The 222,708-nt window shown below is 43.4% G+C and overlaps 4 protein-coding genes across 22 annotated transcripts; 2 read left to right on the top strand and 2 right to left on the bottom strand.

Annotated features, from left to right (window-relative positions):
- Nucleotides 1-1,156: 1,156 nt before the first annotated feature.
- On the bottom strand, nt 1,157-34,384 carry C1H2orf80 (chromosome 1 C2orf80 homolog). Of its 5 annotated transcripts, XM_053282799.1 has the most exons (10): nt 34,049-34,384; nt 30,175-30,233; nt 29,016-29,428; nt 24,107-24,183; nt 22,960-23,041; nt 19,903-19,985; nt 17,228-17,315; nt 9,655-9,732; nt 6,465-6,552; nt 1,157-5,567 (listed from the first exon to the last, which is right to left on the bottom strand). In XM_053282799.1, the coding sequence occupies exons 4-10, from the start codon at nt 24,145-24,147 to the stop codon at nt 5,494-5,496; spliced, it is 534 nt and encodes a 177-aa protein (XP_053138774.1). In that variant the 5' UTR covers nt 24,148-24,183; nt 29,016-29,428; nt 30,175-30,233; nt 34,049-34,384; the 3' UTR covers nt 1,157-5,493. The 5 variants fall into 5 exon arrangements, 4 of the variants coding, with proteins under 4 accessions (XP_053138774.1, XP_053138775.1, XP_053138777.1 ...); XM_053282800.1 differs by lacking the exons at nt 30,175-30,233; nt 34,049-34,384 and adding an exon at nt 30,024-30,157; XM_053282802.1 differs by lacking the exons at nt 29,016-29,428; nt 34,049-34,384 and having other exon boundaries at nt 30,175-30,848.
- On the top strand, nt 34,179-52,587 carry LOC128339233 (shugoshin 2-like). 8 transcript variants are annotated; one of them, XM_053282790.1, is made up of 11 exons: nt 34,179-34,290; nt 35,901-35,963; nt 37,599-37,691; nt 38,379-38,532; nt 40,567-40,742; nt 42,612-42,689; nt 45,192-45,271; nt 45,994-46,271; nt 48,689-50,377; nt 51,494-51,620; nt 52,360-52,587. In XM_053282790.1, exons 4-11 carry the CDS (start codon nt 38,391-38,393, stop codon nt 52,463-52,465), a joined length of 2,676 nt encoding a protein of 891 aa, XP_053138765.1. In that variant the 5' UTR covers nt 34,179-34,290; nt 35,901-35,963; nt 37,599-37,691; nt 38,379-38,390; the 3' UTR covers nt 52,466-52,587. The 8 variants fall into 8 exon arrangements, with proteins under 8 accessions (XP_053138765.1, XP_053138767.1, XP_053138763.1 ...); XM_053282791.1 differs by lacking the exon at nt 34,179-34,290 and adding an exon at nt 35,664-35,751 and having other exon boundaries at nt 35,897-35,963; XM_053282792.1 differs by lacking the exon at nt 37,599-37,691.
- Nucleotides 52,588-55,134: 2,547 nt separating this feature from the next.
- On the bottom strand, nt 55,135-82,282 carry IDH1 (isocitrate dehydrogenase (NADP(+)) 1). Of its 2 annotated transcripts, none has more exons than XM_053282798.1 (9): nt 81,663-82,282; nt 75,355-75,482; nt 71,114-71,405; nt 69,763-69,868; nt 63,016-63,193; nt 60,802-60,953; nt 59,249-59,389; nt 57,157-57,319; nt 55,135-55,984 (listed from the first exon to the last, which is right to left on the bottom strand). In XM_053282798.1, exons 2-9 carry the CDS (start codon nt 75,474-75,476, stop codon nt 55,891-55,893), a joined length of 1,248 nt encoding a protein of 415 aa, XP_053138773.1. In that variant the 5' UTR covers nt 75,477-75,482; nt 81,663-82,282; the 3' UTR covers nt 55,135-55,890. The 2 variants fall into 2 exon arrangements, with proteins under 2 accessions (XP_053138773.1, XP_053138772.1); XM_053282797.1 differs by having other exon boundaries at nt 81,730-82,280.
- A 6,252-nt stretch (nt 82,283-88,534) lies between these two features.
- PIKFYVE (phosphoinositide kinase, FYVE-type zinc finger containing) lies at nt 88,535-210,260 on the top strand. Of its 7 annotated transcripts, none has more exons than XM_053282805.1 (42): nt 88,535-88,811; nt 98,608-98,789; nt 106,684-106,857; nt 119,154-119,275; nt 120,140-120,311; nt 121,866-122,073; nt 125,249-125,338; nt 130,288-130,423; nt 131,729-131,886; nt 138,276-138,387; nt 142,465-142,612; nt 143,065-143,232; nt 153,754-153,816; nt 155,502-155,631; nt 157,901-158,081; nt 160,907-160,981; nt 163,264-163,371; nt 165,312-165,452; nt 166,191-166,317; nt 169,032-170,200; nt 171,339-171,439; nt 172,765-172,836; nt 174,148-174,319; nt 175,639-175,817; nt 179,882-179,995; nt 184,426-184,534; nt 188,223-188,377; nt 189,126-189,216; nt 190,456-190,516; nt 192,302-192,457; nt 193,430-193,550; nt 194,483-194,578; nt 196,505-196,588; nt 197,220-197,311; nt 203,012-203,176; nt 204,009-204,068; nt 204,674-204,850; nt 205,326-205,429; nt 205,660-205,788; nt 206,456-206,717; nt 208,427-208,501; nt 209,838-210,260. In XM_053282805.1, exons 2-42 carry the CDS (start codon nt 98,618-98,620, stop codon nt 209,951-209,953), a joined length of 6,345 nt encoding a protein of 2,114 aa, XP_053138780.1. In that variant the 5' UTR covers nt 88,535-88,811; nt 98,608-98,617; the 3' UTR covers nt 209,954-210,260. The 7 variants fall into 7 exon arrangements, 6 of the variants coding, with proteins under 6 accessions (XP_053138780.1, XP_053138779.1, XP_053138778.1 ...); XM_053282804.1 differs by having other exon boundaries at nt 88,535-88,740; nt 98,599-98,789; XM_053282803.1 differs by having other exon boundaries at nt 88,535-88,740.
- Nucleotides 210,261-222,708: the final 12,448 nt, after the last annotated feature.

The raw sequence follows: 222,708 nt of genomic DNA on the forward strand, positions 1-222,708 counted from the left end.
AAGTGTCTACTTCCTATCTAGGTTTTTAAAAAAACCAAGACTGGTTGTGATAGCTGAACCAGCCAACCTTGGCTTCTCTCCTACTTGCTTCAATATTGCCCTGAGCCATTTTTGGAAGGGTGGTATATAAATCCAATAAACGAACAAACCAAGATCTGTAACATACTTCAAACCTCCTTGGGTACAAATCTCAGGTTATTTGAAGCAAATAGGTTAGAGTGAGCCAAGAGTGGTTGATTCATAAGTAATGACCAGTTTTGGTTTATTTTCACCTAGATAAATAGAAGAGCATGTATTCCCAAGGGATGTCATGCAGAGCCTGCCTTTAACCAAGGTTCCATGTGATGTCTAAAGATGCTTTAGATCTATTCACTTGCTTATCCAGGGAGTATCAAAACAGATAGCTCACATTTGGTAGACATATATTTATATTTATTTATTTATTTATAGAACTCATATAGAACTCAAACTTCTATATAGTTATATAGAACTCACATTTGGTAGACATATATTTATATTTATATTTATTTATTTATAGAACTCATATAGAACTCAAACTTTCATCTCTGGACAGTTAACAATTAAAACACATATAAAAGTTAAAACAAATCAACAGTTTAGAAACAACCATAAAATTAAAACGGACAATTTTTAAAAGCTGAGAACTCTTGGTTGAATAGATGGGTTTTCAGGTGTTTTTTTAAAAAGTTGCCAGAAATGGGAAGGTTATATTTCAGCAGGGAGCACATTCTACAATCTCGGGGCAGCGACTGAGAAGACCCGTCTCTGTGTAGCCACCAAACAAGTTGGCGGTAACTGGAGACGGACCTCCTCAGATGACCTCAGTGGCCGGTGGGGCTCGTAGTGGGTCTTTTAAATAGACCCACACATATATGGACCCTTATATAGACCCACACATCCTGATTGTTAGACTTCACTTACCAGGCAGACAGTTTCTGGAGCAGGGGCTTCTCTGTAGAACTGAATTGGTTGGAGGGGTCATATGGGATTGACTGGGCTGCTGTGGCATCAACCTTAACCTAATTTGTATAGTTTTAGTCACAGCAAATGTGAATCTTGTCTGGTTCTAAATACCACAGGCAGTTAGTTGTACAATCCATAAATGGATTTTGGAAATTTGAAACAAAACACAGCATAAACTGAAGAACTAATTTTATTTTTGTTAGTCAATACAGAACTTTTCTCTCTTCAAGCATTTTGAAAATTGAATAGAAAGTTATTCTCAAATACTACGGGAAGTCAATGTAGTTACACACTTGTACATAAGGTAATGTAGCTATGTACTCTTTATAATCATCTGCACTGATAGATTTATAATGTAAATATTGAAGCTTTTAACTCAGCAAGATAAGAATCTGAGGCGTGTCAGCAACTTCCTATTTACAGCAACTTATGAACAATAAATCCTTCCTATATACCTTTAAATCACACAGAGCTCAATCCAGCCAACAGAAAAGTAAACATGCACAGCCTTCCTGTTTTGAGTGCTTAGGCCTATACTCAATCAGATTCAGAGACACCAACAGAGCTTCAGTTCTTTAATTAACAGGGACAGACATGCACAAATTTGACATCACTAAACTCTTTTTAAAAGATCCAAAGAAAATGATGAAAAAGTGCTAAGATATGCCAGTTCTGTTTCACTTCAACACTGTGCAGACTTTGGCATCGCCCTCCTCTTCCTATGTCCTTCAGCATTCACCTCCTTTTACCAGTATCTGGGGTCATGGACAACAGGAAGCAATTGAAGTGCGGAAGAGGAAAACCTCTGTTATTCTTACTGGAGGGGAGGGTTTTGAAGCTTCAGCAAAAGGAGGAAACAACCAATACATCAAAAATCATTTTAATATTTGTATTGTTGTTTAAATGCATTGTATTGTTTTTCAACGTGTTGTAAGCCACCTTGATATTATTTGAATGAAAGGTAGTATATAAACCTAACAACAAACAAACAAGTCGTTCTAGTAAGAACTAATCTGCCCAATTTCCTTTCACTAACTCTACAACTGGGCTACATTTGGTTCAAACCAAGGTCCACAAGTTAGATCTCTTGCACCTCGAATGTTTACGTACCCGCTGTCTTGGATCAGGGTGAATGACATCATTACAAACTACACCATTGAGGTGTCCCTGTGTGTAATTCACCACAACTGTACCAAATTTGGTCCAAATCGGTTAGACAGTCCTCAACTTGGTGCACTTGTGCCTCAAAAGTTCACGTCTGCCATTTTGGATCAGGGTGGATGACATCATCACAAATTACGGCATTGAGGCGTACCTTTGTGTCTCTACAGCTGTAGCAAATTTGGTTCAAATTGGTTAAGCAGTTCACAAGTTAGCCCATTTGCACCTCAAAATTTTATGTCTGCCATCTTGAATTGGGGTAGATGACACCATCACAAACTACACCATGGAGGTTTCCCTACAACTGTACTCAATTTGCTTCATAATGGTTCAGGCATTGCAAAGTTGATTGGTGGTGGGACACACACACACACACACACACACACACACACACACACACACACACACAGCTGGTGATCTCATAAGCCTACTGGAAAGTAACGAAAAAATCATCCAAGGATTGTGTTAGAAGCAAGAGCCATGTTGTGGGCCAGATTTATTTGTTGTTCAATTTTTATACCACCTTTCATAATGAATCTCAAGGCCATTTACAAAAGTTAAAATATAATACAATTCCATTAAGATCTATGTATTTAATTCTCTAAGGTGTACCCATGGCTAATCCCATGTGTAGCAGCTCTCGTGAGAGTTTGGAGAGCTGCCAGATAGCCATGGGAAGGGCAGGGATAAAAAAATGGCAGTGCCAGTTAACAGCGAAGGCGACAACATGGCGACAGCAGTTGGGTGATGGCTGGGGAAGAAGGAAACAGTGGGTGGGGGGAGGAAGAAGGCGGGGAAGGAAGAAGCTGAGGGGCAGGCGGGGAAAGGAAAAAGCAGGGTGAGGGGAGAGAAGCCGGTGTGCGGGGGAGAAAAAACAATGGCAGGCAGGCAAATGGCAGGCAGGGCCCAGCTAGTTACATCTAAAACCTTAAAATCAGTGAAACAGTAAAAATCATAAAAGACAAACAGGAAAGTTGAGAGACCAGGCAGCCTCTAAGGGGTAAAAACCTGAACAAATAAAGTGGTCTTTAGTTGTTTTTTAAAAACAGCCACAGATTTCAAGGAGTGGACATTCACTGGGAGAGCTTTCCAGAGCCTGGGGGCAACTACAGAGAAGGCCCTGTCCCATGTACCTGACAATCTAGCCTCTCTCAACATCAGCATATGGAGCAAAGGCCCCTCTGACAATCTTGTTGGGCAGGAGGAAACTCTTGGGAGTAGGCGGTCCTTCAGGTATCCAGGGCCCAAACTGTTAAGGGCTTTAAAGGTAATAACCACTACTTGTATTTGGATCTGGAAACAAATTGGCAACCAGTGCAGCTCTTTCAGAATAGATTTAATGGGCTCTGAACGAGCAGTTCCAGAGAGAAACCTGGCAGCTGCATTCTGCACTAACGGACATTTCCAAATATTCTTCAAGGGCAGCTCCATGTAGAGTGCATTGCAGTAATCCAGCCACGATGTGACTAAGACGTTTTATTTAAAACATTCAATATTGCCTTTCAAACAATTCCCAGGGCCATTTAGAATTTAAAACATACATAATATACAGCAATTAAAACTGGTAGCTAAAATCTAAAACCCTTAAAGGGCCAAGAGGAATTAAAAAAAGAGAGAGAGAGAGAGAGAGAGAGAGAACCCCTTGAGACTGGATCTTGCCCCCCCCCCGCCACAATCTAGCCTAATCTAAAATCTTGACTATGGTACAGCTCTCTGTCTGTGAAAATCAAATACTTTGCGCTATAGTAGTGGAATTCCAGACACATTCTGGCATTGAATTATTATTGCAGGGCTAAGAAAATTCCTAGGGTCAAAAAAGTATTGAAAGATATTGAGGAGGAGGAGTGACACAGAAATATAGAAATTGAGGGAGGAACTCAAAAAAGACATTTGACGGATTGGAAATATCAGGAGAAAGCTGAAGGATTAGATAAAGAGATGACCAAACAATTTGAAAATCTTAAAAATATGACATTTCAGAAGTTCCAAATGGATTATGAAACGAATCAGGTTTATAAGTGGCAAAATAAAGGAACAAAGATGCATGACAAGAAGAGAGTCTCTTTTGATTTGACAGCAGATATTAAGATTGCAACCTTAAAATGTGGCAGTTCTACTAAGTCAACGGCTGACATACTGCATAGTGAGCCAGCATGGTGTAGTGGTTAGAGTGCTGGACTAGGACCAGGGAGACCCGAGTTCAAATCCCCATTCAGCCATGAAACTAGCTGGGTGACTCTGGGCCAGTCACGCATCTCTCAGTCTAACCTACTTCATAGGGTTATTGTGAAAGAGAAACTCAAGTACGTAGTACACCGCTCTGGGCTCCTTGGAGGAAGAGTGGGATATAAATGTAATAATAATAATAATAATAATAGTGTACCACAGGTAGTTCTCTCCTGCTGCAGGCATCTACAACAATGCCAGCACTGATGTCTAAGAGTGCTCTTGTGCTAATGTGTAAAATTCCCACATGCCAAACCTAGTCAGGGATGGCCTAGCTGAGTGTTCATTACATCTTTTTGAACAAATAATGTATCTTGCTAACATTAATTTTTTTTAAAAATGTAGCAAGGCAACAAGATTTCTCCCTTGAGTTGCCAGCAGAGATGAGATAGAGGAAAGATTCCAAGCAACAGACTGTACATTCAACTTCCAGTTAGACTGAAATAAGGCCAACAATAGGCCAGCTGGGTGTATTAGGGACTTGGATCTGCTCAGCTGCTGTCTCATGGTCTTTATACAGCCACTTTAATCAAACTGCACATATACCACATAAAGAGACCAAGGGCATTTGGGAGGTAGTGGTCAGATACTGAGGTCTGCACAGAGGCCAGGGCAGAAACTTGATCAGAGGCTAGGGAGGTGCACAGACACTGAACCTGTGTCTGTTCTCTGAGTAAAACTTTCTAGGGACTGAGTTACAATATAATATTTACAAGATAATATTAATACAAACACTGATAAATGGTCAGTGTATCATCTAGTTCAAGATTCCCCCACCTCTTTGCTTGTAAAGAGGAATCGTCGCTGCTGGACTCCCCTTTACAAGCATAGCCCCTCAAGCCTGAACTGGTCCACCACAGACCGGGCTCGGTTCAATTGAAGACCAGACCACCTCCAGTCTGGTTTGCAGCGAACTGGTTCAGGATTGGTTTGTGCACGCTGAACTGCATAGGACCAGAAGCTCAGTCGAACCAGGCCTTCCAAATGAGACATGTTATTGGAGTTTGACTTCATTCATAGAAATAAAGAACAAAAAACTACCACACAAAGACACAACACTTTCTAGGCTGCTGTTTTCTTGAAAATCCAGTTTCAGACTGAGAAGAAAAGTTGTGGTTGCTTCTAGTCTGCATTCATTCTTTTTGTTAAATTGCTGGTGGCAATTCGGTTTACTGCTGTCCTGTGGAACTTGGCACCTTGGAAAAGAGAAGAGAGACTGTCATTTCCCCGATTTCTTCTCAACTGCACTGGAAATTGGATTACATGTTCGGCCAGAATTCCTGTAATGTTGCATGGAACTTTTCAATCCGTGATGAATGTGAATGAGACGTTTCTGTAACTCCCTATCTATCAAGTCCCACCCCTTTCCACTGCTGTGTCTCCATTTATCACCCCCAAAGATTTCAAGGTGGCACACTAGGAAGGGAATACTTCTATTGCCTCCTGCATCACTTTCTTCTGGGGATCGGGTGCAGGTGTTGACCTCTCTTGCCCAAAACAGCTCTTACCTTGGCTGGGGCTACAGACTATGCCTGCTTTGCATAGAAATGGCCCCAGGCATGTGAAGATGATGATACTAGCATCACTATAACACCACACAGGTTTCTGTTTCCTAGCAGCCTAGTGCATCTATTCTGCCTTACACATAGTAGCTGCTATATAAATGATAAATAGCTGAAATTAGACAAAAGGAGCCCAAGGTAAGCCTAGGCATGTGACCTTAAGTTGTAGCTCTGGGGGCAGTAGCAGCACAGGCTGTACAGAAAGGGCCTGGGCTGTGTGCCAGACCCTGATTATAATTTGACAAAGAGAGCCTCAACTCATACATTTGCAACGATGCTGTGCATTTATTATTGTATCAACCCTGGTTCTGGACCACCTTTCAATTGCAGATGTCAACATGCAATCCTCTGAGCGGGGATGGAGGGGAGAGCCTCACCCCTAAAGACCTGCAGGTCATATCCATTTACCCCACTTTTTGTGATGGGAAACAAGAGGGGGAAAAGGAGAAAAAAAATAAAATAGGGGGAGCCAGGCAGATCTATAGACTTCCCTTCTCAAGAGTTAACAGAAAAGAGATAACATTCACTTACTCTGTTTCCAAGCATGTTCTGCAGCTTGTGGGGCTGTCAACATGGCAAAAGGATGCAGTGAGAGATTACAAGGATGAATCCAGGGGCCCTACAAAGCCAAGGCAAAATTGCAGGTTAAATGATTATCGCACAGAATGGTTCCTTTATTCTGTCTAATAAAACCTAATCATCTGGTAGGTTTGCAAATAAGTACTAATCATCTAATCATTGTAGGTTTGCAAACAAGTACTAATAATCTGCAGTAGCAAAAAAGTGCTTAGGATGGGGCGGACAATGTATGTGTCACTAAAATATGCTAATATGGATATTATTGCAAGTAGAAACCTCAATGCCAATGTTTTGTATCAAAACAAGAGTAGATGACTGTAAATCCCTTGAAAGGGTAAAGTGTGCCGTCGAATCAGTGTCAACTCTTGGTGATCACAGAGCCCTGTGGTTGTCTTTGGTAGAATACAGGAAGGGTTTACCATTGCCTCCTCCCCTGCAGAATAAGATGATGCCTCCCAGCATCTTCCTATATCACTGCTGCCCAATATAGGTGTTTCCCATAGTCTTGGAAACATACCAGCAGGGATTCAATAAATCGATAAGACTTGTGTTTTGGGTGGTATAGAAAAATGTGTTAAATTAATAATAAATCAGTGACCTCAGTATGAGGCTGGATGGATGCTGCTATTATATAAGGACATGCCACAATCAGGGAGAAACATTAAGCTTTTGAACTAAGAGTTTTGAGCAGTCTAATTCCCATTCTGCTAGGATGTCTGACCATCTCCAAAAGGAAGATTCTAATTAACACCTGGCTGCACCTCTTTCCATGTCAGATTTGCAAACTTCTTCCCTGTAAAGGAGAAGCCAGCTTTTGGTGTGTCAGACAGTAGGAGGGGGAGAGGACTGCTTGCACCAGCCACTTCCGGGACGATGCTGACTGGGGCTGCAAGGAGGTACACAACAGCCCTGCACGAGTGGTTTTGGTGCCAGCAGAGGAAACGTGGGGGGGAGGGGGATAAGGGCACCCTCCCTACTCCCTAGAGGTGATCCCCCTGCTGCTGAATCGGTCCAAACTCCAGATCTCCAAACTAGTTCAGCAGTCCGGAAAAGGACCGCTGAACCGGTTCGTGCATATCCCTAATGTCATCCACTCCAATTCAAGATAGTGGACACATGAACATTTGAGGCACAAGTGGGCTAACTTGTGAACTGCCTAACCGATCTGAACCAAATTTAGTCGAGTTGTAGGGATAGTGAAAGGTAAGTGTAAATTAGTTCTTACTAGAACTTGTTTTAAACTTGACCTGTTCTGCTTTCTCTATGTACCTGCTCTGGCTTACACGCTCTCTAAGGGGTTTTGAGCTTGAAGCACTTGGCTTTGTTTTGAGTTCATCCTGTTTCTAAATAGAACAGGGAAGGTTTTTAAGTGATTTTTCTCTCATGCAACTTTACAGAGGAATTTTAACGAAATTGGGGGCGGTCCTGGGCAGGAAAACTTTTCTCAGTTCACCACACTGTCATTCCCTCAATTGTTGCAGATAAGCAGAGAACTGTCCAGCGTACTTCTCACTATGAGAGCCTCTGCTGTGTAGAAAAAGCGTTGAGCATCATGTGTAGGGCTGCCAAGCGTAATGAATTTTAAAAAGGATAGAAGGCTGGGCTGAAAGTACAAATGCAGTCGGGCTGGGGAAGATTTGCAAGTCTCATTTCCTCAATGACTTACAATGATGCTCGATAAGTAAGTGCCACCAAAGGGCACTTAACTGAGCTGATACCATGTTCCATATATTCTAAGCATCTGCTGGTGTCAAGCTCTGTGCAAAGCTGATTCTCCCTTTTCATTGCTCTTTCCCTTTTCTGCATTTTAGCCTGGGGAATAGTTCAGTTCAGTGTATACAGCAGAGAAAAAAGAACCATAAATTCCCCCCTTAGGACAATGAGCTCCCAGAAGTTCAATTACATAAATACAGAAAGCTTTCATATATGTATGCTAGCCTTAAACAGGCACTTTGCTCATTTCTTCAGGTCCCCTATGAGGGAAAAGATAGATAAACAAAATCCTTTGTGCGAAAAATTCAACTGAAAGTGCAATGAGGTCATACCCCACTGCATACTAATCCATAAAAAGGAGAAAACTACTATCAAGATCTGAAGGTATATGTCAAAGAATTAATAAACATGATATAATGATCTCTCTCCCTCTCCCACACACACGGATTTCAGTTATTTCTAGGCTGTGAAACATAAATTGCAATTATCTGTATTTTAGCTGTACTTATTGAAGTCGTATTAAGCCAGGGGTGCACAACTTAATGGCCCAGTGGGCTAAAACTAACCATGACTTGGTGCACAGTGACAGAGGTCAGTTTAAAATTTTAAAAAAAAATCTTAGTGGTCATCACTACATCCTGTGGCAGGGAATTCCATAGATTAATTATGTGCTGTGTGAAAGAGTACTTCCTTTTGTTGGTGCTAAATTTCTTGGCCTTCAGTTTCATGGGATGACCTCTGGTTCTAGTATTGTCAGAGAGGGAGAAAAATTTATCTGTCCACCCTCTCGCATCCGTGCATAATTTTATACATGTCTATCATGTCTCCGCATAGTTGCCTCTATTCCAAATTAAAAAGCCCCAGGTGTTGTAGCCTTGCACACACACCGCATACATCATTTGACGTATGCGGCATGTGCGCCACCAACGGCGGCGGCGTGTGCGCTGCGTGCATACGCCCACCACCAGCTTCTACTTCTTGGAACTTTGGGAGCTCTTTCAGCCGTTTCAGGCAACGACAGGGGCAGGGGCAGCAGGGAGGAAGTCTGCCGCCCCAAAAATGTTTTAACCAAGTCCAGCGCCGGAGGGGGAAGAGCGGCGGGGGCGGGTAAGTACTACCCCCCCCCGGCTCTTAAAGCCACACTCCTCCAAGTGCCGGACCAGCCGAATTCCGGACCGGTCCGGAGGCCTTTTGCATGGCTCCGGACCGGTCCGTGCACACTCCTAACGAAATGATCTGACTCAGTTTAAGGCAGCTTCCTATGTTTCTATGATATAACAAGCGATAAGTTCATTAAACCTGTAAGAGGTGCAGGATAGCTGGATAAGACCTAATATTTGATAGACAAGGGCCTGCAGAGGCAGAGAAAGCAAGTTTGTCACTAATAGGTCTACAACAGTGACAAGTTAAGAGGAAATTTGCAACTTACTTTTGCAGAGGTCTGGCTGTGGGTTGCAGAAGGTCCAGTGTTATAAATCCCAAAGACATCTTCAATAGGAATACTATTCTGCAGAAACAATCCTCCTGGTTAGTTGTAGTTATTAATCTTTCTTCTTTTTTAGGGTCATCAAGTCTAATGGGCAGGGGAAGGATGGAAAGCTTAAGTCTTTCCCCAAATCCCATTCCACATTGCCTCAGGCAAATCAAAGGGCAGCCCGCCCACCCGCCTCCCAAGCTGAATATGGTATCCAAGCCCTGAAGAGGTGGTTAGGGGTTGTTTCTCCCACCCCCACCCCAGACTGAGACTGAATTCAAGGTCAGAGTGGAGAAAAAGGCATTGCTCTGAATGCTCATCCTCCCTCCTTTCTACTTCTGAATGGCCATGGGGGAAGGGAAAACATTGCAAATATGACATCTTCCCCCACAAAAGCATGGTCTCCAAGTTCAACAAGACATGCACACAGGGATTGCCTATTATGCTGGAAGCTACACCTGCCTAGTATGAACAGGAAGAAAGTTTTGTCCCCGCCTAAGTGTGCCCCAATGGCAACCCAATTACTTTGCCTCACAGAATATAATGGGCACCATTGATAACCCATTTACAGTGGTCCCTCGACTTACGAAGCACTCGACATCCGAAGATTTCGACATACGAACGACAAAAAATACTGGAAGTCGTTGCCGGTTTAGATGCGGCTTCCTCGACCTACGAATTTTTAGATGCGGTTTCCTCGACTTACGAGTGTTTCCGGACCTCCATGGATGCGCTTTTCGACTTACGAAAATTCCGACCTACGAACGTGCGTTCGGATCGGATTATCTTCGTAAGTCGAGGGACCACTGTATTATTAACTGCCTGGTCCTGCTGCCTTGGGTCTGTCTCTTGAGCCCATTCAAACATTACATTGAATGTACATTCAGGTGTCTGTACACAGATGCATGTTTCTGAGCCAGTTTAAACTAACTGCAGCTAACTCTAACCCCTAACACGCAATCATGCCGGGGCTGCTGTAAGAACATGTTTGCTCTGATGTCATTAAAGGATGTGTTGATGCATTCTCGGCACATCCTTAACTTGCATGTAAGGAGAGATAATCTGAATTGACCCTCTACATGCCCTGCTGCTGCACCAGCACCATGGATTCAGGAGTGAATTGTTTTGTTTCCCTTCTGCTCAAAAATTTTGTTTCCCTTCAGCTTCAAAAATTCATTGCTGAATCCTGATGAGAAGGGAAACAAAACAAGGAGTCAGTTTGTGACTCCTAAATGGACAAACTGCTTCGGACTGTGCGCCCTACAACCTGTTATCTTGACCCTTGCCCAACTTAGCTTATCTCATCTGATAATTATATTATCAGAGAGGGTCTGGTAAATATTATAAATGCTTCTCTGAGGGAGGGCAGGATACCTCCTTGTCTTAAGGAAGCTATTATCCGAACACTTCTGGGGGAAAAAAAAACTGCACTGAATCCCTCAGAGTTAACTACAGACCCGTTTCTAATCTTCTATGGCTGGGCAAGGTGGTTGAGTGGGTGGTGGCGTCTCAGCTCCAGACAGTTTTGGATGATGCAGAATATCTAGACCCATTTCAAACTGGCTTTCGTGTGGGCTATGGGGTTGAGACTGCCTTGGTTGGCCTACTGGATGAACTCCAACTGGCTATCGACAGAGGCAGTGTGACTCTGCTGATCCTGGTGGATCTCCCTGTGGCTTTTGATACCATTGGCCATGGTATCCTTCTGGACCGTCTAGGAGGTGGGATTGGGTGGCCCTGTTTTACAGTGGTTCTGCTCCTACCTCTCTGGCCGATTCCAGATGGTGTCGCTTGGCAACTGTTGTTCCACTAAGCGAGAACTGAAGTGTGGAGTTTCACAAGTTCCCCCAATACTCTTTAACATCCACATGAAACCGCTGGGAGAGATCAGGAGGTTTGGTGCTGGGTGTTATCAATATGCTGGTGACATCAAGATCTACTTCTCCATGCCGACCTCATCAGGAAATGACATATCTTCCCAAAATGCCTGCCTGGAGGCAGTAATGGGCTGGATGAGGGATAACAAACTGAAGTTGAATCCAAATAAGATGGAGATACTGATGTGGGGGGCTGGACGGGAAAGATGGTTTAGATCTACCTGTTCTGGATGGGGTTATACTCCCCCTGAAAGATCAGGTACATAGTTTGGAAGTGCTCCTGTACCCAAAGCTCTCCCTGGTTTCTCAGGTTGAGGCAGTAGCCAGGAGCGCCATTTATCAGCTTTGGCTGATATGTCAGCTATGTCAAGGCGAATATGCTGGTAACCTAAAGGCTTTACTATTGTAATGCACTTTATGTGGGGCTGCCTTTGTATGTAGTCTGGAAACTACAACTGGTACAGAATGCGGCAGCCAGATTGGTCTCTGGGACAACACAAAGGGAACACATAACACCAGTCTTGAAAGAACTGTACTGGCTGCCGATAGGTTACCAGGTGAAATACAAAGTGCTGGTTCTTACCTATAAAGCCCTTAACAGCTTAGGTCCAGGCTATTTAAGAGAGCACCTCCTTTGTCATAAACCCTGCCACCTGTTCCAATTCTCTGGAGAGATCCGGTTATGGATGCCACTGGCTTGTTTGGTGGAGACCCATGACCCTTTCTCTGTGGCTGCCCCAGGGCTTTGGAATATGCTCCCTACGGAAATAAGAGCATCTCCTTCTCTGCTTGTTTTCAGGAAGAACCTCAAGACTCTCCTGCTTTAGCAGGCTTTTAATTAGAATTAATTTTAATACTTTTAAGACTTCTTTAAATATCTGTTTTATTCTATTGTTTTATTATGTATTTTAATTTGTAACTTCTAAATATTTTAAATTTTGCACACCGCCTAGAGATGTACATATCAGATGGTATAGAAATACGATACATAAATAAATAAAATAAATAAAACCCTAAACCACAATTTGCCTTTTGTAGCCTGGAAGCTCAGGCTTTGGTTTGTGTACTTTATTATGGTTAAAAAGAACCACAATTTTGCATTATGTCTTAACCCAGCCAGCGTTAAACATTTGACTAAATTGTGCCTGGTATTTTTTGAGCAGTTGCATCTTTCCTAATTTATATATGAAAACATATTAAAGTTGGAGCAGAAATTTTAGAGCAAAGACAAATAAGCAAACAACATCTTTGTAAAACATTTTTAGCACTGTGAGGTATTGGTGAGCATTATTATTATTATTATTTCTTGTTTACACAGTCAGACAGGTGTTATTGACTGGTTTGTTTTATCCAGACATCGAGTCCTTCCCAAGGACCTGGGATGCCAGAATTTTATTGTCAATTGTTATAGATATCATCGCAAAATATAGGCTGTTCCCAGTAAAGCTGCTTTTTGTAATTGGCTGATGGTGATTTCTGTGGCCCCTATGGTGTTGAGGTGCTCTTCAAGGTCTTTTGGGACTGCACCCAGGGCGCCAATTACCACTGGGATTATTTTGGTCTTTTTCTGCCACAGCCTTTCAATTTCAATTTGTAGATCTTTGTATTTGGTGATTTTTTCTGTTTCTTTTTCTTCTATTCTGCTATCGCCTGGTATTGCTATGTCGATTATTTTGACTTGTTTTTCTTTCTTCTCGACTACAGTGATATCTGGTGTATTGTGTGGCAGATGTTTGTCTGTTTGTAGTCGGAAGTCCCATAATATTTTTACATCTTCATTTTCTACAACTTTTTCAATTTGATGGTCCCACCAATGTTTGGCTACAGGTAGCTTGTATTTTTTGCAGATGTTCCAGTGTATCATCCCTGCTACCTTGTCATGCCTTTGTTTGTAGTCAGTCTGTGCAATCTTTTTACAACAGCTGATTAGGTGGTCCACTGTTTCATCTGCTTCTTTACAAAGGCGGCACTTGCTGTTTGTGGTGGATTTTTTGACTTTTGCTCTTATTGCATTTGTTCTTAGTGCCTGTTCTTGTGCAGCCAGTATTAAACCCTCTGTTTCTTTCTTCAAGTTGCCATTCTTAAGCCATTGCCAGGTCTTGGTGATGTCTGATTTTCCACTTATATTGTGCAAATATTGACCATGCAGGGGCTTATTTCTCCATTTTTCTGCTCGGTTCTTGGCTTGTTCTTTCTTGTAGGCCTGCTTTGTTTCATTGGTGTTGAATAGTTTCTCATTATTGACCATTTGAAGTGCATCTTCTTCACTGTCCTTGATATATTCTTCAAGGCCTCTTTTCTCCTCCTCTACTGTTTGATGGACTTGCAGCATTCCTCTTCCACCTGAGCTGCGAGGGAGGTAGAGCCTATCGACATCACTGCAGGAGTGCAGAGCATGATTGATGGTCATGATTTTCCTGGTCTTACGATCGAGCGTCTCTAGCTCTGCCTGGGTCCAGTCTATTATTCCTGCAGTGTATCTGATAACAGGTATAGCCCAGGTGTTGATGGCCTGTATGGTGTTCCCGCCATTGAGTTTGGACTTGAGGATTTTTCTAACTCTCCTGATGTATTCACTTCCAATTTTTCTTTTAACTTCAGTGTGTGCAATGTTATCAGCCTGGAGAATGCCCAAGTATTTGTAAGGTTCTTTCTCTTCCAGGTTCTTGATGTTGCTTCCATTGGGCAGTTCTATTCCTTCTGTTGTTTTTTTTTAAATTTTCCCTCTGTTCATTATTAATGCAGCACACTTGTCTAGTCCAAACTCCATTGCTATATCGCTACTGAATATACGGACAGTATTTAGCAGTGATTCGATTTCTGACTGGGACTTTCCATACAACTTCAGATCGTCCATGTACAGCAGATGGTTGATTTGACTTGATGTTTTAGATGTTTGGTATCCGAGGCCTGTTTTGTTTCGTATTTGTGAAAGTGGGGTCATGGCGATTACAAACAACAGAGGGGATAGTGAGTCCCCTTGGAAAATGCCTCTTCTAATGCTAACCTGTCCAAGTGTCTCGCCATTGGTTGTTAACTGTGTACTCCACATGCTCATTGCTTTTTAAAATAAATATCAGAATATTTTTGCTGACATCAGTTGTTTCTAAACATTTTAGTATCCATGTGTGAGGCAATGAATCGAAGGCTTTCTTGTAGTCAATCCATGCAACACTTAGATTGGTTTTTCTTCTCTTGCAGTTTTCTAAAATCATTTTGTCAATCAGCAGCTGGTCTTTTGTGCCTCTAGTGTTCGGGCAATTTCCTTTCTGTTCAACTGGAAGCTGTTTGTTAGTTAATAAGTGTTGCATCACTTCATCTGCTATTATTCCAGTTAATAATTTGAACATGGTTGGCAGACAGGTTATCGGTCTATAATTACTTGGAACTGCCCCTTTTGCTGGGTCTTTCATGATGAGATGAGTTTTCCCAGTTGTTAGCCATTGTTCAATATCACCTCCTTGCAAAATGTGATTGAACTGTTTTGATAGTTGTTTATGAAGGCTTGTTAGGTGTTTAAGCCAAAAGCCATGCAGTTCATCGTCGCCTGGCACAGTCCAATTTTTAATTTTCTTTGCTCTGTCACTTATTAATTCTGTTGTTATTATTAGATCTTGCATTTGTTGGTTACATTTTTTGACCTCTTTCATCCAGCCTGCTTTTTTATTATAATCTATTGGATTGTCCCATAATTTCCCCCAGAATTACACTGTTTCTTCTTTATTTGGTGTTTCTATGTTTCTTGCAGTTTCTCCTTCTATGCTTTGGTAGAAACATCTCTGATTCGACTGGAATTGGAGATTCTGCTTGTGTTGTGTAGTTCTGGCTTCATATCTGCTAATCTTCTTTGACACTGCTGTTATTTGCTGCTTTATTATTTCCAGGACTTCTCTAATTTTCCTTGAATCTAGGTGGTATTTTTGGATCAGATACTGTTTGGTGTTTTCATTCTTCAGCTTCTTGTCTTTCATATCTTTCAATTTACTAGCATCTGATCTAAGCCTGGAGATTTTATTTTCTAATCTAATCTTCCATTTAGGTGATGTACTACTTTCTTTTTTTACAGGTCCACTGATCTTATATCCGAGCTCTTGTGTTGTTATTGTTGCTGCACTGTACATTAGTTGGTTTGTTTCTTGCAAATTCTTGGTTGTTATTTCTGCAAGTGCAGCATTGACATCTTTTTATACCCGAGCAAGTTGTTTTTTGGCAACTGTTTTTAGAGCTGGAAGTCGAACACTGGTGGTTGTTTGGTTCATGTTATTTTTTGCTTTAGTTCTTGTTGCTTTTCTGTTAAAATTTGCTTTTCTTGTTGCTTTTCTGTTAATGAGCCCCTGCTGGCGCAGTGGTAAAACTGCCGCCCTGTAACCAGAAGGTTGCAAGTTCGATCCTGACCAGGGGCTCAAGGTTGACTCAGCCTTCCATCCTTCCGAGGTCAGTAAAATGAGTACCCAGAATGTTGGGGGCAATATGCTAAATCATTGTAAAACGCTTAGAGAGCTCCGGCTATAGAGCGGTATATAAATGTAAGTGCTATTGCTATAAGTGCTATAAATGGCATTTGGGTTTTTGAGGTGAAGGCAAAGGGGAGGTTGCCTGGTTCTGATTTTGAAACAGTTCAGCAACAGTGGCATCCTCTATTTCCAACACCTCCTCCACCTGCGCCTGAGCAACTGCTTCAGTTGGTGGTAATTCTTCTTCCATGTCTTGCGCCTGTGTTGCTCTTTGCAGTTCTTCCAGCTCAACTCCTGTGAATACTTTATTTCTTATTATGAATTTTCTCTGGTCTGCTAGCCTTTGTTCTGTTATTTCTGTATCTGGATGCTTCTCTTTCCAAATTTGGTACACTCTTTTTAAATAACCTCTTCTAGTTGGACTAGACTTGTAATAGCAGATCATTATTTCCTTGTTGGCATTTTTCGTATATATTTTTCGGTTAAGCGAGATTTCTTCTAGTAACTTTGCTGTCTCCAGCCCTGGTTGCTCAACTGAAGATCCCGAGTCCTGTTGCCCACTTTCCACCAGATGTCCAGGGACTCCAGCACCTGGCACGGTCCTTGATGACCCGGGCGACAACCGATCCGGTATAGATTTATTAAAGTTACGTCTCACCATATTGTTGATGGGAGAGGCACTCTTTGTCTGGCTCCTCTGGTGAGACCTGTCCAGTATGGTTGGACCTCTGGCATAGCTCTCACCTTCCTAAGAGCACGCAAGCCCCACAACCACGCCAAGGTAGTGCCTCACTGGGGTTGTTGTTGTTGTTATTATTATTATTTCAATTTCTATACCGCTCTTCCAAAAATGGCTTAGGGTGGTTTACACAGAGAAATAAATAAATAAATAAGATAGATCCCTGTCCCCAAAGGGCTCACAATCTAAAAAGAAACATAAGACAGACACCAGCAGCAGGCACTGGCAGTCCTGTGCTGGGGGTGGGTAGGCCAAGTTACTCTCCCCCTGCTAAACAAAGAGAATCACCATGTTAAAAGGTGCCTCTTTGCCAAGTTAGCAGGAGCATTAGACAATATTGCATTTTCAATTTAAGTACAAGACATGTTATAGAATATTAAATGAGTGCATTGCATTGTCTTTTTGTTCAGCTAGGGAACTGCTATGAAACAAACAGTATTTAAAACAAAAATAAATACCATTAGCATCCCAGCATAAGATGATAAAATCATAGCTTCTCTCTCAATTCGGTTGGGATAGATATATCGGTGATGTAGTGGGAATTTCCTGTACAGAGTGAATCAGAATAAATAAATGGAAATAGACAAATTTACTGAACAAGTTATAAGCAATGTGCATTTTAGATCTAAGTAGGCGCAGCAGGGAAATGACTTGAATAGCAAGCCAGAGCTTGCTGGTTCAAATCCCTGCTAGTATGTTTCCCAGACTATGGGAAACATTTGTATCGAGCAGCAGCGATATAGGAAGATGTTGAAAGGCATCATTTCATACTGCGTGAGATGGCAATGGCAAACCCCTTCTGTATTCTACCAAAGAAAAACCACAGGGCTCTGTGGTCACCAGGAGTCGACACCGACTCAACGGCACACTTTACCTTTAGTCAAACTGAGAAGGAGGGAACCCAAACTCAAATCCTACATAGACCAAGTGATCTCTTTCTTTTTAGAAGAGTGATTGGAGTTATGGTTAGTATTTCAAAGCTGTAGCATTTCTCTTACGGCACTGTAGCATTCTGAAATAAGTTAGTTACAGTATATAGATCAGAAAGATTCTGGAATGGGACAGTCCTTAAGAGCATATGGAAAGCTCTGCTAGGTCAGGCCAATGATCAAAGTCTAGCATTCTGTTTCCACAGTGGCCAACAAGATGCCTCTGAGAAGCCCACAACTAGGATATAAAGGCACACCTCTCTTTAGCAACTGGTTTTCAGAGGCACACTGCCTCTGAATCAGGAGGTAACATCTAGCCATCAAGACTCATAGCTGTTGATAGACTTCTGTTCCATGAAAACATATCCTTTTAAATCCTTTTTAAAGCCTTTTCTTCCCTTATGCCTCTCGATTCCATAAGGAATATTTAGCAACCTAGCTGCAGTTTCAGATGCATACAGGCATGTCATTGAACACAACTATAATACTGACGCTGCATATCATAAAGATACTCAGAGAATGAATAATATGACAATCAAGAGATTAGCTTGTTTACAGTCTAATCCCAAACCAAATTGATCTAAATTACCTTGATTAAATGGGTATGGCTGTACTTCAGGGGTTCCCAATCTTTTCTAACAAGTGTACCTCTTCAATCAATCTCTTTATTTTGGTCTTTGACCAGCATAAGGCAACCACAGAAACTATCATCAAAAGTGGAAGATTAAAACTATAAATTTATAATTTAAGAACAGTCAGTGCTTGTTAAGACAGTGACTATAAAATCAGAAGATGGCGATACAAAAATCATATTACTATCAAACTAACTCTTCTGTTGCAAACCTTCAGCTCGGGTACTGCATAGTGATTGTGTGTCTGTGTGGGCACACATTGCACTCACATTCAAATGTCAATCTGTCAGTCAGGCTGAGGGGAGTGGTACACGGAACTTCAGCATGTAGCCAGCCAATCAGGAGCAGAGGCGGAGGGTCTCCACCCTCCTCTCTCAATGTTCACAGCAGACCCATCTCACCATCAGCTTCAAGCCAACAAATCGTGTAGATGCAGCATGAGGAGGCAGGAGGGCTCTGAGTATCCCCCCTGTTGGGAACCACTGCTCTGCTGCAATACTCTTCAATGCAAGGCCCAGGAACCAGTGGTTGCTCCTACTGACTCTAAGTGTGGCTCCCTGACTAATTGTTTCTTAGGCCTGTTCCTTCAGCTGCAGCCAAATATTCTGCACAGCTCCCCTGGCACCATGCAGAGGCAACCATACCCACCAAATAGTGTTGCAATTTCCTCAGTGCTAGTGGGGCTGCTTTTCTGCTTTAACAGAACCCTCTCAAGCCCCAGCGCCATTTTGGAAGGTGTGCATGGAGCACTGGGAAGCATAATCCTTTAGGGCTCTATGCGGGGGTGGTGGGGTGGGGAAGGGGAGAAGCTGGAAAGGACTACACTTGCCAGCAGTCAACAGGTGCACTTGCCATGTGCACCTTCTAAGATGGTGCTAGGGCTCAACCAAGTTCTATTTAGAGTTGCCATGCCCCTCGGAATTTTGGGTTTCACCCGGATTTTAAGCATCTCACCCAGATTGCTTAGCCCACCCAGATTTGCCTGGATGTCAGCTTTCAGTTTTTGTTTTTTTTTTTAAAGCTAAGCTCTAGCCCTTGCAGGAGTGGAGTTGTGGAGCAAAACATAGTCTCTATTCTGCTCAAAAATTATTTTCAAGCCAATTTACATAATATGCAAATTAGACACCTAGATTTGGAAAGCCAGATATGGCAACCCTAGCTTCTATTTCTCTTAAAGCTCTCCTCCCCCAGCTGGTGCTGAGAAAGCCACAGCACTCACAGAGGTCAGCACAGTGGGAAATGGCTCTTATACAAAATGTGGGTTTTTTGCCAAAGTGGCCCCTGCTTGAAAAACAGTAAAGATCACTGCTCTACTGAGATCAACAGATTCAAATGAGAATCGTTAACTTGTTAGGATTAATTTTTATTTTTTCTGCATATGGCTCTGGTTTATTTTGCTGTGTGTTTTTATTATCTGTTTTTAACTATTGTAACTTGCCTCAAGTGCCTGCAAGAATGGAAAGGCAGGATATAAATTACAATTACAATTAAGTGGGTGGTGGATTGGATATCCAGCTGCACCAGGCAAATTAGTAGTTTCAATGCAAGATCCAGGTCTTTATTCACACTTACACTTTTTCTTTTTTCAAAGGAGTTTGAGTTTCTGAATCACTGAGCCATGGTAAAGCAACATTTATGGCCAAGTCATAGTGAGCCTGGGGGGGAAAAAATTAAAAATAGTTTCAGACAACACAATTTGTTTGCACTGCAGATTTGCACTATTGACACATCGACTTGTAGAGAATGCATTGCTTTTTACTACTATTGCATTGCTGCGAATGTCTACTCTTCTAAGAGAGCTTCTGACAGGCAGCTTGCTCTACTGGCTCCATACAAAACTGGAAGTGGAAAATGCACCAAAGCAAGTGGGGGTGGGGAGAAGAGGGACATAGGAAGCTGCCATACACTGAGTCGGACCATTGGTCTATCTAGCTCAGTATTGTCTTCACAGACTGGCAGTGGCTTCTTCAAGGTTGCAGGCAGGAATCTCTCTCAGCCCTATCTTGGAGAAGCCAGGGAGGGAACTTGGAACCTTCTGTTCTTCCCAGAGCAACTCCATCCCCTGAGGGGAATATCTTGCAGTGCTCACACATCAAGTCTCCCATTCATATGCAACCAGGTTGGACCCTGCTTAGCTAAGGGGACAAGTCATGCTTGCTACCACAAGACCAGCTCTCCTCTCTAACATTGCACCCCCAACCATAACAACATGTTTCTTGATGTTCAGGCGACATGGCATATGGGTGCCCCTTATCTGTGACATGAACTCAAAAGGGGGAGGCAAAGAACCAGTGTTAGCTGAAGTTGTCGGCCCACATGGTATTCAGCAGATGAGTGACTGCACATCCTTTGAACATTGTGCAGATGTTTCTGATGAAGATGTTTTGACTGCAGCTAAACCCAGATGATGAGATGGCCCTGTGTTTTACTCAGCAGTGGCTATTCCAAGCTTGAATAAAGCTTTGTGATATTTTCTTCCCCCACACTGTTGAGAATTTCCTCATCTACCATCTTTCTAAACAGACCTGTCAACGTAATTTCATCATATTGGGACACCACAGCTACAAGGGCAGACCAATTCACAGCAACCAAGATAAACAAATGAGCTGGAAGTCCAATTTCAGTAAGCTTTAAAAAAAATCTTGTTATACTGAAGCAGGAATATTTGCTCCTTTTATTTATTTATTACATTTATAAACTGCCATATCCAAAGGCTCTGTGCGGTGTACCACATAGGTTGTAAAACAACTTTTTCCCATTGCTGTGGTCTAAACCATGTCAGAACAGAACAACTTATGTTGTTGCCTTCTTTAATGCTCAGGCTTTTCCTGCCTCGGTATGGCCAATTAAACTGGTTAAATCTTCAGCTCCGCATAGCCCACAATCAAACTGCCAAGCCTATGCTTCTCATCTGAGGATAGAATTGCTTGACAGGGAATGTATGTTTTGATTCAGAACAAGTGCTGGTGATTAGTATTCTCAAGGAAACAGAGAATCCACAATCCAGGTGCTTTAATCACAAGTCCTCCAGAATCCAGAAAGTATAAGACTTAAACAGAGCGCCCATTAACGTATATGGTTATATTCCATAAAATGGGAAGCAAGCAAGCTACTGCAGTGCTTGTTTCCTGTATTTGCAACACCACCTTGCTCCTGACAGCCACTAGTCTTGGAAGAAGTTGCAATTGTGCATGCAACAGTTAAACTGCCACCTCTGCTGGTGGTCAGTACATCCAATGAATGCACCATCATCATGGAACTAATACAATGAAGAAACAAAGTTCTGGTCATAGGCAGGGCAATCATGTGCATTGGCTACTAGTTACTCATAATACCCCCCACCCCCACCAGGTCTTAAATCTGACTGATAATAACTAGATCTACTGTCCTTAAGCATTAACTGAGCTCTACCTCTTCTTCTTTTCCCTTTTGGTAACCAACAACAACCAACACTTTTGTCTTAAAGCAAAATATCTCCTGTCAAGCCAGCAACAAAGCATGGGAACATTAGAACAGCCCTGCTGGATCAGGCCCAAGGCCTATCTAGTCCAGCATCCTGTTTCACACAGTGGCCCACCAGACGCCTCTGGGGAGCTCACAGGCAAGAGCTGAGAGCATGCCCTCTCTCCTGCTGTTGCTCCCTTGCAACGGGCATTAAGAGGCATCTTGTCTCTTAGGCTGGAGGTGACCTATAGCCCTCAGACTAGCAGCTATTGATAGATTTGTCCTCCATGCATCTATCTAAGCCACATGTGCACAACTCAAATGACCTGGTGGGCCGAAACCGACCGTGACTTGGTTCATGGGGGCAGAGGTCAATTTTTAGGGTGCTGATTATTAGAGTAACACTTAATATCAATCAATCAATTAAATTAAATCAGTGCTATATTGGCTGCTTTCCAGCCCTCTGGTACAGAACCTGATTGTAGAGAAGTTATATATTTTTGCAATGAGGCCAGCAATTTCACATTTGAGTTCTTTAAAGATGCTTGGGTGGATGCCATCTGGCCCTGGTTATTTGTTAATATTTTTTCCCCTAGACAGTTTAGAGCATCATCTCTATCTGACTCTGTTCTTTAGCCTGTCCCTGAGAAGCTCAGTTCAGGCACAGGTATACACTCTGTATCCTCTGCCATGAAGAGTGAAGATAGATGCAAAGAACTTGAGATTGCTTCTCTGCAATCTCCATATCCTCCTTAATAATCCATCATCTGATGGACCAACTGCCTCCTTGGCCGGTTTCCTGCTTCTGATGTATTTAAAGAAGTTTGTTACTACCCTTGATGCTTTTAACTAAATGTTCCTCAAACTCTCTCTTCACCTCCCTTAGTGTCCCTTTGCATTTTTATTTTGCCAGACTTTGTATTCCTTTCTGTTCTCTTCATTTGGGCAGGCCTTCCAGTTTCTGAAGGAAGTCTTCTTCCCCTTTATAACTTTCTTGACTTTACTTGTTAGCCATGCTGGCATCCTTCTGGACCCGGTAGTACACTTCCTCCTTTTTGGTATACATTCTAACTGGGCTTCTATTATAGTGGTTTTAAGTAAACTCCATACATTCTGGAGTGAAGTAACTCTCTTTATTTACCCTTTCAAACCATGAGATTAGAAGAAGCAGAAATTTCAGCTTACTAAATCATCTAGAAAGGTGGTCTGCCTCTTTCCTTGTGGGTCAAATTCATTTTCGCGAAGTCTGATGCCAACATAATCTCCCCTTCAAGGAAAAGAGTAATCTTTAGTTAGAACCAGCTCTCAGCCATCTGGTACACTGTTATTTATTTGTGCACATGTTCCAGTGGAGTGGGGTACTCTCCTACCGCACAAACTCAAGGTTGGCAAAACAGTTATAAAATAGATTCAATATAAAACCAAATAAACTAGCCATGTAAAATTCAGTACACTGTAGATTTGCTTGGGGGCCTTAAGCAAGTCACTTCCTCTCAGGCTTAGCGGAAAAGTAGGAAGAATAATACTTTTCTTACAAAGTTGTTGCAAGGATCACATCAATGTAATACAGATAAAGTGCTTTGCACACTCAAAAAATGCTATAGAAATGCTAAGTAATTAGTCTGACAACCAAAGCAGGTTTGCAAATTTCTATCTTCAGAAATTAGGAACAGTGGCACTGCAGGATCTTGGATTTATTATAGAACCTGTGCAGAGCTAATGAGCAAGACTGGGACCTTGCTCACCCAACTAGACACCCAACTCAATTGTACATCAGCAAGTTGTGTTGCCTGACTAAATTACAGCCGTAGATTTGGGATATAAGGCTTGTCTATTGTTGATTGTGTAAACAGACTCTGGGTAAATAAAACCTTGTCATTTTTAAAAGATACCCTTTTAGGGATGTGCACGGAACCAGGCGGGGTGGTTTGATGGCGGGGTGGTGGTGGTGCATCTTTAAGGGTGGGGGAGGGTGCACTTACCCCTCCCACCACATTTCCCCCAATGGCGCTCCATTTTGTTAAAGCCTCTAGGGGCGGCAGCGTACCTCCCTGCCACCCCGTCTCCTGGAAGTGACCAGAAGTAACAGATGCGCCTGTGTGCGCCAGGCACAGAAAGCCTCCGAACCATAAAGGGCCCCCAAACCGGTTCTGGGCACATCCCTATAACCTTTTGCCCATAAGGACCACTGATTCATTTTTCCGATTTGCTCAGTAACTGATCTTGCCCAAAAGAAGCACAAGAACATCTGAGGGTTTTTTTTACACAGGGCATCAAATACAGCCATTACATCTAGATCTAGTATAGCAAATAGCTGACAGGCAATACTTACAGGAGTTTTTCAATTTCTTTTTTCAAGCGTTTTCTTTCCATGAATGTGGGTATTCGACTATTTGTCACCAATCAAACCTGAGCACAGAAAAAGCCAACTTCAGAGATCCAATTCAATTAGAACATCCTCTCTAATAAAACGCTTGGTGTCCGTCCGTGGACGGACACCAAGCGTGTGTCCGTGCCTCCCTGCCCTGTTCTGCGCCTGCGCGAAGCCCAGGCCCAGAACAGGGCAAGGGAGACACGCTCGCCGGCACCCGACAACCATCTTGGGTGGCCAGAAGCGGCGGCCCCGAAGAAGCCGGAGAGGAGGCGGTGGGGAAGTGACCGAGGCGGCGGCAGAGCCGCCGCCTCGGCCAAAATAGATGGAGGCCGGGGGCGGAGCGGAGGTCATGTAACCTTAAAAAAAAATTTACTCCCGCCGCCGCCGCCCACCCTCCCTCCCAGCTGCCGAGTCCCCCTTACCCTGGCCGACTGCTGTCCGCCGAAGACAGCCCTTAATTTAAGAGGCAGAGAGGAGCTCGCAAGCAGAGCTCCTCTCTGTGCAAAGCCTCTTACCGAACTGCCGCTTTGGGCGCTTGCGTCCCATGCGCCCAAAGCGGCAGTTCGGTAAGAGGCTTTGCACAGAGAGGAGCTCTGCTTGCGAGCTCCTCTCTGCCTCTTAAATTAAGGGCTGTCTTCGGCGGACAGCAGTCGGCCAGGGTAAGGGGGACTCGGCAGCTGGGAGGGAGGGTGGGCGGTCGGCGGCGGCGGGAGTAAATTTTTTTTAAAAAGTTACATGGCCTCCGCTCCGCCCCCGGTCTCCGTCTCCCCGGCCTGGCGGGGGCAAGTGCCTGGGCCGATTTGGCCCTTAAAGGGGGGGGGGGAACGGCGGAGGGAGGGGGAATGGCGGCGGGGGGCCAGGAGCGCCGTTACTAGCGCCCGTTATTCAACGGGCCAAAATTCACTTGTTGTATAATAAGTACACAGAAGAAATTCAGGACAGAGAGTCAGTGAAAAACAAGGGCATGGTAGGTTGTAAGCTGCTCAGAAGCAGGATCCTGGCTTTTTGGTCTATCAACAGCCATGTGTATTGAAAGTACTATAGAAATGAATAATAATCATAAAGACTCTTAGCCCAACTTTCTTTGTTAAAAGAAACTGAAAATAGGTTTCAATTAAAAAACACAATATATAACAAACACAACAATAAAAATAACTGCAAAGGCACATCAGTGACCAAAAGTAAAACATAACAAGCAACAATAATAAAGCAAACATCAGCATTAAAAAGGAGATGAATCCGGACAAGGAGCAACCAAAAGTAATCCACCAGCTTCCACCAAGGGCTTATCTACACATTAGAGAACAGTCACCCTTGTCTACACAAGCTCTGGATGCAGTCCTCCTGCTCCTGCCATTGCTGTGTCTGTTCTGTTGCTTAGTCCGTCACCTGTCACACTTTACAAACTTAAAAGCTCATCTCCAGAAAACACAGAGACAACCTATAGGATGCTGCTGCTGCATGGCAACACACGGGGTCACGCCCTGAGCAGTGGGAAGTTCCAGGCGTTTGCAGTGCACTCTGGATTGTGGTTTCCCTTGGAAGGAAAGTCATCGAAGACTTGTGGTGTCTTTGTAATATTTGGCTTGTATTCACAAATAGAGAGGTTGAGGACTGGATGAAGTTGGAAAGCAGGACATCCCTAAAGGTCAGCAAGAGGATACAGAACAGACCCCAAATGCTGCACCGTATGATGCCTGCACTGACGGTTTGGTTCATACACCTTCTAGGCTCTTAAAATCCTTCCTGAAACACGGCCTGCAGTTTCTTTCCTTGGCTCACACATATCTTCAGGGCAGAAACTAAGCCTATACCCACCCATGAGCCCTTGCTTTGAGAGACGGGAAGAATGTGACCCAGGTTTCCTAATTGCAAGGGGACACTGGCTGCCTCTGAAGCGGATAGCACTAGCAACTATTCAGGAACATCCTCTGAGCCATTAGGCAGTGATGAACTTACAGAAAGGACTGCCATCCAGCTAACAACCCATCATTTCATAACAGTAATAAAGTATGGCAGCTGATTGATGTGCATCCCACACACTGTATATTTTACACGGCCTTGCTTCCTCTTCTGGGGTCTCCTATGTTGCCCTTTCCAAGTGTGGGCTCTTTATCATTCCATAATTTCATTTAAAGAATATGTGCCTTTTGAAAGGCAGTTTCGGCTCTACTGAGCACTGGAGTTCAAGGAGAAAGGCTAAGGCATTGGCGGGGGGGGGGAGACATGGAGCAGCAGTAAGCTCCAGAGGGGGATTGGATCGAGCACACGGGTTCTCAGCCTTCCATCATCCCTGCTAACTTGGCAAAGAGGCACCTTTTAACGTGGTGATTCTCTTTATTGAGCAGAGGGAGAGTAACTGGCCCTATCCACCCCCCAGCACAGTACCTCCCGGGACTCTTGCTGGTGTCTATCTTATGTTTTTCTTTTAGATTGTGAGCCCTTTGGGGACAAGAATCCATCTTATTTATTTATTATTTCTCTGTGTAAACCGCCCTGAGCCATTTTTGGAAGGGTGGTACAGAAATCGAATTAATCATCATCATCATCAATCATCATCCTATATCGCTGCTGCCCGATATAGGTGTTTCCCATAGTCTGGGAAACATACCAGCAGGGATTCAAACTGGTAACCTCTTGCTTCCTAGGCAAGATACTTCCCCACTGTGCACCATCTGGAAAAAAGCACTGCCTCTGTTCCTCCTATCAATCCTTTTTGGACCTCCGAAAAGTATACAGTGTACTGTGCTTGATTGGCCAGCAAACCCGCCTGACCTGACCCCATAGAGAATCTATGGGGCATTGCCAAGAGAAGGATGAGAGACATGAGACCAAACAATGCAGAATTGCTGAAGGCCGCTAATGAAGCATCCTGGTCTTCCATAATACCTCATCAGTGCCACAGGCTGATAGCATCCATGCCACGCCGCATTGAGGCAGTAATTGCTGCAAAAGGGGCCCAAACCAAGAACTGAATACATATGCATGCTTATACTTTTCAGAGGTCCGATATTGTTCTATTCTACAATCCTTGTCTTCTTGGTTCCATGTAATATTCTAATTTTCTGAGATTGTGGATTTGGGGTTTTCATGAGCTGTACGCCATGATCATCACAATTATAACAAATTAAGGCTTGACTTATCTCGCTTTGCATGTAATGCGTCTGTCTCATATATCAGTTTCACCTTTTAATTTGCATTACTGAAATTAATGGACTTTTGCACGATATTCTAATTTTCCGAATTTCACCTGTATTAGTCTATCAGTCATGTATTATGGTCTACTCTAGCATGACAAAGTGTTTTTTTGCAGTCCCAGGCAGGTACCTAAAGTACAGATTTGTCTAGCTCCTTGTTGACCACCACACACAACTAGTAGGTTGCTCTTGGCTTAGCAGATCGCCTGCATATTTAAATTATTATAATTTTTTCCATCTTGCCTATTTCACAAGCGAACTCATGGCATTAAATAAATGCATTAAAGCAACAGTGCAGCAATAAAGTTTTTAAAGTTTGCCCTTTAGTTAAGGCAAGCAGCAAAAAAAAAAAAAAAAAAAAAGCTCCTGCCGTTATAAGCCTCAAAATGCTTATAAATATGACAACTATTGGGTTAGTAACTTGAAACTTGGTGTGTGTGTGTGTGTGTGTGATCTACTTGATGAAGTCTACAAGTGTGTCAGATTTCAAGATACAAATGCAAGCAGGCACAATGCAAACACAGAAACAGAATCAGACTCAATGCAAACAGGCACACACACACACACACACACACACACACCCCACAAATGCAGATGCAATGCAATGCCATGCACATGCAGACAATAATTTCCTGGCTTTGTGGAGCTTGAGCCAGATTGTGATAGCCTTAACTCTGGTCTTAGATCAGCAAGTTTTTAAAAACCATATAATAAAATAATAATAATAATAATCCCAATAAAGCAAAATTAAGTGCCGCCACAAAACCAGCAGTCATTAAAAACACCTGTAGGCAGCCATGATCTGTTAAAAACTTCAGAGAAGGCCTGCTGAAACAGGAATATTTCCAATTTCCCTTTAAAACCTCACAGGGAGGGAAGGAGTCAGCGATCGACTGAGTTATGCATATAATTTTTTCGGGGTTATGTGCTCCCCCCGCCATCCATTCAGTTATGAAATCCTTCCACTATATATTAACAGTGCTGTTCCTTAATACCAGCTTTGTTTCACTGTACAGGAAGGCATTTATAAGAAAGAAACAGATACGAGAGATTTTTAATCGGGGGCGGGGGGGGATAGTATTTCCCTGTAAAAACTGATCATGTCAACAAATTCTGTATAAGAGATTTCCTCCACAGATTATCCATAACAAAAATTAGAATACTTGGCACACTTTAATCTTATTTTACACACACTCAATGCAAACACAAACACAAAATAAAAAGCTAAGGAAGCAATAACAACGAATTTGTGAGAAACTCCTATAAGAACAATGGTTTACTTTTATTAACAGCTTTTACTATCATATTCATAAATCAGTGTGACAGTCTAGCAAGGCCTACACTTTCTCTTGTAATGAAAATACATTGCTACTGAGAAGTTAAATTTTGTGTTTCAAGACAGCTACTTCTTGGCCGAAAAGAAGTGCATCAAAATACATTAAGCAGCATACAAGGAGAAGCAAAATGCAACCATCCATTGCTACAACCCCCCTGCCTGACATTTAACAAGAATGCAAGAGAATCGACTAGCAATAACAGATAGATAGATAGATAGATAGATAGATAGATAGATAGATAGATAGATATCTGAGAGAGAAAGATAGAGCACCTTAAAGACGATACAGTGCACAAAATACTTCTGTATAAATAAATGAGAAATGACTTACTACCTTTCTCAGACTTTCTACACAATGGGTATTAAAAAGATGCAGTTTCTGAAATGTATCTAGCTTAGTAGTGTTAATGTTCCGTCCAGATGATGGTATTTTCTCCTTGCTTGTGCAGCTGCGCCTTAACAGTTTAATCTCTTGCTCAGGGAAACCAAGAGAATGAAGCATTTGTCTGTTGCTTAGAAACACAATACCACTGAGCTAAAATTTTTAAAAAGAAGAACAGCAAGCAGCTCCTCTTGGGCTTCTCTCCTGGCCTGCAGCAGAGTACAGGGGATCCCTTTACATGCCAAGGCATTGGATTTCACAGCTAAATGGTTTACTCAAAACACTGACAGCTGGTTGATAAATGAGAACTGGACCTTCTCCTGCCACATACATTGGCAGATGTAACCATTTGTGTCAATAATCACCTGCATCAAAAGGAAGCAAGAGGTTAAGCGTAGACAACAGACAAGGTCCTGAAAACACTGGCAGCTCAGTTTAATATAGTTAGGCACACTTAAGCCTATGGAAATCAATGGGTGTGTGGTGAAATGGGGGTGACGCTATGCTTTCCTGGGATCTACCCTCAGAAGAGGGATTGCTCTGATCCCAAATCTAGGAGCACGACACTCCTTCAAAGTAGGCTGCCACCAGTTGAAGACTGATCTAAAGCCACTGATCAGGCTTAGACACAGCTTCAATGACCTAGAACTGTCTGGCTTCGGACTTAAGGGCACTGTACAGCCAGAGTCCACACAACCCAGCTCTAGACAACAAGACAACTCAACAGTAGTGAATGACCCTGCGAGGCATATAGGGAAAGGTTTTGCAAGCAACCCTCCAGAACCTGTTAAATCAGACTGAAGTCACTTCTAAGCATATGAACTTCATTAAGAAACAAGGGTTGCACACAGAATAAGGAATTGGGAGGCAGTAGGTTGAAACTGGAAGTAAAGAAAGGCACACAGGAATTCAAAAGAAAATATAAAAAACATTTACTAGCTGACCAGCACTGAGTTTTACCTTAGTCTCAGGCACGACGCCTGACCGCCAGTGGCTTGTGTGCAGCCGTGGCAGTGGTCCCACTCACCCCGCCCCGATTGAACTCCATATAGAAGTTGTGCTCGAGCCTCGATCTCAAACAATTTTATGGCCGCGGATCCAAAAATCTCACCTCTGCCATAAACTCACTAGTGGTCCCAGGCAGATCTCTCTCAGCCGCAGTCCCCTTATCTGCAATAGGGGACGAATACACGATTGTTGTAAGGATCACAAGATAACATACGAGAGTTGCTTCAAGAACTCGTGTTACCTAAATGTTTATTATTAAATGCAACCACCCCTAGAATAGCCCTGCCTGCAGTGATGGGGAAAGCTTAACCCGCTTAGTTTTTGTCCACTCTGTTAGCCTGCTCCTGAAGGTCGGAGTGTTCCAGGAATAATACCGTAACAGGCGGCGACGGCCCTGAACGTTCAGCCTCCTTTGGGAAACAACATTAACTTAGAACATTGTTCATTTCATTTGCTAAGTTAGCAAGACGTTACAGCCAAATCCTCTCTAATAAAGTGTCTTTCCCTACCTGGGCGACGGCATAGGCAACAGCATACAATTGCTAGGCAAGATTCAGGAACCAATTGGCCAGTCCCAGCGTGGAAAAACATTTGAAACAGATCAATTAAATTAACGGGTGCTAGTAGACCTTTGGGGCCAGTTATCTTTGCCTCCTTTGGCCGCACCGCGTCCTCCTCCTCCCGGCTGGGCCCACTGCCTCCTCTGGTCTAGAGTGGGGGTCCTTCTCTGAGAGTTGTGCCCCACTCTCCCTCCCTCTCTCCTGCCCCACAGTCTTGTATCTCTTTTCCTTCCTCCCACCCCACCCTATTCTCTTCTACCCTCCCCCCTCCCGCACTCCCTTCTTCCCTTCCCCCTCCCCCTTGCCCCACTATCTCTTTCCCCCCCTCCCCTCTGGCCTGCTCTCTTTTGCCCTTCCACCTCCCTCCTCTTTTTTTTTTTTTTACTTATGAGGCTAGTCTTTGAGCATATTTTTTGGTTAAATGTTATTCTTTATTTTTTCAACTCAGTATTTAACTTAATTTACTCATTTTAAACATTTGTAGGTTCCCCCCGCCCCCTCATAGTATTTCTTTATACACCACATTCTTTGTGAATATTCTTTCTGAGTTTGTTAATAGTCTGCCTTGTTCTGGGCCTTCTAGCACCTTGACCACGACGTCTGAAAAACTTTTGACTCTTGATAATGCCACATATAACTGTCCATGGGTTTGCTCAGCAGCTTCAGTGGGATCTAAATTGTATAATTGTGCAAATTGTCTGTTTTCGCCCTGTTGTGGGTGCAGTGTTCCTGTTCTGTGGCAAATTGAGCCGTGTATTCAAAAACAGTATGGTCCATGGCCAGGCGGTGGAGCGATGTTTGCTCCCATGGAGGCAAATGCTAGGGCACTATTAATAGATCTTCTATTTTCCATGAAATTTCTGCTGTGCTCATGGTGACCTGTCATAAGGTGCTGGATGAATGGATTTGTTTTTAGTGGGGGAAGATTTACTTTTCCCTTTGAGCAGCAATGTGAAAATTTTTGATCCGCTGGTCTTTCTCCTTCAAAATGTTTTGCATAACAAAAGTCACATATCTGATCTAAATTTCCACATGTATGAGGTTTGATGTTGTCGTCCTTAATATTTGCAATGTTATTTAGAACTGTTGTTGCATGTATTGCAGTTCGTGATTTTTGGGTTTGGTCAAAACACTGACAGCTGGTTGATAAATGAGAACTGGACCTTCTCCTGCCACATACATTGGCAGATGTAACCATTTGTGTCAATAATCACCTGCGTCAAAAGGAAGCAAGAGGTTAAGCGTAGACAACAGACAAGGTCCTGAAGACACTGGCAGCTCAGTTCAATGTAGTTAGGCACACTTAAGCCTATGGAAATCAATGGGTGTGTGGTGAAATGGGGGTGACGCTATGCTTTCCTGGGATCTACCCTCAGAAGAGGGATTGTTCTGATCCCAAATCTAGGAGCACGACACTCCTTCAAAGTAGGCTGCCACCAGTTGAAGACTGATCTAAAGCCACTGATCAGGCTTAGACACGGCTTCAATGACCTAGAACTGTCTGGCTTCGGACTGTACAGCCAGAGTCCACACAACCCAGCTCTAGACAGCAAGACAACTCAACAGTAGCGAATGACCTTGCGAGGCATATGGGGAAAGGTTTTGCAAGCAACCCTCCAGAACCTGTTAAATCAGACTGAAGTCACTTCTAAGCATATGAACTTCATTAAGCAACAAGGGTTGCACACAGAATAAGGAATTGGGAGGCAGTAGGTTGAAACTGGAAGTAAAGAAAGGCACACAGGAATTCAAAAGAAAATATAAAAAACATTTACTAGCTGACCAGCACTGAGTTTTACCTTAGTCTCAGGCACGAAGCCTGACCGCCAGTGGCTTGTGTGCAGCCGCGGCAGTGGTCCCACTCACCCCGCCCCCACGTCTGATGTCAGACGTGGGGGGCGTGGTCTGGCTCCCGAATGGAGCTGCGTGGCTCCGTTTGGGAGTTGAAGTCCGGCCAGTGCTGCATTTGCAGCGCAGCCAGGAGCAACTCCTCCCTGCCTTAAGGCAGGGAGGAGCCACTCCTGGCCGCGCCATGAACACAGCAACCCAGGAGTCAACACTGACTCGACGGCACAACTTTACTTTAAGAGAATTCATAAATCTCAATCAATCAATCTTTATTTCGGTCTTTGACCAATATAGCAAAGAACAGATTCAAACAAATACAACTAGATTTGCATAATAAGGTAGGTAAAACTACTAAAATTTAAAACTGATTAGATTAGATACGACTAATTGTAACAAAAACTAAAAGAAATAAGCAGAATGAGATAAACTATAATAACAAACAGCTAAGTTATTTGCAACAAGGCAGAATTCTCAAGTAACCAACTAATTGACAAGCTCTACTGAATTTTATTAGCAATGAGACAAAACTTAGTGACGTTTAGAACCCAACACCATTCTGATCCGCTAAAAGGAAGGTCAAATAAAAAGTGTCAGTAGGATGTAAGTTAATATCAGGGGAAATAAGTTTATGTCGGATGTCTCGGTAATATTGGCAGTACAGGAGTACGTGCACTATTGTTTCGATCTCACCAGAACCGCAGGGACAAACACGTTCTTCATATGGAATTCCATGCAGGGGCGTAGCAAGGTTGGAGTGGGCCCAGAGACAAGATTTTAAAATGGGGCCCCCCCACTCAAAGTCCAGGGCCTCCGCACACCCCAGGCCCCCAAGGATTTAAGTCTGATATTCCAAAATAAGTATGCTGCCTGGAAATACATTTCACTGAATACACACACGCACACGTCACAATATATAGTGATATACATTGAGTACTATACATTTGTTTTACTTTTAATGCCTAGAACACACTAGAAAGATGAATGATTAAAATGGGCCCCTCGCTGCAGATTAGCCAAGGAGACTTTCAACCATGCAGGGTGAGCCTATGTTTGTTTTCCCAGAATTCTGAACAAATTCAGTCAAGTTTGATTGCAGGAGGTTTTTCACAGGAGGCTTTTAAAGCCCTTTAACACACCTCTCCTCTGGAATGGAAGTGCTGCATTCACATGTTGGCCAGATTTACCCTGAAGTCCCTGCAAGTTATTGGGGAGCAGTTCATACACAAGAAAAATAAAATAAAAGCACAAGACATGCTTCACAGTTCTCACTCAGACCTTCTGGGTTGCAAAACAACTTGAACATAAGTGCATTTATAAATGAATGAATAAAATAAATATAATACTGTTTGTTCCAATAGTTTTTGTAATTTTCTGCCATGAAACAAGCCACTTATAGGACTTTTTAGATAGTTTTTTTTAAGCCAGCAACTTTTCCAAGCTGTTTAAAAATAAATATTCAGAGACTTCTCAGTCCCTCCCCCCCATATCCAAGCCCTATGGCAAGCAGATGCCTATATATGGGGGGCGGGGGGCGGGGAAGGTAAGCACAAAAAGGAGTTCACACTCTACCTGGCAGCAGGGGGGTCTTCTGCTGCAGAGAACAGTGGTGGCCACTCTGGCTGCCTCCTCCTTCCTGGCTGGCTTGGGCCCTACTGGAATTCAGGCTTCACAGAGGCCTACACCAGGCCTCCGTGGAAGCCCCGCCCACCGCCGATCAGCTGAGAGGCGGGAGAAAAGGAGCTCTTTGCAGCTTGTCTGCTCCCTCGATTGCCGGCCAGGAGAACAAGCTGGAGAGACGGCGAACAGGGCAAGTGGCTGAGGAGCCTTGGGGCTGGGCAGGGGGCAATGGGGAGTCACGTGAGGTGCCTCTGGGGGGCCCCTCCAGGCAGTGGGGCCCCCAGACAACTGTCTCCCCTTGCCCGATCGTTGTTACGCGCCTGATTCCATGGTACCTTCTCTCCAGCAGTGCTGTACACAGAGCAGGGGCGTAACTACCATTAGGCAAGGGGAGGCGGCTGCCTGGGGGCCCCCACGCCTCAAGGGCCCCCCCAGAGGCAAGTCACATGACGTGTGTGTGTGTGTGTCAGCAAGGGGCCCATTTTAAAATTTTGTCTCTGGGCCCACTCCAGCCTTGTTACGCCCCTGACACAGAGCATTGCAACGGGCCAATGTCAAGGCTCTGCGGTACTTTGGAGCTGTTATTTGAATCAAGTAATTAGCAGGAGTGAAGCTCATAATTGGATTGTCCAGAAAGACATTGGCTGGTATGGAGCCCTGATCAATTCAACGCTTCATATCATAGATCCTTTCCCTAATTTTGGATCTGGTGGTGTCGTAGCCCAAAATTAGCAAAGCAGTGGTTATGGGGAAAAACCATAATAATAAAACCTATCCTCTACACCTTTCCCCCATCTGGAATGCTGCAAATCCTTTAGTACCAGTGGGGCTAAGCCAATAGGGCTGAAAATGAGCCCGCTTCCAGTCTTAGTACCACGCTAGGCACACAGCTGGGGACCTGGAATATATTCCAGGAATATATTCTTCAGGAAGTTTGATTGAACAGCTTCTAGTTTACCTAGACTGGAATAAATACTCAACTGAACTCCATATAGAAGTTGTGCTCGAGCCTCGATCTCAAACAATTTTATGGCCGCGGATCCAAAAACCTCACCTCTGCCATAAACTCACTAGTGGTCCCAGGCAGATCTCTCTCAGCCGCAGTCCCCTTATCTGCAATAGGGGACGAATACACGATTGTTGTAAGGATCACAAGATAACGTACGAGAGTTGCTTCAAGAACTCGTGTTACCTAAATGTTTATTATTAAATGCAACCACCCCTAGAATAGCCCTGCCTGCAGTGATGGGGAAAGCTTAACCCGCTTAGTTTTTGCCCACTCTGTTAGCCTGCTCCTGAAGGTCTGAGCGTTCCAGGAATAATACTGTAACAGGAGGCGACGGCCCTGAACGTTCAGCCTCCTTTGGGAAACAACATTAACTTAGAACATTGTTCATTTCATTTGCTAAGTTAGCAACACGTTACAGCCAAATCCTCTCTAATAAAGTGTCTTTCCCTACCTGGGCGGCGACGTAGGCAACAGCATGCAATTGCTAGGCAAGATTCAGGAACCAATCGGCCAATCCCAGCGTGGAAAAACATTTGAAACAGATCACGTGGTGAATTTCAAATGAAAATCACGCCCTGGTGGTGGCAGGAGCATCTCTTCTTATTCTGTTGTCATTATCGATCAGAAAAAGAGAATTCCAGTCAAGGTGGTCTGTTGCGTTTCGTGTAAAGGAGGAAACACCGTGCTCCACGTAGTGCATGCGTAGCGAATAAGAAAACCCGGTGTTGTGTTTTTTTAAAAAAACTTTTAAATAAACCCTAAACTGTATTTCCCACAATTCTCTTAAGCAGGAAGTTCTGAAGAAGTGGGGGATCTGAGCGGAAAGAATTGGTGTTTTCTCCTCTTTCTTGAATATAGGTAAGTTATGTTTTTCCACCACCACCCCCCGTGCTTAAAATATGATGCGTAATGGGAGACCTTGTGGGTAACTCAGGGGAGGAAGCCCGGCTACCACTGTGCCGGTGGGGAGAGAGAAAGAAAGAAAGAAAAGGGTCTCTTCTGATTCCGTTGTCCAACCTTTTTCGACAGAGCGGAGGCTTTCCTACCCAAACTTCCTTCTGCAGCATATCAGTTTAATAACAGAGAATAGGAGAAAGGTCTGTTTAGGTCCTCGCTTCTTACCGATCCGGGAATTAAACTGCTCCTGAGAACTACAGTCTTGGAGCCCGATTAAATTCAGTGGATCTTGCTTCTGAGCAAACGTATGTACTTAGTGCTTCCTTTTGTCTTATAATGCCTGCAACCTTGGAGGAGCCGTTGCCAGTCTGTTGAAGACAATACACTGAGCTAGATAGACCAATGGTCTGACTCAGTAAGTGGCAGTGTCCTATGTTCCAACCTGTATCAGTCTCGAGCCCAATTGCACAGACATCGTGAGAAACGCTTTCTTACGGGCATCGAACCGAACTATGCGAGTATGTTACACATACATTTGTAAACTAGTCCTGAGACTTAATGCTAGCATAGTCGGGTTCTATGTTCATGAGAGAGTGGGTTTTTCCCCACGATTCTGTGCAATTCGGCTTGATATTGATACAGATTAGCTACACGACTAGAGGAAGCTCTGACTATGCGCGTTTGCTTTGAAGTAGTGCCTGTACATTTCAGTCTACCCAATGCCAGAATGAAATGATAGAGTTCAGGGGGAATAGGGAGACTCCTGGTACTTCAGGTTGTTTCAGTCTTTAGAGAGTTTTTGAATGCTCTCCCCGTATTTAAAAAACAAAATAAAAAATCCAGCTTGCTGCCAAAAAAAGAGTATATATCAAGGTTAGACAATTAACCGTTATTCTGGTGTTCTCCTTGCAGGGCTTTTTGTGCAAAGGGGCTCCCTCTAAAAATTGTAGTCTGATCTCCCACTGCCCCCCCCACCTGTAGTCTGAAGTGGTAGAGTCCATTCTATCAACTCTGGATTCTACCATCTCATTCTGTTACTTTGTGTATTTATTACTGCATCTGCTGAGTGAAAGCTAAATGTGTGAACTCACTCTGTTGGCTCAGATGTCATGTTTGAGGAGATGCGAGGCTGCACAAAAGTGGTTTATATTTAGCTTTATCTGTGTTGGCACATTTCAGAAGTGTAAGCCCTCATCTCTTGAATTTGCATTTATCAGGAGAGGAGAGCTGGTCTTGTGGTAGCAAGCATGACTTGTCCCCATAGCTAAGCAGGGTTGCCCTGGGTGCATATGAATGGGAGACTAGAAGTATGAGCACTGTAAAATATTCCCCTTAGGGGGGATGGAGCCACTCTGGGAAGAGCAGAAGGTCTCAAGTTCCCTCCCTGGCTTCTCCAAGATAGGACAAGATTATTATTATTTTTAAATAGGACAAGATTTTTTTATTGAACCAACAAACTACCAAAGCACAGGGCTGAGAGAGAGTCCTGCCTGCAATCTTGGAGAAGCCCATGCCAGTCTGTGAAGACAATACGGAGCTAGATAGACCAATGGTCTGACTCGGTATATGACTGCTTCCTATGTTCTTGTGTTCCAGGTGATGAAAATCCCTATATGAACCAAGGATCCCAGTGTGGAAAAGCAAATTTTAAAAATTTTAAAAGGAGAGGCCTTGAAGCAACTCTTGGAAGCAAGTTGTTTATTTCTTATCTTGAACAAAGGACTACTCTAAATGAAGGAATGTTTCACACACACAAATACACATGCAGGCTGTGTTCAAACATATCCAAACCAAGGTTTGGGTGTTATGAGCATGAGAGCCTTTGCCTTGCACATGGAGGAGGAAACATGTGAATGCAAATTGTCTGCGTATGTGTGTGACATATAATTACAGATGAATAAACTGAATGAGAAAAGGTTGGAGCTGACCATGTCAAACCAGAAGTTTAAAAGTTTCATATATGGTCTCTGCATTAATCTTGTGACACTTAGAAAAACAAAACAAAACGATAAGCTAGAATTTTCTGTTTTTGTTATCAGAACAGCACAAATAGGTAGCAGCTAGAAAAGTAGTTGTGTTTTATTTGCCAGAATGATTAAATGTCCGGTGGGTTGGACTTGCTTAATAAACTTAGTCTTGCTAGGAGGTGTTGGTATGATTGGGTCTGATAGAGGCTTCACCTTTATTGTGAATTAACTGTGTTCCTTTGTCAACAATTCTCATCTTCACCCATTAGAATATCTGTGACCTACTTCAGAGGGGCAAAAAGCTAAAGACAGAAAAGCATTTTGAAAACAGAATCTGTGCTATTTAGTTGAAGATGATGGGGGGACAGAGGTCTAATACTTGTGATCCCCTTTCTGTAACAACTGTCAGGCCTCTCCAAAAATGTCGTTGGAACATGCAGAAACATCCTCCCTATTCTCTCTAAATGGAGTCAGGAAACGGATGAAAGAAAAGAAAAGTGGTGCCTTAAAGACAGCAAAGCTAAACGCGTCTCTTGCAGCAAAGATCAGAACAAAAACAATCAGTAAGTGGCAACATTTAAAAATTACTTACTACAGTTGAACTCTGGGGCATACAGTAAGACATAGCAGAGCAAAGCTGTAGGGGTTCTGTTTCTCCCCCTAGTTTGTTTTGCAAGCAAAAAACACAGATTCTACCATTGGAGTTGATGATGCACAATAAGTGATAACGTGTGAAGAATTTGCATTCTGATTGCTGGAAACGCCTCCCTGGAATCTCAACAAATAGGTGCATTTTCCAGTCTACTTAATCAGGAGGTTCCAAAATGCGATGTTTCAAACCAAGTTTCTAGTCTAGACATGAGACCAGTTTAACTGTCAAGATGTAGAAAGGAACCCTGGGAATAGTAATGTCAAGATCCAGATTTACAGAACCAGAGACGGCCAGGGGAAAATCACGGTTTAAAATGAGGTTTGGATTGCAGGCCAGAGGCCCACCTCATTCCCAAGTAGGCTTGAGCCCGAAATGTTTCAGAAGCCATTATGAAGGCCTCCGAAACGTTTTGGTTCCGGGGGCCATTTCAGCACCGGCGGGGGTGGTTCTTTAGGGGCAGGGGAGGGCGCACTCACCCCTCCCACCTCATTTCCCCTGCTGGCGCTCCATTATTTTCAACCTCCTCAGGGCGGCAGCGTTCCTCCCTGTTGCCCTCATCAGCTGGAAGTGGCCGGAAGTACCGATGGCGCGTGTGCCCGTTGCGCGTGCTCCTGTCTGCCGTGCACACATGCGATCAGTACTTCTGGCTGATGAGGGCAACGGGGCGGCAGGGAGGAACGCTGCCACCCTGAGAGGATTGAAAATAACGGAGCACTGGCGGGGAAAATGCCATGGGAGGGTTGAGTGCACCCTCCCCCACCCTTAAAGAACCACCCCCGCTGGCGCTGAAGTACTTTCGGGCGCATCCCTATTCCCAAGCCTACTTTGTTTTAAAGGTAACACCTCTGAGCAGCTCCTGGGGTAATATGTAGACATCAGAATGTTTTGCTAAATTAAAAGATTAAACTAAGAGAGAGCAGTCTCCAGCCTAGGAATGATTCCTCCCCCGCCACCCTCCAGTGATTAAAAGATAAGCCCCAAATGGAGCATTGCCTCTAACCCAGTCAAAGTGCTAATTGGCCCAGACTAAGCAGTTGAAAACTTCCAGAAAGTATTAACAGTGCTTCCCCTCCAGATTTGAAAGACAATAAGGAAGGGGCTAGAAATTAGAACCAAGGGGAACTGGTTTCCCCATGAATAAGAGAAGCCATCAAAACCCATCAAGAAAGAAGCCTTTTGTACCGCCTTAGTTCCACCATCCCACCTCTGAATAGAAAGTTATTGAAATCTTTTATCACTTCCATTGAGTTTTTAGATAAAGTAGCCAGCCTCAGAACCAGTGGAGGTTGCAGTATGAAAAACCCAGAGATAGAAAGGTTGTGTTTCAGAGGTTTTTGACTATGCTAAAAGGTCCCTGTTTATTTCTATGCCACTTCCAGGATCTCTTCACAGAGAAGTGCTTTTATTGGTCCTAAATTTCCTGGTCTTTATTTTCATGGGATGACCCCTGTTTCTAGTGCTGTGAGAAATGGAAAAAAAATTCTCTCTGTCCACGCTCTCTACTCCATGCATAATTTTATATACCTCGATCATGTCTCCCCATAGTCCTCTCTTTTCCAAACTAAAGAGCCCCAGATACTACTGTAGCCTTGCCTCATAAGAATGGTGTTCCAGGCCCCTGATCATCTTGGTCGCCCTCTCCTGAACCTTTTCCAGTTCTACAATATTCTCAAAATGTGGTGACTAGAGCTGTATGCAGTATTCCAAATGTGGCCTCACCATAGATTTGTATAAGAACATCATATTAGCATTTTTGTTTTCAAAATTAGCAGTGAGGGGCTAATTTTCACATGCTGATTGGAATTTACTGTTCAGATGTGTGGCTGTCGGCCTCCAGCATTATACGATTGTTGTCATGTGATAAAATTTGGGAGACAGTAGGGACAGCAAGCTGCTTTAATAGGACAAACATAAAATCAAATGTATTATTTATTTTTTTCTTTAGATAACTCCTCCATAATTAAGTACTCCCTAAAACAGAACAACAGAGCACTAGCTTTGGCCCTCAATGCTGTGAAGATATCTTCTGAAAGGCTTACCCATGAGAAGATGCAGCTGCAGAGAGAACTGGAGTGGTTTCGCTTGGAAAATGCTTGTCTGCGCCGAAAGCTGCTCTCTGTGGTATCATATTTGCAGCCATGTTCTGTGTCTGTGTGGTAGCTGAAGCTTTTTCTTCAGTGTTACGTTGTGAAAAGCATTGGGAGGGATTTTGCTTAATGTTTGCAATGGTATCTCTTGAGGGACCTGTTTGCTTCATTATTTAGGTTCATAATGGGCATGCTTTCCAACAAAGGTTTTGGAATGTGAACATATATGTGTGTGTCTGGAGAATGTTATTAAAAGCTTTTCCAGCATAATGCAAGGCTGCTAATTCTTAATCCTCAGTCCCTGTTTTTAAAAATCTTAATTCTCAGTTTTTAGAACATGTAGCATACATTGAAGCGTATATTGCTTTTTTATCCCATTGGTCTAGAAAAATACTTTAAAGAAAAATGAGAAACTATTTTTAATTTATCAATGTTAAATTATAAACTGCTCAATCAAGGATGTGTTTTTTCATGTAAATATGTTTGAGTCTATTGATGATCCCATATTCATAAGAATAGTCTATGAGTTGGCAACTATTAAGAAATGGCAGATTGATTTATTAATTATCTTTCTCTGAAGGAAACTGGAAACACTGAATGGAAACTTCTCCAACTGTCACTATAATGAAAAATTATCATTTTCTTAACCCTAAAATTCTGCACCTTGGATACTAAAGAAATAGTGTACAGTGAAAGAAAGTTGGTACTGGCATTGTAAAAATGATCAAGAGTTCTGTTTGGGCATCATAATTGTAAAATGTTGTAAGGATACAATTAGAATTATTTAAAATATATTAGCTATGTTGCTTCTTTTGCTGGTGATACAGTGTTCAGTTAGGTAGACCTTGGTCTGATCCAACCCAAAAGTTTCTTTGATACTTGTAATGTGTCTCTGGAGTAAAACATAAGCTTTTTAAAATATTCCATTTATTTATCTACAAACATATACCCCATTCTTCAGCCAAAAAGACTCTCTCATTTATGTATCAATAAGAAAATGCTTAAAAGCAGAGCAAGTATACATTTGATAAGACCAAATCTAAATGTCCTGGACAAATTAAAAAGGTTTTCACACAGTGACCAAATGAAACAATGGACTACACCAATCAGACTTCCCTGGGGAGAACATTCCATAGCTGGGGTGCCAGAACCAAAAGGGCCTTATCTCCAGTCACTACCTGCCTCACTTTCAATGGTAGGGAAACACGGAGAAGGACTTCTGAGAAAGATATTGTTACTTGTATTGGTTCATGCCAAATGAGGTAGTCCTTCATGTACTTGGTTTTGATGACAATTTGCAACTATAGACTTGTGGGTTTAAATTGGGGACTTTGTAGTGGCAGACTTAGTGGTGGTATATATCTGAAGTCTCTAGTACTTCCCCCCCATTGTTTTACTCCTCTAGTTTTAATTTAGGAAATTAGGAAACTGAGTCAGACCATAGGTCCATCAAGCTCAGTATTGTCTACACAGACTGGCAGCGGGTTCTCCAAGGTTGCAGGCAGGAATCTCAGTCCTATCTTGGAGATGCCAGGGTGGGAACTTGGAACCTTCTCTTCCCAGAGTGGCTCCATCCTCTAAAGGGAATATTTTACAGTGTTCACACATCAAGTATCCCATGCATATGCAACCAGGGTGGACCCTGCTTAGCTAAGGGGACAAGTCATGCTTCCTACCACAAGACCAGATCATTTCTCTCTTGTAATATATATTAATCATGGTCAACTTTTAAAATGGTAGGAATGAAAGAAAAGGGGGAAATACTGGAAATTTCAGATAAGTATTGTTACCCCTCTAAAATCTGTAAAACAGCCTTAATAATTGTGCTTAAGTTTTCCATTGAGCTTTGGTTTTTCGATGACTTTAAACGTTTTTCAAGCTGGATCTTTTTATTTGGATGCAGAACAAATCTGCTGAGGAACTTTACCTGTTAAAGAACAGCCACTTGGAAAATATAATAAAGCTGAGCAGAACTTCTGAGGTGAGAAAATTGACAGGGTGCTAATAGAAACTGCTGCTCTTCCTCTTACTTGTATGTTGATTATCCATGATGGCATCATTGCCCTATGCCCACCTCAGGCACTGGTGTATTTCTATACGTATAGCATTCATGTTTGCCTGAAATCTTCTTATCCAGATGATTGAAATGTTGCTGAAGACTGCTCATAGTCGTCTTATGTGGCTATTTATTTAGAAGGCAAAAGGCCTATGCATAACATACTGTTGTAACTGAAAAGGCCTGATTTTGCAAGCACTCAGTATATGTATATGTATGCACTGAAAGCAACTGTATTTGAGAATGCATTTTTTGTTGTTGCTGTGTTGATTAGAAAATATTGTATGCTTCATATAAAGGAGAGAAACGAAAAAAAGGGCTTGTATAGTCCTTAGGCTGTTGGTTAACTCATATGGAGAATTAAACTAAACATGACATTACACATGTTGAGGCCAGTGTTCTCTCTAAGGCACGCACGTGTGTGTGTGTGTGCTCACAAGTTTTTTGATGTCTGTTCAGTTAATTTTAGATCCCGCTCAGGTTGAATCAGGAAGGTCCCACTCTGAATGCATGTGTGCACACATCTATCTATTAAATTTGTACACCGCCCCAAACTTTCATCTCTGGGTGGTTTACAATAACATAAAACTAATTAAAAACATATACAAGAACTTAAAAACAATTTAACAACTTAAAAATAAACCAGAGATTAAAACCTAAAAAATTTAGGAAGCTGAGAAAGCTTGGGCAAAAAGATGGGTTTTCAGGTGTTCTTTGAAAATTGCCAGAGATGACGATCGTATCTCAGCAGGGAGTGCATTCCACAATCTCGGGGCAGCGACCGAGAAGGCCTGTCTCTGTGTCGCTACCAAACGAGTTGGCGGTAACTGGAGACGGACCACATGGCCTTGATACTGCTGCCCAGAACAAAATTCATTCCGCACACAGATGAAACAAATTAGAGAACACACTGGTTGGGACCTCAGTATAGAGGCTGGGGTGTTCTAAGCCTGACAAAAGTCCCTCCTGATGTTCTGGGCCCCTGAAAGCATCATTGTAGCAAATGGCACAATTGGGGTTCCTTAAAAGCTTAAAGGGGGATATCTAGTTGGACCACTCTCTCTGTGCTGCAGCCCTGATTTGAATTGGGTCCCTGTATAGCTGTACAGTGGTCCCTCGACTTACGAAGTTAATCCGTTCCGAATGCACATTCGTAGGTTGAAAAGTTCGTAAGTCGAAAAGCGGTTTCCCATAGGAATGCATTGGAAACGGATTAATTCGTTCCGGAGCCTAGGAAAAAGACCCAGACACCCAGTTTTATGTGCAAAACTCTTTATCAAGTGCACTTTAAAGGCATGCAAAATGCTAGGGATGTGCACGGTCCGGAGCAGTCCGGACCGGCACCGAAGGGGGGCCTTCCTTTTAGGGCAGGGAGGGCTTGCTTACCCCTCCCGTCTCTTTGCCCCCGCCAGAGGCCGTATTTTACAGAATAACTGGGCGCTGGAAACCAGTCGCCCCCCCCTCCCACCGTGAGCAGATTAAGCCCAAAACTACTGCTACCACTGCCGCCGCCGCCCGCCAGCCCTCCCTCCCTCCCAGCTGCCCGCCTGCCCGAGTCCTCACCCGATGATGCCGTTGAAAACAAAGAGAGGAGCTACCGAACAGAGCTCCTCTCTCTATGAAGTCCTGCCGGCTACTGAAGCTTTGCGCGCGCGCATGCGCGCACCACAAAGGACCCCGATCGCCGGAGGCCCGGTCTACCCGCTGGGAAAAGGCCTGGTAGACCGGGCCTCTGATCGCCGGAGGCCCGGTCTACCCGGCCTTTTCCAGGTGGGTAGACCGGGCCTCCAGCGATCGGAGGCCCGGTCTACCAGGCCTTCTCCCAGCGGGTAGACCGGGCCTCCGGTGATCGGTGTCCTTTGCGGTGCACGCATGTGCGCGCGCAAAGCTTCAGTAGCCGGCAGGACTTCATAGAGAGAGGAGCTCTGTTCGGTAGCTCCTCTCTGTTTTCAACGGCATCATCGGGTGAGGACTCGGGCAGGTGGGCGGCTGGGAGGGAGGGAGGGCTGGCGGGCGGCGGCAGTGGTAGCAGTAGTTTTGGGCTTAATCTGCTCACGGCGGGGGTGGCGGCTGGTTTCCAGCGCCCCGTTATTCTGTAAAATACGGCCTCTGGCGGGGGCAAAGAGGCGGTTTTCCGTTCGGATGTCGAAAAATTCGTAAGCGTGCGGCCACTTTTTCCTTTCATAAGTCGAAAAATTCGGATGTCGAGTAGTTCGTAAGTCGAGGGACCACTGTATATTACTTTGAAATCAACTAGACAATGATGTATATAATGTCTTGTCTGGTTTGACTCTTAAGTGTCATAGTTAGACTAAAAAAATCTCCTGCCCCTTTTTTCTGTAATTCTAGAATAAGTTATGTGAAGTGAAACATTATTTAAGAGGTAGAACTTGCCGATCTTTTTTGTGTCTTCCCCACCCCTTCTAGGATGGCTCCTGCTCCTTGTCACTATCTGATGGGGGAGACAGTAGAATTGATGACAGGCAGGACGATATCCACCCTATTCGGTATGCACGGAACTGGGCTGCATCAGTAGCAGTTAAAACAAGTTTAAATGCATGCGGTGTATGAGAAGTGTAAGTGAGCTCTGCTGTGAATCACATTTGGACTCTTCTAGCTGTCATTTGCACAATTTATTGCTCACAGATGTGAACCAGGGCCTAAAATACTCCTGGAAGCATGAGAGGACCTCTTGCTCACAATCTGCTGGGTGAAACCCATACTAAATATATAATTCTAGTTTTGCGCTGTCATAGCTCAGGACCTCGGCATTCTGGATGATGGCAGTTTCCAGAATTATGGGAGTTCTCTCCTTAAGTTCTGAAACTCCAGTCCTGTTACAAGCTCAGCCTAAATACTCTTCAGATTTCAGGTACAGCCCATAATGGGTGTGCTGTTATTGGCCTTGCGCTTCCCTTTCTTCCTCTGCCTCCTCCTGTGTAAGCTTACACTTGCACAGTGGAGGGGAACCAGTGGTTGGGAGGGCTAGCTGGACACAGGAGAGAGTTCTTAAGGATGCTCAGGAATGTGTTTTCCTGCTGGAATGCATGGGACAGTTTCTAATGCCTCTCTATTCAGTGAATTGGGACAGGAAGCATAGGAAATTACAGTTCCCATGGAAGGGATGTTCCTGAACTTAAGATTTGCTTCCCTTGGTTTTGCACTCTGTATTGAAGATATTGACTATATATGTTCAGGTCCTTTTTCTGCTTACTTGTTCTCACTTCAGAGCTGCGCCAATATCCATGAGAATTCCACTCCTTAATCTAGATGACGAAGGAAACACAAATAGTAGAGACATAGGACATTCCATCTCCACAAGTTTGCAGATCCTTCCCTTAGGTGTTCCAGGGTCTTCTTTCGGCGAGTCTCGGAATATGCCCACAGCTGCTATGGAGCAGTCTCCTATTTTTGATGAGGCATTATCAAGCAATGAAAAAAATGACCGGAAGCTCAGTGAAGCTGAAAGCCCTCCCTCAGCACTTGACTTGGCCACACTTTTTGAAGGTATAGTAAGGTTTTGTCATAAAATTACTCTGACTTAGCCTGTAGTGTGGTCTGTGTTAACTGGAGAGACACGTAACTGAAATCTATATTTCGCGGTGGCATACTGCCATTGCAGTCCTGTTGACACTTAGCTGCAAACAGGCATGCTTGGAATTTACTGCTGATTAAACATGAACTGGATCAGGCAGCACGTTGTATTGTGTCATAGGGTTGTGTAAAGGTGGTTTTTGTCCCGTCTTGTCATGGATGCATAATATTTGTGACTATATCTGGACTTGGCTTACCCCCACCTACTTCACTCTTCCATTTAGAATCGCCTGGCAGATATTTCCAGTCAATCCTGGCTCGTCCTAGCATGGGGCAAAGGGGCAGATACCAGGGCTGTGTGCCTGACATGTATATTCTATAATCCCAGTGCCAGATGGTAGCTGGTGGGCAGGGCTGTTGTGTTTGTCTCCATTCATGTGGGTATAATCAATGTAGTACTTTATTCTTTTAAAAAACAAAAACAAAAATTCAGTTCCATTACTATCCAATACTGGATTCTGGCTGACATCCTGCCTAAATGTACTCAGCAAAGTCCCACTGAAATTACAAAGACCTCTTAATTCCAGTGGGACTTCATTTAGTCAGGATGTCAGCCAGTGGATTTAATGTGCACCACGGTGAATTTGTTCCAGCTCAGTCTTGTGGGAGTATGTGGTGTTCTGTGTTTGCCAGTCTCTTCGTTGTCCTTAATGGGGGCTTGTGTAGCCCGAATGATGGTAGGTTGTTTAAGTCACATGTGCACTATAGGTGAGAGGGTGGCAGAAATGATGGATGCGTTGTGGAGGTCTAGATGTAGCCCTATTCATGGCATAGCCGTTCGTGGGATCCACGAAATATAGACAAAGCAAAAGACATAGCCCTTTTCACTAGTCTCTTGGACATGGGTTAGGGGTAGTATAGTTGAAGTGGCTTGTGTGTTTCAGATTGAGCTATCCCAAGTTAATGCTGCACAAGTTGTATCTATCTATTTATCTACATTTCTCTAAGGCGTACCTGCCACTAATCCCATGCGTGACAGTTCTTGTGAGAGTTAGCAAGCAAGCTGCTGGCAGGGGGACAGGAATGCAGCGGCACCGGACAGGCTTGCAGGTGGGTGGGTGGGTAGAAAATGGCAGCAGTGACCAGTGGGGAAAAATGGCGGCAGCCGGGCAAGGTGGGGAGAAAACAGTGAGGGGCAGGTGGGCAAAGAAAATGGCGGCACAGCTAGTATACTTTATTTCAGAAAGCTTTTGCTGCTTTTTGCATATAGCACCAAGATGGCTAACAGTATCAACAATATCAGCTAAGAATGTAGAATAAAACCAACTCCTCTGGCCAGTGTGTGTGTGTGCGTGTGTGCGTGCGTGTGTGTGTGTGTGTGTGTGTGTGTGAGAGAGAGAGAGAGAGAACACCAAACTACTAGCACCAGAACAGTCCCTCAACCTGGCCCAAAGGCACAGTGGAACAAGTGCATCTCTAGGAAATGTCGAAAAGCCAGGGGCAGCATCAACTCTATGTAGGAAGGAGTTCAAAAGTCTGGGCACTGCCCTTCCTACAAGGAACTCCCTCTTAACATTCTTAGGCTGCAGTCCTATGCACACTTACTTGGAAGTAAGTGCTATGGAATATACTGTACTTATACGCTCTGCCCTACCAAAGTATGCATGCTGTGGACTGAGAGGTTTTTTCTCTTATTCTCTTGCTGTTGGAGCTTGGGGTCACCCAGTGAAATGGAAGGTCAGCCAAATAAAGTGTACTTTCTCATACAAGGCACAGTGAACTTGTGGAATTTGTTGCCACAATCTGTGATGACAACCACAAGTTCAGATAGTGCTAAGAGGGTGACAGGAGTAAGTGGATTATATGTCTATCAGTTTCAATGGCTATATAGTAATTCCATGTTCAGAGTCGGTGTATACCTTTTGCTGGGGGACAACCAATATGGGAGCACTATTGCCTTCATGTCCTACTTGTGGGCTTCCTGGCTGGCCATTGTGGGAGAGAAGATGTTTGACTAGAATTCCCCTTGGTCTGATCCAGCAGGGTGGTTCATATGAGAGCCAGCGTGGTGTAGTGGTTAGAGTGCTGGACTAGGACTGGGGAGACCCGGGTTCAAATCCCCCTTCAGCCACGAAACTAGCTGGGTGACCCAGCCAGTCACTTCTCTCTCATCCTAACCTACTTCACAGGGTTGTGAGGAGAAACTTAAGTATGTAGTACACCGTTCTGGGCTCCTTGGAGGAAGAGCAGGATATAAAATGTAATAATAGTAGTAATAGTAATAATAATAATAATGACTCGTACAAACCAGATTGAGTTTTCATGAATGTGTCAAAGACTGTGTGGCGCATTGTTTTCACATGCTTAATTCAGTTGTTTGTTTGTTGTAGATAATTCCTTGAATCCACTGCAAAGTTCTAGGAGCTGCTCGCTGTCTGCCCTGAATAAAAATGATCCTGTGCAGCAGTCCAAGGAGACCATGAGACCATCCAGCGACAGTGTGGTGGAGGTGTCACATGAGTATGTGACCAGGAGGAAAAAAGGGAGAACAGGTTTATTTGCTGCGTTTGGAGGTGATTCTCAGATGGAGATGTCAGACAATGTGCCACTTGGTGGCCCACAGTGGACAAACGAAATGGAGCCTGCTGCTAAACATGATCTTGAAGTCAGTCATGTTGGTGAGCTTGTCACACTGAAGGCCAAAAATAAAAGCTATGGGAAGATCAAAGCCAATGAAACCAAAGCTTTGAAAAAAGTAAGCATGGGAACAAAAAGCAGCGATGCTGCTTCCAGACAATCAGCAATCAATTGGGATAATTTTAATAATAAAAAAGTAAGCATGGGAACAAAAAGCAGTGATGCTGCTTCCAGACAATCAACAATCAATTGGGATAATTTTAATAATGGTGGGATGCCTACCGATGCTGCAATACTGTCTAAAATGAAAGAATCTGGCATTATCAAGATGAAAACTCCCAAGCTTGCTTGCCACACTGAAGAGTCAACCCAGGTGGCTGCAATGGAAGAAATAGTGCCACTGAACAGCTCGGGTCAGAATGAGAAACACAGTTCGCAACGTGTTGTTAAAACCACAGGCAGAAGAACCTACATGGTGGACCCAGCTCCTCCAAAGACTGTGGATGATTGCAATACTCTGGGTCAGGAAATAAAAAGGACATCATTCTTTGAAAAACTAAAGAGTCTAGAAAGTCAATTCCAAAGCTCAGGGCCAAGTACATTAAACAATAAAGCCCAACAGAATGAGAGGAGCCATAACCATGGTGAGAAGTATACTCGGCATTTTGATAAAACCAGAAGTTCAAGAAAGACCTATGTGGTAGATCCTGCTCCCCTAGATCATATGAATGTCTGTCACCCCTTTACACAGGAAATTACAGAAAACACAGATGTGGAAAACTTAAATGATCTAGGCAGTCTGTTCCAAAGTCCAGGATCCAGCTCTATAAGCAATAAAGCACCACGGGATGCTTTCAGTACACATTTGGTTTGTTGCCAAAAGCAGATCCCTAGCCAAGAAGAGATTCTGAATTTGAAAGGGAAGTGTAAAAAAGGAAAGAAGAAAACCCAAGAAACTAGTGTACCGCATGTGCTCAGTGAAGCAGACTCCCATAGCCCAGAAGCTTCACGAATTCGGCTACAAGAAAATAAAAAGGGAAAAAATTACAAAGGCAAAGTTGCCAAAGCAGTCGGGAATAATATGGAAAGAAAGCATTTTGGAACCAATTCTGATGTGTCTGGTCTGGATAAAAACATACTAAATAGCAATAAAAAGAAAAGAAAGGACTTGGCAGACAATACTACATCCACAAATCAAGCAGATACAACCTCACTCTCATCTCTAATAGGGAACCTATCATCTACTTTTCTAGTTTCATTGGATGATGAAGATACTCCTCTTAATGTTGTTTGTAAAAACTCAAATAAGATTATTCAGAAAGTTCAAGGATCTTCAACCACACAGCACAGTTCTTTAAATAAAACAAATATGTCTTTGGAGAGCCCATGTTCAGATGACAATAGTCCTAAGACTAACTTCAAGAAAAGGAAAACATCCAAGCGTAAGTTAAAAAGGAAAACAGTGACTGTAAATGATATGATGGAAAAGTGTGCTGCTTCTGACACTGTACTTTAAAATCTAGAGGAATCTAAAACCAGTCAAACAGTAGGGTTGCGCACAGAACCGTGGAGATGCGGTTCGGCGCCGAGGGGGATCTTGCTTTAAGGGTGGCGGGGGTTGTACCCCTCCCACCACTTTTCCCGCTCCGGCGCTCCATTTTTCTGCAAAGTTTTGGGGGCGGCAGCGTTCTTCCCTGCCCCCATTGTTTGCAGGAAATAGCGGAAGTAGCCGCCACGCCCATCACACGTTGCGTGTGAAGGTTGCATGCATGACGTGCGCACGCAACATGCGACGTGCGGGCGCATGCGTGGTGGATACGTCATCTATTTCCTGCAAATGACGGGGGCAGGGAGGAGGAAAAGCAGCGGGAGGGGTAAGTAAACCCCCTGCCTTAAAGTGAGACCCCCCTGACGCTGGACCAGGCTGCGTTCGAACTGATTCGGACGCCTCTAAAATGGCAATTTAGTCCTGTTGCTGATCTGTAGATGAACCTAGACCTCTATTGATTCTTGCAGTTTAGATCACTGTTGCTCACAGATTCATCATCCTCTAGTTAGAGAACTGGTTTTGAGCCTTCCTTTTTGTGTAAAGTTGAGCTACATCCAAATGGCAGGTTACTGTGAAGGGAGAGATGAGGAAAGCAAAAGGCCTGTTTGCCCCACCACGCATCTATCAGATTTTCAGTCAACACACAAAGTGAGGGAACAGATTGCTCCCTGTGCTTGGAGAAGGGAAGGAACCAAACTATGAAGGCTGCTTGTGTCTCCTTTTCTGAGAAACACAGGTTTAATTTAAGTGTTTATACTGATTTATTGCACTTCATACTCTCAGTATTGTTTCCTAGCTTGTCTTTGATTCTTATCAATCTTTTTTTAAAAATGGTAGTAACCACATAGTTGTGAAACAAATAAAATATCTCTCTGTACTACTCCAATTAGAACTAGCATTTAATTCTCAATTTACAGCTGTTTTGAGGGTGATTTTTTAATAAATTAAGTGTAATGAAAAGTCTGTGTTCTATTGGCATTGACCAACTGCTACTACTCTCTCTTTATAGAGAACCAAGTACTCAAAGATTTGGCCAATGTTGGCCCAGGTTCCTATGATTCCATCCCTCTTCCATCAACACGTCCAAACAGGCAGAGAAATACGTCGGTCAGCTATGCAGAGCCCAAGCTCAACAGGTTAGTTTTGTGTTTGATGTCAAGCACCCTTGTATGGCAGAATCCAGGATAGGGGTGTGCACAAACCATTTGATCGCAACAAACCGTGCCAGTTTTGCAATTCAATTGTGAACTGGACTGGCCTCCAGAAGAGGTGGTCCGGTCCGCGATTAAACCTAACTAAACTGCAGTGGACGGGTTTGGAGGATCGAGGGGCTGTGCTTGTAAAGGAGAATCCTAGCCTTAGAATATGACCTGGCCTCTGCTGATGGTCACGCAAATGGCCTCCACACACCTGCGGAGGTTATGCAAATGGCCTCAGTGCATTCGTGGAGGCCAGGTCGGTTCAGGAACTGCGCTGCCCCCATGGGCTGGCTGCTGGGGGAGCACTGTTCTGGTAAGCATGATACAACTACCGTTAAAGCTGCCTTCTCATTGTGCTACCCCTCAGCCACCCTCTAGAAGCCTTTGAAACCCTCACTGGATTACCCTTTGAGTCTAGCCCCTCTAACTGGTTCAATCAAATGGACCCGCTGGTCAATTTGACCAAACTGGTTCGTGGACCAGTGGTTTAGTTAGATTTCAGTCTGAATACTAACCAAAACACTAAAATTGGTCCATGCACACCCCTGGTACAGGATTGCCCAGTGCATGGATGGCCTTCACCCTTAAGGCTTCTTTCTGTTGTGGCTGCTATTCTCTGGAATATAAAATAAACTCTATATGCAGCAAGCTGTATTCTTTCTTCTCTGTTTTGTAGGAAATTGAGGCGTGGTGATCCATTTACCATTACCGATTTCCTCAGTTCCCCTGTCTATAAAGGCAAAAGTAAGAAGAAGAATCCAGGAAAAGGAAGAAGAAATTGACTTTGGTTCAGTTTTCCGGCTTATTTCTTGGGACTTCTTTTTACAAGTATTTCTTTCTACTGGTCTGTTGTAGGGAGTGTATCTTAACACCATTTTACAAATAAAAGCTTTATTTTTTCATACTTGCATTAAAATATTTGGCTGTCTTTCACTTTCATAAAGAAGAAAAGATCTGAAGTTTTTCAAAAGCCAACTTGTACTTAAGATGATTTTCTTAATTATCAAAATAACATCTGCCTTTTCTTGAATGGCAGCTAGGTATGCCTGTGAGATTGCAGTTGTGCAAAAACCTTTAGACTCTAGAGCCCCTTTGAGACTCTTTGACCCCCCTAGGTGTTTTTGGACTGCAAGACTCCCATAATCCCCAGTCACAGTGGCCAGTCGCCAGGGATTATGGGAATTGTAGGACAACTTCTGCAAGAGTGCCAAAGTTGATTGGAGTCTAATGGTTCTTGTGTCACTGCACTCCAGTGGGGGAGTTGCATAAGGGTCCCTGCAGCCCCTAGAAGTGCAAGCACTTTTAGTTAAGCTGTCCCCTCCTGAGTTCTAGTGAACCCTGCCTCAACAGCCCTATTCACACGTTACATTCAATGTATAAATGCTAGTATACTAGTGGTCTACAAACTGCAGTAGAGTGGACCTGTATCCAGGTTCACTTTTTAAATTAATGTTCTTGTTTGTGTATACACATACTTGTGCAGACACCTGTGTACATATATACTGTAATGTCTGAATAAAGTAGTGGTTAGAGTGCTGGACTAGGACCGGGGAGACCCGAGTTCAAATCCTCATTCAGCCATGATACTAGCTGGGTGACTCTGGGCCAGTCACTTCTCTCTCAGCCTCGCCTACTTCACAGGGTTGTTGTGAGGAGAAACGCAAGTATGTAGTACACCACTCTGGGCTCCTTGGAGGAAGAGAGGGATATAAATGTAAAAATAAATAAATAAAAAGAAGTTTGATATGCCTCCTGTTACCAGTTGAGGCTTAGTCAACGTCAGTGACTTCAAACCTGCTAGTGTTACTCTTGTGACTTGGTTAACTGCATATAGGTAGGTATTGATCGCAGAATTGAGTATCTGGCAGAGATTTAAATACAGAGGTCTCCATATAAACATGTTTCTGGCCTTGGTGGATAACAAGCAGCACTAATCTAAAGATCCTAGATAATGAACCATGCATAAGAGCTCAGGCTTGATTTTCTGTGAAGTAAAGGACAAAGTCTGCCTTCCGCAAAGATCTCCCTTTCCTATCTTGTCCTCCATCTTACCTTCATGTGTGAGTAACCCACAAACTCAAAATCTTTGAATGGATTAGGAGACAAATATCCTAGTTCAAGTGGAATACCTTTCTAGCAAAACTGTGTGATTGGTGCACACACTAGAAGGGGGCTTCAGTATTATTCCTATAATGAAAGCAATGCAATGGAGCAAAAGAGAAGAGGATGTTCCTTAACTGTAGCAGATGTCAAATGTTTATAGCCAAGTTATGCTAATCCAAGTTTGAAACACTATACCGTAATAATAATAATAATAATTCGATTTCTATACCGCCCTTCCAAAAATGGCTCAGGGCAGTTTACAAAGAGAAATAACAAATAAGATGGCTCCCTGTCCCCAAAGGGTTCACATTCTAAAAAGAAACATAAGATACACACCAGCAACAGTCACTGGAAGTACTGTGCTGGGGGTGGATAGGGCCAGTTACTCTCCCCCTGCTAAATAAAGAGAATCACCACGGTAAAAGGTGCCTCTTTGCCCAGTTAGCAGAATCTTCCCCTCCCCCAATAGTACCTGAAGTCGCATCACTCCAGTTTAGAAACTGTACTTTGCTAACAAGGAGGATAGATATAAATATTTCTGTTCCCAGTGATTTGGACTGAAATGTACTACCCAAATAAGATTGTAATGTTACTTCAAAGGAATGTGCAATGTAGATAAACTGACACTGTGCATCAAATATTGAATCTACTAACCTATGTTACGCTGCTTTTGGACATAGCTCATCTCTGACAGAGAACCATTAAGTGCCAGGTAATACGAGTATCCCACCCTGCAATACAGATCATGGGAAAGAGCAAGAAAGTGGTAATGGCAGGATACTTCAGCATGATAAGCCAAGCCTAAGAACAGCAGAAACTAATTCGAGTCTGGTGCAGAAATGCATGGTAGCCTGAAAGGGAGGATATACTAGAACCTAGCACTTTGCAAAGGAGTCCTGTGTCTTGATCCTCTGCTAACTGTTCAGCTGCGCTACACCCTTATTCACAGGGATTCAGGTGAGAAACCAAGTTAAAACTCAGCAAGTAGATCTGTTCAGAAATAGTTTTTGAAGAGCGAAGGGGATTTTCTGAAAAGAGATGAGGTGGGGAGGCTGTTCCCTAGTATGTGCCTTCTCCCAGCTCCTTGCTGAGATTCTCTGGTTCTGTGTGGTTCGTCCACATGCTGCTGCAGTCGGGTGACACTGCAGCTCTCTTTGTTGGCAGCAACCCCTGCCCAAGTTGCAGCAATCGTCTCCCTGTGGGCCATCCCCTGGAGTGCGAGTTGTCCAGGTCTTCTCCAGCTTGTGATCCCATACCAAACTCAAGTGGTAGGATTAGCTTGCAAGTGGAATAGCAGCTTACTCAATTTTGTCTCCGTTGAATTCATAGACAATAAGAAACAGAGGAGTGGATTTTAATGGTTTATTAATCTATTCCCCCTCTTCAAAAAAACAAAACATGGATGGAATGATTAATGCCAGGCTGTGCTGTACTCTCAAGTCACAAAAAAAAAAAGTTCAAATGGCTGATGAGAGACAGCTTGAGTAATTGCACCTCAATGACACACATGAATCAAGGCAACAATCCCTGTACTTCAACTTGGTTACAAAACATAATGAAACAAAGGACTGTGCTGTATTTGTCAAAGTTTCTGCTGTACATGCCAGTGCTTCCAGTAGTAAGTAATCCCCCCGCCCCTTGGTAAGTAAAATCCTCTTGAGCACCTTGCCTATGACAGGCTTTAGTCTATTTTCAAGATTCTTTAAAAACCAGTTATTAAAAAGAATCTTCGTTGTCAATATAGCCCAGTGAGGGCCTATAGCTAAGGACCATTGCTGGAAAGCAAAACACCTGTTTGATTTTTTACAAACAGATTTGCTACAGAACTCACCCAGAGTATTTATTATTCTGTGGGGGGGCGGGATGTTGGCTGGCTGGTGAGAGGGACAACTTAATTTGTCACAAAGGCAGCCATCTAGCCTGCCCTGCTGCCTTTGTCAGACAACCACCACTCAATTTCCTAGGGGATAAGAACGACTGAGGATGTTTCCAATTTTTTTTAGGTTGATTTCTCATACTTAGAAGTTTTACGCTACACAGTGTTGTGATTAATTCATTACAGGTAGGCAGCCTTCTTGCCAAAGTGACTCCTGGAGGCCTGCTTTTACAGTCTTGGCTGAGAGGACAGCTTTGCCTTCAGGTTTTCAGCAAGTTTATCCATGAACTCAAATGTGTTTAAATAGTCGGAGCGCTTCACACTGAGTGGGGGGGAAGAAAAAACAAACAATATGTAAATATTACCCTGCTAAGTGAGTAAAAAGGCACCTTTTCAAGTGGCGATTCTCTTTATATTTAGCAAGGGGAGAGCAACCCTACCTAACCCCAGCACAGAATCCCTCCAGTGGCTGTTGGTGGTATCTACCTTATGTTCATGTTTTGAAGACTGCAAGTGCTTTGGGAATAGGGAACCATGTTATTGTTTATTTGTCTATGTAAACGGCTTTGGAAACTGCTTAAAAAGCAGTATATAAACATGCATAGCAGTAGCTGTGGTAGTGTAAGTTTGAGTACTCTTTAAGAGCTAGTTTTACCACACCATGAACTTGGGGAACAAAGTTCTCTTTTTAAAAAAGAACACACAAGCAATCAGCAATCTGGGAGGGGTTACATGAGCTACTGTTAAATCATAGCAATAATGCATGTGTGTGCCACAACTTTTCATAATCAGCAGAGGAAGGTTTGGCAGTTTTCCTGGGAAAGACTTAACTACTAAAACACTACAATCAGCTTTTAAGGGAGTCTTGAGTAATTCTAAATTTCTGCTACTGCTTGTCTTGTTACTTCACTGTCGTACAAACAAAAACTGGAAGAGGGTGGTCAAGGTATAATTGCAGAATGTCAGCACTGTCTTTGGAAAAGATGCAAAAACTGGTTCTTAATTCTGCATCAGTTTGAAGAAAGAAAGAAAAAGGGAGGAGCTATGAAACAGACCTAGCTTTCATTATAAGGAACCAAGACACATACAATTGGAATGAGAGATTCAGCTCTGATTATAAAATAAGTATATATCTTAACTAACTTGCTTACTGGAAGTTTCTGAATTTCAGACTGAATGCAGACAAAAGTATTGCACAACTTAGTAGCCCAAACTTTAAATGTGGCAGCACAGGAAATCCTCAAGGCAGTATTACAGCAGGGGAAAAGAATTGTGTTGTAAAGAAATCCTGGCTCCTCACTTTTTTATTTAGCCAAAGATAACTAGGTAACTGAGGACATGTGTGGAGGGAAAGCTGGAATAGCAAACATACAAATAATGTATATAATTTAAGAAGTGTAAAGCTGAACTCTATTGCAGTGATTATTACAATTTTCTATGAAAGAGCTGATCCAGCTCAATTTCTCCCTGCTGCCCGACACCATACATACTTACTTTGGTAGCCCTTTAATGCAAGCAGCTAGATCTTTTGTCATAAAGCCAGCCTCGATGGTCTCCACACAGACTTCCTCCAAGGCAGAAGCAAAGTTTTGGAGCTCTGAGTTGTTATCCAACTTTCCTCTGTGAGCTAGACCTCTAGTCCAGGCAAATATGGAGGCTGGAAGAGTGGGGAGAGGGAGCAAAAAAGAAACTGACTGACCCAAACAGTCCTACTGACAACCACCTGTGTGACTAGCACTAGTTTTTCATCAAAGGGGACCTGTAGTTCTGACACATCGTCACTTGTGCTCACTCAGACCTTTGCCCTGTCTGCTGCCAAAGCTGTGGCTGGCAGTGCTCAGAAGAGACATTCAAAGGTGCCACACACCTGTGCAATAGCCTGAACCTGGAAGGAGGGCTAAGGTGACCCAAAGAAGCAGGCAGTAGTGGGGAAGAACCCTGGGTGCTGGCCCTTAAGAGGCTCTAAAGGAGTTGTGGGCAGGGCAGAGGAAAAGCAAGAGACTGCTAGCTAGCAGCAGCCACAGAAGAAGCCCTACAGCAGGATGTGGTAAAATATCCCAGGAGTTTGGCCCAGAAGGCATATTTGAGGCTGCCAGATAGAAAAGCTTCAGCCTAGCGTAGGCCTCAGGCACCCCAAACCCATCCAGGATGAGAAGGGAGGAGAGAAGCTTGGATATGAGCAGGCGACCTTGATCCCTTGCTGTGAAATTAAGGAGACTACCCTCCCTTTGAACAGCCACCCAATGGAGCAGTGGGGAAATGACTTGACTAACAAGCCAGAGGTTGCCGGTTCAAATCCCCACTGGTATGTTTGCCAGAACATGAGAAACACCTATATTGGGCAGCAGTGATACAGGAAGATGCTGAAAGGCATTGTCTCATACTGTGTGGGAGGAGGCAATGGTAAACCCCTCCTGTATTCTACCAAAGACAACCACAGGGCTCTGTGGGTGCCAGGAATCAACATTGATTGTACAGCACACTTTACCCTCCCTTTAGTTTGGGAAGAGAAATATGGGAATGAATCACCAAACACTTTGAGGAACATAGTGAAGCTGCCATATACCGAGTCCGACCATTGGTCCATCTAGCTCAGTATTGTCTCAGCAGAATGGCAGCGTCTCTTCCAAAGTTGCAGGCAGGAGTCTCTCTCAGCCCTCTTTATTATTTTATTTATTCGATTTTTATACCGCTCTTCCAAAAATGGCTCAGGGCGGTTGACACAGAGAAATAATAAATAAGATGGCTCCCTGTCCCTAAAGGGCTCACAATCTAAAAAGAAACATAAGACAGACACCAGCAACAGTCACTGGAGGTACTGTTCTGGGGGTGAATAGGGCCAGTGGGCCACCTATCCATCTATCTTGGAGATGCCAGGGAGGGAACTTGGAACCTTCTCCACGCAAGCATGCAGGTGGTCTTCCCAGAGCGACCCCATTCTCTAAGGGGAATATGTTACAGTGCTCTTATGTTGTCTCCCATTCAAATGCAAACCAGGGTGGACCCTGCTTAGCAAAGGGGGACAATTCATGCACGCTACCACAAGACGAGCTGGAGTTGTCCTCAGAAGCAGGAGGAGGGACATGCCCCCCTCAGCCCCCATAATGCTTCCGTTAGTGTTGGATGGGCCATGTCCTGTCATGGCTGGTGGGTAGATTTTTGCCCTCCCTACAACATCACACACACAAACTCGCCCGCAACCACCAAAATTTAAATTCCCCCACAAGAATGAATGGCTGCCCTTCAACTTTTCATCAGTGGAAATAGAGACATGCCTTGTGAATGTGGAGGGGGTGTGGCTAAGCAAAACAGGAGGCAGAGCTACAATGTGGAGGGGTGTGGCCAAGCACCCTAGGAGGAGTGGCTTATAGCCTTAGTTCCCTAAAAAATCTTTACACATAAGTAAACCAATTAGTGTCTGTCTGTCTCTGACACAAACATACACCTATATATACACAAATACATGCACCCACAATCATTACAATTGTCTCAGGATGCTTAAGAATATAAGTGTCCCCTTCTATCAGTTAAACCAGACGTTGAGTTTAGAAACCTAGTAGTATTGAGAAAGTTGGAAGCATCTTACCAATAGGGTTAGTGGAGGTTTCTTGACCTTTCTGGTAAAAGCGATAGTGACGGGTGACTGTGCCATGAGCAGCTTCAGCTTCCACTGTTTTGCCATCAGGGCATATCAGGACACTGGTCATCATCCCCAGGGAGCCATAACCTGGACATGAGAATACATTGGGTGAAGACTTCTGAAAAACCGAGTTTGCCCACTGCCCTCTCTGCCAAGTCAGCCATGGTGGGCAGGGAGAAAATCAACACCCCCCACCCCCCTGGCTGTTTCTCCAACAGTCTTCATACATGTGAAACAGAAAAGGGCAGGAGAAAGCAATCTCCACACCAACTGACCTGGTCGTTTATTTTTAAATTAGGAGTCTATTCTGAAGTCTGGAGATATAGCCCTTTGGCATAACATGAGTTCCAACCAGGAGCAGATCCTCACTGTTGGGCATGCACAGTCCAGCCAAATTAAGGTTTTTTAACATCCCATTAATGTCCCTGGGAGCATTCAGCATACTTGACTCCGTCTCGTTGAAATAAAATGTGACCCCAAAGTGCTTCACCTTTTAGCTAAATATTGCCCTACTACTGAATTCATACATTATGGTATATGAATGGCAGAAAAGTACAGTTCAGTTCAAATACACACCTTAGAAACTTGGTGATTACTTTAAATCAAATATACATACAGGGAAGCTGACAACAGCTTTCCATTGCCTCTTCATCTATAATCTCCCTGAAGGCCATTTCCCCAAGCTCTGCAGTCTATGTGTGAAGTTATTATTTATTCAATTTCTATACTGCCTTTCCAAAAATGGCTCAGGGTGGTTTACACAGAGAAATAACAAATAAATAAGATGGCTCCCTGCCCCCAAAGGGCTCACAATCTAAAAGGAAATATAACATAGACACCAGCAACAGCCACTGGAGGTACTGTGCTGGGGGTGGATAGGGCCAGTTACTCTCCGCCTGCTAAATAAAGGGAATCACCATGGTAAAAGGTGCCTCTTTGCCAAGGTAAGTTCATGATGATTTCACTGTTTCACAGGCATATGCCTTTACACCAGGTACCTCATCAATGAGATCTGAGTGAAGGGTGGCAAAAAGGGCAAGTATTGTGACAGGTGGAGCTTACAGCTACCAAGGTCTAAAGGCTGCATTTGAACCTTGAAGCACATAACAAGGAGTCCACTATGCTTCAGACATATTGGTGAGTTCTGTTCAAAATGGAAACTCTGAATTTAGAAGTAGTGTTTCTGGGGAGTACCAAATGCTGGAGACAAACAACAGAGGAGGGCCGTTGCCTTCGTTCCTAGTTTGAGAAATTTCTGGAAGCATCTAGATGGCTAGCCGAATAAATAAAATAAAATAAATAGTGTTACACAGAGAATGCTGAGACTGGATGGATTTTTGACCTGATCTAACAGGGCTCTTCTTCTGATGTTCTACCAATAATTGAGTCACTCCCAGCACAACCAAGCCTACCCATTACTACAGACATGCTGTTGGCTAATCTCAAGTTTCCAGCACTCATCTCTGCAAAGGCATTGCAATCCAGAGGTGGGGTAATACCTTGTGCAACTGAATCAGACTGCACATCACCATCGTAGTTCTTGCAGGCCCAGATAAATCCTCCCTCAGATTTCATAGCTTGGGCCACCATATCATCTATGAGCCGATGCTCGTACCAGATTTTTTTGGCTTCAAACTGCGGCTTGTATTCCCTGGGAGGCAGAGAGAACTGAATGTAACATGTGGTGATTACAGGGTTGGTATACACAGATCTTGAGAAGAAAGAAAAGCAGCTTATCATCTTGCATAAAGTTGGCATGGGAATGGGGTGGGAGTAGGAGTGGGGAGTTACCACAGAACAGCATTGTACTTTAATATATCCAACACACAGTTTCAATGCATCATTTTCTTCTTGAATTTAAAACTGTAGCTGGCCTAAACCTTAAGGTTTATATTATCATTATATGTGATGCCTGACTACCATCACATTCAGGATACATTTTAGTGACGTGTGTGATTTATGATTCAGGCCTTCTTGGACATTTTTTAGCTGAGCAAGGGCTGAAGGGGTGGCAATGTTGGCTTCACCCACAGACGCAGTCTTACACAAGGCAAGATACAGAACAAAAATATCAGGATCTAACTTGATATGACATTAAATAGCAATAGCAATAGCACTTACATTTATATACCGCTCTATAGCCGGAGCTCTCTAAGCGGTTTAGCATATTGCCCCCAACATTCTGGGTACTCATTTAACCGACCTCGGAAGGATGGAAGGCTGAGTCAACCTTCAGCCCCTGGTCAGGATCGAACTTGTAACCTTCTGGTTACAGGGCGGCAGTTTTATTAAACTCATCACTGGACCTGAAGTGCTTCAGTGTTCTTGGGTAAAATGAAACTTGATCAGCCCCTCTGTGGACTGGGACCAGGGGCGCTCTTACCCTTGGACTTCTGGGCCAAGGTCCGAGGCCTCCACAGACCATGCTCCCCCACCCCAAATCTTTAGTCTGTCCCAGGTGGTGTGGTCGCCTGGCCAAGCATGATGATGCTTAATTTGCAGGGGAGTGGAGGGCGCCTCCAAAGGCCTTTTAGTCCAGGCTCCAAGATTACCTGGGTGCACCTCTGGTTGGGACCACTGTGGACTGGGGTAAGGGGATTTGATATTATCCCTCACTGCCACAGCCCAGGTATGGGTTACACCCCCCACCCTGCCCCATGGCTGCTATTTGTCAAGGGTGGCGGGAGGACCTCCAAGTAAGCTCACAGTGTGCTCTTTTGCTGCAGAGTGAGCCCAGCTTCACTGCTGAAGAGGAAGATGTGCATATCGCAGCAAAACTGAATGCTGGCTCTGCTGTCAATCTTGCCCTTCCTGCCCCCTTGCATTAGGTGGGCTGTGCAACTTCTTATCTTTTAAAAGCACCAAATGAACATTCACATGTTTACCCATTCATTCAGTGTCATCTTCTTAAAAACAGACACACACATTCCCCCCCCAGTGCAAAGCTATTTGGGGGGCTCTCATCACAGGGGAGCAGCCAGTGCTGACCTTCCTTTGAAAACTGCAAAGTCAGTTTGTTCAGAGCTCAACCCTATGAGGAAAATAACTTTGGACTGCACCCAGAGAGGGCACTTTTCAGTTCCAGAACAGTCCCATGCTCCAAAAAAATGATATGTCCATCTTTACCCACAAGCAAAGGACTCTCAGACCCCCTTCTTCTGCAGCGTGACCATCAGAAGTTTTGGCAAAACCCCTCCTTTAGGTACCTCAGCTGCTCACTACCATTCTTCTCTGTTTTGGCTGGTGCATAGAAGCAAGCAGATGAAGCAGATAAGATGAAGAGAACTCTGCAAAAGCTTCTCTTCCTGTTCACAGCGCTGAAGTGGGGGCTAAGGAGCCTTTGCCTATAAGGGCTTGGGGCAGATTTTCTTGGGTTCAGGGGCTAAAGGGCAGTCCAGGTGAAAAGCCTCTGGGGTCTGATCTGGACCCTGCATCTCCAGTTGCCTATCTCCATATAAAGTTTACGAATAGCCTAGGTTTTAAATCCTAACAGCAGTTTTCTCACTGACTCATGTATTCATAGCTTCCTTACTCCCTCACAAGTTCTGTAAGATGCAAAACCAATTCAGCTCCCATCAACTTAAAACAATTTCTTTTTTAGGTTTGAAACTCAAATATTAACCACTGCAGATTACAAGAAATGAAAGAATGTTGTGAACAGAGATCTAACTGGAAGAGGAAAATCTATAAAGGATCACAGTATTACTGATTACTTTTCATAGATCTCCTGAAAGATGTCCTTAAAGCGTCCATCATATTTCTTCAAAATGGTGTTCTTGGTGCTCATGTAAAGAGGCCAGCCTTTAGCCAGTGCCATCTGGAAAGAACTGTGGGCAAAGTCCTTGATGGATTGGTCAAGATTGTACATCCCCAGAGCCACACCTCCACAAGCTGTACCACAGAAACACAGAGAGTGAAAGAAGGTAAATAGGATTTAGGTACAATGCAACTTCTGCTTTTGAGCAACGTAAAACTCCCCAAAACATTCCCACACACTGATATTTCCAAACATCACGCAATAGTCCTTTCATACAACCAGGCCACTACGTATTACAGCTATCATGGCCTTTTCACCAAGTGAATGTAGGGACTCTTAAGGAAAGGCAAGCACATCTGGCGCTTATGGCCTGCCCTGTGACTTGGTCATCCACAGAAATCCCTGAAAACAAGATGGAAAGAATGCACACACATTGAGAGGTGTTCAAATCAGAGAGAAAAAGCCTGCCTTGCTTACCAAATCCAGCCTTTCCTATTTTGTTAAGGTCTGCAGCTAGGAAAAGCCACAGGCCCTGCTTTTCCTGAACACACACACAACTCTCCCAACCCAGTGAAGAAGCAGCATGTGTGGAAGCAGACAAAGCAGATGTACATGAGGATGTGCATTTGTAACTACATGTTGCCAATTACCTGGGCCCCCTAGAACTGCCTGTAGGCATTTTCTGATGTGGACAGGAATGCATGTTCCCATCTAAGGCCACTGCTTGTTGTCTACAACTAACTGCACAGTATGTGAGCTCCATCAGGGCCAATAAGAAGGAGAGCTACATGTTAAACAGAGAAGGCCATCCCCTTTGTGATGCTCAAGCTCTGGTACTCTCTGCCACAAGAGGTATGTTTGGCATTTTCCCTGAGGTGTTTAAATGCAAGACAAGACAGTGTTATTCTGCTGGTCTTTTGGTCTGCAATTTGAAGCTGCTTCCCATTTGAGACCGATACTTGTTCGATCGTTTCATGCTGATGCTCCGTTTTGGTTCTTTTGTTGTTTAATTATTATTGTTTTCATGGAGTTATGATTGTTTTTGTTTCATAACAAAACATCAAGCCATAGTTAAGCCACCTTGAAGGTTCCTTAGAATGGAAAACGTGAGGTATAAGTATTCCATAAATAAAATTCCAAATGTATGCAACACAAACTACCACAAAACATGGAGTTGTCAGTATAGCAAGTTGGTCATAAGCCTATTCCTTTTTGTCTTCATTTACATCATAATGATCAAGACAGTAAAATTACCTATACTGGCTTCACTATGTTTTTGTTTTTTTAAATCCACTCATTAAGAGGTCTTATTGCTGAGTGATACAGTTTCAAATGCTCTTCAAGCATTATAGAGAGGAGGCAAATGGAAACATGTTTGCTGCAACATGAAGCGGCCCTTTGGATCAAGTTCTGGTTGAAGGTTCCCCCCCAGTCATACAATCAAGTCAGGAACGTCTAGGTGGGGGGGGGAGTGGCAATTGTTCCAGACCTCACAAATGGAAAGAGGGCCACAATATTGACAAGCAATAAACTCTAACACAGAAGAAAGAAGGGCCTCTACCAACCAAAGAAACAACTTTCAGCCCATTCTCAGAGTATCTAAAAGACCCTGAAAATATCCTGTCTAATATTAGTTACTACTACAATTAGGAAAATAAGCAAATTCATTGGATGCCCTTTTAGACCTACATTTCCCAAAGAAAGCAAAGGTGTGCCAGACACATCCAGTGGGTTTCAATCCTAATTATGGTTAGGCAGGAAAGCTGAGCTTTCCAGATCCCATTTACATCAGGCATCTTACTCGACATTTGAAAAGAGGCTCATCTTAAAGGGTAAGATTCCCTACTGCCCAGATGCTTTTCTAGTTTTAAAAAGAAAGTGGTCTCAAGGTAAGGGATGCTTCTCAGATTCAGTTTCTTATCAATACTATTAGAGAAAGGACGATGCACGGAATTCACGTTTGTGTCTGCATTCACATCACTGTCAAATATCTTGTCTAATGACTGAACACAATGGCTCAAACAATCCCATGAACTGCAGGCTGAATTAAACAGCATTGGAAGTTCATTAATCTGTTGGAGAGGCAGCTGTATGCATTATTGATTTCAACCACCTTGACTGCCCTTATGGGCAGAAAAATACACAGTAAACAGGAATCTTAATGAGTCTTTTTGGAAACAGAAGCACCTGGTGTTAATCATCCCATATTTAAAACTCTAACATGAGAAGACAAAGGGAATGTCTAATAATAGAAAACTAATCTGTGATAAACAGCTGCTCTTTTAGAAATGGCTCTGCTGACTAAAGAATACACCCATCAGTACATGGGGTATAATGGTTAACAAAGTGAGATATGAGCAAGACTTCAGTTCAAATCTCAAACTCAATCATTCAGCTCAAGAGGTGACCTTAGGCAAGCCACTACTCTCTCAGGTCTCCCTCCCCCAGTCCCAAATTGGAAATAATAGCAGCTTACAGGGTTGTTCTAATGTGTACTAAGGTGTACCCCTGCTAACTGAGCAAAGAGACATCTTCTAAAGTGGTGATTCTCTAATATTTAGCAGGAGGAGAGCAACTGGCCCTATCCAACCCTAGTACAACATCCCTCCAGTGGCTGTTGCTGGTATCTGCCTTATGTTTTTTTAAGACTGTAAGCCCTTTGGGGACAGGGGACCATTTTATTTATGTATTTTTCTTTCTAAACTGCTTTGTGAACTTTCGTTGAAGAGCGGTATGTAAATATTCATAGTAGTAGTAGTACTACTTGAAACTTCCTAAACCCTTTTAAAAAAATGGCTGGAATACCACTCATGAGCTTCAAGGCGTGAAGCTCTGCAGGCTGGGAATGAAGAACAAAACCTCAGTATGTTTGAACAGATTCCAACCAGTCACCAGTCTCCTCTTGTTACAGTCTGCCATTGGGCACACAGCCTACAACTGTTCATTCATAGCCAGAATGCAGCCAAGAGTGAATACAGTATAATACAGAATATTTTTAACGATTCCATTGTCACTGCCAGCCCCTCCACTCCACCGGCCAATGTGCCGTTTAATAGACAGCATTTACTATACATCGACATGAATGACTACAACCAAGCACTTCCATCTAAAATGCCCCAACCCCCTCACCAAATATATAGATGATGTGCTGGTAAAAGGTATCCAGATCACAGCTCAAGTGAATGAAGTCTCTTATTTATACAGAGGACTGCAACAAAGTTTGCTCTGTTATTCCGTACACACAGAGAAAGTCTCCTAGCAACTTTCCTGAGTTACACTGGAGGAACCTAGAAGCTTGAACCCAGAGACGCTCAGTCTCTATAGCCTACAGTGTTCTTGATTCTCACTTGGAATAAGGAATGCAATAGCAATTTTGTAGAGCCAGTGAGCTTTCAAGTTAATCTCTTGAAACAGGAGCCACTAAATAGTCACTGCAGACTCTGAGCATGTAACATGCAATATTATTAGGGTACTTGGCATTTTGAGTAGGAGTGTGCAAGTTGGTGATGATCCACAAATCTGACCCAGAATCGAATCACCCTCAAAATAGAGAGCCCGATTCGGGATCCAGTAGAATCAGCCCCGATTCAACCTGAATTGATTTGGGTGATTAAAATGCCATTTTGAGGCCTGCTTTGCTGGGAAAACAGGCATCAAAATGGTGTTTTTTTTCTGGGGAGAGCTGGTTTACCAATTGGGATTGCAGGTAGATCAGCCCTCCTAGACTAAGCATGTCAGACCACCTCAGAGGACTGGCCTACCCAGGTAGACCAGTCCTCCAAGGCAGGCTGATGTGCTACATCTGGAGCAGAGAGCTGGTCTATCCACCAATCCCAATTGGTAGACCAGTTCTCCCTGGAATAAAACACCATTCTGAGGTCCATTTTCCCTGGAAAGATGGGCCTCAAAATGGCAGCTGAATCAATTTGAGTGACTTGAGATTGATTCATCAGGGCAGCCAGCCAAGTTGGCTGTTCTCGACGTATCAGTTCAAATTTTTTGTGATTCAATTTGAGCTTGAATAGCAAAAATTGATTCTTGCACACCCCTAATTTTGAGTGTTCAGAGCACTCCATATATATTACCCGAGCAAACTTTATAACTGCTCTGTAAGAAAGATCAGTGCTGGGGGATGAAGTTGAGAGAGAGCAGTTTGCCTATGGCAAGCTACTGAGTTCACAGCAGAGATGAAATATGAGTCAGGGATTTTTGTTTTGTTTCTGGAGCAGTTTCATATGGACAAGCACCACAAGGCTCACACACAATTTACTCTGTGGCTTGCCCCACAATATCCATCAGCAAGTTTGTCAATTCTTCTTCCTTCAGCCCAATCTGTAATCTGTAGTGACTCTCTCTCTCTCTCTCCCCCCCCCCTCTCTCCACCACAGAATCCACTGCTTTGACCCCTTCCTCAGAAGGAGGTTTCTTCGCCTCTCTAGAGTTTCTAGATCCCAGCATATACATAGGAATAAAGATTAAAAGACAGAAAGGGCTAGTTTCTATTGCAGGCTTCCTCAAACTGCGGCCCTCCAGATGTTGCTGAACTACAACTCCCAGCATACCCAGCCACATAAAATTGTGTCTAGGGATGCTGGGAGTTGTAGTTCATCAACATCTGGAGGGCCGCAGTTTGGGGAAGCCTGTTCTATTGCATCTCTAATGCATATGCCTACTATGAACTTCTCATTCATTCATTCATTCGATTTCTATACCGCCCTTCAAAACAAAACAAAAAGGGCTCAGTAAAGTTGACATTAAAACAAAACAATTAAAACCAATTAACAATTAAAAACAGAGACTATAAAACACCATAAAAGAATTAACAGCTAAAACATTCAAAACAGTTTAAAACCCCTGGAAACCAGGTTACAGTAAGTTAAAAACATTTACAAGAAATTAAAAACCCTGGAAGGCCAGGCCAAACAGATAGGTTGAGGGCTCTCCTGAAGGCCAATCATTAATTCAAATTACAGATTTCTGCCGGGAGTGCATTCCACATAGTGGTGGTGACTGGAGATGGACCTCCGCAGATGACCTTAACGTGCGGTAGGGATCATGCAGATCTTCTTCCTATACTATCTTTATGGCTAGTATATGGCAAACAAATTGCTAGCTAGTTTTGTGGACACAGTTACTAGCCCCTCTGGTCTCTCACCTCGAGATTGGCAACTTGGGGAGGGGCAGCTCAAGAAAATGAGGAACATAGGAAACTGCCATATACTGAGTCAGACCATTGGTCTATCTAGCTCAGTATTGTCTTCACAGACTGGCAGCGGCTTCTCCAAGATTGTAAGCAGGAATCTCTCTCAGCCCTATCTTGGAGATGCCAGGGAGGGAACTTGAAACCTTCTGCTCTTCCCAGAGCAGCTTCATCCCCTGAGGGGAATATCTTGCAGTGCTCACACATCAAGTCTCCCATTCAGATGCAACCAGGGCAGACCCTGCTTAGCTATGGGGACAAGTCATGCCTGCTACCACAAGACCAGCTCTCCTCACTTGCGTAGTGGCGCAACTCCCTTCCTTTAGTAAACATACATTCCAAGCCCTCAGCATTTTCAAGAGTCAAAATTAACACTCCCCTTGCAGCCTGTTCCCTCCAGTACTGAAGTTACTCCCAAGCTATTTTCTTACACAGACTGAAATTAAAATATTGAAATATACATAGATCCAAGCAAGTTTCATAACCACTAAAGTTGATTTTGCAACTATTTGCACAACAGCAAGACAATCTCCCGTTGTTCTCAGGCTGTGCCCTTGCCCCTGGCAGAAGAAAAGATTCAGTTGGGGATAACAGGAGCAATGGTGACAGTTCAGAAAAAGACACCGAACAGAAACAGACTGTTCTGTTCATTTCTCAAGTCCAGCTGGTTAGCAACTAGCTGTCTGGAATGGCCCACTCACTCTGAGGAGGGGAGAATGGTCTGGGTCTGGATCCCTCATCCCACAAGTGAATTGCTAGCCAGGTTTGTGGACACAGTTACCAGCCCCTCTGGTCTCTCACCTCTAGGTTGGCAACTTGAGGAGGGGGAGTAATTGGAACTCCATGGGGAGTCAACTTTGGCCCCGAGTCCTACAATTGCTGTTCCCTAGCTCAAGTTCTGGTTTCATCAGTGATTTAATGACTAGGCATCCTCATAAATAGAGTCAGATTGTCATATTTTACAAGAGCTGTCACTCTAAGGCAGGGGTAGGCAAGCTTGTTTCTCTAGCTGTTGTTGAACTACCACTCCCATCATCCCCAGCCAAAATGTATGTGGCCTGGGGATGATAGGAGGTTTAGTTCAACAGCAGCTAGGGAGTCAAGCTTGCCTACCCCTGCTCTAAGGCAAGGGTTCCCAACCATGTTTCCCCAAATATTGGTAAACGATAGTCAAATGGTCAAAAGGTTAGGGATGATGGGAGTTGTAGTCTAACAACATCTGGAGACCCAAGTTTGGGAACCTATGCTCTAAGGCAGGGCTGCTCAACTTCAGCCCTCCTGCAGATGTTGGCCTACAACTCCCATAATCCCTGGCTATTGGCCACTGTGGCTGGGGTTGATAGGAGTTGTAGTTCCAAAACAGCTGGGGGGCCTAAGCTGAGCAGGCCTGCTCTAAGGTATTCTTAATTGTTCATGTTTTCTCACACACACACACACACTCAAACTCCTCTCTCAGTCTGGTTTTCTTTATAATCAACACTTCCCTTAATTCAGAATACCTACTTTCAAAGTTATGGACCAAATAAGTTACAGGTTTGCCTCCATCCTTGGGTGTGTAGATCATCTCTACTTTCCCAGGACCAGGAACTACAAAGTCTGTGGCTCTGTACTGCAAGGGAAGAACAACAAATAAAATATGAACTTTGATTGGAAATACACAGCCTGCAAACACTCTTTTAAATAAACCCTACCAGAATCGTGTTCTGGTAGGGTATGTGGGATCAATTTTCAGTTTTTCTTTCTTTCTTGAAAATAAAGAACAGGAGGAAAAATACTTTCTTTAAATGCTTCCTATACCCAGATCAGTAGCCCTAACCATAGTTTGCACAGGCTCCAATACTGCACAATCTATTTTAATCATTAACAAAAATTGCAGTTCTGTCTACTCCAGTTTAAGCCGTAGTCACACATTAAGTTCAATCACATACAGCAATATGCGTCTTATCTGTGCCCAGAAATCAAGGGTGGAGGAGGGCTGTACCCAGGTTCACTTGGGACCCAGGTACAGTCATTATATGGCCACCTAATGGCACAGCAGGGAAGTAACTTGCCTAGGGAGCAAGAGGTTGCTGGTTTGAATCCCTGCTGCTATGTTTCTTTCCCAGACTATGGGAAACACCTATATCGGGCAGCAGCGATGTCAGAAGAGGCTGAAAGGCATCATCTCATGCTGAAAGGCATCATCTCATACTGTGTGGGAGATGGCAATGGTAAACCCCTCCTGTATTCTACCAAAGACAACCACAGGGCTCTGTGGGCGCCAGGAGTTGACACTGACTAGATGGCACAACTCTACTTATAGTCATTATGACAAAAACATGTACATGTGTACAAACACTCTTATGCATATGCGACACAATGAGGTCATTCACATGAGCCTGTAGGCTTGCACAACCCTACCTGGGTAGGGCTACTCGTGTGGAGTGCCAGGACTGGCCCCAATCCCACTGCTGCTCTACCAGGAAGCCCAGATTTTTTATCCTCTCACTATGGGATTTCTGGAGGCCGGGCGGTGTTTCCCCGGCCTCCAGATGGCCAAGGGGCTCCTGGGAGCGCCGCTTGTGTGTGGGCGGGTGAGTGATGCGGCCAAGGGAAATAACAAGATTGTCGGAGGTGGGGAGGTGCAATCCTGCCTCCCGCCCACCCCAGCCCTCCTCGCTCTGCTTAGAGGGTGACGAGAACAACCTCAATGTCCAAATAGGGCTATACTGTATGAAAAATCTCTGACAGTGCACATAGCTGCTTTCTGTTTCTGTTGTATACATCCTCTTCTCTTAGACAGAATTTCTGATGTTTAAGGGGGTGACCATAAGAACAGTAGCCATATGGACAAAATACTACTTGAAGTACTCACTTGGTCTCCGTAAGCATGACGGCCAATGATGATGGGCTTTAACCATCCGGATACCAGCCGGGGGATGTTTTTGCAGATAATAGCTTCTCTGAAGACAGTGCCTCCCAGAATGTTTCGGATTGTTCCATTTGGAGATTTCCACATCTGCTTCAGCTTGAATTCTTCGACCCTCTTCTCATCGGGAGTGATTGTGGCACACTTGATTCCTACGTTATACTTCTTTATAGCTTCTGCAGCTTCTACAGTGACCTTATCATCTGTCGCATCACGGTGCTCTATGCCCAAATCGTAGCTGCAGACAAGCCCACAAAATCTGATCATTTCTAAAGGCCTTATGTGCCCAACCAGGACATTGTTAAGTATTTGTATCCTATTCTAGAAACTCAGGTTGAGAAATATAGATAAAAGCATAGGAGAGAGACAGAAAATGATACAATGAAAGTGTTATCCTACTGTCTTATTGAAAGTAGAAGAAAAACGTCTGCAAATAGCACCTCCTAAAGACAATGCTAAGGACTGGCCATTCACAAGTCTCCGGGAAACAAAGTACTGGATGTTTCTTGAAGGACCATTACAGACAGAAATTTCAGAAGCTAATGGTTGAGAAATTGATCCCTTGACTCCCTGCCTCCATAAGTAAAACTAGCTGGCCGAGGCGCAGAGCATCTGCACCCCTAGTTCTCCCTTCCTCCCCCTCCATTTCGGGGAGGGAACTTGGAAACTTCTGCTCTTCCCAGAGTGGCTCCATCCCCTAAGGGGAATATCTTACAGTGCTCACAATTCTAGTCTCCCATTCAAATGCAACCAGAGCAGACCCTGCTTAGCTAGGGGGACAAGTCATGCTTGCTACTACAAGACCAGCTCTCCTCTCTAGAAATGTTCTTGAGGTGGCACTTCAGAATACCTTTCCTGAAGCCTTCCAGTTTTTACTACATAAATTTTTAATTATGTCCTTGGTTAGTGTAGCACTGAAAAACTGAAAGACCTCCAGCTACAGCTGCTTGGTATTTATAAGTGTGGAACTTGGCAGCTATGGAAAAACTCACTTATCAAATTTGGAATTTAAAGGATTGGCTAAACCTGAAGCTTTATAAGTCAAATATGATTGTTTTACAGAAAAACAAGTAATTCTGTCAAGAACTAATCTGCCTACTTTTCTTTCACTATCCCTGACACTGTACTAGATTTGGTCCAAATTGGTTAGGCAGTTCACAGGTTAGCCCTCTTGCACCTCTAATGTTCATGCATCCGCCATCATGATTTGGCATGGATTACATAATCACAAACTATGCTGTTGAGGTGTGTCCCTATGTGTCCCTACAACTCTACCAAATTTGGTCCAAATCGGTTCTAATTTGCACCTCAAACATTCACGTGTCCGCCATCTTGAACTGGGTTGGGTGACATCATCACAAACTATGCCACTGAGGTGTCCCTATATGCCACTCACTACAACTGCACCACATTTGGACCAAATCAGTTAGGCGGTTCACATTAGCTCACTTGCACCTCAAATGTTCATGTGTCCGCCATCTTGAATCAGGGTGGATGACATCATTATAAACTACACCCTTGAGCCATCTCTAGGAGTCCCTATAGCTGTAGCAAATTTGATTCAAATCGGTTAGGCACAAGTTAGCCCAGTTATGCCTCAAATGTCCATGTGCCTGTCATCCTGAATGAAATGGATGACACCCTCACAAACTATGCCATTGTGGTGTCCCTACAACTGTACCCAGTTTGGTTTACATTATGAAGCTGATGTGGGACACACACACACACACACACTGCTGGGTAATCTCATAAGCTTACTTTCCTTAAGGAAAGCAGGCTAAAAAAGGAGACTCATTTCATGCAACCTCCTGGAAAATATGCTTTTGATTGCTGTCTGTTGATGTTAATATTGTTTTTCTTCATCATATGCAGTCTTTAGCACTACTGCCATCTCTTGCTTTTGGAGATGAAATCATGTAAAGAGGCCAGCCTTTAACCAATGTTTATAAAAATAAGAAGCTGAAGAAATTTAACTGCAAGTCTCCATCTCAAATCTCATTCAGACATGTACTCACTGGTTGGCTTTAAGCAAACCACAGTCTCTCAGACACAGCATCACCATCTGCATTATGGGGATAATACAAGGCTGTTGTAGAGATACTGTGATAGTGTATGTGAAACACCCTGAGCACGTCAGAAAAACACTAATTATTATTGCCAATTCCTCACCCCATTTCCATACATTTCCCTTGAACATTTCTGAAGAAAGAATAAAGGTAAGAATAAATCTGACCTAACAAAGTAAGATTACAAATATAAATTTCATTGGTAGGCCCAGCAGCAGTCACTTTTCAAGGAAATGTGATGTTTTTAATCACATTCCCTTGAAATGTGACTGCTGCTGGGGCTACCAATGAAATTTATATTTGTAATCTTACTTTGTTAGGTGATCATTCAGCTTTTGCCAAATTAATATACTCTACTCTCCCCCCACCTCTGCAAAATCTGGTGAATATTCATTGAACAATGTGCAAACATAAGGAATATCATCTGCTCCTCACAGGATGGAAGACTGTAGGATTTTCCCTACTCTCATGACTATACGTAGATGAATTATAAATGTGGTATTTCCTCCCCTTCTAGCTGGTCTAAAAGATGGGTGTTATTTATGTATGTCATACAATACCCAAGTCAGAAACAGCTATTTTATATACCAGAAGGTGAGTTCATAAAGTTAGTGCTAGGTACTAGCAATACATTTGTGCATTACATTTTACCTTCAGTAAAATGTATGAGCCCAAGCTGCTTAGACAGAAATGTTGGCACACTCCTCCCTCAGAGAATGAAAATCTATCCATGTTGACATGTGTGGGACTGCATGTATGAAATAACCAGCTTTGCTATCAGTTGCTGATTCTGTTTTGGCAGCATTAGCACTAGCAAAGCAGTATATCTTGTTAGGTAGGTGGCTGAGAATCCAGAACAAAAAACAAGGGCCAGAGAACTGGAGGAAAGATCACAGACTCCTGGGTTTGGTTTACAACTGGCACACTGAAAACACTTCTGAGGATACCTTGAGGAGTACTCTGCCAATAGTCATAACAACTGTAAAACAGAAGATTGACTAAAGCCTATTCAGACATTGGGGGTATTCACATGCGCAGGCAAAACATTGCTGGCACGTGTGAATCGCCAGGAGCTGCGCGGCTCAGTGGTGAAAAACCTGCTTAGGGAGCCTGCCGCTTAGCCCAGGCAAAGGGACCCTTAAACTGGACTTAGCGTTCATGTGTCGGTGCCACACAGCTCTGCACGGCACCTACACACAAGTAGTCTCCGGGCCAGTGCCAGGAGTATCCCTATAATGCACCACGCTCTTGCGTGGGGCATTATAGGAATTCCAGGGCCTGGGAAGGCGCATCCCAGCCTGCGACCCTCCATGCTGCCAGCAGGAGCTGGCAATTGTCTGAGCGGCGGAGAATCTGCCTGCCCAGGAAGGAGCCCTCAATTGTCTGCTGGGGAGGTGAGCATTTTAAGGCTTCCTCCCCTGTAGATCGGAGGTCTTTCTCACTGATTGTGAGGCCCCTCCAATGCAGGGCACAGATAGGGAATGTACTGCTATACATGTATTGAAGAAAGTCTGAATAAACTGCATATGCATACACTGTACACAGACTGTACATGCAAACAGAACAGTCCTATTTGCACATTATATTCAACTCACAATGTGTGTACTGTGTACACACATACAGATCTGTATGCAGGTATAGATATTCACACTTTATGCTCAATGCATGTTATAGTACAGTTTGTATCTGCATTTGAGATACAAGTAGTACCATTCATACCTTGCATTTGAGGGGGTCTGCACTCAGGTTCATTTCTGAAGGGAATGCATGTACAGTCATTTACACAAAAACATGTACATTTGTACAGTCATCTGTCCACACATAGAACATAATGTCTGAATAGGGGTAAAGTATAGCCCCACTCTATGTGAACAGAGGGCTATAAGCCCTATTCACATGTTAAGGTCAACATACATACTATCTTTTACACATTACACAATGCACACATTATATGGCACACATGTTTTCTGATATGGAGGATTATCTCGGTGTCAGGAAAACAGTATGTGATAGGTCCTGAGAAAGGAAGAAGTGTCAAGCAAGGTCTCTCAGGTACAAGAACTAATATCGAAATATAGCACATTTCCGATGACACCAAAGTTTTGAAAGGCCTGGACATACCTGTGAATGTCTAGATCCACATAGGGAAATATCAGCTTTTCCTTAATCAGCTCCCATATGACGCGGGTCATTTCGTCACCTTGCATCTCGACGACAGGCCCTCCATTGATTTTTTTAGACATTGCAAACTAAATCAAAACAAAACATTACATGCTAAATGATACAAATTTTGGCAATACGAACCAGAGAAATTAGAGCCCCTCAGTAAGAACAATGGCACTGAGAAAAGCCTGTTCACATTCTGAACTAGTCTTCTCTGCTGTTTCAAATTTTTGAATTTGAAAAAATCCAGACTCTGTGCTGAAGGTAAATTATGCACATCAATATAATTTTTGCAAATAAGTTGATTTTGCTTACACTTGCACTATTTGTATGCTTCATTCAGAATACAGCATCTGAGGCTTCTTTGAGCACAGGTGTGGTGCATTGTGAGATGGACAGGTATGAGGGACAATATGGGTGTTTGGTTAGAGCCATATCAACAGAACTGATGGAACAAGGGATTGCCAGACATACAGAGAACAGGAACCAAGCCTCTGAATACTTTGACAAATACTGTAGTGCCTTCATGTTTGCAGACACATCCCCACATTCATGAGGGCCAGAAGCATATTTTTTTAATGAAAGATGAGATACTTTTAGAAGTTTCCTAGAGTCCCCCTCCCTTAAACAACACTGCAGTTTTCATGAGATCTCCAGTCATACCAAATGGATCGCAGGAAGAGAGCAAACAAAAAAGTTGACTCTCTTCAGGGCTGTGTAATCCAAACTGCACCACCATGAAACATCATCCTTGTTGGCTTCTTTATAACAATGCCCAAGATTTGCAAGATGCTTACATGTGAGCTGGGAGCTCACAGTCGCAACCATGCACACCTGCAGTCTTTAAAGCCTCAAAATATGCCTTGCAGGTTGTGGAAGCTGCCATGACTAAGGTGTCTGACTTGTGGGAGCTCATATGTTGCCTGTTCACACAAGTAAAGTGACTGAATAGTATGTATCAGCCCTATGTGACCACCGAGTAGAATTCTGTGTCACATGGACAGGGGTGGTCCTTCCATCAAGCATGGTTAGGAGGCAGAAGGTTATTGGAGCACCCGCAGGGCAGGTTCTGCCCCCGCCTGCACCTGCTGCCACCATAGCAGCACTTTGAGACTGGTCTGGTCCTTGCAATCTTTGAAAATATTGCCTTCCATCATGCTCATTGCAAAGCTTGCAAGAAGCGCAAGGAGAGAAGGCTACTGGCAATCTTTCCTCCTCCCTGCCACTTTCACAGTCAGCATGGGTCAGTGATGAAAGAGGGCTTGCCCACCTTCAGGGGTGCAGGGCAAGAGCCAGTGTGGTGTAGTGGTTAGAGTGCTGGACTAGGACTGGGGAGACCCGAGTTCAAATCCCCATTCAGCCATGATACTAGCTGGGTGACTCTGGGCCAGTCTCTTTTCTCTCAGCCTAACCTACTTCACAGGGTTGTTGTGAGGAGAAACTTAAGTATGTAGTACACCACTTTGGGCTCTTCTTTGGAGGAAGAGCAGGATATAAATGTAAGTAAGTAAATAAAAATAGAAAATAAATAAAAGGCAGCACTTGGCAAACTTGTCTCAGGAACTGCAAAAGCTTGAGCCATCCCTGAACAGAGATACTGCAGGACCAACAGGACACCCAGCTCATGTTTGTTTCTCCTCCCTGAACTGTTTGGGTGCTAAATAGAAGACTATTCCTGGACTAGTTTTCTGAAAGTGAGGCCCCTCTTTCAGAACCTGACATTCGAGAAAGTGAAAAAACATTATGGCTCCTACTTGCCCCTTGATCCTCGTCTACAAAAGCACTGCTCTAAAACATTCCGCAGTTTATAATCCCTATTCCCTAAGAGGTATTTGGTTACTGTTTTCAATTATGAAAGAAGAATGACTTGGCAGTTTTCTCCTCCACAAGAAATCCAACCCAACCCTTTTAAACCAAATAAAGCAAAACACAGTGCTTTTAGCTGCACGTTTTTCTATAATATATCCAACGCAAGTACTTTCACTGGTGCAATTGGAATCATTCCTCCAAAATGATACTTGACACAGATTAACAGAGTTACTTTCTTTCCCACAGGATCAGTTCCAATCCATGACTGGGTACATATCCAAATGGAGAACAGAAGCATTAGTCAGGCTGTACAAAGACACAGCCATGATTGCAAAAATCACTGCCAGTTTATGCTTTCACTTCTCCATGTGATCAAAGTCCCACAAATAGCTCAGGTTAGGCATTTCCTCCCTCATTCGAGAGAAAGGGAACTGGGTGAATCAGCCCAAATAATCTAGAAGCTCTGTATTTGACTGCTGTGTGCGAACTCAGTCAAAGAAATCCTGTAGGAATTATGCATATTTATCAAAGTCAATTTGCATGTTCTGTCTTTTTGCATTAGCTTGGTCAAAAACACAGAACCCACCGTAGGTTGTATAGATGCAAAGGAATGTGGGAACCCCACATATATCACTCCAAGGTCCTTGGGGAGATGGATGGCGTACAAATGCAACAAAAAAATTTAATAATTCTGACACAACTGCTCCAGCCACTACCCACAGACTTTAAATAAATAATTATATTAAAAGCTGTAAAAATAAAAATGAGTTTCTATTAACAAGCACCTTCACTACTAAATGCCTTGGCCAGGCTTTTAGTAATCTCTGAATGTTTTTAGTTTTTAATTGATGTTTAGTCTTTTAAATTGCTGTAATCTTTGAATGTTTTAAATTTTTTAATTGTTGTTTGATATTTGGCTTTTATTCGGTTTGTATTGTGTTTATTTTTGTGAACTGCCTAGAGCCTTTGGAGTAAAATGGTTCCAATTTATTGATACAAATATGAGAGTCTTTGGAACACTACAGAGGGTACCCTTCTTAGTAAAATATAAACGGGCTGTGCTGCCTTAAAGACTAACTGATTTCTGGAGTTGTGGACTCGAGTATCACCAGATGTGTGAAGCAGGTTCTAGGACACATATGCTTATGCCTCAATAAATGGTTTAACAAGACTTATGTCGACATTGGGGTCACACTATGCAGAAAACACTGAAACAGCCACTTCTCTAAATCCCATCCCTTACCTGAGGATGAGGAGAAGTGAAAAGATTACGAAGAATTATTTGCCAGGTGATTCTGAGTTTGTCATAGACTGTTTCTGAACATTGGCTTGCTTCTAAAAAATGGGTTGTCAGGACATGTTTTGCCTCACAAAAATATCATGACTGGAAGAACAGGTTGGTTTTGAAAATAAGTCAGTAAGCTTCTAATTTAGGGGGAAAAAGACTATTGATATTACATCTGTTCACCCAGATCAGAACCAGTCTTGCAGAGTTCTTTCAACAGACTGTTTCTCTTCAATTTCATTTCCTAAGTTTTCTTCCATGCTTTCTAAGAACAGATTTTTGTTTAAACATCTTTAGAGGAGCTAACTTACTCTGCAGGCACTTTAAGACTTCAGCAGATGTCTTTTCACCTTTCCTCTTGGACTTCAACAGATGTCCCTTCACCTTTCCCCTACTTTGTATTCTCAATCCATCCTTCTAGACAAAAATGATTGGAATGGAACTTCATACATTTTACAAATGCTCCTTTGACCACTAATATGAAAGGTGACCAACAAATTTTTGATTCTTACAGTTAAATTATGTTAGGAGGCCTGGAAAGATCTTAATCCTTGGAAATGGAAAAACAGTTGTGGGTTCAAAAATAAAAATATTTGTCCCCACGTAAAGTTTACCTGATTTCCATTTAGATTGCCATTTTGTGTGCCTCCCATAAATAGTCAGACTCTATACAACTGCTGGGGGGTGGGGATGAAGCTTTTTAAAGAATATATTGTAGTTAGTTGTGGGAGACTGTAAAAATAAACCAACATTCAGTTAAATACACCAAACACCAAGGGCAGCTTTACATGATCACCAGAAAACTCAGTTCCCAGGGAAAGTGAGCAGTGTCCCAGTCCCAGCAAGCGCATTGTGTGAGCTTGCCAAAGTCTGGTTCTTGAGTTTTGTATCCAACATTTTTCCGACATCCATCCAACATTTGTAACTGACACTTGAAATTGGAGAAGAATGTCAAGCAAAAATTTTGGGAACTGGACTTTGGTGGGTTCTCCCAATACACCTGCTGGGAGAGCACAGTCCCCAGCAGCTGGAAGTTCCTGAGTACAGGATTTCCATGATTGTGTGAAGCCACTCTAAGTGTCTTATTATTCCTAGTTATCATTGCCAATGAAAACAAGACATCAAGCAAAAGTCAGCATTTCTTTAAAACTGCCAGCTGGAAAATGGCAAAAAGGTAAGGGGCCAGTAACATATTTGGGGGACATGTAAAATTATCTCATCCTTAATAGAGAACTTTTATGTTACACTTCCCTTAAACCGAAGAGCAGTTTGAAATTAGATATTTTGCAAAACTCCTGCTGTACGGTACAAAGGGCAGAAAATAGATTGCGTAAAAAGATAAGATATTGTGTACAAAGAGAGCAAAAGGATACTATAATGCAAACATTGGGAGGGAGTTTGTCCCAGCCTGTCCTGCACGAAGATCAGGAAGGATTCCGTTTGACCCTTTTGGTCAAGGGGCGGGGTTTCGGCCAGGATTGACCGATCCCCGCCCCATTCTCCATTCTCTCTTCAGTTGGGACCAGGCAATCACAGGAGAAGGAGCTCTCCCCTCCCTCCCCCCCCACCGGTACACAGCGGGTCTAGCGACTGGTCGCCCACGGGGGCCGAGTAGGAATTTTTTGCTCCCAACACATTGGCCACTGTTGGGTTTTTTTCCGCCTACTCCGTTCTGTGTCCTGGGTGCGTAGTTAGAGTTAGGTCAGCCACAATGGCAGGAACAGTGCAGGCAGGGTGGTAATTTGAGGGTTAGAACATCGGTGAGCACCCTTGGATATGTAAAAGGGGTGATTGGTTAATCGCTCCTTTGTAGCCTGTGCGGCACGGGGAGAATGATTGCCATGAACCCTGCTTCAGGACTTCTCCAACCTTTGGGCTGTGCGGTCCAGGGTGGATGAATGCCTAGAAGTATCCAGATCCTCTCTTACAGAAGGGGGGGTCGGCTTTGAAGGAATTGGGTGGAGTGTACCTGCCCATTCCCGAGCCAGGGTGTGTCGCCCAGTAGGGCGCTGGGTAGGATTTCAGAGTTCTGACCTGCTTCTATTGGCCCGCACTGTTCTCTAAGGGTGATTAATCACCTGGTGTTCCAGTCTGCCATGCCTTGTGTAACAGTTAACAAAGTTGTGGCCCTTTTCTTCCATACTAAGTCTATGTGTTTTCTTGAGCTGGGGTCTGGGGACAATGTTTAATTTTTGTTTTAAAATGTTTTTAAATTGTTAGTTGTTGTTTTATTGTTTTTAATTTGTTTTAGCTTTTCATTGTTTTATAAGTTGTTTTAATTGTAAACCGCCCTGAGCCATTTTGGAAGGGCGGTATATAAATCAAATAAATAAATAAATAAACAAATAAGTAAATAAATTTCACTTAAAAGGTATAAGGTCTTCTTAGCTGGAGGACAATTGGGGGAGGCACTTGGATGCCTTGACAGATCTTAATCACACAACTGTCAAGCCAAATTTCTAGGTAGCTTCTTTCTGAACACGCTGTCAAGGACATAGTTCAGACACAAGTTCAAGGACATACTTGCCTAGAATGCATTATTGCATCTTCAGTGTCCATGCAGTGTAAATCTCTATCTGACGGAGATTTAGCTAAACTCAGCTGAATCTACAACTCAAGTAAGCAGTAGTATTGAGATTTAAGCCAGTGCTGCCCAGCGCCCATTGACGCGAATGGAATTTTGGACACATTTTCAAAAAGCATGCTGTTTTACTTCGTGGGTAATTAATCTGGGATAAATTACCACCGATTGGGTTCTGTACTAACACGAAGTAGATACCACCCCTCACCCAAACATACACTGAACGAAACGTTTAGATAGAAAAAATATTTAGCTTAAAAAAAAACCCTATTTGGACTATATAACAAAACAGTGGATATATTACTACAATAGATGAAGAAAATAATTTGCATAGAATGATCGCGATAGATCAGATTTAATTCCAACAAGTACTGTTTAATAGAGTAGTGAATATGGGAGCTTTCACCATTTGAGGAAGAGTAGGGAAAAGATGAAATAAAAAGGAAACCTGGGGAAAAATCGTAACACTATTTTAGAAACACACTATTTTAGAAAGAGAGTGCGCTATGTCGTTTTTTAAAAACAAACCAACCAACCAACCAACCCCTATCAGAGATTTGCAACAAAAACCAAGGATCCACCCATACTTACGTTGCGAACGCAATAGCTGCCAGAGAGGGGAGAAAAAGACAAAAGAAGTGGAGAGCGAGAGATTTACCTCTCTAGTTGGCTACAAATCACTGAGCAGCTCAGGTGGTCTCCAGTGACAGAGCTTGCAGACTTCAGTGCTGTGCTGGAGCTGCTGTTCTGATTGCAGAGGACTGCTGCAGATTTCACAGCCGGGGCTCTACGCCGCTGCAAGTGCAACAATTGCAATGAGTGCTACTGCCGTCACTGCCAATTCTGTTGTAAATTCTAAAGGGCTGGTTCCAAGCAAGATTGCCTGGGCCACACCTCCTCCGCCCTGCTCTTGATAACAGCGCCGGAGAAAGGGAAGGGGGCCTCTCCTTCCAGCCTGAGCCTTAGTCCCGCCTTCGCGACGTCGTTACCCAATGGAGAGCAGAAGGGAGGAGAGCGATTCGCCAATGCGCGCTTCCCACGCAGTCTGGCAAGACGAGGGCGAGCAGAAAAGGAGAAGCAGTCAGGTCTCTGGAGTGGGGCGGAGGGGGCAGTGCATTTGCCAAGGAGGAGGGGTGGAAGGGGCGGTGGCGAGGATGAAGCCAAAGCACAGCTCAGGGAAGGCTTGTGGTCACGAGCGGTCCTGTGCAGAAGACAGATATTGCGAGGACACCCGGGCACCAGTGCGGTGGAATGGATTTCTCTCTGTGCAAACAGTGGCCGACCGTGTTCGATCCCTCTGACGGCACAGAGGCTTCCTGACGTGCCTGAAAGGGGTCCCGGCCGGGAACTACAGCGTAGTCTCCACTAGGAAGTGGAGCCCGGTGGGATGGCGGGAGCCCAGGAATAGATATCCGTCTCCAGGTGACGACTGCAAGCAGTCTGGGAGATTTGAGTGGCTTGTGGACAATCCTGGAAAGAAATATAGGGGGGCGGGGAGAGACATGATTTCTGGGAAGGGCTTCCAATGGAGGGAAAAAGCCTGAATGCACCTGGGGCCGAAATGTGGAACTCGAAGAGGAGTGTTGATGGAGTTGATGTGTTTTAGAAAACCAAAGTAACTCCATTTTACTTAGAATACCTCACTCTAACTTAAAGTAACCCCAGCCCAGCTCAAGGACATGGCCTCACATGATCAACGCCATTATCTCTCTCCACTAAATTGTATCTAAAGAAACTGGGTTCTCACAGGACAGTTTAGAAAACAGGATGTAACCAAATAAGGGGTGATCACCAGATGAACAATGAATCATTCGCATGCGTACTAGATACTTAGTCCACCATTTTGTTGCCAAGTATACTATGTCTAGGGTGTCAACTTCATTCAGATTGTCTGTATAAATGTAAGATGCACCTATAACCAATTTGTATTTCAATGCAGAGCAATAGCCCATTGATTTACCTTGCTGGCTGCAGCAGCAAATAAAATTGCCTCTAATTGATCCCCACTGAGTCTGTTTGATTGGCAAAAAGGCGGACCCAGGGACGAACAGGTATTCACATCAGAGTGACTACTAGCCCAAGCCCTCAAGCACTGGGGGGGGTGGCGGGTCCGTGGGTGCGTTTCGTGTGTGGGTAGACTTTATTCCATGTGCTAATATTTCTGAAAACAAAATAACTATATTTCCCATTAATGCTCCCTTCCTAAATATAAACTTGATTTCTCTATATGTTCATGTGCTTCATATAGGTAGATGAGAATAAAGAAAAAGTACACTGTAGAAAGCTACCAGAGAGGGTCCAACAATGGGGGATGGCGAACTCTTTGTCTGGGGTGTTTGTCCTTCTTTTGGTGCTGCCAAAGCTTCCAAGTCAAGCAGAAAACCTGCTTGTCCCTCACTCTGAAGTGTTACTCCTGAAGACCCTGGCAACTTCATGTCAAACCCCCAGACTAGCAATCCTCCTACCTACATCACCACAAAACTGTTTCCAAGCATAGCACTCAGGTATGCATCATGACAGCCATTCACTTATATGGGAGAAAGGAAGAAGGCGTGCAGGGAACACTATTAGAGTGCAGGCTACATTCTTGGTGAGCTCAGCCACTGAGACTCAGGCCTGCTCCTATTTGCTGCTTAGCCCTACCCTGAGTGATTTTGCTTGATTGTGCTAAAGTGCGATGGGATGTGAAGTACTGCCAGTGATGCAGCTGCAAATTCAGAAGAGGCCATGCCCACCCCAACAGCCAGATAAGCTGAGTAGTCCTGCACATACCCCACTCCATTACACCCTGAAACTACCTTTTAATGTAGGTTAAATTATATATTTTTGTGTCTGTGCAAAATAAAGTCATTCTTTCTGTTCCTGATGACCTACAGATAACAACTTTTGCACGAACAATCCTACCACTTAAATTAGCTGAATGCACTATTCACACTGGAATATGCTCACTGAATGAGGTTTAAATATTTTTTCAAGAAATCTCAATCAGAAAACCATGTTAATAGAACACACAAATGCAGTGGAAAAAATAGATATACATACTGAATAAACAGTGTAATCAATCCATGTATTCATATATCACTATCATCTAAAAAGGCTGGTAAGAACGGCCATATGTTATTTACAGTTTCATAAAGTGACAAGTAATCATAGGATATCACAAGGTGTAGATACAGACATAAGACAGGAGAAATACATAATGTGCACAAAGGAGGAGCCAAGCTCCTATGTGGACCCAGAGGGTGTAGTTTCTGATATTTCTTTGATGGTTCCTTTGATATCTTTGATAGCAAACCTCATGGGTCACTGAAGAAATGAAGAGTTATGGTGCACTCATTCCAGATCCAGAAACTAGAGCAGTTGACTAAGATGGATATATTCCAAGTGCAAAACCTTAAGCAGCTGACTGAGGTGGATGTATTCAGATTTCCAGAATGCATAAGAGTAGTCCTTGAGAACTGCCTAGGTACCAGTTTTTTTCACCATTGCTTCCTCAGGAAGGACTATAAAAATAGAAGCACAACGCTGTCTGCTACAAATATAGATAAATAAAACACCATACCACAATATCTTTAGAATGCACGATAACATAGTGCCTAATTAATAGTAAATTCCATACTCCCATGTTATAAAACTAACTTATCTGAAGATAATACTTCAAGACTTTCCTCAAGATCAAAACCTTATTTTTACTGAATACTACTGCATAAACTTTCTTATATACAGCTGCCCATAAGGCTTTAACCAGCTAACTCTTAATATACACCAGGTGGAAGTATAACATACTAAATGAGGGAGCAATAAAGCTCTCAACACTGAATTCATTCGAGCAAATATTTAAAGGGAGATTGTTAAATGTTATTTTCTCAAACGTGTCATGGGCTGTTAAGCCATAATTCTACTCAGGGGACAACATATATGACCACAACCACTGTCAAATTCAGATGAACCAAAAGCCAAGATAGCAAAGATTTTTTAAAATTAAGAGCATCACATATCCATCATCCATTTCCAAAGTACAGTCATAGCACTGAATACAGAATACAATAGCTGACATGGATACCTACAAAGTGTCTTATAAAAAGCAAGACAAGTCCAGTTGAGTGTTTAAACCACCCATTCCCATTGATTTAAACTTATATATAGCAATAGCAATAGCACTTACATTTATATACCGCTCTATAGCTGGAGCTCTCTAAGCGGTTTACAAAGATTTTAGCATATTGCCCCCAACATTCTGGGTATATGAACTAGTATTTTTAAGCCCGTTAAAATAACGGGCGCTAGTTGCTGCTGCACCACCATGGAGACCACCCGCCCTCGCTGCGGCCGCGGCCGCCGGCTCCCCTTCCCAGCTTCGTCTGCCGGCTAGCCTCTGCTGTGGCCGTCGGCTCGTCTCCGCTGCCGCTGCGGCCGCTGGCTCGCCTCCGCCGACTTCCCCTCCTGGCCCCCTCCCGGTTCCCACATGTCGGCATTTGAGCTTCTTGCGGCCACTTCAGCGGCAGGGCCGGCCCCGCTGCTGCCGCCTCTGCCCTCCCCGATCCCCGCTTCTCCTTTTGCGCGGAGAGGCAACATGGCCGCCTGGTGCCTGCGGCCGTATCTTTCTCAGACGTTCTGGGCATGTGCTCCGCGCATGCCCAGAACGGCCAAGAAAGACACGGGCGCAGAGACAAGGGCGCACACCCAAGCCTTTTATTATAGAGGATTCTGCTTCTTTTTGTAATAGGATTTTCTGTGCATCATCCCTTTTAGATGGTTTAGATCTGTATTTAAACAGAATGCAGACTTTAAGATCTTCTGGGGAGTGGCCCTTATTCATGAAGTGAGGTCAAGGGAGCTGTTTTTCAGTCTAGATAAATGCTCCAGTATTCTGGTACACAAAGGTCTGGTACTCATACCAACATAAATAGCAGGGCTAGGACAATGAATTAGATATACAATATTCCTAGTACTGCAATTGCCAAAACATCCCAATGTAATGGTTCTGTCTATGGTGGGAATAAACACCTGCTTGTCACAAATCATAAGGCTACATATCCTACAATGACCACAGGGATAAGATCCATAAGGATCATCTCTGCAAAATTTTGTCCTGTCTACATCAGCTCTTATTAGAATATTACTTAAGTTTTTAGTATTACGAAAAGCTATGCGGGGTGGTGAATCACAACCTGGGATGTCTGCAACCAAGTGCCCATGACAGCGTATAATGTTCTTAATCTGGTATCCCAGAGTGGAGAACTCCAAGGACCAGGTAAGACGTCGTCTTTCAGATCTTTCAGAATAGGTAAATAGTATAGATCTATTCTTAGATCTAGCTTTCTGAATAGCTTTATGTAATATTCTATGTGGATATCCTCTGTGTTCAAATTGAGTCATCATGATATTAGCTTCCTTTTCGAATTCCATAGGATTTGTAGCAATACGTTTGATCCTAAGCAATTGGCTATATGGGATGCTGTCCTTCATTTGTCTGGGATGCCAGGAGGAATAGTGAAGGTAACTTCTCCTGTCAGTTGGTTTTTTATATACACCCAGAGAAAGAACCCCTACAGAGTTAGCTTGAACTTTTGTATCAAAAAAAGGTATTTCTTGTTGATGCCATTGTCCTGAAAATTGAATATGGGGATGAACAGTGTTCATCTATTGCAGAAAATCTTGAACATTATCAGGATTAGTGTATATTTAAAAAATGTCATCTATAAATCTCCAAAACTTAAAAATAAATGGGAAAATGGATTAAATAAAGAATTTAAATAATATTTCACTTCCAAATAATTCATAAACAAGATAGCAATGTCAGTGGCTGCTGGTGAACCCATGGCCACCCCTTTGATCTGCAAATAAAATTGCTGCCGAAATCTCAAATAATTATTTTCAAAAATTAAATCTACCAATTCTAAAAGAAAAAATGTGGGAGGGTGTTTAGTAGTAGGGGATTCCAAAATATCCTCAATAACAGCCCTGGCTTCATCCAGAGGAATGCATGTATAGAGTGATTTAACATCCAAAGTCATTAGGATAGAGTTAGGAGGAATAGAAATACCCTCCACCTTAGATATAAAATCCCCTGTATCCTTAATGTAAGTGGATGTTTTAACCACAAATGGTTTAAGAAAGTAATCAACAAATGTAGCCAAAGGGCTAAAGCAGAGGCTGATCCACTAATGATGGGTCTTCCTGGGGGTGGAATACCTTTATGAATTTTAGTTAGGACATATATAATAGGGATCCGAGGATATTTATTAAACAAAAAAGAAACTTCTCGGTTGGATATCATACCAAGAGCCATAGCTTCATCAATAACTATTCTAATAATCCGCATAATGTCATCAGTGGGGTCTTTAGGAATGGGTACATAGCTTTCTCTATCAGCTAATTGATTGTCTATTTCTTGGATATAATCGCATGCATTCATGATTACTAAGGTTTAAATATTTTTTCTGCATGTTAAGAAATTCTGAATATAATCATTATACTTTAACTGTGATTGTTCTCAACAGATTTTTAACAATCAGATAAATAATTCCAAAAATGACATAATGCCTAAGAGAAGATCTTTCTCAGATTTAAATTTTATAATATTAAAATTTACCATATATGGTAATTATTCAATAAAATCAATACTGTTTGAAGCTGAAACCCTACTAATTCCAAACTGTTATTTTACTTCCTTTTTGCAATCACATTAATAAAAAATTATATTACATTTATTTAATGTATTGAGCTTTTCTATACGTGTAATCTATGCAAAATGCCAGGACTCACTTATTAGTTGTGTATATTATGAAATGTATGATATTATGCAAACTTAAATACTTATATTGCCTTTGGATGGTCAACTCTTTCCTCCAGTGTGCCTGGGAAAAAGGTACAACAGGGCACCAGTTTTCACAGCACAACTGCGCTTCACAGTGTCTGGACAAGCAAGCAAGCATTTTTGTTAAGTGGGGAAATGAACTCTGCACAAGCTCAGAGTTAGACAGCCCAAGGTGCCAACATTATTTTGTGTGTAAGGGGACAACGTCCACATTTATCATTTTGGATCCTGACTGCTGATGACATACCTTCTTAAAGAGTATCTTGGTTTATTCTCATAGTATACCTATATCACGTACCAATTCAGACTGTATGTGGTGGCTCAAATGCTCTCCAGACAAACAAACCCAACCTTTGCACGTAGAAAACTAGCATGAATGGGTGCAGGAATTTTTGCAAGGTGACGGAGGAGCATTCAGTCCTGGTGGTACACATCAGACATAGGTTTACCACAGCGAGAACTGAGGTGTCTTTTCTGTAGACCTTTGGTAAATAGCTTCCTATTCCATCCTGTCTTCTTGAAAAGGATCTTTGCTTTTGAATTTGAAAACCTGCTGGGCGACGATCGCCGGACTCGATGATTGATGCCTGTGTATATATGTAGTATTTTCCCCACTCGCTCTTCCTCTCTGGTTTCGATTGCTTCTCCTGTTCGAAGAACAGAGGCGGAAGAGGCAGCTCCTCCTTTTGCTAGTCTCCTGCCCAGGAGAGGAGACAGGAAGTGGATGCGGAGAAGGAAGCGCGTCCGAATTTTCTAAGGTGCTTCTTTAGCCGAGCCTCCTTCCCCCCCCTCTTCTCCCCGGTTCCTGCTGCCGCGTGGAGGGGGGAAACGCAGCCTGCGAAGGAACAGGTAAAGGGGCAGGAGAAGGAAAGTATCTTATCTGGGGCTGCAATACAGAGAAGGCGGGAGACGTAAGAGGGGTAAGATGCAAACTGCTGACAATATCTTTCTCCAAGAGAAATGGATCTTGGGTCATTTGGGGTTGGAGTTCGGTTAGCTGGGCTGGGAGCGGTGTTAAGTTTGCAATTCTGCGTGCCCTTAATTTGTAAGCCCCACTGCACACAGAGGGGCTTAACTTCTCAGAACTGGGCTGTAAAGATACTCCGCTTACCATGAACCATTTCCTACTGTGCTTGTTAAAATGGCCTCTCTTACTTATTTTCTTGACCCTAGTAACAGTTGAGTGTAGGTATGCACTCGTAGACTGACTTAGGTTTCAAGTCCTTCCATTTGTGGTCCCTGGGGGGGTCGGAAGCTGCACACGTCTCCTACTTGCTCCGTTGGTAAGGTGTGAACAACAATACCCTACTGCACCGGTTTATTGTGAGGATAGGAAAAGCAAGGAGAGCAAAACGCTCTTGGGTCACCTGATCCTAAAATCATGAGCACCATCACAATTGCCTTTCTAGGACTGAAAGTGTTGAAGCAATTTCCGGTTAATTAACTGGCAGCAACTTCAAGTGGCTTTAAGAAACAAGGTTGGAGTTGTCTGTGCAGAGAGAAGTAATTCAAATGAGCATAAGATATCAAAACAGTGCTCTGTGACCCAGTCTTAGCAACAGAGTTGTAGTAAGTTTACCCCAAGCAAGAGGGAGGGGACTCCTGCTTGGAAAGAACTTGCTACAACTCTTGCTTTGTTGAGCAGTGCTTTTTTAAAAGTCTCATGACTAGATCTGACAGCACCACTTTATTGATTGCTTGGGGTAATATTGGCTGGAACAGCTACTTCTTAAAGATTGTTGGTCAGGACTGTGATAGGAGTTGTTCCCCAACCTTGCCAACCATCCCTATCTCTTGATGGGGATGATCTCTCACATACATACCCTGTGTGATGTGATGGACATATTTTCTCCTTTGAATAGCAGACTTTACCTGTGGGTGTTATTAAACTTGCAAGGACTTGTCCTGTATTACATTTTACTATTTGGTTGCTGTACCATGTTAGAACTTTGTATTTACTTCTAGTAGCTACAACCCCAGTTTCATCCTAATTTGTTAGGGTGTAACTATAGTGTGCCTCTACAGTTACTAAGGACAAGTGGCAGCTACCTCAGGATAACTTTAATATATTTCAGGGGAGAAAATGAACACCTTAATTTTATGACTAGTGTTCTGCTCCCACCAACAGAGAATTCATTCTTAAATGCTAAGTTTTTCTTACAATAATAATATTCATTTCTTCTTTTGAATGTACTCAGTAGTTGGCAGGTTGGATCAATTTTGATTTATTTTATTTGGTTTATATAGTTAAAAGTACAAGCATGATGTGCTGAGATCTCTAATTTCTTTTGGACTTTAAAAACAGGCAAACATACGTGCACACAACCACTCTCCCTTTCCCCTCAAAACAAAACACTTTCAGTCCCAATCAGGATAGTCAGTCATCTCAGTTTGACAGCTTAGAGCAATATTTACAGTGCTTGTATTGCTGGCCAGGACAATCACAAATCTCATTAAAGCTTACAGCCTTTATGTCTTTCATTATTAGTAAGCAGTTAATCACAGACTAATTCTGAATTTTAACAGGGTCTGGATTGCAACTTTACCTTCTGAAAGAAGACTGTGAGCCAGTGGCATTGTGATATTGGGGTGTGTGTGCGTGCGCACGCAGCAGGCAGGCATCAGAATTAATGCCTCGGCAATTATCTTAAATGGCTTGTCTAGTCAGGAGAAACATCTTTAAGCATCCTTAAAATATCATTTCTATTGAGAACAGTATCTTAATTAGGTAATCACTTAAGTCAGGCGATTAAATGGCAAAAACCTAATCAAGTTGACAGCCTTATTTATTAAAAATGTAATTGTATTATCAGGAAAGACAGATGGGCAAGTACTTTTGATCACATTATTTTAAAAATAGCTCTGGATTATTTGTGGAATTCCTGTGAGTACCTGGTTCTATCCCTTTACCTACAAAGGTGGATTTAAAATTGACTGTCTAATGTCTATGTACACAGTTGCTCTGAATAGTGATCAGATGCAAAAGGAAGGAAGGCTCCCATATTCTTGGTTGTATTAATCCTTGTATGATGAGCAGCATTTGTCCAAACTCACTTATCAACACAGCTATAAAGGGTACAGAGACCCTGTTCTTTATATGTGGTCATTGTGCTCATCTGCCTCAAATGCATTCGGGTGGGGGGATCTACTGTCTTACTGCCTCTAGACTAACCTGAGGTCATAGAGAAGAGGGTTGCAACTCACTGAGCTCCATCAGGTTTTATATACGCTAGGCCCCAAGTAAAGCAGAACTTGACAATATCCAGGCACTAGCTTGCCATGGTGCCTGGAAACTTATGTCTGGTGCCTGAACCAGGCAGTGGACCGCCATGACCAGAAGAAGTGAGCAAGCAAAGCAAAATGGGGGCAGGTTGCTCTTTGCTCCTCTTGGTTTTGTTGGGCCATCACCTGTCTCAGCCAGACAAGCATGACCAGAATGAGGAGAGAACAACCTGCCTCTGCCTTGCTTGCTCACTCTTCCTTCTGGTCAAATCAATTAAGGCAGGCAATGGATGGATGGATCCAGGAGGAGGAGTGAGCAAGCAAGGCGGGGAGTCCACCTTCCCTCCCCACATAGTTGAGGGCATCACTGGGGGAGAGCAGTGAAGCCCCGGCATAGAGTAGAGGACATTGCTGGCAGCAAGGGGTGAGTCTACCCCACTTCCATGGAGAGAGGACAGTCAATGGTTTTCCTCCCTCCACCCCTTCTCTCAATTCTTTCTCTCGCTTTCTACTCCCAAATTTCCAGTGGTGTTGACTGTGCCCTGTTAAATGACAGGGAGAGGAGAACCTCATTTTGGAACCTTTGTTTAGGTATTTAGTGGCTGCAAAGTATATGTGTGCTCTGCTTTTGCAAGGGGAGGTCCAGGCTTTCTCCCTAAACTAACTTTTTGGGCATGTCTTCTGGTCCCTCCTAACACTCCCAGATTGCCCCCACCCCCAGCAGTGGCTTGTGAAGGCATTATGCCTATCTACATTCTCAGCAATATAGTAATAAGAATATTTATGCTTGCCGGTACATGCTAATGTCTTTGGGGCAAGCTGTGAATGGAAATACAGTGCTGTTGGAAAAGAGGAGGTAATGATGCTTAAAATGATCAGAACTGCTGTTCTGTGGCATCTAGCTGAGTGCTCTGTGTTTGACACTAGCCCCCCTAGATGACCCATAGGCAGCTCACAAGCAACGGCTTGGTGGCTCTCCCTGTTAGTTCTGCAATATCCAGTCATTAGACTTGTTCCGCCTCTGAATATGGCAACTCTACTTCTGTTATGGCTAGTGGTTATCGATAAGCATGTGGATGAGTCTGAGGATTGTCTAATTGTTGTCTCTGGTTGTAGCCATTGTAGCACAGGGAATTAATTACATGTTAAGAAGTATCTCTTGTTCATCTTGAGCATGTTGCCAATTGTACAGAGCAAGGGAAAACAAGATAATCTGGTTGCTGTAAGAAGCAAAGAGTTGCGGGTATACAACAGCACAGACTGTTCAGCATTAATACATTTGTTATGCAAACTGATAGAATCCCTGGCTAGTTAAAGGTAGCAAGTGTTGGATGGGTGTCTATTGAATTGGATTACTTTGCCTTTAAATATGAAATGTGTGTGGTAAATGAACTTGGCCAGTCACTCTCTGGCTCCTTTGGAATTTGCCAAAGTGCACTTCACAGTTGAGGCTGTAATATACCCACACCAGTGTTGTCGCTAATTTTTTTCATCTGTGTGCAGAATGAGTTTGGTTCTGGGTGGCAGTTACTAAAGCAGTGTGTGCGCTCGTGCATTAGGAGTGGGACCTTCCTGATTCAGCCTGAGTGGGATTGAAAATCGAGCGGACATCAAAAAACATGCGAGTGCTTGCACACGCACATGCCTTAAAGGGAATACTGACCCACACCTGCCTTGTTCACACGATGGATGGTTGGTTCTATGTAGCAGAGCTTCGCCTCAATCGCTGAGAGAAATCTGTACAAGTTGTTTAGATGTGAGACAAAGGGGCTGGGGAAAGGATTATTAAAAGCTGTGCCAGACTATTTTTCACTATAGTATAGACTTTCTGAATGCTGAAGCAGAGGCCATTCAGTTAAGTTGATAGTTGTCATGGGTTGTCTCCACCTCTGAGGTTTGTAGTGGAAGCGAGGCAATCAGGACTATATCCATCCGTCCACCTTGGAGGCAGAAGGTATGTGCACTGAAATTGTTACTGACTTGAACTAGTGTGAGGGACATACCCATTTGATGCAATAAACTTCCTTGTAGCAGGGCCCAGTTTGCATAAACTAGTCATTGCTGACCCATTGTGTTTTTCCATAGCCACATGGCAACCTCTGCCCGCTTCTTCCATGCTAATGCAGGCTGGTAAATAGCCACTAGTCTACTCACAGTGATTAAGTATTGTTTCCAGGCAACAGGGTTGGGGACCAACAGAAAATGTGAAGAGAGTTGGTTCTTCTTTCCTTTTAGGCTGCTGATGGGCCATAGATGTCCTTGATGAGGATTGATGCTTAATTTAAAAAATAAAAATGTTTTTGATGATTTTAATTGGGTTAAATTTTTTTTAATAAAAAAGAACCTAGGTCAAAGATATTATCATGAATGTTAATCATAACTTCCAATTATATTCTATAAACATTTTAACAGCAGTATATGGGGGTGAGAAATAACCTACATGTTCAATCGTATTCTGCAGGTGGTGTAGACACAGCATACACACAGTCAAGCCCTTGCCCTTCTAAAAGTGCAAAATTAGGCCTATCCACACATTATGTTCAGCAGTCGTACGAGTCTACAGTGTAAACAGGTAAAGTCATTCACATGTTGGGTTGAATGCAGGTACAGCAGTAAAATTCCTATCTGTACTATGGTTCACTTTTAAAATGAACCTAGGTATAGTCATTCACTCAAACGTGTACAGACATCTGTAAACCCGTACAACATAATGTTTGAATCTGGCCAAAGAAGGCCAATGAATAAATAGAGGAGTGGGGGATAAAGTAGATCTGAGCGAGGAGTCTGGATATGAATGCAATGGGTGGGGAAGGGAATAGAAAGTGAACAAGACCTATTCATGCAGTCCCGAGGAAACATTTTCCGAGTGTATCCTTCATTGTAGGAGGGAACCACCTATCATGGCAGCAGGTTGTAAAAGAGACCCCCATTTGGGAATATTTTAATGAAGCTCCTATACCTGTGGGTAAGAAAGGCATGTGTGCAAAATGCAAACAGTGCAACAACAAAATGCAAGACCTGGTTACCCAAATGAAAAAGCATTATGAACAGTGTTCTCTCTATTTCTTTTCTAATCTGCGTGCAGAATGAGTTCTGTTCTGGGCGGCAGTATCAAGGCAGTGTGTGCATACACATATTCAAAATGGGGCCTTCCTGATTCAGCCTGAGCAGAATCTAAAATTTACTGAGCGGACATCAAAAAACCTGTGAACATGCACACGCCTTAGGGGGAACATTGATTATGAGATGTGTGCACCTGTTATAGTGTGTACTTCTGAAAATGAAAGATATATTATCCCTGAATATGTATTAAGGTTATATTAGAAAACAAGAATGTACTTTTAAATCATCATCTTCTAGTAAAATTGAATCTTCCTGGCTAGTGATTTAAATTGAGTCCTTCTGTGACGTGATATATATCATGATTTAAATAGAATTGATTTAAATAAAATCAATTCTTCTTGTATATTAAAAGGTGAGCTAGTATTGTGATCTTTTAACATATGTACATTTTTTTCACAAGGTTTCTTGATTTGGTTTTTAAAGGTGGCGTACTTTGACTGGAATTGGCTAGATGTCTTACTAAGAGTGTGACTGCATGTTTAAAAAAAGAAAAGAGGAGAGGGGCTGTTGCCAAAAATGGTTGCCCTGTGTCAAGCTCCTTCCCCTCAACACCCCCACCCCCCGCAATAATCTGTAGTACAAATTGCCATGTGTCCTGTTATACTGTGTATTTCTCCACTTCCATTAGCAGCAACCAGTGATGGGAAGGGAAATATACAGTACTAGCTGATCTGGTACAGAGCATCTGCGCCCCTAGTTCGCCGCCACTTTTTTACCTGCCCACCCTGCCGCATTCTTCCCCGCCCACCCCCTGCTCTCCATCTTCCTTCTCCACCTGCCGGCAGTCTGTTTTCCCATCTGCCCCCTGCCCTCCGTCTTCCTGTTTCCCTGCCCGTCCACCGGCCGTCTGTCTCCCTGTCCGCTGTCTCCACCCGCCACCATTTTCTTGGGCCGACTGGCACCATTCGCTGCCTTTTTTTGCCTGCTGCCCGCCGCCACCATTTTCTTTCCCCTACCCATCCCGTGGCTATCCAGCAGCTCTCCAAACTCTCATGAGAGCTGCCATGCATGGGATTAGCCACGGGTATGCCTTAGAGAAATATATGTAAAGAAGATGATGGGGTAAGTTGTACTACATGTTTGGGAGGTGGGAAGATCTTGATGTAGGTTGCAAGTTGATGGCAGCAGCTCTGTGTCTTCTTGCAATGGGCAAATCTGACCTTAGTGGGATATGTGTGCTGGTGTTAGTTTTTGGTACCATTGCACATGTGTTTAGGATTAGGTATTTGAATGGTTCACTGAGGTATTATTTCCTGGACTTGCTTTGGCAGGCATATGCTGCCTCTCAAATGTTAGGTTTGGTGATTTGATGAGGCTGTATTCTTTCCAGAATGATTATGAAAGAACCCGGTACTTGTGTGTTGGGAAACATTATCAAGTATACATGTTTCCTCCATGTATACATTTGATGGAGTTTTTTTCCAGCTAAGGTTTAGTAGCCTACTAATGCATGAGTCACTGCTGATTTATCTCTTCTGCCTTGTCATGCTTGGAGCAACAAAAACAACTGACTAGATATTTTACCAAAACAGTAGCTGTGAACATATCCTTAGAACTCCTCATGCGATGCGTAACAGGTGTGGAAATGTGTTGCTCCACACTTGTGTTGCAGATGGCTGTATTCTCAGCTAGACTTGATGGTAGCTTCAAGTTTATTAGACCCATGTTAAAAAGAAGTACGATAAAACTCCAAATAGTACCATTTAAAATAAACACAAATAGTGCAAATGCCAAGGGGTTGTAGTCTCCCAGCGATGCCTTCCGGGATTACATAAGAGCAGCCCTGCTGGATCAGGCCCAAGGCCTATCTAGTCCAGCATCCTGTCTCACACACTGGCCCACCAGATGCCTCTAGGGAGCGCACAGGCAAGAGGTATGTGTCTGCCCTCTCTCCTGCTGTTGTTCCCCTGCAACTGGTGGATGCAGGGGCCATCCAAGTAGGAGTGGAACCACTGAAATACATGCCCTCAACATCCAACTCAAGTAGCCTATCCAGAGAGTTACCATGGTTAATTATAAACTGGTGCAAGGTCTAGGAGAATTAGCACTCCTCGCCCCCTGCCACATCCTTCTCTTGGCATATGTCATCCATCAGTGTGACCAAGGCTGTTGCTGTGGCAAAACCAGGCCTGCAACCAGATTGAAATGGATCCAGAGATTATTGGTTTCATCCAAGAGTGACCGGAGTTAATTGATAATCTTGGTCCACATATTACATTGTTATGGGAATGTGCAACCAGGGATAGTCAAGGCTTATAGAAGAAACCAAGTGAGGACTTGTACAAAGTTTATGTACTCTCAAGTGCTCTCCCTTCCACCCCTGCAGTCTTTCCTATCTCTCCCCGCCCCCCCCCGCCTTTTCAGTGATAGTGGCAGGTGAGGGGTTCAGGTCAGAGGATCCTGGGAGTCTGTTGGAGCATCCTTAGCGCTCCTAGGATGCAGAATGCTAGTTTGTCCTACATTTGATGATTACAAAGTGGACTTTTCAATGTGGTGGTGTTTGTTTCTCAAATGGTTTGCTAGATGGACAAATTTTATTTCCTTATTGTTGTGAGATCTGTTTATCATCTCAATCAGCCAGTTCTCCTATTTCCTTTTTCACTTAAAGGGACACTTTGATTTCCCCCCAAAATTAATAATTCTCTTTGGCTCTGCAGTTTTTCTAAGTTCATTTAAAATGGTGGTTTTATTTAGAAAGCTCATGGGCTGGTTTTCTGTGTTAAAATTCAAAACTTAAAATAAAGTAGTTTAATAAAAGCAACCACCGATTTAAACAGCATTCAAACGATAGTTAAAATAGCACTAAAATTGTTTCTGGAAAGACTGGGGAAACACAAAGGTCTTCCCTTGGTGTTGAAAACACTACAATGAGGGTGCCAGGTGTGCCTCTCTGGGGGAAGCATTGTACAAGCTAGGTACCATAATGGAGGAGACGGTCTCCCCAGCTGCCCCTTGCCTCCACTCCAAATGGAGGGGAACTTGGAGAGGAGCCTCCAGACAGGAACTTGGTACATGGATAGGATCATGAAAAATCCATGTTCTCCGTTTTTGAATTCACTTGTGTACAGTGGTGCCTCTTAATTTTTTTCATCTCTGTGCGGAATGAGTTTTGTTCTGGGTGGCAGTATCAAGGCAGTGTGTATGCACTTGCATTCAGAGTGGGGCCTTCCTGATTCAACCTGAGCGGGATCTAAATTGAACTGAACGGACATCCAAAAACTTGTGAGCACGTGCACGTGCACACGCCTTAGAAGGAACAGTGCTTGTGTATGCTGCATTGTGCCTTACATTGGGTTCCATACTTGTTTCAGTTGGCTATCTGCTTTTTCCAAACTGTAGCCATATCAGCTGACATATAATAATTCCAAGGGCAAGTGGATTGCCTTGAGGGTAAGTGCAAGTGTAGTTGGTTCTGTCTTCATCCTGTGTAATCTTTGTCCCTGTACAAAATCTCCTAATGAAAATTGAACTCATGGACTGCAGTTGTACCTGCTTATCAGTAAACACTCTTATAGATTTTTTTTTTTAATGTTACAAAGTAACATAAGCAAATGACTTCCCCTCTGGGAATTTGCAATTAAAATTCAAGAGCTGAAGTGAAGGAAAAAGGATGTTGAGTGGCTGGGGTGATGAGATGAATGTTCAAATACAGTTACTTATACTGGGCTTAAATTTGTCATAATGTCTCTTAATGGAGACCCTTCGGATATTTACCTGTTGAATTTGCATGACTGCACAAGGTGTAATCCCGGGGGGGGGGCACAAAGAGAGGGTTGAGATTGGATATGAAAACCCCACTTTTATGTACCTGCCCAAGTAGATATTGATGCTTACAAGCTGAACTGAGGTAAGAGGGGTTGAGTCACTCGCCTCCATGCCTAGTAGGGTGTTTATGAAGATGAAAACATCATTCTGAGTTCCTTGGGATAAGGGTGGATGTCATTGTAAGTAGTATTTTGCATTACTAGAGTGCCTGGCATTTTCCCAGTCTTGCCTGCGAACTCCATGCTTTAAACCAGAAAAAATGGAAACAAGAGGTGGGAGCAAGGAAGTTTAGGGCACGCAGCGGGCATCACCAGCAGATGCAATGCCCAGTTGATGGGATTCCTGATGTGTCCTTCCATGGTGTGATACACTGAAGCAGTGTAACTTGCTCCTTTTCGGACCAGTGCAGTATCATGTAACACAGAATCTGTTCCCTGTTGATAGTAGTAGGAAAGGCAATGCTTCACTTTACACATGTCTCCAATTGATAAATCAGATATCCCTGTCCTTTTTCATGCCCTGGCTTGAAAGAGTTTCTGAAATCTGGATGGTAGCCTATGTATTGCATGAACAGACTGTTTAAATGTGTGTCTTCAATTTCCCCAGGATCCATGAGATGGCCACAGATGACAAGGCATCTCCGACACTGGACTCTGCAAATGACCTGCCCTTTTCTCCTGGTAGTCCCTCTCATCTTACACACTTCAAACCTTTGACTCCTGACCAGGATGAACCTCCTTTTAAATCTGCCTACAGTTCTTTTGTAAATCTTTTTCGTTTCAATAAAGGTAAGTGGCAATTCTGTTTCATGCGAGTACTTTTAAATTTTTTTCTTTAAGCTTTTGGATTCCTGGAGCCTAAGGGTATTCCACATTAGCTGTGTTAGGACTAGTGCAAATTCATTTATTCATTTATTTGCATTTAATATCCCGCTCTTCCTCCAAGGAGCCCAGAGTGGTGTACTACATACTTAGGTTTCTCCTCACAACAACCCTGTGAAGTAGGTTAGGCTGAGAGAGAAGTGACTGGCCCAGAGTCACCCAGCAAGTCTTATGGCTGAATGGGGATTTGAACTCTGGTCTCCCTGGTCCTAGTCCAGCACTCTAACCACTACACCATGCTGGCTGGGGAATTTAGTGGAAAGTACTGCCACAGTGAGGCTGCATGTCATGGAAGAGTTAGGAATGTTACAAGTTAAGGTGCATAGAATCCCCTATAAGTCTGTGGAGGTGGTTACACTCATTCTCCCCGCAGACAATCTCCTCTCCTTCCCTAGGTGGGCGGATTGCTTGCCCGGATGAGTGGCGGCTCCCTCTACAGCTCTGGGGGTCGGGGTGCCAGGATGCACTGCCATGTGTCGCCCCACCCTCTGGAGCTCTGCCAATGCACCGCGTGAGTGCATGATGCATTATGAGAATCCCGCCTCCCCTTCCCAACAGTGTTCCCTCTAAGGCATGTGCACATGCCTGTGCTCACAAGTTTTTTGCTGTCCGCTCAGTTAATTTTAGACTGCTCCCTGAGTGTGCCAGTCGCAGCTGCTTCACGCAAGCAAACGGGGTTAAGGGAGCACTTGCTGAGGGAGTATTCGGCCAAGCTGAATACTCTGCACAGCCCACTGCTACTGTATGGAGATGAGAGTGCTGTGTATTGCCCAGTGCCAGGGGCTCCTGCACTCACTGCTTTCCTCCTAGAGCTCTTAAGAGAGGGCTCTGTCTCTCTTAGAGGGCCCTCCCAGCACTGAGAAAAGCACGGTACAATGCAGAGGTCAGCACAGTGGGAAATGCCTCTCATAGTGAAGGTTTGCCAAAGTGGCCTCTGCTTATGTAGCATCTTCTGCCAAGAGGGCAGAGAGGGATCTTTGATTTCTTACTAAAAACTATTATCTTTAGCAGCAGAAGATATAATCCTCCTGCCCAGTATGTCGGCTCGCACAAATGTATGGCGCTAGAATAATTTCGGCCTCTTCATTTCCTTGTTCTGTGGGTTTATTTACAAATGCAAGCAACTTGAATAAGTTCTGTGTTCTTGGGTTTATTGACAGATGTAAAGTACTTGGGTTAGCAAACCTGAGGAATTTTTAATCTGTTACCACTTTTCAACAACAACAAAATCTTTAAGTGGTTTACATAGCAAAAGATTCAAGAAAATATGAACATAATTTAAAAACAGATTTTAATGTCTTTCTCTTTCCTTTATTATGGCACTTCAACTCCTTGTAAGCTGCCTTGTGAGGTCTTTGTGCCTAAGAGGTAGAAGTCCCTTAACTAAACTGGTTCCCTATCCTCAAAGAGGTCACAATCTTTCTTTCTTTTAACAGCCAGCCAGCCAGCCACTGGAGAGAGACTGTGCTGGGCTAAATAAGGCCAGTTGCTACCATCTTGCCAAACACAAGAGAGCCATCACTTGAAAAGGAGCCTCTTTGCTCAGTTAGGGGGGGTAATACATCTTGCCCCATTTTGCCTTTGTCCTCTTGGCTAAGTTATTGAGAGAGTGTATGCTAACTCTTTCTGCAAGTTGGGGACTGCCAACCAGCCGAGTTTCCTGTAGTACCCCAGTTAGAGCTCTCTCTCTCTCTCACACTCATTAAATAAGAACTCTAATGCCTTTCAATTCAATTGGTGACACTCTCTGTGTGTGCAGGTTGAATTTAGTCTTAGCGGTAAAGCTAGAGTAACAAGAAACTCATCCTAACCTAGTTTACCAAGTGACCTGCAGGATTTCTGGGGTAAGGATTCCAGAGAGAGCTTGCCAGACGATACAAGGCAAAGCTTGCTGGCAAAAGAGGGAGCAGCCTACTCACATGCTTATGCATGCCAACATTAGTTGTTGCAAGTTTTCCGGGCTGTGCATTATGCTAGTGCAGGGATCTGGGCCCAGAGCAGATGTCCATTTCATATCAAGCAGAAATCTGGGTAAGGAGTGCTAAGCTCCGACCTTCTCCAATCAAGCAACTCCTTTCCTATCATGAAGGCAGCTTGTTAATTTCATAGAAAAGTGAATACCTGGAGGAATGGGTGGGATTGGGACTGCACCTGGCCACTCCTCTCCCTCCCCACACTTGAGGTTCCTTTTGCACAGGGACTCCAAAGGGGATACCAATAGGACTTTGAGCATAAGGCAAATAGGATTGGTAGGAATAATCCCAGTCTCCTCCCCATCCTGATTTAATCCTACACTTAGTGAACATCTGCATAGGGCTCAGGTTGCCACAACATGTGATTTGCTTTGGTGGGCCACAGGTTGCCCACTTAAGCGTTTATCTTTTCATATCCGACCTACACCAAAGGACAGCAAGATTTCAGGCAGTGGTGGTCATTTTTGTCCAGGGCTTGAGAAAGGCGCATACTAACGGGAGAATGTGGTAGCAAAGCTACTTGGGTTTGTAGAATGCTTTGCAGTGTCTTATAGAGCGACCTTGGCAATGACAGTCTGCATTAGGAGTGGAGAAGGGAATCCCCAGTCCACACAGATGTCTGTGTTGCATACTTGGGAAGAAGGGATTTGGCACACCACCGCCCAGTCTAGTCAATAGAAATGCAACTCTAGGATGAGACAATACAGAAATGGGGGTGTTTCCTAGCAATTAACCACTTTTTTGCTGTCCAAAGACCCATGACTTGCCTGTGGCGGTTTTTCTACAAGACAGTCTCCTTGAGCTAGGAGGCATTGAAGCAATGGACTTGTGTCTCGCTTCATAGTTGGACTACAGTCCCAATGGAACTTTGCCTATAAACCCAGGCTTACATCGAATTCCAGTGCCTATAACCTCTGTTCTTGCCTAAGGAGTTGGGCTCAGCAAGTGTGTTGAAGCTGTTGTCCAAAGCAAGTACTTTATAGCAGGCTAGAATGCTTTTTGAGGTGTGCTTGTGTGTGTGTGCTCTAGAGGTATGTTCTGAAACTGAGAGACTGGCCTCCCAAAGAAGGTACTGGCAGCTGATATGGGACCACGGACTCCTCCCTCATGACTTCAGATTCAATTTCTGTGGAAATCTTAATTGCGTGAGGAAGCAGTGTGCCAACTTACCACCCTCAGTTGATGCATTGCATTCAGTTGTAAGATCCCCTCTCTTGCAACCTGGGCTTATTTCTGGTGGTGATAGTTGGGGGTAGGGGTAAGGGAGTCTCTTCTCTTCCCCTTGACATGTTTTTTGCTTCCTTGGTTCACTTTTAGGAACCCTAAAGCATTTTGGGTCTTGATCTGATTCTCTGAGCTTGTAATCTATGATTAGGCATTTGGGAGTAAAAGCACAGTATTCAGTTGGACTTAATCTCCGAGTAAACATGCAGAGGATCAGGCTGCCAAACAATTTGTTCCTTAAATCTAAGGCTTTCACTATGACAGAGTAGGGGGAACCTTGTTCTAGGGAAATCTGATTATGAGGAATTTGGTGCATTTCGTTGCAAGATATAAGCCCTGGGGTATGGTCTGAAGCTATAAGCTATCAAAAACCTCCTGAAGCTCAACAGATCTGGGTTGGATCAGTGACTAAATGAAGCAAAACACACATACCACTTTGAGCTTCAGAATGGAGGAAACATTCATTCATTCATTCATTCATTCGATGTACCACCCTTCCAAAGGTGGCTCAGGGCAGTTTATATTTAGCCCCCCCCCCCCCAAAAAAAACCCCAAGTAAAATCAATTAACAATTAAAATAAAAAAAAACAATTTAAAAGCAGATTAAAACTAGAAACCTCAATTAAAACTAGATAACACTAAAACTAAATATTAAAAGCCAGGCTAAAAAGATAGGTCTTTATAGCTCTCCGGAAGACCTCCAGAGAAGACAATCCTCTTAAATCCAAATGAAAAATAAAAATAAAAAATATCTATAGAAATAAACCTTTAATAAAAGCTGCATTGTGTGTGTTTGTGTGCATACGTGCATGCGTACACGCACATATTTACATTTGCACATGGCTAAGTAATGTACCTTAAGGTATTACACCAGACTGGTAAGCTGAATTGCACTGCAGAAGTTGCTGTGTGTCATGTTGAAAGACTCTCTTGGTGAATGTCAGGCCTTGACAAATTTTATTTGGATCTCCATGCCAGCCCAATAATTTAGAAACTAGACTCCGTCTTCAATCTTCAGGGACTACCTGATATTTATTCCACTCTTTATTTGTGGCTCACCCATTATGGTTCCTCAGCAGTGTTCTCTCTAATTTGTTTTCATCTGTGAACAGAATGAGTTTTGTTCTGAGTGGCACTATCAAGGCAGTGTGTGCACATGTGCATTCAGAATGGGGCCTTCCTGATTCAACCTGAGCGAGATCTAAAATTGAGTGGACATCAAGAAAACCCGTAAGCGCACGCACATGCACACTCCTTAGAGGGAACACTGTTCATCAATTAACTTTTAAATATATTTATACCTTCAACTTTACAGGCAGTACACTGAGAGAAGTGTTGCCCATACATCTGCATTCAGCCCAGCCTTGCTGCTTTGATTCTTTTTCTAAGAAATAACTTTGCCCAGAAAAGCTAGAGGTAGAGGGAGAAGGGGATGGGGGAATTATGTCTCACAAATGTGAGGAATTATTGGTAAGAATTCTGGACAACATAAGAAAACAAAAGACAAAGAAATCCCCTGTCTGTCTCAAATCCCTTTTAATTCCTAAGTGAATTCTTGAATGGGTAGGGGTAACCGCAAAGCAAATCAGAGTGGGCCTCCCCTCCACCTAGTTACTTGAATGAATGAATAAGAACCACCCATCTACAAATGGTGCTTGGAAGGCGAACTGTTTTCCACCCCTTTGTGGCTAGTCAAGCTAATACAGGTCCATGTAAGAATGGCCAGGCATTCCTCTGAGATAAGAAGGATATGCGGCACTGGGGACAAGAAAAATTTCTTTCCCAAGGCAGTGCAGCAGCGTCTCCCTTCCCCACTCCTTTCCCCCACTTACTATAGCATCTTTCTCTCTGCCAGAGCACTATGCTTTAGGTACTAGTGGTGCCTGAAACCTGCGGTGCTGGGGCTGTGGAAGAGAAGAGGTAAAATAGCAGGGAGGCAGGGAGGCCCAGCAGAAAGGTAGGAGAGGGTTGCCCTTGACTCAGGTTGATGGTTACTATACTGGCAGTATAGAGCCTGGAGAATGACTGGCTTGCACCCTCTGCCTGAGGAAGGGGAGAACAAGGAGTGTTGGTGTCAAAACCTCATGTACCTTAGCCTGATCTCACTCAGGTGTGCTTTGGCCAATGGGGAGCAGCAGTCATTGCCTCCGTGCTCTGCCTTCCCATATCCTAAACAGCCTCAGCACCTGCCTTCCCATCCCAGTCTCTATGGTGCTGATGCCTACCTGAGCCAAATGATGAATGTCTTCAAGCAGAAGGAGGAGAGAACTACCTGTTTCTCCCTTGCTTACCAAGTCCTCCTTGTATCTGACAACTGCCTGGCTCGGGTATCATGACGATGAGCTGGCACCTAGGATTTGTATGTATCTGCTGCATGTGTTCCATCCTAGAACTCAAGACAGCATGTATGCGGTTCCCAAGAAGTCACTTATTCATGCACTGATGATCTAGACCTGCTTAGCTTCAGCAAGGCGACAGCTTTATGTGTCCTCAGACTATGCCCTGGCACTCCTGGTTTAGCAACTGATATTCTGATTATACACAGATTCAAGTATTCACTCAAAACATGGTTGTTCAGACCTTTATTTGTACTGCTGGCCTCCATGTAATTGAGATACTATGTAATTGAGGCACTATGACCCAGTTCAGATGTAACACAGTGTATATGCCAGCTTCAGAACTGGTTTATTTTGAACTCTGGCTAGAATAAGCCATTATTACCCTATTTGGACATAATGTCTAAGCCCGGATCAGAAATAATAACCTTCCTTGCCACTTGTGTGTGCCCAAGGCCAGGGGCTGTTGTGCAAAACCAGGATTCATTCTGACTCTGTGTTGCATCTGAACTGGGCCATAGCATCTCAATTACATAGTCAGGATGTCCTTGAGCAGCTTAATGAGGAGTAGCAGCACACTTTGGCCCATACACTATGTGCTTGCTGTTAATGAAACTGCTCTGGAGTGTTGGCTAGGCACCCCTGACTAACAACTGGGTTTGTCTGGGGAATCAGCAAGTCTAGATTTATTCATTATAGAATAAATTTGTGCAAATCTTTGGTCTTGGAAATGACTGGCAGAGTTGAAGTCAAATACAATCAGGTATTTTGGGAAGGGCGGTATAACCTCCCTGAGCCAATTTTGGAAGGGCAGTATATAAATCAAATCAATCAATCAAATAATTTAGGGTTTTAGGGGCACAGAGAGGAAATCTTGACTAGCAAGCAACACAGTATTAACTAACAAACCTAACCAGACTAATAATATCAAAAATACTTAACTGAAGCTCATGAAGAGGCGTTTTAGCTTGAGATCCAAATTAAATCCACTTAAAGTGGACCAAGGAAACCGTCTTAGAGAACAGCTTTAGGCTTTAAGAGAGTGGGGGCGGGGAGCAAGAGATACCAGAGCAGAGATTAGTATACCTAATACCTTCCGGTGGTGTGTTTGGACACTTGTTGCTTGGTCAGTACTGAGGGACCTCCCTGCCACCCCCCACCCCCAACCCCGGGGCAAGCAGGGAGGTGGGATACAAGAGCAGACACCTGTGTACTACTCGCAGGTGAATCCAGAGAAAGAGACACACTGCTTGGCAGTCCTGGTGACAGAATTAGGCAATGTTTTGCTCTGGGACAAGATGTTGATGACACCTTTCTGCTGAAAAGGGTGACATCTGTAATGGACAAAATCATACATTTTGTCTTATTCAATCTTCGTTGGGTGTGCTCTAACAGCACAATTAAGTGAATAGGTTTGAGAAACCTGTGTGGGTCAGAGTGAATGGGCACGTTAAAGCTTATTTTGTAGTTCAGGAAGACCTGGGTGTGATTGGAATGTTTTCACGAGTACTCTTTCTAAGCTTCAAGCCAGCCAGTAATGCTTCTGTTAGAGAGGAGCCTGTCGTACTTTATATACCTTTTCCTGTAACGGTGATAACAAAGGCTAATCCGCTGTGCAGACATAGAGGGGAGTTCTTTGGCCATTCCTGTTAGAAGAATAGGTGTCTACTTCGGCTTCTTCAGAGAGGAGAGCACAAGGAATAGTCCTCTTTGAGTTGTGGGTTAGGCTTGACCTGGAGTGACCTTTCCCCATGCTGCCTGCTAAGTGACTTCCCCCTTGAGTTGTTGTTGTTTGTTATTATTTAACATATTTTTATACCGCCCAAAACTTACGTCTCTGGGTGGTTTACAACAAAAACAGAAAAGTTAAAACATTAGTTAAAAAGTGAGTTAGCTCTTATAAGCAAATGGTGAGCCCACGATCCCGTGAGTTCAGAGTATCCATAATGGAAACTACAAGCCGGTAGTTTCAAATCATGTACAGGGGTGCTACTGGGAGCCCCCAAGCAGGCTATCTTTGTAACATTGCAGCCTCTGCCCATCTGACTATTTATGCTTGTGTGTCACCTGCAGAATGAAAGAGGCCTAGTTTTCTCTAGGGGCTCTTTTCTTTGTTTCACTCTCAAATCTACCCTTTGACTGCGTGAACAATTCTAGTATTAAATAATACCTTTAGAGGGATGGAAAAGCACAGTTGGCTTTCAGTTTGCTCATATCTCTGGACTGTGGTCATATATATTATTTTGAAGTAATGTTTTCTCTTTCTAGATGATGGTAGACTTGCTTCCTCTGTGGAGAGAGCAGAGACTGGGCAGGGGGACCAGCGGACACTGAGTGCAAACTGGTCAAGTGCACAACATACCTTGAGGGCACAGTCATTACGGTCACACGTACCTTACAGAAAACAGGCTTCTGGGGAAAGAAGATGTTCCACATCACTAGGTAAGACATCTGACTCTTAAAAGTAGTAGTGTGGGTAGTTTCAAAATGTATGTAGATTGTAGGTAAATTGTAGATTCAAAATGTTTGCCATTTCTCTTTCAGTGAGTCTTTGTGCTTTTAAAAAGCCTGTCTTCAGCAAATTTGAAAACATGATTTGGAATATACTTAAGCAAACTAGAAAACATTCATATATTGTCTCCTATTTCTGTACACTGCATTAGGTTTCTAACTGAGCCAAACCTGGCATTTTATACTCTGTTTATTTAATTAATTAGTTTACATAATCTCAGGGATTCACAAGGCCTAGCAACTATGAAATTGCAATAAAATTGTAAAATAAAAATAAAACAATTGATGGCAAAACCAAATACAGTTGAGGAAACCAAAAATAATTGCATCAAATCATATTAAAAGCTGCAGAAAAGAACAGCATTTTCAGGTGGTTCTTTAAAAAACCACCACCACCACCTAGAAGGGAACCTGATGGTTAGAAGATGCTGTTTGAAGTGGAAAACACACACACACACACACACACACACACACACACACACACACACACACACACACATATATATATATATATACACACACACACACACACACACGCACGCGCGCGCGTACGTAATTTCTAAGTTATAAAATGACTTGCAAATAAGTCAGTATTGGTGATGTTACATAAATGTTCGATATATAGTCCAACTTTAGGCATGTGTATTTCTAGATCCCTGATGCTATCTCCATTTCAGGTGAAGAAACCTTAGTATGCAAGATTCCGCTGACGTTTCAAGATCACACAACAGGGCAGTGACCGAACTAGATTGAAATCCAGCAGTTCCAAAGTCTAAACAATTCTTTGGAGTTGAATGCCCTATGTTCTATTAAGAGTCTGCAGCTATCTTTTGTGAGCCTGATGGCTTGACTGTAAGGGATAAACTGTGCATTGTGCTGGGAGATCCATAAATGATTTCCTAATTTTTTTGTACCACTAAATGCAATCACACTGGTTAATTTAATCAGGGTAGTAGTACAGACACACATCGCCCCTCCTTTGTGCCACTTTCCCAACTGAAGTCACACACCCCACCACGACATACACCATATTTGCTCCATGGAGGAGAGTATGGGCACCTTCGCCACATCTGTATTTTTGCCCTATAAAGCAAATAGCATATTGGGAACAGTATTTAGGCCAAGAAAAAATAGGGGTGGAGAGAAGGGTTACATTCAGTGCCAAGATGAGGCATTTGTACATCCTAGGCAAAGTTTTGAAAATTATGTCCAAAATGAACGTATGAAGTACAGTTTTACCTCTCAAAACCAATTCCTGACTTCTGCCCAATTTAAAATGTCAGTGACAATTTGGGTGGAGAATAATGAGGGAAAGTCATGAACTGGAGGTTAGCTAGTTCAGATGACATGTCTGCCAGGAGTGCGTGCTCCCTGGGAACCTCTGGTTCCAGCCTTATTTACTTTCGGGTGGTCATGTGAACCAACAAGAGGTTCACATGGTTCAAAAAGGAGGCCCTCCTTTTTTGTGTGGTTGCTGTTCTGCATAATTCCTACAAGCGGAGAATGCTTAACCTATTTTAATACTTAACCTAACCGAAAAGATGGTCAGGTTTGGCACTCTGGAGCTCTATTTAAGTGTCCCAGCCACTCCCGCTGCTGCTTTAAAACTCCGTGTGTGCCAGGTGGGAAGCAGGGAGAATGGCCATTAAATGGTCACTCTCCCCGCTGCCCTGGTAGCATGCAGGGAGACTTAAAGAGGTGGTGCGAGTGGCTAAGAGCCTTCCTTGCCACCTCTCTAAAGGCTTAGAGAGAAGGCAAGGAAGGCACCCACTTGCGCCTGCTTCGTAAAGCCTCTCTGTGTGAGTGTGGAGGCTTTAGGAAGCGGCGTGAGCAGCCTGGGGCCTTCCTCGCCACCTCTCTAAGGAGGCTTAAAGAGGTGGTGAAGAAGGAATCCGTTCACTCACGCACCTCTTTAAGCCTCCCTACACACCAGTTGGGAGAATGGCCGTTTAATGTTCCCTTTTCATGTTTCTTAGCTGTCATGCCGGGAGGCTTGAAGAGGCTGCTCTTCAGTTATTGCAAGGGTAGAAAACTGTGAATAAGTCGAACTACATGTGTGATAACTGAATTGGTATGCAGGTGAGGGCCCCCACGAGTAAGTGAACCTGCGTTGTGAGAACCCGCAGGAAACAAGGGTCTCCTGTATGTTGCAGGGTCCTCCGGCTATCCCTTCTTGCCATAAACAAAATACTTATAGCTGTCTTAAGAAGCATTTGGATCATGTGTACATTTCAGGTTGTCGGATCAGTGAATTGCTGTTTCAGGATTAGTGAATTACTGAGGGTGGGATTCTTCTTTCACACTCTAGCGGTGTCCATCTGCCTTTTTAATGGTTCGTGTAAGCCCCCCCCCCCCCCCCGGCAGATCGCCAAATATTTGTGTGCAACTGTCAACTGAAATGTATGTATTTGTTTATTTCAGCCCAAGGCCATCATAGTCAGCTGAAAGGCGTTGGGCCTGCATTTTAATGCCTGCAGCTTGAAGCATCACAAAATATAAGCCATGCAGGGATGAATTTTCTGATATTAAAAATTTGTTTATAAAGTATATCACTTAATAGTAAGAACCTATAATGGTGATGATATACGCATTCTCCTTTACTCTTGACAAGATTTTAAAGACCTTTAAATGCACACGTAAGTCAAAAGAAATAAAACAAAGATCTTACCAGCCTGAGCAAACATGTTTCAATGCTAAAACATCATTGTCAGTGCTCTGTCTCAAACAGCTGAGTTTCTATGCTGTACCCTAAGCATCTGCCTTGCTCACCTACCCTTTGTCCCAGTTCTGCCCTGCATTGCTTCCCCAATTGAATTAGCAGACTTGCCTTGGTTACATTCAGTACAAAAGAGAAGGTCAGACAGTTAAATGTTACTGATCTTAGCAAGAGAGAGTTGCCATGCTGAAGTCATTAATTTGTCAGTGTTTCAAATGATCCGTCCCCCACACACAACCAATCGGCTACAATGTTGTGGGGGAAATTGCAGTGTGTATCTTAAGTGGCACAGTGGGGAAATGCTTGACCAACAAGCAGAAGATTGCCGGTTCGAATCCCTGCTGGTACTATATCGGGCAGCAGCGATATAAGAAAATGCTGAAAGGCATCATCTCATACTGCACGGGAGGAGGCAATGGTGAACCCCTCCTGTATTCTACCAAAGAAAACCACAGGGCTCTGTTGCTGCCAGGAGTCAAAATCGACTTGACGGCACACTTTACCTTTACTTCGCAAATACAATGTTCCTAGTTACACACAGCCACCAGGGGGCAGTCCTGTTACTGAGACACTGATTTCCATTCCCTGTCTAGTATAGTGTTGGTGCAGGCTGTTTTGCCTTTGCTTAGACTGAATCTCGCCCTTTAAAATCACAATACTCAAACCCAGCAAAGGAGTTCATTCTGTACACAACATCTCTGTGTTTCTAAAACAGAGAGCTGTAAGCCTCTAAGGAAGTTGTTTTGAAATCTTAGTAGGACAAGAACATAGACTTTCATAGGTTTCAGAGGTTTCCCCCCGATGATAAAAGTGAATTGCTGGTAGCAAGCAACAAAAGGCAATTAACACAATGTTTACCCTCCATCCTTCTTCTGAAAGTGACAGATTCACAAAGGAAAACCTAATGATAAAAGGTCCCCTCAATACTTAAAGTGAGAAAACCCATGGTTTCCGTTAGTCACGGATTAATTCGTTGGGTTTCTGCACGAGTACCTGTTTTGCTACCTGATGCTATAATATCTGAGTGTGTGTGTGTACATACATGCTGTACGGAGATTGTCCATTTGCACAGAACGTGTGGATAAACAGATTGCTACGATCCCTTCCCCACACAATTTGGGGAAGAGGAATAATGTCAGTACATTTGTTCAGGCCCCTAATTGCATATGGGTGGTGCTCTCTTGGATTTATTGCTCAAAGTAGTGTGTGTCCAGTGTGTGAAAATATTAGAACACTTCTCCCAGGCTAAGGAACCAGAACGTGCAGTAGCAAAAACCCACATGTTTAGGCAGATTCAGACATTTGTATCTTGTATAAACAAATCAACACATGACAGCGTCAAAACATACTCCTTCCAAATAAAGGAGGGAGGCTGACAGTAGCTCCTCCTCTCCCTATGTTCTTGCAAAGACAGAGAAAGTCCCAAACAGACCCTTGCAAAGTTTTACAAGGATGACAGTCTGTTGCTAGCAAGAAGCCTCTTCTTCTCAATCTTTTTAAAAAGCCTACAGGGGATAGCGCGGTGGTGGTGCTAGGACGCATGCGCAGATCTTAGGCAAGGCACACAATCGTACCAAAATACCTTGGCCACTCCCAGGGGCGTAGCTAGGGGAGAGGGGGCCCGTGTTTGTACCTCTCTCCAGGGGCCCATCGGAGTTAGGGAGATTTGTTATTGTTAACTACCCAGAAATGAAAGTTTGGGGTGGTACATTATTTATCAATTAAATAATAATTTGATAGATAAATAAATAATGAAGTAAATAGGGAGGTGTGGAGCTGTGGGAGCCTGGGTTATTTGAACCCATCCACTCAATTATAGCGACACCCCTGGCCACTCCAACTTGCATTGCTGGTTATCTCTTACTCAGCAGTTGCCAGTCAAAAATTCATTCATTCATTCAATTTCTATACCCATTCATTCATTCAATTTCTATATTTCTATACACTCTTCCAAAAATGGCTCAGGGTGGTTTACACAGAGAAATAATAAATAAATAAAATGGATCCTTGTCCCCAAAGGGCTCACAATCTAAAAAGAAACATAAGATAGACACGAGCAACAGTCACTGGAGGTACAGCAGTGTAAATGCAGTGTTTATGTCAGTTTTCTTGCAATATCTCCTTGAACTGATCTGAGCACATCTTGCTTCCAACACCTTTTGTCACCCCATCCCAGCTTTTTACATAGGCGTTCTTTAACTTGGGCACCTCTCTTCTCTTGGAGTTTATGTTTGCTTGTTTATTTTTGAAGTTCAGCCAGTACTTCAGCAGTGTTCTCTCTAATCGATTTCATCTGTTTGTGGAATGAGTTTTGTTCTGGGCCTCAGTATCAAAGCAGTGTGCATGTATGTGCATTCAGAGTGGGGCCTTCCTGATTCAACCTGAGCAGGATCTAAAATTAACTGAGCATTAAAAAAGACTTGTGAGCGTGCACATGTGCGCACACCCTAGAGGGAACACTGTACTTCAGCACTCTGCCTCCATGTAAGGAGAAGTGGGATGGGTCTCTGCAGCACAGAATTTGCATCTCTTTCCTTCATTAACTTAGAGGAGTCTCGGCCAAAGAGTCACATTTGCAACTCGAAAGATGAGCTGCAGGCCTCCCGGGATCCCATTTGGCCACCTTACAGCAGAGGGCAGAGCTGCACAACTTTGGCCCTCCTGCCGGTGTTGGACTAAAACTCACATCATCCCTAACTATTGGCCTCAGTGGCTGGAGATGATGGAAGTTGTAGTCCAGAATCAGCTGGAGGGCTGAAACCGTGCAGCCCTGGCATAAGGTATCTGTGCTCATTCTCTTCTCCCCTGCCCTTCTCCAACATAAAGTTAACACACACATTTATTTTAGTCCATTGAGTTCACCCCTTTCTCTCCCAGCATCTGAAGCATCAGCCCTGCAACTTCTTCCTCACTCTCTGTCCTTCTAACAAGTTCCCCCTGGTCTGTCTCCTAACATCCAGATCTGATAGTCAGCTCCAGTCCTTCCCAAGAATGGGTTGTGTGTGGTTGTGTGCACTCATGTGCAGTTAGTACTACAACACAATTGCTTCAAAAAACTCTGCCATTTTGCCATCAAAACTGCAGTGCCCATCGGAAGAAGTCTTGTGTCTGGACTTGATACTACAGTTGAGGGCTTGCATTATTTGAATGTCCCTTAGGTAAAAATAATAGCTGTACGTGAATGAATGAAGAGCTTTCTTACGATCCTTGATCAGTTATATATACACAAACAGATGATACTACATTCAGATAAGAAGTAAATCATACAGAATACGCCAACATAGAAGCCTCATGTAACAACATCTAAAAAGAAGGGCTGGAGGTTAGCTGTTGATGGATCTTAACAGCAGCTGCACAAAATTTGGCAACCTTGTAGGTGGTAGAAGGTTTCTTATCTGCAAGGAGGAGTATGGTGTAAAATTTAGCAGTCCGCTGATAGTAAGGGAGAAATAAGACTGCACCGACTATCATTATAAAAAAGACAAACCAGCAGCACATGGTGGACAGATTCAACCTCACCTGAACCACAGGGGCATAAGTGACTGGCCAGAGGGGTTTTCAAAAACCTTCCAGATAAAACTGCTGATGGTGAGGCATCATATCTTGCTCTGAGGAAAACCCTGTGATGGCTCAGTAAAGAGAAGGTCCATAGCTAGCTAGCAGGTTCCTGGTTAAAGTCAGCTACACCTGAAAAAATGGCTATGCCAAGGCGAAAACGAAGTTAGAATTTTTCTCCCCGACATGCCAGTTTTCTGTGTGCAGGAACATGTTTTGGTCTGGAGGAGCATTCAGTCATGTGAGTTCCCACTGACCCTTATAGTGGTACAACCCAGACCCATATTTACTACCTCACTGAGAACGAGGTCAAAGAGAAATTGAGGGTTGGGGGACTCTGTCTACTACATCATTTTGCTTGGTCATTTGGCTGTAGTAACAATATGGGGCCTTCCATCCTGGTACTTGTTGAGCTTTCCATGTAGCAACCCAAGCGCACTCCCCCCCCCCGGGTTCTCTTGCAGGGTAATATAGCACAAAGAAATGGCTCTCTTGTGTTCAATCAGTCCTTGGCAGAGGACCCACAAAGAGATCCACGTAGGAAATTGCCCAATTCAACTGGTATTGTATCCACCCCAAAGACAGGTAGTCTTAGGAAACCATGCATTTAGTAAAGAGACACTCTTCCATGGAGAAATCTTAATGGTGAAAATGTTTTTAGAAAACCTTCCAGCTGACATCACTGTTATGTGTAATGCTCCTGTTTCCATAGCTAGGCAAGACTGAGAAATGATCCAAACAGGAGCTTCTGCTCTCACCTAAAGTTGTTAAATAAAGCTGTTGGGTGGCGGGTGACGTGGCAGGAGGCACTAGGGGACAGATTCTCTTACATATATTTTCTGTTTAGCAGACCTTTGACAGGTTATATAAGGGTCTTGGGAATAGGACTTAGTGCCTCTGCACTGTTGATTTTGGCACGTGGTGCGCAATTCTTCATGCTGTGTGGGTTCATTATAGAAAAATGTTCTGAATACAACAATGTGATGAGCTAAACCTTTTTGCTTCCACCCTCCTCCACACTGGAGATCTGGGCTTACCATCCAGTTGCAGTGTTAGCATTTTAAACATTAACTGGATTGCTCATCCCCTACAGATACTACTCTGTGAAAGGAGGGTCAGGTGGGAAGCAGCAGCTTCAGCTCTTTGGTAGGATATTTATGGAAGATCAGAAACATTGCAAAGGAAAGGAATGTCGGCTTTCCCCCATTTCTCTTGCCCTTTTCTGTTATATGCAAAGCACGAGTACTTGGCCATCTGTATGAAGGGTGGCCAAGTGACTATAATTAAATCAAAAGTGATAATCAAAATCAAATCCCCTGCATTTACTTATTTTTGTTTATATCATAATCCAATTAGAAGAAAATGGTTTAACTTGTGACAAACACATATTCTTCAAAGAAGCTCTTTAATTTCATTTTCGGGCTTAATTAATATTCAGTTTAAATACTTTTGGGTGCTGCATCTGAGGAGTATACAAAGAGCAAAGCGTTTGGAGGAAAGTGATCGAGGATTTTAGAAGCTGAGCAGCTGAAGGAGCTGTGCCAGTGTTGCTTTAAAAACAAGATTTTGAGCTGCAATGGTTTTCCAAATCTATACTGCATCCATGTAAGATAGCTGCATTTATACAAAGTTGTGTGAAGAATGTGTCTACTTCTACATGTATACATGTATGCAGTGAAGTGGAATGATTTGTGCTCATTACACATGTAATGTGTACACAGTGATACACAAAGCTTTTTCTACATTCATTTATATACATACACCTTACCCTTGGTCTGAAGACCTCAGGGTAATTAACAGGATTAAAACTCAATAGCAAGTTCTAGTAAGAACAAATCAGCCTACTTTCCTTTCACTATCTCTACAACTGGACTAGGTTTGGTTCAAATTGAGGTCCACAAGTTAGAACTTATGCACCTCAAATGTTCATGTGTCCATCATTGTGGATCAGGGTGGATAACACCATTACAAACTACACCATTGAGGTCCCCCTGAGTGTCACTCACTACAACTGTATCAAATTTGGTTCAAATCCGTTAGGACTGTCCACAAATTAGTGCACTTGCACCTCAAAAGTTCACACGTCCACCATCTTGGATGGGGTGGATGACATCATCACAAACTATGCCACTGAGGTGTCCCTACAGCTGTAGCAAATTTGGTTCAAATCGGTTAAACGGTTCACAAGTTAGCCCACTCATGCCTCAAAGGTTTATGCATCCGTCATCTTGAATTGGTGTGGATGACAACACAAACTATGCCATTGAGGTGTCCCTGTGTGTCACTCACTGCAGCTATACCTAATTTGGTTCAAATGGTTTAGGGAGTCCACAGATTAGTCTGCTTGTACCTCAGATGTTCATGCGGCAGCCATCTTGGATTGGAGTGGATGACATCACACACCATGCCATTTAGGCATCCCTCTGTGTCCCTACAGCTTTAGCAAATTTGGTTCAAATCAGTTAGGAGGTTCACAGGTTAGCCCACTTGTGCTTCAAAAGTTCATACGTCTGCCATCCTGGATTGGGGTGGGTGACATCACAAACAACACCATTGAGGTGTCCCTACAATTTGGTTCATATTGGGCCAGGCGTTGTGAAGTTGCTGGGGGCAGGGGCGGAGCCACCATTGGGTGAATGGGTTCAAGAAACCTGGGCTGCCACCAATCAGGGGCCACACCTCGTGGCCCCGACACCCCCCCAGCATCTGACATCAGACATGGGGGTGCTGGTTTAGGTCCCAAGCGGGGGCTATGTGGCCCCCGTTCGGGAGTTAAATGGCTGCTGTGTTCAAACACAGCGCTGGCCCCAGCCCGAATGGGGCTGCGCGGCTGCAAACGGGGAGTTGGATGGCCAACGCTGCATTTACAGCGTGGCCAGGAGTGGCTCTCCTCTGCCTTTAAGGCAGAGAAGAGCTGCTCATGGCTGCGCTGCAAATGCAGTGCCAGCCGGACTCAAACTCCCGAATGAAGCTATAAGACTCTGTTTGGGAGCCAGACCATGCTGATGTCAGATGTCAGACACGGGGGGGCGGGGTGAGCGGGGCTGCCGCCACAGCCGGACCAGGGCCACTGGTGGTCTGGCTCCACGCCTGGGCGGTGGGGACGACTCACGGACACACACTCGGAAAGCCAGGTGATCTCATAAGCCTACTGGAAAATACAGCTAAAGTCTAAAAAGAGCAAATGAGAACTCATTGGCCCAAAGCTTGGAGAAAAAGGGCAGTCCAGAGGCTGCCTTTCCAAAGGCTGGGAGAGCAGGAGCTATGAGGGTCTCAACGGCACGTGAGTTCCACAGCCTGGGGGCAATCGCTGAGAAAGCTCTGTCCTGCATGCTCCACAAACGGGCCTTCTCAGGTGTGCGCACGTGGAGCAGAGTCCTCCCAACTGATCTAGTCAGGTGGGTAGATTCAGCTGGGAGCAGACAGTCCCTAAGTTACCCAGGGCCCAAACCATTTAGGGCTTTAAAGGCAATAACCAGTACCTTGAATTGTACCAGAAAACAAGATGGCAGCCGGTGCAGTTGCTTCAAGACTGAAGTAATATGTGCACTGTGAGCAGTCCCAGAGATCCATCTGGCAGCTGCATTCTGCACCATCTGTAGTTTCCGGATACTCTTCAAGGACAGCCCCACGTAGAGTGCATTGTGGTAATCCAGACGTGACACGACTAAGGCATGGGTGACAGAGGCCAGATCAGACTTCCCAAGGAAGGGTTGCAGCTGGCGCACCAACCAAAGTTGAGCATGGTAGCAGTGTGCTTCTTTTGTGAGCAGCACCAGGATGGGAAAGAATTCCTCATTTGAAGTGTAGCATGAGAGTTTTGCTCTGTTAGAAGTACAGCTGAAACTTTTTTAAAAAGCGACTTCTGTTTCCCCAAAACGTCCAGGTTGGAAGGAATGGGACGGCCATTTGTTAAGAATTTTAACGTCCTATAGAAATAGCCGTACGAGCTAAAGAGTCCTTTATTTTCTTCGGCAACAAGTTCTGTGGTCAGCCAGTATATTTTTCCTAGAAGCTGAGCGTGGCACAATGATTCCAAGCGTACAAAGGCAAACTCTGTTTTCCCCTCCAAAGCTGGGAGCCTGGCTGTTGCACAGCAACAGTTAACTTGCTCGCTTTTTGTCCGAGCTGCTAGCATTCCTGCTGACATCAGTGATATATAAAGAGTACTTCCAAAGTAGCCATATTTGCTTCTCTTATTCAGGAGAGAGAGAGAAATAAAATGCGTGTCCAATGGCGACTGGTACAGTTGGTAAGAAATTTGATGCTTTTAAAACAGAACAAAATGTGTAGAAAAGCCCTTTAAAAGGATGCTACAAGGAGCATGAGCTTGACAAGCTTTGGGGATTTGTACTGAGAACGTTAGAGTAGCAAGAAAACCTTGATAGCAGCCTCAAGAAAATCTTAATAAATTGCCTGGACATCCCCACTCCTCCTGCTTCGTTATGGTTAGCTGATGTTTATTAGCCACTCTTCAGCTGAAGTCCTCAGAGCAGCATGCAACAACGTTGCTTTACTAACTGGTTTTTAAGCAAGTCAGTAACCCTTTTCCAGCTGAAACAGTCTTCATTATTATCACTTGCTAGTGATCTTGTAACTTCCATGGATTAGCATACAGAATTATGCTGTACGTGGCTTCTGTTATTACTTGCTAGTGAACTTGTAACTCTTCAAGTGAAATTGTTTAGATTTTGTGTGTGGATATTCTAGCTTTAGAATAAATTTCCAAAACGTTGGTTCCCCCCTTTGTTTTTGGAAAAAGTCAGGTTTTGTGACTACTTATCCTTTCTCGGCAGTTTGCTCAATAAGTGCCTGCTCATTTGGGATCCTTTTGCTTCTCTTTTTCTCTTGTTGTGGACCAACATGTAAGCTTTCAGCTAGAATTCTGACTGCTTGTAGGGACTCCAGGAAGTTGAAACTTTCTCTGTTTGGTGCCATGGTGTATTAATTATTTATCTTTCCCTTCCCTGCTTGAATATGTTTATTGGGTATGCTGCATTTGAGAATCTCTTTAGATTTCGAACTGCTTTATACTAGTTTCCCGAGACAAAGAAAAGAGAAGTTATATTTTGGCAACTATAACAACGCTATGTTCGGACAATCCCGCTTTCCCACATAGTGATTTTTTTCTTTCAAAAAGGAATAATTGGAAGCTTTTGCTGAGCCATTACTGGGGGCTGGGTTCAGGTGTCTAGTCTCAATTGCTGGTAATAGAGTGAAGTAATATATGTTTTGTGTACTATGTTGTGAGCAGACGTTCTGCTTCCACTTAGCATAGGCATCTTACATCTACGCTTAATACAGTAGCTCAGACTTAGTGTGGTACTATAGTTCCAGTGAAAGTGACAACAGTAAGCTTATTCATATGGTGTGGCAGGGTGGGTGGGTTAGGGTTGTATTCCTGAATTGTGTATGTTAAGGAAAATAGTATTAGCAGGATTTGATATGTACTCCTTTTAAGTTATCTGCTCCAGAACTCAAAATAATTTGAGGAGCTGATGTTACGTAAATAGGGCTATGTTCACAAACAGTTTTTACTAGTTAAGTAAGCAACAGTGTTTTCAGAGGGTTTGAATCTCAAGGCTGGCATTTCTAAATAGGCTTTGTTGGAAACCAGTCCTGTGGAAATCAACCAGGCTTTCTTCCAAGTCAATGGAAAACTTCCTTGGACAAACACATTTGTCTTGTTCTGGGAAATTCTGGGTGATGGATGCCATTCTCTGTTGTTTGGAATAATTGAAAGATGGCATTTTGTTCACAAAGAGAAAACTTCTCTCTCAACAAGCCAATACTGGAGAGGTAATATTGTACATAGTAAAAATGTTTCCCCGTAATATCTTCTTTAAAAAAAAAAAGAGAGAGAGAGAGAGAGCTAAAATGACTTCTGTATTCTAAAAAGCTTTTGTTAGAAGCACAGAGAGAATGCCTATCTCAACTAGTAGCCAATATCTTTCAGCTTCAGAAAATCGAAGAAAAGAACCTTCACTCAGTGGTCATGATCCTCGGACAGCCGTTCAGCTTAGAAGTCTCAGTACAGTCTTGAAACGCCTCAAAGAAATAATGGAAGGAAAAAGCCAGGTATTGCCATGTGTATGAATGTAATGGAGCCATGATGAAATATATTTCATACTTAGATTAGATTCCACCTTGGTGGTGGGGGTGCACCACCTTTTGTTGTCGTCGTTGTCCTCCCCTCCCCCTTTTCTCTCAGTGCTTCATGGGCTGAAGAGCATGCCACAAGGATGCAGGAGGGAGGAGCATGGCAGTGGGAAGGAGGGTGGGAGGAAGCTGCAGCAAATGGGAGAAGTCCTGTGGCTTTTGCGTGCCTGGGGGAGAGAGATACCAGCATCAGGGGCGACGAGAGGAAGAATGGAAGCAAGCAAGCTGAAGCAAGTGGGGAGAAATGCAACAGTGGCTCTGGGGCTGGACAGTTGAGCGCCAGGGGCTGGACGGGCCTTATGTTTGATATCCCTTCTCTATCCTCCCCATACTAAATAATGTTGTTGCCTTTATTGTGTCAAACGAAGCAGCTGTAATACACTGTAAAACACAGCTGTGCTGTGTTTGTCTCTTGAGTTAAGCAAACCACGTCTGTATAGGGCAGAAAATGCTGCATAGAGAAAGAGTCTTCTGCACTATTAATATAACATGTTTGCACCAAGATGGTTGTGATGAATTGTCATGGGCATGATAAAAGTGTGGTGTAGGGATAGGTCATAGCCTATGGATGAGATTACCAATAATCTAATCATGTTCCTCAGGACAAGTAGTCTGAGAAGGAATTGCTCTGGAAAATCCAACTTAGTGGGTGACTGAGGAAATGTAATCTAATTATGGCCTTGTGACATTTGATGGTATTGTTTAGCTTCAGAAATAGAAAAGTCGTGTGCAAATGTGGTGTCTTGCATTGTGCCTTGACTGAATATTTAATTCCATCCATAGGACAGTGATCTGAAGCAGTACTGGATGCCGGACAGCCAGTGTAAGGAATGCTATGATTGCAGTGAGAAATTCACCACCTTCCGACGAAGACACCATTGCCGGCTATGCGGGCAGATTTTCTGCAGCCGATGCTGCAACCAGGAAATCCCTGGGAAATTCATGGGTTACACAGGTAAGGTGCACTGTCCAAATGATTCAGCCTTTCAATGAGATGTGATGGGGAGAAGCTGCCTTCATCTGCTTGGGGGGCAGTGAGATATTCTAGCGCTGAGTATACTAGAAACAAAATATTATTGGCTGCTCCTTGGTCCTCATTTGTTGTACCGTAAAGGATGCTTTTAACTACGTGTAACTAAAACCCATAACGATACTTGGTTTTTGGCTCCCATGCTTACCTATTTTTTGAAAGAGGAGAAATGATTGGCTTGGCTGATTGACTTGTGGAGCCGAGGTGCTGAGAGACCTTGCACAACTCCTCCCCCGCCCCCCTGCATTTCCCCTCGGAGTTCAGAGTGCTCTTTGTGCCCCAGGAGTGTTGCTGTTTCTGGTCTTACAACGGCTCCTAGAGCGTGGGGAGCCCTTGAAGCAGTAAGGGCTCCGGTGCAACAGTGAACAGTCAGCATACTGGGGGGAGTTGCTCAAGGGCTCCCAGCATGGCCCCACAGTCGCTTGAAGCGTGCCCACTTTGTTAGGATGTCAGCCGCTGGTTTGCATTTCGTCAAAGTACATAATACTGTTATTCCGGTGAGTCCTTCATAGACTCTGGAATATGAGGGGTGAAGCAACTGGTAAGCGAGAGATGGTGCTAGGGCACCAGTGAGATGTCCATAATACACCCATGGATATGCAGTCCCTTCATATTTTGTCTTCCCATGACTTTTTAACAAATGCTTAATTGCTTCTCAGGTTGAACTCTGACTTTTTGATTCTGCAGTCTGGAGAACAGGAAAAGTCAGTGGTCTTTGCCTTTTTGTAGGACAGACACTTTTTGTAGGCTACTAGCAACTGCTGAATATTCTTTACGTTTCCTTCAGTGCAGTAGGAGAACATGTGTCCTTTCCTTGCCTTGGAACTGCACTGTGCTTAAGGGAAATCAAGGGACCTAAAAGGACTGTGCTGCTTCATAGTGCTCAAACGTCAGAAATATTTTGTGTTGCCCTGTCCAGTGGAGGCATGTTCACTTTGGGCTAGGACCCTATTACTAACAGCCACGAAACTTGGCTCTGGGCCAGTTGTTCAATGATAGAAACTTTCCCAAATCCAGCTTTATTTCCTTTAAAGAACTGAAATGTGACTGTCAGTTTGAAGAACTTCACAAGTTTTCACTCTTTCTTCTTCTGAAAACAAGAGGAAGGTTTAGCCTTTATGGCCTTTAGTTTTTTACTAGCAGCATCCAGTGCCTGAAAAGTTGCATTGGGGCCTTACAAACCAAAAAAAAATCCCTTCTGAGCTATGGGCTCATGTTGATTCGCCATCTTCCCAATACCATGGATAGGATCCAGACTTAGCTGGTTATGACAAGTACCATTGAGATCAATGAGACAAGTTAGGCATGACTAACCTAAGTCCCGTTAATGTCAATGGGAGACTGATTTAGTCTGGATCCTTCACTGACTTCTGTGTGTAAAAATGTCTAGGAAGGAAGGTTTGCTTTCAGGTCTTCAGATCATTAGGTTTGCTATATTGAAGTGCAAAAGTATTCCAAGTGGTCCTCTCTTTCTCACAGGTGATCTCCGAGCTTGCACTTACTGTCGTAAAATAGCTTTAAGCTATGCACACTCCACAGACAGTAACTCCATTGGCGAAGACTTGAGTGCCCTGTCTGATTCTCCCAGCTGTGTGTCAGTGCTGGATCCTGGGGAACCGCGGACTCCTGTTGGCAGCCGAAAAGCTAGCCGCAACATCTTCCTTGAAGAAGACCTTACCTGGCAATGGTACAAAGTGACTTTGTAACTTCCTCTTGGTCCTCAGTTTATGTGGAGCCAACTTGAGCTTCAAGCATCCTGGCATTTTCCATTTGACCACACAGTGGTTTTATAATATCCTCTCAGCAGAAAGTGACCTGTAACATTTTTTTGCAGTTGGTTAATTGATTAACCATTTGTTGCTGCTCTAGTTTTGAGTTCCTCATTGTAAGACCTGCAAGTCGGTGGTAGTTCCCATCAACCCAAAGTGCAGCTCCTTGACTAAGTGTTCATTAGGCTTGTGCAAAGCTTGAGCTGAAGTCAAATGCTCTGCACAGAGGTGCCTTCTCCCACTGCTCAGGGCTGCACTTTGTCCAGCGCCAGTGGGGCTCCTTTTAAAGGAACGTAGCCTCTTGAGCCCCAGCACCATCTTGGAAGACACACACGAGTGATGGAAAGTGTAGTTCTTCCTGTCACTTCCCCATAAAGCTGTACACTTCCCAGCACCCCATGCATGCCTTCCAAGATAGCACTGAAGCTTGACTGAGTTCTTTGTCTCTTAAAGCGGGGTACTCTGGTCCTAGGAAAAGCACAGTACTGCGTCAAGGCCGGCACAGTGTGGAAATGACTCTTACACTGGAGGTGTTTTACTAGAATGGCCCCACTTGAAAAACAGTGAAGATCATTGCTCTAGTGTGTGTGTTTAACATTTGCAAATTGTGTTGACATACTGTTGTTTCTGTCAGGAGAGCAGTAGTTCGCTAATATAGCCATGTAGCTGCATCACACTACCTTTTAGGGTTTGAGTATTATTGGCATATCCTGCAGTATTTCAGTATATAGAGCATATACTGCAGTATTTCAACTGTGTGTGTGTGTGTGCGCGCGCGCGCGCCAGAGTGATTAAGCATTGTGCAATGGTATGCAGTTGGGAAGTTACGGTTCATGGCCACTGGATTCTGAAGACTGCAAAGGATAATGCTTGCTAGTGATCTCAATGGATACTTCTGGCTTTAACACAGGGAAAGTTATGTTTACAGTGCTTCTAAACCATCAGTGTAGAGTGTCCAATTCATGCCACATAACAGTTCCAAACTGTACCCAACTTCCTGTTGATTATTGTTGCCCTCTCCTGTGTACATGCAGAATGTTGTTCAGCATTTTGCCTGTTGCAGAGCTGTGTTTTAAAAATTGCTTGGGCACATTCATGTGCCGTAATCCAGCAACAAATCCAAACTCTAACAGTCTGTGAGGTGGGAGACAACTAAATAGTTTCCCCACCCTCTGCTTTATATATACTGTAAATAGGGCAAACATGTGACTGTTGCATCTGTCACATTTTCTTTAGTGGGACAAGGGAAGGATGCTATCCAGAAGCTTTGATTCGTTTAGTACTAAAGTTTTGTGAAAGGTCAAGTGATTATGCCCTGGCTTAAGCTCACACTCATTCCACTCATATACACACACTTACTGAATTAGTTGGAGTTGTGGTTCGGGTGGCCATCCTAAGCCCTGCTTATGAAGTGGAGAGTTGTGGCAATATGCTGATGCCTCTTTTTGCAGAGTGGGAGTCTCGCTCAAAATCATCAAGCTGTTGGGATGCTTTTATAGCCAATGTTCATTGCTTCTGGGTTTCCAGCTTCCTTTCATGTTGGAAAACTGTGGTCTTGGATGTTGACTATTGCTCTGTTTCCCAGAAAAGCAAACAATCTGGTTGTTTCTCAGAAATTATCTCATTGTGTTTCACCACTTTTGGGTCGCAAAGACCTCTTTCTTTCTTTCCTTCGGCCTTGTTCGTTGCTTGTTTTTTTCCGGCACTAAGTCCTCTGTCTGGTACCTTCCACTCACTTCACACACATACATTCTGTTCATGAAAATGGCTCTTACAAGAATGCAGCAAGAATATAATATTGATTTACTAATTATGAGCGTATGGCCTTGGTTACATGGAAATGCTTTTGTAGGACTACAAGAGTCCTAAGGGCTACAAGAATAGAACTACAAGCAGGATATGCACAAGGTAAAATGGCTGCTCATATGACACCTCCTTGCATCAAGTTTGGCTCTGAGACTGGTATATTTAAAACTAAGTATTCATTGAGGCCTGGATATGTGGCTTCCTGGGGGCTGAGCAGTGTTCTGTTTATTTTTTTCCGTCTGTGTGCAGAATGAGTTTTGTTCTGGGTGGCAATATCAAGGCAGTGTGTGTGCACATGGATTCAGAGCGGGACCTTCCTGATTAAACCTGAGTGGGATCTAAAATTAACTGAGCAGACATCAAAAAATGTGTGAGCGCGCACACACGCACACGCCTTAGAGAGAACACGGGCTGAGCAAATTATGCCCTTTTTTCATGTCACAGATCAAGGTGCAGTATGGCAACATCTACAGCTGCAATTGAGAAAATTCTCAATCTTCTGAGCAGTAATGTTTGAAGTTGCTTATCGGTAATAAGTTGTAGGATTTATCCTGTGGTCTAAATGCTCTGTCTTCTTACTTGGAAATAATAGCTCCCCTTCATGGTCATGGGAAGAAGAGAATCATTTATTGCCAAATGGGATGGAGTGCAACTCCTTAAAAGAGGCAACTGTCTCCTCAAAGCCTATCCTGCTCCTCCAACAATGGGAGTGCTTGCCACCAAATATATTTCACGCTCTTGATTGATTTATTTGAATTTATAACCTGTTCCTTTAAGACTCAGAGTTGGTAATGTTTATGATGAGGCTTTTTGTATGTATGTATTTATTAAGAATTTCTTGTATGCCGCCTCCTCCAAAGACTTTAGGCGGTGAACAACAGTACCAATAACAATGTTTTTAAAATAAATAAATAAACAAAGGACAAAAGCCTGGCAAAACAGGTAGTTCTTAAGAATTCTCACAGTTCTGACGATTGAACATATTTCTGCAAAGAGGAGGCAATGGTCAGAGCTGGACATGTACTCCTGGAGAAGGATACTTTTGCGGGGGGTGGGGAGCCTTTCTGAGCATCTGGTAATTTGTCATCTGCCTGTAACTTTTCTGGATGAAAAGAATTCAGATTTTTCACTTAGACACTACTTTCAAAGAGCAAAGACAAAATAAATAAATAAATCCCCCCACTGTTCTCAAAGGCTGGCACTCTTCAGTGCGTTGTACGGATGAATGTCTTTCCTTAGAATTAGTAGTAACCACCATTTTTAAATATAGCTTTGTTTTACTTGCAGCTTGATTCATCCCGACCCTTCATCTACCACTCTGTCAACACGCCTTGGATCAGTTCAGGAGGAAACAGGGAAGTCTCCTGCTCGAAACAGGCAAGTCACCCAAACTCCTCTATACTCGTATAGAAAATTGTATCTGTAGAGGCAAGACACTACTGAACCTGCTCTCATTTACAAATTATTTCTGCTGACCTTAAAGGTTTTAAATGATGATTAATGGTGATCTGTTGAAGGACAATGGTAATAAAATGTACGCAGTACTCCAAGTACTTGCAGTATCGTGTTGTAGATGATAGATTGCAAGTGGTCTGCAAACTGAGTGTGAAGTCCAGAGGTCAAGCTCATGGCTGAGTGGAACTGTATCAGAAAGATGTTGGGTGTCTGAAATGACTTTTTTCTTGGCTGACTACTGACTGTGTCTTTGGTTGGGTGAGGCCTTAGTGGACTATTCCCAGAAAATGGATCCTGGTGCTTTGCCAAGCGGAAGTGGTCTTGCTTGTCCAGCTTAATTCCTGTAGTTGAACAACATATGTCTTTTGTATGTATGTTCTGCAACCTTGTGTCCGACAAGGCATATGTTAGGAGAATAATGAAGACGTAAAGCCACATATTCAGTTCCCAGATTACAGGAAGGTTAAGTTTCTTTTCCAATAGTGCTTATTTTTTCTATTCTTCTAAAACAGATTATGTACAGATCTATGTTTTTGAGGCAGATTGCTATTTTTGAAGCCTAATATTCCTTGCCCCTTAATGCAGTACTTGTTCAAAGTACTATACCAGATCTCTAGTGGTTTCTACAATCTATCCTGTGCCCTTCTGTGTGGTTTGGCTTTAAAAAAGAACTCTTGTAAACTTGTTTATAAGCACTCAACAGCTCACGAAGAGTTGGGCCTTCCAGCTGTTTGGTAATTGTTCTTGTTCAGTAATGTTGCTTGTGACATGATCAAAGTTGGAGGCATTTGAAGCCAGTATTGTTGTTAGATGATAACTACTTCAAGGCAGTATTGTTGTTCAATGATAGCCGCTTCATCAGTTCTGGGTTAAAATTGTTTGTATTTGAAAAGGAGTTCCCCTTAAAAAAAAATTTGTGTGTAATCACCAATTTCTGTGACTAAATTGACCCTGACTTGGTACAAAGGGTGAACTCACAAGCTTCCTCCCCTCTTGCGTGCAAAATCTCCTCCTCTTTTCTTTGTTGAAGCTAAACATATGCACAGTTTTTAATGCTAACCATGGTTGGCTCAAACTGGGGTTTATAGCCCCAGTTTTAACAATGACTGCAAATGTGGGTTTGCAATTAACCATGGTTAATTACAAAAAGAAATGTCTAGAATGAGGGAAGTGTGCACTACAGAGCTCATAATCATAGGTCAGAGTACTGCATCTGCACTAGAACTTTTAAGTTAGAGGATAAGTTCTACAGCCCATAAAGATTTAAAATATGTCCTCTTCTGACACAGAAGAAATTGTTCTGGCTAATATTGCAGATGATTTAGGGTTGGTTTCCAAAATGTGGTTTCCCTAGGCAGACACCTGGAAGGGGGCAGAACTGGGCCAGAACCTGGCAGGTTAGGATCAATAAATTGTATATCCCATTCCCAGGCCTTCAACTGAGATTTAATTTTTAAATTATAATGTGTTTTGATGTGTGTTTATCTCTTATTATTTTTATATTTTTATGAATTTTAAATGTGTTGTATTTTGTTTTAATTCTGTACACTGCCTAGAGATTTTTATACTAGGCGGTATATAAATTCAATAACTAAATAACTAAATAAATATTAGTAAATAAATAAGCAAGCAGTTCAAAACTGTACTGGCTACATGCCAGAACATTATTTAACAGGTCTATTAAAATATTGGTCAGTTGGAAATCGTGATGATATCTGTCTGGCTTAAATTCATTCAGAAACAGTATTTGGTGGTAGTTACTGACAGTGGTCCCTCTATTTTTTTCTCATCTCTGTGCGGAATGAGTTTTGTTCTGGGCAGCAGTATCAAGGCAGTGTGTGGGCATCTGCATTCAGTATAGGGCCTTCCTGATTCAACCTGAGTTGGATCTAAAATAAACTGAGCGGACATCCAAAAACCTGTGAGCGTGCGCACGCCTTAGAGGGAACAGTGGTAACTGATAATTGCATATTCTTCCAGCAGCCTGAAAAGCAAATGTGCCAGTTCTCAATGAAAATAATTAGTTAAGCAGCATGCATTTAAAGAAGAGAATTTAAAGCTGAGACTAATTGAAGTGCATTTTAGGAAGACAATATTTTATGGTGAATAGATCTGTCAGTGGCTGTTACAATTGTGATATCTAAGTGGAGCTTCCAGGTTCAGAGGCAGTATATCACTGAATACCAGTTGTTATGGCCAATAAGTGAGGGGAGCAATTGCCTTCATAGCCTGCTTGTGGGCATCTCAGAGGCATCTCCTCCATTGAGAGGAGAGCTTGTCTTGTGGTAGCAAGCATGATTTGTCCCTATAGCTAAGCAGGGTCTGCCCTGGTTGCATTTGAATGGGAGACTTGATGTGTGAGCACTGTAAGATATTCCCCTCAGGGGATGAAGCCGCTCTGGGAAGAGCATCTAGGTTCCAAGTTCCCTCCCTGGCTTCTCCAAGATAGGGCTGAGAGAGATTCCTGCCTGCAACCTTGGAGAAGCCGCTGTCAGTCTGGGAAGACAATACTGAGCTAGATAGACCAATGGTCTGACTCAGTATATGGCAGTTTCCTATGTTTCCTATCTACCAACACTGGCAAACAAAATAGACTTTTAGCCAGAACCACGAGGCTCTTCTGTTTGGAAAAAAAGTATGTGTTGTCTTATGCCTTCAGTAACTCAACTCTTGGTTGCAACTCTTTGTCTTGTAGGAAAGAGAGAGCCCAAAGAGTTGTGCATGCTCAGAGCAGTCAGTCAGTCAATATTATGATCTTTGACCAATATCAAAACATCTAAAACAAATGTCAAATGTAAATATAGCCATATTGATAATATATCTGTATACTGGATCCAACGGTTAGCGAGCAGAGCATGTCAAACTTGTATTGCAGAACAGAATTTTGTGTGTGTGTGATAGACGCATTTGCACTTGTTAACAAATATTTGACATAGAATTTGTCCGATCGTCCTGGCAGGTATGTAAAATAGGTTCAATTAATTAACCTTTGTCCAAGACCTATTTAAGAGACACACTGCAGGAGCACATGTGCAACTGACTCAAGGCCAAACTAGATGTGAAAGGGGAAGGCTTGGTTCATATGCCTGTGCTGTTAACTTATGAAATGTGGGGTGGAATCTACAGTTGGAATCTCTGGTTTAGATCAAAGTAAAAGGGAGCCAGCTGGCAGAAGATTGTCTGGGGTGATGGAACACTGTAGTGATCAGCCATCCCTACCCCTAAAGAGTTAACCAGAAGTGAAGTCTTGACTGACAGACTGGTGAACTCCAGGGCTGAGCCAGTCAGCACACCAGGTGGATGGGACCTAGAGAGCTGTTGGGAGGAAGAAGGCCATTCTTTTTTAGAGAAGGATATGTGGCCAGGAAGGATGACTGCAGGAGAACAACTCTGAACGTCAGGAGGACAAGAAGCTTGAACTCTCCTCAGGAGTTTGGTGAGTTCAAGAAAAGGAAGCCTGGGCTTCGGCTTCAGGAAGTTTAGTCTAGGGAGAAGTTTGTTTAATAAGACTTTGTTTTAGAAGTTATATTCTGTGTGTGTGTGTGTTTTGCAAATTCCTGATACTGTTCTGTATAGTTTACTTACAACGTAATTGAAATAAGAAACACTAGCCTACGCTCGATACACCTAGGGCGTAGCAAAAGACTGTACGCATTTAAGTGTGCTTTTGCATTTTCTTACATGCCTGTTCTTTGCAACTGGGTAACCAAGGATTTTAAAGCGTGTCTCCCCAATATCATTTGGGGTGCTTTTGAAGTATTCTTGTAACCTACTGAGTATTTTTATCTGTAACTGAAAGCTGAGTAAGCCTCAGACAGAAGCAGTCTGTAGTATCTGAATAAATCTGTTTTTCTCTTTGGTTCTTTTCTTTTACAGGTCTCTCTGAGTTGGTTTTTAACTCAAGAAAGTGGGGGGGGGCTAAAGGGGGATTTCTCTGGTGCAAACCCATCTCCTCAGGCATTCAGCAGCTATCAGTTTTCTCACCACGTGTAGGCTTGCATGTGGAAGATTTTTGTACTTGTTTAGTATCAAAATAAAAAGTTTCCTGGGATCCCACCTGAAGCCCCAGAAGGTTCAAGCTCTCTAATAAAGAGGGGGGGTAGGTGGCGGCAGCCATTTTTGAACTGAACAAAAATACAGAAGAGTATTAGGAGAAGCCTAGTTATGCAGCTCGGCAGGGATGATTCAGCATTTCTTTCCCTCACATGAGCTTGCTCTGAGACAATGGCTTTAATCGACAACAAGCACACTTTGTTGTCCACCTGCATACCCCCTTCGGTGTAAAAATTCTGTGACGTGACAAATGTGGTGCCCCATCATATCCAGTTTGGTCCTTGTATGTTCTTGAAGTAGAGAAACTCAGGTTGGCAAAGAGATGCATGTGTTTTGCTCTCCCTTCCAGAGTAACTCAAATAAAACTTTGCAGTGTGTTGGTGCCTATGGGTTCTGGTGGTGATGGGGCAGCCCACCTTATTGTCATTGTGGTTCCAGTTTCTATGGCCATGTGCAGGTTCTCCCAAATGGCATCACCTTCATATGAGTGGAGCCCGATGGACTCTCATGCATTCCTGAGGCATGCGTGTCGGGAGTCACCATAAATATGAACTGGGTTTGAAAATTCTTATTGAGTAGTAGCTGATGATTTCTCCCTGGATTGGAGTGAATGGAGTACTCTGTCTAAATTTAAGAATTCTCTGGTTTTCTGTTCCAGGTTTATGCCTAATTTTAGTGGGTGGGTGGGATGAGTGAGAGAACAACATTGCTTAGAGGTTCCTTAATGCTGTGAAATGATTATCTGTTCTGTTAAAGTTTAATTTTTAAAGGGGTGGTGTAAGCTTAAGAACTAAACATTGTTCTTTTTCTCCCACTAGATCAGCAAGCGTTACTAACCTGTCCCTGGATCGGTCTGGATCTCCCATGGTGCCTTCCTATGAAGCATCTGTTAGTCCGCAAGCTAATCGCACTTATGTGAAGGAAACCAATGAAGACGAGCGCAAAATTCTTTTGGTACAAGCCACTCTCTTGTGTTGTCTTGCATTTTTTTCACAGAAATAAGCAGTGTCTAACTCCTTTATGGTACCTGACTTAAGTGTGGCCACCTTGTACTTATGTTCTCTTCTTTCTTTCTTGTGCTTCTTTCTTCTTTGAGTGGTATTTGTATCCTGTTCTTCCTTAAAAGAGGACAGGATGGTTTACTTCGGTTATCTCACTACAATCCTTTATGTACTTTGAAAAGTTATGTTTATATAATTTCTTGTCTAGTTCGTGTATAAGTGTGTTCAGCTTGCACATAGTAAGACTGGTACTTATTTTAAAAAGAAGCCATTAGGAATTGGTAACCACATGTGTAGACAGGTATTAGATCTGTCATGATTTAATGTAATCCACCTTTATGAGAGAAGATGCTAGTACTGGGTTGCTAATATGTGCATGAGTGTGTGTGTGTCCGTGTCATTTTCTAATTGCTGAGTTACATAGGGCAACCTTCTATGTAGATTCTAAATCCGCTGCCTAGGGACTCTTCAGTGCCTAAGGACAGATTCATACACATGCATGTGCATTGCCTGATAACTTATTTCTCAACGATTTGCAAATTAGTACATGAATGTTCTCAAGTGTTGTGTTTGAGGTGGCGACTGGTGGGTTGATAGAGCCCATTGAGGTATTTCACATGTGTCTCTGGAGGCAGCTTGTCACTTGTTTGATCTTGGACATGCTGGTCCTGAAGAAATATTTACTACCTGATTTGTAAAGCACTCTTATCCACCATGCAGCCTGCATAATGCTGGCTGCAAAGATCTCTTTGTAGAGCAACTTCTTATGTTTGCTTTCCTTGATCATTCTCTGGAGTTTTAAGATACCGAATAATGGTTTATGTTGTTAACAGTTCCTTTTGGTGCAAACTCACTGTTACTATGCACAGAGAACAGGAAGCCCTAATTATTGGGAGAGGAGTGCTCTCTAGTTGGTTGTTGCAAGTATCAAGAGCACAAAATGTTCCGAAGCGCTTTTTTATTGCTTTACCTACAGAGAGAATCAGCAGACATGGGTGTCACAAACTCTCTGTGAACATTTAATATTTTCTTGTGTAACCCTTTGCAGTCAGAAAACAAAGGTAACAATAGAAAAAAGCTAGTTTTATCAAATATACATGTAGGCATCTGTAAGTTTATAAATGTATATAAAACTAAATTGTCTTCACACATGAGAAAACAACTTTATGAATAACTTCCAAGATATGTAAATATTACCTCTATCTTGAGAACACTTAAGCCCATTGTTATCTAAAAATGTCATCACTTTGCCTTGTAGGACTCAGTCCAGTTAAAGGACCTGTGGAAGAAAATATGCCACCACAACAGTGGGATGGAGTTTCAAGATCACCGTTATTGGCTGAGAACACATCCCAACTGCATTGTGGGAAAGGAATTGGTCAACTGGCTCATGAGGAATGGCCACATTACCACCAGGTAATGGAGCTCTGAGTTCAAAACTCTGATACTCTTTACTTGTAGATTAAGCATACTTGTATGTTTATACTGCTTTTAATCTATACAGACTGTCCCAAAAGCATCCAGCTCAGAATGGTATCTAAAGGAGGTGTTCTAATTGCTTTAAACAAATCTTTATGTGACAGTCTGTGTTTATAGATTTAAAGCAGTATAAACATACACTGCAAAACATAAAACCTAAGCGTATTCCCTATCCAGAACTCCCACCCCATTTCTTATCCCAATTATAACAACCAAGTCTATATCAAGTAATCTTTCTAAATAGTAAGATGCGTGTGTATTTGGATATAGATATTTGTTCCAATATCATGATTTCCTTTCTATGAATGCAATATGGCAACCATTTTCCCCATAAATTGTTTTGCCTACCCTTCCTATAGAGTGTGGATGAAACGGGTTTCCACGGTTCAGTTTGAATTCGAACAGAACCACCAGTTTGCGAACCAATTTGGTGGAACCAACCAGCTGGTCCAGTTCATTTGTCAAACCAGTTCGAATTGTTTGCCCGCAGGGAATAATGGGAACTCGAGCCAGCCCTTTATTCCCCATGGGTAGTGCCTAGGGACAACAAAGTGTGTTGGGTGGTAGGGCATGATGAGTGCTGCCTACCACCCAAACCGCAAAACAATTGACTCATTTTTAATGAATTTTTGGTTTTTTTCCCCTGAGTCAGTAGAACCCTATTGGCAAAACAGCACACACGTCTGCCACACAAGTGAAACATACACATACTCACGCATGCGCGTGCACACACACGAATCTCCAGCAAAGAATACAGCACAAAACAGTCCAAAAAGAATCAGTGACCCAGAATCTACCAGCCACAGTGCCAGGTGCCCACGCTGCATCATTGGCACAAGTTGCTCTCCCACACACTGACACACAATTATGACTCCATTGCAACAGCAGCACCCTTTGCAATCATAGCCATAAGCTGAGCTCAACTAGAACAACCACCTCCTCAGCCCTCTTTTGACTGAGTACACCTTGCAGTGCAGATTGCAGACAGAGCAGACCACCAGACCAGAGCAGTGAGTGAAACACGTTAGTTAGTCTCAAGGGCAGACATGGAGCTCATCTCACCGCAATCACTGAGGAAACATTGCACACACTAGTGAGAGCTGAGCTCCACTGCCCATTTCTCACCACAACACCATCTCACAGACAAAAGCTCAACAAGTCTCAAGGAAGGCAGGCAACCAAGTCTGGCCTTTGTCCATCTGAGATCCATCAAAACCAGATAGTCAGTCATCAATCATAGCCGCGGCAATAGCATAGCAAGCATATTAAACAGTGCTGAGGAAAAGAGAACTACCTAGTTGCTTGATAAGAAGTCATCTTTCTTCACTTCGTGTCTGGAATTGGTTGGGCCCTGGCGATGCTGACAGCCTGCCTGGCTGACACATGTCAGGCCCCCAGTCCACACTCATCATCAGCCATGGTTGGGGTTGGGTGGGGCACATGTGTGCATGTCTGTGCTTCTTTGAAAAAGGTTAACAGTAATATACAAGTAAGACACAAAAAAATAAAGCCTGCCTGCCTGCCCTACCATGGCCTCCTATTGGTGCTGGGTCTCAGGGCACTACTCCATTATCATCCTGGGCCTGGCAGTGGGCACGCATGTGTGTCAGCAGCACTAACGGACAGACTGTGACACATCTGGTTTTGGGGTTGGCCAGGGTGGGGTGAGCTGACAGTGGTGTTGCAGGAGGTGGGAGTGACCATGGGTCACCCACCCTCCACATCCAGCTCAGGATAGCCCAGCAGTGGGAGGTTGGCCATCAGGAAGACCAGATGTTCCAACAAGCCAGTATCCAAGTGCGAGTGATGTGATATCACCACATCCCCAGCCATGGAGAAGACACTCTTGCTCTAGACACTGGTTGGCAGGCAGGAGAGGAGCCATCCGGCAACCACTGCCAAGTCCAGCCAGACTTGATAACGCATTGCCCCAAACTGGGCCAGTTCCATCTCTGGATCTGCCACCACTGGCTCATGCAGGTTCTTCAGAACAGACTGCTCAACACTGCTGCAGGGTTCGGCTGGCACTTCCCATACCCCTGGCAAGGCGCCAAGGCACCTCCCCCCCCGTGAACCACTGGGTGGAATTGCCAGATGTGTTGGTGCTGCCAAGGACACCATGCTGCTGGCCTGGGGAGCGGTGGTGATGCTGCTGCTGGGGGTGGAGTGGGCAGAAGTAGGCACTCCAGCACCCTCCTCCTGATTCTGACCCAGCATCCTCCAGTGTTCTCTCTAATTTTTCTCATCTGTGTGTGGAACGAGTTTTGTTCTGGGTGGCAGGATCAAGGCAGTGTGCATGCACGTGCATTCAGAATGGGGCCTTCCTGATTCAACCTGAGCGGGATCTAAAATTAACTGAGTGGACATAAAAAAACGTGCAAGTTGTGCATGTGCGCACACCTTAGAGGAACAGTGGTCTCCTCTCCTTGGCCTGCCTGATTTCTTGAATCGGGAGGTCCCTCCACTTGGGCAGCTCGTCAGAGGTGACAGCATTGCCCTTCATCTTTGGATCACATAGGCAAGTCAAAAAATGCTCTGCCGATTGTCCCAAGATGTTGCTGAGTGACTCCACGACTCCAGTCCCCAGCCAATCTGCCAGGGTGAGTGGTTCCTCAGTGGACAGCGAGGTCTGGAGCTCACCCATTGTCTTCTCCAGGAGTAGAGTGGTGGGCAGAGCCTGGCTCAGTGTTGCTGTCTCGGCACAAGCTGTTCATGGCAACAAGGAATGGCTCGAATGTCAAGACAAGCTTGGAAATGGGCTCCGAGTCCACGTATGACAGGTTGCACACTCTCAAGCCACACCTCATTGCCAGGCCATGGATGGTCATCTCTTGCTCCTGGAGGTTGGAGTCCCACTGGGTTTGAACATCCTGAGGGATCAGATGTTCAGGTAGGCAGAGCTCATGCTATCTCTCCCGGAGCATCCACCTAGCCTTTTCGCTCTGGTGGAAGTGGGCTGCTGTCTTGCAGCAAGAGCAGCTGTGGCAACAGCAGGGTCTTCAGCAGGGGAGGCCTGTTCTTAGCTTTGCCATGCACCCTCCTGGAGGGCATCCTTTTCTCCAAACTAGGCCCTGCATAAAAGAAAACTCTAACCTAAAACCAAGGGGGTTTGTGGTGATGGTGGTGTTACCATTCAGACGTCATCAGCTGGAGTCTCACCAGGAGGGAGCTTAGGGAATCTGGCCAAGCAGCACACACTGGCACTTGACAGCCAGGTGAAGGGCCAATGGGAGCCAGCAGGTACGTCACCCACCCGCAGAAAGAAAAGCCACAGCAATCAGTTAAGTCACTGGAGTGCTGTAACTTAGGAAACCAAAAAGCAGTTGGCACTGCAAGAGAAAAATTAAAAATAAAGAGACAAAGATAAGACTCTGTCAAAGGCCCAGCATGGCAACATGCAGCAGGATCCAGCAGTAAGGCACCGCGAAGGCAGCAAGGCCAGCTCTTTTCTTCTAGAATCCAGAGGCAGAGTGAAGCCAAGCAGGCGCTGCCTGGCTTTACATACACTTTGACACTTCCTCCTTCTTGCTCCCCCCACCTTGTTCTTTCCCTCCAGCCAATGGGGGCAGAGTTGCCCTGACAACACTTGATTTTGAATGCCGACAAGCCAACCAGAGCAAAGGGGATCACAAGCCCATCAGGAGGCAGTGGAAGGAAGTCTATCAGCAAAGGGAGAAAACTAATTAACATAGCAGACAAAATGGCGGCCACCATAGCCGCTCAAACCTCCAAACTGGTTCAAATTGAACCGGGTCGGATTCAGTTTGATCGTGGACCAGCTGCCTTTCTTTGAGGCTGGTCCGATTTACGATTGAGCCAGTTGAACTGAACTGGTTTGAAGCAAACCAGTTTGATATTGAACTGGTTTGGCACACCCCTACCTTCTGAGTTTAATAAGGAAACTTTATTCATATTGATTGATTTGATTTGATTTGATTTATATACTGCCCTTCCACAATGGCTCAGGGCGGTTTACAATTATTGCTATCACAGGCTTTTAATATCCAGTCAAACTCTATTGGGGACCCCAGAGTTTTCCCACATGTCCTTCAACCAAGCATGTTGCAGCTAAATTTCAGAAAAAACTTAATGGCAGTGTTTGGTTTTAATCTAATAGAGTGTGAGGGGGGTGGGTGGGTGGAGGCTTCCCATTAATATGAAGCATGGCTTGTTTGCATGGGTCATCTTGAGCTACTTCCTGTGCAAACCCTGTTTAGTGCTACATGGTATTCTGGATGTGTCTGTGAATGGATGGCACTAACTTTATAACAGGAAACTTGTATTTAAATGGCCTTGCTGTCTCTTGCAACTCTGTGGCTAGTGAAATAAGTGATGTTTGTATTGTGCACGTTGAGACTGCCCTTGGCTGAGAGAGAGACAGTGCTAATATTTTATGTTTTTGTAAGCACTTCATATAAGGTTTTTCAGGTGAAGCTTGCAAAGCAGTTTACATGAGAATACTAAAACATTCATTTTAATATATTGTACTGCTAAAGAATAGTACAACAAACACTTAAGCAATAAAAACGTGCTGCACTCTTACAGCAGGTGCTGTAGCAGTCGGTTCTGTCTTTCCCCTCAGAGCAAAGTGGCTCTTCAACCACCACCCTGTGGTGGCAATTGGAGAAGGAGGGGTCACTTCCGCTGGAACCGCTAGGAGCTGGGTGGTGGCAGCTATCCAGACTGCCCTATCTTCAGTCTCCTCTCCCAGGTCAAGATGGTTCTTCAACCTGTGGTGCTAGTTGGGGGAGGGAGGATGACACATGGTGATAGCACATGACCTGGAACGGTTGGAGGAATAGACTAACAGCACATCTGTTAGTGACATCATAGCAAGTGGGAAGGTGAGGGTAGAAGGGATGTAACTGACATGAGCAAAGCCTTTCTAACACGGTTATCTGCCTATGGTCAGAGCATTTCATAAGCACTGACCAACTCATTCTTGGAAGTTTCACAATGTGGGCTTAGCCCTCAGCCTTTTGACTGAAGTTCTCCTGTTCAAAGAGGTCACTTTGTAGTTATATCATGGAAATTCCTCATTTGTCCACCCTTCCTGAGCAAAATCTTCCGTTTATCTTCTCTAGTATGAATCTTGTTAGGGACGGAAGGCAGGTTTAATCAGTCCTCATTTCCTTCCCATTAGCTCAATTCAGACTGAGTTTTCTTTCTTTAAAACATTTCTACCCTGCCTTTCTGTTGACAGCCCCTTCCTTTGTGTGATGAAGGCTAAACTTCAGTAGGGCATTTCTTTTTCTTTTTTCATGGTTGGGGCCTCTCAGGTAACATTCAGACATAAATTTTGGGCTCATGGTCCTGCTTTCCTTCTCCTCCTCCTGATTTGTTTGATCTCAGGCTCAGAAGAAAAATGAGTGGTGTCATCAGGTAACTTGCTAGTATTCTAACTGTACTTGGGGAGGCTTGGATAGCTTTTTCTTCTCTTAATTTTTAAAGAAGATTCAGTGTGATATGTTTTTTCCCTCTTTCCGTGCCAACATCAATTTTTGTTTGTCCAGGCAGAATTCTAGACCCCTGGAGTTTAATTCACCTTCCACTCCTAGTAACCCATATATTAATTGGTGATTTATTGGCACCCCATCCATCTTTTCATAAATTTAAAAGTATGTATTTAAATTCTGTGACTAAATTGTGCAGAGTAAAGGCTGCGTGAGGAAATTATAGTAGTTTAGGGATCCTGTTAGATTAAGGTGGGGGCGGGGGCAGAAATGAGCCTTGCAGAATGTAACGGGGGGGGGAGGAATTTTCATTGGACTTAGTGGATTAAAATGAGTTGCACGTGGATACGTTGGTTTCCCATTTGACTAGAATAAGATTCGCTCACTTGTGAATGAAGTTTTCTTTGGGATATTTAGGATCCATCAGTTAAATAATATTTATGTGCCTCATCTCTGTTCTATCTATTCCCACTCACTTGTCATTTCCCTAGCTGGTATTCATATTCTTATATTTCTCTAGTCCTACATACTACCCACATCTCTGGGGAAACTTGCCTTAAAGTTTGGGCTTGTGGCTGAGATTCTTGGGATAAACTACATGGTGAGAAGCTGGTCATGATTATTGGCAGTAGACTGTGGGTGGGGGACCTTATATGCTTGTGGAGCTCTGGTATTGCTGAAAGGGGAAACCCTGTGTGTGTGTGTAGCTTTGATTTGTCATGTCTGGCTTTAATTGATCTTTTATTGGTGGAGGTTCTGTCTGTCTTACCTTAATTTTATTTTTAAGAAGGTTACTTGATATTATCTATCAAGTATAGCACACTTGATAATAAATGCTTTATTAAACTGGGATTCAAACTGTCTTGCTTCCAGAGCTCAAGCTATTGCAATAGGACAGGCACTAGTAGATGGCCGTTGGCTGGATTGCGTTAGTCACCATGATCAGATTTTCAGAGATGAGTATGCACTCTACAGGCCACTACAGGTATGAACATCTTCTTTTGAGCTGGTTTTATGTGTGGATTGGACTGTTCAAATAAGTGCTTTCTGCTTCTGTGGTACCCCAAAACCTAATGGCTGTGGTGGTTTTCCTCAAGACTAACTATTTGGGGAGAGTGAGTGTGTGCTTGTTTGAAAAGGTGGGCAAAAGCACTTCTGAGTAAGTCACTATGTAAACTAATTCACTTAAGGTCAAGAAATCTAGGAAGGAAACTGTGAAACCTTCAATGAAAAGAAAGGTAGGGCATCTCACAGGTAACTTGAAAGGGGTGGGGGTGGGGGTAGAGAAAGCTGTTACATTATTTTCTTGGTTAAACCTAAACTTAGACTTTTAAGAACACATTAGTTTGGGCTTGCACTCAAGTTGTACTCAGTTGTATTGTACTCAGCCCTGTACAGTTATTTGATTCCAAAGGATTGAAGCTGAATAAATTGCACAGTGAGCTGGCTTCATGTGGGGGCACCCATTTCCACAGCTCACCTCCACGCAGAGTAGTTCTCTGTACTGTACATTGAAGAGTCCTAGATGTACCAGTGCTACCGGTTCGTCTAAGGACTCTTCAGAGTGCAATGCTGCGAGCCCCAGTGGTATCAGGGAAGGTGTGCAGAGAGCACAGGGAAGCGTAATATTTCCCAGTACTTGCTTCATGGGGCCACACTTGACTTCCCAGTGCTCCCTGCACACCTTCTCATGCGTCTTCCCAGATGCTGCTGGGGCTCGCAGTGGCACTAGTATATCTGCTACTTAAATTTTGTATTTGTATGTGAGAGTTGAATTAAAACATAATACTCTCTGTGGGGCACAGGACAATTATTTATTTAGTGTTTCTTGAGACTTTAACTATATACTCAATACATTCTGAATCCATCCAAGTTGTTTTTTGTTTTTAAAAAGTAGTATATTCACTCAAACATGAAGGTTCTTGCAAAAGAGAAACATATCTTAAATGAGAAGATCTAATAAACCTCTATACACAGTACAATACTGGTGTTCTCAGCTTCTGTCCAAATCTCCTATAAAACATGACAGTGGGCTGGGGCAGCTTACATCTGGCTTTATGCAACATCCCTGGGCTTTGGGAGCATGTGCTTCCCTGCCACCACTACTTTATCTGGATGAACGTTGGAAGAATTCTAACTCCTTTTCTGGTTAGAAGCAAGCTGAGATCATTCATTACATCTGAACAGAGTGATCCCGGCTTGTTCAGATCATGGTTTATTTCAGAACGCTGGCTAGAATTGCTTGGCTCCTAACTAGAATCAGAAGTGGAATTCTTCTGACCCTCACATGGCCAGGAGAAAGGGGGAGTGTATTCTCCCCAAGCTTGTGGATAGCTTGCAAAGGCAATATTTAATCCTGGCTCTTCCGTCTATCCCTCTGGCCCGTATTATACATCTGACAAAGCTGGGTCTAATATTATTCAACTAATTGGTAAGGAAGACATTTCAGCAGTAGGGTTGCCAACATTGCGTTGGTTGTATTTGGGACAGGGACTAGTGGCGGGGCGGGGGCAGGGGCATGTCTACCTAGGGGCAGGGCTTGTTTTTGTTAGTTTGTTTTTACTTTTAAAGCTGCCACTGAGCAGCGGCGGAGCAGCAACACAGAGGCAAGAGCTCTCCTGGCCGCTTCGCAAATGATGTATTGCTCTGGATGGGGCAGGGGCAGGGCTTGCTGGGGCGGTGCACTGGGGCGCAGAAGCCTGAAATCGGCCTGACTGCCTCATTTGGAGGCAGACAAGGCCGAGGAAAGGAGCCTTTCTCCCTCCCTCCCTCCCGGTCCTCCCCTCCCTCCTGCAGTGAGTGGCAGTGAGTGCTTTTCAGTGAATTTATGCAGCTGCAATGCCGCATCTGTCACCAGCATGCGGCCACCGCAAGCCCTGCCCCTGTCCCATCCAGAGCCATATATACCCTAACTGGCTTTAAAAGTTTCAAAAAAAAAAAAATTTTTAAGGTCAAAAAGCAGGAGAAAGTGAGTTTTGAATGGGACAAACATTTCCCTGCAGGAAATCAGGACATCCCGCATTGTGCAGGACAACCCTGTTCAGCAAGGTTTAATGGATCAACATAAATATAGTTGCAACTTGGTTCTCAGTTGTCAGTGATTATAAATCTAAGTATTGAACATAAACCAGTCACACACACACACACACACACCTTTTATACACATTTATTTCTGCCCTTGAAGGGTTTCTTTTAAAAATTCCTCTAGTCTTTGGCCTCCTTTTATAAAACCTCCCACCTGCCATATACAAAGCATTAGGTTTTGCTGATCACTCAAGTTGTGCTGAAAAGTAACTGGTAAATATTCCCACACAAGTGGAGGGCCAGAACAAAATACAGCTCAAGTCAATGCCAGCTCTGCAGTCTCCAAGGAAAAATCATTATAGTTCGTATTCTGCAGCAAAAATCTTGGTAGCCATATAGGGGCACTTATTTCAGAAAGCTCTGCTCCTCCCCCTAAAGAGCTAAAGCTGTGCAAGCATACAGTGGTGGGTCTTGTGCAGGAGAACCTCCCAGTAGATTGAGCCCTTTGAGAGTGCAAGCTTCCATGGCTACTGTTTTATAGAACTCTAGAAAACATTTGTACACACACTTAGAAAACTCAAAATGATTTGAAAGAAGATACATATGCAGAGAAGGTTGCTTGCTTATCCAGTTTGCAAACTGATTTGCAGGCTTCTCTCTGACATTTCTAAAAGATCAAGCAAATTTTACTCTGCGTTAGTTACTTGTGATTTCTCTAGTGTCTGCACATTTACAGTTTAATGTGCTAGTCATTTTAATTCCTCTTTATGCCAACTATAGCAGAACCAAGTGTAGTTAACTTAGTTAAACTTGATTTGAATAAGGAATTTCTGCAACTTCCCAGGGATTAAAGGATTTTTCTTTAGCTTAGCATTCCCACGGCCTTAGGACTATGATAGAGTTTTAGCTCTAGATACCTTCTTGATTGGGATGACAGAAGGAAAATAGGATTAACTGGCTTCTTGAACTCTTGGCTTTAAAGAGGATTTCCTGCTATTACATCCCAAACCTTGCTTCAGAGCTGCATTTTAAAGAGGACAGAACTGGCCTTATGGGTAGAACAGGTTGATGTCACTTTTGTTTGGTTAAGAGTATTGCTCAAGAAGTAAATAGGTATGTTTCTTCCTTTTGGTTGAGCATACTAACCTTGGGGCAAAGGCTACATTTCAGCACAGCAGTTTGGCTGCAGCCCCAGAATTCCAGTTCCAGCTAGCTGTGTTGGATATGGAAGGAGATAGTACTATACACTCTTGCTGTCTTGCTATGAGTGGCATGGGTGTGAAGGGGATGGGAAATGAACCATGCAGTTGTAATACCTACAGAATAATAGGGGAAATCCACATTCATCTAATGTGGGAAACTGCAGTGTGTGATGAAAAGCTAAATTGTGGTAGATATAATTGGAAATCCTGATATGCATATCAGGATTCATGTAGATGAATCTGTAAAATCACATGGTTTAAAAAATTTCAGGACACCTTTTTGTTGCCGTATGGGCTTCAGGATACCTAGAACTCTCCAATTGTTGTGCATATTTGAATAGCCTTGGGGGGTTTACTAGGTGATTGATAGGCTTGCTCTCCTTCTGAATGACAGGAGAACACTTCCAGTACTGGAAAGTAGACAAGATAAAGAGACCTTTCTCCTTGCCCAAGCTCTGCTTTCTTTGTTTGCCTGCCTGCAAGACCTGCAGTTGAGGTTGACTAAAGCTGCTATTCTCTGAAATAAACTTTATTTGCTCTGGGTAATGGTTTTTGGTGAAAGCATCATGTCCTTTGTATTAAGACTCAACTTCTTCCAAGCTAAGGTGTCAATGAGCTGTTATTTCTAATGGTGTGAACTTTTTAATAATCTTAGAGATTTCCAGATACAGCCCCCTAATAAAACTTAGATCTATTGATTCTATTCACACTCCCCAAGCTGTTAATCTTTCAAAAATATTTCATGTATATTGGGAGAACCATACATGTTCAAGGATATAAACATGCTAGCAGGCACAGTGGAAGTAAACAGCGATTTTTCCCATCTGATCTTGCAGAGCACAGAATTCTCTGAAACCCCTTCTCCAGACAGTGATTCTGTAAACTCTGTGGAGGGCCATTCCGAACCGTCATGGTTCAAAGACATCAAGTTTGATGACAGTGACACGGAGCAAATCGCAGAAGAAGGAGATGATAACTTGACCAGTGAGTTTCCATGTCCCCTTCTTAGAACTACCCTATCAAGTGAAACATGTTCTGCTTTGCTTTGCCTGCAATTGTAGAAATAAAAGCTCTGTCTAATAGTTTTTAAAGCAGATACAGTATTTTCTGCGCAGTTTGCTAGCCTCTCCCCCTTCAAGGTTTCAGAATTGGCTTAAGCTCTTTGCACTGTAACTGTATGGGTGTGATTGTCTAACAGCCACTCACCTCTTAAAATGAGCAAATGGCCTTTAGAAAGCAAACACAGCCACCAGCTATATGAAAATACTCTGTCTGCCTGTCTGTCTGTCTCTCTCTCTCTCTCTTCAGCATTGCACACTGGGCTTTGTTTAATTAAGACCATTTCTCTCCTCTCCTTTGATACCCTCATGAATACCTATTATTTGAACCCACCCCCTTTCCTTCCCATATCTTCTCCCCTCACCCAAATCAAAAAGATTCTGCCAGCCCTAGCAAGCGTACCTCAGTCAGCAGCTTCCAGTCTGCCATGGACAGCGACTCAGCTGCTTCCATCAGCCTGAACGTGGAGCTCGACAACGTGAACTTCCATATCAAGAAGCACTCCAAGTACCCACATGTGCCCCCTCACCCTGCCGACCAAAAAGGTACGAGCTAGCTATCACTTGGAGTGGCACGTGATAGAAAGCAGGGCTTGGATAACCAGTTGTGTCAATACCAGCTCTTGCCCTCCTCTCTTCTCTCCCTCCCCCCTGCCCCCCCCCATTTCTCTTTTATCCACATGTCTTCCTCTTGCTTTAGGGAACTTGGAATTGAGTTGGTATAGACAGTTGACCAGTATTGTGTGCCCAGGTTCTCACAGAGCTCTTCTTACAAAGGAGGGGTTTGTCATTCCAGACTGTGGGTGTTTGATACTGAATGCAATTATAAGGGTGAGCCCACTTGGGAGGGACCATATTCCTGCTACACGTGGCCCTCGTTATTTGCAGAGCTTCTGTTCCAGCCTACAACCATGGATAATAAAGCCATGAGTTGATGGAATTGGGGGTTAAGTTCCTAGAGCCTAAAAAAGCCCCCCCCCGCCAACGCAGAAATAAAGGGAATAAAGCACAGTACCTTGCTTTCCAGGTCTCTGCTCTCCAGAAAGGACCACTCAAATCCTCCAAATTTTTGAGAATTTTCTCAAAAGTTCTTGGGTGATTTTTAAAGAAAGAGCTACAAAATGGCACCATGCTGCAAAGTGGTGGCTGGAAATGACACCGGAAGTTATTTCTGGCCATTCAGGAACCTAATTTTGCCTATTTTTTAAAAACCATGGATAATGAGGTCAGGTCTATATTGCCAGACTGCTGATACGCACAAAGGCGTATCACCAAAGGCTGGGACTGGGGAGAACAAGTGCCACTTAGATACTTAGTGCTGGCTTGGAACATGCCAGGCTGGGTTTGATGATCTATTTTACTTCAGATGTTCGTCACCTTTTTATGGATAAGGTGCTTGGGAGTTTAACTTCTCTCTACTTTAGAGGTAGAAATCAAAGTCCCCAGTCCTCCCCCCCTCCCCCTCCTCCTCCTCTTCTTCTTCTTCTTGGTGTTGAGTTGCTTAATACTGCTGCTGCTCTTGTAGCAATACCGATTTAAGATCATATCCATCCTGATCTTATTTATTTAAAAGTATGAACACAAGTAAGCTGTGTTAGTAACACATAATCAGTCTTTGTGTTTGCTTATTTCATTCTCTCCTCTTATCTTCTTCTTCTCCAATTACAAACACTAAAACTCTAACAGATGAAATATTGTTTTCATCTGTTTTCTCTAATGCTACTCCCTGATAAAAGCCACAGTGGAATGCAGGGTTCTTGTTTTTTCCTGAAAAGGAAGTATAAAGTGCAAGGTAAATTTCTGTTTGTGTGCACCCTAGTTGGAGAGAGAAGTGAGATATTGTACTTAGCAGATGGCTGAACTTCTCCATATGTAGTAACATATGCAACAGCTTCTGCCTACTAAAATTTTATGAAGTGCTATCTGATGAAACTAACCATGAAGTAACTGTAGTAAAAGGATTTTTTTCTGTTTGTGAATTAACATACTTTAACTTTTTTCAACATTGCATGTCAAAAATATATATTGAATAAAACGTTCTCTTGGCATTCATAAAGAGAACAAAATGTGAATGTCCAATATTTCCTACATTTCATGTGGAATCTTGGACTTAACAGCTATACAAACATTGCCAAAGTACTTAAGGAAAGGGCAGATTCGTGCCATGTATCTTTCTGGCAATTATTTTGAGTAATAATTGTCTATTAGAGTTTTCACTGGAATAAAAAATGAGTGTCTCTGTGAGGCAAACAAAATCTTATAATGGCCATCTTCAGTGAAATCAGAATGGTGCTTCCTTTTTTGCTCAACTTGTATGTGGCATCTAAAAGCAGCTTTCAGTCACCATTGCTTTGCCACAAGATGGTAATCAGTAGCCTTTGATATTACTCACTACCACCTAGCCCTAAATGGCTTAGGACTGGGTTCCCTGCCTTTTTGCATGATCCCCACTGGACATCAAGATCATCTAGAGAGGTCCATCTCCATATGCTGCCAGCCCATCCGGTGGTGACTTGGGAGCGGGCCTTCCCTTTAGTTGTTCCTGGGCTGTGAAACATGTTTCCTATAGACATTTGTGGTTTAACATCTTTACCGGCTTTCAAAAGAGCCTTTAAGACACTTTTTAAAGCCTGGCTTTCAGTAATATCTGAATGTTTTAAATTGCTGTTTTAACTGTTTGTTTTATTTTGTCTTTATTGTGTGTGTGTTTTGTGAACCGCTTAGAGCCTTTGGAGTCAGGCAGTATATATATAAAGATATAAAGCAAAGATGTTTGCTTTGTTCATTTGAGTGGTAACCTTTATTTTAAGCTTTAATCAGACATATCTGCAAAGGTGTATTGAAATGTGTTGAAATCCAGATATAGTGCCACTAGTGATTACAAGAAGGAAAAGTAGTAATGAGAACTGTAGATAATTTCTAGAGGTGCAAAACATAAATTGAAATATAAGTTATCTTCTGGCGCCAATCAGATCTTGTGGATTTGCCACTTCAGAGAGGTAAGCCTTGTATGTCAGGTGGCAAGTCTGCCTGTTGAGATAACCCCAGTAGCAGCAATTGCTTCCCTCTAGAACAGGGGTGTCAAACTCAAATTGTGTGGTGGACTGGATTTTATTCCAATGCACCTGTTGGCGGAGGTGGGGGCACACAGCCTCGTACCAGCTTCCGGCACCCACTGCACGCTACCTTTTGTCTCCCTCCTTCTCCACCCTCTTTCTCTCATTCTCTTCCTTCACTCTCCCTTCTTCCTCCTTCCCTTGCCATTTAAATTGGCTGAATGCACTACTTTTTACACCAGAATATGCTCAGGGAAAATTTAATATCTTGTTTTGTATTTCTAGAAGAAATTCTGAACATAACCATCACATTCTGTTACTGCTCAATGGATTTTTAACACTCATTAATCAGATCAGTAATTTCAAAGCAATATCATGCCCCAAGAAAAGCAAAAACCCCTGCACTCAACCTTCTTTCCTCCTCTCTCTGTTGCTCAGTCTTTTTCTTCCTTTCTCCCTATCTGCTATCTGGGCTGCCAGATAGGGATATGTGCACAGCCCGGGGTGGGGGTGGGGAGGGAATACCACTTCTACCACCAGGGACAGAGGGAAGAAAGAAGGCAGCCTGTGGTGGGGATGGGGTGAGAGAAATGCTGCTGCCGCTTCTGCCATTATTCTGAGGTGGTAAGAGAATTGTCCTAGGATAATGAGTACTTAAAAAAAAAATTGGCTCAGGGCGGTTTACATCAAAATAAAAACAATTACTATCAATTAACAATTAAAATCACAACTAAAAAGGTCAATTCCATGCAAGGGATCTTTAGGAAGGGGATTGAAAATAAAACTGCTAATATTATAATGCCCTTATATAAAACTATGGTGCGGCCACACTTGGAGTACTGCGTACAATTCTGGTCACACCATCTAAAAGAGGACATTGTAGAACTGGAAAAGGTGCAGAAGAGGGCAACCAAGATGATCAAGGGCCTAGAGCACTTTCCTTATGAGGCAAGACTACAACACCTGGGGCTTTTTAGTTTAGACTATACTTTCAGGGATCATTTCTATAGTGATCACCTGGAGAAGCGCATTCACTCGTGCCCGGTCCTGGGGAGACATGATAGACGTCTATAAAATCATGCACGGCGTGGAGAAAGTGGATAGAGAGAAATTTTTCTCCCTCTCACATAACACTAGAACCAGGGGTCACCCCATGAAATTGATTGCTAGGAAATTTAGGACCAACAAACGGAAGTATTTTTTCACATAATGCATAATCAACTTCTCTGCCACAAGATGTGATGACAGCCAGTAACCTGGATGGCTTTAAGAGGGGTTTGGATAACTTCATGGAGGAGAGGTTTATCAATGGCTACTAGTCGGTGGGCTATAGGCCACCTCCAGCCACAGAGGCAGGATCCCTCCGAATGCGAGTTGCAGGGGAATAACAGTGGGAGAGAGGGCATGCCCTCGACTCCTGCCTGTAGGCTCCCAGTGGCATCTAGTGGGCCACTATGTGAAACAGGATGCTGGACTAGATGGGCTTTGGGCCTGATCCAGCAGGGCTGTTCTTAGGTTCTTAAATCAATTAAACAATTAAAATCATTTAAACATTAAAATCATTAACATTAAAATCATTTAAAACCACCATTAAAATTTAAAATCATGAATCTAATTAAAAGTCTGGATGAATAAATGAGTCTTCAGTGCCTTTTTAAAAGTTGCCAGAGATGGGGAGGCTCTTATTTCAACAGAGAGCGCAGGAGCAGCCACAGAGCAGGCCTGTTCCCGAGTGGCTGCCAAACGAGTTGACAGTAACCTCAGACAAACCTCTCCAGGTGCTCTTTACAGGCGGTTGGGTTCATGGTGAAGAAGATGTTCTCTTAAATACCCAAGGCCTAAGCTGTTTAGGGCTTTAGATGTAATAGCCCGCACCTTCTATTTTGCCCAGAAACTTATCGGCAGGCAGTATAGTTCTTTCAGCACAGGAGTAATGTGGTCTCTCCTAGATGACCCAGAGACTAACCTGGCTGCTGCATTCTGGACCAACTGTAGTTTCTGGACTTCATACAAAGGCAGCCCTACATAGAGCACATTGCAGTAATCCAGCCTAGAAGTTACCAGCAGATGTACCACTGTTCTGAGGTCTTTCATCTCAAGAAATGGATGCAGCTGGCATATCAGCCAAAGCTGATAAAAAGCACCTCATTTATAAGGAAGCCTGGGATTTGGCTTCAGGAAGATTAATTCTAACTATTCTGTCACATGCCCGGGCTTGCAACACTCTGTTCTAACTGTGCAGGCACGCCGGATCACCTCACATTTCTTAAGGGCCACTGGGCCGAGCAGTCAAACCCAACGGCTGCTCCTGCTCCACTTGATGCCGCCACCACGGGGGTGGGGGAGGCCTGCTCAGCTCACCCCCCACAACCCTCCATACCCCGGCCGTGCACATGGTGGCTAGAATTCAATAATTCTGCAAGGCAGCAGGGCAGGGGTGGTGTGGCAGCAGGAGCCCCCCCCCCCCGGCCTTTGGAGATTCTCCTGGACCTGGGAGGCCATGGACCAGGGCCCCAAGGTCCGGGGGTAAGAGCGTCTCTGTGATAGCGTTACAGCTTGCTTTTATGCATGCTTACCGGGAACCAAGGCCCACTGAACTTGGGGGGCTTAGAACCGAGACCTTAGCATTAGAGCTGTGCATGAATCCGATTTTACATATTTTTAACCTTTCAATAATTTTTTACGATGAATATTTATATATACTGCTTTTCAACAAAAGTCCCCACTGCTTGCTTGCTTGCTTGCTTGATTTATTTATTACATTTATAAATCGCCCCATCCAGAGCCTCTGGGCGGGGTACAACAACTTTTTAAAAAGACATAAAACCCACAATTCAAACAATGCTAAAATCAATATTAAAACAATTCAAAAATGATGATTAAAACTATGTAAAACCAATTAAAATACATTTAAAAACAACAATAACTTGGCAAAGAGGCACCTTTCAACATGGTGATTCTCTTTATTTAGCTGGGGGAGAGTAACTGGCCCTATCCACCCCCCAGCACAGTACCTCCGGTGTCTGTTGCTGTTGTCTGTCCTATGCTTCTTTTAGATTGTGAGCCCTTTGGGGACAAGGCTCCATCTTACTTATTTATTATTTCTCTGTGTAAACTGCCCTGAGCCATTTTTGGAAGGGCAGTATAGAAATCAATCAATCAAATAAAATCTGGTTGGGCCACTGCAAAGTAGGATGCTAATCTAGATGGATCTTTGGCCTGATCCACCAGGGCCCTTCGGGTGGTCTTATATAACCTTTCACTACCCTAACATCTTCACAGTTCCCTCTCGGAGCCCCTCCTCTCCATGGGGCAAGCAAGCGGAATCAAACTTATGACTATTTAAACATCATCCAAATCAAGGGACACATAGTCCTTGGCTTCATGCAGAGGCAGCCACTCTATGGAGAAGCTGAGGGGGAGGATTCCTCACACATCTTTCAAGCCGTCACTGGGGCTCCCCACAGCTCTGCTTCCCTTTAAGGGCTCTCTGCAGTGTTGTGCATTAATTAGACTGCTCTACACCAAAGTAAGTGGTAGGGGCAGGCATCTCTTTGCAGGGCCAGGAGCAACGTGCATGTGATCTAGCTTCAACACTTCAAAGCCAAATTTTTGTATAGGCCTAGTTATGACTAGGACATAGCGCAACTGTGCAAGTTAAGTGTTATTTTGGGATGGAGGGAGCAAAAGCAAGCCTGTAATCTTTCAGATGTATGTCACATTAAGTGGCGCAGCGGGGAAATGCTTGACTAACAAGCAGAAGGTTGCCGGTTTGAATCCCCGCTGGTACTATATCAGGTAGCAGTATTTCAGAAAGATGCTGAAAGGCATCATCTCATACTGCGCGGAAGGAGGCAATGGTAAACCCCTCCTGTATTCTACCAAAGAAAACCACAGGGCTCTGTGGGTGCCAGGAGTCAAAATCGACTTGACGGCACACTTTACTTTTTACTTTACAGGATATCCAAGATCCAGAGAACAGCACAAATTCAGCATGCCCAAAGTGGGATTTAGCCTTGTGTTTGTTAACCCCCATCCATGCTACACAGTGATTCTCTTCAAACTGAAGGGATTTTAAAAACAATATATGATGTCTGTCATGGGGGACTGCTTTTCCAAATAAAAACCTCAAAAATGCCCAAGGGCTTGAGAGCATGCCTAAAACAGTTCTCTGGATCCTGGCCAAAACGTACAAAGATCAGAACCAGGGTAATGAAGAGCTAATTGAAATTAAATTAAGTGTATCCAGGAATACAGCGATACCCTTGGGAGTTCATAAAATATGTTAGCGCACATATCAAATATACACATAACCTAATGTGCACAAGTACACATCTATTTACATAGATAGATATGATAAAATAATAAAATAAAATAATTAAATCTTATCCCAAAAGAATCCTGTGGGGCTTATAGAGACGGTTTTTAAAAAAAATAATAATAATCTCCTGTTTGCCCATTACTTTTGTGGGTTGGGTAGTTGGTAGCACCCATCATGCCCTACCACCCAACCCACTTTGGTGGCCCTAGGGACCTACCCATGGGGAACAATGGGGTGTCTTGACTTTCCTTATTGTTCCCTATGGCTAAAACAAGCAGAGTGCACAGATTTTGCAACCCTGCCCTGAAAAACACTGCAGAACAGAAGCACACAGTCTCTCCCAACACAGAACACATTTTGCCAAACATACTGTCCAGAAATGGCCAAAAAAGAATCATTGACCCAGAATCCACTGCAAGCCACAGTGCCTGCCCTGCAGTAACACTGGCACAAGTTGCTCTCTCTCACACAATTATGATTCCTTACTTCAGCACTGCAGTAGTTGTCACAGCAGCACCCTTAGCAGCCAGCAAGCATAGCCATAAGCCTCAAAAAGAACTGTCTTCAGCCACATGTTGACTGAGTGCAACTTGCAATGCAGAATACAGATTGCAGACCAGACCAGAGGAATGAGTGAAGCACAAGTTAGTCTCAAGGCCAGACATGGAGCTCATCACAGCAATCACCAGGAAATATGACACACAGATGCCACAACACCATCTCACAAACAGACCAAACCACAACTCAAACACAGGCAGGCATCCAAGTCCTGCCTCTGTCAATCTGAGATCCAGCAAAACCAGATAGTTGTTAATATAGCAACAATAGTACAGTATATTATAATTGATGCTGAGAAAATAAAACTACAAAATCATAACTTTCTTGATTCCTTCCTTCCTCCTCTCCGGAGGTATCCTCTTCAAGGGCACTCCAAAGGCTCTCTCTGCCTCCCCTCTCCAGGCCCTTTGAAAACATTTTGAAATTTCCTCCCTTTTTTGTTCCCCCTCCCTCCACCCAGCCAGTGGGGGCACGGTTGTCCATGACAACACTTGATTACAATTGATAATCAAAAAGACATTGCAAAAAGCCAAGCAAAAGCCATTGTAGCTGAGGATTCTGGGAGTTGTAGTCAACAACATCTGGGAATCCCTGTTAGAGTGAGCAAAGGTCATGAAGGGTGGTAACTACCATACAAGAGCAGACCTGGTAACATTATACTCTTCTTTTCACCATTTTGATTAAGTGCCGTCAAGTTGGTGTCAACTCTTAGCAACCACATAAATTATCTCCAGGATGATCTGTCTTCAACTTGGCCTTTTAGGTGTCTCAGGGGTTCTTTCATTGCTGTCGTAATCGAGTCCATCCACCTTGCTGAGGGTTGTTGTCGTCTTCTCTTTCCTTCAACTTTCCCCAGCATTATGGACTTCTCAATGGAGCTGGGTCTTTGCATAATGTGTCCAAAGTATGATAGTTTGAGCCTGATCATTTGTGCCTCAAGTGAAAATTCTGGATTGATTTGTTCTATGATCCATTTGTTTATTTTTCTGGCTGTCCATTGTATCCTCAAAAGTCTTCTCCAGCACCAAAGTTCAAAAGCATCAATACTTTTTCTGAGATCTGATACCATACTTCTAAAAATAATAGAACCTGATGTCCAGATATTTTAGATAAGTAATACCTTTTTAATAGCCACCTTAAGTGACTATTAAAGAAAAACCATAGGGCTCTGTGGGTGCCAGGAGTCAAAATCAATGACGACACACTTTACCTCAATACCTATTTAAGGCTATCTCTAACTACTCTTTCGAATCTGTTTGAGAGTGGATGCAGAAAATAAAACAAGGTGCAATAAATAGTGTAGTATCAAAACTAATAGAATGTGTTTTTTACAGCATGGGGTGTATGTATATGTGTGTGCATACACCCACCCACCCCAGATTTGTGCACTCGTAATTCTACATGATATACAGAAGTAATACTGGAGCCACTTTGGATCTTTCATGGACTGCTTTGAACAGTTAGTGAAAGAGGAAGTGAGTTGTGCTTCTTCCATAACATGCAAGGGGGTGATGTGCTTCCCCAAGGGGAAGTTGTCCCAGTGCCTAGAGCATTTGTCTCTCCCTACTCCTTTGTGTGTTGTGGTGGAAGCTTGACAAAGGGAAGTGTGAATCACTTGCACTTCTGTTCTAGCACTTTTTATAACGTGAGGGGAAACTCTTAAATACCCAAGTGGACAGAATCAATTGAAAGAAAAAACCACTCCTACAGTAATTACAAAAGTCTTAGGAATATTTTAACTAAAATTTGCAGGAATCTATTCCTTATCTCCCCATGCTCAGAGATTTCCAAAACTGGAATCTCTCATGGTGCTCAACATGGATGTTGCTAGCTGACCTGTCCTAAAACAATGTGTTTAAAAATACTAAAGTACACAGGAACTTTTGCTTATAGATGCATAATAGGAATTTAATACCTTATAAAACATTTTCCATATTTTTAATGCATTTGATAAAACAACATTTGTAATTGTGATCACTTTGCTGTGCCAGTGATAGAATAGGTCAGTGTTCATTCTCAGTGTTGGGCTTGTTAATTTTTCTATCTTTGTGGCTGTTTGTCCAACACTCTCTGAGAAGCTGAGGACTGAGGATTACTGCCAAGTTCTGGAATAGGAATTGGTTGAGGTTTTTGGAAGCTTGATCAGTATGCAGGTGTGACTTGCTGAGGAATGGAACTGAGAGAGAATCTGTTTTGCCCTAAAAAAAACAGATCAGATGGAGGGGCACTCCCATTAGCCCAGGGGCTTTCAGAGGAAGGAGTGCATACACAATGTAGTGGCTTATTATATTCAGATACCTCCTTCAGCCACTGCTTTTCTTATTGGGGCATAACCATTCTAGAGTAGCAGGGGGATGCATGGAATTGGATATTTCTGCAGCCAGTTTGGTTGTTAAAGCAATAATCAGTTTGTGAAAACGAGATTGTAAAACGGATGGTCTGTAAATCAGGAATGACACTCATGGCTATGAAGAGTTAACTAACCAGCCAGGCTCTTCGCATAAGAAAGTAAGTTGTGCACTTGTGTTTCATCTAGATTCCTTTTCGTGTTCCAGATCATGATTGCCCGCAAATTAGGCCAATTTTCTGATATAATGTTGAGAACCTGAGTCCAATTAGTTGCATAATGCATTCTTGGGGAATAGTCTCCTGGACATCAGTTGCTTGTTGGGATGGAGGTAGAGGGGGTGGGGGTAATTCATGTGACGAGCCTTAAGCTCCAATACTATAACTTCTTATGACTGGCCAGCCCACCCAGTCCTTCTCCTGTCTGAATCCTTGCTTGAAGGGCTGGACTTCCGGTAGGAAATCCCTTGAGACATTCGGCAAATAAGGAATGTACAAATAAGAAAGGTTTTCTATTCAGTTTCTTTTTCAAGCTGGTTCCACAGATGGGTTAATGTGGTGTTTGGCCAACACGTGGACAGAACAAGAAAAGATGAGAAGATATTCTTGTCTTGGCTTCTTGGAGTTGTTACTACAACAGTGACTAAATATATGACATGAGTCATAATTTTTCTCTCTTATGGAGTGGGTGTGTAAGCCATATAATTATACTAGCCTCACCAGCACAACCTGTCACTTCTTTGTCTTTCCCTCCCATCTCCATGTTTTCCTCCTCTCTCCTTACAGAGTATTTGATTGCCGACAGCGGAGGGCAACAGATGATCTCAATAAGTGACGCTTTCATCAAAGGTAAGCTGAATGAGTGTCTCTCACCTCCACCCCCCACCCTCATTCCCCAGTAAATAGTCTGGTGAGTGAACATTTAAAGAGGGTTTTTTCCTTCCTGGTAAAACAATTAATGTGTACAAATACTAGAGTGGTTTTCTTCAAAGTCTAATGAAATCTGAAAGTCTCTGCCACAAGCCTGTGATTATAGCAAAGCATTGTACTCCTTTCCCCTCTGCCTTCCTTTGTTTTGTGGTCTGTTCTTTCAGTTTGAGTGAATATTCTGCGTTGAGCTTTTCTTTGTACACAGAAGCAGCCCCTTGATGCTCCTTTTAATTGGAGACTTCATGTGCTCTCCTTGCCCCTTGCATGATACAGCTGAACTTAATTTTCTGTTTCTGGGTCTCATCAGATGGTGATAAAACTAGGTAACAAGCAACATGGGTTGATAGGAAACCTGCTCCCTCCACATTTGAAAAAGTTAGTAAAGTTGTTCTGTTGGAGTTCATTTAATTGAAAGAATGTCTTAATAAAATGCTTTGGAAGTAGTCATTTTTGTCATGCCTTTCAAGTCTCTACTGTGCTTTTCTTGTTCCTTTAAGAGCCAAATGTACTGAAATCTGTTGTGAAATGATTCTGAATTTTTTAAACTGCTGGAGATAGCTTATTTTGGCAGCACACGCAGTATTGCTACAAATGGTTACTTGGAGGTAGGGATAGTCCTCTCCCAACCCTGCTTGAAATTCATCTGAATTCAGAGGTTGCTATTGCACTTCTAGCCTATCCTGCTGAAAGGACAAGGAATCTCTACTTCGCTTCTCCCATCTGCTCCTCATGAGGGTTTTCAGAGCACCAAAAGAACAGGAGGGACACAATGGCATTGCTCACCCCTTCACTGCCTTACTTCATTGTGCATCTCACAGAGTAGTCCAGTGGTGAGAAGCCCTCTGTTTGTATTGCCTAGTGAAACCGCTTGTGGGGGGCGGGGACAGGGTGGATGGATACTTGCTACCTGCTGTCTATGCAAATAAAGGATATTTTGAGGATTCTTCTCTCCTGCTGATTGGATTGAATCTGTGTGCGTACTTATTACCAGTCCCTCCCATTTGTGACTGGGAGAGTTTAGGGGATGATGGCCCAGCTCTTTAAATCTTGTGCTCAGGGCTGCAGAAAAATGTGGCTGAAAGATACAAATAGACAACTAGGAGACGCATTCCCTATGCAACGGTGCCCTTGGAATGGACAATGGCAGTGTTACTTTTCATGGAACAGTTGTCTCTTAAGAACAGTGCATTAACTTACAGTTGACGCGTGGTTCTGATATGAAAGATGCTTGGATTCATTTTTATGTAAAAGCAGTTCAACTGGGCTTTAATCTAGGGAATAATTTGCTAGTTATGATCCAAAAGGCATTCCTACTAAATCTTTGGGAAAGTCACATTCTCCAAGGAGCTTAGGGCAGAATACTGTGAATTGCTCCCGCTTTGTTCTTTCAACAACGCCTTTGGGTAGGTTATGCTAAGAGCTGTCCTCTGGATATAGTTCCAATGGTGATGCGACTGAACTGCAGCAGTGATAGCCGAGTCCCCACATAACAATATATGCCTGTGTGAGGAAACTATCCTGTGTGAAGCAGCCCTTAGTCTGAAAGAAACCCAAGAATGACTTAAGTGGTAGCTTTTTAGTGTTTTTCTCCCCACTGTTTTTAGAGTCCCTGTTCAATCGGAGAGTTGAAGAAAAATCCAAAGAGTTGTTTTTCACACCTTTGGGCTGGCACCACAACAATCTGGATCTTCTAAGAGAAGAGAATGGGGAAAAACAAGCCATGGAGAGGCTGCTGTAAGTTGAGACTTCTTAAAATATAAAGTTAGGATAAAGTAACAATACATCTATACCCTTTTTGGTTATATTTAGTGCCTCACTATTAAAATCCTGGCTCAGACTAGTGGTCCATCTAGTTTGGCATTCTGTTTTCAGCTTTCATCTGCTAGCTTCCTCTTGGAAGCTCTAAAGCAGGGCACGAAAGTAAGTCTGTTGCCCGTTCCCATGCACCTGATATTCAGAGATATACTGCCTCTGAACATGGAGGTTCGATTTAAAAATCATGTCTGTTAGTTACGTGCCATGAATTTGTCCAGTTCCCCCTTTAAAGCCATCAACTAGCAGTGCATCTTGTGGCTGCAAATTTCATAAGCTTGTTTATGCTTTGGACTGTGTAATGTGTTAGGTTTGTTTGTTTGTTTATTGAAACTAGGGTAGATTAAAAACCAAAGGTTTTTTTTAAAAAATAGGATTTTAAAAGTTTAAAAAATAAAATTTTAAAATAATTTGGAAATAATTTAGTTTAAAATGACTTCACATGTCATACTGAACCTGAAGTTCAGTGGAGTGGCCAGAGCCCACGCATGTCCTACATCCAAGCGATAAGAAGGACACACTGAGATTGTTGGGTTTGGACATTATGCCCAGTCTCGGCATGTCTGTCCCAACACCAGGAGTAGGGCACACACACTTTCCCAGGGCTCTGGCCACTACGTTGACCTTTAGGTTCAGTGTGATATGTGAAACTGCCCATAGTCTCTTAGAATTGAATGTATGAACCTTCATTTCATGAAGGGCTGCTTTTTTTTGGAAAGAAAAAATGATGGGTGGGGTGGGGGGTGGACGGCAAACAATCTTGCATGTCTAGCCCAATAGTTTGTGTACTTGATGACAGTGGGGGCCAGGGACTGGTAAATCCCCATAGGTATAATCCATGGATCCACCTGGGTGGCCATTTACTCCTATTTTATGTCTAGTGAACAATAATAATGATAATAAATAAACAACTTGATTTGTAGCCACCCCATAACAAATTGTTACCCATAACAAATTAGGCATACTAAGTAACAAGGCATACAGCTCTGAAACAAAGTCAGTATTCCTAGCTTTAAATATGTATGAATCTGCCTAACAGTTGCTGAGCGTGGTTCGTTTGTTGGCTTTCCATCCCGTGGAGAGTCACGATCTGTCTAGTAAGTACTACCGGTTTTTCTCCCTGTGGCCTGCCCCAAGCCCTTGACTTAAGGAGATGGTAGCCATTCTCTCTTAATGCAGTCAGCTTGTGCTTTAGTGCTTGCAGGGAGAGTCACTGGAGTAACTGTCACTTTCTGTTTGTTGCTTATCTACACCCTGCACTGTAAGCCTGCAGTGGTCAACAAAAAATTTTATTTTTTAAACTTTTAAAATCCTATTTTAAAAATACATAGTATCTGTACAGCATTTATAAAGTGTACATAGTATTCTACGTTATCATTTTGATATATTTTCCTGTATGATAAGGAAGCAGTAGTATTCCTTATATTGCCTCTGGGCAGCTGAGGCATGCTTGCCTGAGGCCATCTAGCGAGCTCCTGGGATTTAAACTGGGGAGCTCCTGGTTTGTAGCTCAGTCTCTTAGCTGCTGTGTGTTAAACCAGATGCCCATTTTCTTCAATCTGTTGGACTCTTCTGGGTGGAAGAAAAGGAAAGAGGTGCAGATCAGTGGTCAACATATTTGCTGGGGCTCTTTCAGATGGTTTAAATCTGAGATAGTAAGGCCTCCTTCAGTCACTTTCAGTACCCCATTTTTCACATAGGGAGGCATTTGAACTGGAATATTGCACCCCACATACACAAATCTCAAGACACCGCACTGGAGAACTTGATCATTTTGAAGAGGTTTATCCAGTATGGAAACATGAGTGATTTTGCATATTGGGGCGATTGACGCATAACCCCGCCTTGGGGTTATTTTTAGCGAAAGGCGGTATATAAATCTAACAATAAATAAAATAAATATGTTGTTCTGTGTGAGCATTTGGGTCAAAGGCTCGAATTAGGCTTAAGTCTATGCACAAGGACTTTTACCACTTGTTTATAAATATAAGAATTGGCCTTTCAGTGCTTGGGGAGCACTGAACGTTCATTTTGTAGCTGAATGAGTCTCCCTAAGGCCACCTGGCATCTGAAGTTCACATTCAAGCAAAAGGTTCACTTTCAAGCATATGTACCTTTTTAAAGGTCACACTCTCAGAAAAGGAATGGCTCTTTTCTCAACTTTAACCATATTTTTAACATTTCTCTGCAGCTCAGCTAATCACAACCACATGATGGCGCTGCTCCAGCAGTTGCTGTACAGAGAATCATTGTCCCTCTCTTGGAGAGATATCATTGTGCCTGTTGTCTGCCAAGTGGTTCAGACTGTCCGACCCGACGTCAAGAATAGGGATGATGATATGGATATCCGCCAACTGGTCCATGTCAAAAAAGTAAGTTCATGTGAGGTGGACAACTCAGAGTGAGAAAGCGGAGAAGCAGCCCTCACTAGTTATGCTGACCCCTGGCCATGGGACTGACTTTGAAAAGGGTTTTTGATCTTAGTAGGTTGAAACTAGCCCAGGGCTGCACAACTGTGACTCACCAAGCCAAACACTAGCCAGTGCCATGGAACAGTGTATAATGGTCCACCAGGATTAACATCCTGTTTTGCTGTCTTCCTGTGTAAACAGGCTGGCAAATATCTGGCAGGCCACAGTGCATGGCAGGTGGGTAATGTTTTGCTTTTGGGGAGTGGGGAGGTATTAGGTTCTGCAGGCCTGAACTATCTTTCAACTAACCAAATTATTACTCTGCCGTGTTTTGATCTACGTTTTCATTTAACACTGTATGTGGCAACTTCTTGCCTGATTACACCTTCCTCTTACCAAATCTACAGTGTGTAATGATGTTGGCTACTATCTTTTCAGTTTTAAACTATGCTTATAATTGCTTTTTGCATGTAACTTGAGATTTCTTAGGTATTGTCTTGAATTTAAAAAGGACATGGCTCTTTGTTTTGATGTAAATATTTTTAAATGTTTATGCTGAGTAAATGCTGTCATTAATCAAAGCTTAATTGCAAAAGACAAAGCTGATCCTTAGCTTGGCCTTCATATAAAAGTGCATGTGGTTTGGGTTTGCTCATGTAACAAACGCAAGCTGTTTAACTGCTTCTTCTCTAGAGAGTATTCAGCAGTGAGTTTGTGCTTGTATAAAGGTAGCATGTACTGCACATGAGCACATGCACTTCAGGATAGGTGAAAAATAAAAGTAACAAATGAATACTGGCACTACACTGATGTTAATGGAACTGCCCTGGGGTGATTGGTCAGCACCCCAGTGTTTGGGCTTTGTGGGGGAATTAGCGCTTAAGGGGGCAGCTCCACGTCAGTTTTAATTTGTGCAAACGTTTGGACTCAAGAAATGACTGGTCGGAGACAAGTTATAGTTTCAAAATTAAAAGAAGAATTTATTTGAGGAGGGGGTACATAAAAGAGAAACATGTGGCTACGGTAATATTACTATCAAAAATATATTTAACTACAGTGAGGCATTTTAGGTTAGAGTCCTAATTGTGTAAGTTCCCAGGTGGGCAAGAGAGAGAGGCTTTTTAGAGAAGGAATGGGGTTGGATCTAAGAAAGGGGAATAGAGACAGATTTTGGGCCCAAGGAGGGGCAAAGGCTCATATCACCTGGTCTGTTCGGGGAACTCCGGGGACCACCGATGGGATTCACGCCTCAGGTCTGGCCAAAGCAGGTGCAGGAAGGTTGGTGATGTTAGTCAATAGCAATGATTCTAGGAGGCAGCTTCCTCCTTGGACCCAGCTTCCCAGGTTAGCGAGGAAGTCTGGGCAGATCAGGCTGGGCAAGAGAGCTGATCTGGAAAATTGTGTGAAATACTCAACACAGCCTGGTGTGGCCTGTGAACAGTGAATCACCCAGAAAGCTGACGGAGTAGGCAATGGAGTCCCAAGTGAAAGGCACAAGGGAGCACGAAGATCTCAAGGAGCACCTGATGGAGTCCCAAGTAGAGCACACGAGGGAGCACGCTGGATCATGTAGTTGGGGCTTCTTATACCCAAAAATATATCCTGGGGGTGAATTCCAGCTGACCGTTGTTGTTTGGAAAGGACCAGTAAGGATCCCAGTGTTGATCTTTCTTCCTGAGTGTAACGGGTGGGGGGGGGGAGAGAGAGTGTCAACTGTGCAGAAAAGCACTCGGTGTTGAAATAAGTATAACTAGCTGATCTGGCACAGAGCCTCTGCACCCCTAGTTCTCCGCCTCTCCTCCCCATCTTCATTAACCCCCCACCCCTCAGCACCAGTCCCCGTTCTGCTTTCCTTTCCCTCCCTTCAGCTGGCCTGGCGGCACTTTCCTTTCCCTCCCTTACCGCTGGCAGTGGTTTCCCTCACCGGCCTGGCTAGCACTTTCCTTGCCCACCTTCTGGCTGGCTGGCTGCACCACAACCGCCTGCTGGCCTGGCAGCCGCCGCTTCTCCTCCACAGCCACCTACTGGCCGCTGCTTTTGCACCACGGCCAACTGGCGGCAACCATTTCTGCACCACAGCTGGCCAATCTGGCGCCGGCTGCTTGCCCTCCGCCGGCCGGCACTAATCAGCAGCTCTCTCACGAGAGCTGCCACGCATGGAATTAGTGACAGGTACATTTAGGATAATTTTATATAGAGATGTGTTAGAATGCAAATTTCACAGCCACATTTCACACAACACTTCGAAATGCAAAGTCTTTCCCTGTAAATAAGTCGTCAGTGCTGGGTAAATAAGAAGTGCTTTTCCAGCGATATTGGGTTTTCATGAGCAGGAAAAAACTGGATTGTATGCAACAGAATAACGCCATCAATAGCACTTTTGTATGGTAAACTCATTGCCTGGAAAGGCACTTAATTACATGAAAGGAAGTATAGATTAAAAAAAATAAGCTGTGTGATCCCATGTGATCCTAGGCCAGGCCTGCTCAATTTAGCTCCCCCACTCACATTTTTTTGGACTGCAACTCCCGTAATCCCCAGCCACAGTGGCCAACAACCAGGGATTATGGGAGTTGTAGGCCAACATCTGCAGGAGGGCTGAAGTTGAGCAGCTGTGCCCTAGCCCAAACTGCATTGTTGAGGCTATTTCTGGTTGGCTTTTTGATATTAAAGGGGAAAATCCCTTGCTTATAAAATAGCTTTGTTCACAAAATCATACCAAACTTCATGGATGCCAAGAAGATTAATATCTAAACTGCTATATAATGTGTTTACTGTTTCATCAGATCCCAGGTGGGAAAAAATTTGACTCAGTAGTGGTGAATGGCTTTGTATGCACCAAGAACATAGCACATAAAAAGGTATGATACAGTTATTTTTGTCTGCATAACTTGGTGGCATTGATGATTCAGTGAAATGTCACATTTTCCATGTAACTTCCTAAAGAAGAATAAACTCTGGCATTTTTTTTTTGTTTTGTTCTCTTGACCTTCCCTGTTACCCTGTGGTAGAAGGCTTGTGACCTGGACTTATGCTTGTGAGTCTTCAGTCTTGTGTTTTGTTATTGCAGTACTAGTAAAAAGGTATATTCCTAAGAAAATAGATCTGAATGTGCTTATTCTTCCCAACATTTGGTCAGCAGACTGGATGTTCAGATAATTTGATTAAGGAGGATCACTCACACTTGGTGATGTGCAGGCTCCCCTTCTATTGAGAAATGAGAGGTCAGCACAGAGAATTCAGGGCCATCTGTGGCAGCTTCAGAACCCAATGGTAGAGGGCGGCCTTCCCGTGAGTTACCTGAAGGGGAGGGCCAGGACTTGCCTCAGCCGAGCGGCTTGGGGGCCTCTGATCATGGTCTGGCCCTCCCCTCAACTCTCCACTTCGTGAATTTTTTGTTGAAAAGTGGGGATGGTGTGTTTATGAAGTGTGTTTATGACTAATATCAATCAGTCATCTTTATTATGCTCCAAGACCAGCATAAGATAGAACAGTAGATCATGATTCAAAATAATAATAGGAAATTATGGAACCATAAAACTATATTACTTAAAAATTACTTACTCTAATAGTATAAAGCTGTATTATAATACTGTAAAGCTGCAACCCTTATAAAAAAAAGGGTAGCTATGAGATTATTAAGGGCTGATGCAAGGGAATGGCCTGGCAGTCATGACCTGGCAGATCCTACACGCTGCCACGCAGAACCTGGCGGTGTTATACGTGAAGGCCGGGTCTTCATCCGAAAGCAGCAACTGGGTATAGACATGGTTTGGGCGGCCAGGGTACTTGCGAAGTAGAGGAAATATAAGCTTGGCCAGGGGCGTAACAAGGCTGGAGTGGGCCCAGAGACAAAATTTTAAACTGGGCCCCTCGCTCACACACACACACACACACACACACACACACACACACACACACACACACACTCTTCACAATATATAGTCATGTGACTTGCCTCTGGGGGGCCCCTCGAGGCGTGGGGGCCCCCAGGCAGCCGCCTCCCCTTGCCTAATAGTAGTTACGCCCCTGAGCTTGGCCCAAATGTCTCTAAAGGGGGCAAAAGAGGAGTACATGTTCTATGGCTTCTACCTCCCCCGTGTCACAGGGACAAAGTATCTCTGCAACCAGGATCTTTTTGTATTTGCCTTCCAATACAGCGGAGGGAAGGGCATGACAGCATGCGAGGGTATAAGCCCTTCTGTGGTTTGGGATTTCTAGCTGTGACAGGTACGCCGCGGGGGAGGCAGAATGTTTGAGCCTTTCCGAGGACAGGAAGGATGGAACCCTGCCTAGGTCAGTCAGGCGCTCAGTGTCCATTATCCTCGGTTTGATGACTGTTTTCGCCTGGCCACAGTCTATAGCAAGTTGGGGGGTGGGAAAAAGTCCAGGAGCGACAATTTAGACCACACAGCCCTTTCCCAGGAAGACTGAAAATTGTCTTGTAGGGCTAGAAGGGCTAAGCCCCGAGGGTGGAGGGATAATTTAAGCCGAAGGTTAAGCATGGACAGCCACACTCTGGCCTCAACCTTTATCATGCCCGTTTCCAAACATAGTGCAGCATTTGAGACACAGTGAGGCACTTGGAGGGCCGCTCTTAGAAATTTGGACTGAACCCACTCCAATGGGGCAAGATTGTAGGGGGGGCCCTGATTGGGCACCATAGAGGAGGTGCATCAACATCTTGGCCTCCTATAATTTGAGCGCTACTGATACGTATTGGCCTCCTCTAGTCTGTAGGAATTTTAGAATGGCGGTGGAGCTCCTCTGAACAGTGAGGGCGACATGGTTGCAGTGGACTTTTCTTTAGCCAGAGGCATGAAGGACCACTCCCAGATATTTGAAACAAGTGACCTGTTCGACCTTGTGGCCATTTGTACCCCAGGGGCAGATCTTGTTTTGTGTTTGTGTGTGTGTCCGTGTGTCCACTGGCTATAGGGATTATGGGATGAATGCTTAGTCTTGATCAATATAAATGGAAACTCTGGCCAATTTTCCTCACTTCCTTTTGAGTGTTACATAAGGGGTGTGTGTGTGTGTGTGAGAGAGAGAGAGAATATGCACACTAAAAGAAAAGGCTTTTATCTATTCTTTTGATGAAAATTTGCAAAGGAGTATGTCTAACAATTTTGTCTCTTTCTAGATGAACTCCTGTATTAAAAACCCCAAAATTCTTCTGCTGAAGTGTTCCATTGAGTACCTCTATCGAGAAGAAACGAAGTTTACATGCATTGATCCCATTGTCCTTCAGGTTGGGATAACTTCCTTTTCTTAAGCTTACTTTCCTTAAGGAAAGTAAGTTTTGTGAGATCACCTGGCATTCTGTGTATGTGTGTGTGTGTTGTCCCCCGTCTCCCATCAATTTCGCAATGCCTGGACCAATATGAACCAAATTTGCTACAGCAGTAGGGACACATAGGGACAACTCAAGGGCTTAGTTTGTGATTACGTTATCCACCCCAATTCAAGATGTCACACGTGTGAATGTTTGAGGCACAATTGGGCTAACATATGAACTGCCTAACTGATTTGGACCAAATTTAGTCCAGTTGTAGGAATAGTGAAAGGAAAGTAGGCAGATTAGTACTTACCAAAACTACTTGTTTTATTTTGTAGTGTCACATCAGGGTCTAATGGATTGGCTTGCACTCTTATGATCACGGTGTTCTTGCAGTTGTTTCCAATACTATTTCCTAATGCTTCTGCTAGTGCTCATGGCATGGGTGTTTGGAAGGAGGAGGGAAGAGGGAGCAGTTGTGTTTAGGGATGTGCATGAACCCGTTTGGAGTTTTATTCTTGGAATGCCGGACAGGTTCGGAACCCCCGCTTTTGAACTGGTTCGAATGCGGGGGCAGGGGAGGCTTTAAGGACGGGAGGGTGCACTTACCACCACCTCTGCCGCCTTCCCCCTCTGGCGCTCTGTGTATTAATAGTTTGGTGGGGCAGCAGTGTACCTTCTTGCTGCCCTGTTGTTTTCCTGACCGGAAGTGCTGTGCACACATCATGGGTGGGTGGGCGCACGTCATGTGTGCATGCGACGCATGCACCCATGACACACGCATGCACAGACAGCACTTCTGGTCAGGAAAATGACGGGGTGGCAAGGAGGTACGCTGTTGCCCTGCTGAACTATTTATACACAGAGCGCTTGAAGGGGAAGTATGGCAGTGGGGGCGGGGGGGATGCACCCTCCCCTGTCCTTAAAGCCACTCATGCCCCACCATCGACTCGAAGAGAGCCTGTTGCATGCACATCCCTAGTTGTGTCCCCTCAGATTGAGCCAGTCCAATGGGGTGTACTCCCAGGTAACCACTTAGTGCAGCCCCCCTCCCTCCCGAAAACAAATCTTGTGGATACGCATGGTTTCCAAGGCTTGTGGACCTTGTTCCAAAGATTGCTTTTCTTTAGAACTGAGTCTCTAAAGTAAGAAGTCTCTGCATTAATTTTTTATAAGTGAAGCGAAGTTTTGGTGACGGCTGCTTGTTAATATGGTATGAAGAGCCCCGTGTTTGGCCTAATTCACTTAGATCATGCATTTATCAGTATTTCACATGGTAGTGTGGAAGACAGCCCAGTGACATGAAGTAGCTTTCACTAATGTTGGTGATCTCAAAAGAGCCATGTAAATCTCTTGGTATACAATTGCTGGTCTTTCTCCTTCCTCTTGCTGCCACACCCAATGTTCAATTGTGTTAACACCGACATAGCTAAATCTGGGGAATGATATGAGCCCAATGTTAGTTTGCACCACTCTATTTGTTAGCTTCTAACCAGAAGTAGATTATCAAACTCTGGTTAAAGATAATGGTGGCTTTAAGAGTGGAACAGATGCAATGCTGCACCATAACTAGCTCCAGAAAGGGAAGGGGCTGTGGGTTGAAATTGACACAGAGGAGGGGGAGGAGTATGTAGGCTGGCAGCATGCTTATCTCCTTGGAGACTAGGAATATTACATCTTCATTGGCCGCTGTGAGCACTATTGAACCCTGTTAGGCTGGGTACGTTCTGATGGTATCCAAACTATGGTTTCCTAATCCCATGCACATTTACTTGGGACGATCCTGTTGATTTCAGTAAAAATTACTTTCTAATAAGCATGATTGGTTTGCTACTTTGTATCAGCACAGTCCTTCTGTACTGCTGTATCTTATAGCACTTGTCTGATCATGTTTCCTACTTCTGTTGTATTAGGAAAGAGAGTTTTTGAAGAACTACGTTCAGCGGATAGTGGATGTCAGACCTACTCTAGTCCTGGTTGAAAAAACGGTGTCCCGTATTGCCCAGGACATGCTGCTGGAACATGGCATTGCTTTGGTCATTAATGTTAAGCCGGTAAGTGCTAGAATTAAAAAAGAAATAGTGATGTGTTACTTTGAAGTATTTCTTTATGATTGGGAAAGGCTAGTGGTGTTGCACTTTAAATATGATTAAATGCAATGGAATAAATTCTCAGAGGGACAAATGGATTACAGGCAATTGTTTATCCACTGCATTGATTATGGTTAGGGTGAACCATGGGACCCTGTGTGATGAATGTGGCACAGATACTGGTTTCTGAATATCAGTTTAGCAAGCATTTTTTTAGCTCTTGATTTACTGAGATCTAAGCATTATTTTTGTAAAAGATTTTGAAATCCTAAGGGTGACTTGAACACAACACTGGGGCACAGTTTATGCACTGCATAGCATTCAGTCTCTCTCGCACGCAACCTCTCCTTATTCCACCAATGAACAAGTACTTGCATCTCTCATTTTTTGCCAAAACATCTCAAATGTTGTGGAAAATACTGAACCACAGCAACTTAACTTTAGGAAAACGTACTAATTGTCTAATTGTGCATTACTAGGCAGCCAGACTGCCATGACTAAGCACCACTGGAAATCAATAAGAAAAGTTTGTCATGACCAACGTGTCCCATTAATTTCAATGGAACTCAACCATGACTAACATAATCTGAATGTTGCCTGTGTTTCCTGAGACTATGGTGCAAGACTGAAACCAAAGCAAGAATTGCCCAAGTGAGATGTAACATGCAAAGCATGTTTGAGTTTATCCATGTTGTCTTGCAGCAAGTCTTGGAAAGGGTAAGTCGGATGACTCAGGGAGATTTAGTTATGTCTATGGATCAGTTGCTGACCAAGCCACACCTGGGAACCTGCCATAAATTCTACATTCAAGTGTTCCAATTGCCAAATGGTGAGTAGAACCTATCTTTATCTGGGAGGTCTTTTATAATATATGTGTGTGGCTTCTTTAAAGTAGGGATGTGAATGAAACGGATTTTTGTTTGCTCTCAAAACAAAATTCAGACGGCTGAAATGTTTCATTGAAACAGCGGCCGACCCAGCTGTTTCAACAGAACAAACTTAGAAATGTTTCTTTTTTTTTTTTTCAAATTCAATTTTTATTAATTTTAACAACCGTAATATTATCATTCATTACAAATACACACACACACACACACACAAGGTGGACTTCCCGCTCATATTTCTTTGTGAATCATCAACTATAAAATTTACCCTTGCTATAATAATAATTCAAAACGTAAATTCAAACACTTACAAACATAATTAATCTAACCAACCTGCGATTTTTACTAAGTTTCAAACCCTGCTGTCAAGTCCATAGTAGGAAAATAATTCTTTAGATACAGCAAAAATGGTCTCCAATCTTCTTTAAAACATTCCAAGTTTTGATCTCTTAATAGTGCTGTAAGTTTTGCCATCTCCGCATATTCCAAAATTTTTATCATCCAGTCTTCTTTTGAAGGCAGTTCACTAGTCTTCCATTTCTGTGCATATATAATTCTAGCTGCCGTAGAGGTATACATAAAAAATGTTAAATTAGTTGTAGAGATTGCACCTTGTGTTAACTCCCAGCAGGAAGGATTCTGGCTTCTTAGGAAATGTCATTTTAAATATTTTCTTTAATTCATTATATATCATATCCCAATAGGCTTTAGCCTTCCCACAGGTCCACCACACATGAAAGAATGTGCCTTCAAAATGTCCAAACTTCCAGCATTTGTTTGAAACATTTTTATACATTAATGCCAATTTTTTTGGTGTCAGATACCATCTATACATAATTTTATAATAGTTTTCTTTTATAGCATAACATGCAGTAAATTTTAAATCATTTTTCCATAACTTTTCCCAGGCTGCCATTTCTATATTGCGCCCCACATCTTGAGCCCACTTTATCATAGTCGTTTTAACCACTTCCTCTCTTGTCTCCTCCAAAAGCAACAGTTTATACATTTTAGAAACTAATTTTTCATCATTTTGACATAATTTCTTCTCAAAATTTGAAGTCTGGTCCTCAAATCCGACTTTGAGGTCTTTTTTATACATCTCATTTAACTGATAATACTGAAACCAATCTCTAACCAAATCTTGTATTTCAGTTAAGCTTTTTAACTTAAAATCCTTTTCCTGAAAATGTAACAAATCCCTATAGGTACCCCAACACATTTGCATATTTACTTCTTTACCTGATAAGGCTTCAATCGGAGATACCCATAACGGAGTTTTAGGTTCAAACCAATTTTTGTATTTTAACCACACCCTCATTAAATTCCTTCTCACATAGTGGTTCAAAAAATCTTTATGTAATTTATCATCTTCTCTAATAGTTCTACAAAGCACTTCTAGAACCAATATAAAAAGCAATGGGGAAAGTGGACATCCTTGTCTAGTCCCTTTTTGTATCACACAGTTGTCTGATAATTCCCCATTTACAATGATCTTAGCATATTGCTCCGAATAAATTGTCTTAATTGCCCTAATAAAATTGTTGCCAGCAGTCATTAACTCTAGTAATCTCCACAAAAATTGCCACGAAATATTGTCAAAAGCTTTCTCTGCATCCAGAAAAATCATTGCCATCTGTTTATCATTATGTTTTTCATAGTACTCCAGTACATTCAAGACTGTTCTGACATTATCTCTCAATTGTCTCTTTGGCAAAAATCCAGCTTGATCTTCATGAATAAAATGCCTCAATATAACCTTCATTCTTCTTGCCAAAATGGCAGCAAAAAGTATTTGTGTTTCTATTTTTGTATCGTGTATAGGCTTGAGTATCATTGTACATATCATGATTCTTGTTTCATGTTGAAGTGTTGTGTTTGGTTTAATGATTTATTGTTCATCAGTGTTAGCAATCAGAGATGATTTAACCACTGGTCCATTGTTTGTTTATACACATCTTCACTGTTTGGCTGCTTTATACTATCCTTATATATGTTTGCCGTAGTCACGGTGGGATTTCTCCCCCCCCCCCCCCGTTTTGCCAGAAAATCAATCACCAAGAAGAAAACAGGCCTCCAAAACAGCCCTTGAAACATTTCAAATTGAAACAGGGTTTTCTTCCGAGCTTGAAACAGGTGTTTTTGTTTTGAGCTCGAGACACTCGAAATGGGCTGTTTATACGTCAAAAGGTTTTGATTGAAGGCAGCTTGCCAAGCTGTTTTTCTGCTTTTTTGTAGGAGGCTCAAAAACACACCTTTATTCCTCAAAGCTTTTGAGCGAGTAGGCTAGTTAGTGACACTGTAGCCAAATCTCTGTGCTTTTTTAAAGTTTTGTGTTTGGGTTTCACTGCACATTTCATTTGGATTACCTTAATGTTTTGAACACCATAATTCATTAGTGCTTTATGAAGGCAGCCTTGGGGATCTTTATGGCTTGAAAGTCAGGATGGAAACTTATGTAACCTAACAAGACTTCTGGGGGTTGAGTGGGGGAAAGCCTAGCCTACATTCTGAGCCCAGTTTAATTTTGAACCCACTTATGATGTTGGGATGTATGTGGAAGCTTGCAAAGCTAGGTCTGTCCTGTTTTGTGGGAAGCAAGGTTTAATAAAAGAGGTAAGCATTATTCTCTTTAGCAATATTCTCTTTATTTTTTCAGAGGAAACAAAAACGTTAATGTTTTTTGAAGGCACCCCACAGCACCTGGGTTGCACCATCAAGCTGCGAGGTGCTGGTGAATATGAGTTGGCTCGAGTGAAAGAAATTCTTATTTTTATGATCTGTGTGGCTTACCATTCCCAGTTGGAGATCTCCTTCCTTATGGATGAGTTTGCTATGCCCCCAATGTTGGTCAAAAATGGCTCCGCTTCTTCTCTTCCTGAAGCACAAGGAGAAGAAAATGGTCAGCAAGATCTGAATAGAGAAAGTGGCCTAGTAGTAAAAGATGCCGATGCAGCCTCTGACAAGCTGCCTGTTATCTCAGAATCAATGTATTCAGATGAGATCAGCTTGCTGGACCAACGAACTTTGAGAGAAGATGATGGCCAGGACATCTGTGAGCTACTAGAAGCTCCACCTCAGAAAAGACAAGAACGCCTCCCAGTGGATTCTTCATATGGAACCCCCTTCATTGCTCCAACATTGGTGCCAGAACCACTGTTACCCCCCCAGCTGACTGACCAACACCTGGGGATTTTGGATAGTGAGCAGCTGGAGAATCTGAGGGACTTGGAGGACTTCCAGGCTCCCAAAATTCAGACTCGGGTGTTTAGGGACCCATTGCAAGATGACACTGGATTGTATGTTACAGAGGAAGTGACCTCCTTGGAAGACCGCCTCAAAACCTTCTCTTTAGCATTTAAGCAAGAGCTGAAGAATGTTATTCTCTGCATTTCCCCTGTAATCTTATTCAGTGAGCCTTTTCTGTTAACAGAGAGAGGCATGAGATGTCCCACCAGGGAGTATTTTTTGGAGCAGATCTATGTGTCTCCGCTCCTCAGCAAGGAATACAAGGAACTGGACAGCAGAAGGAAGAAACAATTGTTAAGGGATCTGTCAGGATTACAAGGAATGAATGGCAACATTCAAGCCAAGCCTGTCCAAATCTTACCTTCCCATGAGCTTGTTGGTACCAGAATTGCTGAGCATCTGAACAGTAGCCAAGGTTTGGCCAGAATGCTGGCCGACTTCCGAGCCAGAGGAGGAAGGATTATGCAGAAAAATGCAGACCCATTTGCACAGTGTAAAGAGACCTCTGTGAAAATTGGAGCCAGGAGTGAAGATGACGAGAGGGGAGTTATTCAAAATGAATCTCTATGGTCTCGTAAAGTAAGTGAGTACTGAAGCATATTTTCTTTATTTTGCTGCTTCTGGGATTGGAGTGGGGAGAAGGCTTGTTTTCTAGAGATGTAAAGGAAAATAGACCTGCATTTTAGACTCTGGTCAAACTACAGATTTCAAAACTTCTTGAAACTGGGCCTCCTTTATCTTTTACATTGCCCTATTCTGCCAGCAGCCACTTTGGGAGGCAAGTGCACAAAATCCTCTCACAGAACTGTACGTGTGTTGCCTGCTGCTGTGTGTATAAGGATCTGGAAAATGGAGTATGATGTGAACCCCATACTAGCACTAGAAGAAGAGTTGAATGGAACATCTCCAGCTTCTTGCTCAAACCCGCCAGGCAGAGGAGGCAGCAAAAGAGGAAGGAATTGCTCTGTCCTGAAGCTTCCAGAGGGGTGCTCCTTTTCTCCAGTTTATATGGTTAGCATAGCATGTTTGGTGGCTGCAACACTAAGTATTTTGTTGCTGGGATGGAACGTTTCTCTGACTTTTGTCCCCATCTCTAGGTGTCTTGCATGTCCACTTTAGGGGTGAGGACACCCCACAATTTCAGAATCACTGAGCTACAGTGATTTATTTCTCTTTGTAAACCGCCCTGAGCCATTTTTGGAAGGGCGGTATAGAAATCGAATTATTATTATTATTATTATTATTATTATTATTATTACAGCAAAGCCTTTTTTCAGTGTATGAGTACAGTTCCAGAATGTAAGGAGATAAACAAAAATATGTGCCTTTGAAACCAAAAGGTGGTGTCATAGATATCTGTATAAATGACCTTGCAGTGATTGACATGGGAGAGAACAGAAAGAAGGGGAGAGACTGTGTGTGTGTGTGTGTGTGTGTGTGTGTGTGTGTGTGTGTGTGAGACTATGACTACACACTGATTTAAAAATGCATTTTGTGCTTCATGTTCCTTAAACATTTTGTCTAGTCTATTATAGAAATTGTTCCCTGTTTTCCTAAGACCTGTTGGTAAAAGTTGTATGGCTTGGACAACTGTGCAAAGAAATTTAAATTCCATTTTTTAGTTGCTGTGAGTGAATTAGTTCTCTGCCTTCCTGAAATATTACACTGCACAATTGGGAATGGTGTGTTAACTCTTTCTTGGGATGTCTCTCACCAGGTGGACTGCCTTAGCCCTGCAAACCATCAGAGGCTCAGTGTTTTGTTCAGCAGCTCTTCAGCCCAATCCAGCAATGCTCCAAGTGCCTGCGTTAGCCCATGGTGTGAAACTAATTCTTTCTTGCCCCTGAATGTGTGTCCTCAATATTTCTGTGGCCTTGTTTTCTGTGTAGAGGCTAAGTTGGAGCGATCTAGTTTGTGCCTGGTGCATGACTCATGAGCCGTGGCGGCTGGGAGGGGACGGAGACTTTGCATCTGTTCTCCAGTCTGGGATCAGGAGACTCCCGTGCAGGGATCTAGACATCTCAGAACTCGCTTGCATTTCCTTTCCATTTAGGAAGAATATGGGAGGACAAGATTTGCAGTGGGGCCGCAGTATCTCCTAGGGTGGGGTATTCCCATCCCAGGATCTGTGGAGAGAAACTTGCTTCCCCAGCCCAATGCTTAAGATAGCAACGAGGCAGTTACATTCCTTCCTTCTGAAAAGTCTGACAAAAGACTCGATCCTCTGCAAAGCTTTGCGGTGTAGTGAAGTGATGGATGCTGCAAATTCTGTTAATCTCCTTACAAATCAAAAGTGTAATGGCAACCATTCACAGATTACATGTTTGTTTGAGTTGCTTAGCTTTCTAAAATTGTGTTCCTTGTAAGGTTTGAATATATCCTTTTGTTACATATGGCATATGCTCCAGCTCTTTGGCTAGCATTCAGTTTGATCTACCTTTGGAAGCACCTCTACTGAAAGGGTTTGCTCTGTACTAGTGGTAGTTTACCATTTCATCTGATCCGGTTTATAGTAGAAGATGCAACACAGGTGTGCCCAGCTGTAACATATTACTTGTGCCTTCCATAAGTTGGGTAGAATGTTCTTTTCAAACGCTACATCTTTCATATGTTCATAGGTGAACGGAATCGCCATATTGCTTTTCCTCAACACAACTTTGAAGGGGTTACAGAAGTACAATAGTTGATGCTGATGATTAAAGACAATAACAGTGGCAATGCATCCAAACTCGATTTTTAATGGTTTTGACAGAATCTGTGCCCTTCTCTCTAAAGTAAAAGTAAAGTTGTGGCCTCAAGTTGGTGTCAACTCCTGGCGACCACAGAACCTTGTGGTTTTCTTTGGTAGAATACAGGAGGGGTTTACCATTGCCTCCTCCCGCACAGTTTGAGATAATGCCTTTCAGCACCTTCCTATATCGCTGCTGCCCAATATAGGTGTTTCCCATATTCTGGGAAACATACCCGTGGGGATTTGAACCGGCAACCTCTTGCTCCCTAGGCAAGTCATTTCCCTGCTGTGCCATTTTATCTGAAATTTGGGGGAAATGCAGGCTGCAGGGCCTCTGGAATGCTCTAGGAAAATGTTCCACAATTCTCCTCACACTCTTCAAAGACCATTGTTTTGTTCTCATTCACTTTAGGATGGTGGTAATGGAGTTCTATGGGAAGAATGACCTCACTTTGGGTGTGTTCCTAGAAAGATATTGTTTCAGGTGAGAATTTTTGCCTTGCCCTGTAGGAGTACAAGAACACTGCATTTTTATCAATTTGTTCCAATATTGTCGTTCACTTGGTTGCAATAGTGGTTTGTTTCTACAGATATTGTTATTATTTTATTGCACTTATTTCACTCATCCCTTAGAAGGTGAAAGCTACTTACTGTGGGACTCTAGGTTATCTCCCATTCAGACCCTGAGATGGTCCAAAGCTCAATGGCAGAACATGTGCTTTGCTGCAGACGATCCAGAATTTAGTCTCTGGTAGCAGACCTGGGCTCTGCCTGAGATGACAGAGTTGCTGCTAATCACAGTAGATGGTTTGGAATAGATGGACTAAGAGGCTGATAAGGAATAAGATCTGGAGAGGGGAAGGTGCGTTTAATGTCTGCATAGTTTTTGACCATGGCATTTTTAGCTGACTGCTATGTTGCTGTTGGTTGTAGAGCTGTTATTAGGGGCGTAACTATAATAGGGCAAGGAGATACAGTTGTCTGGGGGCCCACTGCCTTGGCCCCCCCCGAGGCAAGTCACATGACTGACTTCCCCAGTCGTGCACTCTGGGCCCACTCCAACCTTGCTACGCCCCGGCTGTTGTTTTATTTTGGCAATGTTGGTTTTTCTTGTAAGCCATACCAGGTGCCATGTGAATGTGGCAGAATATGTGGTGTATAAATACTTAAAGGGTAACAGTAGGGAAGAACAAGATAAGCATTGCAGAGGTGGTGATTGCTGCCTGGAAAGGGGTAATGGGGGCAGCAAGGAGGCGTTGCAGTCATCTAGGTGAGAAGTAGCCAGGGGCGACCGTGCTTAGTGCAGCGGCAACGAATGAGGTGTCAGTATAATATCAAGGTAAATAATTTGTTTCCTTCCTTCAAGGCATAGCATTAAGTATATTGTACATGGCTTCAAAACTTTTAATTAGATTTGAATTTTTAATATTCAAATGTAATTTTTATTGCACAGTTTTTATAGTTATGTTAATTGTCTTGTAAACCGAATTTAACAATAAAATTTAGAGGAGGGAATGTTATAGAGCACAAGACTATCAAGAAGTAGAAGATGGTTTTTTTGTGAACCACCTAGAGCAGGCATCCACAAACTGCGGCCCTCCAGATGTTTCTGAACTACAACTCCCAGCATCCCTAGACACAATTTTTTGTGGCTGGCTATGCTGGAAGTTGTAGTTCAGCAACATCTGGAGGGCCGCAGTTTGGGGATGCCTGGCCTAGAGTCTTTGAAGTCATCAGGTGGTATATAAATTAAATTAATAATGCTTTCCTCACCATTACACTTTATTGTTTGAAGGCCTTCCTACCAGTGCCCCAGCATGTTCTGTGAAACGCCCATGGTACACCACATCCGCCGCTTTGTTCATGGGCAAGGCTGTGTACAGATCATACTGAAGGAACTGGACTCCCCAGTGCCTGGCTATCAGCACACGATCCTTACTTACTCCTGGTGTAGAATGTGCAAGCAGGTAATAATAGATCCTCAATCTTTTTTTGAAGTTGGTTCTCAAGGCTATTGAAACGTGAACTGGACCTTGGGTGCACTGCAAAAAGCAAAAGAGAGGCAGAAATCACAGCAAAAGAATTGGGGTGGGAGGAAGCAGAACCCCTTCTATGAATGCACAAGACTGTCATTAGGGTTTGCCTTTGTAATTCTTCTGAAATGTAATTTGTGAAGGGCAGAATTGTATTGTATTCTGAGAGGGCTTAATACATTAAAAAATTAGTGTCATCTGCCGAGTCTCAATTTCATTGTCAAAAACTTTATACACACATACACAATATCTATTTTTATAAGCCTATGTTCTCTTGATCTGGTGCACAGGTAACACTTTCTCCCTGCAAACCATAGTTTATAAATGGAGAGTCGGCCCTGAGAATGTGCTATTTCTCCTCCCCTCTCTGGTGCAAATCTCCCTAGTGGAATCCTAATGCTTCATCATAAGTAGTCAGGACTGCATCCTTATTCGGCCATAATGTTTGGAGTCAATGTTGTCTCAAAATACAGCCACCATTTAAACACAATTTTATCGTCATTGTCAAAAACCATTTAAAATGTATGACATGCTTGAAACAATTTCAGTTTTATTGTAGAAAAATTCCGCCTCCTGACCCTTAATGAAATTGGCATGCCTGAAGATGGTGATTTGTGTTTTTATACAGCACGATTAATAATAATAATAATAATAATAATAATAATAATAATAATAATTACATCACGTCTCAGTTCAAAACAGCCTGTAAAGCAGATCAGTATTTCCATGTTTCAGGTGGAGAACTGGGACTTGGTGATAGACTGTCCAGTGAGGCTATGTCTGAGGGTGAGATTTGGACAACTTAGTTCTGAGCTTATTCTTAACCATTATTCTGCACCAATTCTCCAAGGAATACAGCTTGCTGTCATCAGACTGCGTTATAGCATTATTATATAGCAGTGCTTCCACACAGGGAGAAAGCATGCTATATAATCTACTAATTGGATGATGGGATTTGTAGTCCAACAGTATCTGGGTACCCGTTATGCACTTCCATGAAGTCAGACTTCCCATAGTTGGGCAATTTCATTTGCTTTCTCTGTGCCAATGAGATTGTTGTTTGGTGGTGTGCCTCTCTCCATGTGCTGTTGACTTTTGCCAAAGTAAATAAAAGCCAGGCACTTGCATTCTTCAAATTCCTGGCCATACCCAAGAATTGCAGAAGCACTAGATTAAGTTAGGCAACATATTAGCTCAGGTGGATTTCGGCTTGCGTCATTGATTCTCAGATAAAATCATTTGAACTTTTTCAGGTAACGCCAGTTGTCCCACTTTCCAATGACTCGTGGTCTATGTCATTTGCCAAATACCTTGAACTCCGTTTCTATGGGCACCAGTACACCCGAAGAGCCAATGCGGAGCCATGTGGTCACTCTATACATCATGACTACCACCAGTATTTTTCCTATAATCAGATGGTGGCATCATTTAGGTAAGAATTCAAAGACTGTTTTTATTCTTAAAGATTTAAAACATCGTGTTACAAAATCAAGAGGTAACAGTGGTGCAATGTTCAGTAAAAAAGATAAGAACATAAGAACAGCCCTGCTGTATCAGACCCAAGACCTATCTAGTCCAGCATCCTGTTTCACACAGTGGTCCACCAGATGCATCTGAGAAGTCCACAGGCAAGAGGTGAGGGCATGCCCTCTCTTTTGCTATTCCTCCCCTGCAACTGGTATTTAGTAGCATCTTGCCTCTGAGGCTGGAGATGGCCTGTAGCCACCAGACTAGTAACCATTGATAGACCTGTCCTCCATGAATTTGTCTAAGCCCCTTTTAAAGCCATCCAAGCTAGTGGCCATCACCACATCCCATGGCAAAGAATTCCATAGATTAATTATGTGTGGTGTGGAAAAGTACTGTACTACCTTTTGTTGGTGCTAAATTCCCTGGCATTCATTTTCATGAGATGACCCCTGGTTTTAGTGTTGTGAAAGAGGGAGAAGAATTACCCTCTGTCCACTCTCTCTACTCCATGCATAATTTGTATACACCTCTATCATTTCTCCCCATAGTTGCTTCTTTTCAATACTAAAGAGTGCAAGATACTGTAGCCTTGCCTCATAAGGAAGGTGCTCCAGCCCTTGATCATCTTGGTTTACCCTCTTCTGCACCTTTTCCTGTTCTACAATGTCCTTCTTAAGATACGGTGACCAGAACTGTACTCAGTATTCCAAATGTGGCCGCACCATAGATTTGTATAAGAGCATTATAATATTAGCATTCTTATTTTTATCCCCCTTCTTTATAATCCCTAGCATGGAATTTGCCTTTTTCACAGCTGCTGCACACTGAGTTGAAACCTTTAACGAGCTGTCCACCATGACCCCAAGATCAGTCTTGGTCAGTCACTGACAGCCCAGACCCCTTTAGTAGGGATGTGCAGAACCAGTTCTAATCTAACCAGGTCAATTTGAACCAGCCCAGTTTGACCAGTTCAAGCTCAAAAAGAATTGCCCCCCCCAAAAGGGGGCTGGTCAGGGTTTGAACTGGTCAGGGTTTGAACTGGTCTCGGTCCTACCTGGTCCCGAGGGGTTATATTTATAAAGAGGAATCCAATAAGGATTCCTCTTTACAAGCAAAGGAGATTCCTAAAACTAAAGGGATTCAAAAGGCGGGGTGGGGGGAGAGGGCGCCTTACTGGCAGTGGAGTGGAGGTGGCTCCTCAGTGGCAGCCCCTTTAGGCCCTGCCTGTGTTCCCTCACAGCAGCATAAGCTGTTTGTGTGACCCCCTGAGCATGCACTGAGGACATTTGTGTGACCACACAAATCGTAAGGTATGCTATCCTCTCACTACCACGCCCCTTGAACCCCTTTAAAGATAGGAATTCCCTTTGCTTTTAAAGGGGGATTCTCATCAGATCCTCCTTTACAAGCAAAGCCTCTTGGACCGTTTCAACTGCATGAAACAAACCGCTGGCCGGTTCTAATGAACTGGCTCATGGACTGGTGTTTTGGTTTGAATTAGAACTGAAGCACCAAGAACAGTTCTGTGCACACCTACCCATCAGTATATATGTGAAGCTGGGTTTTTTTTGCCCCAATATATATACATCACTTTACATTTGCTTGAACTGAACCACATTTTGTTGCCCACTCAACCAGTTTGGAGAGATCCTTTTGGAGCTTCTCACAATCTGTTTGGGATTTCACTACCCTAAATTATTTGGTGTCATCTGCAAATTTGGCTGCTTACCCCTGCTTCTAGATCATTTATGATTAAGTTTGAGCACTGGTCCTAGTACAGATCCCTGGGGGACCTCATTTCTTACTTGGAAAACTATCCAAGTTCCCTCTAATTTTTATAATCAGTGAGCGGAAAGAGTTTTGTCCTGGGTGGCAGCATCAAGTCAGTGTGTTCACAAAACGCTCTGTCGCTCCGCTCTCAGAGTCACATGCCTATAACCTTGGAGAAGGCAGTGCCAGTCTGTGTAGAAAATACTGAGCTAGATGGACCAATGGTCTGTTATAATATTTGGCAGCTTCCTATGTTCCTAACTTTGTCAAAAGCTTTTGGAAGTCCAAGTATACTAAGTCAACTGGATGACCTTTTCTCCACATGCCTGTTGACACTCTCGAAGAACTCCAAAAGGTTAGTGAGGCAAGACTTGCCCTTGCAGAAGCCATGCTGGTTCTCTTTCAGAAAGGCCTTTTCTTCCTTATGTTTAACAATTTTGTCCTGAATTGGATCACACTGTGGTCACTGTTCCCTAATAGTTCTACAGCTCTGACATCTCACACCAGATCCTAGTGCCGAACTTTTCAGGAATAGGCCATTTCAGAGTTAATGTAGTTGTGCTGGTAATTGCAGGATCAAACACCAGTAAATGTAGTAAGATTTTAAATTTCATTATTTATTGTTTGGGGTTTGGTTTTTGGTTTGGTTTATTTAACATATATTTATACTGCCCCAAACTTACAAAACAAAATAAATAACAGAAAAGGTTAAAACATTACAACCATTTAAAATTTTAAAACAATATTTAATTAAAAGCCTGGGTGAACAGATGTGTCTTTGCAGACTTTTTAAAAGTTGCCAGAGAGACATTACCTTAGCTTACTGTTTGAGACTGCTGTGGCTTATTCTCTGAATATTGTATTTTAGTATATTATAGCCAGATTGCCAGGCCTTAAGAATTAGATTGGTTTACTAAACTATGTGTTAAATACACTCGTCTGAAATATCCAAAAAAGAACGCTTCTGAACTTTTGTCACTGGATTGTTCCCACTCCAATCAGCTCAGCTAAGTGTGAAGCATGTGGATATTGTATGTCTCCACAACAGCAACAAAGAGTGCACAGGCTGGATTCAGACTTTGCACTTGACAGCAGTCGGACCATTATTCAGAGCTGCTTGTCTGCTTTGGTTCCTTCAGGTTGTAAGCTCACCCCCAGGGGCATATCTAGGGGTAGGGCAGGCAGGGCACGTGTCCCAGGCGCCACTTGAAGGGGGGCGCCATTTTTAAAAATTAATTTTTTTTAAAAAAAATGGCCACTGTGCATGCCAGGCCTCGCAGAGGCCATTTGAGCATGCACAGTGGCCATTTTGTTTTCAGCGGCCACCACACATGCTCAAATGGTCCCTGCAAAGCCCTAGAGGCCAGAGAGGGGAGCGGGAACCTTTGCAGACCCACCCCACAGCCTTTAGGGGCTACAGGTATTTTTTTTTTAAAAAATTAATATAATATGTCACTGTAGACATATTCAGTTTGGCACTATGTACAGAGAATCAGGGCTTGTGAATAATGAGCTGAAGCTTATGAGCTAGGATTGTATTCATTTGTTCTTTGCTTCTTGTTATAAGTGAGTTAAATGTGATGTCTTAATAATATGGCTATTAATGGTGAGTTTGTCTTTCAATCAGTGTGAAATTAGTATTAATTAGCCTTAGTATAAAGGCCCACTGGGAGTTTCTTGCTCTCTTTCTCTCATTTTAACTGTCTTTCTGAAATACTAGAATATATTCCAAGCAGTGACACAGTTTACTCTGCATATCTTTTAATTATTTTCAGAGTAAATAGGGAAAAGTCAAATTCTCCATTTCTTTTAAAAACTTATGTAATAGTGATGCTACAATGCATAGTAGAGAACTAGACATTAGTTTTCCAAGTATACCTCCACATAGTATTTGGGTATTTCATGAGCCCCAGCATACTGAAATTTGTAGTTTTCTAAATTGTTTTTGAAAAATTAAAAGATTAACGAGCTTGACTTGTATTTTTCAGCTGATATTATGGTAAAGTTATCTGAAAGTTTGGACAAGGGGCGCAATTTCAGTGCTTGCCCTAGGCGCTGTTTTCCCTAGATACGCCTCTGCTCACCCCCATCTCACTGGGGTGGCCGTTTCTGGAGGTCATATGACAGCTATAACTAACCATAGCATGTTGATTCAGGCACCATACCAAACTATAATTAAGCTTCTTTAACCATGGTTTGCCATGATGTCAGAAATTAAGGGCTTTACGTTTCAGATATCTTACCATCTCTCCTTAGCTATTCTCCAATACGGTTGCTTGAGGTATGTGTCCCTCATCCCAAGATCTACATAAAACGGCAGGTTCCACTGAAGGTTACCATTCTTCAGGATCTGAAGGATTTTTCTCAAAAGTAAGTCTTTGCCCTTATGCACTGTTGGAAAAATTCTCCCCTAATGCTAGAGTTCTTTATAGGCAGGAGCCACATGGTTCCTTCAGATTCAAAGCTTTATTGATCACAGTACCGGGCCTCCATCAATCACTGAAGTGAGAGAGAAGAACCCCACAATATGGTACTTACAGACTATATACTCAAGCCTTATCAGTTATGAAAACATATTAGGCCAGAATGAGCACCCGTACATTGTACATCTTCAGACCAGCATTAACCGATCATGGTTCTCTAGGCTAGATACAGTTTTATAACTACTGCGCATGTCCAACCTTCAAGCCACAGAGAGGCTATTGTTTATTGTTTTGCACTCACAGCATCTTTCTCAAATACCACAGACAGGGAGTAAAACGTTGGTTCACTTTTCCATCTTAGATTTCTCTCCTCCATCTTAGATTTTCCTCCAACAACACCCAGTCCAGTGTTTCCCACCAGAAGTTCCACTATGGCACTTGCTGCTGTTGTACTGAAGCACTTCAAATGGTTGTGCTCCACACATCACACTCTTGAAATAAAGAGATAGTGTTATGTACACTTCTGGGCCTAAAGCTTGAGCTACACTGGCATTACATAATGTGTGTGTAAAATCTTCAGTCCTTGGCTTTTCTGTAGAGTTCTTCCCAATGCTTTAATAGCAGTAACTGCAGACAAGAGGGGAGAATTTATATGAATTACCTCTGCCCACCCATCTTGCCATGCCAGGATCTGGAGTTGTTCAGAGAAACTGATTGGCAGTGAGTTTTAGGATACACCGAGTATTTTTTGTAAGGCGTAATTAACATATGGAATTAGTTGCCACAAAACATAGGCCCAGTTCAGACATCTCAGTTAACCGTGGTTCAGCATTGCATGCCTAAGCATGTTTGAGTCTTGGGCTTGCATGCTCCTCTCCTCCTCCTCCCCACTTTGTGCACAGAGGGGTGAGATTTAAAGCTTCCATCCATGATTTAGAACAAACTGCAGTTTCCATTTTCATTTGAATACAGGAGACCAACTTGTTAAATCACAGTTAACAAACCCAAGGCATCAAACCAGGGCTGACAACATGCTGAGACAGCCCCATGGTTGTCCCTGGTGGCCATGAAAGTACTGAGCTGGTCTGGCAAGGTGGCATGAATGTTGAGGTTCCCCAGAACCATAAGTTTAGGGGTCCTCAACAGCAATTTCCGCTCAGGCAGGGAGACTGATGTGGGGTTGCTGATAACCCCCAAATAATCCCTAACCTGTTTTCAGTTGCCCAGCACCAGAACAAACTTTCAAATGTTCAAATGTGTATATATAATATACACGCTGTATATTAAAATATTCAGCACAAACTAGACAGAATTATGCTCAAAACCATGGCTTGTCCTGACAGTAACGCTAATTGTAAGCAAAGGAACAAGTCTGAAGTGCATTAACCTATGTTCTGAAAGGCATTCTGCTGTTGAAGGTGGTGTGCTGAACACGAGGCCAGAGTGTCCCCTGAAACACTGAGGAAGCCAGAACAGAAGAATTAATTTGCAAGAGTAGTAAGTAAGATTTCACCACTGGAACCTTTGTTGCTGTTCCTGCTGCTTGGACTATTTATGAATGTTCCATATGGATTTAGTGCTTGGTTTTAAATGGAAATTTTTGGAATGGTTTTACCTCTGAGTGAGTAAGAGATATTGTGCTCAGGCTAAGTGGCTGGAAGAAACGGGTGCTCATTCTAGTAAATGAACAACAGGACGTGAAAAGTAACTAGATTACTCCCTCATGCTTAGTTTGTTTTAATTAAAGAGGACGGAATCATAAAGCAAGTCATAAGGCCTCGTTTATAATCTTACTGAAACGTCTTTGCAATAGCTGAGTTCATAACAGGACAACTGCTGAAAGTTGCCTTGCAACTCCAATAGGTCATTCTGTACCATTGAAGGAAGCAATGGTTAGACCGCTTCTTGAGAACCCTTCCCTGGATCCCTTAGCGATGGATAGTTATAGGCTAGTCTCCAATCTGCTTTGGTTGGACAAGGTGATTGAGAGGGTGGTGGCTGACCAGCTCCAGGTGGTTTTGGAGGAAACTGATTACCTAGACCCATTGCAAACTGGCTTTAGAGCTGGCTATGAGGTTGTGACAGCCTTGGTCGGCCTGATGGATGAAGACTACTGGAGAGTCGACCGAGGGAGTGTGACTTTGCTGGTTCTTCTGGATCGCTCAGTGGTGTTCGCTACCATTGACCATGGTATCCTTCTGGATCGCCTGGGGGAGTTGGAGATAGGGAACACTGCTTTGCAGTAGTTCCGCTCCTATCTCTTGGGTAGATTCCAGATGGTGGAGCTTGGTGACAGTTCCTCCTCAAAACAGGAGCTGTTATATGGAGTCCCTCAGGGCTCCGTTCTATCACCAATGCTTTTTAATATTTACATGAAACCACTGGGTGAGGTCATCAGGAGTTTTGGTGCTGGGTGTTATCAGTATGCTGATGACACCCAAATCTCCTTCTCATTTTCATCTTCGTCATCAGGAAATGGTATTAATTCCCTAAATGCCTGCCTACAGGCAGTAAAGGGCTAGATGAGGGATAACAAATTGAAACTGAATCCAAGCAAGACATAGGTGCTCAGAATTTGGGGGATGAGTTAGAGCTTCCTGTGCTGGGTGGGGTTACACTCCCCCAGAAGGAGCAGGTACTCAGCTTGGGAGTACTCCTGAACCCAGGCCTCACCGTGGTATCTCAGGTGGAGGCTATGGCCAGGAGTGCTTTCTATCAGCTTTGGCTAATTCAACAGCTGTGTCCATTCCTTGAAGACGATGACCTCAAACCAGTGGTGCATCAGCTTGACTATTGCAATGCACTCTTACAGGTGAAACTCGGAAAATTAGAATATCGTGCAAAAGTCCATTAATTTCAGTAATGCAAATTAAAAGGTGAAACTGATATATGAGACAGGCGCATTACATGCAAAGCGAGATAAGTCAAGCCTTAATTTGTTATAATTGGGATGATCATGGCGTACAGCTCATGAAAACCCCAAATCCACAATCCCAGAAAATTAGAATATTACATGGAAGCAAGAAGACAAGGATTGTAGAATAGAACAATATCAGACCTCTGAAAAGTATAAGCATGCATATGTATTCAGTACTTGGTTTGGGCCCCTTTTGCAGCAATTACTGCCTCAAGCGGCGTGGCATGGATGCTATCAGCCTGTGTCACTGATGAGGTGTTATGGAAGACCAGGATGCTTCATTAGCGGCCTTCAGCTCTTCTGCATTGTTTGGTCTCATGTCTCTCATCCTTCTCTTGGCAATGCCCCATAGATTCTCTATGGGGTCAGGTCAGGCGGGTTTGCTGGCCAATCAAGCACAGTACACTGTATACTTTTCAGAGGTCCGATATTGTTCTATTCTACAATCCTTGTCTTCTTGGTTCCGTGTAATATTCTAATTTTCTGGGATTGTGGATTTGGGGTTTTCATGAGCTGTACGCCATGATCATCACAATTATAACAAATTAAGGCTTGACTTATCTCGCTTTGCATGTAATGCGTCTGTCTCATATATCAGTTTCACCTTTTAATTTGCATTACTGAAATTAATGGACTTTTGCACGATATTCTAATTTTCCGAGTTTCACCTGTACATGGGGCTGCCTTTGCAGTTTGGAAGTATCAGTTAGTTCAAAATGCTAGATTGGTCCTTGGGGCAACCCGGAGAGACCATATTATGCCTGTTTTGAAGCAGTTACACTGGCTGCTGATATGCTTCTGGACAAAATACAAAGTGCTGGTTATTACCTTTTATAGTCCTGAACAGCTTAGGTCCAGGTCACATTAGAGAGCGCCTTCTTTTTACATGATCCCTACCTTACGTTAAGGTCAAATTCGGAGATTCATCTCCAGTTACCACTGGTATGTCTGGTAGCGACTCAAAGGCAGGCCTTCTCTGTAGCTGCTCCTGGGCTGTGGAATGTACTCCCTGTAGAAATCTGTATTCTGAATTCATTATTGGCCTTCAGGAGAGCCCTTAAGACCTATCTGTTTGGCCTGGCCTTCCAGGGTTTTAAAACTGTGTTAAATGTTTTAATTGTTAATTGGTTTTATATTGTTTTATAGTGTTTGATTTTAACTCTTAAATGATTTTAATTGTTTTTATTTTAATGAGCCATTTTAATGTCACCCTGAGCCATTTTTGGAAGGGCGGTATAGAAATCCAATCCAATCAATCAGTAAAATCCAGCAGTTAGAAAAGTGAAGATAAGCATTGATTTGTTTTACTTTGCTATTTACAAGTTGCATTATTCTGTCTAGTTTGTGTGGAATATTTTAATATACCATTTGGTAACTGTAGTATATAGATGGTAACACCTGAACAGTGTCTGGTTCTGTTGTGAACTTTTAAGATCATGATTTGGTCTCTGTTGTTGCAGAGTATCGCAGGTATATATTGCTGTTGATGAACGCCTCACGTCTCTGAAAACGGATACCTTTAGCAAATCAAGGGAGGAGAAGATGGAGGATCTTTTTGCACAAAAGGAGGTAATGTACTCTCTCTACAGCAAACACAGTGGGACAAAGCATACCAGCATCCGTAATGCTACAGATTTTGAAAAATAGCTCAATTCTCAAAGCACAGCCAGGAGTTCCAGGCTGCGGCTTACACGAGGCCAAAGAAAATGGGGCTGAGACAATGGCAGTGCTAATCCAAAACTGAAGGTGTACTGATGCCCACTCCAAGCCAGATTCCCCCTCTATGGTTAAGAGCAGCTAGGGCAGAGCAATGCACCTCTTGAAACAGAGCAGCTCTTTGTGGCGGCTGGTGGTCTTCTTGTTTGGTGCGGCAGGGGGTCAGGGAGAGCCTGTCAAAGCCCCAAAGAAAATAGTTCTAGGGTGTTTTTTAAAGGACCATTACAACATAGAAACAGCATATTTAAATTTATTTTTTTTAAAAAATTATTTTTACATTTTATATCCTGATCTTGCTTCAAGGAGCCCAGGGTGGTGTGCATGGTTATGTTTATCCTCACAACAAACCTGCGAGGAAGGTTATACTGAGAGATAAATGACTGACCAAGAGTAACCCAGTGAGTTTCATGGCCGAATAGGGATTTGAACCCGAGTCTCCCTGGTCCTAGGCCAACACTCTAACCACTATACCACACTGCCTCTCTATCCCTATTAGGATAGAATTTAGGATTTAATTTCAATTTAGGATTTAAACTCCCCATGCTTTGTGGCCTCTGAGGTCTGCTGGCTAAACCAGCCATCTCCTCAATACATGGGGTGGGTGGGGGAGAGATGGGGAAGTAAAAGCAGAATGGATCTCTATTAAATTAAAATGAATAATTACCGTATTTTACAGACTATAAGACGCACCTTAATTTTAATCCAGTTTCTCAGAGTTTTAACATATTAAACTGTTGTCAATAGTTTACAAAGCCAAACTAAAAAAAACACCATTTGCCATTATTTATAAAACCAATCAGACCTTTAAAATCCCAGAAAACTTTCATCTGAACTTTCCTCCTCCCCCCCTCCCACTTCTTCTTCTTCTTCGTCATCGTCCTCCTCCTCCTCCTCTTCATATAGAAAATGATCTTCACTGCCATCGAGACTATTACTTATACCACACTTCTTGAAAGATTTAACAATAATGGCTTCACTCACTCTTGACCACGACTGTTTAACCCACTCACATACTTGTTTGATTGAAGGTCGTTTTAAAGCACCCTTTGGAGTAAATTGATGTTGATTTTCATCCATCATCCATTTATTCCATTCTTCTCTCATATACACTTTAAAGGGTTTATTTATTGAGACATCAAGAGGTTGCAGTTGTGATGTAAGTCCTCCAGGAATAACAGCCAGCTCTGTATTTCCTTCCCTTAATTTCTCTTTCACTGAATCTTTCAAATGGCTACTAAACTGATCTAGTACAAGCAGCGAACTCTTCTTCAATAAAGCGCCTTTTCTTCTTTCCCACACTTTGGTAATCCATAATTTCATACCAGTCTCATCCATCCAACCCTTTTGATGTACGTGAACAACTACGCCTGGCGGTATCTCAGATGGTTTCAGCATTGTTTTGTGCTTGAAAATTGTCATTGGAATAAGTTTAGTGCCATCTGCACAACATGAAAGGACAACAGTGTAGTGCATTTTTTCATGCCCACTCGTTTTAATTGTTACAGTTTTATCACCTTTTGTGGCAACGGTTCTGTTACTCGGTACATCAAATGTCAAAGGAGTTTCATCCATATTTGCCATTTGTCCTAGTTCTACACTGGTTTTCTTTCGATGAAGAATGATAAAGCGATGGAAAGACAACATTTTCTCTTCATACTCTTGTGGCATTTTCTGCGATATTTTGGTTTTGCTTCTCATGCTAAGCCCATGGCGCTTCATAAACCTATAACACCAACCTACTCCACCTCGGAAATCTGTTAGGTTACACTTTTGCGCAAACTTACGTGCGTGTATTTGAATCATCTTCGTTGTAACTCCAATGCCATTTTCACGGTGTCCTTGAATCCATTTCAGAACGTCATCTTCTAGTTTAGGCCATTTTGCAGTTTGTCCTCTGTTTGCACATTTTGTCTTCCTCATTTTTTCTAGTTCATCCTTAGCAGCCCGCCAATCGCGAATGGTTTTTTCTGTTGGTGGAGGGCCGAAGTGTCGCTCTGCTGCCCTGTTCCCATGTTCTTCAGCGTATTTAATCACATTGAGTTTAAATCCTGCATTGTATGAATGCCTTTTCGTTTTCTCCATGATCGGTAACACAAGGGTGTGTACCCAAAAGTCCTGCTAGCTCCAGGAAAGGACTCTCAGCCTTGCTTCAGCGGGTGCCCCGAAGAAGGGCTGCTGTGTGTGTGCGGGCGCGCAGAGCGATGGCCACCACTTTGCAATGGCCTTCAGGTGCCTTGAAGAAGGGCTGCTGTGTGCATGCGGGCGTGCAGAGCGACGGCCGCCGCTTTGAATTGGCCTTCAGGCGCCTTGAAGAAGGGCTTTTGCAGCTAGCATGCTCCTCAATCCTTGGAGGCCACCGGCTCGTCGGGGGAGGAGGAGGAGTCCATGGCCCAAGCTGCGGCGGGTGAGCTGGAGCGGCACGGGGGGGGGGGTTAATAGAGGGTCGCCCCCTCCTTTATTTATTGTTGCATTTCACTTTAGCATAGGTACAGGCTTTTCCGGGGGATAGCCCACCACCCTCGAACCAGGCTTACGAGTTTAAGATTAAGTTTAAGACGCAGTTACAAGTAAAAGACGCACGTGAATTTGGGCGGATATTTTTCTAGGGAAAAAGTGCGTCTTATAGTCCGTAAAATACGGTAAGGAAAAGCCATGACTCGCCCCTCATCCTGCTGGTAAAGTAGAAGCCTGCTCTCTTTCAACAAGGCGGAGGGGGAATCCTCTATTCCTCTTATTGATGTCTATTCTACCAGTCTGCTATTGTAACCTATCATTTTGTAAGACAGTAACTTTTGAAATAAAAACCTTCTGCTCTCTTCCAGCAGCCACAGATCGCTTTGGCTGTTTTCCCCTTCTGCTCCCACTTGCACCCTGAGCAATGCCGCTTCCCTTGACCCAGCAGCTCAACCAGTGGCTGCACCAACCTCCCTCCCTTTCCCCTGCCTCTCTCTGTAACCCTTTTGCGCGGTGAAATCCACCGCCCAGGGAGGAAGCAAAAGGGCCATGCATTTTTGGATCAGCTACAATTGCTAAACTGCAGTTTTGGGGCGGTGAGAAGCCCTCACTCGGTCTCGAAATGTATTGGGATCAATGGATCAGAAACTCAATCCCTCTGCTGGAAAATGGTGGAAATACAAGTAAAGAGAGAAGAAACTAGAGATAAAAGTAGAGGCACAGAATATTAAAAAGCAATGAGCCAGCAAGATGATCATATGTTCTTCTACACCAGATTAGATAGGGAGGGGGTGCTTGGACGTGGTAGGACGCTTTCCCAGTTGCCTGTATGGGCCAGCCTCCACTGGGAGCTATGGGAACAATGGCTCTGCCCTTGCTATCCAGAATGCAGGTTTTACCTACTCAGGTTTTCTCCTGTGAGGCCTCCCCAGAAAAGGGTGGCCTTTTCCAGCTGTAGAGATAGGATCTGTGCTTGGTAGCCAGCTAGGAAGACGAGACTTTGGAGGAACATGCTGGACAGGACAAGAGTAGGTCTTTGCCTGAGGAGAAGAAGAACCATTGCAATCTTGTCTGTATCCTTTGGCAGATGGAGGAAGTAGAGTTCCGGAACTGGATAGAGAAAATTCAAGCCAGGATGCTTTCCTCATCGCTTGACACCCCTCAGCAGCTGCAATCAGTCTCTGAATCTCTGATAGCCAAAAAGCAAAGTCTCTGTGAGATGCTACAAGCGTGGAATAACAGGTGAGAAAGTGGCAATTGCTTGAATGTCTGACTGGTCAAATTTGGCAGTGGTTGTGATAAAACCCCTGGATCATTTTCTTTATTTCCTTTAAGTGGTTGTGGCCAGTTGGAAAACATTGTCGCATGACTAGGCTTTTTCTACCAAGTAGTTGGTTTTTCTCCAGTTGGTCAGTTGTAGGCAGTTATGGATTTCTTGTAAAAACAATTGTCTGATGGCTAATGTACTGAATTATGAATTCATAATTCCCACTTTGAGAACCTTTGTTGAAAAGTGGTATATAAATATTTGTTGTTGATGATGATGATGATGATGAATAATCCAGCACACTCTTAAACTGAAAGCAACAAACAAAGAGAAGATAGTACATCAAGGCATTCAGTTTTATGTTTTATGATCAGTAGTGGAAGAGTAGCCTAATTGGGCTATTTTTGATGCTCGTTGCTAGTGATGTGAAGTGGCTATATTGACTACTCAGATAAATCTCTACTGAACTGAACCTCTTGTAAAGCACAAGAGGGAGAATGTTTTTCAGCTGCATGGTGGCCTTTTTGAGACAACAGATTAATAAATGTGATTAATAAATTAATCACAGATTAATAAATGTTACCAAATGAATTCTGATGAAAGAGACTTGATTTGATCAATATGTTGTTGTTGTTTAGCTTGTATACTGAAAACAAGAGTTGCCTTGCTGTGGCTTTTGTGACCTTTAGATATGCAAGAACATTAATGTGAATCCTGTTCTAGGTTACAAGATCTCTTTCAACAAGAGAAAGGGAGGAAACGTCCTTCGGTCCCACCCAGCCCTGGGAGACTGAGGCAAGGTGAAGAGAGCAAGGTAATGCATCTCTGATTATGGACTTTAAACTTGTAACTCTAATTAGAGGTAAATAGCAGAAAAATCTTCCTTTTTGTTGCTAATGCTCAACTTAAATATTTGCATTTTCATAACTTTTTTTTCAGTGCTGAAGAAACCTCTTTAATGCCAGTGTGACTTTGCTGTGTATGTGGCCCACCACTTAGAAGAGAATGCAAGCTGCTTTGCTCATGCGCTTCTGATTCATAAGCGGCTTTTGATAAGCAGCCTGGTGTTTGCATCACATGGGGCCACAGCACCCCCTTCAGGCAGTGGGGGTGAATGGCAAGAGTGGCATGTTGTACTACTTACAATAAGAGCTGCTTTAAATGTTCACTTTGCCAGCAAAGTGGCAAACAAAGCAATGCTAGTGGCTTTCATTTCTCTCCCCATGGTTCTAGGGATGGTCCTCTGGGAGTAGGTTCCCTGTGGTTGCACTTTCTCCCAGAAGAGAAACAGAACATGTCTTTGAGCATCTCTATACAGGGGACATGCACCTCCTTCCCCCTTAGGTGAGCAGGTAGCATGCAGAGAGGAAATAAGACATTTGTGCTTCCTCACATTGGTTTTCTGGGCTGGCTGAAGTCACTGTTAGGTACAATGTAGCATGGGGTGATCTGCTGACATACAGTAGCTCCCAATGCAACACCTGCACTAGAAGAGTGAATTGCATACCAGTGGATGGTGGGTGGCTGACATGCTATGTCATGCTGATCAATGAGTTGGATGCTCTTCAGTATGCAACCAATCTGAAACTTGCATGCATAGCCAAAGGCACAGTCATGAACTTCTACACTGAACACACAATGTTTTTGTGTAGGGTAAAACCACTTTGACCTACACTTCTGATCTATACTTCAGTTCTTAGTGTGTTTCCTTGGAAATGAATCTCGTCCAACTCAATGCGACTTACTCCCAAGTAAATGTGCCATAGGACTGCAGCCCTATAGCCCACTGCATATTTTATAGTATGAAGGAATACAGTTAGCTGTTGGCTTGACTTAATGATGTCTTATGAACTTAATCAAGATTTAATGAAGGCTTGAGTAAAGCTGCACATTGTGGGAAAGGGAATACAACATTTGTTGTTCTGGATTTAACAAGTAAAGTAACTTCTTGGTAGCAGTAATGTCTGCAGTGAGTTCATGTCCACTAAGGTGAAAGGGAGGAAGTGCTAATATGAAATTTCAACTCACAACATCCGCTGCCTTTCTTTCACAGATCAGCTCAATGGATGCATCTCCCCGCAATGTTTCTCCAGCACAACAGAATGGCGAGAAAGGTATGTTTGCATTCTTGTTAAGTTATACTGCACTGGATTTCTCTTTGTGTATTTGCACCTTAGGTTCTGTGCTTTCTCTTGTGTGTGGTCACTGGGGTCAATGTACTTTCATTTAAAAGAGGGGAAGAAACGTGCCTTGTATGGAAACAGGGTGTCCTTATGTAGTCTATTTACATCTTCCTTGCATTTGGTGATGCTTAAATCAACATTTTGGAATGCCACATGATGTTGTATTGGCTATTTTTCAAAACTTTAGGATTTCATACTTACTTGCTCCTTGCTTTATTGGGGGGGGGGGCACCTTAAGGTAAGAACAAATTCCCGAAAATTCCCTTCTGGAATGAAAGTAGGGGGTAGGAGGATAAGTTTCTGCACAGAACAAGATCAAATGATTGTGAATGTTTGTCACAGTGTGGAGACAGGTTGGTAGAGAGATGTCAAGAAAAATGTACTAGTGAAAGAGAAAAATAACTTATACATTTTAATCGTTCTGTGGCACCTAATAATAACTTTAATTGTACTCTATACCACTGATATTTCTTTGCTGGAGTGAGCTCAGCATTAGGGAACACTTTTCCTTTCTAGACCTCAGCTCCCACAAGCATTGCAAGAACAAAGCAGAAGAACACGATTGGTACAGAGGGGTTTTTTTTGCTTTAAATGATATGTGTCAAATAAAACAATACAATGCTTATGAGGAACCATAATTCATTAATATTCCCATTTCAGTATAGTTAAGCAGAACTAGGAAGTCATTACTCTTGGCATACACATTGTAGCACCAATTAGAATACAGCTTTTCTTTTTTTTAAAAAACCCACCAGAATAATTCTATCCCAAACTCTTGAGATTGCAAGGTAGAAGAAAAACAAAACAGGCTGCTTTTTCATGCATAAACTCATAGCACAGAAGACAAGGATAAAGAGACCTATGTTTGGATCTCTGCTGATGTTCTTTTGATTTCTATATCTTAGCATTCATGGACCATGGAATGCTCTTGCTCTGATAGGAGTTTTTTTTTCCCCCTTCCCCCTGCTTTCCCCCTTCATTTTTCCCTGTTCTCTAGGGCATTTTGTTCTCATAGGTATTGAAGTTTTTCTTTATGTTCAAATTTTTGGAAATTTGGGGGATATAAATCAGGCTGCTGCTTCTTCATACAGCTGAGTAGCAGTGGAAGGGAAGTTGCTTGTTCTTCATGTCCACTTTCTTGGTTTCTCAAGCTAAGCCAAGAAAGAATTCCTCTTTCTTCTGAACAAAGGAAAATAGCGTTCAGATGTATACTGAGTGCATATAGGGCAACTTTGAGTAACTTCCTGGACTCCTTATATGGACTCCTTCTATGCCCTTGAGGTGATTGGGAAGTTGAATCAATCAGACATGTTTTGCTTCATTGCTCCTTTTATAGGGACTTACATCTAGAATTAATATCTCCATTGCTGGCTCGTTCCCCAGGAAATTCGCCTAGCCAACAAGTGGCTTTCCTGCTTGAGGGACAGTATTCCTGCCATCACTCGGAAAGTGGCGGGCTTCTGTGCGGCAGCTCAAAGATTGCGTCAGTTTTTAATTAATAATTCTAGTGCTGCCCTATAACCTTTTAGTTATTGTTTATATTATTATATTGTTGGTGGGTTAGACGGTGGGTTAGACTGTTGGCTTGTTATCTTTTTAATTGTTATTTATATATTTATTTTAATTGTATTTTTTCCCCTTGTGCTCGTCATAGACAGTAATAAACTTTGAACTGAACTGAGTAACTTCCTGTGTGTGTATGTATTCACTTGTCAGAGGATCGTTTCCTGACAACGTTGTCAAGCCAGAGCTCCACAAGCTCCTCTCTCCTCCAGCTGCCTACACCTCCTGAAGTTGTGTCAGACCAGCTGACTGGGGGCACCTCCTTTGCCAACGCACTCTCCGAACCAGACACAGCTAGCAGCTCAGAAGGTATCATCATTGGCATATTCCCCTTTGTTCTGCATCTGCCCTAAAGATGCATTTTGCTACCTTCTGTTAAATGAATTATCTGCCTGATAGCTTGATGATTGCTTCAGATTTAAAGTGGTATTAAACTGGCTTCAGTGAGCATTCACAATGCAAACTGAGTATGTCTGACACGTGGCCTGTATTGTGCCCCTGGATATCTGGCTTGTTGTGTTAACCTTCTTCTCTATAATTACAACTTTTACAAATGGTTGTCCAGAATGTAAATACTATAAAAAACAAGACCAGCTCAAATCGAGTCAAAATAGGTACAGCACAGAACACTCTGGGGTGGTTAATAGGTAGACTGTAAAAACAGATATTCTCTCAATTTACCGTTCTTTCTATATTATCTTAATCCTTATTCTGCCATTTATTAGTGTTAGTTCTTTAAAGAAATAACCAGAAATCCTTTTCTGTTGAGGAAGTTCCAATCGGGCTTTCTAACAATTGTCTTATTACTATTGACATTTTGAGGAGCAGATCTGTAAGGTTTCCTGAGATTTTAATAATGTTACCACTAAGGGATTTTGATAAATAAGAGGTCTATTCAGGGTTCCCATTTGCCATTAGATATGACTGGTTAGACTGAGTGCAGTCTAATCGTTTGTAACATTCGTGTTTTGTAGGTATACAGCTCTTCCCAGAACTGTAGAAGGTTTGAGCCTTGAAATGTTTGTGCTGTTGTGTGGACAAGGCTATTTAAAGGCTCAGTGTTCAGTTTTTGACTCTTGGCATCCGGCCCTCTGTTTCTAACAAGCTCATAGTAATCCTCAGTGCCTTTGTTTTGCTAGGAGTGTGGTATAATTTGCCAATTCATTTGAAATATTGTTGAACATCTCGCTATATTAAAAAAAGGAGAATAGTTACTTCTGCAGCTTCCCAAGAGTGGATACGTTTTGAGACAACAGTAAGAATCTGACATTGTTGTTTCAGATGTGTTTGATGGGCACTTGCTGGGGTCCACAGATAGCCAGGTGAAAGAGAAATCTACCATGAAGGCCATTCTAGCAAATCTGTTACCTGGAAACAGCTACAATCCCATCCCGGCCCCGTTGTAAGTAAAATCAACATTACCAAGGTGTGGCGAAAGTGTTGGTGCACAATGTATTCTTAGAAGTGGGCAAATGTTGCTGCTTGGTAGAGTTGCCTGTAATTGGGTGCCAAGCTAATAATTTTTTATATATATTTGGTTGTATAGGGTATGAAACAATATCCATGATGTCTTCTGAATAATAATCTGAAGTATTATTGTTTTGTTTTGTTTTGTGTTTTGTTTTGTTTTGTTTTATTTATTTGATTATTATACCGCCCTTCCAAAATAGCTCAGGGCGGTTTACAATTAAAACAAACCATTAAAACAGTAAAGAGCTAAAACAAAAATTAAAAACAATATAACAATTATTAACAATTTAAAAACATTTTAAAACAATTAAACAATCACAGTAATTAAAAATCCTGCATTGGGCAGGGTAGCATTGGGCGACATTGGGTTGGCCCTGTGCTAATGGCTAATAGGCCATCTAGTGTGCTCTTTTCGCCCAAGCTGATGTTCTTATCACTAACTTTAGAAGGGAGGAGAATTGTCCAAAGGCCAGGCCACCCACATGCTTTCCGCAGCCCTTTTTGAAAAGACAACACACCAGTGTGGGACCTCTAGCCTCGTTAGGTTTTGGCAGCAGAAAGTGTGTAAGGAGGAGGAAGAGCAATTTTGGGTCCTAATCCATATACTCTGCCCCACCCTGCCCACTGGTCTAGTTGCTGACAACTGGCTTAAAAAATCCTTGCTTTTGAAATAGTCCTGTCATCTGCCAAGATGGCAATGAAAATTCCTTTTTCACATGTGAACCATTATGTTGATCTGCTTCATTTTTACACCATATTTGTAAATGGTTAGTTTTAGCTAGAAGTCTCATATGCTGTTGGAATTGCTTGTTTCTGAACACATATTATACTAAAGTTTCAATCCTATTGTGTGTGTTAATGTAGTGAGCCTGACAAGCACTACTTAATGTATGAGCATGAACGCGTTCCTATTGCCGTCTGTGAAAAGGAACCAAGCTCCATCATAGCCTTTGCTCTCAGGTATATTGGTTTTCTTGCTTGATCTTACAGCTTTGTGGGTTACTTGCATGTTGGAGGAATGAAGTGCTGCCACTCTTTCAGAGCAGATCTCTCCAGCTCCAGCTCCCATCATTCGCAGTTGCAATGGCCAGTGACCAGGGATGATGGGAGTTGTGAGCCGACATCTGCTGGAGAGACCCAGTTTGAGACCACTGTTTTTGAGCCTTTGATGCACACTTGCACGTGAGATTTCTGATGCTAAACTGCTTGGATGCATCCTATTTTAGAGATGTGTTCCCTGCCCCCATGCTAGCTTAAAACAAAAAAAGTTTTACTAAGAGCATCCACCTTTGTAGTAGGGCCTATTTTACCAAGGGGGTGGTATTGGTATACAGAGGGAAATTGGTTCTTTCCCTGGACTTTTAAGTCTGAACACTTTTCATAAATACTCAGACATTTTGATGTCTCTAGCTAAACCAAGAGTGGTTTTATTTGGTAGACCAGGGATGTCCAACTGCGGCCCTCCAGCTATTGCTGGGCTACAACCCCCATCATCTCTGGTGACTGACCACTGTGACTGGGGAAGATGGGAGTTGTAGGCCAAAAGCAGCTTGAGACCGCTGTAGTAGACATTCTGGATGAAGCAGCCCAAAGCCCTAAATTATTACATGTGTGTTTGTAAATACAATGGTATTAAGTGGAAATAAAGCATTTTGTATAGGCCTAGTATAGAATGTATTTGCTTCTCAAGGTGAATTGGAGCAGGGTTGTAGACAGGATTGTAGAATGCAATGATATCAAGTCAAGCATTTCTTGGACTATGTATTACTGGGGAAACTCAACATGGTGTCAGCCATATGTCCCTTGTAACATCGAATTAGGCACTTGAGCATCACAGCAGCAATGAAGGTCTCTGAATTTTGTTTCTGAATGGATTGTTGGGTGTTCTCAAGAACTTTCTTTTATGCTTTGAGCTTCACTAAGAGAAAACAAAATTTAAAGATGGACATCCACACTAATATGCCAGGGTTTTCTGTCGTGTGAGGGGGAAGCACAATTTTTGATGGTTCTCCACCTTCTCTCTACAGGCACCTGTGCCTTCTGTCTATAGTTCTAGGAGACACTGGTGACTGCAGAAGGAAGGGGAGGATCTAAAATTGCAACATGCACATAGCCCACATAACAATAAAGCCTTGGTGTGTTGATGCAGTGGTAGTCTGGATGTCAGCCACGGGCATGTCCTTTTTCATGAGCTAGACTTTTTAAATTTTAAAAGCTGGTGCATCAGAACTTCAAATAAACCACCTTGTTTTTTAAAAAAAGTTATAAAAATGTACCGCATTGTATTTTATATTGTAATTTGCCTTGTTTTATGTGTGTGTGTGTTGGATGTTCTTTACTGAGCCTCCCAGAGAAAAATTTGTTATGAGGTGGCTAACAAAGTTGTTGTTGTTACTGCTGGTGGTTTAAAAAAATCTGAGGACGTTATACCTTTCAGAAAGATAGCTTCATATTCCATTTCTTGGTGGCTGTTGGTTTTCTCTCCCTCTCCCTCTCAAGTTCCTCCCTTTCTTCTTTAAGCTCTGGCCTCCATGAGCTCCCATTGTTGCAGTAAACCTGAGTCTGAGCTTTTCCTTTCAAACTGCAAATGAGGGTTCATTCGATACAAATACTTACCCATCCAAACAAAGCCTCCACACATACAGAAAACTGGCATGTTAAATACTCTCTGACATGCTGGTTTTCTATGTGGATAGATTTGGTGGGGGGAGGGTATGGAAGAGTATTCAGTCACATGGACCCTCACCTGCAGTTTGAAGTGGCGCAGTCCAGACACTGGTTTACTTATGAAAATGAGGTGTAAGCTGCCTGTATGGAAGCTGACCTCACACTTTGAACTGTGGTGATGGACAGTTTGTGTAAAACATCTCTTTGCTTGCTCTTCAGCTGCAAGGAATACAGAAACGCCTTAGATGAATTAGCTAAAGTCTCTCTGAAGAGCAGTGCTGAAGAAGGACTTCAGACCAACAGGTGACAATCTGATATCTATCTGACAGTGTATTGGAGTTTAGCTGGTGGCTGATAGAATTTTAGAACCGGAAGGGGCCAATTCTGGGGATATAGGCTCTGATAATGGCATCTCTTAACTCTGTAGTGTGCTTTATAAAACAAAATTCTGCAAAACTCAGTGTTCTCTTTGCTTGTCTGTGCCATATGGCTTTGGTGAGTAGTCTCTGTGGCTTTCCAGAGTACTCTCTGCATGTAACTTTGTTTTCAGGTCTCAAAAGCCTATCTCTAGATCTATCCGTGACTATTAGCCATTATACTAATAGTGGACCCCACCCCTACCTTCCAGGTTCACAGGCAGTGTACATCTGAATATAAGTTGCTGTGACAAACAGTGGGGAAGGGCTTTTGCCTTCATGCTTGTGGGCTTCATGGACACATCTGGTTGGTTACTGCATGAAACAAAAATGGACTTGATGGGACCCTTGGTCTAATCCAGCAGGGGTCTTGCATTCAAAAAGAGGCATTGCTACATCATGCTTCAGAATTTGCATTGATGGAGACATGTTATTTCTTGGTACAAATGAGTGCTCTGGTGCAGTTTTGTCTAATGGATTTTAAAACACAGTGACCAAACATGTCAATTGTTTTCTAGTGTGGCTGAGATCAGAGCGAAGAACAGCAGCCCCGTTCGACTACCCGAGGCGAATGTGGGGCAGTCAAACCAAGTGGCAGAGGCAGAACAGCGTAAGAATTTAAATGGTCATGGTCTTGGTCTTGGTCTTTTATTTGTGAGTTTTGTGTATTCTTCTTTCCTTAAGGAAAGCAAGCTTATGAGATCACCCAGCTTTATGTGTGTTTGTGTCCGCCTCTCAATTTCTCAATGCCTGGACTGATTTGAACCAAATTTGCTACAGCTGTAGGGATACCTCAACAGCATAGTTTGATGATGTCATCCACCCCAATTCAAGATGGTGGGCACATGAATGTTTGAGGCAGAAGTTAATTATCAGTTAAGATTTTAGTGAAAGGAAAGTAGGCAGATTAGTTCTTACTAGAACTTCTTGTTTTTAATGTGAGATGTTACCTCACCAGTTCCAGGACTTAGTGGGAATTGTTTTAAGCAAGAAAAACAAGTCCACTTCCACAATATTCTACTCAAATTAGTCTAACGTTTTTGTTTAATTTTGTGTCAAACTCTTGGTCCTGAATTCTGATAGAGAAGACAACAATCCATCTGTTGCTAGCTACCTCTGAGAACTTTCCTCACTTGATACCACTGTGGAATTTTTCCTAATTATGATTATCATGAGTCCATATGTATTCAGACTTAATATACTAGTAGTTCCCCTACAAGAATAGTAGCTGCCAATATTGTTCTCCTGTGTAATCGTAGCATACAGTTTGTTTGACATTGTAGAATATTCTAAAATGCTCTAAGACTTGGTGGAAAGGCTCCTTTTAGCAACCCAGGACATTGCCTGACAGTGTGTCTAGTGGGTACCTGCCATACCGTCACTATACATGGTTAAGCTAACTTCCCTGTCATACAGTAGCTCCACCTTTCCCCCAAACAAACAAAAAACCCTATTGGAAGGAGCTAGGTAGGCATCAATACACTTTTAGCAAGGGTCCACAGTGGGTCACTGGCTTGGAGTGCTCCCCACTCCAATAATGCAAAACGACTATCTATGAATAGCTTCATATGCTAGTTTTCTGTGTGGAAGGAATTATTTTGCATAAGGAAGCAATTCAGTAATGTGAGCCTCTATCTGCAGTCCTATATGGCATATACCAGATAAAGGTTGATCATCTCTATGAAAAATAAACCAGGGCTGTCAAACCCCTGACCTGTGGGCCTGATCTGGATAGTGATTCCAGCGACATACATAAACATGGGTTCTGCGCCTGCGCAGACCAGCTTCGGGTAGAGTTCGTTAGCTCCTCACGATGCCCTCCACTGCCCCCTGCATGTGCCTGCAGTACTCATTGGGGTGGTTGGGCATCCCTCCTTCAGTTGCTTTCTGACCGCCTTAGCGTTCAGACCTTCAGTTACTGCTCAGCATTTCCACACTGCTCCTCAACAGGAGGCCAGAACAATTCAGGTCCTCTTGGGCCTTATGGCGTCTTGCACAACAAACTGTGCGATACGCGAAACTCAGGATGAGGAAGCTACAATCTTGGTACCTGCACGTTTTCCAACCCAGCGTGGACTCTCAGAACAAGCTCCTGCAGATACCAGAAAGGGTCCTAGATTCCTTGCTATGGTGGACCAGCCCCAGGAACCTTTTAGATGGGATGCCATTCAGATCACCAATGCCATCATTAACACTAACGTCGCAAGGCTCAGTGTGGGGTTGGGGAGTGCACCTGCAACACATGAGGGTGCAGGGATGCTGGACCCCCCAGGAATGCCACTTACACATAAACTTTCTAGAACTACTGGTGGCATACAGAGCGCTTCAGGCATTCCAGATCTCAGTGAGAGAACGCACAGTATTGCTGCAGGTGGACATCACAACCATGACAGCATACATCAACAATCAAGGCGGCACCTTATCCAAGCCCCTTTGCCAGCTCAGTCTACAGATCTGGAACTGGTGCATTGTGCAGAACACCTATTTGGTTGCCATCCACATAAAGGGCCAGGACAACACACCAGTGGATGCCTTAAGCAGGTCCCCAGTTCTGCAGCAACACGCATAGGAGTTAAATCCCACACTTCTGGAGGATCTATTCACCTCATGGGGGACTCAGGTCGACCTCTTGGCCACTGCGCAAAACAGGAAATGCAGACAGTATTGTTCCAGGATGGGGCTGGGAAATCGCTCCAAGGGCGATGCCTTCCAGTTCCTGTGGACTCACAGTACCTTTTATTTGTTTCTGCCATACCTGCTATTGAGCAGGGTGGTGGCCAAGTTGCTGCAGGACAGGACCAGGACGATTGTCATCGCCCCATGGTGGCCCAGGCAGCCGTGGTTCCCAAGGTTGCTCGGGCTTGCAGGCCACAATCGCAGAAGGTTGCCACAGTGGCCAGATCAGATTTTCCAAAACAACAAACAACTGCTGCACCCAAACCTCTCCATCCTGAACCTCACGGTGTGGAGGATAGGCTACTAAGGAAGATCTTGAGAAATAACAGGAAAGAATCCACTAGAAGGAACTACCAGGCCAAATGGAAGAGGTTTGCCTCATATGCAGCGTTCAAACACTTTAGGCCAAAGGACGCCACTCTGCGGGAGGTGCTGCTTTACCTGACCACCCTCAAGTGGCAGGGACTGGCCAACGTCTCTATTAAGGTGCACTTGGCGGCCATTTCATCCCACCACAAGGGTTAGGATGGCAAGACAGTGTTTACGCACCCTCGCTACAAGGACTTCATGAAAGGAATAAACAACCTGTACCCACCTATCAGGGCACCAGTTGAAAAGTGGAGACTTTCCCTAGTGTCTTCCTCAATGACAGAGAAACCATTCGAACCAATGGCTACCACAACTCTGAAATTGGTCACCTTAAAAACTTCATTCTTGGTCACCATTACCTCTGCTAAGATAGTCATTGAGCTGCTGGCACTTCGCGTCAATGAGCCATATACTAAGATCGACCCTGAAAAAGTGGTGATGCGATTAGATTCTGACTTCAGGCCAAAGATCGTCTTGTTCTTCCACCTCAACGATGGCATCATACTGCCAACCTTTCCCAGGAACCTGATCTTGCCTCTAGAATGCTTCATGAATTCCTTGGATGTGCGTAGAGCTATCCTTTACTTAAAGAGGACACAGAGGATTAGGAAGACGAAACACCTATTTGTGACTCTAAGGGGCCAGCACAAAGGTCAGCAGCCATCTCGACATGACTGTCATTCTGGTTGGTAGAGGCCATAAAGCAGTCGTGTGATTTGCAGAAGGTGACTCCACCAAAATTGATAAAGGCTCACTCCACAAGAGTCTACTCTACCTCGGCGGCATATCTGACCAGCATCAGATTTAAGGACATCTACTTAGCAGCCTCCTGGACATCAGACCAGACCTTCGTCAGACACTATGCCTTAGACCAGGGGTGGGGGACCTTGGCCCTCCAGCTGTTGTAGCTCAACAACATCTGGAGGGCCAAGTTTCCCCACCCCTGCCTTAGACCTTCAGTCTGCAGTGGCGACTGAGTTTGGCATGGTGGTTTTGAAGAGGGTGTTAAAATAGCTTGCAGCACCCACCGCCAATGAAGTAGCTCGTGTTTCACCCATGTTTATGTATGTCGCTGGAATCACTATCTAGATAAACAGCTTGCTTACCTGTAACAGATGATCTGGTAACGATTCCACGAAATTCATAAAACCCACTGACCATCCCCACTGCAGACTGCAAGCAGAGACTGACAAACAAGACTTAAAAAGCCAAGCTCAGGCTAACTCAAGGGGCCATTCTTGGTCATCAAGAAACTGAAGAAGGGACACCCAACTGCCACAATGAGTACTGCAGGCATGTGCAGGGGGCAGTTGAGGGCGTTGCGAAGAGCTAACGAACTCTTCCTGAAGCTGGTCTGCACAGGCGCAGAACCTTATGTTTATGAATGTTGTACCAGATAATCTATTACAGGTAAGCAAACTGTTTTTCTGGCCTGCGCAGCTCCTTTCTCCAGCCCTCTGACCTTCCTTCCTCCCCGCCACGCCGCATACCTCCTTCCCCAAGTGCCAAGCGCCAGAGCACCAGCGACCTCCTTCTCACCCCACTCCACAGAAACATTGAGCCGCTCCTCCCCCCCCCCAATCGGCTATCTTCCCCGGAGCCGCTCCTTTCTTTCCCCTCGCCCCACACCATGCCAAAGCACCAGCCGGCTTCCTTCTTCTACCCATCCCACCAGTGAAGTGGATTATTCCTTTCCAGGAAATTACAGGCCAATTAGCTTAACGTCCATTCTAGGCAAATTGATGAAAACAGCATCCCCAAGGATAAAATTGTAAAGCATATAGGCCTTACTGGGAGAGAACCAGCATGGCTTCTACAGAGGTAAATCTTGCCTCACGGACCTTTTGGAGTTCTTTGAGTGTCAATGAGTACACATAACACTAGAACCAGGGGTCACCCCATGAAAGTGATTGCTAGGAAATTTAGGACCAACAAACGGAAGTATTTTTTCACATAATGCATAATCAACTTCTCTGCCTCAGGATGTGGTGACAGCCAACAACCTGGATGGCTTTAAGAGAGGTTTGTATAACTTCATGGAGGAGAGGTCTATCACTGGCTACTAGTTGTAGGGCTATAGACCACCTCTAGCCTCATTGGCAGGATGCCTCTGAGTACCAGTTGCAGGTACAGCAGGAGAGTAACAGCAGGGAGTAACAGCCAGAGGGAGGGCATGCCCTCAACTCTTGCCTGTGGCTTCCAGCGGCATCTGGTGGGCCACTGTGTGAAACTGGATGCTGGACTAGAAGGGCCTTGGGCCTGATCCAGTAGGGCTGTTCTTTTGTTCTCCCCCTCTTCAATCGCCTTTCCCTCCCTCCCTCCCTCCCTGCCGTCAGTCTTGCCCCCTCCCCTTTCCCTCTTTCTTTTTCTCTTTCCCTCTTGTCAAGCCTCCCCCACCCCCTTTCTCCTATTCTTTCGTCAAGCCTCCCCCACCCCCTTTCCCTCTTCGCTTGTCAAGCACCCCCCCCTCTCCCTCCCTTTCTCTCTCGGCTTCCCCACTCTTCTCCATGCATGCGTGCTCGTGTGCGCTCGCGCTCTCTCTCTCTCTCTCTCTCCTATATATATATATATATATAATTGGTAAGTAAGATATAATAGCTGGGCCAGGCACAGAGCATCTGTGCCTCCGGCCAGCCCACCCACTGCCGCTGTTCGCCCCATGCCCAGCTTTCTGGCTGGCTGGCCTCTCCCCACTGCTTTCTCCCCCCCCCCACACACACATATGTGCTTTCTGGCAGGCTGGTCTGCTCTCCCCCCCCCCCCCCGTTTTCTGGCTTGCAGTCCGGCCAGAAATCTGGCCCACCACCTCCTCCCACCCCCTTCTCCCGGCAGCTGGGTCAGGCCGGCCCACCGCCATTGTCTCCTGTACCTGTCGCTATCCCCCAGGCAGCTGCTCTCGTGAGAGCTGACACTCATTGAATAAGCAATGGGTACATTTAGGAGAAATAAATATATAGCTGGTATTTCTTCCCAAAACTACCAAATCAAACCACCACCACCCCAGAGCATATTCCATTGTAAAAGTAGTGCATTCATCTAATTTAAGTGGCAGAGCAAGAGAGGGGGGGAAGAAAGAAAGAGAGTGAGTGACTGAGGCGGTGGCAAAGAGCAAAAAAAGATCTCCCCTAATGTTGTAAAGAACCTCAAAATGGCCAGAGTATTTTGAAATAGGACAGAATGACTGGCGATTTCTGAGGATGATTATGCTGGAATAATTTGGTTTGGTGAATGATACACCCACCTTTCCCCTTTGCTTCTGTTATAGCAAAAAAGCCATATGGAGTTCTGTCCTTCTTCCGTGGTACGGGCGGAAGGAGCCCTGATCTCTCTTCTCAGAAAAAGGAGACCTTGCGTGGAGCAGACAGTGCCTACTACCAGGTTGGGCAGACGGGCAAAGAAGGGGCGGAGAACCAAGGAGCAGAGGCTCAAGGTATTGGGTTTTCCTCTCCCTGCCCTCCCCCTGCTCTTCCTCACTTAGGACAAGGGATTTGTACACAGCTTTTTCACTCAGTTAAAAATGACACCATAGGCCATCAAAAACATGGTTACATTAATGAGAGAGAAAAATACAAGACTGACATTTTAAGAGATTGTGCAAGCTGTACCAATATATAGACCATATATGTACCCCCAAATCTCCTAAAGTATTGAATCTATAATGTTGATGGACGCTTCTATATGGAAACTTTGTTTAGAATATTTGCAGATCTAAAATAAAACACAGTTCTCTTAAATGTATGCTGAATAAAGTCATGATGAACTGCCCTTTTCAAAGTCCAGCTGTGGCAGTGGCTATCCAGGCAGAGGTCTTGTCCAGCTGTGAAATCTTTTAAGTGGAGATGCTGACAAGTCTTCTCTGAATCATTTTGGAACTTTCACTCTGATCTTTTTAGATGGGGCAGTAAATATTTCTCTCAAAAACTAGCTGTGTGCCCTGAAATGTGCTGAACTCTTGCAAGCTTCATTAGACAAAAAAAAATTGCTTTTTTAGCTGTCATTTGTACTTGGTTTTAATGGCACCACTTTTCTGTCAAAGTATAGCAATATTCGAATTACTTTGTTCCTAGACTTCTCTTTAAGACTTTTAACATTTTACTGCACATAGCAATGTTTTATAACTTGGTGTTAGGAAAGCAATCACAGTAAGAGTCTTTTGATTGAGAATAATGAGAGCTCCATTCACCAACAAGAATAACTGGAAACATTTTTCTTGTGTTCTGTAAAATAGCATCCCTATTCCAACTTTCTCTTTGCCCTTTCAGATGAAGGAGACGGCAGTGATGCCCAAAAGAAACAGCTCGCAAATCCACACATTGAACTTCGTAAGTAGGAACCAGTTTGGCAACAGAGAAGAGGGTGGATAGAGAAGCAGAATGAATGACCCTCTGAAAAGTGCCTCATTAATTAGAACCATGGGCTTGCATCCTGATCCTGAATAATTGTGTGGAAGTGAGTTCCACAGATATTGGAGTGTTTCATTGTAGACCGTGTACTTGTCTTGGAGAGTAGATGTTGCTCTGCAAAATGTCCTCTGCTCATTGCACCAGTGTGGTTTGTTCTTATGGCCTCCAGGGCTGCACAATAGAACACTGATGTATGTTGGAAACAAACTTTAGCGTTTAGCAATGGACTTTGGTCAGGACTTGCTGTCACATCTTTGAGAGTCAGTTGGAACCATTCCATATGCAAGTAAAATTTGTCCACGTTTTCTCTTTAGTTTGTCCCTCCTAGTCCCAGGATATTTCTGTGCATCAGTAATCCATCTGTGCACAGAAACTAAATTGCAAGGAAGTGTCCCAGATATTTCCCACAAGATCTTGAGTCTAAAATATGGGTGAACGTGTTTTCTAGAAAATTGGCCTTCTTGCACTCCCTTTATTCATAAATGATATTTTCTGTCCATTGTGTGGTGGTGGTGTTTTTGCAGAATTCTCTGATGCTAATGCCAAGTTCTACTGCCGGATTTATTATGCCGGAGAGTTCCATAAGATGCGTGAAGTGATACTTGGAAGCAGTGAAGAGGATTTTATCCGTTCCCTGTCTCACTCATTGCCCTGGCAAGCACGAGGAGGCAAATCAGGAGCTGCTTTTTACGTGACTGAAGGTAAGGGTTGACTTCTCAGTTTCTCCTTCTATGTAAATGTTGCTTCCACCTTCTTATTCCAGGTGGATGCATTCTGCAAGTAAGTCCACATAGACTAGCTCTCTGCTAATGTTCTAAACTTAGATTGAAACTATAGTTTCCACTTATGATACAATTAAAAAGAACTGGATAACTTGCACACAAATGTTATGTGGATTTTTTTAAAAGCCTCTCTCATGTAATGCCATTGCATGCCAGAGCCAGCATGATGTAGTGGTTTGCATGTTGGACTAGGACAGGGAGACCCGAGTTCAAATCCCCATTCAGCCATGAGACTTGCTGGGTGACTCTGGGCCAGTCACGTATCTCTCAGCCTATCCTGCCTCACAGGGTTGTTGTGGGCGTAAACATAAGCATGTACACTGCTCTAGGCTCCTTGGAGGAAGAGCAGGATATAAATGTAAAAGTAAATACTATTATGCATGTTGTTCTTTAGATGATCGATTCATCTTGAAGCAGATGCCCCGCCTAGAAGTCCAGTCCTTCCTAGACTTTGCCCCACACTACTTCATATACATTACTAATGCTGTTCAGCAGAAGGTAGGATTGGCAAAATGTGTTTTCCATGACTTTAATCTTGACCTCCTGATTTTAAACATTTTTTTTTTGCTTGTCATATTCAACAAAATTGATTTTGAGGGAGAATCTGGCAAATCAGTCTTTTGCTGATCTCTCCCTTTCAATGTGTTCTAATGTATTGTGAACATTAGATTTGACTTGAAATATGAGCACCGTCTTAGTGAACAAATCCATTGTGTTCTGTGTTTCAGAAGCCAACGGCTTTGGCCAAGATTCTTGGAGTGTATCGAATTGGTTACAAGAATTCTCAAAACAACACTGAGAAGAAGCTTGATCTACTGGTCATGGAAAATCTCTTCTATGGCCGAAAGATGGCTCAGGTGAGTAAGTAGCTCGTCTCCATTAACAGCAAGCTTGTTTCTCTATTCGTTTGCTGTTTTTCTTATCCTTAGGAGCAGGGGCGTAGCAAGATTGGAGTAGGCCCAGAGACAAGATTTTGAAATGCCCCCCTCCCCCCACCTGAAGCTCAGCTCATGAAGTAAAGAAATCTTAAATAAGGCTGAATAGTGGTAACAAAAAACATGCGTGTATATATGTATATATATATATATATATATATATATATATATATATATATATATATATATATACACACACACAAACACACACACACACACGATGCAAGTCATTTAATAGTTTATAGTCATAATAGGAATTTAGGCGAAAGGTGTCTCCTTTGGCAAATAAGTTGCTGCCTTTTGTCTTAATTCTCCTTCTGAACCTGGGGATATTGGTGCAAACTATATAAGCCTGCTGCTTTGCTTGTTAGAATTCTAAACTTCATAGAAGTACCTGTTCTGATTTCTGAAATGAACTGATAGTGCACATGTAGAGAGCTTCTGAATTCTCTGCTGATTTTAGGTGGGGAGGTGCTGCACAAACTTTGTTCTATTAAGTCAAGTATTGCTGCTGATCTGGGATTTTGAAGATGGGTGAAACTACTCCCTCTGCTCCTTCCCAGTGAAATCGTTTCCTTTTTGCTGCTAGGTGTTTGATCTGAAAGGTTCTTTGCGGAATAGAAATGTGAAAACAGACACCGGGAAAGAGAGCTGTGATGTGGTCCTGCTGGATGAAAACCTCTTGAAGCTGGTGCGGGACAATCCCTTGTACATCCGTTCTCACTCCAAGGCTGTACTGAAGCTTTCTATCCACAGCGACTCTCATTTTCTTTCCAGTCATCTCATCATTGACTATTCTCTTCTGGTGGGCCGGGATGATACTACCGATGAACTTGTAGTTGGGATTATTGGTATGTAACCTTTGACCCCAAACAGTCAAGGGCGGGCTGTTTGCGTGAGAGCCACTTTATACGATATGGCTGCCATGTGTCACCTGCATGGAACTGCTTCCATGTGGCAGCAGCCTCACATAGCAAGCTATTTGCGTGGACTGGTACTGCTTGGAACAGATCGCCGCCCCATTTCTTGTTGTTTGCCATACCACTGTAATCTAATGCTTGCAAATGTTTTTAGCTGGAGGTGTAGAGATTAGCCATTTCATGGTTGATACAGTGAGCCAGTGAGTGTCCTACTGTGTGGAGCAACAAACTGTACAGCAGTAGTATATAATAGTATTTTAAAGTTTAAATGGTGTTTATGTAAAACTCGCACCTTATTGCAATCCACAGAATATTCATTTCATTTAAATCTCAACATAGGACCGCTGACCTTGAGATTCAAACAGTCCAGAATGCCTATGTATTTCCTGGAACCTATTATGATGATGATGATGATGATGATGATTTCTACACCGCCCTTCCAACAACCATTTATTTGATGCATTTCATGTTTAGTTAGGGGTGTGCCGTGTTGCGATTCAGCTGCCAAACTGCAGGGCACATCCATTTAAAACCAAAGCTTACACAGCCCCTTTAAAGTGGAGGAGAGCAGGTCCATACCTCCTCCTCCTCCTCCACCTCCTCCTCCTCCTCCACTCACCACCATCCCGGCGCTCTCCTCAACTGTGCCCACATGCCGGCGGGGTGTCTCCCAGCTGCCCCCGCATGACACGGGCACATACATGGCCTCCACATGGTTGCTGACTAGGCAAATGGCCACCACCACACAGGGGCAGCTCGGAGATGCCTCACCAGCGTGCAGGCATAGCTAGAGGTAGCACCAGGATGATGGCAATGGTGGCAAGTGGAGGAGGATCAGGAGGCATAGACCGGCTCTCCTCTGTTTTAAAGGGTCTGTATAAGTCCTTTGTTTTAAAGGGATGGGCCCTGCAATTCGGCAGCTGAGTCACGATTCAGCACATCGCTTGTCTTAGTCACTTTCAGTCAAATTGCTTTGTACCAAACGCCTTAGAACTCATGCCCAAAGCAAGAGTATTTCCCTACACTTACTAGAGGATATCAGACAGCCTCAAAGTCGTGGCTGTGTTGTAAAGGGCAAACCATAGCCTTCTAGAACTGACTTTCCCATTTCTTCTGTACAAAAGATGTTTTTGTTGTCCGAATGAAATAAGATAATAACTTACCCACGCACCACCTGATTTTAGGATTCTGTTGTCAGTTGCACATAATTGGGTGTCTCTCTCAAGTAATCATCACTGAAATGGGAAATGTTTAATATGGGTTCTGATGCCGTAAATGCCATTTTTACTAACGCTGCTCGAAATCTGAAGGAATACACCCTGTCATGCCTCAGTATAATGAGCTAGGAAAAGGGATGGATATGAACATGTTAAGAGGATCACAGGAGTGGGGAAATGAGGTGCCCTGCAGTTAGGAGCATCTCCGTTATGAGGAGCAAAGTACTTTACCACTGTTGTGATGGAATTTGATTCTTTAACCATGGTATGGCATAACTTGATCTGTTATGCCCTGATGTCATTGCACAGGTTTCCATGGGTAGTGTTTTGAGGACTTCTGTAAAATGTGCACCATTAACCAAGTGTCAGATTGGCCTTGCTCTGAGCCCTATATCTAACTCAAGTGGTATACTTTTATTACAGACTACATCCGCACATTTACTTGGGACAAGAAACTTGAAATGGTGGTTAAGTCAACAGGCATTTTAGGAGGACAAGGTGAGTCCAAGATGCCCTTTCCAGCCAGCGCTACTCTCTACCCTTCAGCTCCCCTCTTAAACTATCAGTTAATTCCAGTAATTATTCTTGAAGGAGTATGCCAAATAAGAGAATAACTTCAGGCATCCCTGGTAATCGCTCCAGCAGGGCCCCTCAGAGCTGATACTGGGCCTCGACCTTTTTCTTGGATGAGGCAGGGCCGTCTTTAGGGCGGCACAACCAGGGCAATGGCCCCAAGCCCTGCGCTGGCACAGGCCCCGCTCTGGGCACATTGCAGCCTGCCCTGCTCTCTCTCCCTGTCCCAGCAATTTATCTTTTCCCTCCGCAGCCTAGCCGAAGGCTGCCCTCTTTTTTTCTTTTATTCTTTAAGCTAAGCACAGGCTTGCCTGCTGTTGAAAGGCTCCCTGCCCACAAGCTGCTACAGCTCCCTCCTCACTCACCATTGCCACCTCCCAGCTGTTCAGGTGGGCGGGGCTTCCAGAGAGTCCTGTCATGGCATAACACCCTTTGACCCGCAGCCTAATGCTTTGCAATGTCATGCTGCTGAAATGGTGTGGATACTTACCCTGTTGGTGGTGTTTAGCCCTAAGTGGCAGTTGTATGTAAAGTTCAAAGTGGAATGTTTGTAAACAGGAGCGATGTGCAAGAATTGGTTTGGCACTCCTTTTATGGAGCACTGAACCAGTTAGGAAGTCTGGCGTTTGAGCCAGTTCGGACGCTGGGTGGGTGGGTGTCTGGGTCAGGGAGGGTGCTCTTACCCACCCCACCAATTTCCCCCAGCTGGTGCTCTCCCCAAAACTGTTGCCACAGAGCTGCAGCGTACCTCCCTGCAGCCCTGGTGTGCGTCCTACTGAAAGTGGCGCATGTACACCAGCCGCTTCTGGTAGGACACACACCAGGGCTGCAGGGAGGTACGCTGCAGCTCCGTGGCAACAGTTTTGGGGAGAGTGCCAGTGGGAGGAAAGTGGCAGGGTAGGTAAGAACACCCTCCCTTCCCCTTAAAGCCCCCCCCCCCTCCAGGGAGTAAACAAACTGCCCGTAACTCAGTTCCATTTTCATCTTTATCCCAGACTTCTGGGCTGATACCTCAAGTGGTGTTTCTCTCTAATTGGTAGGGGAGGAATAATCTCCTGGGGGATTTTGACCCATCTGAGTGGATTTTGTAGTACATGTTTTATAGAACGTGTAGATCTGGTTGCTGAAGGCCCTTTTGTCAAATACCATCTTGCTCAAAGCATTTAGTTGTTATGAAATGTAGCTTTAGCCATTACCATGTTCTTACTGTTGCCTCTAGTTAATCATGTTTGTGTGTGTGTTGTTTTTACACATTTATTAGGTAAAATGCCCACTGTAGTATCTCCAGAATTGTACCGGACCAGGTTTTGTGAAGCAATGGACAAGTATTTTTTGATGGTGCCAGATCACTGGACAGGACTGAGCCTGCAATGCTAAGCTACAGCACCTCTTGGGTGATACGGTGGAACTCCTTTTTGTTTTGAGAAGGGCACACGGTCATGCTGTCCTTCCCCGCCCCCCACCCTTCCTCCCCTCAGTCTCTTCAACAGCAGCTAAAGGATCTTCAGCCACCACTGGCACAAATTGTGTGTGTCTGCAGGGTGAAGTCTGCACTTTAAATTTTGATGCAAGAACATTCATGGAAGAGGTTGGAGGATACTGCTCATTGCAATTCAGGATCAGAGCTGGATTGTATTTCACAAGGACACAGATTGTACTTCCAAATAAAAGAGCCTTGCACTAGGTTACTGGAAACCAGGTTGGAGCACTGAAACCTAATCTTGGTCTGTTCATGATGATGGCTGGCACACTTTATACCATGTCCTAATATGGAGAACAGTGGACAGTCTTCAACATAAGCATCTCAGCTATGAGGAACAAAGTACTTTACCGCTGTTGTGATGGAAGTTGATTCTTTATCAATTGTAGGACAAAACTTCTGTTATGCACTGATGTCATTGCACAGGTTTCCATGAGCAGTATTTAGAGGATTTTAGCCATTTAGATATACCACATGGTCATTTGGAACACCAGTTTTCTTTTAATGATATGAAACTTGTTTACCGTCATATATATTGTACTGTGGGGCAGCTGGTATCCTAGCTTAGATTTCAGTACAGACACTAGTAAACAGAGCTGTCCTGTTTCAATTTGGTCTCTGTGGCAGGATGGGGGGGAATCACAGCTACAAACCAATTTTTCTCAGAAAGAAATCCCTTGACTGGCCCATATATTAAAAGGGCATCAGTCTTGATAGAAACCTCTAGATACTACCATAAAATTTCTTTTGACTGATTACATTTCTCCTCATCCTCAGCCAGGGACACTTGATTATTACAAATGTTTTTGTTTTGGAGCAAGCAAGGTACTAAACTTTCATTCAGTAACAGCTGCCTTAACGATTCATTCCACCAGTGTAGATCTTCCTGGTTCCTCTTCATTTCAGTACCATGTTGTGGCATATATACTCAAGTTCCTGTACTTAACACATTTAGGCTGTGTTAAGTAACTAGGTGGTTTATCAAAAGTTCCTTTATCAGTACAGAAACTCATGTTTTGGTTTTATAGGTGCTTCAGACATTAACTGAACCACCATGGGGTATGTGTGGCATAACAGACCAGCTATGTAGGGAGTTGGGCATTTTTGCAACCTGACAATAAGCACTTTTTAATTTTTTGTTGTAAATAGAAGTTTATTTTAGTTGAACATAATAAAGGCCAGTAAAAATAAAGGTGTGTTGGTAGTTAAGGAGGCAAAACTAATGCTGTCCTTAAATTCAGTTTTCTAGGCAATTAAGATTCAACACACATGAAGTAATATGCAAGAGATGATCTTTTCCCTGCAGTAGAAAAGCCTAAATCCACATTAAGAACCGCTTTCCATGCCCTGGGAAAATGTGGGCACCATTCCATTGTAACTGAAGCATCAGCAAAAGCTATCATGCTGTGTTCCTGTAGATGCAACACCTAGAGTGAGATCTTCCCTAGTCTTTGAGACTTACCTTGTAGCACTCAGTTGCTTGAAATCATTTCCCCTTTTGTCTAGCTCACATCTACTATCGAAGCTGGGCTGGAGCAAATGGCTTGAAGCAATAGAGCACAACAAGGTGAGGCAGGAGAGGATGGTTTTATGTCCTTGATTTACATACTTCATGTCACCTGTAAAATGGACCTTGTCCCTTGCTTCTTATGTGGCCCATTGCACATGTGCAGCGGCCTCCAAAATGACCGCCACAACTACACAGAGGCCTGGAACGGGCCAAAAACCACCTGAACCAAGCAGCAGGGGGTGGATCTCCAGAGGTCACCCCCCCCACGTGGCCCTGAAGGCGGTGTGTGTGTGTACACGCACGCGCACACACCCCGAACTGGCTAGGGCTGTTCGGCTCGAGATTGAGCTGAACAGGGGCAGGATCAGTTCAAGGCTGGCATGACACTGAACCCTCGAACTGGGCATATTTGTCGAGCCGGTTTGAATTCAAACCTTTTTGCACACTCCTAATAAATGCAGACTTTGAAAAGGCAGGTAAATGGCTACATAAACACTTGTACAGATGCAAGATCCATAGCCCTGAGGTCCTAGCCTCCTCTTGAAATCCCACAGCCTTAATGTGATCAGCTAAATCCATGCAAGTGTTCTTGTGAGCCACTTGTTCCGTGTCTAAACTTGTGTGCATAGCTGCAAAGCGTGTAACTTGCTCTACAGCGAGAGCATTACCAGTGGTGCATTTTCACAGCTCACTAGTTTTTAGGCAGATACTAATACTGTTAATTGTATAATCATACTTGGACAAGGCTTTCCAGGCCTTGTCTGCACGTGCAGCAGGATGTGGTGGCAGAACTGCGAAGTGATGGAGGGGCTGTTCCCCTTCAGACTGGAGTGAGAGAAGTTCCCCGTGGCTGCTGTTGCAGACTTAATTTCCAGTGGTAATGACTTCTAGAGGTGTGGGGAGCAACAATGGTCCTGCAGGTGTTGCTGCTCCACTATGACCTGGGAAGCAGCCGTAACACGTGGTGACCTGAGATGAAACTCTGCAGAACATCTACCCCCGCCCCTCCCCAGCACTCCCTTCTGCCTCTGCCACCACCTGTCAAGAGAACAGAGCCAGGAGCCACATAATACCATTATTGGGTGCCACCAGTAACAGCTGGTATTTCAAAATGTCACTGTTGAGGGCAGTATATATATCCACCTATACATTAGACCTTTGTACTGTTGAGTTTATTTGAGAATCTTTATGGCTGAAAAGTGGTATACAAATGATGATAAAATGAAAGAAGTGAAGATTTACAGGCCCGGCCTGCACATGGTGTGGAATCCTCATGTGACAGCTTGAGATTGAATGTGGGGGTACGTCACTTTAAAATATATCCCCATGGGGGGGAATCACCCTGGGCTGGAAAGAACTAAAACGTCAGGGAGATAGATTTTAGTTCCTCTCTTTCCCTTATATGCTTTAGTGTTTTTTTGCAGGGAGCTAGTTTACAAAAAGCATTTGATTTGTAACCTCTCATCTGCACTCCAAAGTGGTATTCATTCTACTACAAGCCCTCTTCAGAAGTTACAGAGGGCAGCCATGTTCATGCTTACAAGGGAGGAAGCGAGGAGCAAATCTTGCCCTGATGCTGTCACTCATGCCTAACAAACATGCCTACAGCACTGTTTGTCTGAAGGGGGACACACTGTAAGCATGTTCAGTGGTGATTACATGAGCTGCAACTTGCATTGATCCAGGTTGTAGCTCACGGACTTGCTGTTAAACACTCTTACGGTGCATCCCCCTTCAGACAACAGCACCCTAAGCGGCTTCAGGCGCAAGCGGCAGGGTGGGACTTCCTCCCTCTTTTCCTCCTGGTAAGTGTGAGTGCAGCTGCCCTCTATAACATCTGAAGAGGGCTACACTCTACTGCCTATGTAGAATCTGCCTGTTGGCAAGCTTACATCTGTGGAACTGTCAAAACTGTCCGGGATCTTCAACATACAAAAACTGTATTGAAGCTGTATAGGCTAAAGATGGGTAGTCAATGGGATGAACACTGGGAAAGAGCCAAGGCGGCCCATAAGAGATCTGCTTTCTACTAAGTTGTGCATAGCTCACATGTTGTAACTTCCACTCAGAAGAATGATGGTTGGGTTTTTGCATTATAGGACAGGTTAATGCCAAATGGCAGGATTGTCAAGTGGTGCATAGATCTCCTCTTCTAAATGGCTAGCATTTGAGGATTTCCCTATTCAGCTTCTCCACCACTGACTTCCTCTATTTTCTAGAAAGCAATAAATGACATTTATCAGAATGTTTCACATCTTGAAAGATCTAATATCAGGCACCAGAACGTGATGGGTTCTGACAAAGTTCCTGACTTCTGTCAGTAGAGGTCATGTGCTAACACAGTATTCTAGAAGCATTTTATTCGTACAGTATTAAAGTTCCAGTCAGTGCAATATGTTTTCAATTTTGCTGTGTGAATTCCATTTGTCTGTGTATATAGAGTAAATAATGTTTCTGACTATGGAGCAGACATGCTTCATTAACTGTTCTTCTGTTAGGTGGAGACGAGGGACCATCTGATAAATGCCACTTGAAGTGTCTTGATCCTATTATGAACAATGACAATTCACTCTTGAGTTGGGGTATTTGTGTAGTACAGTTCTTAAAATGGCAACTCCTACTGCTCTTACACACAGAGTGGCATTGTAGCTATTAAAATATTTTGGGCAGAGGGGCTGTTTTTGGAGTTGGCTGCCACAAAGTGGGAAAGTAGTTTAATGAATTCCCGTAAAATACCGCAGACCAGATGTATGTTGAAAACACTTATTTAATGTATCATAATTTGTATATTTCTATCCTACCTTGGCTCTGGATGTATTTTTATGATCCTGACATGCTAAACGATTGAATTACCTTGGCTACTTTGGTTTCCAAACTGTGTGTGGGGGAGCGGTGGGCGGGGGAGAGAGAGAAATAAAATTCAAGTGTACTTAGCGTGTTGTATTGCTTTATTCTTAGATAAGACACTTGTTGGTTTTGTTCACAAAAGAACAATAGATGTACATATTAGGATACCTAGAACAATATTCAGTATTTTATCCTCAAAGGTGTGTATATCAGGGGTCCAATAAAACCTCCATTTATCTTCTGATGAAATCCAGCAAGAGAGGTCTTTATAATAGTCCAAGATGCCAGGGCGTAGGGCTGAGAGAGACTCCTGAGAGAGAGGCTTCTCTGTAGCCTTGGAGAAGCCGCTGCCAGTCTGTGTAGACCAGTGATTCTCAAACTTGGGTCCTCAGGTGTTATTGGACTTCAGCTCCCATAATCCCCAACCAAAGGCCACTGAGGCTGGGGATTATGGGAGTTGAAGTCCAATAACACCTGAGGACCCAAGTTTGAGAATCACTGGTGTAGACAATACTGAGCTTGATGGACTAATGGTCTGACTTAATATATGGCAGCTTCCTAGGTTCCTGTGGTGATGTGGGGGGGGGGGCAAATGCTCCTGGGCCCCCAAGGGGGGCCCCTGCCAGCTTGGGAACAGCTTGCTCTTTAATTTTCCCCTCCTGCCTCTTCCAAAAAGAAGGTGGGAGGGCAGGGACCAATCTTCACTTTTTGTCCTAAGGCCACTCCAACCCTGCTAACATTCCTGCAAGGTGTGATTGGCACGATCACACCTTGTATAGTATAGTGACCAGTCTTTATATAAAAGTATAGTGATCAGGCTCCGCTTTCTCTAAAGGGTTAACAGGAAGTGAACCCCTGTCTTGACTGACAGGCTGGTGACCTCCAGGGCTCGACCAGCCAGGTGGGTGTTGCATGAGAGCTGCAGGGGGGATTCTGGGAACAAGAAAGGAAGTCTGGGCAGAGAGTCGGCAGCCTCATGGCGGAGACTGTAGAATAATCTCTCAGGGTGATAGATCTGCAGGAGGCTTCATTCTCATCAGGAGTTTGGTGAGTTCAAGGGAAGAAGCCGGGGCTTATGGCTTGGGGAATTTAGTGTAAGGAAACGTTAATTTAGTCAGATCGCATCAGGAATATATATTTCTTTGTGTGCTGCTTTGCATGTTCCTAGATATCTGTTCTGTATAACTGAGTAACAAAGATTTCAATGTGTGCTACCCCAGAACAGCCTGGGCGCTTTTGAACTATTCTTGTAACCAACTAAGTATTTTTAAGTGTTTCTAAAAAGCTAAACACCTCAGACAGAACCAGTCAGTAGTAACTGAATAAAAGTCCACCTCCCCCGTTCTTTTTACAGACCTCTTCTGGGTTGGTTATTAATTCAACAAGGGGGAAGGGGGAGAACATGTCTTAAATAGAGCTTGGCCAATAAGTAATTAACTCCACATGTAGGCAAAATGCATGGGAGGAAAACTTTTTTTTCTTTATTCCTGCTTATTAGGAAGGGGGAGTATATTTTTGGTATTTGCCCAATACCCAGTTAAAGAGAAACTCTGTACTAAAGCATTCTAGTCCAACAGTCAGACCTCAGAAAGCCTTAGAGTGCTTGGTGGCAGTGAGATTAACATACCAGAATATTTTCTTTCTTCTTCTGGGTTTTGGAAAGTTAAGGATTTGTTCATAGGTAGTTTCTCAGAACACTCTACAGAAATGACTCATCGCTGATAAGAATCATTCCTGAGCTAGGTGACTAAGAAGGCTGCTAAGAGCTGGTTAAAATCAGTTCAGCCAGTTTATTTGTTAACTGACCTGCGTCAGGAAAGGAAATTTTCCACTACCCACAATACACTACACCTCCACGTGGATATATTTTCTGCCTTGGTGAGGAATCAGTGACATGGTTAACTTTGGCCTACAAGTATATTGCTAGAAGAGTAAGCTCCATCATACTTCAGGCTGAAAGCAGCAGCTACTATAAGGAATCCCACAGCACCTACTCAGATAGGAATGCCAGAAGTGCACCTCAGGGGGTATGGGAGCAGATAAAAGAATGCACAGCCTATATCTTGACTTGGTGACCAAAGGAGGACACTGATCTCTTGCAAAGAAAACTAATCCTACCTGCCCCCTTTGATTCCTGGCTCTTCCTTGTTTGTTTTATTTAATTTATCATATTTTTATACCGCTTGATATGTACATCCCCAGGCGGTATACAAAATTTAAAAATTCCACAAAATACAGTAAAAAATAATCTCATTCAAACAAACAAACAAATTAAACAGTTTAAAATTAATTTCAGTTAAAAGCCTGAGAAAACAGGTGTGTCTTGAGGGTCTTCCTAAAATCAAATAGAGAAGGAGATGCTCTTATTTCAACAGGAAGCATATTCCAAAGCCCTGGGGCAGCCACAGAGAAGGCCCGGTCCTGAGTTGTCATGAAACAAGCTGATGGCAACTGTAACCGGACCTCTACAGAAAATCATAATAGGTGACAGGGTTCATGACAAAGAAGGCACACTCTTAAATACCCTGGCCCAAGCCATTAAGGGCTTTATAGATAATAATCCACACCTTGTATTTCGCCTGGAAACATATCGGCAGCCACTGCAGTTCATTTAAAATCAGTGTTATGTGATCCCTTCGGGTTGTCCCAGAGACCAGTCTGGCTGCTGCGTTCTCTACCAATTCTGGTTTCTCAACTATGTACAAAGGCAGCCCCATGTAGAATGCATTACAGTAGTCAAGCCTGGAGTTTACGAGCATATACACCACTGTTTTAAGTCATTTACCTCCAGAAATGGTCATAGCTGACTATCAGCTGAGGCCTCAATTTGATAAACCAGAGAGAGTTTTGGATCCAGGAGCTACAAACTTGATCTTTCAGGAGGAGTGTAGCCCCACAGTAGGTTACAGTAACCCCAGAACAGGCAGATCTAAACCATCTCTTGGGTCCCAAACACCCAATCAGTAACACCATTTTATTGGGATTCAATTTGTTTGTTATCCCTCATCCAGCCCATTACCGCTTCCAGGCAGGCATTTAGGGAAGTTTTGCCATTTCTGATGAGGTTGATATGGAAACATAGGTCTGGGTGTCATCAGCATACTGATAACACCCTGCATCAAACCTCCTGATGATCTCGCCCAGTGGTTTCATGTAGATGTTAAAGAGCATTTTAGACAGTATGGAGCCTTGTGAAACTCCATACTTTAGTTTTTGCTTTGCAGAACAGCAGTCTCCAAGCAACACCATCTCAAATCTACCAGAGAGGTAGGAACAGAAACACCGTAAAACAACCAATCCCACCCTCTTCAGGTGATCCAGAAGAATACCATGGTCAATGATATCGAAAGCTTCTGAGAAATCCAAAAGGTTCACACTCCCTCTGTTGATAGCCAATTGCAGATAATCCATCTGCCATCCAAGGCAGTCTCAACCCCATAGCTTGCTCAAAAGCCAGTTTGAAATGGGTCTAGACAATCTTTATCATTCAAAACTGCCTGGAGCTGAGGCCATCACCTGCTCAATCACCTTTGTCAGGGTCTGGCCAACTGCCAGGGAAGATCATGGGACAGAACGGAGCTGCTGCAACAGGATGCGGCTTGGAAAGTTCGTCTTGACCAGACTTGGCTGCACGCTGTCGACACGGTGGTTGACAAATGTTGCTTTTCAGCAGTGAGTAGAAAGCTAGTGACGTGATTTATACTGCAAGCCGAGAGCTCCCAGCTGGCAGGAATTCAAGGCTTATCAGCCCTCTGCAAGAGGCATTTGCTCCTCCTAATAGTCTCTAATTGCGTCCTGCGTCTCGTAATACGCCACTGTTGTGGAGTCAGTGGGGGCTGATTGCATAGCTCCTCTTCAGATTGGTCCTTCACAATTTCTGCTGTCTCCGGTTGTTGTGCATGCTCTGAATCATTAGCTAGATCTACCACAACCGTTTCATGAACAGTGACCGCCGGGCTCTGCCCTTCAGACACTCCTGAATCGGCTGGAAAGTTGACAGCTTCCCCTTCCTCCTCACTGTCGGAGATCGAGGGCATGACAACCTTGCCCTACCATGGAAGATTAGAAACAGGTCTGTAATTAGCTAACTCCAAGGGATCTAGTGCAGGTTTCTTCAAATAAGGTCTAATAATAGCCTCCTTAAGACAAGGAGGCATCCTGCCCTCCCTCAGATAATCATTTATATTTACCAGACTCTCTCTAATAATATGATTACCAGATGAGATAAGCCAATTTGGGCAAGGGTCAAGAGAACAGGTTGTAGGATGCACAGTCTGAAGCAGTTTGTCCACATCCTTGGGAGTCACAAACTGAAAGTGATCCAATCTAATCCTATAAGAGGAGTTGCTGGACACCTTCACAATAGACTCTGCAGTAACTGAGAATCCAGCTCAACCTGAATATGAGATATTTGATCTGCAAAAAAGTCATTGAAGACATCACAGAGAGTGACTGATGATTCCAAGTTCAAATCTAAGGGGGAGGGGGGCACATACTAGCCCTCTCACGATCCTAGGCCACTCCGCTGGACATGAATTTGTGGAAGCAATGCAGGCAGAAAAATGACGACTTCTTTGCTGCACTACCAGAGCATACAGGTGAAACTCGGAAAATTAGAATATCGTGCAAAAGTCCATTAATTTCAGTAATGCAAATTAAAAGGTGAAACTGATATATGAGACAGATGCATTACATGCAAAGCGAGATAAGTCAAGCCTTAATTTGTTATAATTGTGATGATCATGGCGTACAGCTCATGAAAACCCCAAATCCACAATCCCAGAAAATTAGAATATTACATGGAACCAATAAGACAAGGATTGTAGAATAGAACAATATCGGACCTCTGAAAAGTATACAGTGTACTGTGCTTGATTGGCCAGCGAACTCGCCTGACCTGACCCCATAGAGAATCTATGGGGCATTGCCAAGAGAAGGATGAGAGACATGAGACCAAACAATGCAGAAGAGCTGAAGGCCGCTAATGAAGCATCCTGGTCTTCCATAACACCTCATCAGTGCCACAGGCTGATAGCATCCATGCCACGCCGCATTGAGGCAGTAATTGCTGCAAAAGGGGCCCAAACCAAGTACTGAATACATATGCATGCTTATACTTTTCAGAGGTCCGATATTGTTCTATTCTACAATCCTTGTCTTCTTGGTTCCATGTAATATTCTAATTTTCTGAGATTGCGGATTTGGGGTTTTCATGAGCTGTATGCCATGATCATCACAATTATAACAAATTAAGGCTTGACTTATCTCGCTTTGCATGTAATGCGTCTGTCTCATATATCAGTTTCACCTTTTAATTTGCATTACTGAAATTAATGGACTTTTGCACGATATTCTAATTTTCCGAGTTTCACCTGTAGATCTTCAAATGGGCTCTGTGTTGCAATCTGTCAGACTTGCGCCGAGTCTTCCTCCACTTGCGCTCTAGGAGTCTACCTTGCCGCTTCAGTTCCCGTACTTCTTCCGAATGTCTTCCTCCTTCCTGACTTTGAAGCAGGTTGAAGAGAACGCTTAGGAGCAATTGAATCTACTGCTCTAGTGAGTTATTTATTCCATGTTTGCACAGACCATCGACAGAATCGCTAGCCGAGCCAACTCTAAACCCTTGCAAGGCTTCTTGGAATCTTATTGGATCCAACAACCTTCTTGGGAGGACCAACCTAATAGGACCAACTTCACCCATGCAGAACACCAACAGAACACCACCCTGATCAGAGCAAAAGACTAAATCGAGCATCTGAGCAACATTATGTATTGGTCCAGAAACCAATTGGGATGGGCCCATCGTCACCATGGCCACTATGAACTCCTAAGCCATTCCTGAAAACCCAGTCCCAGAAGGAACACTGAAGTCTCCCACCACCAACAACCTGGGGTTTGCACTATACCTTGCAAAGTGTTGTTACTTAGGACTTATGGAAAACACGGTAACAGTGATCTCTGCCTTTTCCTTCAGTTTCAAGGAAAGTATCTGCTTAAAGAAATTTTGACTTCAGCTGGTCAGAATAAGTCAATAAACTTCACCTTGCATAGACACCTTTGATTCATGTTCCAATATGCTTTACATTGAAATGCATTCTCTGTGTGTATGTGTACATGCATGCCTGTGAAAGAAAGGGAGAGGGAGATACTCTGCAGCAATGGCATTGGAGGAGAGTTGTTGCTATGATAAACTTTGCAGCCCTTCCTTATATCTTTTTTTGTTTCCATGTATAAGAAAACATGGTGACTGACATCCTGACTAAATGATCAAGTGGTACAAGTGGATCTCGTTACATGTGGTCCCAGCAACTGTGGTTTCACCTATCCGCAGTCGGGTAATGGAGACCCGACCTTGGTATACACATTTTTAAAAAGGGGTTGGAGGGTTAAAAACCACGTATTCATGGTTCCTAGATGGCCGGAAATGACCTCTGAGGTCATTTCTAGCCACCATTTTGCTAAGAGAAGCCATTTTGTAACTCTCAGTTGGGGGGGGGGGAATCCCCACGATTTTTCACAAAGAATAGGCAGATTTTGGCATTGGGGGGTATTGCTGGACAGCTAGACACCTGCAGAGCATGGCATGGTACTTTTAATTCACTTATTTCTGGTTTTTATTACTTTTTTCAACTTTTTATTTTTTTACCTCTAGGAACCTAACCCCCCCAATTCCCATTGACTTCAGGTCTTGTTATCTACAGTTGTAGCCCAGAATGGAATTCCCACAGACAACGAGGTCCACCTGTCCAACTCAAGCGTTACTCTAAAGCAGGGATTCTCAATGTTCGGTCCACAGCTGTTATTGGACTTCAACTCCCATAATCCACAGCCCCAGTGGCTTTGGTTGGGAATTATGGGAGTTGGCTTCTTCTAGTAAATTTAGTCAGGATGTCAGCTGGTATAATTATAATTCTGTTCCCTTAGACCAGAATTATTGATCTCTTTCATCAATAAAGAGCTCAGTGAGCAGTTCTTATGCAACACTTTTAGAGCCACAGAATGAAAGTCAATGTTTCAGGAAAATATGTGAAAAATACCGTACTTAGGAAGTATTGTTTCAAATGGGATATGGCAGTAGTGGCTTGGGAATATGGTTGGTAAGAGTTTTATAGCAATAATGGAAAATTTCTCTGAGTCTCAGTATCAGTGGCACTTAATCCTATATAAGCCTGTTCTGGATGAGGCTACAGTCCCCCAGAAGGAACAAGATCCCATCTGGGAGTACTTCTGGACCCAAACCTCTCTCTAGTACAGGCCTGTTCAACTTTGGCCCCCGCAGCAGTTTTTGGACTACAACTCCCATAATCCTTAAAATGTATCTGTTTGGCCTGGCTTTCCGGGGTTTTAAAATCGGTTTTAATATTTTAACCCGGTTTCAGGGTTTTTAATTACTGCGATTGTTTAATTGTTGTTTTAAAATGGCTAATTGTTTTATTGTTTTAATTATTGTTTTTTAATTTTTGTTTTAGCTCTTTACTGTTTTAATGGTTTGTTTCTATTGTAAACTGCCCTGAACCATTTTGGAAGGGCGATATAAAAATCAATCAAATAAATAAATAAACAAACAAACAACTGGTCTATGACCGGAATAAATAAATTATTATAACAAACAAATGATCCCCAGCCACAGTGTCCAATAACCAAGGATTATGGGCATTGCAGGCCAACAACTGCAGGAGGGCCAAAATTGAGCAGCCCTGCTCTAGTACCTCAGATTGAGGCAGTGGCCAGGAGTGCCTTTTATCAACCTCAACTGATACACCAGCTGTGTGTGTGTTTCTGAAAGAGACCAACCTTAAAACAGTGGCACATATACTGGTAACCTCTAGGCCAGGTCTGGTAACCGCTGGGCCAGGTCCCCCATCCCACCTCCGGTAGGGATGTGCAAACAGCTTCAATGTCAAACAGGTTTGACGTCGAACTGGATCAGTTCAATCATTCGGGGTCGAACCAAACCACCCCCTGTTCGGTCCAACCCTGGACTGAACATCCCCCAACTGTTCAGGGAGTAGATGATTTCCCCCCTCTTTTTTATCTTCTCCCCTTTGGGGGAGTTCTTTGGGGTGGCGGGGTGTGTGTGTGTCCGGGGAGGTTCCCCCTCCCTGTCAGCCTCCATTCGGACCCCCTCTGGCCTGTTCAGCTGGTTTTTCGGGTCTCCGTATTTATGCGTGGCGGCCATTTTGGATGACAACACGCATGCGCAAATGGCCTCTGTGAGGCCTGGCATGACCCAGGGCCTCAAAGAGGCCATTTATGCATGCGCGACAGCGTCCAGAATGGCCGCTACGCAGAACC

Source organism: Hemicordylus capensis, chromosome 1, assembly GCF_027244095.1.
Source record: "Hemicordylus capensis ecotype Gifberg chromosome 1, rHemCap1.1.pri, whole genome shotgun sequence".
In the NCBI taxonomy this organism is placed as follows: Eukaryota; Metazoa; Chordata; class Lepidosauria; order Squamata; family Cordylidae; genus Hemicordylus; species Hemicordylus capensis.

Bases quoted from the DNA above. Each gene is read 5' to 3' on its own strand.
- C1H2orf80 (XM_053282799.1), bottom strand. From the start codon at position 24,147: ATGGAAAGAAAACGCTTGAAAAAAGAAATTGAAAAACTCCT. The intron at 9,733-17,227 runs GTATTTATTTTT...TTGTTTCTGCAG, and splicing joins CTTATGCTGGGATGCTAATG to AATAGTATTCCTATTGAAGA. The intron at 6,553-9,654 runs GTAAGTTGCAAA...TTGGCTTTGTAG, and splicing joins ACAGCCAGACCTCTGCAAAA to GGCCCCTGGATTCATCCTTG.
- IDH1 (XM_053282798.1), bottom strand. From the start codon at position 75,476: ATGTCTAAAAAAATCAATGGAGGGCCTGTCGTCGAGATGCAAGGTGAC. The intron at 63,194-69,762 runs GTAGGTATTCTG...TCTGTGGTACAG, and splicing joins TTTGGTCCATAACTTTGAAA to CTTGTGGAGGTGTGGCTCTG. The intron at 60,954-63,015 runs GTAATCAGTAAT...TCTGCCTCCCAG, and splicing joins TTTCAGGAGATCTATGAAAA to GGAATACAAGCCGCAGTTTG.
- LOC128339233 (XM_053282790.1), top strand. From the start codon at position 38,391: ATGTCGTTGGAACATGCAGAAACATCCTCCCTATTCTCTCTAAATGGA. The intron at 38,533-40,566 runs GTAAGTGGCAAC...TTTTTTCTTTAG, and splicing joins GATCAGAACAAAAACAATCA to ATAACTCCTCCATAATTAAG. The intron at 50,378-51,493 runs GTAAGTTAAAAA...CTCTCTTTATAG, and splicing joins GAAAAGGAAAACATCCAAGC to AGAACCAAGTACTCAAAGAT.
- PIKFYVE (XM_053282805.1), top strand. From the start codon at position 98,618: ATGGCCACAGATGACAAGGCATCTCCGACACTGGACTCTGCAAATGAC. The intron at 119,276-120,139 runs GTATTGCCATGT...TTCCATCCATAG, and splicing joins TAATGGAAGGAAAAAGCCAG to GACAGTGATCTGAAGCAGTA. The intron at 205,789-206,455 runs GTGAGTAAGTAG...TTTTGCTGCTAG, and splicing joins ATGGCCGAAAGATGGCTCAG to GTGTTTGATCTGAAAGGTTC.